This window comes from Calonectris borealis, chromosome 13 (assembly GCF_964195595.1).
Source record: "Calonectris borealis chromosome 13, bCalBor7.hap1.2, whole genome shotgun sequence".
Lineage (NCBI taxonomy): Eukaryota > Metazoa > Chordata > Aves > Procellariiformes > Procellariidae > Calonectris > Calonectris borealis.
In genome coordinates, this window is record NC_134324.1 from 17,141,864 (window position 1) to 17,378,943 (window position 237,080).

General features: G+C 47.3%; 17 protein-coding genes, 1 long non-coding RNA gene and 1 other non-coding gene across 43 annotated transcripts; 8 read left to right on the forward strand and 11 right to left on the reverse strand.

The window, feature by feature from the left end:
* Window positions 1-5,047: 5,047 nt before the first annotated feature.
* PGRMC1 (progesterone receptor membrane component 1) lies at window positions 5,048-11,800 on the forward strand. The gene is made up of 3 exons (XM_075162322.1): window positions 5,048-5,471; window positions 7,549-7,704; window positions 9,829-11,800. The coding sequence occupies exons 1-3, from the start codon at window positions 5,150-5,152 to the stop codon at window positions 9,927-9,929; spliced, it is 579 nt and encodes a 192-aa protein (XP_075018423.1). The 5' UTR covers window positions 5,048-5,149; the 3' UTR covers window positions 9,930-11,800.
* Window positions 11,801-14,407: 2,607 nt separating this feature from the next.
* On the reverse strand, window positions 14,408-26,854 carry LOC142087749 (A-kinase anchor protein 17B-like). Of its 5 annotated transcripts, XM_075162328.1 has the most exons (6): window positions 26,611-26,853; window positions 21,621-21,745; window positions 19,644-19,880; window positions 17,341-18,359; window positions 16,841-17,005; window positions 14,408-16,258 (listed from the first exon to the last, which is right to left on the reverse strand). In XM_075162328.1, exons 3-5 carry the CDS (start codon window positions 19,731-19,733, stop codon window positions 16,951-16,953), a joined length of 1,164 nt encoding a protein of 387 aa, XP_075018429.1. In that variant the 5' UTR covers window positions 19,734-19,880; window positions 21,621-21,745; window positions 26,611-26,853; the 3' UTR covers window positions 14,408-16,258; window positions 16,841-16,950. The 5 variants fall into 5 exon arrangements, with proteins under 5 accessions (XP_075018429.1, XP_075018424.1, XP_075018427.1 ...); XM_075162323.1 differs by having other exon boundaries at window positions 16,841-18,359; window positions 26,611-26,854; XM_075162326.1 differs by lacking the exon at window positions 26,611-26,853 and adding an exon at window positions 24,186-25,835 and having other exon boundaries at window positions 16,841-18,359.
* Window positions 26,855-34,039: 7,185 nt separating this feature from the next.
* Window positions 34,040-52,504, forward strand: SLC25A43 (solute carrier family 25 member 43). The gene is made up of 5 exons (XM_075162329.1): window positions 34,040-34,361; window positions 37,437-37,678; window positions 38,684-38,856; window positions 51,074-51,208; window positions 52,250-52,504. The coding sequence occupies exons 1-5, from the start codon at window positions 34,090-34,092 to the stop codon at window positions 52,451-52,453; spliced, it is 1,026 nt and encodes a 341-aa protein (XP_075018430.1). The 5' UTR covers window positions 34,040-34,089; the 3' UTR covers window positions 52,454-52,504.
* On the forward strand, window positions 52,423-57,578 carry SLC25A5 (solute carrier family 25 member 5). 2 transcript variants are annotated; one of them, XM_075162331.1, is made up of 6 exons: window positions 52,423-52,528; window positions 54,445-54,510; window positions 55,587-55,750; window positions 55,866-56,352; window positions 56,469-56,609; window positions 57,183-57,578. In XM_075162331.1, the coding sequence occupies exons 2-6, from the start codon at window positions 54,462-54,464 to the stop codon at window positions 57,338-57,340; spliced, it is 999 nt and encodes a 332-aa protein (XP_075018432.1). In that variant the 5' UTR covers window positions 52,423-52,528; window positions 54,445-54,461; the 3' UTR covers window positions 57,341-57,578. The 2 variants fall into 2 exon arrangements, with proteins under 2 accessions (XP_075018432.1, XP_075018431.1); XM_075162330.1 differs by lacking the exons at window positions 52,423-52,528; window positions 54,445-54,510 and adding an exon at window positions 54,717-54,795.
* A 7,383-nt stretch (window positions 57,579-64,961) lies between these two features.
* STEEP1 (STING1 ER exit protein 1) lies at window positions 64,962-68,311 on the reverse strand. The gene is made up of 7 exons (XM_075162336.1): window positions 68,028-68,311; window positions 67,482-67,599; window positions 67,264-67,305; window positions 67,017-67,155; window positions 66,427-66,516; window positions 66,186-66,278; window positions 64,962-65,438 (listed from the first exon to the last, which is right to left on the reverse strand). Exons 1-7 carry the CDS (start codon window positions 68,149-68,151, stop codon window positions 65,376-65,378), a joined length of 669 nt encoding a protein of 222 aa, XP_075018437.1. The 5' UTR covers window positions 68,152-68,311; the 3' UTR covers window positions 64,962-65,375.
* Window positions 68,312-69,835: 1,524 nt separating this feature from the next.
* UBE2A (ubiquitin conjugating enzyme E2 A) lies at window positions 69,836-81,869 on the forward strand. Of its 3 annotated transcripts, none has more exons than XM_075162340.1 (6): window positions 69,836-70,199; window positions 70,483-70,563; window positions 70,693-70,718; window positions 76,056-76,145; window positions 77,226-77,314; window positions 78,569-81,869. In XM_075162340.1, exons 1-6 carry the CDS (start codon window positions 70,156-70,158, stop codon window positions 78,689-78,691), a joined length of 453 nt encoding a protein of 150 aa, XP_075018441.1. In that variant the 5' UTR covers window positions 69,836-70,155; the 3' UTR covers window positions 78,692-81,869. The 3 variants fall into 3 exon arrangements, with proteins under 3 accessions (XP_075018441.1, XP_075018440.1, XP_075018442.1); XM_075162339.1 differs by having other exon boundaries at window positions 69,848-70,199; window positions 77,746-81,869; XM_075162341.1 differs by lacking the exon at window positions 69,836-70,199 and adding an exon at window positions 73,483-73,615 and having other exon boundaries at window positions 70,477-70,563; window positions 77,746-81,869.
* On the reverse strand, window positions 81,847-90,591 carry NKRF (NFKB repressing factor). 2 transcript variants are annotated; one of them, XM_075162338.1, is made up of 3 exons: window positions 90,216-90,591; window positions 86,386-86,507; window positions 81,847-84,221 (listed from the first exon to the last, which is right to left on the reverse strand). In XM_075162338.1, the coding sequence occupies exons 1-3, from the start codon at window positions 90,407-90,409 to the stop codon at window positions 82,234-82,236; spliced, it is 2,304 nt and encodes a 767-aa protein (XP_075018439.1). In that variant the 5' UTR covers window positions 90,410-90,591; the 3' UTR covers window positions 81,847-82,233. The 2 variants fall into 2 exon arrangements, with proteins under 2 accessions (XP_075018439.1, XP_075018438.1); XM_075162337.1 differs by lacking the exons at window positions 86,386-86,507; window positions 90,216-90,591 and adding an exon at window positions 85,283-85,385.
* Window positions 90,592-91,377: 786 nt separating this feature from the next.
* On the reverse strand, window positions 91,378-125,379 carry SEPTIN6 (septin 6). 9 transcript variants are annotated; one of them, XR_012675582.1, is made up of 12 exons: window positions 125,306-125,379; window positions 118,432-118,546; window positions 109,064-109,259; window positions 107,728-107,914; window positions 107,328-107,489; window positions 101,426-101,522; window positions 100,991-101,159; window positions 100,360-100,492; window positions 99,486-99,676; window positions 97,492-97,535; window positions 95,607-95,787; window positions 93,881-94,970 (listed from the first exon to the last, which is right to left on the reverse strand). XR_012675582.1 is itself a non-coding variant. In XM_075162351.1 (11 exons), the coding sequence occupies exons 1-10, from the start codon at window positions 125,330-125,332 to the stop codon at window positions 97,532-97,534; spliced, it is 1,281 nt and encodes a 426-aa protein (XP_075018452.1). In that variant the 5' UTR covers window positions 125,333-125,379; the 3' UTR covers window positions 92,568-93,824; window positions 97,492-97,531. The 9 variants fall into 9 exon arrangements, 8 of the variants coding, with proteins under 8 accessions (XP_075018447.1, XP_075018452.1, XP_075018445.1 ...); XM_075162351.1 differs by lacking the exons at window positions 93,881-94,970; window positions 95,607-95,787 and adding an exon at window positions 92,568-93,824; XM_075162352.1 differs by lacking the exon at window positions 95,607-95,787 and having other exon boundaries at window positions 93,881-94,276.
* Window positions 125,380-128,123: 2,744 nt separating this feature from the next.
* Window positions 128,124-131,083, forward strand: SOWAHD (sosondowah ankyrin repeat domain family member D). Its single transcript, XM_075162354.1, has one exon. The coding sequence runs from the start codon at window positions 128,232-128,234 to the stop codon at window positions 129,240-129,242; it is 1,011 nt and encodes a 336-aa protein (XP_075018455.1). The 5' UTR covers window positions 128,124-128,231; the 3' UTR covers window positions 129,243-131,083.
* Window positions 131,084-135,120: 4,037 nt separating this feature from the next.
* Window positions 135,121-137,625, reverse strand: RPL39 (ribosomal protein L39). Its single transcript, XM_075162356.1, has 3 exons — window positions 137,525-137,625; window positions 137,138-137,241; window positions 135,121-135,430 (listed from the first exon to the last, which is right to left on the reverse strand). The coding sequence occupies exons 1-3, from the start codon at window positions 137,525-137,527 to the stop codon at window positions 135,382-135,384; spliced, it is 156 nt and encodes a 51-aa protein (XP_075018457.1). The 5' UTR covers window positions 137,528-137,625; the 3' UTR covers window positions 135,121-135,381.
* Window positions 135,900-136,031, reverse strand: LOC142087938 (small nucleolar RNA SNORA69). The gene has a single exon (XR_012675676.1). It is a non-coding gene; the product is annotated as a small nucleolar RNA SNORA69 (small nucleolar RNA).
* Window positions 137,626-137,698: 73 nt separating the features above from the next.
* UPF3B (UPF3B regulator of nonsense mediated mRNA decay) lies at window positions 137,699-145,776 on the reverse strand. 2 transcript variants are annotated; one of them, XR_012675581.1, is made up of 10 exons: window positions 145,515-145,776; window positions 145,225-145,331; window positions 145,004-145,110; window positions 143,377-143,475; window positions 142,904-143,014; window positions 142,147-142,190; window positions 141,310-141,498; window positions 140,665-140,816; window positions 139,642-139,970; window positions 137,699-138,782 (listed from the first exon to the last, which is right to left on the reverse strand). XR_012675581.1 is itself a non-coding variant. In XM_075162342.1 (10 exons), the coding sequence occupies exons 1-10, from the start codon at window positions 145,686-145,688 to the stop codon at window positions 138,636-138,638; spliced, it is 1,443 nt and encodes a 480-aa protein (XP_075018443.1). In that variant the 5' UTR covers window positions 145,689-145,767; the 3' UTR covers window positions 137,699-138,635. The 2 variants fall into 2 exon arrangements, 1 of the variants encoding a protein (XP_075018443.1); XM_075162342.1 differs by having other exon boundaries at window positions 139,642-139,954; window positions 145,515-145,767.
* A 146-nt stretch (window positions 145,777-145,922) lies between these two features.
* On the forward strand, window positions 145,923-147,103 carry NDUFA1 (NADH:ubiquinone oxidoreductase subunit A1). The gene is made up of 3 exons (XM_075162355.1): window positions 145,923-146,289; window positions 146,631-146,720; window positions 147,007-147,103. The coding sequence occupies exons 1-3, from the start codon at window positions 146,188-146,190 to the stop codon at window positions 147,025-147,027; spliced, it is 213 nt and encodes a 70-aa protein (XP_075018456.1). The 5' UTR covers window positions 145,923-146,187; the 3' UTR covers window positions 147,028-147,103.
* A 4,456-nt stretch (window positions 147,104-151,559) lies between these two features.
* Window positions 151,560-158,617, reverse strand: NKAP (NFKB activating protein). Of its 3 annotated transcripts, none has more exons than XR_012675584.1 (10): window positions 158,326-158,617; window positions 157,750-157,830; window positions 157,295-157,368; window positions 156,953-157,072; window positions 156,455-156,500; window positions 155,917-156,032; window positions 155,692-155,767; window positions 155,052-155,201; window positions 152,969-154,404; window positions 151,560-152,401 (listed from the first exon to the last, which is right to left on the reverse strand). XR_012675584.1 is itself a non-coding variant. In XM_075162353.1 (9 exons), the coding sequence occupies exons 1-9, from the start codon at window positions 158,571-158,573 to the stop codon at window positions 154,230-154,232; spliced, it is 1,086 nt and encodes a 361-aa protein (XP_075018454.1). In that variant the 5' UTR covers window positions 158,574-158,617; the 3' UTR covers window positions 151,560-154,229. The 3 variants fall into 3 exon arrangements, 1 of the variants encoding a protein (XP_075018454.1); XR_012675583.1 differs by having other exon boundaries at window positions 152,806-154,404; XM_075162353.1 differs by having other exon boundaries at window positions 151,560-154,404.
* Window positions 158,618-158,695: 78 nt separating this feature from the next.
* ZBTB33 (zinc finger and BTB domain containing 33) lies at window positions 158,696-173,568 on the forward strand. Of its 5 annotated transcripts, XR_012675587.1 has the most exons (4): window positions 158,696-158,835; window positions 164,832-167,116; window positions 170,065-170,254; window positions 173,481-173,568. XR_012675587.1 is itself a non-coding variant. In XM_075162359.1 (2 exons), exons 1-2 carry the CDS (start codon window positions 158,805-158,807, stop codon window positions 166,871-166,873), a joined length of 2,073 nt encoding a protein of 690 aa, XP_075018460.1. In that variant the 5' UTR covers window positions 158,696-158,804; the 3' UTR covers window positions 166,874-169,847. The 5 variants fall into 5 exon arrangements, 3 of the variants coding, with proteins under 3 accessions (XP_075018460.1, XP_075018462.1, XP_075018461.1); XR_012675586.1 differs by lacking the exon at window positions 170,065-170,254; XM_075162359.1 differs by lacking the exons at window positions 170,065-170,254; window positions 173,481-173,568 and having other exon boundaries at window positions 164,832-169,847.
* LOC142087771 (uncharacterized) lies at window positions 160,704-163,457 on the reverse strand. The gene is made up of 2 exons (XR_012675588.1): window positions 162,867-163,457; window positions 160,704-162,623 (listed from the first exon to the last, which is right to left on the reverse strand). It is a non-coding gene; the product is annotated as an uncharacterized LOC142087771 (long non-coding RNA).
* On the reverse strand, window positions 170,895-224,057 carry TMEM255A (transmembrane protein 255A). 2 transcript variants are annotated; one of them, XM_075162363.1, is made up of 9 exons: window positions 199,540-199,688; window positions 195,074-195,216; window positions 190,406-190,468; window positions 184,754-184,843; window positions 182,804-182,866; window positions 181,664-181,752; window positions 178,751-178,913; window positions 177,281-177,424; window positions 170,895-173,625 (listed from the first exon to the last, which is right to left on the reverse strand). In XM_075162363.1, exons 1-9 carry the CDS (start codon window positions 199,595-199,597, stop codon window positions 173,467-173,469), a joined length of 972 nt encoding a protein of 323 aa, XP_075018464.1. In that variant the 5' UTR covers window positions 199,598-199,688; the 3' UTR covers window positions 170,895-173,466. The 2 variants fall into 2 exon arrangements, with proteins under 2 accessions (XP_075018464.1, XP_075018465.1); XM_075162364.1 differs by lacking the exons at window positions 195,074-195,216; window positions 199,540-199,688 and adding an exon at window positions 224,041-224,057.
* ATP1B4 (ATPase Na+/K+ transporting family member beta 4) lies at window positions 202,530-214,578 on the forward strand. Its single transcript, XM_075162365.1, has 8 exons — window positions 202,530-202,592; window positions 205,341-205,503; window positions 208,167-208,295; window positions 209,669-209,773; window positions 210,057-210,253; window positions 210,903-210,959; window positions 211,676-211,771; window positions 212,698-214,578. The coding sequence occupies exons 1-8, from the start codon at window positions 202,530-202,532 to the stop codon at window positions 212,857-212,859; spliced, it is 972 nt and encodes a 323-aa protein (XP_075018466.1). The 3' UTR covers window positions 212,860-214,578.
* Window positions 220,316-230,040, reverse strand: LAMP2 (lysosomal associated membrane protein 2). Its single transcript, XM_075162362.1, has 9 exons — window positions 229,790-230,040; window positions 228,591-228,709; window positions 227,846-228,059; window positions 227,032-227,193; window positions 226,045-226,262; window positions 225,393-225,512; window positions 225,038-225,116; window positions 224,041-224,208; window positions 220,316-222,761 (listed from the first exon to the last, which is right to left on the reverse strand). The coding sequence occupies exons 1-9, from the start codon at window positions 229,929-229,931 to the stop codon at window positions 222,622-222,624; spliced, it is 1,362 nt and encodes a 453-aa protein (XP_075018463.1). The 5' UTR covers window positions 229,932-230,040; the 3' UTR covers window positions 220,316-222,621.
* Window positions 230,041-237,080: the final 7,040 nt, after the last annotated feature.

Genomic DNA, 237,080 nt, shown 5'->3' on the forward strand with positions numbered 1-237,080 from the left:
TTCAACTGTTTAATAAAATCAGAAAACCAAAGATAAAAGGAACCATTTGTGGAAGAGACAGAAATTTGGCTTGCACCTGGAAGTGCATCTAATCTAACTAGACACCTAGATGATTTTGGAAAAAAAGCAAGTGATATTCCCTCCACATGTCTGTCTTCCTGCTGCTGCTTTCTTCTTTTTACTCAGTCACCCCCATCTTGTCTGTGCTGCTTTGGATTTGACCACCTAACTAAAGCAAACCAAAGAAAGGCAGCAAAAGCACTCTTTGTAATCAGCTAGGGGTGTTAGAAGCAGATTTCAGCTAAATAAACTCAAACTGAGATGAGAATCCATGCCTATCTTGTTGCATTTCTGCAACTAAAATGTTGCAAGATTACACATAGAAAACTCTACCATCCTAGTTCATTGATATCTCCCTTCTTCTAACCTTTAAATCTATTAACGTTGAAGTTGGTTGTCAATTCACATTGAAACAGACTGATGTACTCTGCAGCAGAACTAGCACTCCATCACAGTGGCAGAGAAATAACAGGCCCTGCTTCGGGGATATAGTGACACGAGTGAAGACGGCTCATGCATTCCAAAATGCAAAGTGAATGTCTCCAGTGTAAGTAAAAATTGGTCCTTGTGAAGAACCCATATACGTGTGATGGATACCATTTCCCTACCTGACACCAACAGAGCAAAGAGAACATTTCCCGCTTCCTCGAACAGTGCTACTGATTTGACTCAATCTGTGAATGCACCAAGTTTCCTTCATGTCATCCAGTCATTTTTGATACATAAATCCCTCCTGGCTCATCAGACCTGTAAGCAAATCCAAGGAGTTATTTTCAGGAAGTCAGAGATTTTATTTACTCTTTCAGTGTCAATCAGTGTGCTTTCTAGGGATACTGAGACTGTTACATTGCAAGAATCACATGCAGACTTATGTTTTCTTTTTTCCTTGCCTCTTCCAAAGTATCTCCAGCTTGTCCAGATTGTTTTTGACATCTGCTGCCTTTCAGAAAAGGAGCCCATACTGAGAATTCACACCCAGATTTTCGTCTATAGTTAAAAGACAAGACATCTCCAAAACTTCCTAGCGTAGTTGCTGTACATATTGACCAAGCAAGCTTTCTTGTCACGGTGACTGTCAGTCCTGTTCTGCATGACTGAATTGAAAACCATAGTCCTGGCAGCCTAAAAGACAAGTAAGCAAGGGGGAAGGTGAGGCTAGGGGAGGGAAGATTTTAATTGCAAGCTCACATCAGTATGTTTCTGAGGAAAGCAATTCTCCAGCATGAGCAGTGTCTGCCTTTCCAACCCCCCCTCTCTGACACATTTTCTAAAACTTGGTGAAAATTCCCATCTGGAGCTGCTTTATGCTGCAGATGTTTACACGTATCTCCAGGAATGACAGGATCTTGATAGCCTTCAGCATAGTGTCATCTTCACATTGCAAAGTTCCTTCTTCTAGCACTTAGCTGGATGAAGATCACAGCTAGAAAGTCAGAAGATGCAACTGAAAAATAAACAGAAATGTGACAGAGATGGAAATAGAAATTAAAAAAAAGGAAGTCCAGCAGAAAGACGGTCTATGCTTTTGATCTGAGCACTAAACATAATTCAGGGCATTCCTAGGTCAGGTGCCTGTTCTGCACCTGGAACAGGCCCACCCTAACAACAGCTTAATATAACGCCTGCTGCCAGCATTAGGAGTACATTTGACCTTCTGGACCTCTGCAGTTTAGGGAGGGGTTCTGTTTTCTTGGCATAGGTAGGCACTAGTCAGTAAAAGAAGAGTGAGATTACGGCTCCTCATCATTCCTTTCTTTTTCCTTGTTAGTAAGTTAAATTATTACTGGGGCAGGGGGAAGGAGGGAGAAGTAATACCCATATTACACCAGCTGTGAGAAACAGGCAGGTGTGATGGAGCTTGCCTATGTAAATGTATTGGATGGTCTCATATAGTATGTTGTCTTTCTCTAGAGGTCTTGCATTCCTTGTGTCCCTGCAAGGCACATTTAATCTTGCTTTTTAGTTTCTTTACTTAGTTTCCTGACAAGTGTACAGATTCCAAGAGGCCACTGGACCACAAGGCAGAAACCTCTCTACAGCTGCTACTTCATGTTATCAGCTGTTTGTGGTGCAATCCTATGGTACTTTACTGAAGTCTCTCAAATTCTCAGGTGGGAGTTACAAAGCAGACTTTAGGCTGGACAGTAAAGATCTAAGTTGCCAGTGATTTTATTCGTCGCCAGTTCTCAGAAAGCTCAGAGACTCAGATACCTCATCTCTGCTTCAGAAACCCTGGGTCCTTGCAGGTCAAATGAAAGCCAGCAATAGATCCAGGTGACCAGCAGCTCTGGGAACCTGCTCACAAGTAATGCAAATTAGGCATCAGTATCTTTGCAAAACTTTCTTGCAGTCATAGTTTGAATTAAAATTGTCAATCAGTTAAGTTAGAAGAGAATTCCTGTGGAGGGCTTCCAAAGGAACAATGAGAGAATGTGAGGACCAAAGCCAGCCGGGCAACAATGGTCCCCATGTACTCAGCCAAGGTAAAGCGCACTTGGTTCAGAAGCATTAAATATGCTCTAAAAGATTCATTAAATCTACCAGACAAGTTCCAAAATGGATGGAAATAGAGCAGTAAGAAGAATGCTGAGGTGTAGTAGAGCTAATTTTCCTTCTCTAACAGATTCATGCTGGTTATCAAAAAAAGTAGGAATATTTTAAAACTGTTTGAACTACTGTGATTTGCAAGGATATGAAAGTTATCTGAGTTCCAATGTTTTCTTCAATTTATAAGAGAGCATTATATTAGAACTGCTTTATCAACCCATCTCATAGATGTTGTTGACAGAATGGTTTCAAGGAGGAAACTATTGTTGCCTATAGAATAGAGAGAACCTGTGTGGGAGCACAGCTAATGCCTATGGTATTTAACTGGAGCTGGGGCCAACTCTGTTCTGACTAGAACCTCAATTCCATTTAAAGGAATTGCCAAGTGAGTTTGCTAGCGAGAAAAGTGTAACAAAGGGTTCATGAATTTAGATAATTGCCTGATGTATCATAATTTTATTTATGCCCATTTATTTCTAAATATCTGTTCTCATTTTTTTCTTAAGTAAGATGCATTCTGAGGCATATGAATTTTTTTTATATGCTGCAAGGTAAAAAAAGAGCTTGAAGTTGGGCAACTGTAACTTGCAGTACCAGTGCTCATGTGGCAGATAACTTGAGATTCTGTCAATCTTGGCAATGTTTCCTGGCCCTTCTTTATCTAAGAATGAACTGTTCTTGGATGCTTTCTCTAGGATACTAGGTATAAACAGAGCTTCTTTTTCCCTCCCTTCAGTCTCTGGTTCACAGTCAAATTTAGGGTTGGGGTTGTTTTGGAGTCTGGGTTTTTTCCTCTCTCTTGAACAAAATGTATTGTAAAAAATGAAAGAAAAATCTCCCTCCAAATTTCTGGGTTTTCTACATCTTTTCCTCTAATATGGAATATCAACATGATGAAGTGTAATAGCGTAATATCTACACTGAGCAGAATTAACTGCCATCTAGGTAAGACAGCTCCTAGTTTGAATAAATCTAAAGTTTCAGAGATTTATCTAGTATCCTAAAGAGGGTCAAAACCCAGACCTACTTTATTACCAAATACAAATACATCAAATCAATGAAACAATGAGTTTTTCAAGTTACACAGCAAGTAGAAGCAAAAGCCATTGTATACCACAAAAGGACAGATCAAGGTCCAAGTGCTGATCAGTAAAACAAGGAGCTTCCTAAATCAGATAGCAGGTGGAACAAAACACCCTACCTTGCAAGAGCCAACACGTTTAAACACCTGAGTATTGAGAGCTCCTGAGTGTATCCCAAAAGGCAAAACTCCCTATCAGTAGCCCCGGTGGTCCACAGAGTTAAAATTTTCCTAACACTGAGAATCAGAAAGTAAATGAAATGCACTGCTTTTGATTTTATTTAACTAAATGTCCCAATGATAGGTTCAGTAAAAGCAGCCTTCATCCACTGAAGCAGTGATACGAACCACCTGCCAAGCTACAATGCAAGATCAAGGTTGGTACACTGCATTTCTTCTCCATGTGCGCCCTGCGTGATACTACTCACTTGTGTAGAGGGAACAATGATATTCTGACTGGGCATTGGTTTGTGTTCAAAAAGATGGTGAGGACACAATTTGCAGAGACAACTACTCAGACCCAAAACATCGCTTCTGCTTTCTCACACCTAGTACCAAGGAGCAGATGACACTAGTACTTAGCTGTATTCAGGACTCCAGCTGCTTCATGTGAACACCATATCAAATAGATACATCAAATTAGTACTTCCTTCATCTTCAGTTTTACTTCACCAAAATTTCCATTGAAAAGAAGCCTGAATAAAGAAGTCCACGACTGGACACTTTTCTTTTTCATCTTATAATAGTACCTTGTGGTTGCTCCTTCTGTGTTTTTTGGGGGCCAGGGGATATTACCTGAATGGGAAAAACCCAGAAGTCTGGTAATTTCCTCCCTTTTCTCCTACTTTGAGTTTGGCGCGATCGCTAGCAAGCATTCCGAAAAGATACTGCCCCGTCAGGAAAGCGAAGATGCGCCCTCGCACAGGCGGAGCGAGCGCAGGGAAGGCACCGGCTGGCTCCCAGCAGGCCAGCCCGGCAGCTCTGACGTGGGTGTAACACAACTCCGAGGTTATTTTTGCCAAAATTTCTGTGAAACCGTGTGCCACGGAGCCGCCGCTGCAGCGGCCTAACCTGACCTGCTGCGCCTCAGCGGGGAATGGCGGCCGGCGGCGCCCTCCGCGGAGCCGTCCTCGCCTCAGCTGCGCGGCGTCCCTTGCCCGGCCGCGGGCTCTCCGGGCGGCGCTCGCCATCGCCTGGCTCACACCACCACCTACTGTCGGAGGCGGCTTAGGAGCCGGCCGGTGCCGAGCCCCCTCACACTGAGCGCGGCAGCCGCGCCCGCGCCTCAGCTTCCTCCCGCCCTCAGCCCCGCCCTTCCTCTCACACGGCCGGGCCGCTCCCTCAGCCCGCCCGCCGGCCGCGTCCCGCCCCTCAGCGCGCTGAGGAGGGCCGGCTCGTCCTGCTGCCGCCGCCACCGCATCGCGCCTCAGAGCCCGTCTTGCCGGAGCGCAGCCGAGCCCGATGGCCCGCGAGGAGGCGGCGGTGGCCGGCGAGGAGGCGGGGGTGGCCGAAGGGGGCGGCCTGCTGCTGGAGATCGTGGGCTCCCCGCTCAACCTGAGCCTGCTGGGCCTCTGCCTCTTCCTGCTCTACCAGATCCTGCGGGGCGATCGGCCCGCGGCGCCGGCGGGCGAGGCGGACCCGCCGCCGCTGCCCAAGATGAAGCGCCGCGACTTCACGCTGGCGCAGCTGCGGCCCTACGACGGGGTGAGCGACCCCCGCATCCTCATGGCCGTCAACGGCAAAGTCTTCGACGTGACCCGCGCCAGGAAGTTCTACGGGCCCGGTGAGGGCCGGGGCGGGCGGGGGCCGGCGGCGCGGGGAGCCCGGGGCGATGGGGCGGGCCCAGCCCGGGAACCCCCGGCTCTTTGTGCCCGGGATCCGGCTGGGGCCGCTGGCTGGAGGGATCACGGCGGGCCTCGGTGGCTCGGACCCCCCGGGCCCGCTGCGCGGGCGCCGGGAGCGGGCAGGGTCAGGCCGGTGCTGGCGGGGGAGTTTGTTCCCTGCGGCGCGGGGATCAGCGTGCTCCGCGTTCGTGCCTAACCCGCCTGCTGGCCTGCGGGATAAACGCTCGGCTAAGCTGCCCGTGCCTTCTCGCCCCTGCTCACGATCCGGAGATTTGGAAAGGATTCGCCTTTCTTCGGGCTGTGAAGGGTGTGCGCAGCTTGGCCTATGACAAGATCGCGCAACCAGCAGCGCTGGGAGACCTGTCTCCCCAACAGAGGATTACCGCTGTTGCCTGGGCTCTGGAGTCAGGCCTCGATGTTGTAAAAACTCTGGCTTTGCCAGCCTACGTTGCTTCAATATTCTCTTTATTTTCCCAGGGCAGGTTACACATACCACAAGTACCATAAGGGGTTGTGCTGCTGTTGGGTTGGGCGGCTTCGTTGGCCACGGGTGCCTTCGCCTGATGCCGGGCAGCAGAAGCGAATTGTTCTCTAAGTGTTTACATTCCATTCCCAGCGTTTAGTGGACATCGCTCCATTGCATAATATTTATACTAAATACTTAGTAATTTAGATTAACCCAGCTTCCTATCAGGAGTGTAGGCAGTTGAAATGTGCAAAGATTGAATAAGCTATGCAGAGGCTTATAGAGCAGCTAGTGATGCGGTGGGTGGGAGTATGTGCACCCAGGTGGAAGAGTTTAATCACCTCCACTAGGGCATGGGTTTTTGTTTTTAACAGAGGCTTCCTGTTAAAAAGCCTCACTGAGGCTTGCTAATTTGTACCAGGGTCTGTCTGTTATAACCACTCTTGAGCTCTCCAGGCAGCTGGTAGCTGCAGTAGTGAGCTGCCAGTGCTACTCAGAGACAAGGAGAATGGTGCAGGAGACACCATGTATTTGGGAGCATGATGACATTATTACTTTTGGTCCAAACATAGACTGGAGACTGTTGCTGAATGCTGGAATGTAACTTTCCATTCTGCAGCAGTCAAGATGATATTTACAGGTGAGCTAGATGTGCAGTTTCGTATTTGTGCAAACTAAAAACCACTTGACTTCAGGACCATGCTTTGGATGCTGTCTTCCTTGACAACAGTAAAAGCTGCCTGTTGTATGTAATTTGGTAATTGCTGAATGGTTCATCACAGTGTCTGGCTAGTTTGGTTTTCATTTTAATGGAAAAGTAAGAGTCTTTTGAAGAATTTAGGAAAAAGCTCACTCTGGAGATGTGGCAGATGGCGTGCTCTCTACAGTAACCAGAGTTCACATCTAACTTCTTTAAGCTCCCTTAAGAACTTTCAGTGTCTAGTTGCAACATGTGATATCTCCATTTTTGGCTTGTCATGCAAGCAAGTTAATCATTAATGAAGTTTAGCAAGAGTCCGTCTTGATAAGATATCTCTGATCTACTGTGAATTGCACGTTTTGATCATTTGAGTTCATCTTGCATTTTAAAAGTTTTAATAGATGTTTCTTCCAAGTTGGTAATTTCTAGTATCTCCACCACATTTTCTATCAAGTCATCCTTTCAGCTTTTTAAGTCAGGAGCATCTCTTAGAAAACTTCAATTTCACCTCAGACTTACAAGTCCTTCTTCTGTTCCTCTTTCTGAGGATGTGCTTCCCAGTTTGTATGCTTATTCTTACCCTGTTTGTATGTTCCGTGCACTGTTGTGTGCATTGTCCTGATTTTTCTGAAGGTATCTCTTCCTATGGTTTTGTTTCTTGTCCTCTTCCTGTTTTCCCTTATTACCAAGTAGAATAAAACTTAAAAACATTTCAGAAGTTTGAGGCATCTCTGACCCAGAGGTCAGGGAAGGAATTCATGATCTGTTTCAGTTCGGGGACTCTGATCCATGAATATCATACAGCATCCATTACCTCTGTAATAATGCTGCTTATGTTTTTATTTTAAAGAGGGCCCGTATGGGATTTTTGCTGGAAGAGATGCATCCCGAGGTCTTGCCACTTTCTGCCTGGATAAGGAGGCTCTGAGGGATGACTATGATGACCTGTCTGATCTGAACGCTACACAGCAAGAGACCTTGAGGGACTGGGAGTCACAATTCACTTGTAAGCAATTTTAAACCTATTTACAAAGAAGTAGCTAACTAGTGTGCAGTAAGGGAAGCAATGGTTAAAAGGCTGTTACCAGCCAGAAGCATCAGTCTGGAAACTTACTTTGAGTTAATACCTCAGTTTACTAAGTATTACTAGAATTACTGTTACTCCAAAGACTTAAGAGAAATGTCAGGTTTTCCTTCTGCGTTCTCCCTCCCTCTGCTCCTTACAGAACAGTACGAGAGACGGAAGCACTCTGTCATAGGATAAGATGTATAAAACCACCCAAAAAGTTGACAGGAATTGGAAATTAAGAGCATGTTTTTGATACAGTTAAGACCCTATCTATAGGGACAATTAGATTTTAATGCTGTGAAAAATTAAGCTTTTGTCCCGTTCAGCTTCTCAGAAATAAGAGTAACATTTGAATTATTACTTTTTGGGTTTTTTCAGTTTTGAAGACTGTTTAACCTAGGCCTTTTCCCCTTGGAGCTCTTGATATAACTAAATAAAGTTATTCTGCGTGGCCTTGCTGGTGGCTTTATCAGATTCACAGACAACTGCATCCAGCAGACTTTCTCCCTCAGAAGGTAATCAGTAACGGGCAAATGCCACCTCTGTGCTTGCAAGCAGCCTGGTCGTTACCGTGCCAGTGATGGCCAGAGTGGCAGAGGAAAAAAGGCAACTTGCACACTTGAGATGTTTGTTCTAAAATTAGCAGAAGGAAGTCACCTTCATAGTTGCCTTGGTTTTCTATGCTTAGTATTAAAAGTTTAAAAACTGTTTTGTGTCATGTGACTCAACTTGCCGCTCAAAAAGGAGAACTTCAAATCACAGTTTTATGGAAATTGCTGTGTTGATCTTGTACCGGGGCATGCCCACTGATACGATTTTTTTTTTCCCTCCTATTGTGTATCTTGTTGATGAAAAATAATTCCTCCATATTTCATGATGCCTTTTAGGCAAGTGAACACCAAAGGGATTATTTCTACTCCGATAAGACAAAAAATAAATGTATCAGTTGTTTGTCTGGATGAATTTATAGATCTATATATATGATGGAAATTGCATATACAAAAAAGTAGTATAGTGGAAGTCAAATGGGTTTTGTTTTTAAATCTAGTGTTAAAGATTTACTATCACTAGCTAGAATGGAGCTTTCCTCCACATAATGTCATTAGAACATCTCAGTCCTGACCTGATGTGCCCCTACTATTTTGGCACTCTTCCTGTCTTAATCAAGAACGTTAACTGTGCCACACTGAATGGCTGTTTTATTGTGCTAACAAGTATGTCGCAGAAACCAGAACTATGTTACCAAATATCTGACCCAAACTAGTGTTTAAATCTACCTGTTCAGGAGTCGGGCATCAGGACTGACAGTAAACTGTACTCTTTTTATTACTATGTTTCTAGTAAATTTGGCAATTAGTTGCTTTAAATTCTTATTAATTGTAACAATGCTAGTCTGAAATACCTGTAGGCAGAGGCATCTTTTGCTTTGTTGAAGTTGACAGATGGGCAACATAGCATAGCTCTCAGTTCTTACATGTATATGATCTTAGCGTTTTACATGTTCAGAGATATAAAATAAGGCAGCGGCTTAGCTGCATAATCAGATAACAGATCCGTCTTTATCTTTGGGAGAAAGAATCTCTATTCTGTCCTATTGGATATTTTCAACATATATTACAAAAAATAAAAACCCTTGAAAGTTGTGTACATGTGTGCACATATGTATGACCACATAACATAAATATTCTAACAATGCCGTTGGTTGAAAAACTAGCTTTGACATTGGCAAGAAAAATAATCTAATCCGGGATTCTCTTTCTTTAGCTGGATGAGTCCCTCAGTTTACATGTGTCTTTACATTCATTCATCTTTTGGCTTAGGCAATAAAAGGAGAATTATAGTTACATTCACTTTGCATGTTTCTTACACTTACTACAACATTAATAGTAGTTCAGGTAGTTGATTTCAGCTTTTATTCTTCACCCAAGTGTTTGGAATAAGTTGCTGAGAGCTGTTTTATTATAATAAAGGCATTTTCTTAATTCAGGAAACAGACATAGGAGTTAAAAAAGCTACATCTTTAGGGCAGAATAATGACTTGGATTCTTTTTTTTTCCCCAGTTAAGTATCACTATGTTGGTAAGCTGCTGAAGGAAGGGGAGGAACCCACTGTATATTCTGATGAAGAAGAAAAAGATGCCCAAGATGCAAAGAAAGACTAGAGAGTGCAGTGAGGAACCATCTATTTTTGATCGTAAAGGATCATTTGTAACATTCCACTTCTGTTTTACAAGTTGCAACAGCAGCAATGCTTACAAAAGGTCCAAAGTTACAGTGAATTGTTTCTTTTCAAAGGTTTTCTTTTCAAATTCAGTGGTAAACTGTTAAAGGTCTAAGATCTGTCTTCCTTTAAACCTGCATAATCTGAAGTATGCACAGAAAATGTCTGTGCTAAAGTAAACTGCAATTTTGGCAATAAAGGACTATTACTGTTTTTCTTCTATCACTATTTAGTGCAGAGTAGGTTGAAATCCAGTTTTTCATTAACAACCTAGCACTGTGGACACAAGCACAAGAGTAACTTCACATATGCAACACAAATTCCACGAAATCTTGTTTTGTGTTAGCTTCTGCAGGATCTGGGCCTTGGGTTGTAATTCCTTGAGAAAAGGGAGTATATTTTATTTGTCTGTGAAGCATCATACTCATTTGTGGTGCAATGAAATTCAACATTATGTAAGACAATTTGGCTTTTAAGGAGTTACATAGCGGCTTACAGATGAAACTAACTGCTTTAAAAAAAGGTAAGAATTTTTGAGAGGTTAAATCACTTTTAGATACTTAGAAAATTAATAAGGATTGATGAATACTTGATGTATTCAGGCATGCATAATTACGCATGGATTAATATTCTTTGTTTACTTTTAAAGCACATCTGAAGTGTTACAAAGGTTTAGATACTGAGTGTAACTAGGCATCCCTAAAAACCAGGTACACCATGAAGTGTGACTCGACCGGACTACTATTCATTCACTTTTCTTCTTAGTAAAACTATTCTGTGGATTTCAGTGAAATTATATTAAACGGGGAGGATCAGCTGCTGTTGATTCCTAGGCTTAAAAAAGACTTGCTGGTATGGCATGAGTAACAAATACTCTTGTACCTGCAGCTTTATCTAGCAGAAAAATGTTCCTGATCAATGTAACTTACACAAGTTTCCTGTACAAAATAAAATAACATGGTGTAAGCCGTTTCTGTGTGGAGGCCTTTGTTGCTTTGGAACGTTGCCATTAAAAGAAACGGCACAATATCTCATGCATAACCAGCGATGCTATCCCTGGGGGACCTGACCTTTGAATTGCTTTTTACTTATTTGCTCTCTTGGTTCACGTCTATGCTTAATTACTAGGTTTGTTCTGACTATGTAACCTAGTCTCCTACCAGAGGGGGCTGGGTAAATGGATTTGACCAAGGAAAAATGTAAACGTGCTCCTTCATCATCCAAAATACTTCTGCAAAACTTTCTCAGAAATTCCAAGGAGATAAGTAATGATTTGCTGATCTCTCGTAAGCGTGTTTCTTGTCCAGGTGATTCTGCTTGGGTGCCTGTCTGGAATAGTTCCCTGTATTTAGTTTCTCTGGTTCGGCTGTTCAGCCAAGTTGTTTCTATTTGGCAACAGGACCCAAATGATGAACTGAGTCCGGAGTGGGAAGGTGTAAACTAGGCAAAATTGTTCGGCAGTAGAGTGCATTGCACAACAGCAGCTTTCATAAACAAGTGCCTGAGACCATCTGTGGTGAGAACGAATGACTTTCCCTCAGTCCTAACACTTCCATGGCATTTTCTTTTGGTTACACTGGACCTTCAAAATGAAGAGTGCGGTTGTTTGAGCAAGATAGCTTGCGCAAAGTGGTACCATATGAACTACCTAATAAAGGTCTAGAGACAAATGTAAATCTTGTCATGACCTTTGTGTTGCTATTTTATTTTTAGAGACATTTATACTCTTTGCAAACTACTACTAATGGTTTACCTCAAATTGGAAATGTGCTTTTATTTGTTTAAGGCAGAAAATAAAATACTCTTGCATAATGGTGGTGTTTGTTTTTATTTACTGCAACTAAATGTGATACTTAATCCTCCCCCAATGGTTCAAGTTTTATATTGTCTTTCTCCAATGTCTTACATTATCCAACGCATAGATTGAGTATAGTATGTTCTAGCTGAATACTTGTAAATGCAATTCTGTAGTTGTCCTGGTTTCAGCTGGGATAGAGTTAATTTTGTTCCTAGTAGCTGGTATAGTGCTGTGTTTTGGATTTAGTATGAGAAGAATGTTGATAACACACTGATGTTTTAGTTGTTGCTAAGCAGTGCTTACACAAGTCAAGGACCTTTCAGCTTCCCATGCTCTGCCAGGTGCACAAGCAGCTGGGAGGGAGCACAGCCAGGACAGCTGACCCCAACTGGCCAATGGGACGTTCTATATCATATGACATCATGCTCGCGTATAAACTGGGGGGAGTTGGCCGGGGGGCAGCAATCGCCGCTCAGGGATGGGATGGGCATCGGTTGGCGGGTGGTGAGCAATTGCATCGTACATCACTTGTTTTGTATATTCTTTTATCGTCATTATTATTCTCTCTTCCTTTGCTGTCCTGTTAAACTATCTTTTTACTTTTTTTTTCTAATTCTCTCCCCCATCCCACTGGAGCGGGGAGTGCGAGGGAGCAGCTGTGTGGTGCTTCGTTGCCGACTGGGGTTAAACCACGACAGTAATATAACTTTAACAGAATATTAAATATAGAACACATTCATGTTGTATAATATGCTTTGCTGTTGCAAAAACAGAGTTAGGCATAAAAAGGCCCAAGTAACTGTTAACACTGAGCAAAAGCTGGAGCTTTGGAAGGCTGTCACGTAGTGGAACTAGGCCAGGCTGTAACCTACCCCTCAGTGGACCCAACCATCTGACTTAAGTTAGTCCATAATGTATCCTGAGGAACCGAACTCTATTTTAAGTATCAATCTGTACGTTACAACATGATGCATCATAAAGAATAATAATAATAAATAAAAACTACCCAGAAAACCAGCAGTAACACAAGGCAAAGCTTAATGTTAAGCATCGTGCCTCTTGGGAAGGAAGAATTACACTTTGGTAAAACCACTGCTTTTTCAGAGAAAAAAAAGAGAATTTATTGTGAAAGGGGAAGAAGCAAGTCACAAAAGCAGTGGTTTCATGAAGCAGCAGGCACGGATTTTGTTTTCTTCTAAAGTGCTGGAGAGAATGGATGGGGTTTAGCTTGCTTTTTACTCTGTTCATTGCCATTTGATTCCTTCCTTCAACAGCGACTGGCTGCTATGACTAAGCAAAAAGAACGACACCAGGTAACTTAACAGATTGTACATTAACCAAGTAGGACACGATGACCAGCTAAGAGCAGAGACTGTCAGCAGTCTCCCTCATCTGAAGTGTCCAAACACCCGTTACTCATGTGTGTCACACCCTCATACCCGAGGAGCTCTAGGACAAATCAAAACAATCGAGTAGCATCTCATTTCCAACCAGTACTGGCATACTGTCAACCGCTTTGTAAAATTCAGATATTCTTTTATCTGGACTCTACCTGCTCTTAATCATCTTTATTAGCTCTTACTTATGCTGTTTCAGTTAAACAAAAAGAAGTTCAGTAATGAATGCTTATGTCGAGAGTTATGTAAGGGGGTTTACAAAAGGTGAGGCGTTCCTATGCATTGCCTGGAATCTCTGGATTAAGAAGAAAGGGCTTTATATCATAATTGCTGTATTCTTGTATTTCAAGCAGATGGACTGACGTAATAATAGGCATTGTGTATTTCTGCTTTAAAACCAGCCTGTAGGATTTTGACTTCGGCATTCAGCAGGAGGTACAACCAACTGGCCATGTATTTCTGATAATAAGCTTAGTTCAGACAGCTCCCCTGAGAAGACTTCTGCTCTCACTAGCTCTGTTAGGAGGCATTTTCATTAGTTCTGTATGGAAAGTCAGATTTGATTGCAAGATCTGCAGTCTCAGGGCCCTACTTCATACGTGTCAGAGTAAACAGTGTTTCCATAAAAAACCTCTCTTGAGATGCCAGCTGAGTACAGCAGCACACGTCAGGCTTAAACTAAAAGATGTGAAATTATGCCAGCAATATTCTACATTTCCATTGCTGAACTATATAAATGCTACTTTTAATGCATCTTTTCACCTATTAAATGTTCTAATTGTCTAAACTGTGTGTAACTTTCATACCTGAGATGTGACATTTATTCCTATAACTATTGAAATTTAATCTACAAAGCTATGGGTTTAAAAAGTTTTAAAGCAAACTTATATTTATCTTTAAAGATTAGCCTTCAGGATAATAAAATTATACTGATAAAAAAATATACTGAACATATATCCATATGAAAGGATGGGGCTCAAATTAAGTGTGTCGACAGCAAAAGTAAAGAACTAGTATTAAAACACCTAAAAACAGGTTCTAAGTAATGCCACCTGTAACAAGTAGGAAACCCAAAAGTTCTGTTTCAGTATGAAGATTACAATGGTGTCTCACATTTTAAAATGCACGCGTATTTTATTTATTAACAATGTTTTACACGGAATGAGGACTTGGAGATAGAGAATTTGCTTTATCAATTTCAATCAATATAGGTGAATGCAAGAAGCAATTACAGAACTGGTGTATTTATTTGTTATTGAATATTGTAACAACATGTTGATTAGACACTGGAAATTTACACCGAAGGAAATCTTTAGTTCCTGCTCCCCCAGATTAACAAAAAGAAATCCTTCCTCACCTGTAATCAAAAGGCCTGTCTCATGGAAAATGGGTACTTACGCACACAGAACCGTCTATAGATTGACAGAGGGGGAAGTTTTGTCGTCTTTAATCCGCAAATATTGCATAGAGAAAAAACACCCTTCGTATGTCGTATCAGTGCAACTGAAACATTTTACACGATCAACAAATACAAGCGTTGATCTTCATTGTAACTGTATAAAATACTAAAAAGGAGACTTAAGAGGGGCATAAATGTTCTCCAAAATAGTCAGAAAATATTTATGTCAAGAAAATAAGATCTTTTTAGATAAAAGTAATAGATTAACAGTACTTTGAGTAGCAACCATTTGTCATTCATGACCCTGAAAAGGCACTCAACATCTGAACATGTGAACAGAGAAGACTGATAAAACCTGGCTTAGAAGCCTGTAGGAGTCGCCAGTATTGAACACTGGGGGAAAACCTATCTCCCATGAACAATTACAATTGTTTTTTTATTACTATTTATTAGAGCAGAAGTTACAAACATGGGTAAGATTCTATGTAATGAAGGCAACATCATCACATTAACTTAGTATATTGACATGTAATAAATAAAGCATACTAAAATGAAAGCTGAAATAATCAGAGTATTGAGCTTAGAACTGGCCCTCTATATCTTGCTAAGGGACTTTGTCCAAAAGCAATTGTGGCTGTCTTCTAAATATAGCCAGCTGAATAAATATGGATATCGCTCAAGCTCCTAGACTGCGTTTTCACATTTTTACCTACATGCAGCACAAATCTGACAACATTTGACAATTCCTGTGGAAATTATTTGTAAGCAAACTCATACTAAATAGCTATCTCGCTGCACGTGCCTTCAAACGGGCACATTCTGAAATCTTGTCAACAAGTTTTCAACCTGCGTATATATGGGGACTGTCAGCATGCTGACAAGCACTGCCCTTTCACTAACATTCAGAGCTTTGCTTAGACAATCATTCAGATTCCTGGAAGCACTACATCTAGCACAAGTTCAGTGAAATTGTTCCTCCCAAAGATCAGCAAGTTTTCAGAAAGACCTCTAGAATTGTAAATAGAAAACAAGCACTTTTCCAGTGTGGGTTTTACAGAAGATGGGATTTTTTTCATATTGGAATTCTATTACTTCCCACAATTGAGTATAAATGTCCCACACACACCTTCCAGTTCCATCATTTTAACAATCTGACTGAGGAGGCACTTCATATGCTTGCTCTAGGATTTATACAGCTATGTTTTTGTCCAATGACTCGTTATTACTAAATACTGTAACTTTGATACTTACATGGTTCCCTACATTTAATCAGAATATAACACACTGAGATCTCAATCTGTAACCTTTCAAATTCTTAGCGACTGGTCCATGGAAGTTTGTCTGGCCCTGGGGAAAGTTTTGGTCCTCTGTTATCCAAAAGGCAAACACAGATTCTGGTTTTGTGGCTCACTACACCAGTTAGATATTCTAACCAAAGGAATTACCTAAGCAAAAAATACCCAGTATTTCGTATACCTTTTAATGGCCAAAGGGCTTTCTTCTCCCACTTCTATAGAAGAGCTATTATATAGTAGCTGTTCAGCATCCTCTTCTGGGCTCTGCTCCACAGAAAGTATCTGAGCAGGGGTTTGTCTGAATTATCTCAAGAGGAAATAGAGGGCATCCTCTGACATCTGCATCCATCTCTCTTCTCAACATTAATTTCCTCTCATCTCCTGTAGATAAGTATATGAAAAAGTTACTTGAAATGAGTTTGTTGGGGGGCAGGGAGGGAAAGGGTATGGGGAGGTAGCTGTAAAGTATCCACCAACGAACTGAAAGCACAGTAAATTGTGAAAGGGCTGTGAGTCATAGCCAGAAACATAGCAATCCTGTATGGAGATCAGACGACTACCTATATATAAATTCACTAACTTCAGACAGTACTTCCCACCCAGATGTACCACGTATTGAGTTGCCTAACAACGTTTTAGTTGTCTAAAGCAGGTTGAGTTGTTAGCATGCATGTTGCTATTAACAGAATAGCCACCTGTCTGCTAATGCCCATGACAGATACTTTGCTGTCCAATTAAGTAGACAAATACTACTCTTCAAGTGCAGCTGCGCGTAGTGTTTCTGAGCTAAACTGAACAAACCTTTAACTGCAGAGAAGTCGCACTCTTTTTTGACACCATGTTTACACTGTTTAAAACTCTCTTTAAAAACATTCAACACTGTTAAGAACTGTGGCAACTAACCTCATCTGCCAGAGACCTGTCAAATTCTGTTACCTTAGTTCTGGTGTCCCTCTTTCTCACCTGTCCTCTGGAGGGTCTCCTGAAGTGGCGAGCCATCATGAGGAGTAACATCTGGTGCTGCCATGGCGGTGTGAAGTGTCTTGAATTTCACTTTGTTGTGGAACATTTTCTTACATTTTCTTTGTATCTTTCTGAGCGATTCCAGCTGCATGCAACTGTCTGTCTCTGAAAAGCCACATTCATCAGAGAAAAGATTAGAAGAAAGCTTTTTTCGCTTTTTCTTCATTGTGCGAGCATTTCTCTCCTCTTCCCTGGATTGTCCCTCACTTTTATGTCCTTCATGTCTTAATTTACTACTAGACCTCTTGCACGACTTTTTAAGCTTATGTTCACACTGCCTTGCCAAGCCCTCATGGACAGAATTAGAGCAGAAGCTACATTTGCTGCTTTCCTTCTCTTGACCTTCCAGAGTTACATTTTTAAGGTAAACCAGTAATTTTCTTTCACCAGCTCTTGCAGGCAAGCACCCTTTATTACAGTTGCTGTAAATTTCTTCACACCTTCTTTCTGTTCTCTTCACTGAGCTGCTACATGCCTCTCTAACGTACTCGGAATCACTGATCTCTTCCAACAAATCCTTTAATCTGCAAGCAGATCTACATGTCTCGTATGGTGCGGTAGCTTCATCACTATCATCTTCTTGTTTGAACTCCTTATCACGAGTAACAGCAGTGCAATCCAAAGAATGATTCAGTCCAGCATGTGGTAAGTTATCAACAGTGAGTGAGTCATTCCTCTGCACTTGCAACCTTTTTGCAAACCTACCCCCATAGGTCTTGTTTTCTAACACTGTGTCTGTTGACTCAAGTTCCCCAACAGTGATCACCAGTCTATAATTATCATCACTACTACAATTTCTCTTGTTGAGGTTTTGTACAGGACTCACTTCTCTGAAGTGCTGACCATGTTCGTTACTCAAGCTGATGTCAAAATCACTATCATCATCAGACACCACTCTCTTCCACCAGCACTTGTTCGCACCGGTTTTTGGCTCTAAGCAAACACGTGCATAGCGTGGTGTCTGATAGTAGTTTAGTAAATAATGGATGAATTCATCAGTCTCAAAAACCTTCTGCTTTTTGCAACCGTGTTCATCAGACACTGTCGGTGTGTGAACTACATTCAATGTTGGGTAGTCCCTTCCATCGAGAGACTCGATGACCCTGCAGTCTTGCGTAACTGTAATCAGTAAAGATCCACAGCCAAAGGAGTTGCACGCTTCTCTGCCAGGCAGTCCATCAGAACTCGGGGCTGTAGAGGGATCATTTAAAATCGTCCTGATGATATGACAAGTAGATACATGGAAGTTATTCACATCCACTTCCTCGCTACATAAGCTGCTACCTTTTTGGGTTAATGGGCACTTAAACTCTTCCTTATGTTTCAACTCTTTGTGCGTATGATAATGGGAGTTAATCAGTTCCTCATGTATGTCTTTTAATGCTGTTTCAGAAAAGGAATCGTCCTTCCTTACACCCAATGAAGGATCCACTTTTTGACTTGCCAACTGTGCAAAGTCCTTCAAATAAAAAAAAATCAGGAAAACGATTACGTACATTTATGAGCACTATAGAGTGATAAACTGCAAACTCATAAGCACGCAGTCCCACAGTCAGAAGAATTATACAGGTGAGGGGTAAGTTTGGCTTAGTTCAGAGCTCTATCGTACAACCTCACTATTCCTAAGTTAGAACTACAGATATTTCATCATCTCAGAAAGCTGATTCTCAATTAAATAAGAAGTGGTCCTTTCAATCAATTCATCTATCTCACTGCAACTGCATAAGAAAATATTTATTCTTTGTTTGATCACAGCATCACAACTAGTATATTGCGTGCAACAGTAAAATTACCACACTTTTGTAGATCAAATGTTTTATTTAGAATAAATTGCTTTGTTATACATTGTTTTAAATGGGTCCAAATACAACCAATCTAAAGCTTTCCAAGTGGTGAAACCAAGAAAATAGAAGTTTATTTAACACATCACCTTCAGAATTAAGAAGGGCAATATCGGACCTTATAGGGCCCTAAAATTCATGCAGAACAGCAAGGGTAGCCTCTGATTTCAATTCTTAGTAAATTATAGTCCGTTAGAAATCTTTAACATTAAGGATTGGGGAAAACATACACTTGTTAAAAGCTGCAAGCAAATTTTTACTTAGCAAATAGTGAAGACAAAGCCATGTTAGCATCCCCAAGAAATGAAAACCCCTGTTTTCTTTTAAAACTCTTTTTTTAGCCCAAAGCACTAAAATAAACCTCCAAACATTGATCTGTATGCAAAACACTTGAATTTTTAATCCTCCTCTGCTGACTTTCTCAAGACCTTAGCTGAATCAAACTGAAATAAAACTGATAGCTTAGTGTTGGCCACAAAAGAGAGGCTATTAGAAATGCAACTGGCATAATCCGCGTCAGTTTAATTCTGTCACTTGCAGACCTGAGACCAAAACAAGCAGAGAGAGCATCATTTGCGTCCCCGCCCCGAAACTCCTTGTTTGCAACGCTGGATCAAGTCTAACAGAGCTGGTACAGCCCTTCCAGCCCTATTTTTACTCAGTAACGACAAGGCCTTGAACAAGCATCAAAGGCAAAGTTTCTGGGTGGAAATGCACTACCTTTGCTCTCAGGGCAAGACTGGGAGCAGATTGTCACAAGACTTAGACCTCAGGCCTTCTCAGTGTTTGGTCAGACCCACGGCATTCTTCTGAACAGCATCAAGACATCAAATGTCTAGTGAATTATTCAAGCTCTAATAAATACCCTTCAAAATTTAAAATATGTTTTAAAATAGTCTTACTTTCACACGGTTTAACAGCACTGTAAGCAGTCTGACAGACTCCACTCTTCTCTGAGCTAGCAGGGATTTCCTTTCTTCCCATTCAGGCATATTCTCTGGCCACTGCTGTTCTTCAGCTGGTACCTTCTGCTGCTTTTGGGGATGTTTCTCATCTCCATCTATCTGCCTCTCTTCTCTCCTCTCCAGCTTAGCTTTCTTTTTTCTCTCTTGAACTTCTTTTCATCACCACGTCTTTTTCTAGGTAATTATCAATATGGGACAATTTAGATGACACTTGCTTTACATTTTGAGTCCTGGGGAATTGGATGCAAGTCTTTGAAGTGCTAATAATAAGCAACCAGTTGCCAAGAATCTGCATGTGACTAACAAGGAATCTTGTTTGTTAGAATAACATGGTTAAAAAAACGTGGCACATAGATGACATGCATTCAACTGATGCACACATTTAGAAAGTTCTTTGTCTTCAAATGGTTTGCATTCTAGGGTTTTCTTTATAAGCACTGCCAAGATGACAGATTCACATCATCATTTGTCTCCAAGGACACAACTAGAGACTGATCATTTGGATCTAATTCTTAAGTTAACAAATCTCCCCTACAGATTAGCATGAGGGTCCCATTTAAGAGATATTTCCACTGTTCTAAAAATTAAAGTTGAAGCTGTGTGCTGGTTTTGGTTGGGGTAAAGTTAATTTTCTTCACAGTAGCTGGTATGGGACTATGGTTTGGATTTGTGCTGGAAACAGTGTTGATAACACAGGGATGTTTTCATTACTGCTGAGCAGGGCTTACACAGAGTCAAGGCCTTTTCTGCTCCTCACCCCACCCCACCAGCGAGCAGGCTGGGGGGCACAAGAAGTTGGGAGGGGACATGGCTGGGACAACTGACCAAAGGGACATCCCATACCATATGACGTCACGCTCAGCATATAAAGCTGGGGGAAGAAGGAAGGGGGGGACGTTCGGAGTGATGGCGTTTGTCTTCCCAAGTCACCGTTACGCGTGATGGAGCCCTGCTTTCCTGGAGATGGCTGCCGATGGGAAGTAGTGAATGAATTCCTTGTTTTGCTTTGCTTGTGCACACACAGCTTTTGCTTTACTTATTAAACTGTCTTTATCTCAACCCACGAGTTTTCTCACTTTTACTCTTACAACAAAGTGTTCACACACGTTTAAAAATATTTTTTTAAAAGGTATTTGAATACAAAGGTATTAACAATGGAAGCATAGCAATGTTTTCAGAGACCTAGCATTAGAGTCGCTATGCTCCGCATTCTAAGCATTGTGTTTTCTTCAGTTATGAAAGTGTGTAACATGATTAATTACTAGTGACAATTTAGGATGCCAAACACATTGTCTACAGAATTAAAACTTCAATATACTACTATTACTTATATACAGAATTTAAGAACGCTGCCCTAAAGATAACAACAAAGAAAAAAACCCACGTAAAAAGGGGTAGAGGGAAAGGCAGAAAAGTGTTCATCTCTGGCTTTGGACCTTCCAGTCAACTGGGAGGCACCTAGAAATGTTAATTTTTAACATTAATTTTACTTCAGGGCATAAAGACATTAATTTGTGATGTTGCAGCATAGAGCAGTACAAAAAGCCCACATGCAGAATCTTCAGCAATCAAGCCTCAGAGCAATTTGAGAGCAACAGCTCTCCAATTTCACTCCAGGCCCACGGAATCGTAGAATAATCCAATCTGAAAGGGACCTCAGGACATCTCTAGTCCAACCTTTCTCATAACCCAGACCCCTCCATCTGGTGCTTTACACATAGAATTATCATGATGCTTTTCTTTCCGACAGTAACACATAAATTAAAAACTACGTAGTACTGCTGCAAGTTCTCTGACTCCTGTTTCCTCAAAGCCTGGATTTTTACAGTGGCCACTCTTCCTGGATTTTACTTGGTATGAGATAGTGTAACAAATCTCAAGAAAATGGGACATTCTCTAAAAATACACTCTCACCTTTCAACCCCCTCTCTTTTTTTCCCCCTTTTTCGAACGTGCTCCTGTTCTTGCAGCTTTAGTCTTTCCAGGCTTCTCTTTCTTATGGCTCCTTCACTAAAATGTCTGGTTGTATCAAAAGTCACCTGTCACAGAAGAAGCAGAATCAGACTTAGCAGTCCAGTTTGCCGTGTATTTATACAAACACAGACAACCTGCTGAGCAAGCAAGAGACCCCGGGTGACCACCAAATACTTCTACACTCGTGAGAATGTTTCTCTCTACCCTGGCATACTAGAACATCTCTTCTGAAGTTCACACTGGGTTGTCAGTCAAGCTCAAACATCCCACTCCCAAATGTATCCTCCTGCTGTGACATCAGAGGTTCACAGTCTGACATCATACCTTTGGCCAAACTCGTTCCTGGCATGCTCTTCTGGGGACTCAAAGTTCAGTATGTTCAGCAGAGCATTCCTAGCTGCAGGATTCGTGCAGTTCTGCCAAAACTAGAGTTCACTGACTCTCAGAGCAACATCTTTTGGATCAAATGCTTGCTTGCTTGCTTAAAAATTGATGAATTCTGTTGATCATCCTGCATTTAATCAGCTTCAAATGCCCAGATGTGAGCACATTAAAAGAAAACACTCAAGCAAACTGCATCGAGGTCTATCTACCCTGAAAAAATAAGTAATATGAAGTGTTTTTTCCAGCATAGAGGTACATTTTTGGGTCACAGTTTAGAAATTACCTGCTGAGGTAATTTCTAACAGGGTAAACCATAATAAGTACTTACTTAAGCAAAAAGGTACAGAGAAGAGAAAGGGTACCCTTTACTAGCCAAGAACCACCTAAATTAGGGCAGCTGCTGCACCTACTTCATGCTTAACAATAAGAAATCAAGTATCTTTCAAAAAGTCTCGCCAGCTCTTGAGATCATCTCCCAGTTTCAGTGTCAACCACACTGAAAATATTTACAACTCTTACCTTATCCACACCAATTTTTCAGGAAATCAAAACAGTAAAATGCCATTTTTTGACTGAAGGACTTAAGTTCAGATACATGAACTTCATATATCAGTATCTCTATACCCAGTACAAACAGGATAATCATAAGGTATTTTCCCCTCACATGCTTAAGTGTCCAAAAAGTTTACAGAGAGGCTTCCACTGGTTAGGAAAGACTTCTCAGGCCTAACTTCAAGGAAAAAAGAGCAGAAGTTGGCAAACCAGCATCTATGCCAGTTTCTTCCACAAAATCTCAGCAGCTAGTAACAAATAAAAGTTAGTGTATTTTAACACTGTCCGTATGCTATATTTTTCTTTCTTTTTAGCCACCATTTTAACATAAATACAGGCTAAACCAAAGCCGGGGCGGGGGGGAAGATACATATACACAGAGAACTGCAGGAGTGCCACATAAAAGCTTCCATTGAAGCAACATGAAAGAAGTCTGGAAGATGGTTGTCACAGGTTAAAAACTATACTGCCATAAAAAAAAAAAACAAAACAGGAATCTCTGGAAGCAGCAACTACAGCACAGACTGCAGCACTGAATTGCTCCTGTTAAGGAACTGCTGCCAAATGCACTCAGAATTAACAACTTTGTCAGGCAAAGCTGAATATCTCAGGATTAATCTCTGAATACGACCGTGTATATATATAGACACACCTTCTGTATCTCATATAAGCAAAACCGGTACACCCGAGTACTTACTACAAAACTGAAAAAGCGGATAGTCTCTAGAATCCTTTCTGCCCACCGTGCATTAAGACAAAGAGCTTCCTAAAGCTATCTGTAATGTTAGTATCAACTACACTTTTTCCATCACACTAAGATTTGAGGTGCAGCAGGTTAAAACATCCAGGACACTGATGTTGAAACCTGTAGAGACATGAAAGACAAGCCTGAAGAAGGGCTGGTGTACCCAAAAGCTTGTTCTGTTTTGCAAGTACATCTTCTGTTAAACCAACTGTTATTATCCCACCCTGGCAAATCTTTCTTCACTTATATCCTTACACCATCATGGCTGCAACCATATTCCTACTACTGCAATAAGTTACCTAAAAGTAAGCCCAAAAGTCTTTTCATAGAGCTGAGAAAACTATACTGGTTTGCCAATGCAGACCATTACCCTTGCTCTTTCCCACTCTTCTTCATAGCCAAGAGCTCTTCAAGTATCAGAAATGTATTTCTCATCACGTAACTGTGTACAAAGCACAAAATTATTTACTGGCTGATCCACTGGCTTGCTGCTCAGCAGCACGGCCTTTTGGAATCAACCCTGACATATTAATAAGCTGTTATCTTAACTTTAGGTTTTAGCTGTTCCAACTGACAAATCACAAGGAATCTGACATTCGACCCCTTTACCAAATCATTATTTCCTTTTAGCCATTCTGCCATGGCTATAACATCAGGAACACATTTGCCCTTGCACTCGTGTTTACTATGATAACTGCAGGCTGAACTGTCCTTTGCTACCTGCATGCCTTTCTTCTGTGATCACGTGTTCTGATAACCCTCATATATACTCAAAATAAAAAAAGGTGTTACTTAAATGTATAAAAAGGAACCAAGATACTGACCTGGGACTTTACAGATCTGTGATCAATTCCCAGCTCTGCTGAGGAATTCCTGTGAAACCCAGTAACTTCCTATGTCTCAGGGGCCTAAAATAATACAATGTTTTAGAACAGATTCAAGCTGATCAGGACCAAAACAGGTCATCAGATCACTTACTCTGGCCTGTGCTAACCGTATTTGGCTGAAGCATCTCTTCCAGGAAGGCACCTGCCTCTGGTTTGAAAACACGACGATACGAAAACCTGCCACTTCCCGCGGGCAGTTTGTTCCATTCCTTACTCATTCGCTGTTTGAAATGGAAGCCACTTCCACATATTGATTTTTCGTAAGCATTCCTCTACTAGATTCACATCCTTTTAGCATCTAGGTGGTTTTGTGTTCGGTGTGGTTTTTTTTTTTTCTTTTTCCCCTCTTACAGGCTATAATCCAGGTGCCTCTCAGTCATCTCTCTTATACAAAATACATAGCTTGAGCTCTTTGAGAGCTCTCTCACAGTCTCTCATTGCAACGCACTTTCTCCAGCCCCCGAGTAATTTTTGTTGCAATATTCTAACACTCTTTAATGTAAAACACACAAATCCCAAACCCATATAAAGTATTAATTTGGTCAGTTCCATACACGGTGAATTAACTCCTTTAAGCCTTTTCTATCACCACCTAAACATACTCCCCACAACACTGCAATGGAAACCAAAATTGTTACTAATGTAATACAATAACCCTTTCATAGCCTTACAGAAAACCACGAGGATAAATCAGTAACTCTGAAATGATTTTTCCGAATACCTGCAGGATCCTTTTCACGTCCACTAAACTATCTTAGAACACCTTAAAACGCATCACCCAAGTTCATGCTTTAAAACAAAATTAGACTTTAGGGAAACATTAACAGCCTGGCAATATCTAACCTGAAACACCCATATAGTCTATATGAGCAAAATGCAAGTAGTGAGAACAATTTGATCCAAAGGTGCCCCTCACATTTGCTCACAGTACCGCTAGCTCAAACAGCTCTTACCATCCCCAGTTCCCCAGCTGGTCACTCATGCCAGGCCCTGAGCCACCACAACTGTTTCTCAGCCCATACCATCAACCGGGTCAAGAAAGAGATCTAGCTTGGGGGAAGGAAAAAAAAAAAAAAAAAGAAAAAATTGTATTTTGCCAGGTTACTTTTTAGACAGTTGGTTTCCCTGCCCTCGTGCACATCGCAGCCCCCGAGCAGTTCCAGCAGCAGAGCCGAAGGAGGGCTCAAGGCAGAGGAAATATCTTAATTCCGTGGAGGTGGGTATGCAAGAGCACCTATGAGCAAGCAGCAACGTGGCAAGAGCATGGATTGATCCATAGTAGCAGAAAGAGTCTGTCACGCAGGGAAAAGTGTTTACCAGAAAGAGTCACTTGGAGAAGTTTAAACAAGAGGTTTAAACAAGAGGTTTAAACAGCTTTTCAACAGACGGGACTAGTTTGTTCACCTTGCTCTGCACAAAATTAAGTGAAGAGCAGAGGTGATCAAAGGTGCTGCTGCTGACACAAATATCGCAATAAAAGGGGCGTTTTGAAGCTAACGCTCCTAGCGTCACTATTTCATGCTGCGTGTTTTGAGGTGGGGATGAAGAGAACCGCAAGCCAACCCCATCTCCATGGACGCATCCGCCCTAAGGCCGCGGTCCCTCTGCTCAGCAGGAAGATGCCCGAGCTCCAGCGGGATGAGCAGGCACCGCCGGCCGGATTACCGCACCGCCGGCCAGAAGGAGCCCCGCGGCCAGGGCCCATCGACCGCCAGGCTGGCGCCCACCCCTCGGCCAGCGCCCCACAGGCCGCTTCAGCGTGAACGGAGGGACGGAGGCAACGGCAGGGCCCGACCCGCTCTCCTGCTCCGGCAGCGCTGCACCCGGCCGCGAGCCCCGGTAAGGCTGCGGGGCAGCCGCCCCCTGCCACCCCCGGGCCCTGCTCCGGGCTGCCGGAGCGGCTCTGCGGCCGCACGACAGCCGGGTCAGAAGACCCGCCGGGCCCACCGCGCGGGCCGGGGGAGGAGGCGAGGGGGTGACACCCCTCCGGCCGAGCCCGCCGCCGCCGCAGTAGCCGGAGGGCAGGGTCGGCCCGCCCGAGCCCAGGGCACGGCCGCCGCCCGAGCCGAGCCCGACACCCGCCAGCCCGTCCCGGCAGGGCCGCGGGCTCCGCGGCAGCCCCACCGGAGCTGCCAGGAACCGCTTCACCCCGCACGGGCCGCGCCGCTGCCGCTCCCCGGCGCCGGAGCCCCCAGCGCCCTTTCGCCAGCGCGGCGCCCGGCAGCCGCGGCTGCTTCCCCCAGAGAAGCGAGGCACCGAGCCCAGCCGGCCGCCCCGCCCCGGGAGCGCCTCCCGCAGCGACGGACGCCCTCCGCCGGCAGCGCCCCGCTCCCACAGGCCGCAGCGGGCCGGCTCCCCTTACCCCGCCGGCCGCCGCTGCAGCCGGCCGCCGCCGGCCGCCCACGCTTCCGGGCGCCCTTCCCGCCGCCACCCCGGGGCGGAGCGTGGCGCACGCTGGGCAGCGGCGGGGGACCCGCCTCTGGGGCGCGGCCCGGCACCGCCCACTCCTCCCGCCTCCCGGAGCTGGGGTGGCGGCGGCGGGGGCGGCCGCCGGGCCCGGCTGCCCGCCTCAACCCCAGGCCGGGGGGGCGCTGCACCCACGGGGGCCATTTTGTGACGGCCAGACCCCGGGGGGGCGTGGCTGTGTGGTGGTTGGGGATTTCACGCGTGTTTTTGAGGAACGATTCGCAAAGCGGGGCATGGCGGAGCCCCAGGAGGTGCTGGTGGCTGGCTGGGCGGCGCCTTCCCGCCCTGCTCTTCGCCCCTGAGGGCCCACACGGCCCCCCGTGGCCGTCCCGCATGCCCGCCCTCGGCTGGTGCCGGGTGTCTTCGGCCTGTGGTCGTCGTGTATGTGCGTTGTCTTAAACCCCAAAGAGAAAGAGTTCCTTCCTCGGCAGTTGCCTCGCTTAGGCGGTGTGAAGGCCTAGTTACAGGGGTGTGGTGCAATACAGTGTTTTTCTTTGTCCTGTAACAAAGGTAGCTCATCTAGCACAGCTTTGTCTGAGCGATACGCGTGTGAGGATTAATATCAGCTTTTCCCTGGTTTAGTACTAGTTTGTACGTGTTCAACCAGTAGAAACGCGGTGCCTGTATCTCTTAGTACTGTATGGTAGTCAGCTCCCCGCAGCGGAGCAGCTCCCAAGGGTGTCGGCGCTTCGCCAGCGCACTGTTGAAGGTACTGTCCACACTTTCCAGCACTTGGTTGTTCTTCCTTTAAGGTCCCCGAGGGAATTCAGTTTAGGGCAGTCATTCACTCAAATACTCCCTCAGTTTTCAGTGTTTTTTTGTCTCTTGCGATCTTCCAAACACAACTGTAAAAAATGGTACATTTTAGATCCTTTCTTCCCTCTTCTTAAAAACAGACACGTTATTTCTTCCCTTGTCACTACGATGGTGGATGACTGTCTATTTCTGTTACAACTTAGTGTGCCAAAAAGCATGTCTGCATTTTCTCACTATACAAGTTGATACTATAAAGATACTACCTTTACCTACAAACATTTCTTGGGTCTAGTTGCCTTCTCCACAGTTGTTGGTTCTCCTTGCATTAGGAAGGTTTTCTGGGAGTCTATTACATGCTGACATTTGTTTGCATTTTTCTTAAAAGATAAAATTGTGTTTGGATGGTACAAAAGGTTAAATTTCAAAGATACTGTGTCTAAGTTACGTGATTTTTTCCTTTCTACGTATATTTTTCCAAACCCAGACAGGCAAACTGGAATTTGAGATCAGTTTGCAGCTGCAGGGTCATTATATTAATCTGCTCCGTAGCTGCTGCTTTTCCAAAGATGCAATAAGTTGAGAAACTTTAATGTTTTAACTCGTAAATAAAAAGTTTAATGTAGCCATACAAAGCTATTCTGTTCAAGATCTGAGAGTGGGGTACAGAAATAAGAGATAAGAAGATATACACCTACTAATTTAGGAGACAATGCTGTTAATATTTTGTTTTTCCTATTATGAGACGGGTTATACAAAAAGTACATTTCCATTTTCTAATTTCATTGGCAATTATTTTGTAATAATGAAATGACAATGAATAGAGTTTAAATTTTCTTTTATATTGAGCTCTATTAAACTCTGCCACAAATATCTATAATTTTCTTATCGCCAGCACAGCGGTTTTGAGGCTTTTGGTTTCATTTTCTTAGGCTTGTGACTGGCATAAGAATGCTATCTTCCTTTTTTAAGCACGTGTTCCAAGCCAACATTGTCACATCTTAGCACCTCTGCTACCAGAGGTAGTAACTCACACAAATAAGTAAAAAACTCATACTGTGCCTCCTGGTTGCAGAAAAAAAACCCCAGTTTCTTACCTGTAATTAAGCAAGTTGTATGTAAATACAATCTATTTTATATTCTGTATTTCAGGGAGTAAACTACTGGAAACTGTGGTCTTTTGCAATTGCAGAATATCCTGCCTACTAGGATCGCGCATGTTGCTGGAGCAGTATGGTGAGTTACTCTGTGAATGAACAACAAGTTGTATTTCCTCTGGCAATGGATCCAGGGAAAACTCTGATGTTAAGGAAATCACTCTGGCAACGTTCTCATGTTGAGAAGAAGTGCCATGTCGTAGTAATTAAAAGTGCCACATCCAAAACTGAAAAAAGGATGATTCACTTTTACACAGTGAATAATAAAACTATGGAAATAATTGCTACAAAAAATAGGGGAGACTGAGCACCTTGCTTCAGAAGTGGATTTGATGTTTCTAGAGGCAACAAGAAAATATGAAGTTGTTTTGCAGATACAATTTTGAGCCAGTATTAACTATCTCGTTTTATGCAAAAGATAGGTGTGAGACATTAGAAGGAGATCTTGAGTGGCACGATTATTCCACATCTCCCCCTTGCAGAATAGTTACACTTTTCTCTGCAACCATCTGTTACCTACTTAGATTGTGCAGACCCCAGATTTGCTCTACTCTGACAAAAACTTTCTTCTTAAAACTGGACAGCAAGGAAAGGTGAAACCCTGCCTGCACAAGTCATGTGATGTCTTTGAAAATCAGTTTAGGCAAAACTGGGGCAAAGGACTGTGTAGAGCCAGCTCTCTTCTTTATTCTGGGTTTATTCTCATTTTGCTGAAGTGGATTTGAAGTAAATCAACTTTAATGCACAGGAGCGTTCACACAGAGATTGCAACATCATAACCCATTTCAAATGGGTTTGATTTAAAGGCTGGCAACCAGTGCATGAAGACAAGCTTTCTCTGGGAGCAGCAGGAAAAGGCTGGGGAGGAAGATGGTTGGAAGAAGCTTTGGGCATGAAGCGTGTTTAAGTACGTGCAAGTAAGAATCTTGGCTATGGTTCTGCTTGTGGCTTGGTAACGTCATTCCAGGAATTATGTCTGGATATTACATACTGCTTAAGTAATTTAAAAGCTAAGATAACTTGCCATATTGAGACTATATATCTCCCTACGTTTAAGTTGTACAGTCTATAGGAAAAATCAATTTTTTCCGTCTTGTATTTAATTTTGAAATAGAACACCAAGACCTGTTCCAAGGGACAGTAGGAAACTTCCATAGTTTTGTTTCATAAATAACAATGATACAACCTTGCTTGTTGCAGTTGGCTGTCATTGCAGGTTTGACTCATGAAACTGATTTGTGGACTGCTGAAATATTCTTTCCCTAGATAGTAATGTGATCAGTTACTGAGTGAGAAGCAGCTCACCTACACAACCACTTTCTAGCCAGAAACAACTGAATGATGGGTTGAATACTGCCATCCATGGGCTGGCTGCACAGAAAACTTGTTGAACTTCAAGTTCTTTAAGGTAATATTAAAAAGTACCTGGTGATGTTTTGTTTTGTTTTTTTAACATGTTTAACTTCCCTGTCAGGACTTTCTAATCAGCCTGTATGATGATGGGTTTAATCTACAACAAGGTTACCTCAGAAATGCTTTGTATATAAGTGGGTGATTTTGCTTAGAGGCTATTAAAAAAAAAGAAAAAAGAAAAAAGTTCTTAGTCCAACAGGTAAGTTTTGGTTGTCAGGAGAATTAGTTTTCCAGAACATAAGCTGTCCAGCCAGAAGAAATACAATAATTTATACAGAAAGTCCAGAATACACAATCCTCCTTAATATAATTCTCTTTTATAACATTTCTGAGCTATGCTTAGAATGCGTATCAATGGCATTAATTCTAGCATGAGCTTTTTGCTGTAGACACAGGGATTGAAGAAGTTTCTTGGTTGCTTCGTTTTTCTAAAGTCTGCTTTACAACTGACAAAGCCAGCTGGCACTGTGAATCTCTCTTGTACAGAAAGGCAGGCTTGTGATTAAGTCACAGGAGTGGGAGCACGAGGTTCTATTTCTGGCTCAGTCACAGATGTCCTGGGTTGTCATAGGCAAATCTGCTAATTTTCACAATCGGTCATATGGACAACCCAACTGCTTGCTGGAGTGGCTTCTCCTCCCCCCACCAATGACAGAATGGACCGAGAGCATGTTATGCTCTAGGAGTCTCCAGCAAATGTCCTGGAAAGCAGTGGCAACTGCACACCTCAGAGCAGCGCTAAATTTAGAGCTTTTCTAACTTGTATGTGGGGATGGCACGGGCAGAAAAGTGGGTTCTTTGACAGCTTTGTTCATTCTCCCTCCCTGATGTCAGAAGTTTCCCGTGAGACTTTAAACATATTCTTAGTGGGTACTGATGTGCCTGAAGAAGGCAGTGTCAGAGTAGAACAGAATTTAATTTAGGAAATGACAGCAAGCTCCAACACCACCTTTACTAATAAAACCAGTGTGTGACAGATTTCAGTGTTGTGCTTGATTCTGATGTTAGCCACAACTGTATTATCCTGAAGCAACTCATTGATAGTGACCAAACTATTTGCAGAGTTCAAAAAAAAAACCCCAAAACCACCAAAACCAATCCAGAACTTGATGTTTTCACTGCAGAGGTGTCTGAGACAAATTTCAAAGATGGCATGATTGATTAAAAGGTGTATAGTAATGCAGGATGATGTCAATGTAGGAATGATTAAAGAATTAACTGGTAGCTACTTTAAAGACAGTGAATGTTGTTCTTTATTAACTACAACTATGCAATACAAAGTATAAAGAAATACACAGCAATCTTCTAGGAAATAAAAGTTATGTTCAGAATAGTTCTTACAAAGGACTCGACTGCATAAAATGTATGTTCAATGAAATTCAGTCTCCAACTGTAATAAAAATGTATTTTTGTGTGAATAACAAAAGAGACAAAAGACAATCCATTCCCTCAGAGGGTTCACTTGCTCTGATTGTTGTTGCAATGATAGCTTGTGAGATATAGGAAACTAAGTAGGACATAAACAATATAAACTTGATTGGGCTGGCAGAAATGGTGAAAAGAAGGTGCAATTTAAAGTATTCATTTTTAGTAATCTTAGATCCTGCTAGTGACATACTTTTAAAATTATTATTTATTTTTTTAAATGACTGATTTTATTTTGGGAGGTCCCTTTACACAGGAGAAAAAATAACAACAGACAAACTCACATCAACCACCATTTCGTAGAATCATAGAATCATAGAATACCAGGTTGGAAGGGACCTCAAGGATCGATCATCTGGTCCAACCTTTCTTGGCAAAAGCACGGTCGAGACAAGTTGGCCCAGCACGCTGTCCAGCCGAATCTTAAAAGTGTCCAACGCTGGGGAATCCACCACTTCCCTGGGGAGATTACTCCAATGGCTGATTGTTCTCATTGTGGAAAATTTTCCTCTTGTGTCCAATCGGAATCTCCCCAGGAGTAACTTGTACTCATTACCCCTCGTCTTTTCCATGTGACTCCTTGTAAAAAGGGAGTCTCCATCTTATTTGTAGCCACCCTTTAAATACTGGAACATGGTGATAAGGTCTCCCCTGGGCCTTCTTTTCTCAAGGCTGAACAAACCCAGTTCTCTCAGCCTTTCCTCCTATGGCAGGCTTCCCAGTTCTCGGATCATCTTTGTGGCCCTTCTCTGGACCCTCTCCAGCCTGCCCACATCTTTTTTGTATAGCGGGGCTCAAAACTGAACACAATATTCCAGGTGTGGCCTGACAAGCGCTGAGTAGAGTGGGATAATGACTTCTTTGTCTCTGCTAGTAGTGCCCTTATTGATGCAACCCGGCATCCTGTTGGCTTTCTTTGCCGCAGCAGCGCACTGTTCACTCATACTGAGCTTGTTGTCCACCAGGACCCCCAGGTCCCTTTCCACAAAGCTGCTCCCCAGCTGGGTAGATCCCAGCCTGTGCTGCACTCCTGGATTATGTTTTCCCAGCTGCAAGACCTTACATTTGTCTTTGTTGAACTTTGTTGAACTTCTCGGTGGATTAGATTGTGCTGTGGAAGGCTGAGGTCATCTGCTGATTCATTTTATCAGCCAGAACAAGTACGTAAAAACTCGACCAAAAATGAGTAATGGAAATGGGAAGACTGGATGGAAAAAAAACCTGTGCTCAGGAAGAATCTTAAGCTGAGGTTTGTCTTGTGCAGATGAGCAAGAAAGGCAGGCCCCTAGGAGAAATATCACTGGTTTATGGTTAGAAGTCTTCCATTTCCAAGCAGTATTACTGTATAGGAAGTTTATACCCATTTATTGTTGTTTCGAATTTTTTATTTAAATAATTGAGTTTTTTCCCCTCCCTGGTGATCAAACACTTTCTTCCCACCAAGGAAATATAACGCCGTAAATAGTTCAGTTCCTGGCAACTAGAAAGATGTCTTTTAGCTCTTTTATTGATTTGGGAATACTCTGTTGGATCAGCAGCAGAGCATTCTTGCCAAAGGTGGGCTAAGGAGCATCTTCTTGTACTGTTTAGTTTGGATGCATTGTAAAAAGGTACTGCATGTAGACTAATTAAGGTTTTAAGTTGGGTTTTTTGTTTGGTTTTGGGGTTTTTTGATATTACAAGAAACAGCAGTCACGCTGCTTTGGAGCAAATCACTGCTACTGCCTTCTTACTAGCTGTTACCTCCTCACTTCATAGATCCTGGTCTCTATCTGATCTCCTTTCTCTCCCCTCCCCATGCCTTTTCCCCTTTTCTCTGGTAGCACATCAACAAAGCCCGAGCTCATTGACCTCATAAATCATATTAACGATGTTAACTCAGTTCCTCACTTTCAGCATCAATGCACCGGGCTTCAGAAGCAGAACTCGCTCTTTAGGAAGCGGTACTTTGGCTAGTGGTGCAGGAAGTAAACAGTAACCAGTGGATGCATTTAATCACTGTGGAAGTATGTTTAATTTTAAAGACAAAGGGAAGTGTCCTGAATGCACCTAGGTCACTGTTGTGAGGGCTTTTTTGTTAATGCTACATAGATGCAAATAACGTAATACTACGTGAATTTAAATACGAGCAGGAGCAGCGAGCAGGCTGGGTTCCCCCCCATCCTGGCTGCCTTTGCGCAGAGCCGCGCAGCACCCAGGCTCGCTGCCGGCGGCAGTCAGCAGCGGGTTCTAACGGCGGCAGGCTGTCCGGGTGCGCAGCAATCCACCGCACGGCACGCACCCGGGCCGCCGCGCGGGGAGCACGCTGCCCCTTTCGGGAGCCTCGAGCGCACAGGAGGCGACGGAGGGCGGCCCACGGGCCCGGCGGGCCGCTCCGCCCGCCCCCGGTTTTCCCTCCCGCCGTCAGGCAGCGTGCCGGGGCGGCCGCGGGCGGGGCGGGGCGGGGCGGGGCGGGCGGAGCCCCGCGTCACAGCGCCCTCCGACGGCCGAGGCTGGCGGTACCGCCCCCCTCGCTGGCCGCGCCCCGCCCCGCCGCGCCGGGCCGAGCCGGGCCGGGCCGGACCGGACCGCGGGCGACGGTACGAGCGCCCGCGGTGCCGCCGCGCCGGCCGGGGCCGCGCGGGGCCATGGCCACCTGGCGGCGGGACGGCCGGGTGACCGCCCTGCAGCGGCTGGGCTGCGCCGGGCTGGCGGGCGCGCTGAGCCTCAGCCTGACGGCGCCGCTGGAGCTGCTGACGGTGCTGGCGCAGGTGGGCACCTGGCACTGCCGGCGGGGGCTGCGCGGCGCCGGGCGAAGCCTCTGCCGCGCCGAGGGCGTGCGGGCCCTCTGGAAGGGGAACCTCACCGCCTGCCTGCGCCTCTTCCCCTACAGCGCGCTGCAGCTCGCCGCCTCCCGCCGGTAAGCGAGCGGCCCCGGCCCTGGCCCCGGCCGGGACAGGGCTCCGCGGGGAGGGGTGCGCTGTCGCTCCGGCCTTTCGCGTCTATTGCAAAAGAGGAGGGGATGGAAAGTGGAGAGCTTAGTCCGTAGGGGCACTTTAATGTCTCTGCCTCAGCTGGATGGCTAGCGGGTTGTGTGTCCCCTCTCCTCAAAGACACGTACCCTGGCTAATAACTTCATTTATTTAGTTTATTGAGTGAGTAGCAACTCTTAGGGCCTGCTTGATGCGCCAGCAACTGCTTATAAAGTCATATGTGTTCTTCAAATGATGGAGGGTTGATAGTCTGGTAAATCTCTTCTGCTCAGCCAGATTCCTTTAGAAATGAAGTTACGGTGCTACCTACAAATGTGACTGCGACATCTTTTTTTTGCAACCAATTTATTGTATTCATTTATACGCTTTTAAGTATTTATATTGTCTGTATCAAAGAAAATAACAACAAAATCATGATTCAAATCTTTTACCCTATTATGCAGCAGTTGTTATGCAAATTTGATTGGTTTTGAACTCGATATGTGACATTATTTGTTTTAAGATCTTGCTTTTGATAACACACAGACATTAAATTAAAGTAAACGCTGGAAGGACTGCAGCAGGATCAACACGGAGCCGTGCTGACTGAGCTCTGCTGACCTGCGCTCTTTCCTAGGATTCCGTTTTGCTGCCAGTATCTTGTAGCCTTTGAAAGGAGTGCCTGACTGTTTGCACGCACCAGCATGTTTTGCCACTTTGAGGGTTGGGTTTCTTTCCTTCTTTTTTTTTATTCAGGTCAGCTGTGTGCATGGTATGCACTTGACATTTCCGCCCAGCTGGGCGATGGGTTATTCCAGTTTGTGGGCCGTGCTGGGTGGGGAGAAGCATGGGCTCAGCCCGCGCTGGCCAATCCGGCCCGCTGCGGCTCTGGCCCGGGCTGACGCTGCGCAGCCTGCTGGGGCTTGTCATTCATCGGACTGAGCAAGAGTCATCCTCCCAGCTCTGCCTGCGCCTTTCAGGAAATGATGGACGGAGCGACCCTGGAATCGGGCAGCTTTGTTGCGTCCTTCTGCTTGTAACGCATGCGGTGGTCAAACACGGGTTAGGATAATGGCAGTGGGAAGGCAGAAACAGTGATTTAAATGTAATTTAAAGTTCCCAGAAGAGTCAGTGTGTTGCACCGGTATAAACCAGTTGATTTTGAGCAAAATAACTAACTTCATTGTTTGTTCAGCTTGAAACAGTGTATTCCCTTTGCAAGGCTGTAGTTTGTCTCTAGTTTGCACAGGGTGTTCTTTGAATTACAAGGGGAAGTAGGCTACCAGGAAATTAAATAAAAGCTGCCTACACATATTTCTTGATACGTTATTTGAGGATTTTTTAATGTATTTTCTAGTGAAAGAATAGTATTATATAAAGGCAAGAAACACAAAAAGAGAAATGTTTCATGGTAACTTAAGTAAATAGTAATGCCAATTGCAAAGGACCTGGGCTGAGCACAGTCAGCAGCCCCAGGAACAGCGGTGCGGGGGAGCTGGCTGGGGAAGGGGGGGGTTAGCTGACTCTGTGCTCCATCTGCGGTTACTGTGCACAGGCTCGGTCTTTCCGTGGCAGTTTTAAATGTTATCTGGGTAGTGCCTAGAGACACGCCACCATCCTCCCCACGCATTTGTGCATGCGCAGGAAAATCGGGCTGTGTTGCTTTAGGGACTGTACAAGACACATAGGAAAAAAAGTTTATTCCCTCTTGCTTCTGCTTGGCCGGTCTTTCTGCTCTGGGCTCTCTCCAGGGGATGAGACAAGTAGTTGCAGGGATCTATCATGCAGTAGAAAATGCACGCTCGTGAAAAAACATCAACTGAGCAAGCAGTGACTTGTAAGTCTTTGCAAATTATTTTGTTCTGGGCATGGTAGCACCGTGTAGTTTAAATGTAAAGCTGCTGTTTAGGCGGTTTAGTTTATTAGAATAATAAGTAATTAGAATAATAAGTTTCTTTACCTCCAGCTAAGATTCTCCTCTCCAGTCTTTTTACTTGCTTCTTGCTGCCTCCATTACACTTCTCCCTGATGTAGGAGTGCCCTGCGTACATAGAAAAGTCCTTCTGCGCATCACAAATGCACGAGTTGTAGGTTAGCCTTTAAAACTCTGTGCTTCAATTTCAGAATTTCAAATTTAGGCTTAACCTCCTGAGCATAATAGTGCCTGGACATAAGTCTTCTCTAGAGAAGTATCCCCGTGGACCTTTCTGTCCCAACATAAGCAAGAGAGGAAGGTTCAGTTGTTCTCAGAAGGCCTGTGATGACATTATTTACGTATTTCTTCTTACATGATAACTTTGACTGGGGGGTTGGACCAATGTCTCTAACTGATGATCAGAGAATTTCTTGCAGACATGTTTTAAGTCATGGTCTTTTTCATCCTGTAGATGGAAATACAAATGAGGATTCTGTGGTCAAAAATTACTTTAAAAGTCTTTCGCAAAGCAAACAAGTAAATAGTTTGAACAATTAGTCTCCGTATCTTTGAGGATTTTTTCATTGTTGAATTGGTGCTCTGGATCTCCAGCACGGTACCAAAACTCAAGCTATGTGAGCTTAGTCTGTGCTGAGAACCGTGGTGCAGGTAGAGCTATGCAAGCTGCCTCTAAAAAAGCTCTTGCAGATACTGGAAGTATTTTAGCTCAGTAACACTAAAATCAAAGCAAACTGCATTTACAGAATTGTATATTCCAGTCCCTGACTTAGGTGTTAACTGTAACTTTTGCATGTCTGCACTTCTGTGCAGCGTGGATTTACCCAAAATCTCTTTGGGCTCTTAGGCGTGTTTTTTTGACTCTGCTCCTGTTTGCCCGTTCACATGTTCTGTTTCACAGAGGTTCTGATGCTTGTGTGGTGTTATATATTATAAAGTCTTGGATGAAATACATGTTAAAGTTTCAATTCCTGCTGCTGAAGGAGCTTGTGGGCAGAAGGACAATTACATCGACAATAATCTGCCTTATTTTTTCATGTGTTTTGTTCGTACTGTCATTAATAGTACCTCTTTTATGTGTTGACTCTAGACTTGTTATACTTTTCACGGATGAGTTGGGTCATATTTCCCACTGGAGAGCCATCATGGCAGGAAGTCTGGCTGGCATGGTTGCAACCGTCGTGACTTACCCCACTGACGTAATAAAAACACGGCTCATTGTGCAGAACCGACTGGAACCATCTTACGAAGGAATTCTTCATGCTTTTTACAAAATTTACCATCAAGAAGGACTCCTTGCACTCTACCGTGGCGTTTCACCAGCTATATTAGGTAAAATAATAATGGGGAAAAATCGCCTCATTGCACATTGTTTATTACAGCTATGTAGTGCATTCATTAGCTCAGTTGATTTCAAAAGCAAATAGTTATGTTCTTGTGTAGCAGGTATGTAGATTTACAAGGCACAGCAATACTGATTACTCCTGCTGCAGCTTTATTGCTTCAAATTATGACCAAGTGCATAGCATTTTATGTATGGTTAACTGTTGAACAAAATACTCTTTTCCTTCTTTTATGGATGATCTAGTTGTGCTCGGATACAAGATTTCCACCATTTAACTCTTAAAAAACAATATATATACATATACACACACACACAGTGTTCCTAATTCCTATCTAGGTGTGAGAGTGTTTCCCTAGCTGTTCAGTGAAACCAGTATGAGCAGTAATGTATAACTGATGTGAAAAGTGAAGATTACTCATATTCTCTCTTTACATTAAATGACTCTTTAATTATTTATTTACTCTCCATAGCTTTTAAAAATGCCATTTAACTTTGAGTCCACTTTTTCACAATATGACATTATAAAAATGCATAATAATAATAATGTATAATCTCACTATAAAATTGACGAGAGCATGAAACAAGCAAAAGAGGACAGAAGTATCGCTCGTCAGCTTGATTGAAGAGGCAACTCTGTTTACCTGTACAACTGCTAGTGTTGGGTTGGACTGGAGAAAGAGCTTGTCACAGAAGAGATAACCTGGAGAAAGAGCTAACCTGTCATGAGGCTAACGCAGTTAATAATTCTGACAACATGCACATTTTAATATGTAATTATATGCCCCTATCAGCACATCTAGATGGTACAATATGGGTGTTTGGTGGTACACCAGTGACTAAAAAGTAAAGTTCTTCAAAATACTGATCAGGTTTGAGCAATGTGAGGTGTAAACTGGCAGCGGCTCATCCCATCTGTTTAGGTTATCAGATGAGCAGCTCTTTTTTCTTAGTGTACAGCGTGTTGATATAAACCTCTCTGGTTTGCTTTCTAGGTGCTGTCCCATTTTCTGCGGGCTCATTCTTTGTTTACATCAATCTGGACAAAATCTGGCGAGAACCCATAGTTCATTTCACTCCTCTTCAGAACTTCATAAATGGCTGTGTCGCAGCTGGTGTGGCGCAGACACTTTCTTTCCCCTTTGAGACTGTCAAGAGGAAGATGCAGGTACAGAGCATTTGTGTTACTAGGTCTTTGTTATAGGTGCTTGTTGCAGGAGCTTGGAACAAGACTAGCCAGATGATCATGAATGCCACTTTCTTTCTCTTACCAATAAGCTAGAGGCTTTGTTTTAAGTTGGTTTGGTTTTTTTTTTTTTTGGTTTGGGTTTTTTTTTGGGGGGGTTGGCTTTTTTTTTTTTGGTTTGTTACACTTTTAAGGTGGGTTCAAGTACTATTATGGGATATATGTATACTCTCAGACTCTGTGTCTTTAGCTTTATTTCTTTTTCATAGCAATTCCATCAAATTCTCTCAGTTCAGAATTGGCAAATCTTCTGTCAAATACAGGCATTCAGTCCCCTTGGTGGAAGGCAAGATGAATGAGATCCATGTCATTTTCAGAGCCTGTGTGTCTGCCATTTATGCCTGACCTATGTACTGGCAACCACAAGAAATTTGCACAGTTTAATACAGAAGGTATTAAGTCTGAAGGGTTAGAACAAGTCTCGTTCTTATTTCTGACTCCTCTGGTTAACAAGTGACTTCCCAGTTGCTGGTGCTGCTGCTTTCCCGGAGCATCAGTGACACGAGAGTTACTATGTCAAGTTACTATATCATTTTATATTATGTTGCTGCTCCTTTCTCCTGAAAGTTTAGTAATAATGATTTAAAAAAAAAAAAAACCACAAAACAAAACAACGACCACCCCACAGCTTCCATCTCATTGACGTAATTCATTTGATGAGGTCAGCTTTTCATTAGAACTTCATCAGTAGAGTGACAGTGAATAGCTGTCATTGTCTGGTGGCTCTCTGGCTGTGGCATATGAGTTTGTCCTTTCAGCCCAGTTCATAGGACTGTGTATTTATGGGAAGCTTTTGTGATCTTACAAAAAAAATAGTCATTTGGTGTGGCAGCATTACAGAGATCCCCTTCCACCTCCTCAAGTGATAGTCTGGTTGATAAGTCATAAGCTAGCAAAAGGTCAGTGAAACTGTGAATTCCCCTCTCCTGCTCCCCAGGTTCCCTTTTTCAGACACAGCTCAGATCCAGTGGCACAGAAACCTTCGTTGCTCTCTCTCCATCTCGCAACAGAGGACCTCACCAGGAGAAGTAAAGTCTTTTGTTAGACCAGCTCATGTAGCTGATGTGTCCAGAAGTCAGGCTTTAAGCTGAGCCCTTTCATTGGGTATCTCATAAAATGTCTCAGGTGAGAAAGAGATTCTGAGCATGAAAACTTGATCATTTTTTCCAGTCGTATCAGTGGGTCTAAGAAAAGCAGTTACTCCTTACAAGTCCTCTTTTTCTTTATATCTTTAGGCTCACAGCAATACCCTTGCCTTAAAGAATAAAGAAAAAAAAGGCATTTACTGTGCTGTTTCTCTTTTAATATTTTCTGTCGATACATCAGTTACTTGAACATTCAGTTTTCATAATCAGTTCAAAAGTAACTTTTCAGTTGTAACTGGTGTGATGTTAAGTTCTGTGTCAAGCTATGTCTTGACAGGCAAGTAGAGCAGTGGAACAGGCCCATCTTTCATTTTCCTGCCACTAGGCTGTACTCTTTCACCAAAGGGATGCTTAAAACATCTGATTGGCACTTCTAGAAATAAGAAGGGAACTGGATTTATTGCCTAAATATGTAGGAAGTGGATATGCTAAAAATACTTTGGACGGAAAAAAGGCTCAACAACAGAGAGGTTTTTTTTCCTCATAGATGCATTGCAACAACTGAATAGTGATTTTCCAAGCTTAGAGAAACACCTCCTGTTCAATGATTTATTCCAAAGGCATGGGAGAAGGCAAACGTGTTTCAGAAGAACTAGCTGCCTAGGTGTGAAAGCCCATAATTTGTTTGGTACTGGAAATGACATAAGTCACAGAGGCTTGTCCAGAAAAGAGACCTGTTGAAAAATCACACCCAAGCTGATACTAAGAGCTCAGTGGAACTCATGTAAGGTCATTCAAGAAGTTTGTTTTTCACAGTTAGCACCAGGGTATGGCCCAGCTTTGCAGGGATCAGCTCTGCTTTGTGCTTACTTGCTGGCCTGTTCAGTTTGCAGGGTGGTGCTCAGAAGAGAGAAATGTCTAGGACAGCACTAGAAAAGGTATCATGCAAAGGGACCTAGAAAGGGGGAGAATAAAGAAGGGGGAAAAAGAGCTTGAGACAGTGTTTTGAAGAGAAACAGGGGAGCAGATACTTCTGATCACAGTTTTTCTCAGACATCATATTCTGATCAGCCTCCATTCAGTGATTCACCTTTCTAGCTGATAAAGAGGGGTGCACCAAAGCCTTCAGCTACCCCCAGGCCTGCTGTGAGTGCTCTGCAGTGCATGTAGGGACATGCTGGCTTTGTTTTGAAGCAATAAACACTGGTTTCATGTACGAAGAGGAACCCAGCACATTGCGGAGATCAATATCAGATTCCTCTTCCTTCCCTTCTGTCCCACTGATCTGACAGATGGAGGTAGTATATTGCCAAAGAAGACTTTTCCAGTGAACCTGTTGGTGATGGGGAACCGGGGAGTCGTAGGGCAGTCTCAGGAGCTTCAAAAACTGAGAAACTAGGACACAAGGCTCTTTTCTCTGATTCTGGGGTGGAGTACAAGCCTGAGATCAGAACATCCAGTTCAGATCTTTACCTGACACACTAGGCAGACTTGGAAGAGTTAGCTCCATCCATCTCTTCATCCAGACAACACTTGAATTGTTTGCACAGACTAGAAGATGAATTCTGCTATGGGAGGAAGGACAAGGTGTTACTTTTAATCTCAGTTGTAATAATTTTGTTTCATCCTTTCTCATTTTACCTATCTAAATCCTACACTTCTGACATCGACAGCTTCTGTCACTGACGTCTGTAGGAGTAGGAGCTGACTGTCAGTGAACAATTCTTCCTGTGTGTTTTGGTGGTGACTTATGATGTCAGATTTGCTCTGTAACCATGGCTTCTTCCCCCTCTGCTATTAGAATTATCGTTGTCATGTTTACTTTTTTTTTTTACAAAGATGCTGTGTTTGCTAAATACACTTGAATGTTTTTCTTAAAATAAATGTTAATTAATATGAGTGAGTCTTACTGAATATGTGAGTCCTCTATGTTGTGCTTATCCTAATTTTATTCCTTTGTCTTCCTTTTTTCACTTTGCTCCTGATTGGCATGTTAGAGAATTAAGAGGTACTGTATGCATGTTTCGGCATGGAAATATGGCTTTTGTTGTGCATCTGTAGAAGGGGATTAGTGAAGGAGAGGGTTATTCAAAGGGATGTTCTATATCAAATGCTTTCCTGACTCACTCTTACGCTATATCAGTTTCTGAACAAAAACTTCCTGATCTTTATATCCTTCTGACTGTTATTCTTGGCTTTCCTTCCTTACTTCACAATATTGTGTTCTTTGTTAAATCCAGTATCTAAGCGATATTCAAGTACTGCACTTTTACCTTGCAGACTTGCATACACGAACACTTTTCTTTCTTTTTCTTTTTTTTTTTTTTACCTTAAGCAGGGAAATACCTGCCTATGAATGAGTCTGGGTCTAAGGGAAGCACTGGTAATACGTTTCCACTTCCCCACATCATCTTTTTGCCTATAATGACCTTCATAAGTGCATATTGGACAGACCTCTAGCATTTCAGTAAGGGAAGATGAATTTAGAGCTGTTATATGCCATGCAGAAGATTATTATTAGAATGACACCGATCCCAGGCTATGTGTAGAACTGAAAAACTACAAACATGCAAATGGTCAGCGCAAACCTAATACCCAAGCTTGGCCCTTCCCTCTGTGCACATGACCCTCAGAGTCAGGCTCAGATACCCCTGGCTGGCACTTCTCAGCCTTCGTTCCAAATTGGTCTGTGACTTTGGTAGTTTTGTTAAGCAAAATGGACAAAGATGACCCTAAAGTTTCACAGATACTCCAGTACAGTTACTCCTCACTTGCTTACATGAACAAACTTGGCATGGTTTGCAGAAGCTCAGTCCTGTTCCCATATTTTCATGGTATAATTTGTTTCAATTTCTGTGACTAAAACTTGGCTGAAACTCTCCTTCGCCAGTAAATGCTATTCAGGTATAGCTTTACCATCCAACCTTTGTAATATAGAACAAGCATATTTTTATATACTGCAGAATTCAGCACATTTTTGGTGTTGACTGCGCAGCATCCTCAAGTTGTGGATGTCCTCAAGAGGACATCTCTCTGGGGAAAGCATTGTTCAGTAGTGACCCTCCTGTTTTAAAATACAGGCTTTGAATTCCCTCCGCTGTCGTAAACAAACAGGCTCGCTGTTCTTGGTTAGCGTAGACTGTTGCCATGTATCACCCAAGAAGTGGCCTCCTTTCAGTGACAAAAGTGAATCAGTTCGGCCTCAGCCGCCTATGAATCTGCAGTGTGTTTGGGAGTTTTTTGTTGGGTTTTTTTGGTTCTTTAGAACACAAGATGCCCTGCAAGTGTGAGATCTGTTGTAAATGATATAAATGCTATGAGTTCTTAGTAACCTGGAGAAAACTAAGCAGTCATTCCCTTTGTGAGGTAGCCCGTTTAAAGTAAATGCCATCCTCTGCCCTGTTGGCACATTTCTAGTCTGAAGTCAGCTAAAGGAGATACTGAAGTCTCTCTTTAGCAGTAGTACTGTTATTTAAGTATTTATTTAAAAACAGTCCCCTAACTATGTTCCTTGCATGGTAAAAGTCAGTCTAGCAAGAGCCCAGTGGCTGGGTTATAAACAAAGCTTTGGAAAAGAAAATGATAAATGTTTGTTAGAAAAGCACCTTCTGGCTGCTAAAATGAGGAGACAGTGCTCCTGCGTTCCTTAAACATGAATAACTTGCAAAGAGTGCTCTGTCATTGGAGACGGTCACTGGTGCTGGCATGGCAGCCTTTGAAAGCTCTGAAGCTGTGGTGTCCCTGCTGTTTGTGAGATCTGTGTTCTTGTCAGCTGGGAATATGAAAGTTATTGGAGTCATGACCCGGTTTAAAAATAAGAAATCCCTTTTGGGTCATGTGGTTCACACGACATCTCAAAAGCGTACGTGTTCTGAGACCCTTTAATAATGAACGGCATGAGAGCCTGAGCCTTGAAAATTTTCAGAAATGGAGCCATTTGACCACACAGAGTGGCAAACTCCATAGTGTGGAAGCAATAAGGAGCGATATTACTGCTTTTAGTCTGATTTCCTGTGGAAGTAAGGCTTAAATGGTTGCTAGCTGTCTGTCCTTGCCCCCAATAACTTTTGATCCTGCTGACCAACTTCAAGTAAACTTGACAGAGGAGTGGAGGTTTCAGAGATACTAACTTCCTTCAAGTTTTGTGAAAACAAGTGCACAGATAGAGACAAAACTCCAAAAATATTTCAGCTGAGGGGGAGGCTGCAGTTCTTACTTTTCTTACATCTCCCTGTGATCTCATGCTGCCCTTCTTGCTGCGGGGGTTCAGGCATCAGCCAGCACCCCACGCCCTGGGTATACTTGAACTTGGGACCAGCCTGGCTCCTCTGATTATTAGCAAATAGGTAATAGACGTCAGATTCCAGTTTTGGTAAAATCCCTTCCTTCCTTCTCGTTTTCCCTATGTCTAAATGCTTTGAGCTACCAGCTTTTTTTGTTGTTTTGTGGATGTTGCTATAAAGATATTTTATACCACCTTCTCTGAGGCTGTTGCAGAATAGTGCCCTACTGCTTTGGGAAGTGCTTGGTCCAGTAAATGGTTGAGACAATGCCTGAAAAAAGCTACTGAGCGTAACATGGGCTTTGTCTTCTGTAACAGCCTGGATCAGCTTTTGTGCATCTGAACAAACCTCAGAAGCATTTCTCTTAGATCCCCAGACTTCTACAGGAGAGAATCATGAAGACTGACTGCCTGTGAGGTTGAAACACTGAACAGTGCCAGTGGAAAAACTGGGTAAGAGGGAAAAATCATAAATCAGGAATCAGAAGCAGGACTGGGCTGATTTAACAGTCAGGTCTGCCTTGTGACATCTCGTGCTACGTCTAGTGGTCTTTAACCCTGTTCATCCAAGGAGCTGTGGTGTGATAAGTGTGTAATACTCACTCTGAGGTGGATTACAGCAGTAGCTTAGCACTGCAGCACAGTGGTCTGCCAAAGAAAACTGGAAAACACACTGTACCCATTTGAAATGCAGGAGGCCTGAGGGAGGGCAGAATGCAATTCTCTCCAAATTATTTTCCCAGACACTGAAGTGGCCGCCACGCTCCCAGTCCTGGATTTGGTAGTGCCAGCTGAGCGTGGCCGCCGGCCTGTTACAGCCTCCGCAGCTCTGTGATCAGTGTGGTATGAGCAAGAGCTCTCTAATCTGCTTTGGGGCAAATCAGATGGGTTAACTCAGCCCACCTTTTTAAACTCGGTAAGCTCACCCAGCTGATGGGGCCTGACACGGGTTAGGGCACGCTGCTGTGCGCACACAACTATTATAGCCATAATTTTCAGCGGGGAGACAGTAATGTCTCCAGAGTTACCCCTAACATGAGTACTCCTGCATAAGTTGTACAGGAGAGCCTTGTATCCATTTGTCTGTGCTTAGAATGATGTGCCTGTGACATGTAAGGTGGTTAATTATGCAAAATACTCCATAAACAGGAACTAAAACTTTGTGGACACTCTCTTCTTTTGTATCTGATTTATTTTTATTTGGTGTAATTCCTTACCTCATCCACATAAGGCCAATGGAAGTATGTCCTCTGGAAAGACCCAGTCCCGTAAAACGTTAATTTTCTCCTCAGTTCCTACACAGACAGCACGAGATGCTGCAGCACGAGATGCTGCGTTGCTGCATTGCTATTCATTGTGTGAAGTGTGGGACCGAGCTAGTCTGCCTAAGGGTTTGCACCATTAAATAAACCAGTGCTAATGTGCATGAAAATGGTGCACCCATTTGTAAGGATTGAGCTGAACTATCGTGAGGCATTCGGAAACCACCCGGAGGTGTCCATGCAAAGGGTTTGTACTGCCTTGAGAAAAAACACCTCTATACTCCATATCAAAGATTCCTTCATACTGCAAGTGTTAAAAGCAGGGAAAGCTTAGGTTCAGTAGCAAAGGAGGGATTCTGCAACAAGCCGTGAAGCCTCAGGGTACAACAGGCCTGGCGATAATGTATTTAAAGCTAAGAGTCGAACTTGAGCAAGCAGTAAACTGTTTTGCTCATTCGGTTTCAGAAAGGCGAGATGATTTGGCCCCAGTTCAGGTTACAGAGGAAAGGACAACGTGTTCCTAGAGTGCAGGAAGGTGGAGGTCAGCTGCTCTGCTGTGCTGCTCTGGAACCGGTTGCCTCCTGCTGGCTTGTCATCGTTTACCTTCCTCCATGCCTGAATGCCTTTGGTGGACTTCAGCCAGAGGAAGGTCAGCATTACCAAACCACTGACACAGAAAAGACAGTGACTACCGAGTAAGGCTGTCCTCCAGGAGAAAGGATTGATTAGCCCAAGAGAATGCATGCTTTCTCCCCCAATATTAATACTTATTTACATTTTAATTCTTTCTTATTTGCATGGAATTAAATACTCTTTAAAGCATTCAGCCTTCTCTTGAGTGAAATTTCTGTTGACTGTAGTGGCATTAGCTTGAATGACAACTGCTATCTTTGTGCTTCAGTTTCCTTTGAACTACAGTTACGCTTGCCCGTTGCATGTGTTCTTATTGACCCAGACTGCAAAGACGACTTATTTTAGCTTCCAGATTAAGAGTGGGAACTCTTGAGCTGTGTTATAAAGTGCCTTCCTGTGCTTTTTTTTTTTTTAATTGATCAGAAGTGTAGGACACCTGAATCTGTTAAAAATATATAAATAACAAGCAATTTTACTGTATCTACCATCAGGATAGCAAACCACCTATGGCAGCTATTCACTGTTAGTTGATCTTTCATACTCTGTGCCAACAGTACTGCATACTCAAAAAATAAATAAATAGCAAATCTTTGTGCCAACAAACTTTATAAACAGAGAAGGGGGGAAAAACGTACATGAATTGAGAGGGAAGTATTTCCAAATACTCTCTGATACATGTAAATTCAGATGGTTGCAAACCAAAGTGTCCTAAAGCGCAAGTGGGAATTTTGTATCTGCAGAGCTCTGGGCACAGGCTGAAGTGGCCTAACCACCGCGCCTGCCATCTCCTGACCCGGTGGTCTCTGCTTGGTCCCCGTGTGGCTGCTGTGAGCCTTGGAAAGATTCAGGTGATTGATCTTTTGATGGGCACGGTTCCCACTGCAGCTGCGGTGAACTACGTCCGTCCTTCAAGCCTAAGAGGAAGAGAGGAGGAGGAGAGGGGCTGAGGGAGGTCATTGAAGGGGAAATCTTTATACAGGTCTCTGAGATTAGTTCCCAAAATGTTGTTCCGGCAGTCACCTCGTGATGCAGACAATGGGAGAGAGGGTGTCTGAAGAGTCTTCAGGTAATAATTAACTTTAACAATTAACTTGAGTTTTGTCATGACACTTCACCCTTATTTATATGTTTTGTTTATATAAAAAAATGTGAGTGCAGGGAGTTTGGGTGTTTATTCTTATACATCTCTCTTTCTCTTTGGTGTAGATTGTTGAAATAGAACAGATTTAGAATAGAACGCTAACTTTGGGGATGTATCACAGTGACTTAGTAGACTTGGTGGCCTCTGGATACTAAAAGACTCTGTGAAAGAGCAGATGGAGCCAATTCTGCCTTTGATGTGCTTTAATCATTTAGAGAACCTATCGTCCATCAGAGGTAAAAGGATTAGCCACTTAGCCCCGCTACTACTATGACTAACAACTTGGCACTCTTATCAGCGCAGTGAGCTGTACTGTATCTCCAGCCTTCTGCAGAATGAGACAGCCGCAACTGGGGGGAAGGAAGTCTTTAAAAACGTTCATAACAAACAGGTTTCCATGCAGCAGCCCGTAGTGACAAGGAGTGTCGAAAGAAAGGAATTCAAGCTGCTTTGAGGTGCATGGCGTGAAACATCTCTGTCATAAACCTGATCTTTTTGGTATGAGATTAGCTGTTTGATTTGTACGTGATAGGGTTCTGCAAAAAAGGTAGAGAAACGAGTTTGATCTGTTTGGTTACTTCCATTTTCTGCCTCTGGTGCCATAGGGCGGTTGTGAGGATTGCAGTGTTGTAGACATGCCTAGATGATGCAGAACCACCCAAAACCCACAGCTATTTTTTTCATTAAAAACAGTGCCAAATGAAATGCCTTCCTAATTTTTTTTCTTTTATAATACATTTTAATTTTGTTTAGCTGTTTCCCAAATACAGAAGTTTTAACTACACACTGATACAGTGTTTAGTTTTCCTTTTGCAGTAGGTGATTCTGAGATTCTGTGGACAATTCTTATTTAAATACTGTGTCTAGGGTCCTAGAAACATACTGCTCTTGTAAAGCAGAAAGACTGGCAAAGCGTACTTCACCCCACAGACTGAAATCTTGAAAATGGCTGTAACTGTGGTGAATGTTACTATAAATAAGCTTTCAGTAAATCTCTTAAGAGCTCAATGTCTGCGGGCAAATTAGAAATCTGGGGATTTGACTTACCTGTTCCTTTTTAACTGTCTTCTGGATGTGTTTACTGGGTGCAGAATCTTAATGAAACCTGCAGTGTGCTTGTCGCCCGTCTTGGTGTTGTAGGCAGGAGGACTGTAATCAAAACCCTTTGATATGTGCTTTTGCAGTGGATACAGTAACGAAGGGGATTAAGTCAAACTCATATAGTTAATTCTGGCAGGTCATGCCCTGCCTACCACAAAGGAACTTAGGGGAATCGCATGTTAACAGCATTCCTGCTTTCCTGAAGCGTTTTAGAAACCTGTTCCTCCTCACTGCTTGGCTGCCTATAACTTCCTGTACCAAAAAAGCTCATGGAAACTGGCTGACAGTCCGGAAAGCAGAACAGGGTTTTGAATCCAGCTCTCCTACGACTGCTGTTGCATTTTTAAGGATACTTACATCATTTGAGTGCTCTTCTAAGCATCCTTGGTGCTAATATCACCATTCTTAGTAGAACTGGTCCCTGAAGTCTCAGCTGTAGCACTCAGCATCTTCTACAGTACAGTCATGAGAGTCTTTGTGCAGGAGTTTCTCAAGTACTGTGGATTAAGGCTTGAAAAGTTATTTCTCTCTTTCCCACTGCTGGATTTAGCTATTGCTTTTTAAACCCTTACACCCCTTAAGTAACAGAACCACGCAGACAGCTAAGCTTCCTTGTAGCAAATGAGCGTAAGTAACATATGCATGACCCTTGGCTACCAGCCTAGCTCTGTTACCTTGAGCTACCTGCAAAGGCAGGGCTGGTAATACCCTAAAATCACAGCAGTTAAATCCCATAATGTCTGCCTCTCTGAGTCCTAAAACAGGAGCTGTGGAAGCTTGCACCACAGTTAGGAATTATGGAAACAGCTGTAGCCCCATGGAGTTAGCAAGGCCAATGTAGACACAAAGGGGATGAACAATTAGAACAGTTGAAATACTTTCTCCCCCACAAATGTGATCCCTGTCTTACAAATCAGCTACACTGTTGAGAAGGGTCAGGTCAGAGAGAAGCAAATGCTTCTGTTCTCTCTTCCTTGAAGTGTAAAAGACCATGGATTAAATCTTCAGCCCTACTCTTGTCTGGGGTAAAAGAGCCAGGACATATAAAGGGGATCCAGAAGATAACAAATCAGAATGTGGAAGTCTATTGCCTTCTTTCTCAGTGCAGACAGCTGCGTTCCCAAAATCACCTCCCAAAGCTCTGTCAAAAGGAAACTATGTGGTGTTACCTGTTACCTGCCATCAGAAGTATTTCACATGCATTTCAATCATGCACAAAAAAAGTGAGAAAAAAATCATGAGATATGATTTTTTGTAGATAAAGAAAACTATGCAGTTCATGTGTGGGGTGATTAGGGGTTTTTTGTTAGCTTCTAAATTTTAGCAGTAGATTTGCCAGTAATGCATGGGGATGCAACAGCATTAAAACTATTTGATTAGCAACTTCTCTTACACACCTGGAGTATGAGTTTTGATCTGTTTCCATTTCCAGCATCTAAGTTGCCAAGTATTTGAAACGCTATAGCTGAGGCATCTAGAAAATGTCATCACCACTTGTCGGTTTATAAGAGGCTTGTCATAGGCTTAGCAGCTCTGAGAAGCTGTAGGTTAGTCTGGCCAAGAAGGGAAAAAATGCTACACCGCATGGTGTTTCAGATCAATGAGGGGATAACGATAGCTGTATTCGCCAATCAGTTAACTGATTTTTATCAAACTTCTGCCCTGTGGTGATCAGCTTGCTTGCGCAAGTAATTAACCTGTGTCCTGGTTAATTGAAACACTCCTGACTGAGAAGTGTCACTTGCCATGTGTTTGAGTGAAACCCTGATTTGCCGATGCAAAATAAACCCATGACTGCATGTGCACGGATGGGTGAGGATGGGATTATTCAAGGTCAGGTTATCCTGTCTGTGCTAACACGGTAGGAGATTAATGAAGGAAGGATTTTGCTGTTAAAAATGACCCACTACGCTTCCTCCATGTGAACAGACGCTGTCTATACTGCAGTTGGAAATGTAGCTGCAGTCCAGCAGGATGCTCCCAAGCTAACTTTAATCAATCCGGATCAACTGACTATGTACCAAAGATACGGGAGCACAGGCACCAACTGCTCACCTATTGCCCTTGGTGGGCTTGTACAGCCTGGGCTGAAATCCCTGTTCTGTTTCTGCTGTGCTGTTGCTACTCAACCCGTAGTGCAGTTCACCCTTCTCATTGCAGTGTGGCCACAGCCTCAGCAGCCAGAGTGAAGTCAGCGTGCTCTTCTTTTTGATCAGAATTACAGGAAGCCCCAAGCTTCCCTCTCGTAGGTGCTCCACTGCCAGTGATGTGAAATACCTCTCCCCAGACCTGAGCAGCTGGCAGATGTGGGGCTGATGCGTTACGTGGCTCTGGTTCAGATGGTTTGTCTTCACAAGGGTGGGATTTATTTCTAGTAGTGACATGGCACAAAAGGAAGCGCTGTGTGAAATTACTGCTCTCTTTCTCTTTTGTACCTATCAGAGAGTGAATTCTCTCCCTTTTTAGTTTGTATTTCAAGGCAAAATAGCTGATTCTTTTGGGTTGACGGAAGAATCCAGATCAGTCTGTTGAAACCTGGCATTAAGTGTTCCTTATGTACCAGAATGGAGAAAATAATTAATTGCTTTGGTTTTCCTTTGCTCCTTCTAAATCCCCCTGGGTGTCTCTTGAACAGGCCCAGAGTCCTTGGCTTCCCCACTATGGAGCAGTTGATGTCCATTTTACTGGCATGGCTGATTGTTTCCGGCAAACTGTGAAGAACAAAGGTGTGCTCGGACTTTGGAGTGGACTTACACCCAGTCTGCTCAAGGTGAGGTTTTGCTTTCATCCCAAAGACTATCCTGAAGTAATCAAGACACACTTTTGGACAGTTGGGGTTATAAAGCTTATGACGTGCCTCCGTACTTATTAGCAGCTTATAGATGACAGAGTCCGTGACAGAACAGGTATAACCTCAGGCAGGTTATAAACCAGCTTTGGAACGTGGTTTGGTCATATTTCCCCAAATGTAAGCTTGGCTTCTAGGTGTCACTACTTACAAGTTCATTTGAATGTCCTTAGAGAAGGGAGTGCTGCTAACGCACAAGCCAGGCTATGGATGGGTGATCCACTTACGACAGCTAAACAAGTCCTACTTCTCAGCTGAGCTCCAGTAATTTGACATGTTGTACCAAGCTGTAAAGAAAATTGCGCTTGTATAATCCACTTCTCCAGAAGTCAAAAGTAGTACTTTCGACCAGCTATTTAATGCATGCGTATCAGTTACTACAGCCCTTGCTGAGTTGAAAGCATGAAATAAACAGAACATAATTTAGTTTACATAAATACATTTTATAGTACTACAGGTCAGCTAAGGAGTTGTAATTGAGTGACAACGTGATTGATTGCGATGGCCTGCCTGTGCCTGGCCCTGCCTTGGCTGTTATAAAGCCATGTGGCACCAGAGCTGCTGATTCTGCGTGGGGCAAAAGAAGAAAATTGTTCAGTCACTCTGCTGTATGTAGAATAAATCCCACATTTCCTACCGGGATTTGCTGAGGTTGCTTAGGATTTGCTTAGGTATTTGACAAGTTGTGATAATCTATAGGCTAGCACAGACCTTGTTCCTCACAATATTGTCATAATTAGTTATGTACCAATAATAAACTCCTACTTTTGGCATGCTGCAGGTGCCAGCCTAGTTTGAAGCGAGACTCTGATTTTATATAAATGAGCACAGCTCTATTAGCAGATCAGATCAGATTTAAAGTCCTAGAAGTTTCCTTTTTTAAAATATCTAAGCTAAGAATGCTACGAGTGAGTCTAATATTGCTTTTTTATCTTATGTTGCTTTTTTTTCTTATTTTATCAGATTGTCCCATACTTCGGTGTTATGTTTAGCACCTTTGAATTCTGCAAGCGGGTCTGTCTGTACAGAAATGGTTATATTGAATCTCCTTTAAATTACAAGCTAACTCCTGGCGTGGACCAGAGTTTACAGCCACAAGAACTGAGAGAATTAAAGCTCCTCCGAAGGGAAAATTTTGAGTCAAGGAAATCAGCTCTTGAAAACTGACATTAGAGTGTCCATTGCAGATATACACACTGCCTTTCTTAAGGAACTTCGCAAGAAGGACATTCTGAACTACAGGTACCAGCGTCTCAGCGGATTGCATGGTTTTAGTACTGAGACACCAGTGCCAGGAATGAATAAATCTTGTATCTTATTTGCTGAATGGATATAAACAGTATGAATAGCAAGCATATACTGAAAAGGAGAGATGCAACTAGTTTGAGAACACTATGCTATTGGAACTTGAAATTACAGTATTCTAGGTGCTTTTTAATACTGAATAGCCATTTTGAGATAAAACTACTTGCAGAAAGGTGAAAGAACTGAGATAAGAGTATAAATTGTATCTTCAAAAATATTAAGAAAATTCAAATGGATTTTTTTAAAGTAATCTGAGACCTAGTCAGCCAAAAATGATAAACAGTCTAGAATACATACAACAGAATTTCTACTGAAATCTCTTTTTTTAGTGGTACTGTGTGGACGTGGCATTCTGTGAATGCAGAATTAGTCTCAGTTCAGTCACACTCCAGAATCCACTCTTCAGTTTTTGAGACTTACTTGAGAATAATAATTTTGTATGAATCTTTGGCATAAAGATGAAAATATGCTGCTGCAATTGTGCTTTTGCTGAGAGAGAATTGTAATGTGCAAAATGAACTGTAATACACTGGAATGACAATCTTGCAAACTTAAGTGCATACTAGAAAATCTTCCCCCTTTCTCCTGTGTTATTACCGCATGTATGTGAATTATTTTAGGCTTTGAAAAATAGTTTTTCTGAAGTTCTCTAACTGAAATATTTCCTGAAAAATGCAGTTCTTAAATGTGTTCAGAGCCACAGCCTTGTCATGTTGTTTTGGTTTTCTTAAAGCTCTATTTTTATATTAAAGTACTTTTTAGTTCCTGTGCACAGACCCAGGCCTACTGTGCTGCTCAGAACTTGCCAGCAGAATAGCACTGTGCACACAACCTGTGATTTTTGCACTTTAACTGCTGTGATCCAGGAGCCACAGATAGCTTCTGTAGATAGGAACCTCTCTGCAAGACCACTAGGTTATTGCTAGTGCCAATGCAATTGACAGGCCTCTGACCAGTCTAGGGAGCTTTTGGACAGTAAAAGATCATCTTGGTATTATACCCGAGCACCTGCGGTATTGCTCCGCTTCCTTTGTAGAAGTACAGCTATGGAACAGCCCCATCCTGGTGCTTTCTGATGGAAAACCTTAAACCCCGTGTCCACGTGGGAAGGCGGCTCTGCCCTCTGCGGCATGTCCCGCCAGCCTCGGGCTGTGGCAACATGTGAATCACAGCAGCTCGGTAAGGCGTGTGCACACCAGCTATGCTCTGCCCTAGCTGCAGCAGCCTGGGCTCAGCACAGGATTTGCCTGCTGGTTTACACAACTTTTTGTATGTGCTTTTGTACCGTTTATGTCCCTGCTGGGTGGAAGTAAGTCAATCTCAGAAAGTGCTTTGTTAGGCCAGGTCACAGCAGGATGAGGCAATGGCAGATCGATGCAGGAACAGTCTGTGACTATGGAAAGATTTGCGGAAAGATTTGGGATAATTGTAAGGCCTGCCTTGCACCTAGAACTCAACGTTGATGTACCTCACAGCTGAGGTCTTGCAGTATCTCTCTTAATGAGCTTGCTCAGTTCTGCTGCAGTGGTGCTTCATACTGTTTTTCTCAGAGAAGAAATGCGGCATTGATAGCAAAAATTAAGATGGTAGAGAGCAAATCTAGTGGCTCGTGCATCACACTGAGGCTGTAAGTGCTTTTGGCTTTCTAATCAACCTGCCTAGTGAACATGTTTCTCCGTGCCTCAGTTTCTCCATCTGCACAGTGCAGGTAGTAATACCGAGACTTACTTGAGATGTGTGAATAAGGAGATGTGACTTGTGAGCATGTTGGGGAGGAACGAATTTCTAAAGAGTGCCCTTACCTTGTCCAAGCATACCTGTATGTTTTTTACTAATGTTGTATTTCTAAATAGATTTTAAAGATTGAGTGATGGGTGCATATCAATGTCTGATCAGCTCTTCAACCTGGGAAGAGTCAAGTGAGTCAAAAAGTTACCTCTAACTTGTTTTCTGATACGCTAATAACACCTTTGTATTGTAATGTACTCCTACGACCTGTAAATCACTTACTAACCTTTTATCAGCCAAGCCTCTACTTTGCGTAATTACATCTGTGCATGAGAAATCCCCCAAAAGGTAACACTAAAATATTTAAGACAGCACCGAAACAAAGTGCTTCCGCAGTGGATCACGAACATGTAAAATGGTGTATGACCATGAAGAACCAGCTAATAGCAAGGCTGGATCGCAGAGACAACTCTTAGGTAGGTGAACTCAAGCCACATTGGGTGCACAGAGGTGGTAGGTGGTAGGTAGCGGGGTGTACGTCTGTCTGAGCATCTCATCACAGCTGAGCTCGGCGCGGTGGCTGAGGTAGGGAATCCATACGGTACTCGGAGCTCTGTGGCTCCCGGGGCATGGCGTACGCAGGCGGATGGTAACGGCTCTGAGGGGGGGTCTCAGCTGCGGTGCAGTGAGGTCGGGCTGTCGGGCCTGATCCTGTACACCTCTGAGGATGGAACAGGCTCCGAGCCTCCCCCGTTCCTGCCTAACCCGCACTCGCGCTGCCTGCCCGGCTGCCTTCTGCATTGCCTTCGGGATGGCACCCGGATGGGGCAGCGGGGCTGGGGGGACGCGGGCACGGAGGGCCCCGCCACCGCCACGTGGGCTGCCCGTGAGGGCCGAGCGTGGCCGGGCCGCTCTGACCCTGTTCCCGCCGGCGCGGCGGGAGGGGCTGGCGGGGTGCCCGCCGCCCCGGGGATGCTGGCTGGACCGCGGGGATGCGGCGGTGCGCGCCCCACGGGGGATGCTGGGCTGCCTGTGACCCCCGCGGACCCCCAGTGTGTGCCCCCCGCGGGGGGCTGGTCCCCCCTCCCTGCCCGGGGACGCCGGCCATGTGCCCCCGGGGGGTGCCGCGGCCGCCCCCTCCCTCTGCGGCGGCCACGCCCCCCTCCCGCAGCCAATGGGCGAGCGGGGCGCGGCGCACCCCCGCCCACGTGTCCGCCCGCCCCTATATAAGCGGCCATTTCAGCCGCCCCCCTCCTCCCCCCCGCAGCGCCGCCTCCCGCCTCGCCTCGCCCGGCCTCACCTCGCCCGCCGCCTCCCGCCATGACCGATGCGGCCGTGTCCTTCGCCAAGGATTTCCTCGCCGGCGGGGTGGCGGCCGCCATCTCCAAGACCGCCGTCGCCCCCATCGAGAGGGTCAAGCTGCTGCTGCAGGTGAGCGCCGGGGCCGGGGCCGCCCCAAGGTCGCCGCAAGGAGAGGGGGGGCGGCGGCGGCGGGCCAGGGGGTCGCGGGGGAGCGGCGCTGACGGCGACGTCTCGGCCCCCGCAGGTGCAGCACGCCAGCAAGCAGATCGCCACCGACAAGCAGTACAAGGGCATCATCGACTGCGTGGTGCGCATCCCCCGGGAGCAGGGCGTCCTCTCCTTCTGGCGCGGCAACCTGGCCAATGTGATCCGGTACTTCCCCACCCAGGCCCTCAACTTCGCCTTCAAGGATAAGTACAAGCAGATCTTCCTGGGCGGCGTGGACAAGCGAACCCAGTTCTGGCGGTACTTCGCCGGTAACCTGGCGTCCGGAGGTGCCGCCGGCGCTACCTCCCTGTGCTTCGTCTACCCCCTTGACTTTGCCCGAACCCGCCTGGCAGCGGATGTGGGTAAAGCCGGGGCTGACCGGGAGTTCAGCGGGCTCGGTGACTGCCTGGTCAAAATCTTCCGGTCGGATGGCCTCAGGGGCCTCTACCAGGGCTTCAATGTCTCTGTCCAGGGCATCATCATCTACAGAGCCGCCTACTTTGGCATCTACGACACCGCGAAGGGTAGGTTGACCAAAATGGCACCAAACGGGAGATGCCGGCCTGCGGCAGGCCTGTAGGGTGTTTCGGCAGATGCTGGTGGCTCACCTGCCGTTCTCGTCAAAACCTCTCTCCCGCAGGCATGCTTCCGGACCCAAAGAACACCCACATCGTTGTCAGCTGGATGATCGCTCAGACCGTCACCGCTGTCGCCGGTTTGACCTCCTACCCTTTTGATACGGTTCGTCGTCGCATGATGATGCAGTCTGGCCGTAAAGGAAGTAAGTTTCTACCTCCTTGTGTATGATTGTATTCAGGTATCCCTGAATCAAAAGTTGGTGGTGGAGCTGAGGTGAAGGCAGAGTGATATCCTCACCTCTTGTCAACAGCGGGGTGTGAGAGGGGCTGCAGAAGCGGATGTCAGGCGGGGGCACGGACGGGTCAGTCTCTGCAGCACGCCTGTAAGGTGACGTGCACAAGTCGGATATCTGTCAGTGGGCAGGAACAGCAGAACTTGCCCAAGGATGTTGCAAACTAGTGTCTCTGGGCCAAGAAGAGACATCCCTGGTAGCAGGCACGGCCTGGCTGACTGTGCAATAGCTTTTGGGTCTGGAAGTGTTGGTGTCAAAGCAAACAGTAGCTGCTTTCTGCTCGAACCGGTCCTTCCAGTGTCTCCTAGGGGTAATGCAGCAGTAGCGTATCTCCTGGGTGATCTTGTCCTCTGATGCGCTAATACTGGAAAAAGTCAGTCAAGAAATGGGATGCACTTGAGGTGATGAAGCTGGCAGATACATTAGGCCATTTCTGATCTGGATGTCGGGGATCTGATTCCTAACGCTGTCTGTCTCCCGCAGCTGACATAATGTACACTGGCACTATTGACTGCTGGCGGAAGATTGCCCGGGACGAGGGCTCCAAGGCATTTTTCAAAGGTGCATGGTCGAATGTACTCCGAGGAATGGGTGGTGCTTTTGTCTTAGTCTTGTATGACGAAATCAAGAAGTACACATAAGTTGTTTCCTGTTGTGAACTGGCATGTTGTTATATGTAGTCTATGACCGTTCATGGACTTGTTTGAAAACCGTCTGGTTACTAAACAGTGACAGCTGATGTTTATACAGGTTGGCATGGGGCAGGGGTGACTGCCTGCCCTGTCTTTATCAAGTTATTCCCCCTGACAGGACTTGCCATGGTTTCTATTTCAGTCACTCCTGCTTAAAGAGTATAAAGAAATAAAAATCTGAAACCAAGTTTCCTCATCTCATGTTTGTTCTTGCAGCAGCTGCAGCATGAGGAGGGTGGGGATCTCTGCAGTGATTGTAGAGAAGGAGGAAGACAAACCACCTCCATCCTGCACGCCTTGCTACCTGCTAACTACCTGTGGCCTCCGGCAGGTAAACACAGTGCAGGCTGCCGAGGAAGCTGTGTAGTGTTTCCTCCCCAGTGGAGGCCAGTGGTGTGGGCTGGAATGGGGACTGGCAGCTCTGAAGGACTCACCCAGCTGATATCCCCCGAGACCCCGGTGACCAGAGATGATGCACTGGGTGTTTGCCACCAGTCCTGCCTCTGACCTCTCTGCTCCACGGAGCTGATGAAACCTTGTTTTGAAAGTGCCAAGTGCCTCAACCTTCTGCAAAGCACAGCTCTCCCCACGGCGCTGAATGCCTGGGAGGCTGGAGAAATGTCTAAGGTCCGGAGGAGCAGAGCTGGCGTCACGTACTCTGGCTTAGAAACTGAGCGACCTACTCGGGCACGTTAAAACCCAGCCAGAGAACATAAGTGCAGGTAATTGCTGCTCTTCTGTAGAGCCCCTGGCTAGCCTTGCCCTCGCATGAGGTGCTGTGCTCTGGGGATGTAGTAGCTGAGCAGACAGACAGCTCCTGTGCCAGGGCTGTGCTTGCCAGGCTGGGAGCTGCATCCCCAGGCTCATCCCTTACGCCTGGAAGTTAAGCTTGTCCCAGCCCCAAATTCTGGGGGAAGGGGGAAATTCCTTCATGCTGCCGGGGCAATTTGGGGAAAACACTACAAGACTGGGCAATGTGTGTGGCTTGGCCTTTACTCAGACATCTCTGTGGATCTGTGAGCTGCCCCAGCGAAGCTGCCTGGTTTCTGCCTGGGGAGCTGGGGTGGTGAGTGGATGCTCTCCAGGCCCTTCAGATCAGCGAGTCTTTCCTCACTGCCCCCTCACTTTGGTCCTTTCTGGCTGCCCAGGCCTGCTCAAAGCAGTTGACCTCAATCACTGAAACCAATCTCAACCGCTGTCTGAGGCAGATAAATAAGCCCTTGTGTTGCAAAGGGCATTAGTTGGTTTTATTGCTGAAATCTAAGCGGGGCAGCCGGGCATGAGAGCGCAGCACCGTCCCGCCGCAGCTGGTGTTGGCATGGTTGGGTCCCTGCGAATGGGCACGTGCATTCGGGATGGGAGACGGTCTCGTGCCGTGCTGTTGAGCCAAGAGCCTTTGCTGGTGCTTTTCAACTACCCCATGGCTTCTGCAGTGTGAAATCCCCCGCTGCCTGCCGTGGAAACAAAATGGGCTGAAAGTTTCCCCGTGAGACACGGAGCAATGCCACAAGCGGTGGGCAGCAGGCTGGGGGGGAGCAGGCAGCAGCCTGGCAGGGGTCTGTGCCATGGGGCAGCCTTGCTAGGGAGCCCTCTCCTGCTGCACAAATGCAAGCTAATTAATTAAGGGCTCTCGGCTCTTACTGCCTCCTGCTGCTAAGCTCTCCTGGATTTCAAGGACTGTTCTGAAATGCTGCTGGTTGCTGAGCGTGGGGCATCCCCTTTCCTCCGCAGGGGATGCATGGCTGGGCCGTTAGCACAGGGAAATGCATGCATCATTTCTTCCTCCACACAGTGGTGGCTGACTGAGGTGCTGAGCAGGGCTGTTGTGCCAGGCTGCAAAGGAGCTGAGCTGGGGGACCCCTAAGTCCTTAGACCTACAGCATTTTGCACTGGGCTTGGGGTGCAGGGCTGGCACTGAGTGAAATGGGTTGTAGCAACCCACGCTAATTACTGCCTTTGGGACTCGGGAAAGAAGCACGTGTTTCACAGCTTTTTTTAGCTCTGGTGCATGGGAGATGCGGGGCAGAGCCTACAATGGGTTTTCCCTGCGCTCCGCTGGCGGGGAGCACGGGCCGGCAGCCCCCTCTGGCCTGGGGCCCCCCTGGGGATTTAACCTCCCCCTCCTGGCAGCTCCCCTGGGAGCAGCTTTATCTGGGGAAGCAGGTTGGGGGGTTCAGCTACTGCTTTTGCCTGCCACAGGAGCACATTACAGAGGGATTAAGGGCTTTGTTCTTGCGGGGAAACTGAGGCACGGGAAAGGGACTGGGGCCAGCCAGTGGCAAGGCAGCGAGCTGAGTGCAGTCCTTCCGACGCAAGTGTTTTTTTCACCGGGCTGTGCTGCCCCAAGGACGGCAAGAGCAGGGGTGGATTTTGTTTTTAAACGCGATTCTCTTGTGGGGAGTACCGAACATCTCGTACGTCATGATTTCCTCCACGGGAGCCGTGCCCAGCCTGGCGTATCGGCCCCTTTGCTGGCGGGGAGGGGTGGGCGAGCACCTATAATGCCGCTTTCATCTCAGCCCTTCGCCCGGCAGCCGTAAATCCCAGGCTTAGGAGCTGTTGACGCAGCACGGCTGCACATGGGATCGTATGAAACACTTGTCGGGGCAGGTGGTGAGTGGTGCTGGATGTTTGGAACGGCTCGGCGTGCACCAGCCTCCCCAGGCTGGGCTGGCCCTGGTGCTGGGGGGCTGCGGGATGGGGCTGCCCCTGCCCCCCACCGGCTCTGCGGGGCTGGCGGCTGCGGGGACCACCCTTTGCCTGGAGGTTTGGGTGCCGGGCAAGGCGAGGCAGGGGCAGCCATCCCCTTCCTAGGGGGATTTGGGAGGCGCTAATGGCAGCAGAGATGGGAGCAGGGCTCTGGGGCTCGTCCCGAGCGGCAGGAGGGGGGTGTGATGGCTGAGCTTCCCTGCTCTCTCCTCTGCTGGAGATGGGTGCAGGGCCAGGCAGTGACCAGGGAGGACAGCAGCGTCCCCCAGTCCCCATCTCACCCCGTATCCAGGCTGAGCCGTGGAGACTACAGGGGAGCATCGTGGCCGGGGTGTCCCAGGGGTGGCAGGGGAACGGGGGCGAGCAGGCACACACAGGCAGGAGGGATCTTCATCTGCCTGGTGCCGGCAGGGAGCAGGGGCTCGGGGTATGCCTCGGCAGGCAGGCGGGCAGCCCCAGGCTCGCTCTGCCTGCATGAGGCCACATTTCTACCTCGTGTTTCCAGCTTCACATCTCTGCCTTCAAAGTGCCACTGAAGCCTGACCTCCTCCAAGCCGTGCCCAGCGCTTGGCACGGCTTGGTGTAGGGTCTGAGCGTGGCAAAGCCGAGCCCCAGGACCAGGACGCCTTGGCTGGAGGAGGAGCAGCAGAAACTGGTCGTGTTGCATGGAGTTAACTTGCTCCTGAGGAAATAGGGGCTTGTCTGAAAGCTTTCTCCAGGGCACACGCTGCACCTCTCGCTGTGGGGGCTGGTGCATGGATATCGCCGGGCCTTGCAATGGAGAGAGTCCCACCTCAAGGACCTGACTGGCAAAGCGCCAGCGCAGTGCCAGCTCATCCCTCCTGCCGTCCCCTTGTCCCCTTCAGCAGTCGTTGGGCTGCCCTGGGCTGTGTGTCTGGGCTCTGGGTGGAGCCAGGAGTCCCCCTGTCACCGTGGGCCAGGCACAGTCCCAGCCTCCTCCATGTGCTACCTGCACTGCTCCGGTGGCTGGCGCAGAGGGGCAGGGGAAGATGCGATGCTTTGGGTCGCGCAGGGTAAAATCGGTTGTTCCCAGTGGGGTGAGTGTGTTGGAACCACCAGCGGGACTGATCCTGCCGCTGCCCAGCCATGCGAGGTGTCCCCGTCGGCTGCCCAAAGCACATGGGTCGGGCTGCAGGGCAGGAGCTAAAGCCAGCGTGCCCGCGGGGACGTAGCCCCGTTTCTCCACACCCTGGTGCCATACCGAGCTGCGGTGGGGAGAGCGGTTTCGGGCACACAGCTCTCAGGAGCTGCCAAGACCCACACCAAGACCCACAGCATCAGGTTGGTTCTGGGAGGTGTTGTCCCACCAGGGCTTGGCTGGTTGTTGCTGGGGTCGACAGGAGTCACAGCCCTGGCTGCAGGGATGGGGCGGCGTTTTTCTGGCTGACAAGCAAGGAGAGATTGGCCACTTGTGCCTTGAAATCCCCCCAAAAACCCAGCATGCTGTGGCCAGCTAGGTTCATAAGATCTCCCCAGTGGAGAGCTACAAGGCTTCCTCCCCCAACCCTTGGAGCCCAGCCCTGCAGCCTTTTAAACAAGCTCATAATTTTTATTTTATGTTTTTAAATGCCTGGATGTGGCAATGCCCCATGGACCTGTGGGGCTCTTTAGGATAACACCAGCAAAAGCTGAGTCTAGTTTGATTTAGGCTGATCAGTCAGTGCTGTTCCCAAGCGGATCACATTGTCACACACCAAAAAAAAGTTAGTGTGCATTTATTAATATTCATTGCGATAGCCTAGGGAGTCAGAGCAAGCCATCTCTATGCCAGTCTAGCAGGTGAAATAGCAGAAACACAGAGCACAGCCCGGGGAGGGCTGTAATAGCTGGCCAGAAATATTTGCCTTCAGGTTTCCAGGCTGAGCTCTGCGCATGGTCCAGCCACCTGGTCACTGCCGGACACCCTGGTGCCATCGCCCCGTGGGGATGCATGTGGAACTGGGGAGCTGAGAGTGTCCCAGCTGCCGTGTTCCACAGGCAGACCCTTGCTGCGCGGCTCCCCGCAGCACATCCCAGGGCACGATGCATCAGCCATGGGTGCAAAGCAAGGGAACCGTCGGTGCTTGCTCCCTTGAAGGCAGCTTTCTGCTCTGTGCAGCCGTGCTGAGTGGGAACACCTTCCTTGTGCCCTGTGCAGGGTTACAGGGCCAGGACAGCAAGGCCGGGCAGCTCCGCAGGGCTCCCCAAAACACCCCGCAACCCTGCCCTGGGAGACAGCCCTTACTGGGCTCCCAGGGCCCGGCTCCCTTTGAACTATTAAGCTGCCCGGAGCCCAGGCAGATAAACGCCAATAAAGCTGTATACTGAACAAGCCTTGGTATTATCCAGCACCCCGGAGCCGCTGCGATAGCACCAGCTGTGTGCGGGGAGGCAGGCGGGGAGGACCCCGCGTTGCTCCCCAGGTACAGCTGCAATTAACGCCAACGAGGTCGGATTCACCATTACTGCTTCTCTTCAGTGTTTACAAACTGCATGGGGTTTTTTTACAGATTATGAGGAACAAGGCAGCATTGCTACACACGGAGCTATTCTGACATGGTAATTCAGACTAGGTTCTTGCGAAGGCGCTTGGAAACTGGACTGGACTAAGCCATGAAACACACTAAGGTAAGTCTGGCCCTGTGTGGCATTATTTTTGGAATAGATCCCCTCCTCCACTTTTATTTCACATGCTACTTTGCTTTGCAATACCTCTGCATCCGGACAAGTTCTCATATACAATATTTAGTGCTGAGTTAAACAAACAAACAAGTCTATCACTTACCTACATTTACAGATTTATAAAAACTAGTATTAGCTTTTATGGTAACACAAAATCTGACTTTTCTTTGGTCTGACTACTGCTGCAGATTACCTAGTTGTTACCAGGGTGTGGGAAACTCTGCAGAACGGCTAGTTTTATCTATTATAATAGGATATTTAATCAAGCATTTGAACTAGGTGCCCCTGCTTTCTGTTGCTGTAGTCAGCTAACATCTTTTAATTCATTTAGATCTAGAAATGAAAAATCCAACTTGATTTAAATTGTTGTGAACTAGATCCAGTTAGGGTAAGAAATACATACTTAATAATGTATTGGATCAGATCCTCTGTGTTGGAGTTGTTTCAGTCACTGACTGCGTAACTAGAGTGTATTAAAAGTATCTCAGGGACTGCTAGGGTGACAAACTACATTCTCACCTTTCTGACTGGGTCCGTGAGCGAGTCCTGAGCCGAACTAGGCAGATCTCCAATGACAACAATGAAAAACACTGCCTGGACATGGGCTGGTCTTCTAAAAGGCAGAAAGGAGGAGCGCTTGGCTGTGCTGTGAACACTACCTCAAGGCTCCAGGCGCGTGGCTGAGGAAGTTGGTGGCAGTTGGTGATTGCTACCTCGGACAACCGGTGCTGAGCTGTGCGCTCACCAAATTTTCTTCGTGCCTCACCAAACTGCACAGAGGGTCCTAGCCCCACCTGGCAGCCCCTTCACAGCCCCACATCTGCTGAAGCCCTGCGTTTTGTCACTCCCAACCTTTCCCTAACTGTAAATCACACCATCCCTGAGTCAGCTTTTGTTCTGGGTGTCACCTGAAGCAGGACCGTACTTCATCCTTTATGACAACTGGAGACTAATAAGTCTGCATGCCAGCAGACCTCACATGGTTCAAACCCTATTTTTAAATTTTAAAGTCTTTGACTCCTGCTTGGAAAAAACTTCCTAATTTTTATAGAGACCAACCTGTGGTTATTCGGGGCTTGGGTCGCTCCCAGAGGAACCCTGAGGCCCTTGCCTGGCTGGACCGTGCTACCACAGTTGGAAAAGGGGTTTGTGTAACGGAGTTGTACCTACTCATTCCTCCTGCCCTTCCCAATATTACACACCACCTTGTAATTGCTTAACTGAAGAGCCTCTGGACGTAGGCTTCTGGACTAGCAGATGATCAGCACTGAACAAGACCAGCGCTGCTTGAGTTAACCTGGACACGTGCTTACCCAGCTTGGCATTAAATTGGCACACAACTGATGCATCCCAGCCTGCCAGCGCTGCAGCAGTGTTCACTCCGTCCCTTACACCTTATTTTCCCAAAGAAAGGAAGGATACATACTTAGGGTAAGCAGACCTGGGTTTTCCCAGTCAGGGTTATAAAGCCAGATGGAAAATCTTTATTGATTATAGGAAGTCTTCCATAATAATTCTGGGAGATGAAGCATCTTGTTCATTGCTTACATTATTTTATGATACTTGGTAGAGTAACACCACCCTAGGAAAAGTATTTTAGTTCAAATCCGTAACATGGTATTTAATCCCAAGTACAGCAACAAAGACATGGGCTATAGAGCACTCTGTTATCACATCACACAACGGACACAAAATATCATTTCCCAAACAAGGTACTTTATACCAATTCTTAATGTTGTCTTTATCCAAGCCCTTACTGGTCAGTGCATTCAAAACAATTTTTCCTTCTCCTTCACTTTTTACAACTCCAAATACTGATACCATTTTGCAGTTGTATTCTACTTTAAATGATCACCAATCGTTATCAGTAGCTTCCAACTCTGTATTTATACTCATTAGTGGTATAATACACAGGCAGTTTTTGTTTTCAGTAGTTTAAAACAGGGTTGGATTTCATGTTACTGTATTGGGCGGTATCTGTTGGGACTGTGTAATTCTGAAGGTAGACAGCCTGCGCTGGCTACCTTTGACAGCCTGTCTGCTGGTCAGGGTGAGCAGCAGCGTGATCCCCAAGCCTTGCATCTGAGTCGTTCCAGGCTGTGTTGGAATGGCATGTCCCTCAGGCTGCTGCATGTTTTGGACACATTTAAAATAACAGAATGAACAACAGGCACAAAACTTGCTTTTGCAATGATTTCTTTGTTATACAGTTGACCGACCTATTGTTCTAATACATTTATGGAAATCTTACATATTTGAAAACTACCAAATAAAAAGACAGGTATCTAAAGGTGCACTGAACTCAGGAAGGCACCCGGCGAAGTTTTTCCCAAAAATAAATATTCTGACTGGAACAGCTTGCTCATAACACTGGGTCTGTAGAGAACTGCAGTTTCAGCGAAGTCTCCAGTGCCGTTGGAGTTATTAAAATTGGTACTAAAGTATCACTTATGACAGAGAGGTACTCATCCTCCAAGCTCGTTGCAGCACGTTGCCCTTGAGCGTTGTCTGTTACTTCTGCTTTGCTGACAGATCTGCGACAGCTCCTGGTAGCTTTTTCCTGTCTCCGAATACCCAGCAGAGGTGCAGCGTTTCACTTGAACTGGTTATCAATCAGGGTTCCTTTCATCTTGGCTTTCTTGGCTTCCAATTCAGCCTGATTAAGAAAATTAAGACAGAATGAAATAATGTCTGAGTAAGTTTCCCTTCAGTACTCCAATGAGGTTTGGTCTTCTTGTCTGGCCACTGCAAGCTTTTCACATCAGGAGCAAGAGTAGCTCAAGTTCTTTGCTGATTCCCTCCTCCCCTGAGGTACAAAACAAGGACCACCTTTAAAATCATAAAAAGCCCAAGACTAACTGCACAGGAGAAAATTTCATACTTTCTATTCTCAGGTGGAAGTGGCACATTTTCCCCCTTGCCATCTACTACTCTCCTGTCACAGCAGGTAAGATCAGCTGTGATGTTCTCGCCATTAATTCTTCAAGTGACCCTTCCAGTAGCAGCTGAGCTGGCAGGTCCTCCACAAGGGCCTTAGCCTGCCCTGATGCCTCATGGCAAAGACCTGCTCTGTCAAGCAGGCTTGAGAGCACAGCATTAGGGGTGCTCTGGTTGGCAAAACCATGGCCTGGTTTCTCCTTCCCTTGTTCCTTGTCCAACAGGTGATGGAAAGTCTCCCTGCAAAAGCTCTGCTGGCTGCTACTTAGTTAGCTCTATAGGTAAATGCATACAATTTTAAGTTCAGGAGGACTAGAAGAACATCTCTATAAAACCTGTAAAGGAAAAGTCATCCATGACTGTACCAGGACCTCTCTAAACCTGTAGTCTGATCTGCAAGATAGCTTTTGTGTACAAAGCCAACAGATCTCAGGGATTCACATTCAACACCGAAGAAAACACTCACCAACTCCTGTAGCCTTCTTTTGCTCATGCCTTTGCGTTCCAGCTGTTTCTCAATCACTTTTGCATTCTGTGCATAGGAGTCTGCAATCTCCCTCTGAAACACATACAATGTCACTTTGCAACAGCAAACCCCAAAGTGACAACGCCTCATCCAAATGGTGAGACGATCGCTGGCTCTGATCGCTGTCTGAGACAGCCGCCCAGTTCAGATGTGACTGCCACTAAGGGCAGATAAAACTCACTGCTTCAATCTCCTCCTCCTCTTCATCAATTGTGGAGACTGTGACAGAACTGAACTTGCCCATGTCTTTGGTCCGTTTGGTCATCATCACCTGGGTAAGAAGCAGTGTATTTTGTTAAACCTTGGCAACAGTTGTGCCACTAGGGATCACTTCCTCCTCCAAAGCTTTTAAGGCTTTTCATGCAAGTCATTAAGATTACCTGAACTCCGTGGGTGGCAAAGGAGAATTATCCCCAGTGATTTCTGGGCTTAGAGCTGTCATGATCAGAAGCAAACTCACCCACATATAATAGATGAGCCAGATTTTGAGAATCACTGTGCAGACTACCAATCTGACCTACTTACAAATTAAGTTTTGAAATCTAGATTTCCAAATTTATTTTGCTTTCCTTTAGTGCTAGGACTCCAAGCTGCAGTGACCTCTGTAAAGGAAAACTTAAGGCAGACAGGGAGAAGACACCAAACTGAGTTATTGTTTAAAGGTCCTTTTCTTTCTTTTTTCTCCCCTTTGCCCCTGCCATTAAGTGGTTTTACTCACCACACCTTTTCGAATAGCAGAGATAGCCTTTTTACTTCTCTAAAGCTGATTACCTTTTTGGGAGGTTCTTGTTTCTGAGTATATATGTTTGTTTTCCCAAAACCCTGGCCAAATTTGACCACAGCACCGTCAACAATGAACGTCACGGGAGCATTTTTCTGTTGGTGCTGATAAAAGAGCAGCAGTCCACACCTGGAAACAGAAACACATGTAGCTGTGAGGAAACCCAGATTCTGGATTCCTACAGTTACCTCACGAACGGATGCTAAAAGCCACTGAAGAGCCGCCGTGGTCACTCACTTGCCACACTTCTTCCTGAACTGCCGCTCTATGCCTTCTGGTCTGGGGGAGAGAGGAAGAGCTTGAGAGGAGCGCGCAGACAGCGGGCATTGGTGCCTGGCTGATGGACCCCAGCCGGGTGAGGCGGCAAGGCCGGACCAGGGCAGCCCCTTCCCCGGGCCGCGGGGGGCTCTCAGAGGGACGGGGTGGGCAAAGGCCGGGGCCCAGCCGCGTCCCACCTGCGCAGGAAGACGCTCTCCTCCTCCTCCGCGTTGCAGAACTTGTGGGCGTGCTTGGCGGCGTCCATCACCCGGGCGCGGTCCCGCGGCCGCATCGGCAGCTTCTCCAGCTGGCAGTCTGCGGGGCAGCGGCAGGGCCAGGCTGGCGGCGGGGTCGGGACGGGCACCCGCGACCCGCCGCCCCCCAGGCCCTCAGCGTCGCCGGGCCCGCGGCCTGCTCCCGGCCTGCCCCCCGCCCCCGGCCTGCGGCCCGCGGCCCGCTCCCGGCCTGCCCCCCGGCCCGCGGCCCGCGGCCCGCTCCCGGCCTGCCCCCCGCCCCCGGCCCGCGGCCCGCGGCCCGCGGCCTGCTCCCGGCCTGCCCCCCGCCCCCGGCCCGCGGCCCGCGGCCCGCCGCCTGCTCCCGGCCTGCCCCCCGCCCCCGGCCCGCGGCCTGCTCCCGGCCTGCCCCCCGTCCGCGGCCTGCTCCCGGCCCGCGGCCTGCCCCCCACCCCCGGCCGGCCCGCGGCCTGCCCCCCGCCCGCGGCCTGCTCGCGGCCGGCGGCTCACCCAGCACCAGCACCATCTGCCCGCACAGGCAGTAGTAGACGTGAAGCGGCTTCTCCCCATCGTCGTACTCCTCGCGGTCACGGGTGTCGGAGCAGACGACGGAGCGAGACACCACCTTCGGCATGGCGGCGCCGCGGCCCGGCCTCCCCGCAGGCCCGGCCTCCCCGCAGGCCCGGCCCCCGCAGCAGCGCGGCCCGCCCCGCTGAGCCTGAGCTCCGGCAAGGTTTTTCGAGCAGCAGCTTTTCCGCTCTCTCGGCGGTTTTTTTTCTGCACGTTCTCCAGGCGCGGTCGCTTCTCCTGAAGGGGTGTGGGGGGGGGCTTTGGTGTGCACCGGAGGGGCTAAGGGCACCCCGCGTCCGAGGATAGCACGGTACGATCGCGCATTAAATGCAAATTACAACGGCAAAATTTAGGCTTTACGTCATTTCTCTTAACAAACAAGCCGGGCTCCCGCGCGTGGGGAACGGGGAGGCGGCCGCGCCATTTCCCTTCACATCCAGCTTTGTGCGGCTCCGTCCAACCTGGCCGGCCGGGATGCCCTGGGTACCGGGATGCCGTGGGTACCGGGATGCCCTGCGTACCGGGATGCCCTGGGTACCGGGATGCCCTGGGTACCGGGATGCCCTGCGTACCGGGATGCCCTGGGTACCGGAATGCCCTGGGTACCGGGATGCCCTGCGTACCGGAATGCCCTGCGTACCGGGATGTCTTGCCGACGCGGATCTCTTGCGTACCTAAAGGCCTGGCACTGGACAAAGCCTCCTCCTGACAAGCACCGGGAGCTCATCCGTTTCTTGTTGCGTAGGCTGGGTAAGAGCGGGAAAGGTCAAGAACAGGAGATTTTCAGTGCAGCCATGGAAGCAATATTTTTGTTATTTTCTTTCAGCTTCTGTGAAAGGCAGTGGGTCTTCCTCCCGTGTCTTCTGAAGCCAGCTCAGAAGATCTAGAAAAGAGATTATTTTCCCTTGAATAAAGCTCTCTGTGGAAGCAGAAAGTGCAGCATAGCAGGTTGTGCTGGTTTCGGCTGGGATAGTTCATTTTCTTCACAGTAGCTGGTATGGGGCTGTGTTTTGGATCTGTGCTGAATATGGTGTTGATAACACCGGGATGTTTTCGTTACTGCTGAGCAGGGCTTACACAGAGTCAAGGCCTTTTCTGCTCCCCACCCCACCCCACCAGCGAGCAGGCTGAGGGGGCACAGGGAGTTGGGAGGGGACACAGCTGGGACAGCTGACCCCAACTGACCAAAGGGATATCCCATACCATGTGACGTCATGCTCAGCACATAAAACTGGGGGAAGAAGAAGGAAGGGGGGGACGTTCAGAGTGATGGCGTTTGTCTTCCCAAGTCACCGTTACGCGTGATGGAGCCCTGCTTCCTGGGGATGGCTGAATACCTGCCTGCCGGTGGGAAGCAGTGAATGAATTCCTTGGTTTGCTTTGCTTGCGTGCGCGGCTTTTGCTTTCCCTATTAAACTGTCTTTGTCTCAGCCCACGAGTTCTCTCACTTTTACTCTAACGATTCTTTCCCCCATCCCAGCGGGGGGGAGTGAGCGAGCGGCTGGGTGGGGCTCAGTTGCCGGCTGGGGTTAAACCACGACACGGCTGAAGGGGCAAGCAGACTCCTGCCGGTAGCGAGCGCCGCGCACCCACCCCCGCCTCCGCCGCCGCTGCCCGTCCCCGCCCGCCGTCATTTCCCCGCCCCCGGGGGCGGGGCCAGCCGCGCCCGCCCGGCCCACTAGCGTGGGTGGCTCCGCCCTCCCTCCGTGACGTCAGCAGGCCACATTCCACCCCCGTCCGCTACGGCCGTTGGTACAGCCCCCCTGCCTGAGGCACCGCCCCTCGCCCCCGCGCCGCGGTGGTAGAGGCTGGGCTGGGGGCTCAGCGGTATCCGGCTCCGCCCCCTCTCCCCGCGGCCGTTGGTACGTCCCGGGATCGCCCGGCAGCAGGCGCAGGAGTCGGTGCAGCCCAGGGCCTCCCCCCGCGCGCGCCTCAGTGGTAGAGGCCGCGATCGCCCCTGTTCGTCAGCGCTGCCGTTGCCTCAGTTGGAGCTCGCTGTCGCCGCCGTCACTGGGCGCCCCGTGCTCCCTCTGATAGTGTATGAGTGATCTATAACCCTGAGCCCGCCATGTCCACTCCGGCCCGTAGGCGCCTCATGCGGGACTTCAAGAGGTACCAAGGCCGCCGGCTGAGGGGAAAGGGGAGGGCGGGCGGGCGGGAGGAGGACGAAGGGCCCAGCTCTACCGGGGGAGGAGGGGGGCAGCACAACATGGCGGCGGGGTAGGGCGCGCTCCGCTGATTGCGTAGCGCCGGTCGGCGCTGTCGGCCTGTGGGTTACGCCGTTTGCGCAGGGGCGTGTAGCTACCTGCCTGGGTTACGCGAAGTGCGCAGGGGCGGCCGCTGGCTGGGCGGGGGGCGGTGGGCCCGGCGCCTCAGCCCTCCCTGTGCCCCGCAGGCTGCAGGAGGATCCCCCGGCCGGGGTGAGCGGGGCCCCCTCCGAGAACAACATCATGGTGTGGAACGCCGTCATCTTCGGGTGAGTCGGGCGGTGGCGGGGAGCCGGGGGCGGCAGGCCGCGGGAGCCGCTGCCGCTCAGCCTCCTGGGGGGGGTCAGAGCTGGGCTGCCCGCGGGGTAACGCTGTGCTCTGCTTCTTCCCTCCTCTAGGCCCGAGGGGACCCCTTTCGAGGACGGTAAGTGCGGCTACGTGCAGGCCTGGTGTTTGGCTTTCTCGGGGTAAACTGCTGCAGTTTGACACGGCCTTGGTGTGTCACTGCCGTGGACTTTGCAACAGGTGTGGGCCTGGGGATGGAGAAGGGACATGGGCGCATATTCAGCTGACCATACATCCGTATGCTGCATCCAGGACTTATGTAAATTTTTTTTTTTTAATCCTGCTCCAAGGAAGTGCTGTAGATCTAGATTGCTATGTTGATTTACAGAAATATACAAATTAGCTTGTAGGGGCTTGCTTGTAGTTGCTAAATCTGCTGTTCTAAGCCTAATTTAACGTACCATTTTAAGGATCTCCAAGCTCTTCTGTTGAATGCTGGATCGTGTTTTTAGGGACGCTCATTTGGAGAACTGCCAAAAACCTGGTATAGAACCGTTGTCATTTGTTTTGAGTTTTGGTTTTTCTGATGCTGGAAGTGTTTTGCGAGTAAGTCCCAACGTGAGTCAGCTGAAGTAGGAAATGGGCTGAATGTTTGAGGAAGTTCAGAACAGATTTGTTTCGGTTTTTTTCTCAGCATCTGCTTCACTCTGCTACAATCAGTATCATTCAGGGTTAAAGATTAAAAGGACTTTTTAACTTTAAAAGCTGACTAAATAGGTCCTTGTAACATACCTGTGTCCTCATAGTTTCCGTCTGGCCTATTGTCTTTTATAGCTTTACTGATGCTGTATGAATACTTCACCATCTTCTTGAAAACTTGTTAGACATGAAATACTGTCTAACTGAAATCAGTGATGCATTTTTTTTTTTTAAGATACTTTCAGTGCAGGCTATAATTAATCCTAGATCTCCATGACTCATGACAAAAGCATAGGAAAAATTCCTTAACTCTTATGTTGTTCTTGGCTAACTCCTTTGTCTCTGTTTATCCTTGAAGGTAATACCTGTGGGCATGCTTGTAAATTGCAGATTTTTTTTTTCTGTGAAGATTTTGAAAATTTTAAGTATTTCAGGCCTAAGAAAACTCCAAAGACTTCTTTTAATGTATTTGATCAGTTAAGAAACTTGCTATAGTAGCTGCTTCAGAAATCTAATGTTTAGAACTTGAGTATTCCATAACATCGCATAATAGAACAGGTAGACTAAATGTATTCTTTTATCTCAATTTGTAAACCTTAAAGAAGTGCTTTCTTAAACTTCTGTGAGGGTTGGTAGAGCTGCTTAGGTTCTTGGTGCACTGCCGCTAATAGAGTGATTCACTGTTTGGAGCAGAAAGCTCCAAATACCCCTTGCAGTGTGCTAAAATGCAGGTTGTTTCCATGTTCAGGCTCTTCCAGCTCGGTGTGGGGTTAACAGGATGCTATAAGGGCTTCTTTCCATGTATTTCCGTTTAGTTGCAGAAGGTTGGAGACTGCTTTTGAGAGCCCTGACGTATTGATTTCGTCTGTGCTTTCCACTGTGGCAGCATTGTGTCTTTATCTCAAATACTTAGGACGTGTTGCACTCACAGCAGTTTGAAGTTCAAACAGATGCTTGAGTCTGCTTCTGCTGTCCTACTGCTTCGGTTGATCTAATAATATAACCTCGGTGTGTGATGGATTGCTTTTTTCATAGCAAAGTGTGTGTTTTCATAGTATGTGCTCAGGAAAACAGATACGTCTTGTGTTGCAGGATATGCTTATCTCCTTTTCGCTGGGACATATCTTAAATTGTGCTAGATAACAAAATACTAAGTAGTGCCTAGAGATATGGGTGTAGTGGTACCTCGGCTGTGCTTTTTCATTAAGTGAGTAGAGTAGCACAGTTCAGATGCAGTTTAGCTTAATGTAGGTAAAATTAAGGGAATTTTTATTTAACAGTATTGAGCTGTTAGTTTGGGCTTGTTTTCTAACTGTGCAGGCCCTTGTGAGTCAAAGGCACACTGGAGCTTTGTAATCCTTCTCATGAAGCCTTTGCAGGGCAGTGTTCTTCAGAAGTCTCTTTGTATTTTCATTTTTAGGCTCTGTCACTTCCTGGTGGTGCTGTAAGACTTCAGATGCCTCAGTTCTTGTGAAAGTAGCCTGTGAAATTTTTTTGGGGTGAACTAGAGGTCTAATAATTTCAACATTGTGAGAATTATTGTTCTTCATCATTCTGGTGAGGCCTTTCTCCAGTCTCAGCTTCTGAGGTTTCTTAGCTTTGTCTGAACTGAAAACCTTAAGTTCAAACACGTCTGTTTACTTGCTGTGCAGCATAATGCAGCTAACAACCCTCCCTCCCTCCCCTCCGCCCCCAGACTTTAGAGGGTGTTTTCACAACTCGGTGCGCAGGCTGACTCGGCCTAGGAGCAACTACTAATTTAGATCAGCAGCATAACTTCCATCTTCTGGTTTAAGAGGATTCGATTGCAGGTGTCTGCAGTAGGACCCTGGGGATATTTATCCTGCCCTTCACTATATTTCTAAGAATCTATATGTGTGTGGCATCTAAAGTGGTAGTGCTGGAAAGTGATGGAAATCCAGGCTCTCCCAGTCCTTCAGACCTGTTTCTCTGAAACTGGATGACGATACTGTGATTAGTGCGGGATTCCTGGCTTGGAGAGAGTTAAGCAACACGGCTACTGTAGTGTCCTGCCTTGCTGTCATCGTGCAGGAGGCTTGAACAGAGAAAGCAAGGCATTTGCCTTCTGTATGGTTTGCTCCTTGCTTACAGAATATGGATTCTGTATCCTTATGCGGGAGAGGAAGAGATCGTCTCTGCTTTATGGACAGTGGCATAAAGGGGGCTGCTCTTGCTCCTTGCAGCGAGAAGGGCCCGGCAGGGAGATGGGTGCTGCTCTGACGGGGGTTGCTCGGGCCAGCTGCAGGTCATGGAGAAGCCTCTCTGTTAGCCATGTGAGAGTTTCACGTCCTGAGGTAGGAGAAACAGACCCACAAGGTAAGTAAGTACAAGAGAGAAAAGAGAATGTTCTCCTAAGATCAGTGATGATCCTATGACAGTGAATATGATAATTTATGTTTTAAAATTGGCTGTCTAGGGCAAGTTGCAAGGAATACCAGTTGAAAGCTTTAAAATCAGTGACAGAAGAGACTGGACACTGAAGGCCTCATCGGCAGCAGTGTGTGTCATGATACCCATTTCACTTGTGTGGGCTTTCAGTGTGAGTGACCCTTGGACTTGGGTTCATCAAATCTTTGGATTTGTCCTATAATGAAGCTCAACAACGGGGTGTTGTGTACTGTGGAGCTCTTTCAAAGAGCCATTGCCACTCTGGGTCTTGACGTGGAAATTTGAGTAGGTAGATACTCCAGCTGGGACCTGTCTAACCACTCGCTCAGATTTGTGTTAGAAGTAATGCCACCCTGTCCCTGGTGGGGGGGGTTCTTTCAGTAGTTTTAAACGGATTCTAGGACCAAACTGCCCTTGTTACTGCTTTTTGGCCATCTTACCTGTCCCCTCTGCTCCCACTTCAGTCAGTGTTCTAGAGTAGCATTCATTTTCTCAAGTATGCTTGTGGAACTCTACTGTTTGATGGTTTATGCTCAGTTTTCAGCCTACTGCTTGGTCACTCTTCCACAGAACAAAGTGCCTGCTTTCCTACCTCATAAGGAGGCTACTGAGAACCAGAACTGGGGCGGGGAGAGCTGGGAATCTCTAAGATTTAGAATAAAATCTCTAAGCATTCGATTCTAAAGGGCCAGTATTGCTTGGGATTGTCACCGGGTAGGGAAGGAAAGGTAGTCCTGAGCTGATGTTCGCAGCAGGTAGAAGTTGTTATAACTTTCCAGCGCCGGCTTTCAAACTGATCTCAGATCTGGCTCTGTGCCTCTGGATTAGCTGGAGTAAAGCTTGAAAGCCCCACTGCAGACTTCTGCTAATTTGAACAATCTTAACTATACTACTCTTGTTCCTTTTGTTTTACAGTAAGATAGCATGCTGTTGGCTCTTTGCTCTTACGTTGTTAGGCTGCTAATAAATATGCAAAAACTTATTTTTAGGCTGTTGAGACTTCCCACTGCTGTACAGAAAGCTCTGAAGCATCTGTACTCTATCTTTGTATGCAAACTGGAACGTCAAAGGAATGACCTTCGTTTCTTGCAACTCAATGTTAATCTCCTTATAAAGGAAGGAGTCCCTGGGAAATACTGCAGGTCCTTGCTGATCTGAAAAAAAGGAAAAGGGGTTGAAAAACCTGTTCTCTGGCCACAAACTGTTGGCACATGTTTGTCAGCCAAATGAAGGAATAGATTAATTATATAAGTGCTGGAAAACTCCCGTCACAGTGGGAAGCATGGATGAGCTTTATATCTGTACCCCTGAGTTTTAATTTGGGCACCGAGTGTTGGGAGGAAAAAAACCTGTCACCGATATGTAAGAATGCCTTTTCAAAAAAGTTAATATGTCTGCCCTGGCAGCTTGTTACAGCTGTTACTGTAAGGTACATCCCTTTTACAGGAGAGCTATGTATTTGTGTGAAGGTGCTTCAGGTATTTCTCTCTGGGAATACCCAGGAACTTCATAAACTGCCTCCCGGATCGGTTGGTCTGAGGCAATAGCATGGTAAAGAGAAGCTTGCACGTTCTGAAGTGGAGTATGTAGAGTTCCTTAGTTACTGATCTGAATCACTAGCAGTGCTTAGTCCCTTTGACCCATGTTTGTGCAGCTTAGTTGACAGACGACTTATTCTCAGATTGTCATAGCCTGAGGAGAAGGGCTGAAATACCTTATGTTGGTGCAAGCTGTAAAAATGATTGGTCTGGGACTTAACGACAGAGTTTTCTGTTTCCGCTTAATCAGTCTTTCTCAAAGGAGGACTAGTTAGCGTGAAGTAAATGGTCAGATTTTTATTTTGAAGTGTCTGATTTGAATGCTGCTTTCAATATTACTTTTCTACAATAAGACCTGATTACCTTACAGTTGTTGATAAAAATGTATTTTCTTGAAATTTAAACAGGAAATAAATAAGAAGGTCCTTGTCATGATAGCATATTCCAGTCTCTAGGACTTACGAAATCATGGCTGTTACACAGATGGTTATACACCCACTTGTCTTGTTTTTACAGTGCACTGGGATTAAGCTTTATGGAAGGGCAGATTTATTTCCTTACACAAACCTTTTGACTGGGGTGGTGGTTTTAGCAATAAAATAAGTCACAGGAGAAACTCTCGTACCAGTACTGTCTAGGACTTCAGAATTAGTGATTAACTCCGGAGAGAGTAGAATAGTCATTGTAGGACTGAGCAATCTGTATTCCATATCCAACACGCATGTATGAGCACAACAGTATCAGTTTCTGCTTGTGGAGGGATGCTACTTACTCATCCCTTGTGTAAATTCATTCTGAATAAAGGTTACTTATCTCTCTTTCAACTCCAGGAACTTTCAAACTTACAATAGAATTCACAGAAGAATATCCGAATAAGCCACCTACTGTTAGATTTGTCTCTAAAATGTTTCATCCAAATGGTAAGTACTTAGACAATGCTTTTTGTTTGTTTTTGTTTGTTTGTTGGTTGTTTTTTTGGTGTTGTTTTTTTTTTTGTAGTAGTAGTTTGCTATAGTGCTATAGAAAAAGGTCTATTTATTATAAAAGTTTCCACTATCTAATAAGCTAGCAAAATTCCAGTGTGGTTCTATGGTTCTATGTTGTTTTGGTAAGGATGAATATGTGAGCAGTGCTCAGGCTTGAAATGAAAGGGGCAGTAGAAGGAGCCTCTTACCTTTCAGGTGTTACAGCGCAGTATTGATGAGATGTTCTTCTCTCTCAGCTGCCTGTTGTTAAACCTTACAGAAGAATATTTTGTACTTAAATAGCAGTGCCTTGGACTTTTGTCTATACGTATTGCATACATAGCGTAATGACACTGCTGAATGCAGTTGTCTTTTATCACTTTCCTTCCCAAAAATGCCGGTAAGAATGTTATACCTTGAAATGTAGTGCCAGTTTCCAGCTATATTCAGTGATAGTAAGATCGTTTAATTAATTCCCTTCCTTGGTAATTAAAGGTTGGAGATGTATTCCTTGCCTCCAAACAAATACTAGCTTTGTGAAGAAATACCAGAAACTTCCAAAGCAGCAAGTAAGCATGTGTGGGTGAAGTGCACTGAGGGAAGGTTCTTCTAAAGCTGCTGTGAGAAAGGTGACTAGACACTGACTGTTGTAGATACTTTCTAGGGAAACCTTATGTGTAAACAGCTTTTTGCTCGTGTTCTTCATTTGGTTCACTTGTGAGTAGCTTAAATTTTTTTTGCCTTAAAATCTATTAATGGCTTTTCATTCGTTCCATAGTAGTAGTTGCAATGTCACAGAGAAGCTTGATGTTGAAGAATAAGCAGGGGTTGGGTTTAAATACTTCAGGCAGGTGTTGGTTACAAGCTTCAGCTCTTCCTACCTACAGGTTTGTTTGCTGGATTTAAGTCTGTCAGACTGTATTGACTTTTGCAGTGTTTGTCAGTATGTAGGTTTTCAGATCAGGCAATACTAGGAAAAATCGGAGTAGCTGTACAACTTCTGTTTTTAAGCCGTTCTTCTTGAACCTTTTCTAGTCTATGCAGACGGTAGTATATGTCTGGATATTCTTCAGAATCGTTGGAGTCCTACTTACGATGTCTCCTCCATCTTAACATCCATACAGGTAAAAAGAACTCTGCATGAAAAGGCAGAATGAAATTAGGATGCTTTGACAAAAACAGCTCAGGAAACACTTTTTTTCTTTTTTTTCTCCCGATAGTCAGTATAGCAGCTATACCGTGATATCTGCTAAAGTGTGAATACTTCCCCGATGTAAATTGATGGGACAGTGACAGCAAGTGGTCACTGCAGGGACCCATCCAGCGATTGCACGTCTTGGGTGCTGCTGTGTGGCTGTCAATCAGCCAGCCACCTGCACTGCCAAGAGTAAGACTGATAGCGAAAGCTTCCAGTAACTTACAACTGGAATAATGCAATGTACCTTACCTCCATCTAGATGAACTTCTGCACGCTTATTAGTACGGATCGTTTAAGGAATATGTTGAGAACTATGCATACTTTCAAGTGCCTAAGAATCTTTTTCTCTTTGCGCAGTCTCTATTGGATGAGCCAAATCCTAACAGTCCAGCAAACAGCCAGGCAGCTCAGCTATACCAAGAGAATAAGCGGGAATATGAAAAACGGGTTTCTGCAATAGTAGAACAGAGCTGGCGTGACTGTTGACCCAGGATGATGCAAATGAACACTCTGTTGATGAGGAAAATAAACAAAGTGTCGCAGTCATCTTTTTCCTCCTAGCATTTACTTTGAAAGCAGAATAGCTGTTGTGCTGTTGCCACCCTCCCTTGCTGAAGCTTCTTCTCCTTGGACATCAGAAAGCACCCACTTTGAAGTCAAATGTTCTGTACTTGGGTTACTTGCAAAAGAGTTACTGATGCTGAATTCATTTTCTGTGGTCCCTCTCCAGTCTTAGGGCAGTATTGTGCATTTCTGTAGTGTACACTAAGCTTTTAATTGTAATTGTGTTATACACAGTGATGCTTATGTGTAGCTTGATAAAAGGGATGTTTATATACATACACATTTTTTAACTGATATTAACTAAAGTGCTGATCTGTCCAGGCTGGCCATTTACCTCTACTATTGGTTTAGACCCCACTGCATTTCTAAGTACTGAGTGAAGAAATAACCTCGTCTCCCTTTTGTAGTGGTTTATCAACTCCTTACTCATGGAAAAAGAAAAACTCTTAAATTGATTCCAATTCAAATATTTAGTAAGATTGTGGAATGCTAGTTACTTCTGCACTTCACATGCAAGATTTATGTACAGATATACATAAATCACTGCAGTTGTGGTACTTCGATCTTTGCTTAGGGTGAGAAACAACCCCCCCTTTTTTTTTGTTTTATTTTAAAGGACATGCCTACAGAGACTGCTTCAGTAAGTTTCTATAGTCCTGTCACTAAGGCATTACTAGACAAAACCAGGCAGAGCTGTGGTACTCTGAGCGAAAGACCTTCCACATTATGGAAGAGGTAAAACCTGAAGGGTTCCAGCGGTGGAGTTACTCTCCTTCAGTGTCTTTCTCCTGCCCCTTATCTTCAGCTGAGAAAGATAAGTTCTTTGGGATCCAACTTTGCCTTGCGGAAAGTGTGAATAAAGTACGGGGTAGGCACATGAGTTTCTGCAGTTTCTGCTCGTTGTAGATTACTGTGGTTTGTGTGAGCTACTGCTGCATGCCCGAGTTCACTGCCCTTCAGTTTTATGAAAGTATTTTTTCAACTCTGAAAAAACATTTGTAAGTAAGTCCAGACTCACTTTTTTTGTACGGCTGAGTTTCTACATTTGGATACAGTACCTTAAGCAGCAGTGTGGGATGAAACCTACAATCGTGTTGTCCACTGTTCCAGTGTCTTTTGTGTGCACATTGGTCTGTTAGTTGAAAAGTTTAACTTTGCACAAGTAACCCATGTAAGAAACTGTACATTTTTCAAAAGTTGTAAATAAAGTGTAACCTTAGTGCTTATTGTATAAATAGGCAAGAGGTGTATAACTGTGGTTATTTTAACCGGGACAGCAGGAGCCTGTTGTGGGATCAAGCTCCAGGTGGTTGTGAAACACTTGCTGTTGTGCTGGGGCGAAAGCTGGGCCAGTTTGTCCCGCAGGGATCATAAACTCAGCCCTTCAGCCAGGAGAAGGAGGTGTGAGGGGCAGAGGAAAGCCAGGCCAGGATCAACTAGCTAGCAGAGAAATGGAGAAACAGACACAAGCCTTAGCAACACAGGCCCTTGCAGGAAGCTCAGCAGCGTGCCGTGCCTACAAGTGAACCGTTGACAAAAAAAGAGCCTGTGTAATGAGTGAGTTACAGCAACTTAACAGGCTCAATAATGAATTGATACAGAAATCGTATTTACTTTCCTCCTGTCTTATGAGGGAGAGAACAGGATTTGAAATGACTGACACATATCAAAAGCTGGTACTGCTGCTTAGCTCTACAATTAAGATAGAAGCTGCCAGGTTCTTTCAAAAAATTAGATCAGGATTTATATCTGCTGTGACAACAGCTCACGCCCCTGAACAGGCCTTTGACATGGAGCAGCCCTTTACCACTGAAGTCTGACCTAAATTGCAAGAGACATTAACTGGCCCCTCATAGTGGCTGGGTTGGGCAGCTGCTGAGGTGTGCGTGGAGAAGGCAGGACAGAGTGTCTGCCTCAAGTAATCGTCTTTGGTTCCTAAGCATTCCCTGTGCAAGGCTGTCCCAAGTCAGAGCCAGTCAAGCAGCGAGCACCTTAGTTGCATCCCCCAAGTTACAGACCAGTGGAAAAAAACCCCAACCCCACCACCTGCATGGATAGGGATGACTGAAGCCAACCAAGAGTCTTTTAACAATTGCCCCGTTCCAGCTGTAATGATTTCTGTAAGCTATTACAAGCAGAACCCTTTCTGAACAGTCCAAGTCATCAATCTCTTAGGCAAGGTCTTCATCCACTAACTTTCTGGCTCCCCAGAAAGCTTATGGCTCTATAAACACCCCGGAGCTGGCGAGGCTGGCAGCGCCGTAGCTCAAACAGCCAACACCCAGTCAGCCAAACCTACAGCCACTAACTGAACAGGAAGGCGACAGACGGGTCCTGCACAGAGGTACCGCACTCGGCAAAGATGGGCGGCTGAGAGTCACAGCCGCTACTCGGGCACAGACTCACGCTAGACAGCTACTCCTGTTGCGGTACCATTACATTTAGCCAGCCCCCACCCCAAAAAAATGCATTTTTCATCCCAAATACTGCAGTGGTGCGCTTGCTGCCTTTCTCCACGTCACCAGGCTTTGGACACCTGCTGCATATCCAAGTTAGGGAGGGGGAGCTGCACCCCTGCTTGCAGGAGTAGCTATCTGCCTAGAAAGTACCAGGCTTCTCCCACTCCTACATCACCATCTGCTAGAGCCCAGCACTCCTGAGAGCAGAATTCAGAAGTAGAGAAAGGAAATAACGCACATTAAAAAAACCAAACCAAAACCCAGCATACTTTCAGCATTAACTGCCAGATTATTCTTCTCAAAGACAGCAGCAGCATGTTTTTGTTTCAGAAGTCCAAGTTAGCAGAAGCCGTGCTGCAGCCATCCAGGCAAAGAGCCGAGGGAATGCTCGCTCCCTTCTTCCGAAGCCAGTCTTACCTGCCAGGGCAGCCTCTTCCTTTTCACACTGTGGGGATGAAAATGCCTCTAATGGCACATCACCAGGACCTTCTGCTTCATCAGTAGAGGCCAGTCGCTCTCTCCTCAGCGCTGAGAGTATTTAAAAAGAAAAACGAACAGGAGATGGGGAAGAAAGCTAGAGGATTATGTAAAAGGATGGAGTGGCAAATATAGGCAGCAGAAAAACCACATACGTCTCACTCTTGGCTCTTCCAAGGTCAATTCCTAACCTCTGTGTTTTCCAAGCATGAAGCGAGCATTCCTCCAAGGCTCACAAAGCACCGTGTCCTGTGGTAGCGCCGGCGGAACAGCACAGGCAGAGGTCGGAGTCCGCTTCCCCGGTAAGGAGAGAAGCGCCCCGGCCTCCCGGCAGCGCGTGCCGGTCCTGGAGAGACGCCACTCACACCACACGTCGGAGCAACACCAGAAGTTTACTTGTGAATCGCCCTTGACATACACGAGCACAGGTACAGTAATGGAGCAGAGACATAATTAGGCACAGATTTGATTTTGCTCAGGATTAAAGAGCTTATATTCAAAGTAAAAAAATAAGTTATATAACAGTCCCCACAAGCTATCCGAGCATCTCTGAGCGTGGGCTCGGCATTTACCTCCAGTTTTTATATTTCGCACTTCACCGTGGTATTTGCACATGTCAAGCAGTGCTCCAAGGTAAAAATGCACTGGAATTATCTTAGTCCGATACACTGACAATTAAGGTGCATTCAGTAATCAGTATGGGAGACTCAAGGTAGAAATCTACGAATAAAACCGTACTGTTAAACTGGTTAAGGACATTTCTTTACATACATATACAGCAGAGACAAGACTTCGCTATATATATTTCTCAAGAATAGACACAGTTTTCACACATTTTTTTTTTTTTAATACAAAGTGTGACAAATCCCATTTTTTTCCAGAAATAAAACTTTATTTTTATTGTCATTAATACCAACTTTACATACAGGTTTATTCCCCCAGACTGCATTTCCTTTGCTTTTTATTATTATTTATTTTTTTTTTAAAAAAAGGCATTTTTTTTTTTCCTTCCTTGGTCAAGAAGAATAAGGGAACTATAATTTTAAATGATGTCGAATTCATTCTCATTGGACATGTGTTTTTGCTATTACAAAACTATTAAAATGGGAAGGAACAAGTAATATCAAAGAAAGACACATACTGTAACAGCACTACTGCTTTTGGGTTGTGCTAATATACTTGAACAGAACTTGGTCAGTTCTAAACGTCTAACAACATTTTAGAAATTATATTAACGAAGTAGAAGACACTAACGTTAATATAACCCACAACAAGAAAAATGCAGCATCTTTCTTTAATCGAGTATCCAGGAAGCTCAGTCTCCGGTAAAATGGGACGCCTAAGCTCAGTTTGCTTGGGGCATAATAAGCTCGTAATGCCCCACCTGCCCTTCTTGCTTCAGCTGGTCTAACAGATCTTCCTTGCGCCGCTTCCTGCTTACCACCAAGTATCTGTTGTGCCCCTGCCCGTGAGATTTACTTTTAAGACCGTATTTTTGGGCGATCTGATGTATCTGCTTCCGCTCATCCATGGTCAGTTCTCTAGAGAAAGTCAAGTCAATGTGACTTTCTGAGCGTGCATAGTTTCGAATGATCTCTTCAATATCTCTTTTAGCGATTTTGTTCACCCTTTCTACATCAAGCCCAAGTCCTTCCCTTTTAAACTGCTCCTTCACTGAAATAGGCTCTCTGATTCCTTCACCATCTTTCCCTAGGCCACCGCCTGTCCAGCCCATCTTTCTTAAAATTTGATTCCCAATGTTGTCTTCTTTGATCTTCTGTTTGAAAGCCTCTTCTGCCGATCGACCCCGAATCTCATTTCTGGAGATGACGTCTTCGACAGTGCCTTTCTTCAGGTTATTAACAACAGTTGGCTGAGTCTTTTTGAGGATTTTCACGGCTTCCTCTGCTGCCTCATGCTTGACAGATTTCTTCACTCCAACTGCTTCTGCGATGAATTCATCTTCAAGCAGCACCTTGCATTTCCATCGCATGCCAGTCATCCTTTCAAAGACATACTCCACCGTCATCTTGTTGAACTGGGCGGTGTCGTTCAGCGTGCACACTGGGTTACTGGAGTTCTCATAAATCACGAGGTCCTTCAGGTCCTTCTTCCTTCCGGAGCCCCGCGACGAGCAGCCCACTTTCTGAACCTGGGTCACTTTGATGGCTGCTATATTTGACTGCATCTTCTGCAGAATTTTCAATGCCTCCTCCGCTGCTGCGTGCTTGCTGGTCTTTTTAGTGCCAAATCCCTCGGCTAGGCAGTGATCTTGTAGATACACTTGACAACGCCACGAGCGGTTGGGCATTAATTCATATTTATATTCAACAGACATTTTGTTATATGAGGCAGAATTGTTAAGTATTCCTATTGCATCACTGGCGTTCTCTGTGAGGACAAAACTAGTCCAGTGTTTGTTGGTGTTAGTGGAACCTTTCACGGATTCAGTACCAGGCTGCATCGGGACACAGTCCCTGTTGGCAACTACAAACTCCTCGTGAGGTTTGAGAGCAGGAGGGAAATCTGGGCGACTCACGCCTGCCTCGCACACCACCAAGTCTTCGTGATAGGTGTGCTTGAACTTTCGCTGAACAACTCTAACTTCCACAGACTTCTTCAGCAGCTTGACTGCCAGCTCCGCGGCTCGATCCCTGGATCCATTTTTGCTGCCGGCGTAACCGGTGGCCAGGTAGACATTCTGACATCGCACTTCACAAGCGAAGCCATCTGTTAGGAGCTTCTTGCTCTTGGGGAGGTCAGCAGGGGCGATTTCTTTCAGAGGAACATAAATATATTCAGGATTTGTCTTGCATGCCTGAATTGAACGTGTCAAAAGATACGTATAGTTAATTTTATCAGTCCCAGTGTTTGCATCTGGGTTAGCAAGATTTTTCCAGATAGCCGCTGACAGTTTCTCGATAAAACTCTGTTTGAGCATTATAGCTGAGGGAGGGAAAGTCTCTGACGCAGACTGGACAGTTGAAGGAGAAACAGAAACCTGCAACACGCTGCTTGTGGTAGTGTCCACACTATTCACAGCTTTCTTGGCTGCTGCTGCCTGGCCTGCAAAGCCAAACCCAGCTGAGTTGGAGAGCTGGGGATCCACCTCCCGTGCACTCACAAAAGAATTTGTACAATTTTCAGCTGGCTGCACGATGCTGTTTGTATTTGCCTCCTGGTTCACCTCCTGCATTTGGTTATCCAGAGAATCTTCCTTCTTGTCATCCTTCTCAGCACTGGTGACAAAGTGTATGGGTTCAAAACGTGGTCGCACCCGGAACCTGGGGACCATCTTTTTGGGCGGCTCAGGAATCTCTTCCAGCTCTGGACCTATGGGGTGGAAGAAAATGACAAGATTACCAATATGCGCTATGACAAGGAGACAATGTTTTCACAGAGTGATCTTCAGGAGGAGCCTGCAGGCTCTGAACACAGTATTCCCACTTCTTAGCCACAAACTAAAAGGTTTCCTTCCGAAGACATTCGCAATTGATGAAATAAGAACATTCATTCTTGCGCAGGTCACTACAGTGGTATTTCCAGCTCCACAACTACCACACAAAAGTCTCTACATATTTAGTTACACGGATTTTAGGTCTGAATCACTTGCTCTGCCCCCCAACATTGCCCACTGAACCATCCACTCATTTCTGAAGTTAATCAGAAATTCAAAGCTACTAAAACGAGTAAAAACTATGGCCCGTAAGACAGAACACCAGAGCGGGACTAGAGCCTCAGCTCTGACTCTGCCGCAGGGTTGCAGGATGATCTCAGATAAACAAATTCTCTTAAGGTCTTCTCATTTGATGGAGGAACACAGTGATACTGAACCCTCCTTTCCAAAACACACAGGGCTGTTAACGACAGTGTTAATAGAAGCATATTTTCTGTAAATGTAACTACCCTTGGCTAAAGGACACCAAACATGGAGAAATCTGCCCAAGCCTCAGGTGACAGCTGCAGTGGCTGGGGGGGGCCATTACACATTACTGGCAGACCTCTTATTTCTTGACCAGAAGAAATGCAAATGAAGCAGAATATCCTGATATATCCTGCAGAACATGAGAATCAAATAGCTGATAAGCAAATACGTTACGTCTAAAAGATGGTTATACAAGACTTTTCCTGTGAAAGATTTAGCCCCCACGCGCTGCAGTGGTACGTGTGTGTAATTTCATCAGAGGAGCAAAAGGCCACCTCAGCGCCTTGGAATGAGCTGCCCAACCTAATGCCAATGTGCGCAACCGTAATATAGATCAGGCAACACATCTGTCCAGACATCACACTACCATAGCGTATTTATCATAGCCTAGTTCACTGTAGACGAAAAAAACACTTCGCATACAGCATAAACAGGCCTTCATATTTAAATCAGGTGACAAAGCTCTCACACATGCGTCCTTTGGTCATCAGTTTTGATGAATTATGGAAAGGTTTACATTTCTTGCTCCGTTTGGTATTTTGATGATTGCACTGCAGCAGCATCTAAAGGCTCTCACCAGCAGAACAGCTCTTTATGCTGTCTGTGTAACATGCAATGGAGAACCCTTCCCGTCAGAGCTGCTGCCTGAGAGACAGACAAAACATGGTGGTATTCTTCTCAGTTTCGCAGCTGGCCCATGGAAGCACAAAAGGATTGCTGGGTGTCAAAGTAAGAGAAGAAACTTTGGCAGAGCTAGGGATTATATCCAAGCCTAGAGGAGTCCTGTGCTGTCTGACCATTTCTGCTTTAAACAGCCAAACTACTGACTGACGCTGCCTCACAAATAAAGTGCCTGCCCGCTTGCATCCACAACCTGCACCTGCACACAGGAACAATTCCCCCAACCCTCCCTCTGGAGAGAGCGCAGGGAGCTTTGAAGGTGCTGGAGAGGAGCCAGCGGACGGAGCCGCTGAACTCCCAGCCCTCTCTGCCTGCTGCATTTCCTCTGCTGGAAAAGCTACAGCTGATACATTGATCCCTGAGACCACGGGACTGGGCTGACATATGCAGGACTCTTTCAGGCCCAGTAGGGAGAAAGAAAAAAAAAATTAACCCCCCCCCCCATCACCACCACCCAATGCTCCAGGCAGGTTGTAACTCAAAATCAGTAAGCTGAACTCTACATCTCCATGCACATGTACAATCCCCTCTCAGGTCGGAACATCACCCCTCACCACAGGGAAGAAGGGCAGACAGTATTTAATTACATAGATTCCATTCCCTAACACTATCACTAGGGAAAATCAATTACCTGGTAATTTCAATGAAAAATGATATTTTCTTAAGCAAAAAGAGAACTCTGCATGAATTATGTACACCCCGCAACATGGCAGAGGAGGGGAAACGGCTGCAGTCTAGCAGAGTACATCATGGTCACTTCTCTCCAGTTCGCCGTGCCGGCTCTCTCGGAGGCGGCCCCGTGGTGCATTGCTCTCCCCACGCTCCCACTAATGCCCACCAAACACCGACAGGGAAGGGTGTCTCCTTTGACACACAGGCAGATATACTCACTGTCAGATGGAGAGTGGTATCTTTTTAGCTTCCTGCTAGGGACCAACTCGTACGTCCTCATTTCCCCGATATCGATGCCTTCAGCCATCTTGAGAACCTTCTCCATGACCTGCAGGCCGTATCTGTGTGGATTCAACGGCAAACAACTTTAGAACTGGTCCCACAGGGGCAACACACACACATGCACACACAAGCTTTTATCATGCAAAACAAGAACTAAAGCTGCCTGAGACATGGTACCCGCTGCAAGGGAGATGTTCCCCCTGATCTGCTGGAGTATTAACACGGGACCTGACCACCAGCCTCATGCCGTAGCTAGTTCAGCGCTGGCAGACAGCCTGCGCACCAGCTAACAAGCTACCTGGCTCTAAGCGAACCCATTTGTGAATAACAAATCGTGCAGACACCAAACTGACGGTGTGTTAAACTTAAATTTAAATACATTATCCGTCAAAATATAACGTTTGGCAGAGCTACTAGGAACACTAAGGAACACAGGGGTGTGGAGAAGGAGGAGTCTCCGTGGGCATCGCAGCTTCAGTGAACTAAGCACTGGGGCGACCGGCTGGCACTGAAGTCTTGTCTGGGTCCGCAGCCACAGACCGTACGTCACCAATACTGAAGTCGCAGATGTCACATGACAAAGGCACTGCTCAGCCTTTATCGACCACTCTTTAAAAAGCCATACTAATTTCTAGCTTGGTAGCTGTAACTGAAACGTTTTAAATCCCTGAGCCATGACAGAGGCGAGGTGGCTGTAACTAGCTCTGTGCAAACCCTGACCCTGCCGCAGCACGCTCGCAGTTCCACACAGGCAGGACACATGCTGTACAACCCCATCCCGCTTGGCCTTACATTCCTCACCATCTAAGTTTTCCAGGGATCTGTCACACGTTTTCAAGCCATTTGCATGGCTGACGCTGAACAAGAAAAAAACCCAAACCTTTCTAACCAAGGAGAACCTACAAACACGGCCTGAAACTCTGACAGCTTCACACGGTGGTTCAGAAAGGAGAAAAAGCAATCTTGCACCTCTTCCATGGTGTGCTCACCTTCAACAGTCAAAAAGCATCAGGTCACTGTCCGTGGACAGGAGTCCACAACTGTCCCAGCTAGTGCTGCAGAAACTCGCACCAGTTTTTAACTACTACTGTTCCACGGGCTCTGGAAATCTGTTCACTCTCCACTCAAGAAATGCCCTTCCTGCTCCTGATTTAGAGGGCCAGGCAGAAACCTGATCCGTTTAAATTACCGGGCGAGAACTCTGAACACACACCACTGCGGTCCTGCTTCACCTGCAGGCACCCAGCACAGCCCAGGCCCCAGCAGAGGGGCAGTGGAACCGTGCATGGGAAGAAAGTGCCAAGTGGGATCAAAGGGAGGCGGACAGTGGTGACACCCTCATCCTCCCGCAGCCAGAAGGGAGGGGGAAGGAATCTCTATTCCTCTCTCTGGCTTACAGGCAGAAGAGTACACTGCCCGTGACGGGAACATGAAGGACGATGCCCTTTTCCAGCAGGGTGCGAGAACAGCGTTAGATTTGACAGGAGTGTGTCACTCTTCTTCACAAAGGATGGAGATGTTTTGGGCTCAGATTTCTGCCCGGGGGAAAATCAACCAGTTGCAACATGTGTTTGTCTAACCTGGCCTTAGAAACCTCAAGCTGTGGAGACTGCCCATGGAGGCAGAGGAATCCTATGCCTCCAATGCCTAACTAAAGTCTCGCTGGTGTGACTGAAATACATTACCTCTTCTCCTGATACCAGTAGCTCTGGAGCATAATGCCTTCCTCCCCCCCCCCATTTTGCAGCCACCTTTAACATATCTGAGAACACATGCGTCTTCTCTCATCCACCCCTAAACTAAATGAATCCTGTTACTTAACTCCTTGCTCACAGACCACGTTTTCTAAGCCTTCTGGACATTCTCCAGATCATACCCCACCAGAACACTCCCTCAGGTGTCATCAGCAAAAACTCTGATTTGTATTTACTCTGACAAACAGGTTGCCTTCAGCTAGCAAGTGATCAATGTTAAAAAAAAAAATCAAAAACAAAACCCCAAAAACACCAAAACAAAAACCAACAAACAAACTTAAGAGAAAACAACAAAAATCCCCCAAACTTTGAAGTTATTCACTTGATACAGCAACAACAGCTCTTCCCAAGCAGCAAAAGGCAGTTCCAGAGAAAGCTGTGGGCCACCTCCCTTCCCCAGACAACTCTAAGTAAAGCTGCCAATTGCTCTTCAACAGTGCAGCGTGCTCACCGGGCCCGTGCGGTGCGTTCACGTTTGTGCACAACCCAAGCTTTGGGGAAACATCCTCACTGACAATGGCTCTGCACCGCATCATGTCTAAACCTATCGCTCCTGTCTCCCCTGAGAGCTGCAGGTGGAGATGTTCATCAGGGAAAGTATGTGCACTTACAGGCTTAAACTGCATCATTGGTTAGGATTTTAGATCTTGCCACATAGCTCTTCACTTCTGTTATCAGCACCCTATAACCATATTATTGCATTGATTCCCAAAAGCACTGTCACAAAGAAGGCCCTCCATTAAGAGAAGCACACAAACACATAAGATGAGCTAACAGACCGAAGAGACTACATCTTAAAAAGATACATTTAATTTTAACATACCACTCGAGCTTCAGAAATTGAAGCTGTTTTAAAACTATGCTCAATTTTGGTGCTTGCAGAGCTTTCTTTGGACCGGAAAGAAATAAGAAAACATGCAGATCTGCATTTAAAGACATTGACTTGGCTCTGTACAAATGACAGAAAATATTCCCCAACAAGGTTTTGGGATAGCAACATTAATAAAAGTCAAACTATATGCCCTTCAGTGTTTACAAGCTCCTCTGTCACTGCACAATTTGCTGAAGTTAGTCGTTAAGCAGTTGCTTCTGTCTTTAAAGCCTTATGTCCAGTTAAAAATAATCACAACATCAGAAGCGTCAGCCGGGACGTGGCTGATGTTTCTGCAGATCCCCACAACCTTGCTAGTTACGGTACGGTAACAGTAATCCTGATGAAGGGAAACCTCTTCCATTTACCAGGCCTGTTTCTCTCAGAAAAACTGAGCTTTAAGGGGATTGTATAGGCTGCTTTATGCTTAGAGGGATACGTTCTTCTCACTTAAATTACAAAGCACAATACCACATGCTTGCCGAGTCCTCAGGGGTGGGACATCAAGAACTACTTTCAAAACACACATATACTTTTTTCAGCAGCTTGCTCCCCTCCACATACAAATACATGCAGATTCGAGCAAAGAAAACTGCCCAGGAACCGAAGTTCTCCTGCACCGGCCCCTCCACCCCAGCTCTCTGGGGTTACTTTTTAAAAGGCAGCTGGGGCCGAGCAGCACCGGGCCACGACGGGACCCCAGAGCGCGGGGCGGCCGAGAAGAGCGGCCGGAGGGAGCCTGGGCTCCTTCTCCTCGCCCGGCGGCGGGGGCAGCCCGGCCCCGCTCCAGGCGGCGGCTTCAAACTCCTACCCCGCCTCCTGCCAGCAGAGCGGGCCGCCTCCGCGGTGCCTCCGCCGCCCCGAGGCCTCGGGGGGACCCTCCTGAACCCGGCGGACACGCCGGGGCACCCACGCCTGACAGCGAGCGCCAGGCCCCGGCGGGCAGCGGGGTCGAGCGGCCGGGGCCCGCCGCAGCCCCCCGGCGCGGCCGCCTCAGGGCCCGGGCCCTCCTCAGGGCCCCCCACACCCCCGGGCCCTCCTCAGGGCCCCCCCCACGCCGCCGGCCCCTCCTCAGGGCCCCCTCAAGCCCCCCCCGCCCCGAGGCGGCAGCCCGGTGCCGGGGATGTCCCGCCGGGCCTCACCTGCAGCCCATGAAGACGTGGTTGGTCCAGAGGACGGAGAGCGAGAGGAGCTGGTCGATGGCGGCGCCGGGGTAGCCGTGGAGGTGGCGGAGGATGAAGCGGCGGCGCAGCCCCCACTGCCGCTCGGTCTCGTTGTACTGCCGCCACTGCTCCAGCACCGACTCGGGCACCGGCTCCGGCTCCGGCGGCGGCATGGCGGGCAGCGGCTCGGCGGACGATCCTGCGTCGCCCGGGGGCCGTCCCCGCCGGTGGGCGCCCAGCCGCCGGGCACAGCCGCGCACGGTGGCGGAAGCGGCCCGGGCGTGCCGGAGGGGACCAGGCCCCACGTGCGGACCAGGCCGCGGCTCGCTACGGGCCGCCGGGGAGCGCCGGCACGGCCCGGCCCGGCCTCAGCCCCGCCGGCCCCGGCCCCCGCCCCGGCCCCGGCCCCGCCCGTGCCGGTGTGGCGGGAGCTCCCCCCTCCCCTCCCCCCGCGCCGATCTCGCCCCTGTCTCGCGCGGAGCGGCCCGGCCGGCGCCGCGTCACGTGGCCGCCCGTCACGACCGCGCGAGACGCCGCGAGAAACCGCCGCCACTGCCGGCCGGCCGCCTCGGCTCCCCCGCGCCCCCTGGCGGCGGCCGCGGGCGCAGCGGGGCGGGGCGGGGCCCGCCAAGCGGCGGCAGGGGACGGGGCGGCAGCCGAGGCCTCCGGGAAACCCCGCGGCGGGGCGGGGAGCGACATCGGCCCGCAGGCACCCCGGCAGCGCGGCCGACCGCCGGCCTGCCCTGAGCCGGCGCCCCCCGTGCCCGCAGAACCGGCCCTGGGTGCCGCCCCAACGGCTCCTCTCCGCCGGGCGCCGGGTTGGAGGAGCCCGAGGCCTTTCCCCCCCTCAGCGAGGGCCCGGGGGTCCCTGTCGCCCCAGGCCGAGCCTCCCCGGGACGCGTGCGGAGAACAGGCAGCGCAACGCTGGGAGCAGAGCCGCGGTGACCGGGGCCGGGAGGGGGAGAGGGGACCGCGGGGACGCTCCCGCCCGAGAGGCAAGGGAAGCCGCCGCCAAAGCGCGCACCCGCCCTGAGCGCCTTGGGTTTGTCCTTCGGAGTGACCCATCTGGAGCCGTTCTGAGCACCGGCCCGGCTGCGCGGTCCTTCAGCGCCGGCCGCCTGAGCAGCAAACACGACATCACACCCGCAGGCTTTCGTATTTTTTATTTAAAATTTACATTAAAGTTAGAAAGGTATCAGGCTAAACAGTGCTGGTTCTTCAGTGTTTGTCGTGTGAATACGTAACTCGGTGCAGTTCTTACTTCCATCGGTAAAAAGGAGACAAAACCAGGAGCGGGGAGAGAAGACGGCAGCTGGGGAAAGCGTGCGGCCGGCGGGGCAGGGCGGGAGGGAGCAGCGGGCAGTGCGGGGGCTGGCTCCCGCGCGCGGTGAGGGCGCCGCACCCTGCTCCCGGGGCACTGGGATGGGTCACTGTCGTTACACCAGCCGCCAGCATCGCCTCTGCCCCCTGACACTGCTAACTTTCTTCTAACTTCAAAGAACGAGAGGAGGTTTAGTTAGGGGGAAAAAAAAAGTACCACTCGACCCACGTCCACCAGCCGATGGAGCTTATTTAATAGGTGGTGAGACACAGGAGGACACCAATGAAAACACACAGTTGTTCTTACTTTATTTCTTTGTTAAAATTAAATATTTCGTGGCTGCCAACAGAGCAAATTGCACCATGTTTATACTTCCTTTGACTCTGAATGCACAGTTTCCAAAACCAATCAAACAACAGCATATTGAAAATATCCCTTAGGCTTCACACCTCACGGAAGCCCGTGACATTTATATTATTAAAGACAAAATTAGAAAAAAAATACGCCCATAACAACGTTTGAAAATGTATTCGCTACATCGTTAGTCCAAACATCACATTTCTGTTGCTCTTCAAAATTCCAGGTAAACAATCAGTTCCCCCGTATTGCCCTGTCTTGTCACACAAATTACAAGACACTTCAATTTTAGATACCATGCAAGTCAGTAAAAGAGCTTCTTTCCAAGACACTAACACTGAAGATTTGTTCCCCCCCTCCCCAGACATACGACCCTTAAACTCTTCTAGAAGTGGCAGTCTTCTCCCTCAGACCCAGTGCAGCTGGCGAAGACAGATTAAAAAAAGCTACAGAGAGAGAAAAGGGAAAAAAGAGAAAAAACCAGAAGATTAGCAAAAAAGAGAAAGACATTCAAAAAGCAGGAAAAAGAGGTGCAACACGAAAACAGCTGACAGAGGGGAGATGGAACCTCCTTGCGGTACCTCAGGTACTTCAAGGAAATCACACAAGTAAAAACCTTTTTTCTTTAAAGTCTTTAAAAAGACTTTACATGACTTTAAATGATATTCTAATAAGGCAAATGGTCAGGAAGAACAGCCAGTGACCTGCAGTATGGTAAAAAAAAGCCACATTAAATGGTTCTTTTAGCAGATAATCTAGAAGTCATTGACAGACTGGTTTTGGGAGCAGGCCGACATTCGACAGCGGAGGAAGAAGTAAATACTCAAATTATTTTAACTTGCTTAAAAAAACCCCACAAAACAGTCAAAGACTTTTATGGGAAATAAAATTGTATTTATGGTGAAACAGAATACCTGAGAAAAATACATTGCAATCAAGAGTTTTAACTGCCTTGATTGCTGGAAACGGAGGCCAGACCGTCGTTTGATCTAGGTTACTGCGTACGGTTTGCTGCTGCTGTGAGCAGCTAGCCAGACTAACGCAGAACTGTTTGTGAGGCGTTAGCATCATCCAGACTGCCTTTCTAGCAAAATTCTCAGCAGCGGCTTGCGCTAAAAACAGCATTACCTATCATGGCTAGGTCTGAGGTGTGTTTATCTTCCAAAAACCCAGGATTTGAAGGGTTTTTGTTGAAACTATTTGGCAGCACGCATCCTGATCTTTCAGCAGGGTCAGGACGTGTGGATTCACCCACATACAGAGAACGTAGCCTGCACAGAGTGCGACTGAAGGATCAGGGTCACAACAAGCAAGTCTGAAATGGAAATGAGGATTACATGCTAGTCTTCAGGTAGCATGAATTAGCAAAAGAAAAAATAAAAGCAAATAAAAAAAGAAAGATGATGTCATGAAAATGACGTCATGAAAATGACACCAAGTATAAAGAGAAAAGAGTTTTTTATCTCTCAACTATGCGATAACTAAACTAAGGTGGTGTTGTCATTTTAACGTCACCAATAAATACATTTAAACTGCGTTGTTATTTCGCCAGCAAAAATAACTCACAGAACTTATTTCCACATCCCTTATTTATCTGGGTGGAGAGAGACCAGGAGAAAAGGGAATCCATTAATTGTAGGGAAAAAAAAATTGTAGGATTTAAAGTTGCAGCATCCAAAACTTGTTAGGACTAATTTTACATTGTTTAATAAAAGCAGTAACCACCAGTACATAGTAAAGACAGAGGATATCACAATGAGGATATAGGAGAGAGCAAGGGTAACACCATGGAAAGGTCACAGCTGAAATGCTGTCACGTTTTATTAGACCCTCCGATTTAACAAGTAAATGAAGGTCCATTCCAGCCCATTGTATTCGGGGGTAATTACTCAGTACAGAGCCATGGGTTACTGTAAAAGAAGGGCAAAGAAAACAAAAAAACAAAAGAAGTAAATGTTAACCAGAATTCACTGTCTGATGAAGTCTTTATTTAAAAACAAAACTCATCCAGAAATACACAGAGAAGACACCTGCAGGCAAACCACAGTTGCACTTGCCCAGAGTGAACTCCTGGCCCCACAGTGAGCAAAACACCCTCCTTTTTAGTGCAAATCTTGCAGTAAAACAAGGCTTTTGCTGAATAGAAAATATGAGAAGCAACCTGCCAGCATCTGTACACTTCTAAACAGATGCCAAATAAAAAAAAAAAAGGTAATACTTTTTGCATTACAACCAGAAATTGTTGGAATCACTGAGAAGAAAGTCAAAGAAACATCGTCTTTCTTCACAAACACTGATATGTACAGCAAGGCGACCAGCCTTCCCTGAGATTGGATCCAGGATGTGCATCCAGGCCAGCACACTGAGAGGGAGACAAGGCAAGAGATCCTTCGTGACCCCTGCAGCATTCAGAGAACACTTAGTTGCAAACCGTGGATCCAAGTGTGAGAATCCCCCAGGCCCGGGGACCAGAGGTTTGGACTCAGGCCCACGCCTGTCAGGATGGCAAGTTTTGCAAAAAGTCCTTTAAAATCATTTGAGTCACACACGGCAGCACAGGGGGGTAATGAGGGGTTAGATACAGCAAATTAAAAAGAGGAGAGGGCAGCCAGTCTCTCGAGACAGCATGTCCCACCGCATGGCAGCATGGGGTTGCATTCACGACAGGGGCTAAATGCACACCTCCAAGCAGCCGCGCTCTCTTACCATGCAGCCCTCGCACAAAAGGGAGGGAGAGACAAAAAGCCGAGCAACTGAGAAGAGGGGACACTAGCCCTACGAGCGCTCGGCAGCCTGCTACTGCCCAAAGGGGAAGAGGTATCAGCAATGAGCATTTCTTGCCGGTTCCACGTAGGCTATTGCTGAGTTCTTCACAAGAATAACCATAACCCAGAACAGCCAAGGGTGCGGACTCTCGCTTAAAACAAAATGGTGAGCGCGGGAAGGGAGCAATGAGTAAAGGTGAGCAAACAGGCACAATGGCATAGCTGCGTGTTAACCGAATGTGGGGGCATTCGCTTCTGGTGTGAAGGGAAAGGTTCTACAGGAAACCCGAACTGAAAATGAAAGAAAAAGGCAGATTAATGGTTTTATGGATTAATGACAAAAACCAAAATAAGAATATAAATGTTTCCTAACACACACACAAAGAAAGAAATGTTGCTATGTGTTAATAAGGTTTAATTTGATTACAAAACATGCTTTATGCAGACACACGCATGCATACACGCACACACACTCAGCAGTGGGATGAACCAAATTTATTTTCTAAAACAATCCTTTCACAGTTTTGCAAGCTACAGGACTCATCAACTGTGACTTGTTTGTATCCTTGCAAAACAATGGAGCCCTGCCATACTTCGTGGATCAATATGGAGAGTATTTTTCTGGAAAAGTACCATATATACATATTTAATTTAGCAAGGACAAATGCCCATTGAAAAAGGCACTGTCTGCATTTGTATGGTGGGAACAAAGAACTTCACTTGATTCAAAGCCCGGCACACAACTGTGTACAGTTACGAGGACTGCCAAAAGCAATCCAAAACCAACAAAAATCAGTAATGTTCACTCTAACTGCACTTTAGCCGTGCCTTCGTACTCGGCACCAGAATGAACATTGTTATTCTTCGAGCTTATTTTTCCACATTCAGATAAGCAGAGAATTGTTCTTTTCATTGTTTTACAGTTACCGTTGGCAGCAGAGACATTCATTCAACCGGACTGCTCAAGACGACTGCAAGCTCCAGTTCAAGTCAGTGCAAGACCCTTCTGAAGCTCTTCTGTTAAGTGGAACGTCCCATTGAAACTAAATTCAAATGCCTCTCACTGACAGCGTAACGTTTACTTGCTTTTCCATTTCCCTTGGTGGAGCTAAGAGGGAAGGAATCCTGGAATCAGCTTTTCCCTATTTAACGGCAGACTGTAAGTTAGTTTGGACTGTATCCTGGAGAGAATGTAAATCCTAGCTTTGTCTGCAGGGAAGGGTGGACTTGAGGCTGAGTTTTTAGGGTGTTTTATAGCTAAATGCTGCTGTTCCAGCAGGTCCCTCCTCCGAGAGACCTGCGCACCTCAGCCTGGGGTGCTGTCACCCTTGCCTTGGATAGTAAGTATTGCTGCTCTGTCAAGAAACAAGACATTCCTGTGGGAGCTTTCTTTCTCCTCTCACCAGAGAATCAACAGCAAATTCAAAAGGCTCAATTAAACACACTCAACCTAGCTATACGTAGACCACTGTCATTAGCAGTTTAACTAATAACCCTAATAAGGATGCTGCTCTCCTGCCAGGCAGGTACATTTCTTACGCGTCTTTGTTTAAATGAGCTTTCATTTTACAATAGATGCTGGCACTTCACGCTGCAGACACTTGCTTATGGCCAGGTTCGTTAACCCTTTCAGGCAACCTTATCTGTTCCACAAGCCTGCCCATGACTACGTGGCCACCCTACATCCCTGCTCACATGAAGGCAGAGACACTCTGGACAGAGCCACAGCAACTGGAGCAGAGCAGACTCACAGCGTAACACCACGGACAGGGCTCTGCTCCAGTGGGAACTCTCCACGCCTTGGCAAAACTCCTCGGAAACTTGGATGCTGGCCTTATTCAGGGGCAAAGTGCTCTGGCAGGCTTTCTGGACACATCTTGAATACAGCCCTCTTCTACCGCTAGCCTTAACCTAACTGCGGGCACACTTGGCATGGCTCCCAGGAGTGTGGGTCTGTCTGTCTGCTACAACTGAACATCCAATCCACGGGTGACCCATTTGACTGTTAAAAATGTCATAAAGTCTCTCAGTCTATCTTCAGAGCCTTCATTATCCGCTAAATGCTGAGCCCACCATCTCTTGTGGTTTTGGACAATCAACTATAGTCGGTCAGCAGGTGAATATTGGTTTGGTTACTCGGCAGTAGCTTCTTTAACGCCCCCTCATACATACATACACACACACTCATACACACACACAGTTTGGTGATTCTCTGGTGCTTTGGGACAAAGGAAAGCTCTAGGTTTGGCAGATTTTACCATCTGTTAGTATGTGAAGGGGGGAATAGAAACTAGTCTTGCATCTACCTTCACCTGCACTGTAACCACAAGTTAACACTACAACTTGGAGGGGTGGGAGGGAAGGAGGAGAAAGGGAAAAGACATTTTCATGGCTAGCTGGGTTCTATCATCAGCACCACATCTCCATAGCAATTGTTGCCATAGTATCAACATGGCCTAGGTGATTAAAGAATATAATTTATTTCTAAGGGAGATGGAATAAAGAAAACGGAGCCAACAAAGTGCTGGGAAGGTTTAAAAGGAAGAGGACCTAATCCTTATTTTTCTACGTTTCATGTCCAATACTGAGTCTGTCTGCATTTTACTTTGCATAATCTTGAAAGACAAACTTCATTGCATCCTTTTTCTACAACTCCATATGTAGAGAGAGACAGGTAGAGCATGTATAGGAAGGGTGAAAGCAGAGGAAGACAGAAATAATACTTATAGGTTTCTGGACTTGCACAGGGTCTGCTTTTTTAGGAACTGTAACTGATCCCACTGTGAGGTCTATATTAGTTAATGACGCTTACCAGGACAATGTGCCTCATGCACCATGCAGCCAAACAGCAGCTAACTGTAAAACAGCATATATGTAAGAGCTAATAATGATGATAATGATGATAATGATGTAACAACAACAACAAAAAAAAGAAACCAAGTCATGATTAGTGCAAATTACAGAGCTTGGGTTTAAAAGAGTCACCTGTGAAAGAAAAAGGCTAGTGTACTGCCAGCCACTAGTAAACAAATACAGTTAAGCTACAGCTTGTGAAATTAATGGATTGTTAAAGATATTTATGATCTAAATACTGAAATTAATTACTAAGGACAACTGGAGAAGTTACAGAGTAAAGAAAGCAGCACCATTTCTAACACAGCTATTTTCCTGGAGGAGAGAGAGGACTCCTAATATCTTCCCAAGCCTTACTCAAGCACTGACCTATTTCTTTCATGGAGTTTTCTACACCTTTCTGTGTCCTTAACTGACAAGAACTGAATGCGCTTGGTGTCAAGGAGCTCTTCTGAGATCAGAACTGCTACTAGGAACAAGAGTGTGACTTGGGCCACAGCGACTAATTGCTCATACTATAGGGCATGTCGTCTCCCTTTTCTGCATTCCTGACCCTGACCGATCTCAGGGCTGAAGTCTGCCGTCCTCAGCGTGCAGACGTCTGAGGGCTCTAAGCATGAAAGAACTCAGTTGTGTATTCCTCACACAGTCCAGGCTGGGGAGAGAAGTCTGTCCCCAGTCAGCCTCAGGCTCCTCAGTATGAACAGATATTAAAATACCCTGAAGGTAATTCAAGAGAGCAAATCAAAATACGCAGTGGAAAAAGGAACGGACATGTGAGGAAAAGGCAGGAGCACTAATTGCTCATCGCAAAAGAATGTTGACATTGAAGCAGCTCCAGCTCAAAACGAAAAAGACTAAACCAGGATCTCATTCTGGTTATTGGGTTTTTCCTCTCCTGTCTCATTTGATTCCAAGCTTAACAGTCAAGGGCTATTTTCCCTGACAAACAGTCCTGTCAGCTCTTTGGGCACGTGCCATATTGTTCGTATGAACAATGTACTCCATGTACTTAAGACCGCGTAGCGCAGGCAAGATTTACTCTGGATTTGCCCCAGGGATGTGCAGAGAGGGGATTATGGCAGTGATACAGAAACCAGACCCTTGTTTATCTGCATACCGCTCTTTGTGCACATGCTAAGGTGGCACAGCACTCCGTTTCGGGAAACGTACCACAGTGAGAAGAAACGGAACTGCTCATTGCTAGGTGAACCGGGAGGACTGTTTCAGCTGTACAGCTGGTTGCTCCTGAGCAACTGCAGAGCATTAGGAGCCTGGCATGGGCACTGCAGATGGTCCACATCACAGAACCCTGACGAGGGGCTGGATCCCGTCCCACCAGTCCCTGGCACGGGGAACCCCTGTTAAAGCCATGCAGTATCTCTCACTGTTTCTGTGGAGGGCAAAAAGCCGAGAGGGCTGGAGAGAGTACTAGCACTAACAAGGAGCTATGACCTGTCCCCTCATTTTGCAGCCTTACATTTTGCAGATTCCAGAATTCAAGATTATTAGTCTCCCTGAATAATTTCCACGGTATAAGCTTTTTCCCAACCTAAACAAGTAAAACCCTGAGACAGGACACGCTCATCTCTGGGGGTAGCAGGACATCCCTGCTACCCACGCCCTAGCCTTGGCAGCCAATATTGTTCCACTTCATTACAGGCACTGACAGACCAAGGCAGAAGCAGGGAATCTCGCGGAATGAAAACAAGTGCGTCCTCTCCCGTGCTGTCAGCAAGCAATGAGGGAGGTTAGCACTGCTCCCTGCTCTCCAGGATGACAGCTAAAGGTAAAATGCTTCCAGCTACTGCTCAGCCTTACTAGGGCTTAAACCTGGGTGCAAACCTTCCCCTGATAAGGACTGGCTAGGTTGGGAGAGAGATATGAACACTCAGAAAAATAGTAAAGGAGAACTATTACCAAAAAGCAAATACAACTGGGTTAGCAACTTACTTTTTTCTTTCCTTATCTCTTTTAAGAGTTTGCGATCCTCCAGCCTGCTGAGCCTGAGATTGGAGCAATTCAGCTGCTGTCTTCCTTTGTTTAAATGCATTTACTTCATCATCCAGAGACTTCTTCTTATCCTCTAGCTTCTTTTTTTCATCCTGATGTAATTTCTTCAGGCGATCAAACTTTTCGTGCAGCTAGAGGGAAAGGAAAGAGGTGAGCAGGACCCAGCACCACCAGATATTCTGTTCACAGGAAAAGAGGAAGATGGAAGGATCCCACGAGATCTGAGCCTGCAAGTCTCTGTTGGTCTGTACATCACTTCCAGCTCCCTGAGCTGACACTGGGTAGACAAAGGGCAGGGAACAGTCTCCTTTTACAACAGGTTACAAACCAGGCAGTGTTCTAGGGATGCACCATTGCACAGACTAACAATAGAGGATTGGGAGAGTATAATTGTAAAATTTTTAATCCATTTCCAGGGGTCTCTGCCGTATTCCTCTTTAAAGGTCAGTAAATTAATGGATTTTTCACAACACTTTTTTCACACACAAGGAAATTGTATGGGTATATTTTTTATATAACAAGCTTATATCAGGGGCTGTTTCTCTCCTTGAATTTTGCCACACTGCAACTCTCCATCAGAATCAAGACTATGGCACTTTCATGGTGCAGTTAAATTGTACATTACAAGCACTGTGATCTAGTTTTGTCCTACAGGATGAACACGTTAATGTCCTCATGATCCCAAGTTAAACTTTAGACTTCTTGTTAAGAAAGTCCTAAACCACACTCTGCAGAAAGTGCTTTGACAACAGCTACCTACTTGGGAGTGGATCTATCACTCACAACCATGAAGAGACAAGTACTGCAGTCTCACCTCTTTTTCAGCCTCCTTCAGCTCCGCTTCTTTTTCCTTGACCCTCTGGACAAACATTTGCCTCATTGCCTCTTCCTTTTTCTGCAGTTCCCCCAGAAACTCATTTCTTTTGGCTTCATAGGTTTCTTGTAAGCTAAAAAGAAAGGAGAGTCCAGTGACATGACTTGGGACAAACTGCTTCCCCCGAGCCTCTGAAATCAGGCCCTCAGCATGAATATTGCTTGCCCGCAGCACATTTGCCACTCACCCACCCACGTGTGCCCAAGGTCGTCTTTATCCAATCGTTTCTGGGGTCTGTAATCAACTTTTTTGCATGTTGAATGTTGGGCAATTCAAAGAGACCAGCTGGCAACAAACACTAGTTCAGAGGAACACTGCTGTATCTCTGCTGCACAGACATTTCTACTCCTATACTTGCAGTTTCACAGTCAATCCTGCACACGCTCTCCGTGTTTTCACCTTCTCTCACTCAGCCAGCACCTTTGCTGAAGTCTGGATTTATCCGACCTGGCAGGTTTTCTTGCTGCATTGGTCCTTTACATGCTCTCTCAAGGACACACACATACCCACACACGCAAGCACATCCAACAATGCCTCTCTCGAGCTCTCCTGTCTCCTCCAGGGATCCTACCTGAAGGGTTTGCTGTCTGGATCGGTGTCCTTGAAACCCATCTCTTCCAGTTTACATCGCCGGTACAGCTCATAGTGGCGTGTGTGGGTCTGTTCGCGAAGGTCTTCCATGTTGACACGGATCAGCATCTCCCGCAGCTTCACAAAGTCGCAGTGAGCTTCATTCTCCACTGTAAGAAGACACGATAAGGAGTAAGATGGGGGCAGAAACAAAGCGCTCTTCCCACATTCGCCACCTGTCTACTCCTCCCAACAGATTTAACAGCCCTTCTGAGCAAAGACAACTGTCACTATAGGCCTGACACACGATTTAACAAAGAATAATCCCCAGGGAGATATTAAAGTCCAGCAGGCCCTTGCTCCTCTTACGAGAGCCCACTGCCTCCTGGCAGAAGTGTCACCATTCATGCCATGAAAATCCCAGGGCTCAACTCACCCTGCACTGTGCCCCAAGGGTACTGACGAGCTTTCATCATTTTGTTTCCTATTTTCAGCTCCTCCGTGCTCCCGATCACTGCAAACGGCAAGTGGGCCTGGAACACATTTAATGATACCCATGTTAGTCCCTATCAACTCCGGCTGACTTGCCAGCACACAGAGATTAGCACAGCCACTGAGCAAGACAGTCATTATGCACACGCTAATCTCAGGGAGTCTAGTCACTGGCCACTAGCCCAAGACAAGGGGGGAGAAGGGAGGGTCCTTTTTGGAAACCTTGTTAGTGCTACCACTCTATATCCTCTACCTGGCTGATCCTCCCAGCCACAGGGTCTCAGGTGAGATGAGCCAGTGCAAGACTAGCATCAGAATGACAGCTTGAACAACGTGCTGCGCGGCTCTGACTGCGGTGCTGTCCCGGGGGCTTGCCGTGGCTGAGGAGAACATCTGCACAAGCACAGAAGCAATAAAAGAGGTCTTGGAGCCTTCTTGATTTTATCCCCCCACCACTCCCTCAGCTCACACTGGAGCACAAGACAACTCACTCTATCAGATCATGAGATCAAAGTCCCTCCTTCACCCCCAGGTAACAGCTCTCTCCTCCCCTGGTGAGGAAGGGCTGAACATGTCCCTGCTCCAGTCAGCCTCCGCATCCGCGTGTGCCCCGAGGTCTGCCCCAGGCTGAATTGGGAAGGACTCTGCATTCCCTGGGGCTGCGCGGAGCCTGCCCCGTGCTAACACTCCATGGTGCCTCACGCTTCCTGCGGCTGTGTTGGGGCTCACCCTCAGCACCCCCTCTCCCAAATCCTTTATCAAAACTGCTTCTGAGAAACCCAAAGGAGTACTGATGGCTTTATAAAATCCTCATGAAGTTGATGCTATGTGCAGCCACTGCTAGATGGTTGCATAGTTAGAGGACAAAGGAGGCCAAATCCAGGGATCGCACCATGAGGAGGGATCCTGGGGACAGCAGAGCAGAGCTGTACGGCTAGCTCAGCTGTGCCTTGTTACGCCCTTCAAGCCGACACGCACCCTCCACAGGGTACAGTTGTTACAGGTACCTGAAGGCTGACTAAGAACAAGAGGGATTTGCTTTTCAAAAACTCACGACATAAAAAAGTCACTTATTAGTAAAGAAGATACTTTTTGCCTTCTGCAGAGAGACTAACAGAACCGCCCAGTGCAAGCTCAGCAGAGTTGGAACAGAAACACTCCTGACACCTCTCTAGGCTCAGAAGACCTCACCTTATACTCCCCTCATTCCCCAAACTCAGGCAGCCAAGCAAATCCCCCAGACTGCATTTGTACTTTGCTGCATTTATCTCTTGTGCAATAAGTGAGATCTCCCCCCACCTCCGCTTGCTCCTGGGAACTATATTGCATTCTGCCAAGCTGCAAAGAAGTCAAGTGCAAGGTTTCAGCACTTAAAAATAAAGTTGCCAGCTCCCTGCACCCACCCCTTCTGCTGAGTTTTGTGCAGTGACATTTGTTAGCTAGAGCTTTTAAAGTGCGCTGAGTTCTGGGCAATTGAAAGGGCCTCAGGAAGCCAATTATATGGAAGATCAGTGACCCCGGATTGCTTTCAAGAGCAGGTAGTGAAGCTTTAATTCTACAAATTATCTGAAAACTTGGACAAGTTCGTGACAGCTGGTACAAGCAAAAGATTTCAGAGATGATGTTTTCTGCTTTCAGAGTGTGGCTCATACAGTCAAACTGCAAATACAGCAAAACTGCCTGCAAGCACTCACAAAGATGGGCTCTTCAGCTTTTATTCCTCGGGCTCCCAGCTCTCGCACGGGACACACGCAGAGTAAGCGGGGCGGGTGGTCAGCCTGATGGGGCCATCCTGGGCCAGGCAGAGGCTCTGTGCACCAGGGCCTCCTGGGTCACTCTCCGTGCCGAGTTACCATTGCAATCACGCTGATGCGCTAGCGCCTGGAGGGACGCGGGCCAGCACGGAGCTGTGCCTGCTCTGCGCAGGGTAAGCCCCTGCGGGAGAGGCCAAGCAGCAGAAAAAGGAAAGTGGTCTCCCAGGTTGAAGGAATCTGATTTTCAGCAGAAGGCTGTCTAATGGCAAAGGGCAGGGGATACAAAACACTGGAGGGGAAGGAAACAAAGCAGTCTGAACTGAGCAGCCTCCATACCGCAACAAGGAAACTCCCCTAGCCAGCTTTCAAAGGAATAATTTGCCACCCCATTTCTAATGCTGTAGTTTTTCTTGCCTTCAAGACAGACTACACACAAGCAGCAGCACTATCCACAAACACTTGGGCACATGGGGTCAAGAAGAACCGTCAGTTGTCCCCGTGGAGTCGGTCTCTGCCTCTCCCCCGCTGCAAACAGGCGTTGCGTGTCCCGCAGCGTCCCGTTGTGCAGCCACTGTCAGGCAGCCTGACAGGGGAGAGGGCAAGCAGAGACCCCAGGGCTGAGCAAGGGCCACACGCCACCTTCGGCTGCTCTGGGAGGAACTGGAGACATCACACTGCGGGGACATGCTGGCTACTGCCAGGCTGGGTGGGCTCTTCACCTACTGCAGGTCGGGCTCCTCACCATGGGACATGCTCGAAGTGGTCTGAAACTGCGTCCAACTGCTGGAAACTCTGAAATGCCCCAGATACTAACCCCCACAAAGGCTACAGCCTCCTCTGCAGGCCTACACACAGTGCTGTTTCCAGAGGAAAAGCCATTGCAGTCCTGTGGCACCTGAGGTTTCAGGCCAGCCGCTCCCCCCCCAGGACACAGGATCAGGAGAATGTTTGCTAGAGGCGATGTGCTCCCCACTGGTGACTCTCTCCTCCACAGCCCACCAGAGCTGCTCACTCCTCTCCTCTTCCCATCCTGCTACTTCTGGGTGAGAGCTTCCAGACCTCCCTGTTGGCTTCTTCAGACTGTCCATGAGGAGCGTCCCATGGTCGGCTTCTCCCACAGCTGTAAATGCTTTTTGTTTGCTTCATATCCGGACCTTCGGGAGAGTGAAGTAAGGGGATTTCCAACGGACAAAGCAAGCGATGGGAGCAAGAGGAGCCACTGCACTGAGACAGTGGCAGAAACACCATGCTACGGCCACACAGGCACAGCCTGAACCTTGGCCGTCCATGAGCCCGGTTACCCTCAACTGCAGAGCCACTTCCTCCACTGGTACCAACTGTTTGGCTGCTGTCTTTGCTGGTGATTTCCTTCTTCCCTCAGCAAGGAAGTTCCAGCTCCCACCATGTGGGACAGCTATGTATATGCATGTGGTTTCATTTAACTAGCAGGTGCAGGGAGAATATTTTCTTCAGTAATTAGAATAATTCATTCAAAATGGAAAAGCCGATAGGGAGTTGAAAGAATAGGAGAGCTTGTTTTTCTTATCTGATTGGAGAATAAAATCCAGATGGGAAGAGACCTAAAGAATTTTGGACAGTGTTTTCTCTGAACTTGTAAATATATGCTTGGTGGGATTCTGAAAAAGACCAAATCAGTTTCAAGGAAAATCAGGCATCTTGTTCCGAAGATTTGTTTAATCTGATTATCTTCTAAATACTTCACTTGACACCTTTGTTCATGGTTAAATACTTTTGTTTCTGATCATGATGGCACAGATTTTAAATCCTTCAGTTAATCAACTCCTGCCAGATCAGGCAATATTTTCTCTGTTTAGTAAGCCAATTTGGAATGCAAAATACTCTGGAAAAAAACTCCTAATGCATCCTAATACATAATAAAGTAAAATGCATATGAAATAGTGAGTTTGCATATTTTAAAACCTAATTTTATTTTTCATGCAAAAGACAACTAATGCAGTTAATAAGCAAAACATTAAGTAATCAAAAGACCAGTCTCAATTTTCTCTGTAATTAAAAAAGAAGGAAAAAAAAAAAAGTAACTGATCCAGAGAAATTGCTGGTCAGCAAGAAGCACTACTTAAGCATGAAGACTGCATTTATAACCTTTCAAAGATGTTGATCTGTAACAGGCAAAGACAATGAAGCTTTCTGTAGAGAGGTACAAACACAAAGGTTAAGGCAACTTATTTAAATCAAAAGTTCCCATTCCTCAATTTCAAACATGACTAAAATTGGCAATTTAAGTTACAAACCTAAATCAACCCATCCTGGCTCTTCTACTGGTCTCAATCCCTCCACAAGCTCATCTCCTGACCTGAAGCATAAGCAGATTTGTCTTATGTTGCTAATAAAATCAGTATTTGATACAAGTTTTCCAGGTCTGCAAAATTGCCTTGATCAGATTCAGATTCTGGCCTGCTTAGTCCCCATAAACCTGGTAATTATGATTTGTATCAGTTTAATGGGGGATTTAAAGAGTTGATCTCCCTGTGCAGCAGCTGACACAACCCAGAACGTCTACGGCCCGAGACAGCAATTCCCTCCCAGGAGACACGGAAACGGCTGAAGGAAAGACGAGCAGAGGTTTACCTCTGCCCTCAGAAGGGCCAAGGCGAGAGGACTTCTCCCTTTGTCATCACACCTCTGGTTCCTTGAGGATGGAGTGACATTGCATCTTTGTTTCCAGGAGTAACGGTAGTCCTGCACAGTGAGAGCACTGAGCACTGAGACAGATGCCATCACAAAACTACTCTGACCAGGAAACCACCGCTGACAGCTCTTACGGTAGGAAAACTTCATGTTTCTTTCAGGCCTCTCCACAACACTCTACAACTATTAATATTAGATCAAGAGACGACACAAAAGCATTTCAGCTTCAACAGCAGTTAAGCAAGCAACTTCCCCTACTTGCTTTCCTGTACAAAGCCTTCTGGAAAATGGGAGCATGGTCAGGATGTGCTGCCAGAGGGGCCAAGGGACAGCTTGCTCCGTCTTCAGGGAGCCACAGAGAGGCACCCATGACGCTGGGAATGCCAGAGGCAGAACAAACACCTGCAGGCACCTCGAGACATGCTTGGTACCGATTTGTGTACTGTTTTTCACACATTGCTGGCTAAGCTGTGTAAATCCTTGCCGCAGGATCCTGGAAGTGCACTGGTGGGGGGGCATCAGGTGATGCATGTGACAGAAATCTAGAGAAACCCTTGAGCTGAACGTGGTTAGAGGCTAGGGAAGTATTTGGGGGAAGTGAAGCATTGTACACATTCCCTCTCTTCCTATATACTCCAAAAGTGACCAAAAGCAGATGTTTAGGGAAGAGAAGGGCCACTGGGCTGGACGGGCCGCTGGTCCCACCCTTGTATTCTATTCCTCACATCAGCACTTGGATGTAGCTCAAGGGAAGCCACTGCTCTAACCAGCCTCGTTGTACCCCCTGTCCATCCGTTCTGCCCAACAGCACCAGAGCCAAAAGGCCAAACCAGACCAAAGACCCAGCTAAGTAACTTGATCAATAATAAAACAGCAACTCAGTGCAGACAGGAGTCCCAGAGCCGGCCAGCTGAAGGGGCTCTGCTGCAAGGACAGCCATAGGCAAGAGGAGACACCCATGGAGGTAGGGCTTCGCAGGAAACACCAGCCCAGGAGAGCAAAACTGTTTGGTGTAAAAAACGCAGGGTGAGGAGCAGAGAGGCACATGTCTGTAGACAGCCTGCCCCTCACACCAGATGGATAATACCCATCTGATTAATTCATAACCCAGCACTGCCCTTGCCCTGCACAGCCAGGCCTCACCATCTGTCCAATTTCCTACGCGTCCCTCAACAGATAGGCATTAGGACAAGGAAGGGGCTAAAAGACCGTCTGTTTTCTCACTAGAAAAGTCCACCAGAGAGGCAGTGGCTTACCACAAGGGTCTGTTAGCCTAGGATGGCACTACATCCCTGTGAAATCCTCTGGTTTTCAGACACAGAATAAAAGGGAAAGTGGATTTAAGAAGCATTCCAATATAGGCCACCAACCCCTACAGTGACAGTGCTGCTCTGGGAGAGGAGGAAGCGCCAAGTCACTTACATTCATTGTCCCATTTATCTCCGCCACTGATTCGTCGTCTGTTGGGAACTGGTAGATCTGAACCCCGTTACTGACCAGTTCGCTTGTGATTTTAATTTTAAATTTGGTCAGCTCGCTCTTGGAAATAGCATCAGATTTGGCAATGATGGGAATGATGTTCACCTAGAAAGGAACAGAGTGGTAAGAAGTCCTCAGGTTTGCTCCAGGGAGTTTTTCCAAGTCTGCAATACAACTTAGAAAAACTTAACAGTGCTCAATAAATCTACAGGATTTATCTGCCAACCCAGTCATCTCCAGTACCATAAGGGCTATTCAAGGTGAGGAGATGTGCCCTGGAAAAGCAGCAGCCTTTCCGCCACGCGCACAGTGAACCTGCCCAGTAAGAGTTAAACGCGCCTACCTTGCTGTCAAGCTTCTTCATTGTTACCAAATCCAGGGATTTTAGCGAGTGGCCTGTCGGAGCAATGAAGTACAAGCAAGCGTGAATCCGGGTGTCATGGTAGTTGTGCAAGACCCTTTTTATCTTCAGTTCTTCTTGCAAGTAGGCTTCAAACTGAGCATCAATGAACTCAACGATGGGCTTATAGCTTTGGTGAAAGGAAAAAAGAAAAAAAAGAAGTGTTATACATCTCGCAGTCAGAGAGGTAAACAGACAGTGCTCCTTTGCTTGCTTTTAAGAAACAAGCTGCTTGTTAGATTTCACTTCCCAAAACCAATTCTCTCAATCTCCCTTCCTCCCCACCCGTAAGAAATTTAGAAGATGCACTACTGACAAGGAGATGTGGTCCTACATCAGACTCTAGCAGCCTGTTTGACAAAACACAGTACTGGAGATTCAGCAGAGGACAGCAGACACACCGTCCTCTCCAGGGAAAGTGGACTCTCATACTTTGAAATGTGAGGGTGAGAGACTTTTTAAACGAAGGATAACGTAGACTGATTTGCAGCAATGTGTAACCCTTGCTTGCACTCAGGGAGCGAACGGCTTGCTGCTCTCACAGCCCCAAGTCCCGCAGGTGGAAGACACATCTCCATTCAGTACTGCCTTTGCCCAGTGCTCTGGGGCAGGAAATCCCTGCAACTCCCCTGCAAGGCCATCTGAAATAGAGAGCCTGTCAGACTCACAATGTAAAGGACAAAACTAGAAAGAAAATCTAACAGACCTGCAACAAAGCAAATCCCATCTGCAATGCCTCTGTGAAGATGCGCCTTGGAGACAGTCTGGTGGAATTGCACAGCCCTTAACCACCACGCTCCAGCCACGCTGGGACGTGAGCTGCCAGAGATACTTCCCCAGGGTATCTCACTGCACATTTATCATGCCTCATTTGGCAACATGGAAAAGCCCTGCCAGAAGTGGTTTTTAAGCCAAGCGGTCACTAAACCATGCTAGTGGTTTGGTCGGCAGCTTGCAGTCAGCACGGCACAAGGAAACAAGCACAGATGCCCTGGAGCTCTCCGCTCTCCCCACCAGATGAATTAGGGCAGAAAGCTGCCAGCAGGGCAGATGCTGCTCTGAGAGCACGAGAAAAGCTGCTTTGATAGCTGGAGCAGTGCTGACACACCACAGCCTCTGTCCTCTCTTCTACCTGTCCCATCCCAAAGAGATAACAAGGACAACCCATAAGAAGGAAGGAGGAAAACTCTACAGCGCAGCCTGACCCAACTAGGGCACAGGGAGAGACCCTGCATGAGAAAACCAGGTCATGATACAGCCTCTCCCCCCCTTCACTCACCTGTCCTCTTTGTTGATCTGATCCCCAAAGCCCACTGTGCTCACAATAGTCAGTTTGAGGTTGACGTTGCTCTCCTGCAGGTCGTAGGTATTGGATTTCAGCTGGACCCCGGGCTGTGAGTGAGACGCTGGATCACCTTCAAACTTGGTGTTGAAAAGTGTGTCCATGAGGGTGGACTTACCAAGGCCGGTTTCCCCTATTGGAGAAAAAGAGAGTTGAAATGTTCTGTTGAATATTAATATGGCTTGGTCTTTCAGCTTCCAAATGTTAACAGGGGTGAAATTGTAGCAGATGAAAGCAGATCTCATGCTCCAAAGGGATCGTCTGGCAAGGAGACAGCCATGTACAATGGGAGGCCTGTATTCTGGGCAAATTACATTTCACAGTCTAATGGCCATTAATATCGTTAGAAAATAGAGATGAAAAGAAAGAGGTGAAAAGGCAAAAGGGAAAGCATCGTTCAGATCTTGCATAAACCCACAACTACACTACAGAAGATGATGTCTTTATTAAAAAGTGTGAGGGGGAATGGGGCTCATTGCCATTTCCAGAAAAAAGATGCTCCAGATCAATACGCCGCTCATAAGCAGCCACTGGAATAGCCTCCTTCCGTGCAGAAACATTGAGAGTTGGTTCAGGTCCTACAGCAAGTTGTACAGTTGGTTTCTTGTACCCACAACAGATCGAGTCGGGGGATCAGCCTGCTAGACTGGGAGGGGACATTTTCTGTAATATCTGGTTTCCATACCTTAGGGGCTACACAAGCTATACAATACTCCAAAATCTGCTTCCAAAAGTTCTGCAGCACTGAACTGCTATTTGGATTCCATTTACCAATGGGGAACTATTTCTTTGTCTGGAAGGAAGAGACAAATCCCAGAGACCGGTCTTAAATTTGTTTTAGATACATCCCAGGAAGAACAAAACAAATCCCTCTGTGCACCCATTCCACAGGGCAGCCTCCCTTACCACGCTCTGACAACGGAGCCAGCTTTTCGAGCTCAAAAGGATCTGACTTTGTGCTAAACCCATAAGCAGTCTGGTTTGCTGCCCTGTCAGGGCTATTGTGTTTTGGGGAAACAGCGATTTCTGAGCTGCCCAGCTGGCTTTCGCTGAAACTTCAGGAGCCGGCCAAACCCCACCCGCTGCGAAGGCTGCTCCTCCAGCCTGCTGCGGGACCACAGGGAGACTGCGTCTGGCTGAAGCAGCCTTCCCCTCCCTCCCCGAGCCCTCAGCTCCCACCCAAGACAACTTCATCATTTTCCTACTTTGCTCAGAAGAAAAGAGCTTCTTATTTTTGTAAGCTTAGAGCTCTGCAACAGATCCAAACTTGCATGAAATGCCCAATTCAACAAGGGGAAACTCCTCCCCATCCTCCCCCGTCCAAATTTCCAAGCCTCACCCCTGCAAGCAGGCAAATTCCTCTCTCCGGGCCCCAGAAGGGACTCCTCTCACTCAAAGCTGAAGTACATGACAGGCAGGGCAGGGCAAACATCCATTGCTCTGGGAATTGAGCGGTCTCTGATTGCCAGGATCATAGATCAAGTATCTTTCCAGAGGCAGCAAAATTCATTAACACTTGAAAGTCAATGTACACTTTGAGCTGCAGAGCTGCCTGGGAGCCAGCTAAAAGCCTGTACTCCTTCACCGACTGATGCCAGCTACGGCCAGCACAACCACAACTCCAGTTGCTCTTCACACCAATCTCATTCGCAATCCAAAGGGGAGAAGAGGGAGTCAGCACTAGGAGCTGGTGTTGCTGCAATCCCTCGCGCTACGTTAATGCATCGGCTGTATCTACACCACCGGTGTGCACCGGCAGGAGGAAGGGAGGGGGACCCAGCAAAGCACAAGGTTATCTCTGTCGCTGGAGGAATGAGCTGGACCATCCAGAAGATTCATGGCTCATCACAGCAAGCCTTTCATTGACTTGGAATCTCGTAGTCTGGGCTTTTGTGGTACCGTTTGCCCCAAATGGGGAGCAGGTGCACAAAGCACAGCAGACCAGAGCATCACCACAGTTTAGATGGGGATTTTGAGAGTTAACAGCAGACAGCCTGCACGACCCGCCAGGCCTTTCTCAGGGATTCCAGGAAAACAGCAACATAAAAAAAGACAAAAATCTAAACAGCCTGAGAAGGCTGCAGCATTTCCAGAGCCCCTGCCAAGGGACGGGTGGGACAGAGCAAGGGAGTTGGCTGCTTGCCTGCGAATGCCAGGATCCCTGATGGGACGTCCCAGGACAGGGGAGCTCGTCAGCCCTGGGGTGCGGGAGCATCGCCCACACACCAGCCTGCAAACCCCCTCCTGTGCTGCCATCCCGCACTCTCCGTCCCACGGCCTGGCAGGCCCCGGAGCAGGGTCGGATCCAGCAACCCACGCCCCGAGCCTCCGGGGCTGCAGGACAGGGTGACAGGGGAGCAGCAGCGGCGGCCAGGGCAGGGAGCTGCTCTCTGCAGCGGATACACAAGGTCGTGTGTAAATCACGCAGGCTTCCGGGCAGACAAAACACCCTGTAAGCCACCTCTCGTTTCTGCCTCCCTCCTTCTTTAGGGCGAAAGGTGTTCACGTGAGGCCAAGACTATTGTTTAAACGCATCCTGAACCTGCTAATCATTGCCTACTTTAAATCAATCTAATGTGTTTCCAGCAGGAGTGACTTTAACTGTCAGAGGGGCCAGGAGAAATGCATAAGAGATGCAGGCAAGTTTTTAAGACAGAACATGCTTTTATACTCCATCTCATGCCAGCTACACAGAGCCAGCAAAGGCAACTTTGAATTCACACACTGAGCTTTTCTTTTTGGAAGGGGAAGATCCGAACTGTTAAGGCATTTTTCCATAGGTGGGAGTTGCCCATCCAAACACCTACAACTTTGTGTTTAAAACCCGAAACACCCAGCCACTAACACAGCATCTCAAACGTGAAGTCTGCACACCAGAAAGGACATTCAGCCAGCAGATACACCCGTCCCCGCACCGTGTCACCCCACTGACACGGCACGGCATTAAAGCCTGCCAGGGAAGAGGAGGACGGAGGAATGACTGTCTCAGCTAAAAGAAACACGACGTTAACACTGACGGAGTGACATGAAACGGTAAAAGATCGAAGATGTTAATAAAGTGCTTTGCCATGTTAAATATGACCAGAGCTAGGGAGCAGTGCGACTCTGAAGGGCAAAATGACAGAAGGGAGGATTTCTGAATCTCCTGGGAGTTTCTGCCTGACACAGAAGCAACTTTCTGCTGGCTGGAAGATGTAAGTGGTGCCAACTGCTTCTTGTAAGGACAGGAGTCCAGATGGAACAGATGGTCTGATGAAAAGGACAAGTAGTCTGTGCTTGTTCCAGCCGACAGCGCTGGAATCTTCTCCAAAAAGCAGAAACGATGAACAGGGATTAAGGGAGGCAGAATTACCGTGGAAAAAGCAGCGGTGTATGCAAACAGAGCGAGAGGCGTCCTTGGCAGGGAGATTATTTCCTGATGTCAGGCTTATAGGCACACATGTGATTTGATCTCCAAAACTGTACTTAAGGATTATGCAACTCGGCAGTGGTCTGCTCTCCCGAAGCAGGGCTGACAATGCACTGTGGGGAGGACAGGGCAGGGAGGGTGACCTTTACTGTTAGAGTTCTGCACCAGGAAGCTCTGACAGCTACTGAAAAGCTGTAGCATTGTGCCTTTCATCATGGGATGGATTTTTGCTGTTAAGTCTGATGATTTTCAGAGACATGAAAAAAAAATGGCAAGAGACACCACACCAGTCAGGCTCTGGACACGCAGCAACCCTACACCAGTGCCCAGAAGGCACCATCCACTTAACACCTGACAGCCTGCCAGGCTAGAGACGCTGCGCTGGGCTCCCTGAATCTCCTCTCGGTCTCCCGTTTACAGTGCTCGATGGAAACGGTTCATCAAATCCTTCATTGACAGAGCAGTGGCACCACTTGCAAAAACACAGCGGGGACAAGCACCACTCTCCTCCCTCCAGCTACTGCACAGAGATCCTCTGCTCTGGGACCAGGCAGAGCCCGTGCCAAGAGACAGCAAGCACCAGTGCTGCAAGGAGTGAGCGACCCTGCCATCGGCACCGCAAAGCGACACGTCACGCTGCGCGGGCGAGCAACACGAGGGCTACCCAACACCAGCTATTCTGGGTGAGATGGAGATGAGGTGAGGTGAGAGGCGGAGGTGAGGTGCTACCATACCTGTCTCTGACACTGGTCAGCAACTAAGGTGGAGGAACAGAAGAAGCTGCGCCCACAGCAAATGCTCCTTCCTTTGGGAAGCTCCCAGTTTCCCAAACCAAAACGGGTATCTTTGTGCTGAATACACCTTCATGGCTTCTTTCTTCCGCAGAAATTTTGGCATCCTAAGCACCCTGCAGCAGTAAGCTGAGTTATACACCACAAAAGCTGTACCTCCTTTTTTGTGCCTGGCGATTTAATTTGCCTTTCCCTAGTACATGTTAAGCGAAACAACAAACAACTGCTCGCTGGCCCTCTTCTCTACATCACTTGGGATTTAAGAGGCCCCAGCCATAGCATCCTCAATCGACTCTGTGGGAGGACAGAGGAGCCCTCGGACTATTTCCCTGTTCAAAGGCATGGAGCAGCTTTCACGAGAGTGCCCTTTCACAAGAGAGCAACACCTGTCCTGCACGAGATTAACAACCGTGGCTCTAGATATCAAACAATTCAATCTTAAAGAAAATGTATATGCATGCACAGCCCTTTCATGTGAAGAAATGGGAGCTAATCCAATGTAGCAGGTTTGTCGAGACAAGCCCTGCGGCAGCTCAGCCTGATAAGGCCATCTCTCACGGAGAGAGGAAAAAATAGTTCTTTTCATCTGACAGGCGTACGGAGATGCCGCACGATTCGCCCAGTGCAAGGCAAAGGCTGGGCTGTGGGGGCAAGAGGAGCAACACGGGCTCACAAAAGATGCTGAAACGTCTCAGAGGACCCAGCTCCCAGCTGCCACCATCTGCCCCAGGGGACCAGCGGCGAGGAGGCAGGAGAGGGCTGAGGAGACCGATGGCTTTTCAGCTGGAGAAACCCTGTTCTCTCCTCAGCTGGTTGCACCAGTGACCACAAAAACAACCACTGGGCAACTTCCAGGCTGTACAGCTCATCACCCCACAGAAAGCCGCCTGCTGGAGAGCTGACGGCAGCTCTGCACGAAGAAACCTGTGCACATCCCTGCCTTCCCCAGCCGGTGAGAGCTCCCGAGTGCCAAAGGACTCACTCATTTGGAGCGAGAGACCTCAGGCAGTTGTGGTACAGTCCCTGGGAAAAGAGAAGGTATTTCTGCCACAAAATAGCCGTTTCTCATTGCACTGAATAGGCTGCTTAAAACAGCAATCTCCTGCAAATCCCAGGAGAGAGGAAGGGGAAAACTGTTTATAATGGAATACTAGTCTAATGCAACCCTAATTTAGGCTGGCCAAAACTGAGAAAGCTTACATTAAAAAATGTCAGCCTATTCTTCCTCTTTCTTTCCCCCATCTCACTGAGAAATACAGTCAGCACAGAAGGTCTCAGCCATTAAATACTTCTCCAGCCTTTGCACTAAACTAAGAGGCAACTAGCATTTCATCACAGAAGCTTTAGGAAGAAAATGGTTGTACTGAGGAATAAAATATCAAAGAAACCATCCACAACCCCTAATTTCTTAAGAGAGGTTTGCTCATTTACTCTATCTTTGGCTCTAGTCTCAAAGGGTAGACAGCTTTCAGCATGAGAAGAGCTAAAAATTGCTCCACTCTGGATATGCTGTTGCGAGTCATTTCTGAAGCTTTCCTTGGCTCCTCCACCAGGAACTGGAGGAATCGGTGGCTCAGATCCAGTATGGCACAGAGCAAAATTGTCACTGGATTTTTCCTTCAACAGATGCCAAACACAGCTGAAAAATGGGGGGCAATGAAGTGCCTTTCTATCATGCTTAGCGGACTATGGTATCCGTTCACCAAGGCTGAGGTACTCAATGACTTTTTTGCCTCAGTCTTCACCAGCAAGTGCGCGAGCCTCACCGCCCAAGCCGCAGAAGGCAAAGGCAGGGACTGGGAGAATGAAGAGCTGCCCACTGTAGAAGCTCAGGTTCGAGACCATCTAAGGAACCTGAAGGTGCAAAAGTCCATGGGACCCGATGAGACCCATCTGTGGGCCTGAAGCTGGCAGATGAAGTTGCTAAGCCACTATCCATCATCTTTGAGAAGTCATGGCAGTCCGGTGAAGTTCCCACTGACTGAAAAAGGGGAAACATAACCCCCATTTTTAAAAAGGGAAAAGAGGAAGACCTGGGGAACTACAGGCCAGTCAGTCTCACCTCTGTGCCTGGGAAGATCATGGCGCAGATCCTCCTGGAAGCTATGCTAGGCACATGGAGGACAGGAAGGTGATTTGAGACAGCCAGCATGGCTTCACCAAGGGCAAGTCCTGCCTGACCAACCTAGTGGCCTTCTACAATGGAGTGACTACATCAGTGGACATGGGAAGGGCTACAGATGTCATCTATCTGGACCTCTGTAAGGCCTTTGACACGGTCCCCCACAACATCCTTCTCTCTAAACTGGAGAGGTATGGATTTGATGGGTGGACTGTCCGGTGGGTGAGGAATTGGTTGGATGGTCGCATCCAGAGGGTGGTGGTCAACAGCTCAATGTCCAGATGGAGATCGGTGATGAGTGGTGTCCCTCAGGGGTCCATATTGGGACTGGTACTGTTTAATATCTTCATCAATGACATAGACAGTGGGATCGAGTGCACCCTGAGCAAGTTTGCAGATGACACCAAGCTGAGCGGTGCCTGAGGGACTGGATGCCATCCAGAGGGACCTGGACAAGCTTGAGAAGTGGGCCCGTGCGAACTTCATGAGGTTCAACAAGGCCAAATGCAAGGTCCCCCCGGTATCAATACAGGCTGGGGGATGAAGGGATGGAGAGCAGCCCTGCCGAGAAGGACTTGGGAGTACTGGTGGATGAAAAGCTGGACATGAGCCAGCAATGTGCGCTCGCAGCCCAGAAGGCCAACCGTATCCTGGGCTGCATCCAAAGCAGCGTGGCCAGCAGGTCGAGGGAGGTGATTCTGCCCCTCTGCTCTGCTCTGGTGAGACCCCCCCTGCAGTGCTGCGTCCAGCTCTGGAGCCCTCAGCACAGGAAAGACATGGACCTGTTGGAGCGGGTCCAGAGGAGGCCACAAAAATGATCAGGGGGATGGAACGCCTCTCCTATGAAGAAACGCTGAGAGAGTTGGGGTTGTTCAGCCTGGAGAAGAGAAGACTCCAGGGAGACCTTATTGAGGCCTTTCAGTACTTAAAAGGGGCTTATAAGAAACATGGGGACAAACTTTTTAGCAGGCCCTGTTGCGATAGGACAAGGGGGAATGGTTTTAAACTACAAGAGGGTAGATTTAGACTAGATACAAGGAAGAAATTTTTTACAATGAGGATGGTGCAACACTGGAACAGGTTGCCCAGAGAGGTGGTGGATGCCCCATCCCTGGCAACATTCAAGGTCAGGTTGGACGGGGCTCTGAGCAACCTGATCTAGTTGAAGATGTCCCTGCCCATGGCAGGGGGGTTGGACTAGATGACCTTTAAAGGCCCCTTCCAACCCAACTATTCTATGATTCTATTTGTTGTTTTGTTGGCTCCAATCCTCATTTGCTCCCTGTCCTTTTCACCCCAAACTCCTGCTGTACAAGTGAGACCCAACAGAATAAATGACAGATGGACTCTGGGACTTTTTGTTTTCTTTCTCCAGGATGTTTAAGAGTTTAACTTTGTTATCACAAGCTAACAGAGGCACCAGACAACTCTTAAAAGACATTTTAAAGCCTGACCTCCTCAACTCAAGATTTGCAGATCCTTTTCTAATGAAGCTTATTAAATTTTTCTATAAAGTTTCTTTATTTCAAGATTGACCATGCCTGTGTTATTACTATTCATAGAAGACTGTCATTAATAACTAATGCGCATTGGTCTTGGTGAGTCCTTGTCGTTCAGATCAACAAGCAATTAATGCATTCCATTTCTGTCCTGCAAAGAGGAAAGCGGGAGGCATTCAACTCCTCTCCACACATCAAAGTGAACATATAACCACAGAAGGCATCCACTGCCGCACCTATAACTTGTAGAAAAAAAACCACAGCAGCCCGATAAATGCAAAAGGAAATACTCTAAGACTTCAATCTTTGGGACAAGAGTTTCACTAGGTCATATCACATTCACGTACTGTGGAAATCACCTAGCGACTCAGCCTAACAGTGACCTCCACTTGTCAGCAAAGTTTATCATCTCACAGGAATGCCATTGTCAGGGAAAGTTTTCTTCTCAGCTCCATTTAACAGGGCTCTGCTCCCCTCCCCTCACTCTACTCCTCTCATCTCAGACTTAACCCTGTCCTGGGGAAACACCAGGTCCGTACCATGAGTGGATCTCTTACGGGAGGGGACAGACAACCTTTGTGTGGGTGCAGAGCTGACCACCAGCTAAGATGAGTCCCCAGGAGGTACCCACAGCTGCAGCTCTCCCCTCTGTCACGCCAGGCACTGCTGGGAGCATCTGCAGACAGGGCTTACTCCGAGCAGCCATGGCCACACAACAGCCTCCTGCTCCCAGAGGCAGGGCACCGGCATCAGTAAACCAAACCAACGGTCCTATCAGACAGTTATTAATTCTCTATGATTAATTTCCTTATCCAGCTTATCAAACTACCGTACCAAAGCCTACAGTTATTACTTGTTACCCGGGAGTGCCTCCGAGGGGGGACCATTTGGGATCCTAACCCTGGGGAAGACCTGCGAGACGAGCAGACGCTGCAGGGACAGACACCAAGTCCTGTTACAGCGCCAGGCCCCAGCTGAGATCCCTACCACATGGCAGCTTGGATAATCATCTGACCAGCTAAGGCTTGGCCAGACACTATTTTAATTCAAGTATGCACAGAAGGGAGGAGAAAAAAAATAGCTTTTAGTGATTTAAGAGGAGCATGACTGGTATTTTCTTAAAATAATTATAATAATAATTCAATACCTAACCAAACAAGACCTCAGAACAAAGTTCTCTGGCATGAGTACTTATTTTCTTTTAAAAACATGAAATTGAAACATACTAGGAAAATAAAGATGGTAATAAAAGCCCAGGATTTTAGGCATTTTATTTCTATGGTTCACTGCTTGGTAGAAAGCCATACTGCATAATCTCAGCAGGGATTTCCCAGGGCACCAGTAAATCTTGTTACTGAAAATAGACAGAACAGTGGGGGAAATTTAAATCAAAGCCACCTTGTTAACTCTGTCACCTACAAGCTACATCCAGCTGCAGAGAAGCCCTTTTCAGCAAGAGAACTTCTCAAAATGGAAATACTCACCCACACACAGGATGTTGAAACAAAACCCATGATTAACTGACTTATTAACCAGCTGGTCAGGCAAACTGTCAAATCCTACGTGTCCGGAAAGCGGGACAGTGCGACAGCCTTCCCCCTGAAATACAATGAAATAGTTGTGTCATTTCAAGCAAAACACACTTATCTGTATAAACCCTTAAGACCTCCCAAGTAGAATCAACTGCATAGTCCGAGCGGAGATTTGCATGTATACTGTAAATCGCATACTGTAAATTGTGTCAGCGTGCTTCTCTCTTCTGCAAAACAAATCCAGACGGCACAGATAGAACATTTCATTTGCCACACATTAGAAGGTAGCCCTGTCAGAAAAGTATTAAACTGTGCAAAACACATACCCAAACACAGCTGCTGAAATAAAGAGGCGGCAAAACATTTGTTTCTTGAGAAATTACGTAGACGCTCAAGTCTCACCTTATACTGAAAACAAAAAGAATCCCCTGTGCAAAGGAATGTATTAATGATGCCTCCTCCTATAAGCCTATTCACTTAATGTGAATTGTAACTCACATGTAATTCACATTCGCAGCTGCAATTACAGAAACTACCTAGAAACAGTCAGGAAAACCGTACCTACATCTAGTAACTGAACAACCCAAACACACTGCCTCTGCAAAGCTCGAGTGCTGTAGCACAGAAACAGCAGAGAATACAGTCTTCGAGCTATCAAACACAGCAATATCTTCCATATTGTTGCGAAGATGAAAATCTCAGTCTGCAAACAGGAGTCTGCCCAAATCTATAAAATGGCCATTAGCACCAGGAAATCAGGGATCATTGAAGGAAGCTGCAAGGAAGATGCTCGCATGGGCAAGTGGCCAGACCATGCAAGGTAGCAGGTCTTCTCCAGCTCTGAGTATTGCTATCCAACCTTTGGAGCGTATCTTTCAAAGCTAGGAACTGAACAAGAAAAAAAAGCTGAGAAAAAGTGTCCAGAACCGAGCTGCTCGTAACCACGCAGCCCCGTCAGAAGGGAGCCTGCACAGGGGTTTGGGAGTGGGGGTACCCAAACCTGCCTGCTGGGGGGCATGGGCCGGGGCTGCCCAGCCACCCAAAGGACTTTATGAGAAGCTGCTCCCACGCCCTGCTCTCCCCTGTGCCCAACACCACTAACCCAGTCTCCCCGGCCAGGCGTCCCCTTTCTGCCCTGGGAAGCAGAAGGGCTGAGCTCCAGCTCCAGCTCCTGCTCAGGCTGTGCTCCACAGCCAGCACGGCCACTTGCTTCTGGAGGCAGGGTCAGAAACTTTCACCTGGCCATCGCACAAAGGTCGGTGTATGCCAGCGCGCTCTGGGTTCCAAACCTGCACAGCAGACGGTAATAAACCAAATGCAGAGGCTCAACCTCAGAAATGGCATCATGCAAAACGGAGAGTCGGGGCTAACCCTGCGTATTTGTGTGTACTGGAAAGCTCCCCTCCTGCAGCCTCCCCGAAAGGTATTTCCCCCTCTGGAGCAAAGGCTTTTCTTAACAATGTATTTTAGTGTCAAATACAGAAAATTCCCCTCTGGCCTTTCAGGGACATCATCAGTTTGCAAGAAATACTACAGCCAAAAGGCAATAGTTTATAGGGTGTAATTTTTAACTTAATCTTTCAGAATCATGTTTTCACATATCTTGAAAGCCTGTTTATAGGGACAGACATACTGGTTTTCCCTCTTCTGTTAACGGCACTGGTATTTTAGGCTAGGAAAACATCCTCAAGGACTGCATGTCCTACAGTAGCCAGGCACAGTATGATAACTTGCCTTGTCACTGTTTTGCTGGTGTGGGTTTCTTTTTCAGATACAAAGCTCCAGATACACTTCAGCCATTAACCATATTTACCATCCTGTGATATGTAAATATGTTTCCCCTTAGCCATATTTTGTGTATTAGTCTGACTCTTCCTGCCAAGATGTTCACCAAATATGGCGCTTTATTAATTCCTGAGCACCTTGCCTGCAAACGACATGTTCATCAGGAAAGCACTCGAGTTCCCCAGCAGATTCTGTTTTCGCCTTCTGAGGACGCAGCTTCGAGGCCCAGTAATTCACAAACAAAGAGCTAAAGCAGAAGAAAGGGAGACCGTCAGGCATGCAGATTTTGTGACGACACACCTAAACTCTCCTAAACTGCTTTCACCAAAACAAAAACCCAGCACTGGGATATCTCATGGCAGCGTTTGATCTGCAGCGAGAGAGCACCATGAAGAACAGGGTGAAGAACAGGTGGGTGGACAGAGTCCGTAAAGGCGCGAGAGAGAACCACAGGCAGACGACTCCTGAGGAAGGAGAAATATCAAGTGTATTTTTAATACTCAGCCTTAAAACTGCACCGTTGGAAGACTGTTTGAACACTACTCTCCCCAGGAAGCGTGGGCGGGAGTGTAGGCTCTCATTAAGAACATATCTTCTCCTCATCCCTAAATATAAGTGCGATCCAGATGGAACAAAATAAACGGTAGAAGTTAAGCCACTCTCGGCTGAGAGGAGGCATTTACTGTCGCACAGAATTCAGCCTGCAAGTAATTTCCTGTAGCCTCTTTTTCTAGTCACCTGTGGTTTTATAATGCAGTTAAACCACACTTCACATCTGCTACAGGCCAGGAAACAAGTACTGCAAAATTTGATTTCCAGTCACAGCAGCTGAGCCTTCATGTTAAGTACACAGCCATGAGGTATATTTGTGCTACTCGGGCTAAAAGTCCAAAGCCTGCTTGGTCAAGGCATCGAGAGATCAGATGCGGTAAAAAAAAAAAAAAAGAAATAATGTTTTGACACACATCAGAAAGTCGTCAGCAATTATCAAACCTATGGAGATAAAAGAAATATTTTCTATCTAATCCACCAAGAAACAGTGCAATTCACCAGTTTTCACGCACCAAGTGGTGTCTCTGTATCCAGAACGCTGCTATATATAAACAGCGTCATCATAAACAACATATGAACACAGCGATTAGTCATCCTGCCTGTACATTAAATGTAGATTTGGATTACCTTGTTCAAAACTGAAGGAGAATATGTTAAGCTTATAAGCTTTTTGCTGAAAAAGTGTTCAAGAGCTATCTCCCATTATTTATCTTCAAAAACAATCTTTCAAGTTAAATTTAAAACATATAAAGAGGTACCAACAAGGTAAGCAAGGTTTAACTACTATCTGTGTGAAGGCTTTTTCCACAAGCATCAGTGAGCGCTGGATGGCTGAGAGTCCTTCTCTACTCTCTATCTTAAAGTTAGCATCTTCTTGGATCGAAAACAAAGACGGGATCTCTGGGAAGCCAGTGTGAACACTGGCACCACACCAAGATACCAGATGCCTTTTTTTTCCCCCATATACACAGAGTGACCCCCCCCTAGGACAGAATGGGCTGTTGTTGCTCGGGAGGAAGCAAAGCGCGTTTGCCACAAACAAGATTAAAAGAACAAAAAGAGCAACACGCTCTCTTGCTGCATTACCAGGCGGGGCTATGGCAGAGTGAAAGTAAGGAGCAGCCACTTGGAGAGGTTATTTTATTTTTACCCTGTCTTTGAAGGATTTACACACCTTTTGTTAGGGCTTCTCCATGCCACAGAAACCACCGCTGCCTACTCTAATTCTTACACAGAACTATCAGAAATATATGGAAAATACAAAGATGTTATAATAAATTACCCCAGCCTGAACGCACTGCACATTAAATACATAGTTTACATAAAATGGGCAAGATTTAGACTCCAGGTGTTTGAATCACTCCAGGGTCTCAGGATGAAAAAACGATTAGAGGAAAATCTTGCTGAATGTGCGTCTCTGCCTTGACCTGCTTTACACGACAAGTAGGTACAGCGCTGTCAGCTCCCGATGTCCTCGGAGCCCCAACAGCCCGTTACCACTTTGTGAAGATAAAACAGAGCATCCTCCCCGAGACACGCAGTGGTGCTGCTCATTGCAAATGTCGACGCTCCATATTCAGGACAATTTCTGGTGGCCTACACTAAAGGAACAATGAAAAAGGACACCATGAAAAAGGAAAAGCTTCCACTTGGCGATATTCAGGCAGAGCACAGAAAATAAAGAATGCTAAAGCTCTGAACCCAAGGGACCCAGTGTCCAAACGAGGCCCGCACAACAAGAAAACACTCGCAAAGACTGCAGTACAATACTTCTGCCTCTAATTGAAAAGAGTGTTTATGTTTAGGACACTGACAGCTGACATTTAGTACTTCCAACACAATTTCCCACCTCTCTCCAGACGAGAATCACTTCAAACACCGAGGCCTTGGAGACTCCCTTCGGAGGATTTCCAAATGGCTGGAACAAACACAACAGCACCATCCCTCAACGCGAACGAATCAAGCAACGCTCGCAGAGCTCCACCATCGCTGCCGATGCTCACAGCAGCCACTCCCCTGCCCCTCTGCCACCCCGTAAAGCTGAGACCTGGGGGGTTAACCCCTATACCTGAGACAACTCCTGCACAAGAAGTCAAATGTCAAATCGCAAAGCAAGGCAGAACCCAAATTCAGGTTTCCACACCACAGTTTTTCACATGATCTTTAAGCCAGAACAATATCAGATCCCTTCTCATGACCTCGGCGTTATGGCATCCACTTCCCCAGACTGCATTTGGCTCGGATTAAACAGCAAATTAGAGCAACACTTGTACCAATTACTTCTCACTTGTACAAGTGTGTAATTCTCTTATGCAATGAGAGAATTATCCAGCAGACAGTATAAACATCCTGCACGAGATAAACGCAAAGCAGGAACGTAAAGTGTAGATAAAGACTTTTTATTTCTTTTCCTTGCTCAGCTGATAACAAATCATTAGGACGCATATAAAAGAAAAACAACAGAAAAGTGGGAGAGAAATAGTTCTGAATCAGCCACCACGGAAAGCAAGAAACATCTCGCCAAAGCTCCTGACTATTGACCACCCTCTTCAGGCACACTGCATCATTCAGCCATTCAACATTCACAAACGGTCAAGTGCTTCCGAAATCTCAAATTCTGAGATTTCAGCTCTTAAGATTACATTTCTTTATGCCCCTGCCAAAGGGCTGCAGAAACAGCACGCTGTTTGGATACGTTCCCAGGAGAAGTCTCCTCCAGCAATTAAAAAAATACATATCTGTATCAGTAGTCTTAATGATTTTTCTGACCTGTATTACAGAGACTGAGAGTTAGACAGTGCCCGGCAAGCCGGTCCTCTGCACCCATCCTCCACCCACGGGGAGCAGGGTGGACACGTCCCCTGTGGGTCTCAGCGTTTAAAACCTGCACCCTCCACGCTGGCAGAGGGCAGGAGAGGGGCCCTCAGCCTGGTGAGGAGGGGGTTTCACCGACCATCTCCACCATAAATGCAGGTTTAGATCAAGGGTTCTCTGGGACAGAGGCAGGGTGGTGACCCCAACTACCCCACGTACCCAGCCCCAGCTCTTGCACGTGTTTAACCCCGTCGGCACGCACGGAGCAGTCCTCTGCATCACCAGGACATTACAGCTGACTGCTCCACGAACCACGGCCACGACCGGATGCCCAAGACCTGGGCTGACAAGTCGTCTGTCTCAACAAAGACATTTTCAATTTGCAGCACACTAATTTCACGTCCATCTCACAGGTAGCTTTCCCTTTTGCCTCCGAAGAGAGGCTGGGCTGTATCATAATTCATTCCAGGCCACTAGCAGATGTCTGCAACTCCCATACATTATCTTAGGAAAGCCTAACGCTCATTTTCTTTAAAAGACAGAGGAGCAAATGAGTCACTTTACATACCTTGGCAGTCGCATACAAGGCAATGGGTACGTCCAGGAGGAAATAACATCACGAATTGGCAAGGAATGGCTACATCTACCCGTTCAACAAGATTGGGTCCATACTAAAACCTACTGCTTTGAAGACGAAATGGCAAGCATTCATCTCAAGTATTATTTCTGCACTAACGCATGGATACCAAAGTTGGAAACCCATCAAATCACAAACAAAACGCTTCCGCATGCAAACGCGTTACAGATGCCTCCTTAGCATTTCTCTAATAAACGCAGAGGTGGCTCAACTCCCTCTGCTCCTCTTCTGGATAATTCTCCGCAGGCACACAGAGCGCTCTGTGCCGTGCCAGGAAGGCAGGCGAGCATCGGCAGTGTCAGGTGTGCCCGTGGGCAGCCGGGGACGACACCGCGGGGGGACCCTCGGGGACAAAGCGCAGCGGGGATGGGGTGCCGATGCTCGATGCGGGCTCCTCCACAGCACACGGTGCCGGACTGACGACCTTCCCCGCATCACGCACTAACGAGCACGGGATGACGGTTTCTTTGGGAGGAGAACAGCATCCCCGGAGAGACAGGGATGCCAAGGAGCGCTTCGCCCACTACTGCACCCTGGCTTGGCGAGGGGCCCCCAGCCCAGGGAAAGGGTGCAGAACGAAGCCTCCCCAGCTCGGCAGTCCGGCCAGCCCTGGGCTGCGCTGCGGGTCCCTCTGCGGCCGCGGCGGGGCCCAGGGACGGAGGGACCGGCAGGGCAGGACCCCCAGGCCCATCCCGGTGCGGGCAGCCCAAGGTCGCCGGGCCGGGCTGCTGCCCCGCAGCCAGCGGGGGGGACCCAAACCTCCCCCTCCCCCAGGTAACCTCGGCTCCCCTCAGAGCGGTCCCCAAACCCCGATCCCCCGGGAGGCCGCCGCCCCAGGCCGAGCCCCGGAGCCCGCGGGAGGCCCCAGGCCGGTGCCCCCGCAGCCCGCGCCCGGCCCAGCGCACCCTCACCCGGCCCGGCCCGGCCCTACCCGCCCCGGCCCGCCGCCCCGGCCGTGCCAGGCGCTCCCGCCTGCCGCCGCGGCCATGCCCGGCCCGCACGAGGCCGGCGGCGCCGGCGCCCGGCGCCCGCTCCCACCTGCCGCGCCACCTCGGCCGCCGCCATCGCTGCGAGCCCGCCACAGGGCCCGCCCCGGCCGGGCGGGCGGCTCCGGGCGCGCCCACCGCGACGCCGCGCGGGGGGGGACCCGCCGCACCCCTGGCCCTGGCCCCGCCCCGAGCGCTTCCGCCCCCCCCCGCCCCGCCCGGCCGACCCCCGCCCGGCTCGGTCCCGCCGGTCCCGCCGCCACCGCCCCCCCGGGAGGTGCGGGGCTGCCAGTTCCCCCCCCGCGGCCGCCCGCGATGGTGCAGCCCGGGCTGCGGGCGGGGCTGCGGCCACGGTGTGGCGGGGAGCGGGGAACGGCGGGCCGAGGGGCCCGCGGACGGCGGCGGGCGGGGCCGGGGCGCAGGAGCCCCCGACCAGCGGCTCTGCCGCCCCCAGGCCCCTGCCAGGCCCGCGGGCTGCCCGGCGGGCCGCTGCCTGCAGCCCGGCCCTGCCCGCCACCGCGGCCTCCCCCGGCCCCTGCCCGCTCCCAGCACCAGGATGGGTTCCCCCGCACTGACTCCTCGGGGCAGGCCCGGGGGGGCCCTGCCGTCTGCCCTGCGGCCCCTCTGGTAACGCGGGCTGCACACCTGGCCGGGGCCAGGGCAGAGCCGTGCAGCCCTGAGGCTGGGCTGAGGTGTACGGTTTGGGTCTAAGGCCCTGAGGTCTCCCCGCCTCAATAATCACTCGCTATTTAAAATAAAATGTCTGTGCACTTTGCGCACTTGCCCTGAGGTCCGTCGGGACGGTTCGCGCTCACCTAGGAACCCGATGGGCGGCGGCTGCGCTGATTCCTCTTCCAGTGTCAGTACAGCCCCTTCGCCGGCCCCTCTCGGCCCTTCGATGCAGCCTCGGCTCCCCGGCCCGGCGGGCAGGGGCTGGGTAAGCCCGTCTGCTGCTTTGAGGGTGTAGCTGGTGCCACTTGGGTTTCCCTTCACTGGGTGCCAGCACAAGCATCAAACAAAGGCTGAGAGAGAGGAAACTCGGTCATTACCCAAAGCAAATAACTTTCCCAGCCCCTGGGACCCCTGAGTAAAGCCCCCGAGGTTGGCACCCCAGTTTTAGCCTGGTCAGAGCTCGCCAGTGCGACCAGTCCCTAATGCAGGCATGAGCAGGGTGGCCCTAAATGGGTGCTTTGCTTTGCACCGTCGGTGCCCTCATTCCCCCAAAGCACCACCTCATTTCCCCCATTTTCCCCAGCTGCCGCCCAACAAGTGTTTTAAACCGTTCCCCAGGATCTCACGGCTGTGTGGGCCAAGTTCTCTGCCTCCCTGTGCCCGCAGAAGCCACCAACAGCCAGTGACAAAACCAGGCAGCGCCAGAAAGGGAGCAAGGGGACAATTATGTTTTCACCACCGGTCATTTGGGCTTTATGGGATGACACCGGCTCCCCACGCATCCCAGAAAAACTGGTCCAAGTGGTTGGAGAAAGGCAAAGCTCCCTTGAGGGCTGACGACCAGCCCAGGGCAGGTCAGAGCGGGGCTAAAGCTTAGGGAAGGCAAAGAAAAAGGGTTGAAGGGGCTCTTAGCTTCCTGACCAGCCGCAAAACCACATTGTGACAGTTCAGCTGTGCTATGGGTGTCTGAGGAGTCACAGATAAGAAAAGCCTTGGGAGAAACAGGACTGGGGGCTTTCAGGGCAGAGGAATTTGTCCCAATTCCTAACAAAATTAGGGTACAAATTACTGGTGGCTGCAGCTGCCAACAACGCTGGGCATGGGGCCTTGCTGGGAAGTGAAACACAGCCAGAGGCCAAAATGCCGCCAGGCTGAAACATCGGGTGTCAAGGGACCCAAAACACCGCCCCAGGCTGGGTCTCCCTTACAGCATGGAGACCCACGGGCCACCAGCAAAGCGGCCCCTTGGGGCAGTAACCTCGGCCTTCCTGAGCACAGCACCAAGGAGAAGCATTGCAATGGTGGGGGGCAATTGGGGGGGGGGGCTGTAAGGCAGGGGCCTCAGCAAGGCACTTGGGGCTTTGGGGTGCCCATGGGGCCAGAGGAAGTGTCCCCGGGACCAGTGTTACAGATTTATGCACGCCAGCCACCGTAACAGGGTCCGACCCTAGGATCCCGCTGAGAACACCAAGTCCAAGTGAAGGTTTCCAATTAGTCTTTTATTCGTTCTTCGATAACACAGCTCGAGCTGGGTGCCTCCGGAGAGGGACCCCTGCCCCAATTCACGCCTCTCAGTTACACCCGTACCACCCATCGCCCGAGCCCCAGCTCCAACCCCAAGTCCAATCACTTAATTCTGGTCGGTGGTCTCTTGATTTCTTACTGGTTTTCACTGTCGCTGGGCTGGCCTTCTTCTCAAGTTACTTCATTCTCTCGGAATTGTCTCCTTGGTCCCTACCTTCTTCACTCCACCCGTATCTGCTGAACTCAGCGAGCTCTTAGTTAGCAGCATCAGTTTTATCAAAAGTTCACGCTTGGTCAGCTCTTGCGGCCTAAGGCTTCAGCCACTTTATCTGCTAATGCTAGGCCACTAACGCTAAACGAGACCATTCAGAGAGAAGAGTCAGTTAATTAAATTCCTTCTGTAACACCAGCATCCGGCTGCCCAGGACCCCCTGCCTCTGCCTGCCCCGGCGGTGCCGCATGCTCCCCATGGCCCCCGCACGCACGCCCGCTCTCCCCCTGCGACGCCGCAGGGGAGCAGGGCCCGGGGGGGCGGACGGCCTGTGGCTACGGCCGTGCCCGGCGCCGGCGGCAGACGCAGCGTGACCAAAGGTCGCCTGCACCGCCCCAGCAGCGCGACGGCGCTGCGGATCCGCCGCCATGCCTGGCGTGCCCTCCCGCCGTGCAGAGTCGGTTCCTCCTTTGCCTAACGCCGGGGCAGGAAGTGTGGGGTGAGAGCTGGGGAGCGCGAGCTGCGCCCTGCCAGGGAGCGGGCTGCCGGCCACCCCGCGGGAGGCACCGCCATGGCCCGGCGGGAGCGGGAGCAGGGCTCGGCGGAGCAGAGGGTAGCTGGCATCGCCCGGACGTTCGCCTTCCTGGAAGCCACCCAGCCCCAAGCGGGGAGCCTAGCCCGCAGCTCCCATCTCTGGCCGGCTGCCACGGGGAGCAGGGAGCGTTTCCATCCACTGCAGAAGATGGACACCAACAGGAGCGTCAGCCGGGGCAGCCAGGGCACGGGGAGCTGGGGTCGGACTGCAGGCAGGCTCTCCATCGGCCCTGGCAGTACCCGGAGGAAGGAGCTGAAGGAAATCCTCCTGCAGAGCAATAGCCCTGGCAGCACCAAGCGGTTTGCCACTGCTCAGAAGACATCCGACGGCAGCAATCTCCTTGCAGGGCCGCGCCAAGAGCAGAAGCCTGAGCAGAGCCCCGAGGTGCTGTCCCTTGCCCTGGATCCCCTGGAGCACGAGTGGCTGCTGACGGTGGCCCAGGGCGATGCGGACAACATCGTCAGGCTGCTGGACCTGGATCCCAGCCTGCTGACCAGGAAAGACTTTGTAACGGGCTTCACTGCTCTCCACTGGCTTGCCAAGCACGGCCACCATGAGAGCTTCATCCAGGTCATCTCCCACGCCCAGAAGAAGGGCTATCCCGTCAACGTGAACATCCCCACGGCCAGCGGCGGGCTCACCCCCTTGCACCTGGCCGCCCTGCAGGGACACGAGCTGCTCATCAAAGTGCTGGTGGGAGCTTACGGGGCGGACACCAGCCGCAGGGACCACAACGGGCGCAAGGCTTGGCAGTACCTGAGGGCAGACACCTCCAGGGAGCTGAAGGAGTTGGCGGGGGCCTTGGAGGAGGACTTGGTCCAGCTGCGCTCTCACAACACCAACAACAACTGTAAGTCATCCAGTGAGGCCAGGGCAGGGCGGGACTGTGTGGACTCCGGGGCTGAGAGGAAAGCCCAGCGCTCCTGGAGCCTGTCGACCCTCCGGGACTTTGTCAGACAGAAATTTGCTTTCTTCCAAGAGCGCTGAAGCTCCTCCGGCCCATTCGCCTGCAAACCCGTGCTGAATAGCAGCTGGAAGAGCCTGCAGGGAGCTGGGAACTTGGCGAGGGCTGGCGCTTGAAATCCTGGCCACCCCAGGTCTCGCGTGGTCTTTTGGGGCTGTGCTGGTGAGAGTCTGTGTGGGGCAGCCACGGCCATCGGGAGCACTGCCTGGAGACAGCCCTTCCAAAAAACCGCCTGTCCCCAGAGGAGGTTTTGCCCCCTACCCCTGCTGACGGGGACTCCTTGCCCAGCAGAGCCCCATGGTGGGGGCTCACATGCCAGCCCTGCTGCGGGGAGCTGCTTCTCCGTCACCCGGCGTGCCCGTGGGGGGATGCTGACCCACCACGGGAGGTGGTGTCCCGTGCTGGGGGCCGGGAGTGGATGTTTGGGCTGCCTGTCCCGGGCTGCCGGCAGACTTCGCGTGTGACTGTAGGTGGTACACGCAACAACTCGGTGACTTGGTTCTCCCACCTGTAAAATGAGGCTGTCGGCACTGCCCTGGCTCCCAGCAACGCTGCGAGGTTGGACTGGTCGTGGCGCCTCGGGTGCCTGGATGGAGACACTGGCAGAATATAATTAAATATTTCACAACCATACTCTGAGATGCCAGAGGCCAGGCACTGAGCTGATGATGGAGAAGCAACTATGGCTTCAGAAACAACCCCCACCAAACCCTTTTTTATGTATGCTTCTCTGCTGGCGGGGGGAGTGGGTACAGACAAGCAGACCGTGCCACCGAGCTGCAAACGCTTTCCAGCTCCCTGTGAGATCCCCAGATCTCTGCCACGCGCCTCCTCTGGGTTGCTGTTTGTTTATGACAGATAAAGCTGTTTCTTAGTAAAGTTAAGAGCTGGAGTGGCCGGTTTGCCAGAGGAGGCTTTCAAAGTGCAAGACAAGTCCCCCTGGCAGCCCTTCCCCGGGGACCCCTGTCCAGGGGAGCCTGAGTCACTCAGCCCCACTGGGGATGGGGGCCGGAGCGGAGGAGGCAGGAGAGACGCCCAGTGGGGTGGCATGCGGTGGCTCCCGTGGGGACTGGAGTCCAGGAGCAGCTCTGGAAAAGATGATTCATTGCTCAAAACCATGGAAAAGGTAGGAAGGCTGCGAGATTATCTTTGTTGCTACTGAGGTCACGCTCAAAAATGAAACTCTTGAGAAACATCCCTACAGCAGCATAACCCCGCGTGTATGTACCGGTAACTGCATTAAAAGGGCAAAGCCTCTGCTCGCCTGTTTGTGTTTTGTTCACCAAATGGAGCTCTGCCCAGCTGATTTCAGCTTGCTTTTCACATTCTCGACGGCCAGGGCTGCTTCAAAATATCTTCAGAAAAACAACGGCCCCTTCCTCTTTTTCATCAGCATGAGACCATTTCTACCCCCTTAAATCGCAGTTCCATTTGAGAAGTGACTCAGACAGAAACTGGGGAGTTTCTGTTCCCAGTTGCAGAGCGGCAGCCCTTGCGGAGACACCTCGTTTCGGAGGGGAGTCGTGGTTTCTTTCCAGCTGCCTTTCTGGGGGTCTGCAGAGGCGACCGAGGGACTCGAGATGATCTCTGGCCTGGCTGCGCGGGTGAATTTGCACCTTGATGCAGCAAGATACACGGGTAACTCCCTCGGGGGAACTTGAACCTGTGGGTTTCACAGACCCTGAGCAAATCCCGTTTATATTCAGATTGTGCTCTGAAATGCTGCTGGGACACCGGAATAACCCAGTCTGCAGTGAACGACACATGGAAGAACAGTCTCCAGATGAGCAGATAGTGATCCAGTGACTGGACAGTGTCCAGTCCAGGTGACTGGGTGGACACATAGATGTGTCTGGACATGTTTTTAATCACTGAGGTCAGCAGCGGAGACATACAAAACACACTGGGAATGGATTTAATGTCTCATCTACATCGGTCTTGTAATGCTTTAACTCTAATAGATTAAAGTCTATGGCAACGTAGCTCCTTCCAGAACTTCTCTGGCCACATCCATACCACGGGATAGCAGGCTGGCTTCTAACGAGGCCGGTCACACCAGCACAAACTCCATGAAAAGCACTGATGTCAAAACACCTGCGATCGTTAGTTCAGGTAACCAAAGTGCTGTTGATAAGCCAGGTGGGTGCATGTCTGACGAAATATTTTTTGACCTGTTAGTCCTCCGTCACCCTTTCGCAGCAGCGTGCTGTCGGGGAGAGGGCGCGGGACCGCTCTTACATCCTCCTCTGAGTAAGGCACAGAGTAAACAGTGCAATTAGTGAGAATTTCCTTGAAGGAGCTGTTTCCTTGGCATTTGTACCTGCAGCTTAGTCACGCTCCATCAGGAAACCTGGACTTCAATGTTCCATTCAAAACTAAACTGGCAAATGCTACACTTAAATACAACTAAATGATTTTTAGTACTTGCCTCCCCTTGACAGCTAACCAAAACTCCCTAAAGGCAGCTTTTTCACCCCATCTTTTGGTCGTGGGTTTGACGCTGTATTCTGCTCTGAGCAACCTGATCTAGTTGAAGATGTCCCTGCTCACTGCAGGGGGGTTGGACTAGATGACCTTTAAAGATCCCTTCCAACCCAAACTATCCTATGATTCTAAGAAATTAGGCAGGCACTTCGGAAGGAGCAAGACCAGAGCCCGGCTTCTCTGGGTGGTGTTACAACACACTCATCACCACCACCCCCTGCCTTGCCTGCCCTGCAAGGGTTCCTCTCCACAGAGCAAAAAAAGGATCTTCAAATCGCACTACCCCTTCTGCTCCTGTACCTCGTGTTTGCCCCAAACGCCACGTCACTTCCAGTGACCCACCCTCTGTCTCGCGTGGTTTATTTTCATACGTACAGAGGGGCAGTCGGATTGGAAATACAAACACGTTTGAAAAATATTCCTCATGTATACAATCAGCTCTAACTTTGCTTCTCACTCAGAAAACAAAAGCATATCCACCAAAATTAATGGACTAGAATATCCAAATTATTGAGACTTTTTCTTTAAAGCTTCTGTTGATGTCTCAGTTATTGTGTGTTAGCCCAGTTCTGCAGAGATTCCTGATCCACCCTGCAACTCTCACAGGGAAGGAGAGGGCAAAGAGAGCTGCCACAGGAACAACAGAAATCATTCAGACCCAGAGGTATTTGTGTTGATTAAGGTTCTGCAGAAGACTGATTTTAACCCAATTTTAATTTGTACTAAATTTACTTCATGCTATCCCTTAATGTCCAATTTGAAAAGCAGATTCAGTCAAATGGTGAAATATAATACAAGGGGTTATTTTCCAAAGCAGCTCCTTGGTACAAGCCGCTTCTATCTAACAAAAATAGCACAGTAATGACAGTAATAGGGAGACTATCTAATAAATAGTAATAACAAGTTCCATCTATTGCTCAGGAAAGCTTTTCCACAAATGCCATGGAGAAAACTGTCTCCTTCCATTCTTAAGTCCATAAAATTACTTTTTTCCTCCTTAGCCAGGTCTTCATAGACACAATTAAAGAGAAACTCTGCGAGCAGCTTTGCCTGCCAGCAGTGATGGGGAGAGGCAGGGGGTGGCTGGAAGGGCTCCAAGGCTGATCTTCGATCCTCAGCAGTGCTGCTATTTCCTAAACGCTTGCTTCAAAGAGCACAGGAGAGATTTAAAAAACATTGGGGTGAAAGTGTTTGCAGCACATCGGCCTCTGTTCAAACATCTCTGGCAATGCTGTTTGCTGCTTTCCTGTTGCAGTGACTTACTGCTTCTCCCTGATAATGAAGTAGAAACCAGACTCTTACCAGACAGGAAAAGAAGCTAGAAGATACCTCTGAAGTGTTCTGAAGCTGGTAAAAATCCCAGCCTTGCTCTCCTGTGCTCACAGAATCCTGCAGCACACCTTAGGAGGGAGAGGTTGTCATGAGCTCTGAGCAAGGCGTGTATTTCTTATGCATTTACACATGCCTGGCATATGCTGCTGCCCAGCATTAGTTGCTACAAATTGTAAGGCGAAGGAGACAAATCTATTTACCTCCCACATGAAAGGCAGCAACACAGAAGGTGTGGCAGCCTGAAGCTTCCTCAGGAAGCTGCCACCCAGGAACTGAGCCACCACGGCAGGCTGAACCCAGAAAACAGCACCGGAGCACTCTGCAGCCCTCAGTGTCAGGATGGGCCTCGCTGCAGCCACATGCGAGAACAGGGTCGCACCTTCAGTTACCTCCTGCTGACCAGAGCATCTACCCCAGGTCTGCAGAAGGGAAAGGAGCAGCAGCCACGCCAGGCTTAGTGCCGAGCCACAGCCTCCTCCTCCACTTCCCTGCAGCAAACAGGTGACGTTTCACAGGTCCCAGCGGAGAATGCCGGCGTCGGGGAGCTGCAGTGCCGACTACTCTGAGCGGTTTAATCCCTTCTTTCCTCTCTCCCCTTTTTTAAATATCTGCTAACTCTTCCTTTGAGCAACATCTTGAGTTACTACCCTTCTGCTGGGAATGTTTTAAATTAAGCTGCACTTGTGGCTGGCATCAAGACCAGCTTGATCAAGCCAACAGAGAGCTCCAAACAAAACTCAGGTTATTATGTATTCTAGGGAACATGCAGACATTACGTACCACAGTCTATAGGAGTATTGCATCTTGTAGGAGATAAATCTACCCACTGCCCTTGCTGTATTCTTCCCTTTCCTCCCTCCTAAGTGAAACTTTCTTTGATCCGATTATCCCACTGCACCCACTCCCCAGCCAGGAACTTAACCCCAGGCTCCAAGGGCTGCCCGGCCCCACCTCCTACCCGAGAGCAGCTCCCAGTGCAGCAGGCGCAAGGGCCAGACCCTCTCGGGGTAAGAAGCTGCCATCCCGGGCTGACCGCAGGCGTGGGGCTCCCCAGGAGCCACCTCCAGCTAACACAGGCTGGCGTTCGGGGGCAGCCGTGCCGGTACACTGCTCAGGCGCAGGACAGGTAGTCTTGGTATCACTGATTATTCTCAGCTCCACGTTCTCGCTCCCTGGGCAAGTGTTTTTATAGTATTCTGTAGCATTTCAGCATTTGCCCAGTACCGTAATGCCATCATTCACATTGTTCAACGCTTGCACTTCAGACATGCTCTTCCATTAATAAAAAAAGGTTATCCAATTGACCAACAGGCCTAGCTACATTTTCCTAGGTCTACCCTGGATGTTCAAAAGGGTCATGTGGGAGATAACGCTGGAGTCAAGAATCTGCAGCTGTGACAGAAGCCAGCTATAGGGAGCATACATGCATCCAACGTGTAAGCGTAATGTAAGAGAGGGCGGTAACTGGAGATTGACTTGGTTTAGCAAAAGGTTTTGTTAGTTTGGATCCCCCTCACCTACCACAGCACACCTCAAACGGGAAGCCACCTTACCCCTGAGGAGCAGTGTGCGTTGCTTTCCAGCCCCATAAAATGCATCCAGCAGCTATGCAGACACATCTTTAGCAATTCTGGCAATGCTGCTTACTTTTCTTAGTAACATCCCATAAATCTACCAGAACTGTAATCCAGAGTCTTCCCTGGGGTTAAGTAGCAAGAGGCTGACATCCAGAGTTACTGTAGCCACAGTGGTCTATGGATCATAAAGTGAAATCTGCCTTTTTCAAACCTGCCTCTAAAAGACCTTTTTTTTTTTTTTAAACTATTTCAGTTTGTCTAATAAAAAGATTTTCTAAAAAAATTAACTCCTCTAAAATCAGTTCTGATTTTTACCCCTTTTCTTTAAAAAATTGGTAGGCTTTGCTCTCAAAGGTTTACAGTAAGGGAAAAGGAAGACACAGCTTACTCCACCTGAAAAGAGCCAACAAGTTTCTAACACTAAGTGAGACTATATTCACAGTAATATTAGTTTTTATTCTGTTACTATCCCACCATATATATATATGAAATAATTTCAGCCAAGCCATTCAGGTCCATATTTATTAGTAAGCCTGTACACTGTCAACGTTTGAAAGAAAGAACCCTAATAGCACACAGTCTTCATGTTTTAGATGAAAATTATTTCAAGATTTTCCCAGTTAACATCAACATCCCAGACTAGCTTATAGAAAAAAAAAAACAGTCCAACACCACAGAACGAATCATGTGGGGTCACCGAAGAGCATACAGGGTGTGTCAATCTGACGCAGAGACAAGTGTTATTAGAGTTCCCAGGAGACAGTCTCTCTTACAAGCCCAGTTTGGTCCTTCTCCAGTGTCTCCTTTTGGAGTTGTACCTAAGACAAAAGCAGGGTAAATTAGCAAAGTGCATACACACATTTGAGGATCCAGGCGGACTGAAACCACCTTGAATTAGCTCAACAGTGAAGGACTGAAATCTTTCTTATGTGCTATATTGGCAAGCTACCAACAATAATCAGCTGTGTACTTTTTTTTTGAATTTCCATCTCTGTTTACTTTCTTCATTCACTAACCAACTAGCACATTACTGCAACAGAATCTAAACCTCAAAGAGATAAAGATGCCTGCCGAGAGATGCATCAGCACTGGCCTCTGAATATCCTATCTCCTCCTTTGGAGACAAGACCTGTGATCTTGTATTGATTGTCCAATGATATGAAAACTACCTCTTGAATGTAGTTCATAGTCTAACACAAAAAGTATCATTTTTGTTCAAAATATGAAAGCAGAGCAGCGTATGGAAAAGGTGCCCTTCCAGGAAAGCATATTCATTTAGGACTATGTACTTGTACACGTTAAGAACAAACGGTTTCACCACCGTATAGGTGAAACCGAAGACAGCGTTAACAGAGTTACTCTCAGCAGGAAAATGGCAGTACTCCCACAGAATGAAGCACTGTAATTGCAGCCTGCTTTAGCACACAGTTTGGATAAAACTGATGACTGAGGTACTGAAGTGCCACAAGACAAAAATTAATTATTTTGCCCCATGATAAAGTATTCCAAAGTACTACAATTTAGCTAAAACAGAACCCTGTCATAAGTTGGTATCTAGAAGACAAAAATACAGTCTGGGGAACACAACACCGATTTTTCCTAGAAAGAAACAAGTTAGGAAAAGTAAGAGGGGCAGAACCTGGCAATTCTATGCTGTTTCACTGCCTGAGCCAGCACTGCTACTGTCACTCTCCCCACTACTTAGGAGAAAAAACGATCTGGGAGAAAGAATCCTGTTCCCTTAAAAAGTCTAGACAAGGGAACATATGAGATAAAAAGCTAGCTGCACAGCGTGAGTGACTGAACTATATTGGTTGAAGCTTTTAAACCAGAGGGCTCAGATATGCACCACCTTCTGCATGCCTCGCATTTACTTAGTATTCTACAGAACCCTTATTACATTTTTCTAAATACAGTGCTTGAAAACAAACACTGTAGGGAAACAAAAAGGAACTGTTGGAAATTAATTCCTGAGTCACGTGCCAAGGATCTTATACTATCAGTTTTATCTCCCATACACCCAACAAGCCCTTTGCTCCCTTATGCACAATCTTCTGTATCTCAGAACACCCTCGCTCAGTAAGGTACTCCTTGAAAATGCAGGAACTCAGAGGGACAGCTGTGAGAGAGGGGAAAGGTGCTGGGAAGGGGAATGTCAGGAGCAGAGAGGTTACCGGGGTACAAATTCTGGAATAAATTATCCACACGTACAGTTCACGCGTTCAGTTTCAACGTGCCATCACTGAATACCTGTGGACACTTGCAGAGCACTGGAATGAACTGAACTGCTGCAGAAGGAAACGGCATGGAAGCCCCACACCGCCCCAAGAAAACACAACGGGCCGACAGTATCCGGTGGAGTTACAGATCTGCACTAGCATACTTGCATGGCCACAAAATTGCACTTTTGCTTGCATAACGCTTTTACACAACCAGCTTCTGACTTCAGTCCGTACCGCCCAGGCAGCCTGACCTCGAGCCTGCGCGGCTGCAGTTCCTCAGAACGCCACAGCCGATCTCATTACCTAATCTTATTGCCCGTTTTCATGCGAATCCATTGCGGGATCGGCCGGTTCTGCTTCTGCTTCTTAGCAAGGAAGCGTTTGATCTTGAACGTCTTGTGAGACGACTGGAAGAGAGAGCAGCCGTTAGTCCCGCACGGCAGCCCCCGCAGGGCAGCTCCGCCGGGCCCGGGCCGGCCCCACCGCGGCAGCTCGGCCCCGGCCCCGGCGCGGTGAGGCGGCCGGCGGGCTGCCAGGCCTCGGCGAGGCGGGGACGGTAAAGTTGCACCCGGGGCCCTCCCGCCCCACCACCCCGCGCGGCCTGCCTGCCGGGAATCCCAAACCAGCCCGCGGCGGCGAGAGGGCTCGGGGTGTCGCGGCACGGCGGCGGATGGCGGCCGATGGTCTCACCATGGCGCGGAGCTGCCTGGCGTCCCGGTGATGGCGGCGGCGGAAGAGACGGAAGGGGCGGGGGGAAGCGGCGAGAGAGGCGCGGGCGGCGCGGGCTCCGCGGCCTCAGCACCCCCTGGCGGCCCGGCGGGCCCGCCCCGGCGCAGGCGGAGCTCAGTGAGGCACGGCGGCGGCACGAGTTTCTGCCAGTTTATTGGTTTCAGTACAAAATAGCTATGGCTAAAATTCGCTAGCTTAGGAGGAGCTGCTACTGGTGAAGTCTCTTTCTGGGCTGTAAAACAATACTTCAAGTCATGAGGGAAGGTGAAGCAGTACCGAGAGGGCAGGAGTTAGGAAACGTTTCAGACTCTGAAGAAGGGAGAATGCTGGAAAAGAACAGGATGCTCAAACCCGCTACATTTGATTAAAAAGAAGCATTTCAATGTAGGTAGACTTTACATGAGAATTTGTCAAGAAGTATTCCAATATTAAGCCAGCTTATTCATACACTCCAACTTAGTTCCTTTATCCAGAGAACCACTGCAGAGGAAGGTCTCTCCCTCCCCGACACCATTACTCAACGCCAGACGTTCTCCTCTACGTGCCAGAGGCTCCTGTTCGCTGGTACCTCAACAACCCCCGCCTGCGTACCTGTCTCAGTGCTAGACTGACATAATTTAGCTATCATCACCTCAGGCAGGAGCACCACACAACATAGCAACACCTGCGTTAACTCCGGGCAACTTCAAGCTCGCTCTGCTTAAGTGCATCAAACACTGGCTCCGACCGCTTTACGGTAAAGCTCTGGCTTTAGATCCAGGTGTCATCTCCTCCTGACCGCATGACTCATTTATTATCATACTTAAGGCCATAAAGTCTTTCTACTTCGCAAAGATTCTCTTCTCCGTTGTAGTTAGATGCTGGGAAAATAAATTCAAATAACTGAAAATACAATGAGAACACATTTCAAATTCCGAATCTACAACTGAGGTTCTTTAACCAGAAACATCCAACAGCACAATGCCCCCTTTTCTTCCTTTGTTCCTTCTTCGCTTCGAAGGCACTTCTGGATTGCGTAGTACATGCTCTTTGGCTGCACAGACAGTCAGAACACATAAGGCTTGCATGCTAGTCACTCCTCTTCCTTCGCATTACTGGTCTCACTCTCTTGTTTCTTATCCGCTCCCTGATCTGTGGGCTTTGCAGCACTGTCTTCATACTGACACAATCTGCTTCGGCTTCGGGCTCCTGGCTGGTACAGCTGCATTGCTGGACGATCCTGAAATAAATCAAAACTATTTAGACTCTTTCACAGCCCCACGCTATCATGGTTATTATGGCATCAGTGATACTAGAAATGGCTCAAATTCAAACTCTTCAAGTTGTTCTAAGTTAAATTATTCCACCACGGTGGCAACGTAACTTCCACGGTCTCAAATCAAGGTTGTCTCTGTTGTAACACAACATCCCTGTTCAAGCCACAAGGAACACTGCACATAGTTGAAGTTATTTGTAAAGAGTTTCCTCTTGAGATGAGTTCAGCTCACCCTCTCCCAGAATAGAGGCCCACTTCAAAGCTTCCTCAAAACCTTGAGTTTCATTTGTACTCAATAATGCTTTAAGTGACATGGAAAACTTGCATACTGATGCTGCAAAACCAGATTTGCAGAGTATATAAAACTAAGCTCAAGAAATTATTTCTTGAGTGTACAGGAGATCTTCTGTCATGTTCTGCATGTAGCTGTCTCGTCCCTGTTTTGGAGGAACCTGTTCAATTGCTCTCCCACTTCCAGATGTATTTTCAGGCACGTATAGCATCAGCAGACATACAGGTCGATTACTGATGCTCTACCGACACCTTATAATGTAAGTCAGCAAATAAAAAGGGATCAGTGTCTTTACAATTTAGCCCATGGTATCTTGGCTTAATTCCTATACAGTGACAAGAAATATCACAAACAGTTTAGCAAAGTTTAGTGGACAAACGGGCAAGCTTTCTAGCAACGGCAGAGTTTGTCACCAGAACAGGGAGAAGTTTCAACAGAGAAACCACGTGGTTCTTTCCTTAAAGTGCTTTTATCCTAAAACCCACAAACTGGTCCTATGAATCAACACATGAATTTAAAGAAATCCAGCACCTTGTTTCTGATACGATCCCTCTTAATTGTATCCTCTTTTTTATCGTCTTTGGTTACTTTCTCAGATTTGTCCGTGCTGCTGATGAAGTCTGTAAGATCACTTTTCTTTCCCTTTTCTCTGAGTAAGTCTCTCTCCTTTTTCACCTCTTCCTCTTTTCTTCTAAAAACCTTCTCTTTCTCAAAGCGCTCTTTCTGCCTCCGACGCTCCTCTTCTTGGCGTCTCAGTTTCTCCCTCTGTGCTCTCTCATATTCTCTGTCTCTTTCAAAATCTCTATCTCGGTCCCTGTAGTCCTTTACACACTCATCTTCTGATCTGTATGAAAACAAAACTGAAAATTAAGCTCAAAAGATTCATCAAACAGAGCTGGGAGATCAATGTAATACTGGCGTAAATTTGCAATACGAAGAAGACAGACTGGTAGGTTCTAGGGAGCTTTTGGGAAGCTGTAATAACCTGAGTCATGCATGATAACCAGAGATGACACTGACTGTTAGCGTCTCCTAGCCTTCCACTCACATAGCTGGCTGAGTCTCCTCTGGCTTTGGAAAACACCTAAATTTCTCTGTCTCATCTCTGTTCCTCACATGGCAGAACTGAACCTTGCACAGATTACGGAGCTCTTGAGAATGACACTTTCCACTTTGACCTTTTACGAGACTTAAAGGGACTAGCAACTGGAGTACACCTCTCCTCTTGCCATGGTTAGAATTCTCTCATTGCAAGGACAGTGCTCACAGCCTGTGGTAGGTCACCTACACCCGGGCTTCTTTTGCAGAGTTCCTACAGTGAGTTGCAAAAATATTAAAGTTTGTCCACTAGTGAAGAATCGCCAGGTAATTCACACAGCTTTCTGTAATCACGGGGATGTGCACTGCCACAGAGAACACATCCCATGCCTTATATCAGAAAAATAATTTGAAAGGAATTTCAAAACATGGTCATGGCAGAGCAGCCTAAGCCTCAGTACGATCAGGAAACAAGGCATAAATACATATATATATTTATAGCAAGTACTAGAATACTTTTTTGCCTTCTCTTCTTTTGTCTCCCCATCAGATCGTTTGGCAGATGCACTACTCGCATTTTTTTCCTCCCTCAGAGTCTCTCTTTCCAGTTTCTTGGATTTTTCTTTTTTCTCCAAGTCTTTTTCATCTTTTTCAGGCTTCTTAAGTAGCTACAAAGAAAACAGAAGTCTCAACTAAAAAGCTCACTCTAATACATATTGTCTGGCACAACACCGAAATTGCATGAAAGGAACCGTAGTCCAGTACGAAATAAACATTAAAGTAATGTTACTGCAAATCGTAGTATTTCTAAAAGCTGGAGTGTATGAGTAAGCATAATCCACACAGCAGACTAGGATTTTTCTCCTAAAACAGGCCATTTTAGAAAGCTTAAAAATAGTCTCCATTCCATAGTGAATTCACGATTCTGTTTACCACAGCATGTACAACAGTCACATGACAAAAGCTTTAAATATTACTATGAAGCATTACAGCATGTAAACCTTTACAATGCCTAATATTGAGTATTACAAAAAAGTGGTAATTTACTAACATCAAACTCATGTGATTCTTCACACAATACTCAAAACACATGTTGAGACTGATATACAAATAATAGGGGAAAGGGAGTGTAACAGTTTATAATAAAGAACTGTTCTAGACCTTAATCTTTGGTTCTTCTTTTGATCTGTCTCTTTCTTTTTCTGGGCATCTGTCTACTTTCTTCAGTTTTTCTGCTTCTTTTCTCTTCCTTCTCTCCTCCTCTTTCCATTTTCTTCTTTCTTCCTCTCTTTGTCTTTTTCTTTCCAATTCTCTCCTCCTCCTCTCCTCTCTTTTTTCTTCTCTCAGTCTCTGTGTGTGTAAAAGCAAAGAGAAATAGTGTATTTCCACACTAGAAAACATCCCCTTACACCCAACACAATACCCTGCCACAAAGTGATAAAGTTTTTCATCACTAAATAACTCACCTCAAAACCACCCCATTATAAAAAAAAAGTTCTGTCATCTCTATTGTTCTGCTGTGAACCTGAACATGTTACAGCAGCATTTCATTTTTTTCTTCACTCATAAGCCTTGATTTGTACTGTCTTAAAAAAAACTAAACAACACTAGCCTTAGCCTTTATCATTCTAATTTTAATTAAATCTGCCCCATTTTCTCCTTTGCTAAAAGTTAAAATGAGATTATGTGCTAGGAGAAAGATCATCTACAAGGACCTCAGCCATAACTGCATTAAAATGCAATCTGGTTTGGCAGTGCCACAGAGATGTTTAGCTGTGACCAGAATGCACATAAAGCACCACCATTCCTACAAAAGCCAGCGTTCTAGTAGTTTAAAATATGTGAACCAGATGTTAACAAGGAAGTTGGGTCAAAAGCTGCTTCTTCAAAAGAAAGGGCAGAAACATATCAATATATGCACTGCAATGTATACACCCATGCTTTAAATGAGCAAGTTGTACTTGCAAGCCACAAGAAGATTCTGGAGATAAGTCTTACCTGCTTATTTTTCAGGAAGTTCAATAAAGGAGTAGTCTTTTTAGCTAGAAAACATATAAAAACAAAGGTAAACAATTTGCCTTATCCAATACTGCAATACCTACAACAAAACCCTATATGAAATGAAGAAGCCTTATAGATTATCCAGCCTATTTCCTCTCACATACAGCAACACAGCAGTGAAACAAGTATTCCAATCCTATCCCTGAACAGTGGCAACTATTAGGACTCTATAAACTTCTTTAGGACACTAATACGATATCCAGTACACCCATCTGCAAAAGGGTATTCAGCCTGCAGTAGGTTTTTCCCAGATTCTCTCGCTTTGAAAGGGATACCTATAACGTGCTGAAAAAGAGAGTCTTCTGCTCATTTTTGTGGTATTTTACCCAACCACAATCTCTCTTAACTTATGCCTGCATGGAACATCACTGCTTACAGCATTTTGCATTAAACATCACTGCATCTCACTGAAATGCAGCCACTCCACAGCGTAGTCTGGCTAACAAACATCTGACTAGCAGCTTAAAAAAGAAGGGAGGTTATCATATAAAGCTTAAACCTCGAGAAGAATTTAAAGCATGGGAGCAAAATAAAAATATACTGAATAACATTAGCCTAAAGGTTTAACAAATACCAAGCAGGCACACAAAAGAATTCAGTCTCCTCAAGGTTGAGAAATCACAGCTTCAAATTACACCACATACATTTCTTTGTGCTCTAGGAAAATATAACAATAGTACATAGATTTCCATACCTATTAGCTCTTTGTTTCTTGCCTCTATTTCCTCCAACAAAGTTTCAGGAGTGGAGGTTAATTTTTCATCATCTGCACTGTAACTTTCCAAAAACTTCTTGTATTCTGGATCTACAGGGGAAGGGAAAGAAAAAAAAAAAGGAAAAAAAAAGGAAAAAAAAGATATACTGTAGCATGAAAAGAATTTGCATTACGCACTGCTGGAAGTCTGGGTTAGATTTGCATAAGTTGTGTTGTTTATATGTCACCTTTTCGTAAGCCGGCAGCCCTCAAATGAGCTGCTGCATTATGTTTGTCTAAGACAATCACATTTAATAGATTTGCACCTGACAAAGCGGTGCTAATAAGCTTCACATATAATTAAGCAAACATTCTATTGATAAACTACAGTGTCACCGTAAAAACATTAAATTCAAATTACTGCTAGGGCTTTCAAGTCTACACATGCAAAACAAACTAGCTAGCTGCTATACCATCTTCGATAGTTCCAGTTTTGGCATCCTTTTTCTTACTCTTCTTTTTTGCAGCTTTCTGGAAAGGTGCAAACTCAACTATGGCAGCATATTCCTGACCTGTTAAGAGGAGAGGGAAAAATACATTAAAATAGAGACGAAACAGATATAAAATAGAGTATATCGTCCATGTCTAAAGCAGGAAGATAAACCTCACAAGAAATATGCAATACTAGAAGAGACTACTTGGACAGCATAAAAAAATTCTTGTATTTTGAAAGCCATTTAATAAAAAAAACATTTTAGAGACAGCAGAATTCATGAACTAAACACTCTCACTATGTTAACAAAACAGTAAATTCACAGACTCACAACAAGAAGGAAATACTAGATTTAACACTGCCCATAACTGTCAGTTCAGTCCCCTCAGCTACACCACACCGCATAACATCCTCATCCTACAGACTATGCGTTCATTGTGCAAGTAGAAGAGAATATTTTAAGCTAACGTAACTGAGGCAAATCTCAATTTTTGACAAAATACAATAGAATGCAACACATTACAAGCAGGCTTTAAAGTTTTATCTTCTGACAAGAATGCTACATTTATGGCTGCATAAATCCGATACTGCTGTTGGGTATGGCAAATACAGTGTGCTGCTACACTGCAAACCAGGTTATTTAAAACATCTAGGTGTTGCAAGAACCTTGTCATGCAACCCTCCTAAATAAGGAATAATCTTGTGGACAGAGCTTTGTGTCACATAAAACACCTGGCTGGATGAAATGTAAAACACGTGTACTTGAAACAAAGTTCAGGGTGAAATCCTTAGCCTATTGAAGCCAACAGGAAGACTCTTGTTAAAGTTTTTGCTAAACATGTAAATTTAAGGTCTATCAATGCGAGACTAACAGCTTTTAGTGCTACTCAACATAAGTGTTTTGAAATGCAAGATCTAAAAACATGAGATGTACTGAATACCTAATATGTATTTAGAAAAAGACATAAGCGGCCACTAAATACTTGGATGTTTAACCAATGAATTAAACAAAATATTCGTTTCTTACAGATTAATGTCTCCAGAGAGCAGTCGCTCTCACAACTAAGACCGCAAGGAACAAGCTGTTCCTTTTTACTGAATCAAGATCACTCACTCAATTGTAAATTGGAACAAGTAATAATCAGAACTAAAAACTGACCAAAAAATAAGTCACACTGTTAGAAGTGTACAGAACAGGCGAGGGGGTGGCATCATTAACCTCAGCTTCGTTTAGTTTGGACAGCGACACCACCTGCTCACTTTCACTTTTCAGACTTTATACTCAGGTATGACAACGCAAGTATTAACGGCAGGAAGACAGCAACTGGTTTTATATTGATACCACCGCTACCTCGATGTACACTTAACTGGGTTTTACACAATATAGAAAATCGATTTAAAAACATATAAAATCAATTTAGATTAGTTTCCACGAAGCACAAGACGTTTTCTTTGAAATACTGCATGACATCCACTTAAGGCACTAAAACCAAACAAATCAGAAGCAGCACGTTAGGCTGCTCACACCCGTCCCTCTCAAATTCAACGAGCACACCGCGCGCACGCCAGGAAAGACGAGAACGCACAGCCGAGCGCCGCTCACTTGCCTTTGTGATCGACAAAAACATAGCCATCAAAGCGATCCCTGAAGAGGACTATGTCTTCCTGGTTTTTGAAGTTGATGTAGGCTCTCGAGAACATGTGCGGGTACAGGCTGCAGAAAGACAAGACCGAGAGAGCAGGGCTGACTGGGCGGCGGCGCCTCCCGGGGCCCGGCTGGCGGCAGCGGCGGCTCTGGGAGCCGCCCGGGCGGGGCCGGCGGCCGTACCTGGAGTCGTTGGCGAAGAACTCGAAGTAGTCGTGCTCGGGCAGGGGCTGGAGGTGCTCCTCCAGCTGCTCCTTCGTCAGGCTGGGCGGCAGCCGCCGGATCACCACCTGCGGCACGGCGACGGCGGTTAGGGCGGCCCGCAGCGCCGGGGAATAACTCCTTGCCGCTGCCCCCCGCTCCTTCCCCGGGCGGCCCCAGCCCTCCCCCGCGACGGCCGCCTCTTACGGCCGCCGCGCCAGGCCCGTTACCGCGGATGCGGGGGCCCACACCGGGCAGCGCGCAGGCCCCACCTTGCTGAGCGTCTCCTTCTTGTCCTTGGGCCGCTCGAGGCGGTCGAGCTCGGCGCCGCCCGCCCTGCCATCCGCGCCGGTGGCGGTCCCCGCCCCCGCCCCCAGCAGGGCCCCGGGCCCGACGGCGGGCCCGCGCCGCTCCTTGGGCCTGGCGTTCTCCTTGTCCTCCTTCATCCCGGGCCGGCGGGCAGCGCCGCGCGCCCCCGCGCGCCCATTGGCCGCCGCGCCTCTCGCGCGACTGCGCCTTAAAGGGCCACGAGCCGCGCCCTCGGCCGAGGCCTCCCCGCCCCGGCCCTGCCGGACTACAGCTCCCGGCGTGCTCCGGGCCCTGCCGGACTACAGCTCCCGGCGTGCTCCGGGCCCTGCCGGACTACGGCTCCCGGCGTGCACCGGGCGGGGCCCGCGGATCCCGGCACCGGCCGCAGGCGCCGGGGTCAGCCGCCGGGGCCGGGGCCGGGCGGGCTGGGGCGCGGCCACGGCCTCATTTCCTGCCCCGGCACTACGGAGGCGCAGCCCCCAGCAGCGCTGCCCGCTACCACCCCTTCCCGGACCTGCCTCGGCAGTGACAGCGGGGCGGGGGGGGCGCGGGGCAGACCGGGAAGGCGCGCGGGGCAGGCCGGGAGTGCCCGCAGGGAGCCCGGGGCGGCGGTGCGGGCAGCGGGGCGGCGGCGCGATGTGGTACGAGATCCTGCCCGGCATGGCCATCATGGGCATCTGCCTCAGCATCCCCGGCCTCTCCACCGTCTACATGCACCGCTGGTGCAACGGCGGCAAGGTCAGCGCGGGGCCGGGCCGCCCACGGCCCGTCCCGCGGCTCCGCTTCCCCCCGGGAACCCCCTTCCCCCGGGACCCCCTCCCTCCGAGAGCCCCCTTCCCCTGGGGAGCCCCTTCCCCCGGGACCCCATCCCTCCGAGAGCCCCCTTCCCCCGGGGAGCCCCTTCCCCCGGGACCCCATCCCTCCGAGAGCCCCTTTCCCCCGGGGACCCCCTTCCCCCCTAGCCCCCTGCTTCCCCCTGGGATCCCTTCCCTCCCGGGCCCGCCTTCCCCCGAGACCCCTTCCCTCCGAGATCCCCCTTCCCCGGGGGCTGTGACGGGCAGCGCTGTGCGTGCCCGCAGGAGAAGAGGATCGCCCGCTATCCCTACCAGTGGACCCTGATGGAGAGAGACAGGCGGGTGTCCGGTGTCAACAAGTACTACGTCTCCAAGGCAGGTGCTCGGGGCATCGGGCAGGTACCGCTGGGAGGGAAACGGGAGCCATGTCCCCGAGCTGTGGGCTCTGAGGGCACTGGTGGGCACCGGTCGCTCTTGGGGCTGGCAGAGCTCCCTCTGTACCTGCAGCTGGCCTGCCTCTGGGGATGTGCATTTTAATTTTTTTTTTTAATTCGGACTTGGGTACTTAAGCATAGTTTGAAAACCTGCATTTTCAGCTATGCCCTCTTGCAAGTTAGCACCGAGAACGGTGCAGATACAGCTGTTCCTTTTTCTTTTTCAGGGTCTGGAGAACATAGACTAAGGTGGCAGCACTTTGAAGAATCCACATATCTATATAAAATGATTTAACTCTTTAATAAAGATACACATGTATTCAACCCTTGTATCTGTGTTGCTGTGGTGGGTTGACCCTGGCTGGACACCAGGTGCCCACCAAAGCTGCTCTGTCACTCTCCTCCTCAGCTGGACAGGGGAGAGAAAATGCAACACAAGGCTCGTGGGTCGAGACAAGGACAGGGAGATCACTCAGCAGTTACCGTCATGGGTAAAACAGAGTTTTTGCCAATCAAAATCAGAGTAGGGTAATGAGAAATAAAACCAAATCTTAGAACACCTTCCCCCCACCTCTCCCTTCTTCCCGGGCTTAACTTCACTCCTGAATTCTCTACCTCCTCCTCCCAGCGGCACAGGGGGATGGGGAATGGGGGTTGCGGTCAGTTCATCACACGTTGTCTCTCCTTCTTCCTCACACTCTTCCCCTTCCAGCGTGGGGTCCCTCCCACGGGAGACACTCCTCCACGAAGTTCTCCAACATGAGTCCTTCCCACAGGCTGCAGTTCTTCATGAACTGCTCCAGCGTGGGTCCCTTCCACGGGGTGCAGTCCTTCAGGAACAGACTGCTCCAGCGTGGGTCCCCCATGGGGTCACAAGTCCTGCCAGCAACCCTGCTCCAGCGTGGGCTCCTCTCCACAGCGTCACAGGTCCTGCCAGGAGCCTGCTCCAGCACGGGCTCTCCACGCGGTCCCAGCCTCCTTTGGGCGCATCCACCTGCTCCAGCGTGGGGTTCTCCACAGGCTGCAGGTGGATATCTGCTCCAGCGTGGACCTCCGTGGGCTGCAGGGGGTCAGCCTGCCCCACCGTGGTCTTCACCACGGGTTGCAGGGGAATCTCTGCTCCGGCGCCTGGAGCACCTCCTCCCCCTCCTTCTTCACTGACCTTGGTGTCTGCAGAGTTGTTTCTCTCACATTCTCGCCCCTCTCTTCTGACTGCTGCTGGTGGTGTGCAATTTTTTTTCCCCTCCTTAAACATGTTTTCCCAGAGGCGCTACCACCATCACTGATGGGCTCAGCCTTGGCCAGCGGCGGGTCCATCCTGGAGCGAGCTGGCACGGGCTCTGTCGGGCATGGGGGAAGCTTCTAGCATCTTCTCACAGAAGCCACCCCTGCAGCCCTTCCAGTACCAAAACCTTGCCGCACAAACCCAATACAGTTGCATATAAACTTTGGACAGAATCGATTTCCTCACTTTATGCACTCTGATATACGCCTCATGGGTGCCTGTGAGAGGAAGAAAAGGAATGCCAAGAGGACTACCACAAAACGACCATTACGGATGCCTCTGTAATAATAAGTACTAGCGAAACACAGAAAGACGGCAGGACTGATCCTATTTTTGCGTGCACTTCTGCTGACCTGCAGTTCCCTGCAGCAACCCCGCGGATTGTGCAGCAGTCTGCATGAACAGCCAGTGTCACCTCCTGCAGCTTGCGATTCTTCCCTCCCAGCACAGTAATATTCAGCAGTTTTAACTTACAATACAGCCAAAACCTGCTTCTGCTACGTCTTAAATCCGCTATAAACAATGACTCTTACTTGTCTTGTTAAAGTATGGCAAATGGAAGAGTGAAATGCAGATCTTGCGTCACTACCATCAACACTGATTCACTGAGGCATGGGGTGTGGAACAACCACAAATAACCACATAGAGCGAACAAGGTGCAGAGTCACATAAATCAGAGAAATTTCTGAGAAATTTCCAGCCCCGTGACTGGAAAGTTATGCTTACTCAGATGGACAGAGTCTACTGAAGGAGCAGCCAGGCCAGCAGCAAATTACCTTTACTGTTCCGCAGCCAGTAAGAGCTGAGGATGCCAGCAGCACTAGTTGTTTTCTGCTGACTGTAACCAAGTCTGTTTCTCTGCTCTGCGCCAGTGTCTCTCTACTATAATTCCCTTTATTTGCTTGTAGCCATATTGAAAAAGTAATATTGCAGAAAAAGAAAATACACTGACGTAAACAGAATTCTTCTGGATTTACATCAGCATGAATAACAGCAAGTTCAGACACAGAAATTTGCATCTGAATTCCTCTGCTGATTAGTTGAGTTGGGATGAAGTGTTTCTGATAGTCTATCAGCAGTTCTGAACCGTAACCCACAGCCTGTGTCACTGAGCAGGGAGGGCGGCGTGGTTTAACCTCAGCCGGCAACTGAGCCCCACCCAGCCGCTCGCTCACTCCCCCCCACTGGGATAGGGGAGAGAATCGGAAGGGTAAAAGTGAGACAGCTCATGGGTTGAGACAAAGACAGTTTAACAGGGAAAGCAAAAGCCGCGCACACAAGCAAAGCAAAACAAGGAATTCATTCACTCCTTCCCACCGGCAGGCAGGTGTTCAGCCATCCCCAGGAAAGCAGGGCTCCATCACACGTAAAGGTGACTTGGGAAGACAAATGCCATCACTCCGAACGTCCCCCACTTTCTTCTTCTTCCCTCAGTTTATATATACTGAGCATGACGTCATATGGTATGGAATACCCCATTGGCCAGTTGGGGTCAGCTGTCCTGGCTGTGCTCCCTCCCAGCTTCTTGTGCACCTGGCAGAGCACGAGAAGCTGAAAAGTCCTTGACTAGCGTAAACACTACTTAGCCACAACTAAAACATCAGTGTGTTATCAACTTATTCTCATACTAAATCCAAAACATAGCACTACACCACCTACTAGAAAGACAATAAGAAAATAAGGATACGTCTGACACTTCTCTGTGGCACTCTGTTCCAGGCTCTGAGACGATGTGGTTAAATTAAGCTGTCCAGCTGCTCGTGCTTTCCAGATGTGCTCAGCCTTGGGTTTGGCTCCTGACAAGCTTGTCAAGGTCCCAGTTTTCTGAAGGGCTGAAAAAAGCTTGGGTATCAATGAAATACCAGCCCAAAGCACTTACCACCAGCTAGTCAGCTACAGCGCTGGCTGGAGAGACAGAAGTAGCAGGAGGAGATCAGGAGGACAAGAAACAAGAAAGGGAAAAGATGTGGAGATCAGGACAGGAAGCAGAGGAGGAGACAGGCTACTAGGGGTCCCAGTAGCCTTGAGCACCTCTCCCAAACTACACAGACAGCTGAAAGCCAGGACTGCTTTAGGCAAGGTTTGCTGTAATCCTTCAAGATATCAAGGGGCCTTGAACAGCTCCTTGTGAGACTCATCCTGCAGAGTGAGCGTGTCTCCACAGAGAATTTTTGGGCTCAGAAGAGGCCTTTTCTGTTTGACATCACGCCTCGGGCTATGCTCACCTTACAGCATGTCCTGAGCAGCAGCAGGAAGAAGCTTCCTTCGTTGCATGAGATGCAATAAACGAGTGAGCCACATCTGTCACACACACAGAGCTCTTTAGGGGTCTGCATCCCAAGTCTGGCCTCCCCAGCAGTTCCAGCACAAGACCTTCCCATCAGCTGCTAAGTCATTTTCCAACCTGTTGACCAGTTCCCCTTCAGATGCTTCCCCATGTCTTGGCACAACTACGCCAGGGTCCTCAGGGTTCCTTTCTCCCATCTGTCTTTCAAAGCAGACGCCTATGCTGCTGTTTTTCTTCCCAATTTTGTTACTGAGGGGATGAAACCAAATGAGGAAAACTCCCGTAAGAAAGACAGAACAGTGTGCCAATGAGCAAAGGAAAGTTTCACAGCTCGCTCTCGCTCTGTGGTATTACCTGTTGATATTCATTCTCATACAAACCTAAGCCAGCTTCCCACTCTCTCGCTACCTCCTTTCACCTTCAAGCAGTAAGCATTTGTATCAGAGCACAAGGACTAGGACCAGCTCTTTGCTCATTTATTCCTTTAGTAGCTGAATCCTCATAACAGCCTCTTGTCATCCTGGAAGAGCGGCTGCTGGGAATTCAGCATGCTGAGTTCTGCTAAAACATCCCTGGCCTCTCTCATGTAGCATCCGTGGTCCTTTCTGAAGGGCTCTGTGTCGCAAGCGCTGGTGTTCAGAGCCTGCAGCACCTCTGCGCAACGGGCTGGACTGAGTCTGTGTTTGGCAGAGCGCAGAGCCGGAGGCTGGTTTAGTTCACGAATTGTGGAGACTGGCAGAAACATGACAAGCAGAATCTGGCAGGATCCCACATCTGCTTTCCTGCCCATACTGTCTTCCCCTTCCAAGCAACAGCAATCGCTCTGGGCAGCTGTAAGTAGGGCTGAGCGGAGGAACGAGGGCTCAGTAGAGGGAGCCTGGCCCGCTGCTCTTCATGCTGTCTCAGAACCCCTTTCCACATTGGCCTGAACTTTGTCACCTGTACAATAATATGTTGCAGCTCAAGAGAAAAAAAAAATAAATCGCACTGAGTAGATTTTTTACCTCTGGAACCTATGCTTAGTCATACTGAACCTTAGCTTTTCTACTCACTGGCTATGGGTCCCCAAGTGGCAGCCCACAGATGTCACGGTTTAACCCCAGCTGGCAACCAAGCACCACACAGCTGCTCACTCACTTCTGCCCCCCCGCAAGCCCCGGTGGGATGGGGGAGAGAATTGGAAGTGTAAAAGTGAGAAAACTCGTGGCTTGAGATAAAAACAGTTTAATGATTTAAAAAAAGAAACAATAATAACAACAACAACAAGAAATTGTAAGGAAAAAGATAACCAGGAGAGAGAAAAAAAAAACCTAAGAAAGACAAATGATGCAAATGAAAACGATTTCTCACCACCAACCGACCGATGCCCAGCCAGTCCCTGAGCAGTGCCCCCCCTTCCCCAACCTCCCCCCCCAGCTTTATATGCTGAGCATGACGTCACATGGTATGGAACATTCCTTTGGTCAGCTGGGGTCAGCTGTCCCAGCCGTGTCCCCTCCCAACTCCCTGTGCCCCCCCAGCCTGCTCGCTGGTGGGGTGGGGTGAGGAGCAGAAAAGGCCTTGACTGTGTGTAAGCCCTGCTCAGCAGTAACGAAAACATCCCTGTGTTATCAACACTGTTTCCAGCACAAATCCAAAACATAGTCCCATACCAGCTCCTGTGAAGAAAATTAACTCTACCCCAGCCAAAACCAGCACAACAGCTCTTAGCCACTGGTCAGAAATCTTATATCCTAGCACAAGCTTAAAATTGTAACATCTGAGTCTTTGCCTTCACAAAAGAATACCCACAGAGGCTTTAAACCAAAACTATTCTAACCCGTATCAGAAATGTTGTACAAATACACAGGTTATTTTTGAAGTAGATAGTAGCTCTCACCTAATTAAAATGTCTGCTTTCTGAGGTCCTGTGTGTGAACTCTGCCCTCTCTCTCCTCTCTTGCAGACCTTGCCTGTGGAGGTATCCTTCACTCTGGAGTCCAGCAGGCTGATTCACAGGTAAATGTTATTACTCTTCTGTCACTGGTACAACTCGGGAGGTTCTAGCAAGCTTTTCCATGCCAAAAACGAACAGGGAGCTTGATGTAAATAAGTTTGCAGTAATAGCAGAGAGGTGGAGGAAGCTATCAAAATCTTGCTACGCAAAACCAAGTGACCCTGCTTATCACTAGCTTCACTCCACCACAAGCACAGATAGCCAACCCACGACCACCTGCCTTCTCCATAATGAATTTGTCCTGAGTTTGCACAGGTCTAGGTGGTGGTCTTTTTTTCAGCAGATAGGCTTGCCCTGTGAATAAAGGCCAGCTCTTAGCTGGCCAAACTTGGACTCAGTATTATTCTTACCATTTACCCTCTTTTTATTCCATCCTCCAGGCCAGAACAGTGTCAGTTTAGAGAAAAGTGGCTTAAGGACATCATTGAAAATAAAATAATCCTCATGGAAAGACTTACTTTCTAACGAACAGCTGCAATTCACCATCACCAACGCTGTGTTGGTATTTTGTGGAGAATCAAATAAACACAATGAAGAAAAAATGGCTCTTCCTTATTAGCATTTCTACTTCGTGGATACATAAAAAGCATTAAATCTGAGCAAAATCAACTACAGCCTGACCTGGCAGTTGGCTTTACATGACGGTCCCTTGCAGCTATGGGTGGGTACGGCAGGACAGAACCAGGTTCCAGAGCGTGAACAAGGAGAGGCAGCTGGACTTGCTGTTTGCGAACACCAGATCTGCAGAACTCCAGGGCAAACGTTATAGGACTTTTATTTTCTTTATACAAACATACAAGACATCTCTGCTGCCAAAATTACAACACAGAGATTTAGGGGAACAAAAAACCCTCTAGAAAACACTTTGTTTTTAAAAGCATTTGAGAAAAAGAAGGCTAAGGAGGGTATGTTTGGAAATATGCAGTTGAATCAAAGATAACCACCACAGAAGCACTACCCGGAGTAGGCCTCTAAGTACAGAACTCAGAGAGAGCCATGTAATACTGCTGAAACAGACCAAATTAAAATACCACAGGAGATAAAATAAGCTTTTGATCTAGACATAGACATATTCCACAGACAAAAAAAAAATCAAATAAATTGAAAAATACATCCTTGTTACCACCTGTATACATCCAGGGGTTCCAATCACTGCACCCCACTGCTCTGATACCTATGTATAACATAGGAGAAAAAGAAGCAAGCAACTTAGTTCTTCACCACGGGCTTTGGTGGATTGAAGATCAGACCCTCCTATTACTATTACTGTTACTTTATACTCCAGTTGAGATCTGATTGCTTTAAAGTAACTGAAGCCCATCTGTATTAAATTATAAACTCACTTATATTTACAAGTCTAGTTTGAACCACAAACCAAACTCAGCTCTGAGAAAAAAAAAATCTAAAAGACTTATGAAAAAATACCTAAGTGGACAGCCTTAGATCTTAAACAGGAACTTAGGAGTTCCTTTTTTTTGCTACTGTTACTAGTAGCTTGCTTCTGATGGCCAGTCTACTCTCATTAATCAAAATAAATGGCAAAATCGCACTTATCAGCATCAGGTAACAAAGCCCTCCCATGGAATCCTCCTACTTGTCCGATTCAAAGAGAGCACAGAACATCGCCACCTCTGATCTTCCCTGCCTGTTCCTGCCTTCCCTTCCTTGTAGCCTTTCACTTTACAGGGATTCCTTGTAGACGGTGAATAAATCATGCAAGAAAATCTGACAAAAGTAACTCTGTTTCCTTGATACAAGTAATCCACTCCTGAGGCTTGGCCCTGTTGGGTGAAAGGCACTGCAGCACTTGCAGCTTTTTTCAAATCATGACTGGAACAGGTTAGCTGCTGCGTGGTAGAATCTATGGTGTTCAAACAAAAAATTATTTTTCCTCTTTGCCCTTAGTCTTTCTGTAGACCATCTCTCGAAAGCTTGCAAGGATCTTATTCTCTCGTTTCCTCCTCTCCTCCTGGTTGAAGGACGCCAGAGCTCTCTTTTCATCTGCGCTGTAAATCTGGTTCTCTTTACGCAGACGCACAGCTTCCATTCGGCGATGTCTGCAGAGGAGAACAGTGTGCACATCAGCACGGGCAGAGGGATGTAATGCCCCGTCACGGCTTCCATCCATCAACTGACCTGAATGTTTTGAGGGGCTTATAAATAAAGATACCTAGGCTAGAGAATCCAAACTGCACACAAACCTTCCCAGGAAGGAGCGTGGCAGAGATAGAAACTGACTTCTGGGGGTATCTGCTCTCAGGCAGTCAGCTGGAAGCCCCATCAACCACCAGGGTGTCAGCTGCTGGCTAACCAAAATTTAAGTGAAATTCTTGTTGGACTCACAGAGAAAAAAGCACAGCCAATCTCTCACGCTTTGATTTGTCTCCTACTGAAGAGTCAGCATATCACCACTGCGGTCCAAACACACCAGCTTTGAGCCACCTGCCACAAGCATCTCCTCATTTGAAATACAAGGTAACTAGAAGTATATGACCTGGAAAGAATTTTTGCTCCTGAGGAGAAAGTGTCCTTAAAAAACTCACCATCTATAGCAATAAGGAGTTTAGCGTAGATTATTGCAAGCACACAGAGCACCTTCTCTTCTGTGCTTTCCACTAGAGCTCGGAAGCAGTCTTCCCACCAGCCAACAGAGGAAGCAGCTCTTGAAAATTTTACTGAACCATGACCATCATCAAAACCATACCTGCTGCCACTCATGACATAACCCGAGCTCTCAAACGATGCAATCTCTTCACTGGTCAAGCCGATTTCACCTCTCCGAGGTATACGTTTTCCTGCTTTTACGTACTCTGCCATTGCTGCACCTTCACCGGGCAAGAGGGCATGTCCGTAGCTTAAAAAAAAAAAAAAAAAAGTGGTGATTTCCATCGGTCTCAAATAGAGAGAGCCTGAGCTAAACATCCAGCTTCCCTGTTCGCTATTCGCTACAGCTACATTTTTAAGCACTTTCTTATTCTTTCCCGCATATCGGCCTGTTTCTTCCTTATGGCTAACAGTAGCAACGACATCTCAAATTACCAGTTGAATCCATTCTGATTAAACAGTAATGAAGACACTATAAAGTCACAATACTGAGAGCATTAGCATAAAGGCATCTTAAGATTGATTTTCTAGGAATCAAGGCTAAAAAGCATAAACCAGACTTTTCTACCTGAATTCAGGTCAGGGTAAAGGCTAGCACCACTACCACTTCTGTCTATGAGTTTCTGGCACAGCATTTCTCTCTGATGCATGCCATATTGTTACAACATTCCTTTTGAACAGTAACCTTCAGGCTTGATTTACTTGATATGATCAAAGTACCGTTAGAGCTGGTTACTTACTTCAAAGGCCTATCATCCTGAGATGCATGAGTTTTGGGAGCTTCTGGTCCAATCAAGCTATCGGCTTCTGTATTTCCTGCAAAAATCAAATAATGAGGAAGATTAATATTGTGCCCATTGTTCTTTGTGATCAGAACAGTTACACAGGTCAGCAACACCTAACAAAGAATTCACGAAAAGGACACCAAGGAGTTTCAATCCAAGTTTAAGGTCAGGTGAACCTACTTGATCTCTCAATCCAGAGATCTTCCCCTTGAAACGTTTCGTCATCAGAATCTTCACTACTTGAATCACTAGATTCCCTCCTGCTCTTCTTATTTTTCTTTTTCTTATACTTCTTCCTGTGATAAAGTCAAAGACAGACATGTTATTTACCAAAATTTAAGATGAAAGAACGTGCTTGGAATCATACTCAAGTCATTTCTCAAGTTTCTCAAGGCAACTTCCACCTACAGGAAGAGTGGCTGTCTGCATGTAGATTGTTGTTGTTTCATAGAAAACACCTTAGAGCAAAACAAAGACAATACATACACTGTTATACCTTTCATATAGAGTTAGAAAGTGTTTCCCTACGTTTGCAACGAGTCCTCTACGCTGCACGGTTCTGCAGATTTAAAGAAAATCTATCAAATTAGGATTATTCGGCTGCATTTATAGCCCTAATTACAAGAGTGCCCAGTCTTCCTCACTACCTGCTGAGAAAGTGGTGCTGCCCTCTAGCCAACAGCAGGTAGAATTACACACAACAACCTGGGAAACTTACTTTCTGTTCTTCTTTTTCTTCTTCTTGTTTTTCTTTTTATCTTCATCTGAAAAAAAGAAAGTATATGTATTATCAAAAAGAGATAATTAGCTATAACTAACTAGTCTACTGCACTGTGAATAATTAACTGCCTCCACCAGAATGCCTTATCACACAGCTTCTCAGGTGTGATTTGTTTAGGTACTAAATAATACTGAGAAAGTATTAGTAGAAAGCTACCTGCAGTATTGTTTGAAATGAGAACATATCGAACATATCTCTGGCATGAGACGCCAAATGGATGCTAAATTCATAAATCCTATTTCCTGAGGCCAGACTGCAAGCACTCAAGGCACTGGAAACCCAGCAACATGGTGAAAGAAAAGAATATGGGATTGATGCCGCAACTCTGTAATTTCAGAACACTGCAAGTGTACAACAAAAGCCAGAAGCTTCGTTTGGAGGAGCAGAAGGAGAGCTCTCGCACCACGCACATTAGCCGAAATCCTCTTTTCTTACCACTGGAGTTCTGCTCAGACTCCGACTCGCTGTCACTGTCCTCAGAATGTTTTCTGCGTTTTCTTTTGGATGCCTTCCGTTTTTTCTTCTTTCTTTTCTTCTTCTTTTTCTTTTTTTCCTCTATAATGTTTTTAAAAGATAACATTAGAGAATGGACAAAGATCATCTAGCTCCATATGCATTTCCCGATCTCCTCAAAGCAACGCTCTCCTTTGAACTGGAGCCCACCACACTGACTTCCACCTATCAAAGTCAGTGAACCTCTTGCAAGCAACAGCAGCAGATTCTAGGCTTCGGTAGCTTCCTGTTTTTGAAACAAGCTGTGTAAGCAAAACAAAATACCTTCTGAGCTGGAATCTGAAGAACTACTCTTAGATTTTGCCTCTTCATCTTCTACCGGTGTATGCTCATCGGAACTGAATAAAAATAAAAGTTTGCTATTTAAAATCTATTTTGTAGTATTTGAAATCAAAGGTACACATATGACCAAACACATGCTTGCAGATTAGAATTAGTACTAAACAGCTAATTTGCAGCATGGGAACTGCTTTCAGAACCACAACACAAAGGTCACCTGATCTACAATAAATCATATCTTGCATAATTGGTATGTTGGAATTATTTGGAGGGAAAAAAAAAGTAAAGTAATAATCTCGTTGCGTTGGTTCAGAAATGAACTGACACAACATGAATTGTGGCAAAGGGACTAGCGTAGGGATAAGACCTTTTTGTAAATTAAACTGACATATAATCACTGTCATAAAAACCAGAAGGAAAGAAGAAAGAATATGCCTTACTCGGGGTCAGGAACCTTTGGTGACAGTCCCCAGACTTCAGGTGCCCCCAGTTCTCCAATTCTCTCTCTCTCATTGAGTCTCCTGTAACGGAAAACACCTCCACTGAAGCCTACTGTGCTGTACCCAGCTCGTAAACATTTTCAGTCTGGTATCTGTTACCGCTTCTAATCGCCCAAAGCAGCTACAGTAAGGAGAAGAAACACCCAGCGGCCTGGGAGGCTGGACGCAAACCTCCGCACGCTGCGGAGGGGCCGTCGGGTGATGGGTGTTAGCGCCTTGCAGCCGAGCCCCGTCCCGCCCGGGCGCCCCGGCCAGCCGGCACAGCGGCGGGGAAGGCCTCACGCGATGCCCGCCGCAAGGGAAGCCCGAAGGGGCTGAAAGCGCCGGGCAGCGCCGCGGCGCAGCGACGCCAGGCCGTGAAAGGGCCGTATAGAAACGGGCCCAGCCGCCGCCTCCCCGGGAACCGCAGGCCCGGCACCCCGCCCTCCCCTCCCCGGGCGCGCCCGTTCCTCCGAGCGGAGGGGAGGAACCGGCACGACAGCCCCCCGGCAGGGGCAGCCCGGGGCCGGCGCTCGCCTCTGCCGCAGGATCTCCTCCTTCTCCTTCTCGTAGTACTCGGGCCAGGCCTTGCCGTGGTGGTGGCCGTGGTGCGCGGCGGAGCGCGGCCCGCCGGGCGTGCGCTCGCGGGAGCGGGACCAGCTGCGGCTCCGCCGGTGGCTCGAGCGCTTCAGGCCGTTGCGCTCGCGGGAGCGGGAGCGCGACCTGCGGCCGCGGCGCTCGGGGCTGGCGGCCGGCGGGCTGCGGGAGCGCGACGCCGGCGCCATGGCGGCGGGGCGGCCGCTGCGGATGAATCACTTCCGGGCGGCGCGCGGCTTCCGGCGCTCTCCCGTCCGGGCGGGGGCGGGCGGCGGGGCGGAAGCGGGGCAGCCCCGCCCGCGGGGCGCACCGCCCCACCCGCCCGGGCGGCAACACGGCGCCGCGGCGGCGGCGTTCCCGGCGGCGGCTCCCTTTGTGCTGCGGGCGGCGAGCCAGCCCCGCGGCGGCCCCCCGGCAGCATGGACGTGCGGGCGGCGGCGGCGGTGCCAGGTAAGGCAGCGCGGGCGGCGGCGGGGGGCCGCATCCCGCGGGCGGGGAGCGGCGGCGGCGACGCAGGCCCGTCCCCACCCCGCTCCGCGGGCACCGGCGGGGAGCCGGACGCGGGGCCGCGGCCGGGAGCTGTCCAGGGCGGCCCGGGAGCAGCACTGCCCGGCGGACAGCTCACGGCCCGCCCCCGCCGCCCGCGGCCGGGCCCGGCCCCTCCGCCGGGGGTAGGCGGGGAGTCCCCGCTACTCACCCTGCCCCGGACCCCGCGGGGCTGCGGGCGCCGGGGCTCACCCTTCCCCGGGCGCCGGGGCCCGGCGCCGCCCGGCACCTTCACGGCCATTTTTTGAAAATTAAAAAATACGGCACCTCCCAGGGCGGCCTGTCGGGGTTCTGGCCGCTGGTCTCGGTGGCAGCGCGAAAGGAAACAGCAGCGATTTGGGGAGAAAATTGTACAAACTATGTATTAAGACAAGACGCTCACTGTCCTCCTGTGAGCCTCCTTCCCCTTCAGGGTGCCGGGTCTGGGCAGCCTGCAGCGCTGCTTTCTTAAAAACCCGAGTTTCTGCTCTGCCCCGGGAAGTGCGGCGGCGCATTGCTGGGCTCCTGCGAGCTCGGCGTAAACGGGGCATTTCAGGCGCCTGCTCCATCCCGGAGAGCCCACGCTGCTCTGTGCTGTCTAGAAAAGATGTCTGAGTATGTCAGTCTCTTTTTCACAAATGAAACACTGTTTCAGTTCCCAAACCTATCATAAGCAGCATAAAAAAAATCTGTAAGAAGGAGGGAGCTTGTTTAAATTGTGTATTATCTTGGGTGTGTGCAACCACATGCAGAACGGGGATGGAAAAGATGTTACCAGAGGTTTGCATATGTGTGAGGTGTTACTGTATCCTGTCCGTGGGAGGACAGGCTGGTACGTGCCTGCTGTGGGGCTTTGTGAGTATTTTGAGTATCAGGGACTACTGCTTGCCTAATTAAATGAGATAAGGCTATCTATTATAAGGCGGTTGTTTTGATTGGCGGCAGTAGGGTCATTTGAATGAGACAGCTGGAAGTCTGCAGTGGCTGTATTTTTGCCAGCTGAATCCGTATTGCATGAATTAAGGCTCGGTGACTTTGTCTCTCTGAGCTTCCAGTCTCAGGAAGAACCTGAAACCTAGGGTGATCCTGAGACATAGCAGCCCGTATCCCCGCTCTCCTCACAGGCTGCCCGAGTTCGTTTACCCCTGCGGTATGTGAGGTCAGATGTCCCCAGGAAGAAGTCCAGGCCACTATGTACTCCCAGCGCTCGTTACATGAGGTCATGTCACCAACCCATGGGAGAGATGGAAGCTGCTGGGCCAGACACATAACGTAGGGACCCATCCACGTGGCAAGTAAATGTACCCCTGAGGCCTTCATGAGGGCACATGGCCCTCCCTAGCTTCTACCCCGGGACCCCCCACAGCCAGGGCTCAGGGCTAGTGCCGGGAAGGGGTGGAAGACCCTGAAACGTGGCCGGCGGCAGCGTGCTGTGCGCTGGGGCTTGGGTTTGCTGTGTGCTGATGTGGGCTGGCCGAGAGGCGGCCAGCCAGGGGTTTTCAGAGGTGCTGAGCACTGCAGCGCTCGGCACAGCTGGCTACCAGCCTTCGGCTGCGCCGAGGGAGCTCTCATGATAAGGCCACTCACGTCTGCACCCGAGGGTCTGTCTTGGCAAAATGGTGACTAAAACCTGGTGATCTACCTCTCAGGAACACTGTGCACCTCTGTTACTTAATATTGTAAAGTCATTTGAAGTATTTTTATACACAGGTTATACAATGCGCATATATACAGTATGTAACAGCATCTACAACAACTACTAATGACAATAAAAAGTATAACTGGACTTTAAATTCAGTTATATGAGGCTTTATATAGTGGGATTGACAGGAAAAATACTCTCTGAAAATTCCTCGCAGCATGAATGGTGGAAATTAGTATTTTAGAGTCCTTCAGAAGCAGTGTTTTACTTGAAATTCCACAGTGGAAAAATATTTCCCTAAAAGTAGTCTTAGCTAGGATAACTGTTGAATTTTGATTTTACTGAAGGCCCTAAGGGGGAATTAACTGTCCTGTTTATCAAATTTGATTTATTTTAATGTAAAATACATTTTTTTATGATAGAGAACACTTCTTTGTCTCTCAGATTTGTCAGGTCTTTAAAAGAATTTTCTGTTCCCACAAACTGTATTTTTAAAAAAGAAGAGGGTTTTTCAAATTGCTTAACTGAAAACTTGTCACTGAATTGCGTATTTTTTTGTCTTCCCACAAAAGCCCACACATCGCTTCTTTAAATTTGTACTTTGTATTGTCAGAGCCTCCATCTCAGAGTTTTTCTGGATCACTTCTATGCATCAAAATAAAAGTTGCTATTGTGTCTCTTGCCTATTTTTTCAGTTCCAAGAACACCAAGTTTAGTTCTGTGTTCTAGAGGTTTCTTGTCAATATCTTCGATAAAATGGCTCTTTTAACTTGTCACTGTATAAGTTTTTATGTGAGTCAAATCACCAAACACTTTCTAGGCTTATCTAAAAGTAAAAGAGGGGAAAAAACCCCCTAAAACTAAGAGGTGCATGCTAGACAAAAAAAATATCCATACTGAAATTCTGTATTCAGGTGCAGAACTGAGTGGCAGCTTCAGTAAAATTTTTTAAGCTGGTCAGAGCGTTAGCTCTGCCCTGACCGTGGCAAGGTGACAGTGGGGTTCAGATTTTATATCTGATATAAGGAGTTGCCATAGAGAGAAGCTTCTGCAAAAAGGTAAAAGTCAAGGAGATGGTGCAAGTCTCGCAGCTAGACCAGCATCTTTTAAATTAGCTAGCATTTCTGTGCCTAAGAGTAAGCAGTTCAAACCTGATTTTTGAGAACTGATGATGCTTCAGGAGCAGGGCTCCTTCCAAATCAGTGCTCATCTTTTCTGTAAATTTTCCTGTTAGTTATTTAGAAATGAGATAGGCAATGAGGAGGAGAAAAATCCTTAAAGCCGAAGGATGAAAGGCTAAGAAATGGCTTAATTTGGACCATCAGACATTTTTGGAGGAGAAAAAAGAACACTGGATTATATGTTAAAAATTAAAATGATTATAGTGTTATTTTCATTTAATATAACCTCCTATGTAAAAATGACTAAGAACCCATATCAAAGGAGAAAACTTAATTGAAGGGTTATCTGAGGAAGAAAAGCCTACCATTTCCCCCGATTATTCTTTTCTATTATTTATTCTTCACTCCACTCTCTGGAAAAACCTATAAATAAACAGAAACCGTCTTTGTAACATTTCAGATCCGAAGGCTTGCTTCAAAAAGGCACTTCTGTTACTAGCTGTGCAAATACAGGGAAGATGGCAGGTGATTTTCTTGCTAGAAGGGCTCATAAAGCTAGGCAGGACCATTTCGTTGCTGATATATGCAGTGAGGGATTGCAGTCGTTTGTGCCAGTGACTGTGGCCTGTTAATGTTTTTGGTCAAACTTGATAGAAGGACATTTGTTCTTGGCAAAGTTTTTGATTCTTAAGAAAAATCAAGAACCCCTGTGGTTCAAGTCCACAAAATCCACAGAAAAAATAAAAAGGAACAGATCAGTAACTGAAGATGAAAAATATCTTTTATGATCTTGGTGCTCTTTGAGCATTCATGAACAGTGACAGTTTCCAAGAGACCGCATTGTGAGTATGTCACTTTGATGACCACATGTCGAATGTGCCGAGAGCAGCATTTTGTCAAAGGACTTACATCTGTACAGCTCCTAGCGGAGTCTAACACGTGCCACTGTGCTGCAAAGAATACAAAATAAATGATCCTGCAGTGCAAGCGTGGGTGTTCAGGTGTAGGTTACAGGAGATTTCCTCGCTGTGGGGCGGAGGTGCCAGCTGCGTCAGCGGTCGGCAGAGCACCGCCAGCCTGGTCTCTGCCCCCGGGAAGGAAATGAGCCGCCACGGGAAATAACCTGCTGCCATCACGTCTCCACAGCCTTATCCAACAGGGTCAGACATCAGGCAGGTGTTGGGGGGGCTTACCGCGGGCTTTGCCTGGGGCAAGGAGAGCGGGATGGCTGGGAGCCAGGCAGGGATCGTCGAGGCCAAAGCGAGGCCCGTGTGCTCGGCCTTCGGCTGCCCAAGGCCTCCGGTGGAGCAGGGCCGGGGGCTGGGAAGGTGCGGAGCTCTCTGCCGGCAGCGGCCAACACATGGGGCCTTGGGGCCTGTAACCGGCCTTCGGTGCACCTGAAGGCGCCGACACGAAGGGGCGATGGCGCGGGTGGCGGGCGGCGACCCGGGCGGTGCAGCCCCAGGCGGCGTCCGGGGGCTCCTGGGAACCGCCAGCCACCTCAGCCCGCTACGCCGCTACCGCGGGCGAGGGGCTCCCGCCGCCCCTGCGGCAGGAGGCCGGGCCGGGGGAGCCCATAGCCGGCACAGGCGCAGCCCGCCCCGGGCGGCCCCGCCCGAGGCCCCCGCTTGAGGCGGCTGGAGGACTGCCCCGCCCCGCCCTCCGGCCCCGAGCGCGGCCGAAGGTTCCCGAGGCCGTTCGGGTCAGGGAGCCGAAGGGTGACGAGCGCGCTCGGGCGGAGCGCGGCGGCCCGCAGGAGAGGGCAGCGCGGTGCAGTGCCCCCTGGCGGCCGCGCAGCGGGGGCGGTGCCCGAGCCCGAGAGGCGGCGGCCGGTGCCCGTTGTGCGGGGAAGGGCGGCGGGTGCTGGCGGCCGGAGCGCAGGTAACGTGGGCCCTCGCCTTCCTCCTCCGCGCCGCGGGCTGCGTTCCCCCTCCCGCCGCCGGTGGGGGCCGGCTCCGCTCGCCTCGCCTCGAGCAGGAAGCGGCGGCGGCGGGCACGGCCTGGCCGCGCGGAGGCGGCGGAGGGGCCGCCCGTCAGCTCCGGTTGCCGCCGCCGGGCCGCTCCCCGCGCCCGCCGCCCGTCAGCGCCGCCGCCGCTCCGGCTCGCTGAGGCGGGGCCGCCCGGCCTCTGTTGCCCCGCCCGGGGAGCCCGCGGCGGGGCCCGGCGGCCGCCCGCGAAACACCTCCGGCGACGGTGCCCTCCCCGCGGCGGCGGCGTCCCGGGCTCGAAACGCTCGTTTTCATGGTAAACTTCCCCGGGGGCTGCGGGGGGCGGCGAGCGGTTGGCCTTGGAGGGGAGCGGGATGCGCTGCAGCCGCGGCTGGCGCTGGCGGCCGTGATCGGCACGGCGGAGCGGGGGCTGGCGCTCGGTGGGGGGGGCTCGGCCTCATCGCCTCGTCCTGCCCTCCCAGGCGTGTGGAAGTAAAGTTTTACGAGTGGGACTGAGGACTTACAGCCTTTAACTCGCTGTTCCTATCTTCTGATGTTGGTTTTTGCATCTTGTTGGGGGGTATCGAATCGGAAGTGCCGGTAGCTGGATTAGTTTGACTTCGCAGATCTTTTTTGTTACCGTGCTGCCTCAGTATCTCGGTTTCAAACACAAAGCAACCCTGCAAATATATGGGGAGGGATAAAAAGAAAAAAAAGTTTCTTTTACTGGGCAAGGAATTGAAGTATCAATAGCATTTTCATTAACCTCCATTGACTGGTAATATATGGATACACAGATTTGTTGTCTGGCCCATAAATAACCTGGATGTTGTCGGGCTTTCTCATAACAAGTTGCGGAATATTTTCACAATTAAGAAGAAATGTCTAATAATGTTCAAAGCCTTTTGAGGGACCCGAATCTTGCATCTTCTTGGTTTTCAAATTTACCTTATTTGCTGTTGAATAGATAAGCAGTTGTTTCTCTGTTCCTCCCCTTGTAAGAATAGAGAATACATTCAGAATTGCACATACCTTGTGTAGAAGGTGAAGGGACAAATAACAATAAGAAACAAATTTGCAGAGTGCTATAGCATATAAGCTTATGAATAGTATCTCAGATTTGTTTTTTCAAAAGAAGGAATAAACAGTAAATGTGGGAATGTTGTCATGCAGTTAAAACCATAAATCTGTATTTTTACTAATTTGATGCCTTTTACTTTCTCTTTGTAGGAATGGAGGGGAAAAAACTGATTTCTGCAACAGACACACAGTATTCTAGTGTGCTCCTTCAGTCTTTGAATGAACAACGTGGCCACGGACTTTTTTGTGATGTTACTGTCATCGTGGAGGACCGGAAATTTCGAGCTCACAGAAACATCCTTTCGGCTTCAAGCACGTATTTTCACCAGCTTTTCTCAGTCGCTGGGCAAGTGGTTGAACTGAGCTTTGTAAGAGCAGAAATTTTTGCAGAAATTCTTAACTATATTTATAGTTCCAAAATAATCAGCATTCGATCCGATTTACTTGATGAACTGATTAAATCTGGGCAACAGCTGGGTGTTAAATTCATAGCTGATCTGGGCGTACCTCCGTCTGAAGGAAAAAACATGCCAAGCGAGGTCAAAGATGGTGCTTCAGAAACTTCAACTTCTAGTCCAGGTCAAAAGGATGCTGAAACACAAGTACCTGTAATAAGGCCAGAGAGTCAAGAGGTAACGGATGGGATGCCGGTTATAACACAGTCATTCTCCTTACATGGCATAGAATATGAGACTACAAAAATTACAGTGAGTGATTCAGATGATGAGGATGATGATGTCATTTTTTGCTCTGAGATTGTTCCTCCAAAAGAATGTACTAAAGATACAAATGCTGCAACCCAGAACCAGCCTTGCCCAAGTCCGGCTGGAATTTCTGACCAAAAATCGTGTGGCAGTGGTGGCTCTCCCCATTTGACGAGCACCACAGCAGCTCAAAAACTCACTTCGTCTGCCAGTCAGCTAAGCCCAAACCAAACACAATCAAGTGCCGAATCACTTGGCTCTGCAACACCACAGCATTTGACTCCTAATATCATTGTGCTAAATAAGCCTCTACTTAACTCATCACTTGGTGCTGGCTCCTCGCATCAAACACATGTGACCCCTACAATTAATTTACTTGAGGAGAACCAGCAGCCATCTAATAATGGCTCCTTAACTGAAGTGGAAACAACTGCTGTTGATGATGAAGAGGTTGTTGAAGATGATGTCGATATCATTAGCTCCTCTAGTCCTGGTTCAGTCAGCAGTAGCTCTTTGGTTCAGCAACCTTCTATACCCAAGGCAGCAACCTCTGAAGGATCAGGTGTACAGAAAAAACAGGTTGTTACATTTTCACAAGAGCCATTTTCTAAACCTGGAGAATTTAAAATAAAAATCTCGGATGTCCTTGCTGGAAACAACAAGGAATTCAGTTCAGGTATAGCATCAAAGCATGTGGCAGAAGGACAGAAAATCATAACATTAGATACAGCAACTGAAATAGAAGGCCTATCCACAGGCTGTAAGGTTTATGCCAATATCGGTGAGGATACATATGACATAGTCATTCCTGTAAAGGGTGATTCCGAGGAAGGCAAAGCCAAGCTTGATGAAACGCCTAAAACATCTGGTGGTGATTCTCCAAACAGGAAACGTATGAAAGTAAAGCACGATGACCATTATGAGCTCATAGTGGATGGAAGAGTCTACTACATTTGTATTGTGTGTAAGAGATCATACGCATGTCTGACGAGTTTACGGAGACATTTTAACGTTCATTCCTGGGAGAAGAAGTATCCATGTCGATATTGTGACAAAGTTTTTCCTCTTGCAGAATACCGTACGAAGCATGAAATTCACCACACCGGTGAGCGAAGGTACCAGTGCTTGACATGTGGCAAATCTTTCATCAACTACCAAATTACGGCCTCCCACATAAGATCAGTTCATAGCCAAGACCCTTCTGGAGATACCAAGCTTTATCGATTGCATCCTTGCAGGTCTTTGCAGATCAGACAGTATGCATACATTACTGATCACTCAAGCAGTATACCAGTAATAAATGAGGGTGGAATTGTTTATCGTGTTGGCACAGGGAAGGATGGCACTGAAGGAACAACATCTAACCCTCCAGCCAAACAAATTACCTGGGATGACATTTTCATTCCACAGGGAAATGAAGCAATTTTTAAACAAAATCCGTCAGAGGGAAGTACTGAATTTGAGTTTGTAATACCGGAATCTTACTGAAACGCATTAAATGCTGGAAAAAGGATTCAGTGCAGAAATATTGCAGCTGTTTTAAATGAACTGTTAAAATTGCTGTAAAATCAAATGTTAAAGTGAAAACAAGTTAACTTGTTCTACCAAGTCATCAAATGGTAGCACTTAGATGGATCATTAGTAGCTCCAAGTGATGTGTGGAAGCGATTCATCTGAAAGTTTACTTGAATAGAGAATGAGATATTTCCAAGGAGCTGGCAGTGTTTTCTGGTATGTTAATTTTGATCAATATGTGGGGATTTGTAGCTTGAAAAGGTACAATTTCTTCTAAAGAGCTAGAAATCTTTCTTCTAAAGTAATTGAGGTATTTCCTGTACCCATACGTACTATGTAAACCCTTTCTTTCATGTTAGCACTTTAATGCTGAATTGTGTTGAGATGTTAACCAAGAAAACAGTAAGATTTTTCATCGTAGTCTCTTGAATATGGAACCATGTTTTAAAAAAAATCCCACAACTCATATTTATTTTTGTGAACAATGCATTGCTGCAAGGGTTCAAAATAACTGATCCAGTACTTTGGAGTAGTGTATTTTTGAACTAGCATCTTAGTTCTGCTTTTATAAGCACTATGAATCATCTGTCTTCATGCAAATAGTCTTGCCAACAAAAGATACTCAATTAGGGCTAACTTGAACAAACTTTATTTGTACTTGGCAGTATGGTGAGCAGAGTATTCAATGTCTGGACCATTGTGTTTTACTCTTTTTGCAATGGGAAAAAAACCCCAAAACCAAAACAAAACCCACAAAGCTCAATAGTGAAGAAGCTTAAAACACTTAGGGAGGAGAAAATTCTGCCTTTTCAAAGCTTGAGGAATAACATTAGGTTTTCTTACTACAGGAAAAGATGCCAGTAGTTAGTTTGGAATAAAGTGCTGTTCCTTTTTTTGCTCTTCAAAAAGAACGGCTTCAGTCTGGTATTTTTTAAAAAAGTAATACTTACATTTTGAAAGTAATGCTTTTTTTTTTTAGCTGAAGGCTTTGAAATTTACTTCTCAAAACTATGAAATAGTCTAAGTGCTGTATCAGTTTAGCACTGAGACTGCTGAGGATCTTGTATGCCTGTTTCGCTAGATCTGTAAGTGAAACAGGGATTTGGATTTTTTCTTCCCATTTATAGGGTGTGGAAGCATGAGGACTTAAACCAACAATCAAAAAATACCCTCCATCCACCATAATCCAAAGTATCATTTCTCTGCAGTTGTCTAGTTGTCATCTATTTTCACTTTTGGGTTTATTATATTGTCCTTTTTTTCTCCTTGCAATTGGTACATGTTTTGGCACTTAGAAGATAAATTAGAGGTCCAACTTGAAGAGGAAACAGCAGATCTGAGAAAAACAAACAGCTGTTTACTGGAGTCATAGTTTAGCATTTCAGATTTAGTAACTTGTTGAATTTTTGTAAATGGTAATATGAAAACTGCTCAAGTTCTAGAAATGACTGAGATTGTCGTGCATAGTACTACTTAGTTATCGTAATCTTTCATTGCTTAAATTACAGTTAAAGGTTTTTCTTTTCTTTTTCAGGTTTTAAGTAAGCATCTTGATCCTATGACCTTCAAGGTTAAGGTTTTAGACATATAGTACTCTAGACAGACATTTAAATGGTAAATGGTTCAAATACAACTTGAGCTATAAAAAAAGGGTACCAGAAATCTGTATGAGTAACAATGGGAGAAAGAGGAGGATTTGTTTACCTTATGCATGTAATGCTCAGCACTTCTGTTTTGTAGGCCAAGAACGTGATATACGTGGTTATTTCAGATCATACTGCAGACCCCTTTGAATATAATGGGGTATGCGTTCAAATGTTAAGGTTGGATGGCGTTTCAGCAGTCAAACATAGTCCTCACAAAACATAAGTATTGATTGCCTGTATTAGCACAGGAAGCTCTGACGTAGCTGGCTGCGTGCTATATTGAGACTTCCTGAACTTTTTGACAAGAAAAATACAATGTTATTTTTGTTACTGACATGACACATCTGGAATTAAGCATACATTGCAAAGTGTACATTCAGTAATAATTAAAAATAATGGCTATCAATATTTGCTGCTGATATATTTAAAACCTTAAATTAAACTGTGCCTACTAAAGGTCTCTTTTTGGAGGAAAACTGGAAAATTAGGGCTTTGTAACTATTTTTGCTAGAAGACTCGTGCTTGCATGTGTCTCAGGGTCTTCAGTTTTCCTTGGAAGTGATTTTTGATATCCAAAGTCCAGAGGTCATGTAAAGCATTTTTTTAATTTCACTTCCAGTATTTATTGGTTTGGAAACATGTTAAATCCATTCTTTTAAAACTTTTTATGGGGCCATGAGCTTTTATATTTAGATTTCTGGCTATTGCACTTATATTCGGTTTTTTGTTTGTTTTTGTAAACACTTAGCTTCCAGTTTAACTTAATGAAAAACCATATGTAAATATTAAGAAATTGGCTTTGGGGTAATGGAAGAAAAAGATTGAATCTGAAAAAGCATTTATATAAAAATTAAAAATTTCAACAGAGTATGGTAGCAAACCTCACAGTCATTTATATGCATATAAAAACGTTAACGGATCTGCTGCAAAACATGATAATGGTGGCTGCATCCTCACTGTATGTTTTTTTGGGGATTCATACCATAGCATTCCAGTATGTGAATTAAACAAATATTGAGATAACAATTGACTGCTTATTTATTTTGTACTGTTAAGGCATGCAGCTTATAAAAAGATGCAGAAGCTGACAACTGTATACATTGAACATTGGGTTCTACAGCTATTGCCTAGGAACTGTTCCATGTGAAACATCTATCATTTTTGCCAGATCTGTAATGTATATAGTTGTACAGTCTTTCCTTAACATACTTTTTAAAGTTGTGTTCTACTTTTCATTAATCAATACTTGATATTAGTTCTTAGAGCTTTCTATGGCAAAAATAAAAAAGTTTAATTCTAAAGATGGGTGTAGCATGTTTGTTTTTAATGACAACTCAACTTCTACAGTCTAACATGTCAGATGATTACCAACAGTTTGTACCTTCCTTTTCCATGTCTTTTGGAATAGTAGGGAACCCCCTGGGGTACGGAGGGAAGGTGTTTTTATTTGGGGCTTAGGTTTTTTGGTGGGGTTTTTTGTCTGTTTATTTTTTGGGGTTTGTGTTGTTTTTTTTTCAGTTGAGCACTTTCCAAGAAAGCAAATTAGCTGAAAAACTCTACCGTGTATTGTGAGCTGAATGTTGTGATACATGCTTACTCTCAGAATAGGCGGAGCTGCTGTGGAACTGTCTGTCCAACTACTGCCGTCGTTGCAAATGAGCTAGAAATCAAGAAAAAAATACATAGTGACCAGTGCAATGCATGTCAGGTAACTCATGGTTAGGGCTCCTCTTCTTACCAGGTTGCTGACTAGTTATGATTTGGAAGAGTTAGATTGTTGGTGAACCGTGGTTAACAAGGAGAAAATTAGTTACTTTATGTAGACTACTTATTACAGGTAAGGAATGCAATTTAATAAGTAACATATCAAATGATGTCTTGGATGCCTTTATCTCCTTACCTACTTCTGCTAACATCAAAGAGCAGCTGACATCATCAGGACAGAATTGGGCCCAAAGTAATACAGTAAACATGAAAGTAAGTAAAGGAGACACTGGTTCTGCACCGGCTGGATTATTCACCTCTGTGCTAAGCAAAAAATCAGCACTAATGACTTTACAGTGATTGAAGTCAGGGCACCCTGTTATGTGGGTAGAACTGCAGAATTATGAAGCGTGGGGGCATCTGGGGCTTTTAAAAACAGAACTTAAAAAAAGGTGTCGCTGGCTAATCATGACAGAAACACCAGTTTCTAATATAGCAAATACAGTTTTTTGGGTTTTTTTTTGGTGTGGTTTTTGTTTTTTTTTTTTGAATGCTCAATGCTATTATACTGGAATTCCTCAACTAACATTAAAGATGCTTGTAAAACAGGAAAGTTGCAAAAAATGTAAAATGCAATTTATAAATGTTTACAAAAGTCACACAATTTTATTTAACTTTGGTAAAGTAATAAAAGGGTACATATGAGTCACAATCTTGACATTCTCATAAGAAATGATGAATACAGTGCAGAATGTTGCATTTACATTAAACGCTTAGTTTTACACGAGCAGAAGGAAAAGAGTAATTCAACAGAAAATCCCACCAGTAATTTTTTAAATGTGAAAATGGACTTGTCCTTTTATAGTGAATTTAAAGCAGCAATGTAATTTTTGCTTAAATATTCCTTAGAAAAAATTGAGAATTTGGATAATTTCCTAAATTTAGTATTTGTCAACTCAAAACCAATGACACAACCATTTCCTAATTGTTTTTCTGCCACTAAGTTATGTTCCCCTCATGAGTTTCTTAGTCCTGTCCTGTAGTGTCCCCTAGCCCTATTTAGTTGACAGGCACAAATGGTAGAGTATGTTTGTCAGAAGTGGGACAGGACTGTTAGCTTTTATTTCAAAGATGCAGCAATAGAATGTTTTCTTAAATTAAATTAATATGCCCTTCTGATTCTAGTTTTGTGGGGAGTTTTATCAGGAGAAGTACTGCCTATTTTGAAATTGCCCACGATCTCTTTATCAGGATTTAATTCAGGAAAATGTAATATAAAATGGATGAAGCCCTAGTATACAAATTTATTTCCAGTATGCAAATTTATAGGAGCTGCACTTCAACAATCTATAGTAAAACAAAATGTCACCAGGATATGTTCTGCATACACTACTGCTTTAAATCCCATAAGTTGTATTCCTTTCTCCAGCCGTTTATTTTTCTTTGTTACTGGAGAAAAGTTACGTTTGCCTCTGGATAAACAAACAGTGTCATCCTTTAGCTTATTAATATACTGATTAGTATTTGACAGTGAAAATGATACAGTTAACACATAGCCTAGCCTAAAGGCTTTGCAAATGCATAGGATTAAAACCAGCATTATAAAGTGTGGGTGTACTTTGAAAAGTGAGATCAGAGACTTCAGTGTTGTTTTCCATTTTAACAGTATTTCATTTTTTTTTAGATTAAAAATAGAGAGAGACCACAGTTTAAAATCCAACTGTTTTTTTTTTTTTTTTCCCCCTAGCATGTATTCCACTTTTAGATTCTGAAAGCTGAATTTAGCTTTTGGGTACCTTTTTGTCTGCATCAGTTGAAAGTAAAGGTAGACAATTGAGGATTAGGGTCAACAATCTGGTGCTAAGGAAATTAAATCTTTAGGAAATACGGAGTAAAATGTCAATACCTTATTTTTATCCCTGAAGTAAGCAGTTGAGAACGCTCAGGTCAAGCGGCTCAGATCTGAACGCTGTCATCTAAAATCACTTCCTGGAGTAGAACCACACTTTACAGGACACTGTGTCACATAATAAAGCTGACCTTCTTTTGTTATGCAGGGTGCATGCAAAATCTGTTGGAATCTAGATCAATCAGCACAGTCATCAGCTGAAGATTAAATGAAAGTCACAACAATAACTGCAAATTCCTATCAGTTTCATCCTATATTACAGGGTGTTGAATTTTATCCATGTGAGACTTACATCTTGGAGAACTAGTAGTGGATATTCCTTATGTGCAGCCCATAATACAGCTACTAAAACAGTGCTTATTCAGGGTGCTGATTCAGTCCATTAAAAAAGTTAAAAGTACAAGCTTAAAAAAAAATTCCTAACCAAACAGAAGGAAAAAAAAATAGCAATAATGTTTTCACTGCACTGTTTCAGTGACTTGTGGACAATTCCTGATGCTCTTTATAGGAATATAAGGAAGATTTAGGCAGTGCAACCACCCAAACTGTTTGACTTCAGCATTACTTACACAGAATTCAGAGAGAGACAACTGCATTTCACCTTTTATCTTAAGAAGCATCCTGAAATAAAACCAGCTTGCCTATTAAAGCTTTTCTCCTCAAAAAAGCAATATTCCAGTTGTTTTGCTAGACATACATGAAAATATCCTATGACGTTATCTCTTTTCATTAGCGTTAAAGTTTAGGACGCTGTTGCGGTTCCCCCCAAGAGTTTTCCAGTGCGTAGGCTGTAACCAACAAGTGACGTGAGCTAGGTTCTGTGGCCCCAAAAAATCCCAGCAACTGGAGCCCCAAGGCCAAACAAAACAAGTGTCAAGCTGAGCTGTCTGCAAGCACCCTCACCTTAAAGAGATTGATACTCTCCAGCAACTATCGATCTTGGCTACCCTTACTTCAGCTTGGCACAAGATGGAGTAAGGCAGACCAGAATCTATCATCTGTATTGTATCACTTTATTAAAAACCAAGGACTACATGAACCTTGCGGTAAAACAAGGAAGCTGGAACTTAGGCCACCCCACTACTCACTGACACTGGGAAACACCAGCAGTATGTCCCCTTCCTCATACTCCATTGTTAAACCTCTGAAATAAGTCTTGCAAGAAAGAACAGTCCAATCTAATATTTGTATTTGCAATTATCTTCTGTATCTATCCTCCCGCTCCCTCCTACAGTAAAATATAAATACAAAATGTTCACAATTATTTCAATGGCAAATTTTTTTTTTTTTCTTCTTTCCCACATTCTTTATGGTGTGTAAGGTGGTGGCTTTTCAAACGGTGGAAAATACGGTGGCGAGTAACGAGGCGGCGCATTAGAGGACCACATATAGCTGGGAGATGGCGACACTGACTGGGGGTCATCAGAGAGGCCAGAAGGAGTGGAGGCTGGAAACACGCTGGAATGCTGCAGGGAGACAGCAAGAAGGCTGTAATGTAAACACTTCTTAATGCAAAGGACTCTGGCAAAGCGATACTTCATTACCAAGCAGTGCAAAATTAACATTTCAAGGCTCACTTCTGGAAAACATGTACATAGAAATAAGTATTCAAAAAACTTGTTGCATTCAAGGTAAGCACAGCCTGTAAGTAACAGTTTTGCATGATGAGATTCCTTAGACCTAAAACTGAAGAAGGCATTTTAAAAAACAAAACAAAACAAAACTTTCTTTCTCATCACTTCTGTGTACCTGCTGCATTTCACAGAGCCTGGGCAATTGAAAACTGATGAGTCTCTCTCAAATCTTGGATTTCACACATCTGCCAGTAGCAACAATGAACAGCCTGCAGATTATTTCTTTTTACATTACTTTTTCTCTTCATCACAAATAAAAAACCCCCAGAAATTAATGATAACAAAATAATTTATTCCTTCAGTAACTAAAAACCTTGAAAAGGTGGAGAAACAGAATTTGTGCATGCCTGAAGATTAATTTCTGCTCTCCAAAATACCTTTGTTATCAAAAATACCTTAGGCCTGAAGCCTCAAGTCATACGGCGCTGGCACTGTCAGAGACCTGCGCACAGGCTGCGTTCTGTCTAGAAACAGGCCAGGCAAACAGGCAATGAAACACAGTCACTTGCAGTCGCTCCTCTGGCCACTAATACACCGTGGTTTTATCCCTGACAGTCACGCTGCGCCCTGTCTGCTGTTGGCCACCTGAACAAGGTCGGAGGCGACCGTGTGATTTTACCTTGAGCAGGCGGAGGGATGACGGACTCTGCAGTAATAGCAGGTTGTTTTCAAACGGCATCTTTTTTGTGTCACTCCCCTCACACCAACCTGCGACGGTTTATTAAGCCGATACATAGACCACGAAAGCCCAGCCGGCACGCCGGAGCAGAGCGCCTTTCTGCTCTGCCGCTCAGGCGCCACGCGCCCCGGCTGCGGGCACGGACTGCAAATCCCAAATGCGCCCGGCTTAAGGCCCCGGCAGAGACAGAAGCGCGAGGAGGATTTGCACTGTGCTGCAAGGGGCATGGGAGTGCATGGCGAGGGACCCGCGCCGGGGCAGCGAGGCCGAGCTGTACGCAGCGGTGACCGTGAACAAGGTCGGAGGCGACCGTGTGATTTTACCTTGGCAGGCGGAGGGATGACGGACTCTGTAGTAATAGCAGGTTGTTTTCAAACGGCATCTTTTTTGTGTCACTCCCCTCACACCAACCTGTGACGGTTTGTTAAGCTGATACACAGACCACAAAGGCCCAGCCTCCTCATCGAGGACCTCACAGAAAGCCAGACAAACCGTTCCCGTTTCAAACAACACAACAGCTCTTCCATCCCACCCCAGCTCACCTAAAGCCCAATGGGTGGGAAGCCCCGGACTGCAAAGACATTTGGAAAGGCACTGCCGCGGTGACACGGTGCCGGCACTCGTTAGCAAACGCAGCCCTGGGTTTTCACCGTTACAAAGTGCCTGCGCCCGGCTGCCTCAGCCACAGCCACAAGTCCTGGAGGAGAGCTGCCATGGCGGCAAGCAGGCCTGGCTCGCACCGACTGCAGGCAGCAGCCTGGCTTTGTTCATGAAGCCGGTGGCTGGGAAGACGACACTAATTCCTCTTTCGACAGGGGGTGAAAGGCAGAGAACGCCACCGCTTGCCTGCGTTCTCTCGTCAGAGCCAAAGGTGGCTCAGGGCCTGCAGAAGTCAAAATGCTGCAGGACTGAGACTTTCTCACCCGATTGCCCCTAACCAAGCACACAGAGCGAGGAGCAAGCTACAGGCACTACTTCCACCACGGCCCACCGCAAGGGCCTGCTGCCCTCCTCACCACGACCAGCTGGGTGGAGTGTCATTAGCCATGGTACGAGCGGTGGCTGCTGCAACACCCCTCAGCTTGTGCTCCCGCAAAAACCAGAGAACTGGGTCTGCCATTTTAGAGTTGTGTGTGAAAGCCCGGCTCTTGCAGGGGCACAGGTTTCCTTAGAAATTCTGGAGTGTTGGGTTTTTTCCCTGTGAACGATGTGATGGATGAGTGGGAAGCACTGACTCGGCCAATTCTTGCACCAGATGGAGTGCAGCCTTCGAAAGGGATTTGAGAGGCGAGGCCGGGCTGGCTCCGCGTGCTGTAGGATGGCAGGGGAGGAGGTGTCAGGGTGGCACAGACACTGCTCGGGTCGGAGCAGGGCTCGAGGCAAGGGAGAGTCTCCACAGCCAGAGGCCTCAGCTAATGCTTTCATGCAGGCCCTCAAGTCCCCTGGAAGATAAGCAAGGCTCAGACTTGGAATTGCATTTGAAAGAGAGACTTGGCTATTTTAAATTTAGATTAACTCAATTTATGCCCAGCTTTTGCGCCGGCTTCTAAGCCAACACCTGTGCTCACAGCAGTGAGACACAGAGAGACTTTCATCCGTCCAGCTGAGACGTAAGCGCTAGCAGAGCCCCAGGAGTGCTTCTAGGTGAAAAGCAGGGCAAATCCAGCCGTGCTGGTGGATCCACTCTCTGCTGGCTCTGTGGCTGCAGTACAGACAAACCCCGAGTTAAACAGCGCTTAGTACCAGCCGAGCGGCTGGGAAGAGGACTTCGCAGCAGAGCCTGCTTTGGTATGCGCTGAGGTTGGCGTTTTTGTAACTGTAAAAAGTTATACAACACTAGAGACTGTCCCAGGTTGCGTTAATCTCAAAAATGAGTCACAAATCTGTATAAATAAGTCCGAGAAATTCTGATGTAAGCATTCAAATATTTCTAGGAAGTCCTGACAACAGTGTTGCCTAGTGGCACTAGCAGTAAAACCAGAAAGGTTTCGATTCATGTTACCTCTAACGCATGGCTCTGATGAGGGAGAAGGTGGCCATCACAGAGCACACCTCTTAGTTGATGTCCAAAACGTTAAGCTCTTGTTAATAAAAAAAGTCTCCAGCCCTGATGGTTGCAAAGAAAACGTATGATGTGTTAAGTTAACATCACCACTGTGGTAACATCCACCTGACAGAAGAGCTGAGGAGGAAATGTCCTCATCTGCTCCAACAAGTGAAAGCTGATGTTGACAAGGTTCACATGAAATCACCGTTTCCAACAGCACAGTTCCATAACTCAGAAGAGGGAGGGATGCATTACAGCAGAGGTGATGTTTGCAGGGACCGTTCTTAGACCAGCTGAAGCGTGTGGAAAAAAAACCACAACAGAATAGCTTTTCAGCCAGTATGTGTCTTCAGGAGCTCAAATAGCTTGTTTCCAAAAGCTCATCCGTTTCTCTCAGACATAGCAGTTAGCCTAACAAAAACCAGCACCTGAACACCTCGCTTTGCCTCTACTGTCAGAGCATTGCAGGTGCCAGAGGCAATGCCTATTTTTAATGTGGCCTCTGCCAGTGAACGACGGGGGAGGCAGGCAGGCAGCAGGTTCTGTTGCCTTCTTTTCAAGGACAGCTTTCAGGAAAACACTGCCTTAGTAAGAGAGAGCACTGCCAAGGACCAATGCCTAGTAGGAAAGATTTGGTATTCTCTGCAGGAACAGGAAAATTAAACTGTGTGAATGACGGGAAGACAGGCCTCCAGAGTCCTGCGGACCGGCTGGATTTAACCTTGCCGTGAAACAAGAAAACATCCTGAAACGTTCCCTACCTGAAAGTCGTATGCAGAGTAGGGAGGCAGGTGAGGAGTGCTGTGGTAGTAGGTGTTGTAAGATGTCACTTGTGGCCTTGAGTAGTAGGACACCGAAGGGTGTGCGTTTTCAACCGTACAGTTCAGAGTAGGGAGGGAAGGAGTCTGTTAAAACAAAAAGAGAGAATCTCAGGCTGCTAACCAAGTCACAGAAAGCTGAGAGCTGAATGAAAGTAGAAATGATTTAAAGGAGCATTTTGTGTCTTGAGAGCTTAACTCTGCCGAATTAGCAACGGGCAATCCGGTTCCCTCTTAGGCAGCAGGTGAGTCCCCAGGTCATTTCATTCCTCAGCCACCTATTGTCTCCTCTCAGATTCCACAGAACAAGCTGGCAATAGCCCAGTGCACGCCAGTACTCAAACAAAACAACCGTTCAGATTGCATCTTCACAAGCAGGAGAAAGAATCCATTAATTTTGATTACTGTTATTCAGTGCATTTTGAGATCAGCATATTTCAAATCCTTTCGTACTGCTATTCAGACACTTCTATATATCTTTTTTTGCAGAGATTTACAGGCTATCTGGTGTGGATCAAATCTCAAAAGGCCACGATGCACAGCTGGAAACGTGTCTCCTGTTTTGTTTGAGAAGATCTTGGTGAGTCTGAGAAGAGTGTCGGAAAGGTCAGAGTTCTGAAATAAGGCATCCTTAGTGCACGGCCCAAGATTTGTTTGTAAGAAAAATGTATTGCCAGGACAACAAATGCTCTTTTCTGAGTGTCTCATTTTGTATTATTCCGCATGAGTCACAAGAGACTGAAGAAAACCCCAAATTTATCTGTTGACTGTTCAGTTCTCCCCATTGATTTGTCCTTTGCAGAACAAAACCATATGGAAGGTAACAGGCAGCCTGGTTTAGTGAGGGTATTTCAAAGCTCACATTGTCAGAACAGCATTTTTTTCATTATCTGAAGTTTGCAATCTTTCACCTGGTTTTGGTCCCCAGTTCACCCTCTCAAATTCTGCACCATGAAGAGACTAGATGGAGAGTTTCAGCCTAACAGGGCTGCTTAAACAAGCTGTAAAGCTCTGTACACTGCTACTGCTATAAAATCAACAATTCATGAGCAACCACCACACATTTCCTTGTAGAAGGTCAATGCTATGAAAAGGAAGATCAATTTTTAAGAAGCAGCTTATTTTTATTCATCGTGGTATTGCCAACACCTCTGAGAAGGTTCCTTTTGAAAATACAATCTCCCAATTGTGTTCATCTTTTCTAATTGTGTTGATCTGGTGACACCAGATCAGAAAGGTGAATCATTTTCACTTTCTCCTTACAGTTATTTCATGTCTTTCTTTCCAGCCTGATTGCAGTGATGCATAGATCATTTGCATTGAAATACCAATAGCTGTTTTCACGATTATTTTTAAAAGGCAATTTACCCGATTTGTTTTGTTTAACGCACAGAGAAATTGGTACCATCTTACCATGTCTTTAAAGCCTCCAAGTATCGCTGCTGTAATGATCCCTAGGAATAACCCCACTATGTTGAGAATCGTTGCTGACCAAAGCAAGTGGTAAAGGTGGATGATGTCCTGGCAGCTGCTGACATCAATGTATTCATAGTAGCCTCCAGAAATCTCTACTCTGCTAGATTTGGAAAAAAACAACAATGATAAAAAAATGCACCACACATCATAAAACCTAAGCACTTCTGCTGGACAGTAACATGCATTCTGCAACTTAATGATAGCCTCAGTCTAACTACCGAGGGCGTGGGGATAAAGCCTCCTAGATCCCATGCTTGTGGCATTTGAGATCTCCCTGCATGACAACGGCAGGAGATGGCTTGATCTGTTGTGAAACAAACAAGTCCTGCAAGGCCTGCAAATACCCAAATGACCTTGAGCTTGAATCTGCCTCTTATTTCTATCATCTGAAATCTCCACGGAGATCCTGGAGGCTTCCCAAAGACAAACCGGTCTTGGAATTACCCAGGGAAACCAGTCCGTGCCCCGAGGAGCGGCAACTGCCCCTCAGGGCAGCGCTGGCTGCTCCTCACAGCCACAAGAGCGGCTGGGTGGGACGGGCACAGGACAGCACAGCTGGCCTCCTGGCACCGCGGGGCTTGGCCACAAAGCACGTCCAGCTCAGCTGCTCTGCTCCAGCCGCCTGCCCTTTGCAGCTCTACAATGGCATGGGCTGGCAGGACCTCTGGGACCCTGGCAGAGAGGGGTCTTTAAGCTCACATTTTTAAGCTTTTCCACATGCAGAAAAGAGATGGAGAAAATTCAGTCGAATCCACTTAGGTCATTATTTTGGAAAGGGAAGGGTGGCTCCTGCAACGTGTGGGCTGGAGTCTCGCAGGCAGGATTCTTCAGCAATGACCTCTCCCTGACTGCCGCTTGGGGAAACAGGCTGGCCTTCGGCGTAGTTTACCAGATGTAGTGGGCTACAGCAAATTCCCCTCAAGAAAACATATTTATTGGGGACAAACTATACTAAGGGCTTCTGAATGACTTATTTCCCAGCTCACATATGGGGTTAGGCTCAAACTGCACAAGGGCTTTGAGGAAATGGGGAAGAACAGGCTCATATTTAAGGCCAAGAAGCAGGAGATCCAGGCTCAGCTCCCCAGCAGACTCTGCAAGGCCTGTAGGAACCTGCCCCCTTTCACAAGAGCCACCCTCCTTCCCTCATTACTCAATTTCGGTTTCTTCTTTTCTTTTTTTTCCGTATCTTCTTGTAACGGGCCACTGCAGAATACATTGCAAGAAGGAGACAGGGATTTCAAGCAGAATCGAGGCAGAGCATAACCACAGGTTGTAAAAACCTGTATGTTAGCCTGCATGACCTCTGTATAACCTGAGCACATACTGTGACTGCCTTTAACAATACAACCTGAATGTACCGTTTGCAAGAGCTTGTTCCTATGGAGATGTGTGAGAGCATAAAGCTCTCAGCGAGCCTTGCTGTACCACCGAGAACGTTCAGCATTGTACAGATAAGTACAGCATATACTTATCATTGGGAAGGGGCTCATCTGATGCTGCCACAGCCGGGGTTCCCAGCATCAGGAGGGATGCAAGATTGCTGTCACTTTTTCTATAATTTCCATCCTTTACATAATACCTGAGCTAACCAACCTTGAGTGTCCATGCCTTTCTTTACTGAGATCCCAAAAGAACCAGCACCTCCTCATTGCAGAACACTTGTGTGGCACTATGCAAGATAGAGACGGCAACAACTGATATCTTATATCAGAGAGGGGAAAATGGGTCAGAGGCAGGACCCTGAACCAGCCTGACGGGGGGGGGGGGGGGGGGAAGAAAAAGAAAAAAAAATATAGAAAAGTTACAAGTTTTTCTATTCCAATCACTTCTCTGTGTATCGCTCTCTTCAGCTAGTAAAAAGGGATCGTGTCCTGTAAACTGTCAAAGGAAAATGTGAGCTTCACCCCTCTGCAGTGGCTTCCACAGAAACAAAGTCCTACAGAGACCAGGGACTACCCTTCCCAGCACGCGGAACCACCCTCTCCCAACAGCAGCTTTTGATCTTCCTCCACCACAGCCAATAATTTAAGTGGGGTCCAGCCCAACTAAGTACTGTGAGAAATGCTAAGGCTGAAACAGCCCTAGGCAAGAGCCAGCACTAAAAAAATCAATTCATTAATTGCTTGCTGACACACATTAGACACTCCAAAAGATATAAGCAGTGCATGCTGTAAATTAAGTTGGCTTGGGCACAGTAGCCAGATCTAATGATGGTGTGATCACTATGCAGTGGTGCTCGATCGGTAACCACCCTTCTGACTCATCTTTGCACAGTGCTGGTACGCGTTCCAACCTCTTGTGACCATGAAAGATATTCACTGGGCAGAGAGGACACTGATTTACAAACACGCAGGTGGCACCAGCCTGCGAATTCTCCTCCCTGTTAGCAGGGTGGGGAATGAAATGGTGAGAAGGTGAGGAAGAACAGTGTCCCAGTTTTTACATCTTCAGTCTTCTACAACAAAATAAAACCCAGTGAACAAGCAGTGCCAACAGAGAGGGAAGGTGTTAGGACAAGGGACACTCAATAGGGGAAAAACTGGGGAAGGCACCAAGCGTGGAAGTAATGGAAACTCCCGCCCTCCTCATTTTTCCAGCCGGCCTGGCCCGGAGCATGCTCACCTGTAGCTGGGATGGTTTTAGTGTATTTCATACATCCCTTTACTTGGTTACCTTTTGTCTGGGAGTCCCTGTGGCTAGCAACCAGAGCTTAAGATCCCTTCCCACAACAGCCGTCATTAACCGATACTTTGCTCCTGCCCTATCCTGGCCCTTCAGACACCTGCAAACCAGCATGACCACTGCTCGCTTTCCCACGGCCAGGAATGGTATTTTTCGCTTACTCACTTTCCACAGTTGTACAGGTCACAGCAGAAGCAGGTGTTGGTTTTTATTTTCGGTGTGCAGGGTGCACGGCGCTGTGGGTGACAGATTGCCTGTGTGAAGCCAGAAAAAATACATAAGGCACATAAGGACATAATCACCAAACACTGTTTCTGCTGCTATTTGGCCTGCTCTACATACAGATTTTGCACTGATCTCCAGATTAGCCCCAGGCAAATTTTTTTTTCCTTATCTTGCAGAACAGGTCCGACAAAGTACACAGTTATACTGGCATAAAGACGCACTGGACTAGAACAGACCAGCGTTTCCTTCCACCATGGGGAAGTCATAGATAAGCATGTGCCTGCATAGGAAGGGGGTTGTGCAACTCTTACAAGCAGCCAAGACCTTGCTGAACTAACACTCCTCACCACACAGCAACTTAGAGCAAAGAGTTGTCAATAGGATGATACAAACTGAGAGCAAGATTCCCATATTGGTGAATAACAGACTAAAGCGGTTAATTGTCTGCCTGTGGGTAGTAACACCCAAGCTCACACGGATGGTCTTTGGACTGAAAAGAGGATGGACCCCACAAATGCCAAGAAAGTAGTCCTTACCTTGCACCTCAAGCAGGCATTTTAATTTGGAATATAGTGGCTATTCAAAACTATTTGGGAACTTGTGAGGAAATCAGAGACACACCCAGTGCACAGTAAAAACAGCCAAAGATGTGCACACACACTATCAGTATGTGGCAGGAACGTCCATCCCCAACGGGCTTCTCTTTGGAGAAGACAATAGACAGCAGAGGTGCAGAGGCTGGTATATGTTGCTCGTATTGCTGAATTACTGCTGTCTGAACTCTTAACCCACCACCCTGCTCCTGTAATGAACGCGCAGCTGAAGATCTAGAGAAACTGGTGTATATTCCTCTCCCCCATCCCCTCCTCTCCACCTGCTCCTTCACTAATGTGGAAGTACCAAGTGCGGAGGAATTCACTCCCTGAGTCCTCCCGCACCCCGCTCCAGGCCCAGCCTCCCACCCCCTCCTCGCTTCGCAGACCTCCGGTACACCAGAGCAGCAGCACGGCAGCAGGTTCCTCCACCTGCACCATGAAGCCGGCCCCTTCACGGAGACAGCACAGCCGAACCTGCTCTCACCTCCGGTGGGGTTGTACTCTTGGAGTAGTACTGACATCGCCCCGCGTACAGCGGCCTCAGATCCTGCCGACGAAAACGCACCAGGCTTAGCATTGCAGCGAAATCAAAATCAGCTAGCTGGTCCGGGGCAAGGGGCCAGGCTTTAGAGAGACCCTGCTCTTGCATCAGCACCTTAATACAGTGGCTGTTCTGCAACAACTCACGGCAGCCCCCCACCTCAGCCCCCCTGAGCCCCCGGTGATGTTTAACCCCGGTCCTTGGAGGCACGTATTTGTTGCAGCTAGCACGGGAGGAGCAGGCTCGTAAGCCGGGCTCGTTTGGGTGAGGGCAGCCACCCTGAACTGGATAATTCATTCCTCATCCCCCCAGACTCATCCCAGAGCTGCCTGACATGTTTCTGAGGGTTCTTCATGCTGAATCATAACACTTTTGTATTAAATTGTTGGCAAATTTGTCTTTCTGGACTCGAGTGACTTGTGGGAAAGCTCGGGAGGATTACCAATGGCTCAGCCTGCAAACAACCTGCATTTATGTCTCACTTCGGGGCAGCCGGGTCCCCAGGGCAAAACCTTAGGGAAAGAAATGCTGGATGTGTAACCGCGTCAGCGAGCCCTTCCCAGGAGCAGCCGGACTTGCTCTGGGCATCTGATCCAAAGCTCGGGGTGGCAGGGCAGCGGCAGGGGATGGGGGAACGCTATGTGCTAGTGTGGCAGGAGCACGTCTCCAGCAAGACGATGTTCTTGGACGGCTAGGGGGTGAAGCGAGGCCTCAAGAGGCAGAAACCAGAGCCCTCGTCATCCCAGCTGCTCAGGTCTGGCTGCCTCAGACATGCAGACATCCCCGCGGCCGGCCGGGAGGAGGTGCCAGCTCATGCCATCACCCAGCCCGTGAGGTCAGCACCTAAAAATCACAGAGCAAGTCTGCGGGGCTCAGACCCACACAGCCAGGATCAGGAGTCGAAAGAACTTCACCTTTTTATCGAAGTTAGTGCTTCACATGCCCTCGCAAGGGGGGTCCGAGATGGCCAAGACTTGCTGGTTGCATCCAGATAGACGGAGACCTATCCCGCAGCTGAGCGGAGCTGCCCTTTGCTCTGTCAGCAAATCCTGCCGTCCAGCCGTCTTTCTACCATTGGAACGCTCAGGGACAGGAAAGGGGAGCCGGCTTTGCAAGAAGAATAACGAGCCAGCTGACATGGGGAGTTTCCACTTCATGGGTAATTCTGACCTTCTGAAATTCCTTTCCATTCTGATCACAAATAACCTCAAATCTGTATTTTTAATCCCATTTTGCCAAAAATTTCAAAAAAATTCGTCAAACTGCAGAGTTGCTGGACAAAAATCGGTTTGCAATTATAAATTTCAATTACAACGTTGAAATGGAATTGTGTTTTTTCATTTCTATACTAATAACTGAAGCTTTTGCATGTCTCACTGTACTAGAGATTGGTCACGACAGCAGTAGCTCATATTTTTTTAAGTCATGGAATGGAAACTGAGAACCTACTGCAAGTGCTTCCTGTTTATACTGTAACACTTTAATGAGCTTCATATCAAATTGCTTCATTCTACTACAACATCCAGCGGTTCACTCAGCATTAAGAACTACCTCTGCTAATATTTAAAATACGACAGAAGTTACTGCTTGTATATTGTCGCTCGGCAATAGCTGTAATTCACATTACACCTTATAGTTTTGACACTCAGTAAACACATAAAGCATACACAAAAAAACTAAAGCAAAGTTTTAAGATCTTAATGCTTGCTGCTCATTTCAAAATATTTTTGCAAAACTGATATATTTTTCTAAGGTTTATGATTTAAAACAGCATTCAGCACATGACATATATTTGCAGGGTTTGATGTGGCCTGATGCGGGATTACGGACACCATCCCTTGTTTTCCTAGAGTAAAAGCATTGCAGGACCCGGGTTTTCCTGGAAGCACTTACTATGTGTCTGGCAGCGAAGACACCGTCTACTATGGCACAGCAGAACGCAGCAATAACGCCAAAGCTGATGAAGACGATCGATGCAACCAGCTGAGAAAGGAAAACAAAGCAAAGTATCATCTGCCTCTCCACAACCAAGCGCTTCGTGCCCTCTCCACAAGGATACGTAAACCACAGTCAATAAGCCCTCAAGCAATCAATGACCCAAATGTTTGCCCCGGCTGCACAGACTGGTCTCATTGAAGGCAACGGGATGCGCGTCTCAAAGGAGAGCATCTGCTCCTGCGAGGCGGCAGGAGGAGTAGGGTTGTGCCAGACTGGTTCTCTGGGGACTTGATATTGTAATGGAAGTTTTTCCATGACTCCAAAGCGCTAAACTTGGGCTGAGGATACACCTCCTCTTCTGGCTGCTGCTGTCCTTAACTCTTCCCTGGAGAGAAAGGAGGGGATTTCTTCTCTCCCCATCCTGGAGCGCTGTGGGGAGCTGCTCCTGTGAACACTTCCCAGGCTGTAAGGACACAGGAGACTGCTGTATGCCAACCTCTCTGGTGGGACTGCGCCTTCAGGACACAACGCTTTCATGCAGGCATAAGCACAAAGCCATGAGACCAGAAGACAGTGACCAGCCTACGCCGTGGGTGTTGTACACCCCCACAGCAGCCTGGCTGGGCTCCTCGGTGCCGGGCTGCGGCCAGCACAGCCCACGAGGCCTCCCCCTGGCTTGGGGGAGCTGCAGGGAGAGAGATCTCCACCTTCAGCTCAAGGAGGGAAGTCAGACAGGTCTGATCCTCTTCCACTGGCCCCATCCTGCCCATTCTTAATATTAGGGTGAAAGCATTCAGAAGGTAAACCCGCAATACTCAAACCCCAACCCGGGTATGAGAAACAAAGTCTCTACTCCCACCACCTCTGCCAAAGTGCTCAGCTGGGGGAACCATGCACGAGTGCCGACACGACCCCTCCTCGCTCCCGAGCAGCAGCTCAGCTGCTGCCAGTGGGCTCCAGACCAGCTCATCACACACAGAGCTCCCAATACTGATCCCAATCCCCCTCGCAAAGCACATCAGGGATATCGACAGGGCCATGGAGGGAGGGCAAGTGCGGCATTCAAACACACAGGTTCACAAAGACGTAGCTTGGGGAACAGCAGTATTTCCATTTAAAGAACTGAAAGCTTTAGTGGGTTTTTCCCTGGTAGTTTTCCACTCCAGCAATCACAGCCTTCAAGTGTTGGTCACTGGCAGCTGTTAAAAACTGCTTCTCCACAAATGTGACTCTGGTCATCGGGAGCTTTGAGCAATAGTAAAAATCACTAATAGCACAAATACAAAAATAAGTTAGCTTGGCCAGCACTGACAGGTATCTCGGGTCTCCTGGCACAGGGATGTTTGTTTTAAAGCTCCAGGTGCTAAGTTTGCTCGAAAACCTTTGTTCCTGCCACTCCACAAGGATCCAGTTCCCAGAAAGACAAGTTAAACCCCTTGACAAACACAAGCCAGAAGGATCCTATATGTATTTTTAAAGCATCTCAGGATTTTTAGGTTAATCACACTGTTTTCACCTAAACCTCCCTCAGTGAAAACAGACCTTCCTCCAGCAACATCCATGTGCAGAGCAGGTCAGCTTAAGCAATGAATGGAGGTGCAGGAGGGCTCCCTTGGGACAGTGGAAATGGTCCCCGTACAATTGCTCACTTCGATTAGCTTCAAAATGAGAGAAAATAAAATGGTTTTCTAGATGAGGCAAGTATTCAAGACGTACACTGTCCCACTGCAAGTAAAAACTGCAGCAGCAGATAGAGCAGACTGAAATTAGCCCAGTGACCATTCAAACACTAGTAACAAGCTGTTACTGGAATATTAGATGCTGTGCCACAAAGTACTTGCAGATGGCAGCAGGTGACAAGTTTTCCAGGATCAGGTCCTACGCTGGGACCCTGTTTCCGTCAGCTGTAAACACCAGCATTTCCTCCCCACTCAGACCCACACCAACTCCACATCTGGATCACAACTGGCACTATCCCTTACAGCACTCACTGTTTCACTACCACAACCAGGGAAACCACACAAGGGGAGAAAGCACAGCTCCTTACAGTCTCGGTGGAAGATAATGGGTTTTATGGCTTAGGTTATTTTGTAGCAAGTTTAGTTTTTCTCTGTACTGTCCTTTGTTTCATACGTACATGAAAGAGGATATTCTCCCTAAATAGCATGACCCTTGGAGATGGGACGTGAGCCAAACACTAAATATATACAATTAGGGTATTTGTCGGTCGCCCCTGCTTGCTGATAGGAGCTGCTAATATGGTTATTTAAAATAATACAAGGTTACTGATGATACTTTTGTAACAGCCCTACTAGGATATAAGGATCTGGTGTTAGAAACAGGTTTGCTCACTTTATTTACAGTTTCCTCTCTCTCAGCTGGAGAAAGAAAAGCCTGAAAACCAAACACGGAGAATTTATGATAAAGAAAATCAAACAGTAAATAAAAACATACAAATTCATTTTAACAATCCCACGGCTTTCAACTAATCTCATGAGTTGCCAACAAGATTTTTGATTTGGGTTTGACAATACTGTACTGTAGCAAGCAGAAGTCCATCTCAAGAGCCGTGTGATATTAGTGATTGGCCTTTGCTCGTCTAACTCCTGCCGAAGTCAGCTGCACCGAGTAGCGTTCGGACAAGAAAAGGCAAACTGGGTTCGGATAGTGCAGGAACCATGAAGCAGGAATGCTCCGGGATGAGGTTCCCTTTAGGCCACGGTCAAGCTGTGGGCTGTGAAGCTGTTGGTTACTACTTTTCCACGACACAGATGACTGTCACAAAGCCACGTAAAACGCTGACTCCTCACTTGAAAACTGCTGAGCGGGCAGCGTGGGTGTAAGTCGGAGCCGCCTGCGGCTGGCAGGCAGTGGCAGGCAGGCGGGCAGCCGCTGGGCAGCTGGCCCTCCCTGGGGGGACGAAAGCTCTCCCTTACTTTGACACGTGGGAAGTGCAGACATGTGGCATGGAAGCCAAGATGCTCGGGTGGGAAAACCGAGAGAGGTCTATTCCTGTCGGCAGGCTGGAGAGAAGTTGGGTGTGTTACTTCAGGTTAGCTCTCCCCGACAGCCACACCGGCTTGCTCAACTCCTTACACTCCCCAGCCAGCTAATGGGCAGCAGCACGCACAAGAACACAGCAGCAGAAGTTGCTTTTAGCTCTTCCTGCCATCACTGAGGAGCAACTGCGTAACAACACCACCAAGACTGCATTTTAGCAAACTAGGACACTGGGGAAGTTCACAGAAGATTAAAAAAAAAAATCTGCACTGCCAGTGGTATTATGGAAACACGTAATGGACAAAGCTGCCACTGTAAAGTGCTCCTGGGCAAGGAGGAGATGTGACTAAAGCATGGGGACAATAAGTGACAGCTGCTGCATGTCCTCTCTGCGGTCAGAGCAGAGACACGCTAGCTGCCAACCGAGGCAGCAGTGACGCAATCCCTGCAGAGCTGGGTCATGCGTGCTTTTTAGGACACAAAATGATAGAGAGGTGAAAAGAATAAACATGGGCTACCCAGGGCTCTTCAGAATAAACAAACAAGTCAAGTCAGAGCCATGCTGTCACTCACGGGCACTCCTGTGAAGAATGCAGGACTGGCATAACATGGTCATAGCTCAACCAGACCCTGACATGCTGCTAATAAACAGTGAGCAAGAGGTTTGGAAACCCTGCTAGGACAGAAAGAACAGGACGTGTTGCTCTTGCAGAGCCAGGGTGAAAACAACAAAAAATATCTACTGGAAAACCCACCTCCCCTGCACCCTGTCTGACTGTGGGAAAGGCAGTTTTCCTCTCCTACGGGGCCTGCCTCACCCTCTCCCTCCTGCTCTGCAGGGAGCATGCTATTTGCAGAGCAAGGGGCAAGGCAGCCCTGCCCAGCCTCTGGATTAGGACAAGCAGGAATTTCTCCCAACTCCCCCTGCAGCTTGGCAAACGTGCCTTAGCCTTGGTCAGCAGCACGCCCTGCTAATCTGATCCCTGAGCCCCCCCGCAGAGGCAGCTCCATCCCTGCAAAAGCAGGCGGCAGCGCCGGGCCAGCGGGACAGGCTGCAGGGACAGCACGATCCCCCCCTTGGCCCTGCGTAACCTCATACCAGAAAGGCTGGAGGGATCTCGCTGCCAGAGCATGGGGCAACCACCGGGGAGGGGGATTGCAGCCGCTCTCCCGGGAGAGCCAAGCGGAGGCAGGAGGCCGGCATGCCCACAGGGTGCTCCCGGAGCTGGACTGTACCTCCCTGCATGCTACCTCTAGCCAGCCACATGCGGCAAGCAGAGAAAACAGGCTGGGAAAGATTGAGCTCAACAGCCTGCCAGGACCGCATCAGGTACCAACTTCTTTTGATCTCCCTCTACCCACACCTTTTGCTAAATTCTCTTCCCTCCACCATAAGCCCTGTTACTGACACCTCCAAGCACGACAGCCCCTACCTTCAAGGGGGGAAGATGAAGGGTTTGTGAAACAGCATCAGCAAGACATGTTTAGGGACCATCAGAGACCCAGCCAAGTCCACACAAGTCTCCTGTGCTTGCCAAAGCGGGTAATCTGGGCCAGCTCTGTCCCCACTGCACAGAGAGACCCCTCCCACCCCAGCACAAGCTCAGTTGTGATCGTATCGTATCAGCAGCACTGGTCTCATCTGGTTTGTGCCATCTGCATGTTCACTGCCCACCTGCTCTCTTCTGAACGTTGTTCCCATGGGATGGGACACCAGAGACCTGCCTAGACAGTGGCTGCCCAGCCCCAGCACACAAAAGCCTCCTTGCAGCGCGAGGAGGGAACCAGAAAGCGCTGAGGTCCACACATCTGGTCTAGCCAGCGTCTTCTGTGCTTCTCAGGTCCCCAGCTGCTGCTTTACAGCATGTAAAGTTTCTTGGGTTTACTTCCTACTTGAAGAGGTGTTTGGAAACAAGGACCAGCAACACGCATGTTAATCAGCAACATTGGAGAAGTCGGTTGCTTTTCAATTACACCAGTCTTCATGCTTTTTGTCATGTGGGTATCTCGAGTAACTTATTCTCTAGGCATATCTAGAGCAGAGAGCTCTGAGCACTCCTGTCCTCTGGAGGAACTTTTTGCTGGGCCCTCTAAGGGCTTTCACCTCCAGTTTCCTGGGCTGGCTGTCTTGATCTTCTTCTCTATCCTTTGCTTAGATAGAAAGTGGCCAAAAGCAATTTTTGCAGAGCCCCAAGCCTCTAAGAATTTATTTTAAAAGATTTAAAATAAATGTGTTATGTTTATGTTATTTACCATATTATGTATCACATACTGTGACAGCTCAACAGAAAAAGCACTGGGCATGAGTCTGTGAAGCACTGACTATCCTGAAAACTCCAAACACTCAATTTCAAGCCCTTTAAAAAAATCCCACTGAGTTCAATGAGACTGTGTATAGTCACTTTGTGCTTCCTTGAGCATTTTTTTTTTTTAATTTAAAAATATCAGACTTAACAGCCTTGTTCTCCTGGGCTGCCAGAAACCATCTCTAGTTCTCAAGAGGGATGCAACACTACCCTGGAAAAGTTAGGAAAACCAATAATACTCTTTACATACAAAATTTGAGCTACTGTCATTTTTTAAAAAAAGTTTTTATAATGAACTTACCATTTGCCTTTTGTTTTCTATCAAGTTTGATCCAATTATTCCAAGAAACGACCCAAAACCAAGCTGAAAAACAACACATCGTTAGCATTTAGATCAGGATGATATCCAACATATTTTACATACAGATAGAACACAATTAAATCCAGAAGCAGCAAAAGAACATACTGCGGATGTGTGAGCACTCTTCCTTCAGCAAGGAATCAGTGGAATCTCTCACTAGCAGGAGCTATCAAGTGTATCCCTTATATGACACTAAAAGCGTGTGTAGAAACCAAAAGGGTGAGTTCTGAATTCCATCCCCTTCCCAGTGATGCTGAGAAATGGCTGGTGGATGAGGATATGCACTGCTGTCTTGGAACAACCCTACGAATACTCAGGGGCCTCCAGATGCAAACCTAGCAGGACCACGTCACTAGCATCTGCAGGACCAGGCTTTTGTAACCTCACCAAGGGTGTGAGCAATCATCTGAGTTTTCAACTCTGAGAGTTTCTCGATGGGAAGTATGAAATAACGGAGAATTATACTCAGGAAGATTGAGCAGTTTTCTGCCTCCTTCTACTCCTCCCTCATTTCCAGGGGTGAAGATGCATCAACCAAAGTCTTCTACCAGAAGAGCTCACACCAGCCCAGCCAACAGAATAAGCTACTCCAGCAAAAGCATCTTTTCTTGCTGCCACAGCTGACAACACCGTTCTTATTTCAGCTCAGTGAAGTCAGCCAGGAGTGCGATTTCCCACCTCCTTTCTCCATAGCCTTAAGCTATTTGCTACACTAAATAGAAGTTTCTAGGACAGAGCACACCTCAGCCAGGGCAGAAACAGGGACTTCAGCCAGGAACCACGGACTACGGGGGGAGATGCAGAAGTGCTTCTGTGTCACACCGAGAAAGGTCTTTGATCGGTGTAGAGCATATCCAACTCCACTTCTATGGGTCGGCAAAATGAAAAATGCCGGAAAAGTCCTACGGTTGGACTGGTCATATTAAGCAGGTACAAACCCAGCCAATAGATTAGGGGGGCAGTGAAGATACAGGTGAGAATGCCAAATAACTGGCCAACTCCTCAGGAAGCAGAATAAGGCACGGAACAAGCTGCAGTGATTCAAGAATGAGTCAACTAACCTGGAATCGATATTTTAAGATCCAGAAATAAAAAACAAAGGTTTAATAAATCCGATACTAACAAGCAGAGGCACGCGCAGAGATTAGCAGACGCAAACGTGATGAAAAGTTGGGCTTAAATCTTCTCCCACTCTGCTTAAGCCTGGTAACATTTGGTGCAGTGCCGCGGGCAGCAAAGGCTGCTGGCTCAAACGGCAGGGATTAAAGCGGAGCAGCTGATCAGGCTGCTGCTTCCCGGCTGCCTGCCTTGCACTCTGAGCTCTCGGAGACCGTTGACCCCACATCAGAGACAAACTGCCAAGGTGGGAAGCAAAGCAACGAAGCCAGGTGCTGCTTAACACTGGGGCAGCAGGCAGACAGGGCAGAGAGCCAGGGGCACCACTGAACTGTCCCAAACTGATCTGCCAGTGCTTCTGGGCTTATTATTTTAATCCGGCAGGCAGCCAAACACCACAACGCTCGGCTTGGCCAACAACCCCCACCTTCCCCAAGTAACAGGGGTTTTACAGCTCAATTCCAAGCCCCAAACCTGGGAGATCCAGGCATTAACAGTGACATGGATCCAGGCATTATTTTCAGTCTGGTGATGTTTAGCAGCAAGGAAGTTGTGTGGCAACACACACCTAAGGCAAAGGCTGAAGAAAAACGTTTTGTGCCCTTTGAGCTTGATCCAACGCATTTAAAAGAAATGTCCATGTGGTGTTTCAGAGCAGCCTCAAACCAAAAGGTGAAATACTTAAGATAATTTAAGATAATTCAAAAAGAAGAAATTAGAGTGAGTCTGTACATCCAACAGATGAAAGAAATAAATCAGTGGATTCTCATCAATTAATGGGAATTCTCATTGCATTAATGGGAAAACCACTCGTTCTTCTACGGATGGGACAAAAAGATCTTAGTAACCTGCACCAATTGCATCACTTATTTGCTGGTGGATATGATCCTCTGGGATGTCTGTCTGAAAGGAGGACAGGACACAAAATGAAGGTGCTTTTCCAGAGTAAAGCCCCAGGCCAACATGCTTGACAAGGAACCATTACAGGAGAGGTCTGACAGTCAAAGCCTAAGAAAGGTCAGTCATTTACACAGATGCTGGAAGCTGCTATAACTTGGAGATAACACACGTATTTTGCAGAACCTCACGTCCATAAGGGTGCTTGCCCTCCGATTGTTACTTTTGTCTGCTGAGCATCACTGTTACACTCCGGGCTTCCCAGTCAACCAGCCACAGGTGAGGATATTTCCCCCAGAGGCACAGCCGGGGTGTTCACAGATGTAGTCATGAAGGTGTCGGTGGTCACGGAGGAGGGTGAAGGCAGCCTGGCTACAGGACATGTCATTGCACCCTCTGCTTCAGCTCCTCCAGTTGTGTCAATGAGGAACTGCACTGTTTGGGGGAAAAAAAAAAAACAAACCCCCCAAAAAACCCAACCAAACAAAATCCCACTGATGCGTGGAAGGTCTCCAGTGCCCGGTTCTGTCCTTGCTCAGGAGCAGAGGCCTGGGAAGATAATCCCTCATATCAAACAGCCACTTCTTTGCATGTTTCCTCCTTGCACAAGAGGCGTTTGCCCAAGACTTACAAGTTAAAGGAGGAAAGAACAGTGCATTAGGCATGGCAGCGATGAGACATCTGATGTCCCATGAGATGATCCCATCCATCGATCTGGTCCACACACAGAGAAATCACCCAGCACATGAAGAGACTTCTGGCTCTACCTTTTCCTTACCAATGCAGGGTATTCAGGATATGATTAGTGGTGGTGCACCACTAATGCTGCACAGGAACCCCTGATGGAAATGCACGCAGGCCTAACATTCATGTGAAGTTCTGGATGACAAGACCTGCAAGGAGCTGCTTCTTCAGGGCTGTGGAAGCCACCTGCTCGGGGACAACTCACCAAGTACTCATGCGCCACAGCAAGCCCTTTTTCCACAGTAAAGGGAGAAATCCCGGCTTGTTACGAAACATCAGCTATTTTAAGCACCTGCTGCAGCATCCAGCAGCACACTGGAATGTTCTCCTGTGCAGGGAGACAGGCGCGGTCATCACACATTTCCACACAGTGGATTAACGAACTAACTGAGGAGGAATTTGGTGACAAACACAAACTGTCAGGGTGCCTCTGAATAAAGTAACTCAACGCCCTTCCCAAGTCCAGGAATTCATTAAGTCCTTGAGTAGAGGGAGTCTTACAAAAGCGTAAGTGATGCTGACGTTCCCGGTGCATAAATAGCACAGGAGATGTCAAGGGGACGTGAACAACAGGCTCTACCCACCTGCATCAGTCTGCAGGACCTGCTCTGAAGCCCGAGGTTCAACTCAGGCTGACAGAGCGTAGGCTAAGTGTGGAGAGTTTGAAGCCAGCCTGTCACCCTTCTCAACACCTTCCTTCTGTACCTCTCCTTAAAAAAGATCAGGCCTAAATGCAGGAGTTACTGGGACAAGCCAGAAAAACAATCCTAAACCGAAGAGGCTCAACACAGTCTGTAACAATGTTCCACACTAATGGCTGTAAAGGGGCTTTCTTCAGTCACAGAAGAGCTTCTCCACAGAGAAGTATAAACCTCCCCGAGAAGAGCAATGTGAGGCAAATAAGTCAAACCACAATAAGGCAAGAAAAAGTTTCCACCTAGTTATCTGGACTGGCCTTAAGCCACCAGCTTCAAGGCTCCAAACCTAAATGCGCAGCACTCCACAGCTGTTACACCAGGAGCCTCTAGCTGGGGGGCTGCAGTTACACTCAACCTGCTAAGACACCTAATCTGGCTGCAGCTCAGTCTTTTTTGGGCTTCTTTTTGAGCACAGAAAAAGGACACACACAGGACACACACAGGACACACACAGGACGTGTTAGACCTCTGCTCATGCTGGGAGGGCCATGATGTACTTGCCCCTCATGCTTCTGCAAGAGGTTATACATCTACTGGCAAGAAGGCTGGGCACCAGTGGTCTTCTCTAAATTAAGCCATTTGAAGCTACAAGATTGTCCTTTCCCATTTTCATCTGTTGATAACAAAAAAGAAGAAATGGATGTGCTAGCTACTTTGATGTGCATGCTCCTCTGGCAAGCTGCCACAGCTGTTGCTAACATGCTTCTCCTCATTCAGGGACTTGAATTGTTAAACGCTTCTGCAAGTGAACTTTATGACCACGAGTTCACGTGAACAGTATTTCAAGACCTGGTCTCTCAACTGTTCTTGGCACCTATGGTTCTTCTTTGCCTTACTTCTGCCTGGGGTTAATGTGATGTATGCAAACAAGGTTCTAAGGTTGCTTTGACTGACATAAGACCTGTTTATCTGTCTCACCATTAGCTCAAAAGCAAGTTATTACCTAAGCTCAGAGGAAGCTGCCGCTTGGATGGGATTTCTGCATGGGAATGAGCAGCAGGTGCAAAATAATAATAAAACAAATAAATCAAATGGCAATGAAGTAGCTGAGCATACTATTCAGGACAAGATCACCCTTTATAACATTTGCAGCATTACAAGGGACTTTGTAGGCAATAAGTTTTCTAGACCTACCTAGGAGTTCTATACTTACAATAACCCCTGGGTAATAACCTCCAACAGTCACATTTTGGGTTCTTGTTGTAGCAGCTAGGCCCACCGTTAGAATTAATACTGACACAATGAGGAGAGTCACAGTTACGTAGAGGGAATTTCTTTTTCTTCTATTGAACGACCCTAAAAACACACATACACAACAGAATTTGCTGATTCCGTCTGGGGACAGTCACGATACCGCAAATTTCTCCTCCCACCGCCAACCACATTGTGGTGAATTTTCTTTCTTCTAACTTAAGAATATTTTTGGGTTTGGCTGTCACTTTTCACCTTCACTAACATGCTTTATCAAGCATTACTAGGGCATCTGAATTTACTTATCACTGCTCTGACATAGATGAAGAGAGCCTTAAGAACTGTAACTTTGCAAAGCTCATTTGGATACATCGGAGCCTCCCAGCCCCTCTGGCCTGGGGCAACAGAGCGAATGAGAAATATTACCGTTAGGCATTTATATATTTTTCTGATCTGTCTACTTACGTCAAGCTAAATAACCACACTGTCTGCCACTTGTTTTGAGGGGGGAAGTCTTGGCTGTAATCATATCGTAAGGCATCCACAATTTTCCATGTAAATGAGACATCACCAGTAACAGCCACTTCTCCTCCTCCTGTAGTATCATCCTTTCCTTTCAGCAAGGACCAGGTATTTTTAGACGCTTGAATAATGAATTTGTGGATTAGTAAAACTCATCTACAGCTGCCTGATTATGTTTTTTTTTTCTTTTATATATTTATAGATCTCCCAAATGAGCATAAATATAAAATAGTGATTCCATCAGCCAAGAGGAAAGCTGGCTGCGACGTTACGCTCGGCAACATCTTTAGGCGTGTTTGTTCAGCGTGTGCTCTGCCATCTTTACATCACTTTGTGGAACAATCCTTTTGATTATATTTCATACATTATGTAGACATAACCCAGCACCTGTGAGAGCAGCTGGTAGGATAACGGACCGTAACGGTCCCCTGCCACCCTCCCTGTGGGCTGCTGAGGCCACCCTGAATCCCATCCCCGCAGCCTGGGGCTCTCCAATGCACCCCGGGAGCAGGCAAAGCTATTTCCCACCCCAGAGGCTCCCAAGTGATGGGCATGCTACCAGCGTTTCTCAGAGTGTTTCAGAGAAGGGCAGGGACATGTCCCAAGAGCAAGGAGCTGCTTCCACCATCACTGAGCGTATTGCCTAAAGCAAACCATGTGGGGAACCCCCATCTGAGGTGTTCAGAGGCTCCCTGACAGCCTGTATGTGGCGAGATAAAACACCTGCAGAAAGGCCGGGAGGAAAGACTCAGCCAAGCCAAGCACAACCTCCTTGTCCAAATTCTCCAGAGAGAGGAGCACACCAGGCCTCGCTGGGCAGCTTTCTGTCTTGAAGATGTACGCCCCTGGTGCCCACAGGCCCTTCTTTTGGGTCTGCACATATTTGCAGCACAGCTAGAAAGATCTTTTCACCCTAACAGCTATACCAATGCAGCCATACGGACACACACTGGTACAAATTACCTCCCTTCCTCCGCAGGGACAGCTCTCGCCAGGGAAAAGTGCAGCAGCTCCCCGCTGCTCCTTCGCACCCCCTCCAACCTGAGCCACCAGCCGTGCTGCCGGCAGGCGCGCTCCCCCTCCATGCCGGTCCATGCTCTGGGCTGGCATGGGCACGGGGCTCGACCATTTCACCCACAACAGATGAGCTTGAAATCACAGACAAGTCCTAAACTTGGGGCTTAAAAGCCCAACACAAGGAGATGAAAGGCAAGAGAGATTTATAAAGAAAAGCAACATCCTTTTTGACTGACCAGCATCTCTGGAAGGAAAGCTTTCCACCCATAAACCTTCTGCTCATGTCCCAGAGCACAGCTGTGACCACGCCACTGGGACATCACTGGGTCTAAGAGCAAGCAGCCTGACAACTAGTTAGTCCTTAGCTGGAACGAATAGCTAGACAATTACTAATTTCAAACAAAATGAAATTAAACAACTGCTAGAGAACCCTGCGATCCAGGCTGGATCTTTTATCAGCGATCCTTAGTTTTTCATGCCATTTTTTACAGGATGGAGATAAAGGTACCCAACTGTTTCCTGCAGGTTGCATTTGGGGTTTATCTTCTTATTCGCCTAAATCTGCCAAATAAGTTAATAATATAAAATCTAGACTTCTAAAGCGTTCAAAATGCATCAAGATATCAGGCCATTCTGTATGTGTTGCCTCCCAAATACAACAGCTTATGCCACGCTTCCAGTTCCAATGTAATTATTTAAATGCAAGTGTCTTAAAATTCCAAAGTAGTGGGACCAAAGGTTTATTAGAAACTGGAGAAAAAATTGCTACTTCTTACATAGATTAGTTCTGAAAGGAGAGAAAGAATCTACACATGGTAGATTACCAAACTTCTGATTACTGCTACAGTTTGGCTGGCAAACGAGCAGAAGATAAGTAAAACCAGCCATATGTTCCTTACACAGCTTAAACTCTTTATGGTTAGGCTGGGTGGGTGTGCAGATGTTTGTGTACCATGCAAAACCACCCTGCAGAGCGCGTCTGAGTGAGCGTTGTGCGTACACAAGCACGCGGTTGCCACACACAAACCATTTCCATGGGAGATGCTTCAAAAAGTTACAATGAAAAAATCTGCAAAATGTGCTGTTTTCCTCAAAGCCAGAGTATTTCTGCAGGAAAACACTCTAAAAGAAGCAGCTTGAAACACTGTTTATGGATTCTGAACTTGTTTCAGAACCACCACGTTTTCAACTCTTACATTTCTACATTGTTTCCCAGCTCACAACTGGCTGGGAACATGCAATACAGAAGTGAAACAAAAGGTTTTCAACAGGAAAATTTCTGAAAGCTTTTCAATATTCCTCATAAGATTAAAAAAAAAAACCCAACAAAACCAAAATGCTTTTATTCCAAGTCCTGACAAAACCAACCATAATCCTTTAACTTGATATTGGAGAGAGACGTGAAATTGAAGAAATAATGCGATTACCTCCACTTCAGCTCTGTACTGGGACACTAATTCCATTTTTTCTTTCTCTGAAAATATGTTTTGTTACATGTATATTGGGAAAGTGGTTTTGTACTTCTGTAAGGATGCCTGCAGCTGCTTCAGCATACATGGACTTATACTCAGTATCTCTACTGATAGCTGCTGAAGGGCTGCCCCGGCAAAATCCTCTCTCTCAACATTAATTTTTGCTGAAAGTATTCCCCATTAGATCATTTTCCTCTTTGCTGCTGAGCTTGGCACAGCTTTACACACAGAAGTGGAGCTACGACAGATTTGCTATCTCTGCTTTTAAGAGATAGTAATAGCCTTTTCTCTGTGATTTATCCAAATTAGATACCTCAAAACTTGCAGTGCTTACCTCTACGTGAGTATACAAGGTGGTTTGAAACACTGTGCTTAACTCTGTGAAGGAGATGTAAAGAAATCAATGCTATCTATAGCCTGGCTATTTCTTTTGCTAAAATGGCACTCAGAATGGACAGGCTTCAGAAAGATCATTTTTATTTTAAGCCTCAGAAACATCCTCTTATTATAGTTGCCATATATAAGCCCACTCTAAACTTAAGGTTGTAGCAGGTTTTTCCAGATTACTTCAAAAGTTTGCAATAACACATCTCTTTGTATTGCCCCTGATTTATTTAAGTTTTTTCCTGATTACCAGAAGAAAATAGACAAGATGGCACAGAAACAGCACCGACTTCTCCATCTTGTTCTTTGGGGGAAAAGCCACAAGCGAAGAATAAGCGCAAAGTAGTCCAAGGAAGCCAGCTTTAACTTTTACACTAGGAGAACCGGGGGCAAATAGCACCGAGCCGTTCTCCTTCCCAGCCCTTCGCCTTTTGTTCCACTTCTCTGCTAAAAAAGCGTTAGTGTGCGAGCTGGGACCCAAACCGCACTCTAATTAAGGGCCCTGCCGGCAGGCCCACGGGAGGGGGTCTGCAGGCGTCTGGGTGGCTCATCCTCTGCTTGGATGGGTGGAAGGGTGGGGAAATTGCAATTAGCAGCCGGTGCGGAGCGGTATGAGGGATTCTCTGACCTAATTAGGGAGGTGAAGGAGCGCTGCGAGAGGAGCGGGCGCGCACCGCGGCCCCGCTCCGAAGGATGCTGCGCGACACGGGGGCTGCCTCCGCCCGGGCAGCGAGCCGCCCCCCGGGGGTCTCTGCCGCAGCCCCGCAGGCGCGGCCCCGGGGGGGAGACGGACCGTCCCCCTGCGGCTGAAGCCGCGCCTGACCGGCGGCGGGGCGGGCAGGGGAGCGGGGCCGGGGGAGGCGGCGGGCGCCTCGGCCGGCTGCAGCCCCTGGCCGCCGCGGGGGTCCGCTCCGCTCCGGCCCGGACGGCGACGGCGCCCGCGGGGACCCACCGCCCAAAATGGCCGCGCGCCCCCGACCCCCCGCGCACCGCCTCCCCGGCCGGCGGGGCCTCCCCTCCCCGCGGCACTCACCCACGGAGTCGGGCAGGGCCACGCCGCCCGGGCGCTGCTGAGTCAGGGACTGCCGCATGCTGCTGCCGCCGGCCCCCGCTCCCCGCCGCAGCCCGCCGGGCCACGGCGGCGGACAGAGCCCCGGCAGCGGCTCGGCCGCGCCTGCGCGCTGGGGCGGGAGCGGCGGGAGCTGCGGGGCCGGCCCGCACCGTACCGCACCGCCCGCTGTCCCCGCCCGGCGGCGGAGCCGGGGGCGGGTCCGCGGCGGTGCCTCCGGGTCTCGCCGGGAAGGGCTCTGGAGATGTGCCGTTCCTTCCAAAATGACTGCTCACCCCCCAGGCGTGTGGCGGTCTGGGTCTGCACGCGTGGCTGGACACCAGCGGAGTGACTGTGCCCTAGAGGGTTTTTTTTTGGGAAGGGGAGGGATAGAGGTCCTGCCCCATCCCCAGGGCGGTCCCGGCGCTGGACCCCCGCGCACTCCCCAGCAGCCCGGCCGGAGGGGCTCAGCACCTCCCTGGTCTTGGGTCTCCCCTGCCCTCTCCCCATCTTTTCCCCAGCCCCTTTGCACCCCAGCAGCTCCCACCCCGCCTCCAGCCCCGCTGCTCCAGGCCGTTCTGTCCTTCGCCAAACATCTCCCTGGCACCCCACTGTCCTCCCCGTCTCCTCCTCCCTGCAGCGCTGAGCCCCAGGGCGGTGCTGGTGGCGCTCCCGGGCAGCCACCCCGCCACGGCCACTGGCCCAGTTTTTTACTTCTTGGTGCTCTGAGATCTCTGCTCCGGTGGGGATGCCTGCGGCTGCCTGTGCCCGGTCCCACGGAGGCAGCACTCCCAGGAGACCCTGCAAGCTCCCCGTGTCTCCGGCCAAGGAGCCAGGGCAGGCCCTCAACCTCTGTTTTCCGTATTGTATCTGTAAAATGGGGATAAAAGCATCTTCCCAGCAGGCTTCATAATTGCTTGTAAATCACTTTAATGCCCTGGGCTGAGAGGTGCTAAGTGCAAATCATGTAATTATTTCAAGCCAAAGCATATTTCATCAAGTTAAGAGAAACTAATCCTATCTCTGCTTCAAAAAACCCCCACATTTTTATTGGATAAGAGCCTAATTACCAGCTTCTGCTGGGAGAAAAGAGAAAGCGTACACTGACAGCAGTGCAAGAGGCAAGTTACAAATGCCAGATCAATTAATGGCAAAGAATGCATCACCTGCAGAAAAAACAGCGGTTATTTACCTCAGATGAACTAGAAGAGCCCTGTGCTCACTGCCTGTGCCCCACTGGGCGGCGGGGCCGGCACTGGTCCCCTCCTGCTCGGTTGCCCCCGCTCTGTGCCAGTGATGGAGGGGACGGGTCTTGGCTCCCTCCTCCACTCTGTGCCAGGGCTGGGCGGTGCGGCGGCACAACCGCTGTGATGGGGTGCGTGTGCCCGCGGGGAGCTGCTGGTGCTCCACAATAGCCCAGGCCAAGTTAAATCCCTGTGCCCCATCCCAGATCCCGAGCTTTGGGCAGGCAACTCTCTGGCCCCGAGGTCCCAGTTCGGATGGGGAGAGCCAGCTGTGAGCACGGCTGCCTGCGCACCCTCCTGCCGGCGGGCCGGGCTGCGGGCAGGCACCGGTACCGAGCCAGCCCTGCCTGCGCAGCCGGCAGCAGGCGTGTGGCAGCCCCGGCCAACTCGGCGCAGACCGGGGCAGCTGCCAGACCTCTTTCTTTCCCGCTGTGCCCATTTATTAGCACAGCCGGTGAGCGGCTTTCAGCCATGCTCAGGAGAGGAAAGGAAGAAATGGTGCTTTGCCTGTTTGGACAGCGCAGTGCAACTCTGCGGGACCCCAGGACAGACGTCCCTGTGCCTCTGGGCAAAGCCCCAGCCTGGGGCAAGGCAGCCTTTCCCCACCGTTGAACAGGGCCTGGCTCTCCCGCAAAGGGAAGGGTCGCCAGCCCCATTGGAAATGTGCAGAGGGGATGAGCCGGTGGATGGTGCCGAGGTCCTGCTGGGACAGACGGTGTAAAACAAGCCATGCTGTTCCTCGAGAGCTGCATGGGGCGCAGCCAGGGACAAGCAGCTCTCGCGCATTGCCATCACATTCCAGGCACTGCTGCATGTGCAGCAGCAGGCAGGGTTTTGGTGAGGTTGGCCAACACCAGTGCCCCGTCCCCCTGCTGCCCCCAGCACTCCCACCATGCCGGCCCCTCACAGCAGCGGGACTCCAGCACACATCCCCTGCGTCCCTAACGCACCATCTTGTGTCCGTAATTCACTGATGGGGGAAAATCTAATGCTCCCCGGCCCTGGTCTGCAGAGTGTCACAGCAAGGTGTCCTCTGGATTTTGTCTCGGTGGCTGTGGCTGGCTCTTACAGCTGGGTTGGGGAAGCGGACGCTGTGCGCTCCTAGTTGCTGTTTCAATTCGAAGGGTTAAATATAGCCCTGCCCCTCGCACTACCCCTTCACTGCAAAAGAGATTTTGCAAGCATTAAACACGACCCTGCCGTGACTGACAAGCACATATTGACAGACCCATGCGGCCATCGAAAGCCCTAGTGTTTTGCTAATGTTTATTAACAGCTACACGGTCTCCCTGGGGCGGAGAGCCCGGCTTCCCCATGTAGGGTGCTGGCTGGCCTTGGTGGGGACTCGGGCGCGGGGCAGGATGCTGCGAGGGTGCTGCAAAGGGCAGCAGATGCCAGGGGGCTCGGGACGGGATCCTGTTGCGTTGAGCTCACCCCTTTTAGGAAAGCAAGTTATTTTTTGATCTGCTGCTGAACGCTGAAGTCCTGCAGGGTAGGGAGGGAAAGCAGCGTGGTTCCCCACAGACAGGCAAAGGTCTCGCGCAGCCGCACTCGCTCAGCCTTTTTTTGGGGTGTCGCGGGGCTGGGGAGCTGTGCTGGGGAGAGGGCTGTGCCCACAGGTCCCTGAGGGCCAGGGCAACATGGCACCCACGATGGGGCCGGTGCTGCTGGGCTCAGCCCCGGGCTCCTGCGTTGCTAACGCTCACGTTTCTCTGCATTTCCCACCCAGGGATGGACGGGAACACCAGCGCCGGGGGCACAGAGGGCCAGCACAGGAGCCCCCACTGGAAGGCGGTGAGTCTTTTGGGGCTGCTGGTCACCCTCCGAGAGGCAAGGAGGGGGCTGCTGCCAAGAACTTCGGTCGTGGCTGATAAATATAGCTACTTTGCTTTAGGAAATGGTGCTTCGTCCCTTAGGCAAAGCGTAAACACTTTGCACTGAGAGGGGAAGGGGCAGCAGGGGGTCTGGGTGGTGGTCCTGGGCACCGAGGGGGGCCAGGAGGGACGGGGACACGCTGGCATGGGCCACCCTCTGTGCACCTGGCTTTCAGCAGGAGGAACCCGCCTTTGACAGATGACCCAGTCCAGGGTGAGGATGGGGGAAAGGCCCTGGCCTCCCTCAGGGCACCCACGACTGTCACCACAGCGTGATCCCACCAGGGATGAACCCCAGCTTTTCTTCGCTGCTCGGAGTCACCGCTGCTGCCATGGCAGGCAGCAGCCTGGGGCTGCCCAGTGTCCCGACAGGTCCCACGATGGCTGTGCCCCCTCCCTGTCCTGGCACGCTCCTACCCCAGCTCCTGCCGCTCCTCCAGGTGCAAGGGACTGCTCCGAGACCATCTCTGGTCCTGGGCTGCAAAGATAAAACACCTGGGAGGTGTTGCAGTCCAGACCTAACCTAGCTCAGGGACCTCCACCAGGGACCTGGCAGTGGGGTCATCCCGTCCTGTCCGGCTGCCCCACACAGACCTCCCTGCCTGTGGGGAGAGCCCAGGCCCCCCTCAGCCTTCCCATGCTACCACGGAGCCCCCGAGGCCTCTCCCAGCCAACGGGATGGACCCTTCACCAAGTGCTGGATACGCAGCATGGAGCCAGGAGAGCCAGAAACTTCTCCCTCCTTGCAAAAGCTTTCTGCAGGGCAGAGCCATGGGGTTCCCCGGGTGAGAGCCCATGGGGGGCTGTCCCTGTGTCCCCCTGCAGCTCTAAGCATCAGTAGCAGCTTCTGGGCGAGCCCTGCATACAGCCCATGCGCTGCCCTCGCTGCCTCCGAGCTGCAGCTGGTATGAAATCCAAAGGGCTTTTCCCAAAGCAGCACTAAGCATCGGTGCAGAGTCCCTCTGAGCAGTCCCCGCTACTCTGGCAGTCTGAGAAAATATTTCCAGAACAGCTGCCGGTAGCTTTTTTATTTAACGGGGAGCAGAGCGGGAGGAAGGAGAACTCCTCCTCCTCCTCTTCTTCCATCACTTGCTCCTCTGTGGCTGTCCTGGCAGCCAGCAGCCCCTGCACCTCCTCTCCCATGTCCCTGCCGGCAACTCGTGCCGGGGCTGCTGCTTCCCCGCTCCGAAATCCTCTGGTTTCATCCGTCCTGCATGGTACAGGGCTGCGGCCATGCAGGAGCTGGCTCAGGAAGGGCTCCAGCCCGGGGTGCAGGACCTGGGCCAAGCATTGCCTTTGGTGTACAGGCGGCCGCAGGCATTTTGCCGGCAGCAGCGCTCTGACGCAGGCGTGCCTCCAGAAGAGCCCCACCGGGGCTTTAACCGGGTCCGAGCGGGGCAATCAGCGGGATGGTGATGGTTTATAGCCCCCCTGGGTCTCACCCAGGCTCTCCAAGGCACGAATTCAGGCTTTGGAGTTGATACTCTCCCCCCATTCTCACTGTTTTGCAGTATTTGTGTGTCCGAGCAGAGTTTAATCCCCCCGATTTGAAGGTGTTTCCAAGCCAGATTTTCTGCCAAGCTGTCGGCCGCTTCCCAGCTCCCCTGGGGTGACCCACGGGGTGTAAATATCTCGCTTGTTGGCCCTGGGTCCAACAGGTGCCCACGGCCGGCGGGTTTCCATGGCCCTCAGTGCAGACATGGGGCGATCACGCCGGTGCGGCCGCTGCAGGACCGTGCTCGCAGTGGGCACGGCGGCCTCAGGGAGACATGGCCGGGGCCGGCAAGCGTGGCCCTGACCCAGCCGGGAGCGGCTGGACCCTGCAGGAGCGTTTGCATTAAAGCGCTGGGAGGCAATGAACCCATCCAGATCTCAGCATCACCCCTTCTCCCCAGCGGCACCTGGCCCAGCCCTGCCCCGAGCTCAAAGCAAGGTCTGCACCCTCTCCCACCTCACGGCCTGCTTTTGGAGACGTAGAGCCTGCCCAGGTTCAAGGGGGGTTAGGGACGGCTGCCGAGTCTCATCTCAAATACCTCTTGGCCAGTTACAGGTACAGAGACATTTGTGTTCCCCAGCTCCAGACAAATGAGTTTTCACCACCGAGGCAAAAAAGCAAATTCTCGCCGCCTGGGGAGATGCTTTTCCCTGGAATTTAGTGTAATTAAAAAATAACAACACAGGGATTTCTCCAAAGACCACGGAGAAATTAGTACGCCAAGAAAAACAAACTGGATGACCTCTTAAATAATGCCGCCTGCTGTCTCAGCGGCGGATGACCTCTTAAATAATGCCTCATCTGTGGTAGCACAGAAAACGTGCACTTGAGCTCAGAGACGTTGCAGAAGCGTGGGAACAACCCCGGCCCTCCCAGATCACAGGTTTTCTTTGGTCACGTTCACACAGGTGGAAAAAGATGAGTTTCTGTAAATACCAGGAGAAGGAGACGTACCCGGTGTGACGGCAGTGACGTACGTGTCATGGAAAAATGGATGCTGGGATCTAAGTGATCTTAAGTCAGAACAGCCAAAACTGCCTCTCCTTAACTCAAGAGTGATGATGGGAAAATGGAAATTTGAAACATTTCCAGCTATTAAGTGCTTTTGCATTTATTTTTGGCCAATAAGATGTTCAGCTTGCGTGTGGGGGTTGTGTTCTGTAACTCTTCCAGGAAAATAAGCATGAGGAGAAGGGCCAGGATCCTGACAGAGGGGAGGACAAGACCAAGGCAGAGATGGGGAGCAAAACCTGGGCAGACCTGGCTGGGGAGATGAAGATGTTCCTGTGGAACCCGGAGGAGAGAACGTGCCTGGGGAGAACAGCCAAGAGCTGGGGTAGGTCCTTGCTCAAGCCCCACTTTTGGGGATCGTTGCCTTTTCTGCTTCATGACGGATGCACTTCCCTGTGAAGGTCCTTGATAGCTTGGACTGACCACCCCTGTCCCATATTTTCAGAGTAGATGTTTCTAACCAGTGCAATAAAGAACTAGTGAGAAGGACAAGCAGAAAACCTTGGGAAAGTTACCCTTGGTCTGGATGTTAATGTTCACTGAGAATGTGAAAGCAAAGATTTCGGGCTGCCCAGACCGTGTACTGGGAAGAAATTAAGAGCCTGAGCAAGCACGGGGGCTGCAGGTCGGTCTGCCAGAGCCACGCACCGCTGCTGCCGCCGGCGACCCGGCTCCTGCCTGCATAAGTCGGGAGCCCACGGGAGGTGGCTTTGGGGTCATCAGTGTTGGTGGGGGAAGAGCGCTCGAGTCACGGGGCAGGCGTTTCGGGGGGGTGCACACCGCGGGGCCGAGCAGCCCACCTTGCCTGCGTGCGCCCTGGCTCTGGGGTGGGAAAAGCTGGTCATCGCCGTCGCCCCGCAGCTTCCCGGGGTGTGACGTGGTGCCCACAGCAGAGCCCGCATGTGCTATGGGGGCTGGTGGGTGGGATGTGCCAGTGAGGGTTTTGAGCACCATTCTATTTTATCTGTATCCACATCGCCTTCAAAAATTATCGCTGAGCTTGGCGGTGCCCCGGGTGGTTAAGAGCAGCCCACGGCTGCGGGGTGAGGCTCAGTCCGAGATCAAGGTGCCACAGCACACGCGATGCCATCCACCTTTGCAGCTCTGTTCTCCTGACAGCGCATAACCCCCGCAGCGGAGTGAAAATCCCCAACCTTAGCCCAGCGTCGTGTGCGCATCCGCACCGGTGTAAGGCTGCTCAGCGTTGGCAGTCCTCGGCAGCTGGCACTGGCACCATGCTCGCAAGCCCCGCAGCCTGCCCATGCCCGCGCCGAGCGCTCTGGGTCTCCTGCAAAGCCTGTGGGGACAGCCGGGAGAAACAAAGGAAACTGCCCACGAGCACTGGAGGAGTCTGAAAACCCACAAGCACGGGTTTGGGGCAGGCCTTGAAATCCACATTCGCTCCCCCGTGCCTTTTGCTGGCCACGGTTTTGCTGCTCCTTTGCTGGACGGGAAGGCACAGACTGGAGTGTGGGAGCAGTACGGGGGTGACAGTCCTTAGGGACGTGGGTTTGGGTTTGTGGGGGCTCTGCCGGGTGCTGAGAAAAGCCCCGTGAGAAGGTTTGCTCAGGCTGGTGTGCGTGTGGCCCCGGCTGGCTACTGCTGGAAGTTATTTATTTACAGCCTCAGGGAGGGTGCAGCGTCCTCCTGCGCCCTGGGAGCATCATGGTGTGCTATACGGCCCCGCTGCCCGATGGACACACGTACCCCCGGCTGCGCACCCGCGTGTGCTCACGTGCCCGTACAAGGGGGCGGGAGAGAGGCACTGAAGCTACTGTGAAAATCAAATTTTCTTTTAAAATGAGAGCATTTGGAGGTGAACGGAGCTGAACTTTCCCGCTCTCATCTCACGGGAGATGAGGAGGAGGGAGTCTGCCCAGCCTGGGACTGCTCCCCTGCACTGGCCCTGAAGGTGTTCCCCAGGGAGGGGGGGCTCAGGGGACTTGCGCTGCCAAAATGCAGGTTGCCAGCTGGCCACAGGGTCAGCACTGGAGGCCCCAGCCCCTGAGAAAGGCTGCACCCCCGGCTCTGCCGGTGACAACGCTTCCTGCTGCATTGCAGGAAACATAAGAACGGGAATGGTAGCAGCACCGTGTCCCACAAGCATCAGCTTGGCACCCCAGCGGCAGCTCCAGCCCCGCCAGGCTGGTGCAGAGGCACCGTCCCAGCATCATCGTGGCAGGGCTGGACATTGTCCCTGCTGTGCCACCAGCAGCGGTGATGGTCCCATCTGCCCCTGCCTGGCCCGCAGCAGGACACGGCCCCGCAGTTGTTCCCAGCACCGCGGCCCCGGCAGAAGCACGGCAGGAGCGCACATCTGTGTTCCCAGGGCTCCCTCCGAGCTGCCGGCACGTTTCTCCTGGGAAATGTTTGGGTTAGGGCTTCACTTTGCTTTCACTTGGGTTTTATTCATAGGCCACGGCCTCTTGAGACATCCTCAGCCATTAGCTGGCCCAGAGGAAAAACAAACCCATTCCCTGGACGTCAGGGCTATGGAACACCAGCGGTGCCGCAGCCCCCGAGCGACGCCGCCCGCTTCAGTCCCAGCGCTGGGGTCCCTGCCGTGCAGGCGACAGGAGTCGGGGCAGGAGCATCGCCCCGCAGCCCCCATCAGGAATTTGGACGTGCTGAAGCCACCGGCACCCTCGCGTGCTACCATGCCAAGAGGGGGTGGGAAGGGCAAGAGCCGAGGTCGGGTCTGACTGTGAGAGAGAGCCGAGGCAAGTGGACACACAGCTGGTCCTGACCCGGCCGTGGGAAGGGCCATGCAGCAAAAGGGGTACAGAGCCAAACGGCAGCTGCCCCGGCTGAGAGTCGTGCACCCAAAAATGCCAGGGTCTGTGTGCGGAGGGGGGCTGTGAGCTCCCACCCCCACGATGGACTCAGAGCTGCGGAGGACGCCATGCTAAGCATGGCTGTGCATCCCCGCGGGACACAGCCCGTGGGACGTGCTCCGATTGCGTTAACAATGCCCTCTCTCTCTTGCAGGTTTGATCTTACTGTTTTACTTCATTTTCTACACGTGCCTGGCGGGAATGTTTGCCTTTTGCATGTACGTGATGCTGCTCACGCTGAGCCCCTACACACCCAGGTACCGGGACCGCGTGTCTCCGCCAGGTACGTACCCCAGCCAGCCCGGCCTCGGGCACCTCTGCTGGCACTCGCCCAGCGAGGTGCTGCCGACACGGCGTGGCAGGGCCCTCGGGTGAAGCCCTGCGGGAGCTGTACGCTCCTACGGTCAACCAGCCCTCCCTAACACGGGGGGTTATTACTTACCTCAGGGCACTGACAGTGCTGCAGGTTCTCTGGAGAGGGTCAGGCATCTTAAATAGCCCCATGTGAAGCATTCATTCTAATGATACTAATTGTTATTCTAATTATGCTAATCATTAGGCTAATTATTCTCAAGGTAAATGAGCAAGCTAAGGCATTTCATAGGTGACGCCCATTCATATCAGCTGCTGCCCCTTTATACCTCATACCTTCAAAATAAAATGCAAATCGAGAGTAGCTTTTATACACTATTATTTGGGGGAGTCCTGGCAAGATAATGTTCAAAAACTCCTTTCCCTATGACAGAAGCAGCATTTTTGCTGTGTTTTTGGGTCAGTGGGGAACACGAGGCCCCCTCGCCCTGCTCCCTACCCGGAGCTGGCTGCGCGGCTGGGAGCATGGGGGACCCTCAGCCTCCGTGTGCAGCCCCAAGCCCTGCAGTGCTGCTGAGACCCTCCAGGTCTCCCATGTTTCCCGGATATTTTGATGTGCATGGTGTTCTCTGGGTGTGAAATGGAGGTGAGGTGTCAGCGGGTTGAGGAGAGAGTTTATTTGTGAGCTGGTGCTGCCACTCTCGTGCCTGCGCCCAGCCCCAAGCCCAGTCGCAGTGCAACCAGCCCCTGCAACACGCGCCCCAAGCCTGTGGCCAGTCCACCCATGTGTGCTCTAACAGGGTGTCCTGGTTTCGGCTGGGATAGGGTTAAATTTCTTCCTAGTGCTGTGTTTTGGATTTAGTACGAGGAGAATGTTGATAACACACCGATGTTTTCAGTTGTTGCTAAGTGCCCTCCTAGTCCAAGGACAGCTCCCGTGCCTACTGACTGAGCTAGGTACACAAGATGGGAGGGAACATAATCAGGACAGCCAGCCCAGCTGGCCAATGGGGTATTCCATACCATGTGACGTCATGCTCAGTATATGACGGGTAGGCGTGATCCAGGAAGTACCGATTGCTACTTGGTTATCGGTCAGCGCGGGTGGTGAGCAATTGCATTGTGCATCACTCATTTTGTATATTCTATCATTATTTATTATCATTATTTTCCCTTTTTCTGTTCTATTAAACTGTCTTTATCTCAACCCACGAGTTTTTCTCACTCCTACCCTCGATTCTCTCCCCGTCCCACTGGGGGGGTGGGGGGAGTGAGTGAGCGGCTGCGTGGTATGTGGCTGCCTGCCAGGTTAAACCACGACACAGGGTCCGTTTCCTTCTCCAGGAGTAATGATCAGACCGTACTTGCACGGGTTCACCATTGCCTTCAACGTCTCTCAGCCCAGCACGTGGCAACCCTACGTGGACAGCATGCACCACTTCCTAGCAGGTAAGCTCTTAGGCACCTCAGGAGTTATGTTGGCAAGCTCTTTGCATCCATGCACCCATGCACACAGTGCAGGGGTCTCCTCCTGGGGTGCAGATCACCTCTCGGCATCTCACGACCCCCATCTAGAAAGGGAGGCTCATAAGTGGTCACAGGAGCTTCTGTGGGAGGGAGCCTTGCCTTTCCAGGTGGGACTTTCTAACTCCCTTGACATGCGGATATACTCTGAGAACGTGGGTCTGTGCAGGTCTCGAGAAACGTTAACAAGTCTCTTGGTCCCCACCAGCTTATGATGACAAAGTTCAAGAGGAGAAGAATATCGAGTGTGTCTCAGGACAGTACTTCATCCAAGGGGGCAATGAAAGCGAGGAGAAGAAGGCCTGCCAGTTCAAGCGCTCACTGCTGCAGAACTGCTCTGGCATTGAGGACCCAACGTTTGGCTACTCTAAAGGCCAGCCCTGCATCCTGCTGAAGATGAACCGGGTACAGAGAAAGCCGGTCGTCTTAATTCCTTCCTTCAGTGCACCCCAGTGTGATAGAGTAAAGACCATGCAGGGACTGAAACTCCTCCAGTTCTCAGGCCCAGGGAAAAAGGGAACTAGAATCCCAAAACCTGCTGGCTCATACCTGCTAGAAAACATAAAAAAAGAAACGCTAGAACACATAAAAAAGAAACCACTGCAAAACTTGGTTGGATTTGCTAAGGCCTGAGTGCTTGGAGGGTCTTGTGCCAGGCCCCTGTGTGGGAGGAACTGAGCCTTAGGGCTATACCTCAGACCCCAGTCTCTATAATGGGAATTTTCACAGAACTGAGTTTATTTGAAATCTTCTAATAGCATGGTGGCTCAGTGCACGCTGCTGGGAAAATAAATGTGGGGTGTGTGTGAGCGGTGTGGGGAAGTGGCTGTATTGCTCCAGGGAGTCTGGGCTCTCTGGATGCTCTGCTCTGCCTCCGCTCTCAGGCACGGGCAAGCTGCACTGTGCGGGGTGGCAGACCCTGCTTTTAAGGGCACATAACTCCTGTCCTGAGCAACGTGACTGGCATGTAGAAGAGCTTAAGCTCTGGAGAAGGGAGGCAGCACGCACTTGGCACTGCATTTCACACAAGTATGGATGTCTTTTGTTTTTGCAGATCATAGGCTACCGACCTGGTGCTGGGGTCCCTGTGAGCGTGGACTGCAAAGTGCAGGTACTGCTTCCATTTGTGCTCGGCAGCGTGGTGCGTAGAAGACCAAATGTCTCCCTCTGATGGACCCCACCAACGTCTCATTTTAGCCCCAAACGCTCACAGGACCCAGCACTGCTGATGCCTCTGGGTGCAAGCGGGGGCCGGTCTGCTGAGAAGGACAGAGGCCACCAGCCTCCTGCTTCCCACCCCGGCCCTCGCCCTCCGAGCGCTGCCGGCTCCTGCCAGCCTCACCGGCCGCACTCTGCTCAGCCCCTGAGGGCAGGCCGGCAGGGCTGGGTGCCGGGGTGCCAGCTAGAGCCCGGAGCTGGAGAGGAAGAGGCAGGAGCTGCTCACATCCATCCCCACCCACTCCGCAGGACCCTCGGTCCTGGGGAGCACCCTGCAAGCCAACAGCAACAGGGTGAGGGAAGGGCTCCCACTGCCCGGGCAGCAGCTGGATCAGACCCTTAGAGAGCAATAAAGCAGCAGGTAAACGCAGGGAGGGAGCGACAGGCAGCAAATTCTGTAACCCTCCCCTGTGCCTTCATAGCACCGTTACGCTCTGGCTCGCTGCAGCAGCAGCTGCCTCTGACAGCAAACGCTGCGTGCAGGCAGGCGCAGCCGAGCCCTGCCGTGGATTTGCAAGAGATGTCAGCTCCTTCGCCTTCCTCTGAAGGGAGCTGTATTTTGTGTCCCACGTGCTACGTGTGTACCTTTATTTTTTTTTCCGATCACAGAAAGGCAATGAGAGCGATCTCAGATCGGTGGACTTCTACCCTGGAAACGGGACGTTTGATCTCATGTATTACCCCTACTACGGCAAGATCACTCACGTAAGTAAGGACTCTGGCACCTTTGTTATGTCTCCTTGGGAAGGAGAGGGCAGAGCTGCTGCACGGAGTACAGATGTGCTTTCTGGCTATTTTGGGCAGATGCAGGCAGGAGGGAGGCCACGGGCACTGGGATTACAGCGCTCTATTTCTGTCTCTGACAAACTGCGGGAAATCCTTGGGGACTCCGGTTCCCCCTTGCCAGCAATAGGAATTATTACATTTATCATCTGGAGACTAAGACCGGCTTTGCTATCTCCCAGAAAAGGTCTCAGCTCTCTTTCCCAGGGTGTTAGGGAAGTCTGGGGTTAGGTGACACAAGAGGAAAAGGATGGGGCTTCTGTCAAAGCAATGACAATACCACTTCAGGCTGGGTGGCTCAAAACAGAGCAGTCCAACATCGGTGGCTATTTCCGAACATGCTGGCCAGCACTGCTGCGGTCTGTGCGGGGCTGCACAGCGTTAGGAGGTAACGCACCTTCACAACAAAAGCTGAAATGGAAGACGAGGCAGGCACTAGACGCCTACTGTCACACTGCTGCTGGCTGAGGATGAGTAACAGCCCCGGACACCGGGCCTGCATGTCCTTCGAGCACACAGATCCGAGGAACACCACAGATTTCTTATTACAAGCCCTAGGTCGGTTTTTAGAACAGCAGAAAGTATTTGAAAGTCCCATTATCCGGTGTTACTTGTCCTGGCCAATCAACCCAAGAGGCACGGCGCAGTGCAAAACGCCGAGGTGACCCCGTCCCTCTGAGGCACGGGCACAGAAAGGCTCAGCTCCAGCATCCCGAGGGACCATGGTGGACATCAGGCAAAGGCACTGGGAACCGTGAACCAATTACCAATGATTTTTACTGAACGTGAAAGCACTGCCTGCATTTCTGCTCCCTCAAAAATTACACTTAAATCTCCCTTCTTTTCAGGTCAACTATACGTCCCCACTGGTGGCTATGCACTTTACAGATGTGAAGAAGAATTATTCGGTCCCTATTCAGTGCAGTCTGAATGGGAAAGGTATTACCAACGATGCTAACAGAGACCGCTTCCTGGGCCGAATCATCTTCACACTCAGCATCGGAAAGTAGCCACCACAAACACTGGGCACTTAGATTAAGTCAGTCAGAGGCTTTTTCCTTTTTAAAGCATAAAGCCAGCATTTTTTCTGCTAGGAAAAACAGGCACATGGAGATTTTTGTTAATTTATTTTTGTTCATAGTTAGGAAACAAATGAGATGCAATGGAGTGTAGAACCACATTTTTCATCATCTGATGTAAATCATTATTAGTAAAAATTAAAAGTTATCTCCTGGGCAGAAAACTTGCAAAAGCATTTCAGTTTTGATTAAAAAAACCTCTGGTATTCGAACACTATTTTCATAAGGTTTTTTTATGACTGACCCCTGTGGAATGCATTTTTCCTGGCTTTAAATTTTAATCTTTACCATAGTTTTATGTGCATTTCTCAGGCAAAAGCTAACAAGAGGGTAATTTATTAGCACTATTCTTGTTAAAATAATAAACAGCCAAAATTCTGGATTATGCCTGCAATGACAGTTAAGTGAAAATGGCAGATCTCAAAATGCCTCCTAGGATCTTCAGCACCAGGAGCATCTTGACTGCAGCATTTTACACAGCTTGTGCAGCACACCCAAGGTGTTGGAGCAAAGGCCATGTAGAAAATCGTTTGACCTTGAACCTTTCCAACTGTTCCTTTCTGAAGAGGGAAGATTAATGCATTTGTGCCTCCTCCTCCTCACTCCAGTACTTCTCTCTGCCCCAGGAATCATCAAGTCCATTAGGCAGGGACGAGTGAAAGGAGCTCTTCTCTCCCTGTCACGGTTCGCAGGCTGACGGTGCCTCCTGCCCCTCTTCAGGCACAGAAGTGCCAGTGAAACGAGTTAGACCCCCCAAATATTCCAGGCCTGTTCTTCCCTCTTCCAGAGACATCACAGCTATAATGCTGCAGAAAACCACAGGGAAATGCTTGGTCGTTTCATCGGTAAGGGGTCAACGCTGGTATTAGCGAAGTCATCAATTTGTTGTCCTCACAGACCTATGAAGCACACTCGCCCTCCTCCGAGCGGAGCGCTGCTGACCTGAGCAACCTCTGCCGCGCGGGCAGCCTGACCCTCCCGGCCCCTGGGCATATAGCCTTCCTATGTGACAGAGATGAACCACACTCCGCACGTTAGGAGCTATGAGAACGCAGCAGGACAGGACACCTCAGGACAATGTACTAGTTGGAAAGCACACTTACTAAAATTACTGGCTGAACAAGAGCATTATGGTATGTTTGCCCTACATCCTAGTCCAGGTACTTAATCTGCCATCATTTCCTGATCTATATAAGGCTCTAAGAAGTCATTTTTTGTATTAAAAATAAAGCAGCTACAGTAAAATTAACTCTATGGTACCATTCGTAAAACACTGGTGCAAGAGATGCAGTTTGTGACGTTAGCTCCCTGTGCTGGCCAGTTAGTGACTGAATTTCAAAGCAGCAGGTAATGTGATCCTTGAATTTTGAGCACTTGATTAACTTTTTATGGCAAAAAGTTCAGAAGCCCAGTACAATAAGACTCGCTATATGCTAAGTATCACAAAAAACCATCGGGCAAACACTTACGTATTAAGAACTGTTAAAAACCTGAACCAGAGGTAGTTTAGAAACTACTTTTGCTCCGATGTGGTTATTCACATGACACTGGTAGAGCTAGGGCAACACAGTCATTCTGCCTGCACAACTTACCTGAAAGGGCATGTTCTGATCAACAGAAACTGGCTTCTGCCAAGGAAGATGCTGCCGTGGTAGCGGCTCTTCCTTTGACATCAGAAGTAAGTTAAACCCACAAAATGTTTTCCCGCCTGCCAATTGCTTTAGCTCTTTTAAAACATTTATATTTCTGTAGGATCCTGGAAGGAAACCAAACCCTTCATGCTTCAGGCCATAAAATTAAGAGCTCTCCAGCTAGCAACAGGACAGAACTTTATTTATATCTATTCCCTACCTGCCTGCTGGAAGGATTCATGAAGCAGCTGGTCCTTTAGCAGACACTGGACCCATGCTTTGATCCAATCAACAAAGAAAGATCAACTAATTGGGATGTAAATACGTGAACAGCTTAGAAGCAAAAGTTTCTGTTTTCCCACCAACATCCTGATCCAGGCACGTTGACAATCCCGTTCGAAAAGCTCTCAGAGATGGCATGCGTGTCTACTTACACTAAAACAAAGCTTTATAAACACCATAGTTAACTTTATTTTCCATACACATATTCTGCTTTCAGCATGTTTGTACAGTCATTTCAAGATTCAGAGAATTGTATACACCACTCTTCATGCTACAACAACCTTAAAGTGCTGGCTCAATTTTTGACTTTTATTGAAGCCCAAAATAATACTTTATATGTATATATAAAATATATATATATGTACATCTAGGAAATTGCCACATTTTACTAAAATAACCTAGCAAAAGTGATGCAAAATACTCTGATCTGCAATCTGAGCATGAAACCATAGATGGAATCCATCTGCTGGCAGCAGAGAAGCAACACACGCTGACAAGCAGGTGTTACTCAGAAATTGCCAGTCTCAAAATAATTCACCATTTACCACTCTGGCAGGGAAATCAAGTATTGAGAGAGCAAAGGTACAACACAAAAGACCAAGGCAACCAAACCCAAAGCACACAGTCCAACTCAGCAGCATTAAATTACACTCCTAAAAAAAGACAACTTGGTTCAAGAGCCCACGTGCGGTACAAAAATCAGTTTTGTCAGATTCATGTAAAGCTTATCTTTGGTCACAGTGAGGACAAGAATAATTGAACGTACAGGTATTTCTCAAACATCAAAACTAACTCTTTAGGAATCTCCCTTCCCTGAATATATAGCTATTGTGAATTACTTAAACATCAGTGTTGACTACCTCCTTTGTGCATGTGAATTACTGAAAGTGCTTCCCCTACAACACAGATACAGGCTCAGTGCACAAAGAGATTAAATATTGAAGTAGCTTTAGTAAACACTTGCTGCAGAGGACAGAAACTTTGTGTGCTGTCAGCAGCTCTCTGCAGACCTGGCAGCTCTTGAGCTGTCCCACAGTCAGAAATCAGGGTTCACTGGCTGCAAAGGGCTTTTACCGAGACGGACCAAAGAGGCTGAAAGAGCAAGAGGCTTCTTTCATCCTACCAACATGAACCTGATGGGAATGAAGCAGAACACAACCACAAACGACTAGCTTCTATTTTGGTAGAGTTTAGAAATGGAACATAGAATTGCAAAAGGTACAGCATTAATAACAAAGAAAGCATCTTCAAACAAGTCAGATGCTCTTATTCCTTTGGAAGTCACTTTCTTCACTATACGTATATATATTAGTTTCTGCTTTATGATCAGCATTCCTCATACTAGAAACTTTGTGCTCTTACACTACTCAACATTTTTGTTTGAGAGTGCAATAATTAGGAGGTTAAAAGCAGATTAATCCTATCAAAACACACTGTTTTTGTATCTTCACTTGCATTCCTAGATCACAGCTTTTGAGTGATCCCATTAACCCATGAAAGCTGTCCAAAGGAACCGCAGGAATCTCTGAACAATCTGTGTTCTTAGTCAGTCTTTGAGAGCTCTCAAAATACTCTTGAACCTCACACGGACCAGTGCTGAAACGCTGTATAGTTTCTTTTATGTGCATAGAATCAAAGCCGAGACAAGCCGCAGCCAGTGAAATTCCAGCCTCCTGCCCTCATTTCACAATTGAGCTCAGAACAAAAGGGAAAACACAGTGAAACAAAACGGCACAGGACACGTTCCCTTTGGCAGACTGTTGGCTTTTCTTAGTGAAAGTTCTCCAGGACTGAGCCTTATCTTAGTGAATGAAGACACTAAAGACATCATGCTAGTGCAAAGCTATTTAACATACGTTACCAGTCAACTTCTCCATACTGATGTTAAACAAATGAATTTACTAGAAGAATCAGATGTTCTTCTCATATTATATTAGTTTATTAGTGAAATCAGGTACTACCTTTACATTCAGAAGGAATAGGAAAGTCAGATTGATTCACAAGAACAAGCTGCTAATGAAAAAAGACAACAGCCATATGCCAAGTTCCCAGTAGAAGTCTGTTAAGAACTTGGTATTCATTTTCCCACAGCATTTGCACCTTTAATTATGGTTTTAGCTTTAGCATTATCCGAGATAAGCTGTATGCAACTAGAAGTTTTCTTGTATAAAAAGATTAAACAACAGAAAAAGTTTCATAGATGTCATCTTTACTCAAAATAATCACATTTCTCACGTGGACACACATCAACCCTATTCAATTCTATGGTCCTCAGAACACTTTCTCCATAATCATACAGCAGCTTCAAGTAACCCTAAAACTCTCCCTCAGACTCATGGCACGTTACTCTGTCGAAGTGTTTTTTAAATTTTTTTAAATAAAGAAACTATGAATTAATTTGTTTTTCTTCTTTTTAAAGGGGCAGATCAGGGAGTCTGGGAAAAGGAGAAAAGCAGGGAAAGTGGCAACAGAGACAGAATTAAGAGATTATACAGACTGATAGCCAGTACGACTTTTTCTTCTTCCAATGATATAAGATATAAAGACAAGAATGATAAGGAAGCCAAGTGCCATGCCCACTGCGATGGGAATAAGAAAGTTCAGGTCAGAATCAGCAAAGCATTCTTCGGCTGCAGAAAGAAGAAAAAACAAAAAAAGCAAGGGAGAATAAATTAGTAAAGGAAATCAGGCATTCAAAACCAAAGAAAGCAAGGAGCAAACAGACATTTTTGAGAACTTACGCTGCATTAGATACAATGATACATTTAAAGTAGAATCAGTATTGAGTAATGAGTTGATAAATTGATTTCTTTAAACATTCATACTACATACATCCTTTGTATTGGTAATATACTTCTGATTTGTACATTTAATTTCATCTTCCTCTAGTGAGCAGTACACTCCGATTTGAAATGTGAGGACAAAACAGCAGTCTAAGCATGCATTAGCTGATCACACCTCAGAGTTAACAGCAATACAGCAACAAAAAAAAAGACAGACTGGTATATTACTGCCTTGTCCAAACCCAAGTCACCAGCACTTCTCTAGGTTCTAGACATGAACAGAAATAACAGGCAGCAAACCAAGTAAAAAAGTAGAAACTTACTGAAAACTACAAGAGACAGCCAAGATACATATGCTGAAAGCGCCGAATGGAAAACACTGGAAGACTCTCTCTTTGGGTGGGCAACTTTATTTATTTTCAATCCAAATACAAGAAAAGCATTATCAGTTTCAGCTGAGAACAATGCAGACCTTATCGAAATCAACGTAAGAGGAAAAAAGAAAGGACAGCAGTAATGCTACAGTGGTTTTTAATATACAGGTTGTAAAATACGTGATGAACTCCTTGCTGATAGAAGCACTCATGCAAGGATTAGCAAACAACACTGGAAACTGATTTCAAGCTCAGTGATACACCTTAGACAGGGAGGCAGGCTTGGCATTCTTCCCGTCTGTGAAGAGAGCACTGCTCCACCTGCGTGGTGCCAAGATGAGATGTTCAGTAAGATATGATACAGTTTTAAGTGAATATTTAAACCTTTGAGCCTCTAACTCAGCCAGCCTTAATTATGGTAGATTTACTGTCTTGATTTAGCTCCCTACAGTCCAGCACACACTTGCCACTACCCCTTCACAAAAGGCTATAGAAAGCCTTTGGCTAAGAGGAAAGAAAACAACACATGGAGTATTTTCAGCACCTGAAAATACTAAACTCAGACAATCTGAAGGCACCTACTGCCATGTAGAGCAACACTTGGAAGGGAAAAAAAGAGGAAAGAAAATATATACCATATACAGCGAGCTATTTCAAAGCATTCTGGCTACTGAGAAAGTATTTAAGCATCTTAAAAAGAACTGAATTTGATGTTTAGTCATCTTTGTTCACTGAAGATCAACATACACAATGTAACTACTACATGCTGAGTAACAGGTCATTAATACTAAACATGAATGAATTTGCTAAGGATGAAAGGTGCCCAACAAGTAGCAACAGAAATTCACTTTCTCTCTTCTTTAAAGGAAGATCACTGCAATTCGCATCACACTATGGCACTGTTACAAGGAATTCCCAGGATAAAAAGGGTTTCAAGTTTCATACCAGGAACATTGCATCCGTTACCTCTCTCCAGTCTGCCACTGTTGCTGGCACACATCTATCCATGTATTGTTACTGTTCAATGGTTAGAAGCTTCAGAGAAGTGTCTTCAAATGCAGAACCTGGTAACTGTACACCACGACAAGCAGACTCCACACTGAGGCCAGGAGGAATAGCTTTTTCGACATACTTGGTTGAATGTGTCTCCATCCAAAATAATCAGAAATTTTGGCCCCCAACATTTTTAGTTGCAGTATAAAAGCTATCTTCACTTTTGGTTCCAATCATGAGATGCAACTGATAGCCCAAAATTTGTGTTTTTATTGGTATATGCTATACAATAGAGAACACTGTGGTAAATTTATAAAAAAAAAGCCTTCATTGGCTGGAAAAGCTTCTTCTGAGGACTACTAGCATGGCATCTTTAAGCCAAAAAGATCAGAAACCTTGGTATCTTAGAGCACAACTTTAATATTTAGTAAACTGTATATAAGGCACAGTCAACAGTAATCAAAACAAACCACAGTCTATGATAGATTATACACATTAATATTCAACATCCACAAGCGCACTTAAGTTAGTTTAAATTCATTTTGACTGATTTACATCCGTAGGAACCCCACTGTTAAGCTCTTTAACAAGAGCCTATGAAAATATTTATTTGTGTTTTTCTTCACATTAAAAAAGCTTCGTCTTACGCTTCAGGAAGGTACTAATGTTATTTTGACTTTGTATAGCAGGTAAGAAGGCAGCTTTAACATAATGATTATTTAAGCAGTGCAGGCGAGAATCAAGAAGAAAGGGCGTAGGATTAGACTGCACTTTTTCCCCTTGTCATATGACCACAGAGTTCACGAGATAGACCAGAAAGAGGTATGGTAAAGGGAAGACTAGTGTCTCTCTTGATGCAGAAAAAAGTATATAGCACTACTGTTACCAGAAGAACTGGCAGCACAGACAGGATCAACACAGCTTCTACCATAGAGGATGAAGCTACTAACCAGTTCCCAGAAGGCTCCCTACTGCTCTCCCACTTTTGTTGAATGCAGAGACCGAGTTCATTTTCCAAGACGACCGCAAGAAGAAACTGAACATTCACAGCTGTACACCAATTTAAGATGGCTACCAAAATCAATCATAAAAACATCTTGTCTGGATGGAGCTACAATTGACAAAAGAGTTTACAAGCAAATTTCTAATGACGAACCAGACGTACAATGTCTCAATGAGTCCCCAAGCTGTTTTCTGCTAGCGGATTGCACCCAAGCACACGTCAGAATGTGCTGCAAAACAAAGCATGAAGACACAGACAACAGAGGACTCCTCGAGGAGCACCTTCACCAGCTATATAACAGAATCTCAGATATAGACTGGCTGAAGTTGACCTTAATCATTTAGTTTATTTTCTTTAAAAAAGAGACAGTACAAGATGTCTGTTTTCAAATCAGTTAAAAAATTTAAACAAGTTTCCTTAAGAAATAGAACAATCTTTATTATTTAGAACACATATTGAACAGGTTGACAGTTCCCTACGGAGCAATACAAAGAGGAAAACTAGTGGTTTTATAACAACAGGCAGTCAGGTGAAACTTAGATGTTTTTTCGAACCAGTTATCTGCACATCAGTCTAGGAGTACTTCAATCTCTGAGCCAATATACTTGCAAAAGAAGATTAAGTTGCAGGTTTTTGCAAAGATGCTTCTAGTGGTGTTGAATTTTGGGAGCCGTTTGCACTAGTCTTCTATATCGCCACTTGGAAACCGTTCAAAACAGTTCAAAAATTTGCATGGTCAGATGAATACAGTGAGGTAACTACTCCTTAACAGAAATGCAAGTATAACTGGTACCACTGAACATCAGTCACAAAATTGCTAAAAACCTATATGAACTTCTGCATTTGAGGATATATTAATACGAAAGTCATTAGATCCACTTTTTTTAATTAAAATGGGAAGTCTTGAAGCCTGTTTCAGGATTAAACTTATAGTAGTTCCCCACTTTCATTAAAATGAATTTCAGTAACTGATGCAAAATTCAAACTGTAGACTACAAGCTATAGTAAGCATTATCCACCCATACTTGCTTCCTTGGCTAGTGTCAAGAGTAAACTGTTTTTACAAAAAAAAAGTTACTGAAAGAAGTGTACTTTATGATTTGTATACAAACATGCCACAGACATCTCTACAACCCTAGAAAACACTAATAAAACACTAAACCAGCTTTGATGCAGGCTAAACTCATTCTAAAGGGGGAGACAACGTTATGTTCATTAAATAACTAGTTTAGGCAGCTCATGTTATGACATATGCAAAAAAGCCACACTTACCTAGAAGTCTAAAAGACTTTTTTTTTTTCCATGCAGTAAAAACTATGTATTACAGCACAAGGAGGCCAGAGAAAAGTTGTGCAGCAAGGGTTAGTCTCTACAGAGCTGCAGTTTAAGAACAGTCCAGTTGCACTGCATTTTTTAAGCTAGTTATCCTTTCCATACAGCAAGGAAAAACAGGTGTTGTGGGTCCATCTCAGACTTGTTTGGCTTTTGCATTCTTAACGTTAATAAATGCTACACAGCAAACAATCAAACACAAAGTACATTAAACATTCAGAATGCCAATGGCGGGCAGTTATAATGTGAATTTTTATTGGCAGAGAACCATTCAAGATGAAGATTTGAAGACAGCTCAAGCTGCAACAACAGATACTGGCTCATTAAATGAAAGCATCTTTAAACAATGGTCATTCAAAGCAACAAGACAGACCAGTTCTGTGCAGAATATGATATAAAGTTAAGTGCACTTTAAAGTTCTGGAATATTTAGAAAGGTTATTCCCTTTAAACTGATGCCAGCAAAAAAGCTTCCATTAATTTAGCAGAACTCTGCCTCAGTTGAGTATTTTAGATGATTGCCAAGGTATAATAAGTGATGAAGAATTCAGTGCCTAACTAATTTTTTTGTGGTTTTTTTTGAAAGCATTTGGAAATGGCACTGAAGTCTTCCTATATATCCACCGCTTGGCAAGTATAGGTTACCCATTTTGTTTGTACAGCCACGGTATAGGAATGATTCCTGAAACTACACCAAGGCAGGAGTAAACTACTCAAATTCTGTCAAAGCTAAGTAAGTTACTGCTGCCACTTCAAAAGATCACTTCATCACCAGCCTAAAGGTCAATTCTACGAAAAACAAAGTTGTTACTGGGCATCTTACAGTCCTTGTTAAATACTATATGAGTCAACATAGTGACTAATGCTGCCAGCTTAACCCACAATTATGACAACAACTAAGGAACGCAGAGGAGAGAAGCAAGTACAAATTCTATGCTATTCTGGGAGTCGCCCAATGCACATCAGTTTAGAAGGTGTTCTTGTTTCAGGCTACAATTCGTAAAAAGCAGAAATCAATCCTAAACACTTCAGGGTTTTTGCAAGATAAAATCCTTAGCCTAGCAATTCATCCAATATTTGAAATCTTCAAAACAGCTACGAAACCCACGTTGTCTTCTTAGAGCAGGAAAACTAAAAACGTAGTTCTGCTTCATCCGAGATAAATATTCTCTCTTTGTTTCTCAACTCCAATTAGCTGTGGCTAGTAATTACTTCTAAGTTTTGGGTCTTTTTTGGACTTCAGAACTTGCACTTGCTTTGTTTAGAGTGAAATCAGAATAGGAATCACATTTAAATTCACAAAGTTTGATATCCAGCATAGCTTTTTCTTCTGCCAATTATGTAAGCAACCACTATAATGGCAATCAAGCCAGCAAGTGCAGCACCAACTACAATTGGGATTAGAATGCTGTCATCATCCAGCGAACACTCCTGGGCTGTAGATGAGAAAAAGGTTGCAACAAGGAATAAATAAAGACAGAATATTTGCCAAGTGTGGTATAAAAATTTGTTTTCCTTAATATGAAGGTGTTCAAAAATCAAGTATTATTACATCTTTAAACTAAGAGAGAAGAACTGCAGAGGTCTCATGGGTACATCTAGCATACATTAAGCATTATAATCACTTGGAACATTTGATATACTATACTAAGCTAACAGCAGTGCCACTGGTGTACGAGTTTTCATGTGCACGAGATCTGTACTAGACAAGGGAGTAGCCGTTCTTCTACTCTGAAGACAGAACCAGGCCTATCTAGTTCATGCTTAAAGCAAGCCTGGTGCTTTTACTCATTAAGAATAAAGTGACCTAGATTTGGTATCAAGAACCTATCCAGAATGGAGACATATTACAGAGAGATGAAATAACTATGATTAGGAGAAGGAGGAAGCTAGCTGCAACTTGAACTACAGAGTGAAATGGGACCCTAACTCTTTAGAACGTATTATGATAAATACTGTTTACTCTACATACCTCTGTGGAGTTAACTTACCTCCGTGTAAAAAAAGTTAAAAAATCTGCACCCAATCTATCTGTCTACAGATTAGTCTAGTCTAATAAGACTGTGCTGCAAGTATTATCGTTAAGTACAAAGACCAGGTTACACTCAAGATTAAGAAAGAGGTCATTTAAGCCATTCCAGTTTTCCCCAGACAAGACCAAGATAATGCAGCGAACAAACATTTTAGAATCTTTCTTTCATTCTGGATACTCAAGTCTGTTTCTGAAAGAAGCTCTGCAAGTTCATTTTTTCCCCCAACACTCCTATTCCTTAGACTGACAGGTAAAAAGAAACAAAACACCTAACAGTATTACCAAAGTCCACTTCTGCTTAAGTTTTGTCCCATTTTTTTACATATTCGAGGTACAAAGAGCTGTATGTCAAGATGATGTCAGACAAACATTGCCTTGCAGAATAGGTTAGAGGTTAAGTCCCTCTTCAGTGTTGCTAGCTCCTTCAAGTTTTATGAAGGAGAACCAACATACCTAGCAGACATTTTTTAAATGAGAACAAATCTTTCCTTGAACTTAAATGTCAGTCTCAGAACTTCTCTTCATTCCATGTGTTAAAAAAAAAAAACAACATACAAAACCAAAACACAAAACAATGGAACAATAACTTCAAAAATAAACTGCTTCTGCCCAACGCTGGTGCTTTTTAGCAAATAAGAATTTTGCAAGCATTGCAAGAATTAACAAAAAAGAAGAACTCTTACCTGTAGAGAACTTATTTGCCTTCACAAGGAATGGCTGAATCCATAGATTAAAAGTATGTATTTGAAGATCTTCATTAATCTCAAGAGTTTGCTCTTTTCGGCACATATAAGAACTACCAAGGAAAGCATCCCACTTGCTGAAATTGTTGTTATCTGCATTTGAGATGACTAACAAAGAAGAAAAAAAAAAGGAAATTGCTCACTTTAAATACACGCGAGTTGCTAATACAATCATAAGAATAAGGAGCTGAATCTAGAAGGGCCAACTTTTCAACACTGACTACTCTCTGAAAAACAAGGTAATCTGAAGTGCGATTGATCTGCTTAACCAAAAGAAGTCAGGCACTGAAGTTATTACAGTACTTAGCAGTAACCTATCCTCCACATAGGCATGACATTAGGCTTTCCTTGTACCTCCACTCATCCCAACATTGCAGAGTTGCAAGCATTTTAGCTTTAGTGCTTTTAACTGCAGTAGCCGTGAGATGCAACTTTGGGGAAAAAACAAAACAAAACAACACAACATACTTTTGATTTGGAAAAAAGTATGCTTTAGTTTTTGAAGGACTGGTCTCTTTTCCCAGTAAGAGTTAAGTAGAAGTGGCTGGAAGATACAGCAGCATCTTCAATCAAAGAAGACAACAGCCAGTTTAGGAAAAACGAAAAAGCTTCAGAGTTGGTACAACTGTATTTCACACCTCAAAAAATTATGTTACTGAAAACAGTTATACAGAAGCCCTCTTAATTTATGTATGTTTATCACAAAGTAAGAGACCCCATAAGCAGAAGTTTCAGGAAAAGACAATGATCTCACACTGCTGTTTAAAGTAAGTCTTGTAGCCATTTCTGCTTATTACTTTTGTTCCTACCAGCTTAAAGACCTAAGATAGGAAGTATCAGTAAGTATGAACAGCACTGAAAGAAGTCAGAAGCATTTGATAAATACAGACATTAAATAAAAGCTTACACTTGCTTTAAGGCAGATACTATTTCTTACCAGAACCATTCAGACGGTTGAGCAGTGTAACATTCACTTCTTTCAGATAAAATTTTTGTACACTTGCACTTGCATTTTTCTGTTTAAGAAGCAAGAACCAACTGTCAGTGTGCAATTCTGCATTTTTAACTTTAAGAACACATGCTTTACAAAGGCTAACACATTTACCACCATCTTACATTTTCTAGAACTTTAACCCAATTCTCCATTTGTCTTATGGCAGTCAGCTAGCAGTTCCACTTCCTATATGGGAACAGCCTACCACCAGCAAGTGACAGAAGGATTTTACTATGAGTGATTATCATGCAATGCTGTTAAAGTGGAAACTTAGTTTAAAATAAAAGAAGTTACTTACAACAACAAATGTGAAACTAATCAATGTGCTATTTCCGTCATTCAGTTTCAGAATAGCTGTTGTGTTACCACATGCACCATCTGCGCTAGTTGTCTTTGGATTGATGTTGATCAGAAGAGGCTGAAATGCAGATATATCATGTCAAAGACGTTCAGCTGCCATTAGAAATACATTGCTTCAGTCAGTAGCAGTCTTAGGCTGGAAAAGCTTGTCATGAAGATGACAGCAGGAAGACTGAGCCTGGCTACTACTGAACCAAGACTACTTGAGTTAAGTTTACAGGGTGTAATACTGAAGCAAACAAATTGCCCAGTGAAGTCTGATTTTGTTGACCTAATACAACAGGTTAGCTTTGGCTCCCTCTGCGGGGAAAGACAGTATCTGCAGGTACCAACAGCCTTAAAAGCTAAGAAAGTCCCAGGCTTTGAACGATGTTAGAGGTACTCCCAGTAATGAGTTACATTGAATCCATGTAAGGTTTTGAAGCTAGATATTATGGCACAAAACTATTCTGATGTCAGAGAGGTGCTATATACAATACTTGGAAGCAGTTCTGGACAGCCAGCAGCGTACAAAGCAATACCCTGCACTCGCATTTCATACCGAATAACTACAGCAACCTTTCTACTCCTACAAAATAGAAGAGAAGCACCTTGTCTTGGGAAACATTCAGCTGCAGCCCCAGAGTAGCCAGAAGACAAGTTTTATTTCCACTTTTAAGAGAATAGTTTCCTGTGTCTGGATTCTCCACAGGTTTGGGAGCCGTGGTTGGAGCAGGTGATAAAGTGGTGGTAGATGCAGTAGTTATATTGGCAATAGTAGGCGGAACGGTAGGTGCAGAAGTAGGCGTATCAGCACGACATCTAGACTCTGAAAAGAAATTTTAACCACCATTTCAGTGCTGAAATTTCTTATAACTCAGAGGTCAGTTCAATACAGATACCAATTTCTCTGTTGAAATCTAGGCTTATTGGGAGTCTGCTAATCACCAAGTCAGAAGTCTCAAACTCGGCACTGTGGCGCAGTATTCCAAACAATTTACAGCTACCATTTATTCTCAGAAATTCTGTAATGCCCACAGTTTTAAATCCAGGTAGCGTATGCAGTACTACTTACCTCCGACACACAGAAGTGAAACACATGGACAAAGACAGCTAAGTGGTTATAAAAGTGTGATATGTATTTGCTGTAGACAAAGTAAGCAACCCAATTAAGCTATACGAAGCAGGATGATATGTTCATCTCTTTTGAGTAGTTGAGCTATGAAATGAGACTCTGGGCTATTTAAATGAAAAAGCAGAGGCTACCACTGAAGTCAGTTAAAAACCCTGAAGCTCAGATATTCAGGTATCTAGTCAGCAACTGCAGTTCTGAAGTGCTTATTTTTAATACCTCAATTACTGGAATACACACATTATTAGACTACCCTGGCATGGGAACAATCTACATTACTATATACTACTAAATCTGTTCTACTAATCTATTTTTCCAGGAACAAGGAAAGACGTCCTAAAGGATATTTACATTAATATTATTCAACACAGCGCATCTTAGAACTGGTGGATTTTTTATTTTGGAACTTTGCTCCCTGCACTAAGGTGCAATACAAAAAAGCTCATTCACAAATTGAAATGCTCACCTTTTTTACCAATTGTGCCATTCTGAACAAAAGCCTGCACAGTAACATTCCAGAAAATCTGTGTTACATTTTCTGCTTCAAAAGAGTCAGTATTATGACACACGAAGACATTGTTCAGTTGAACTGGACGCATTATATCCTTTACAACAATAGTAATTGGTCCTACAAATAAGCACAAATATTTTAATGCCTTATGAACTGTAAGAACATTTATAGGTAGTGTTATGTTTTATATAATTCCATAAAACAAAGAGTAAGAGATTATTAAGTTTAACAATCCTAACCTCTCTTGAATGTTTTACCTATGTGTCCTGACCTGAAGTGCTAAGTAATGCAGAGAAGTAACCAAGCTTCCAAAACTAGACAAGCCATTAGAAAGGTGTTTTTATTTAAGGAAATTTTTAAGTTTTTATTTAAGGAAAAAAAAAATCCTATTATTAGTAGGTATTAGTACACGGAAAGCCTAACACTGTATTGCTTTGCTAGGTGGAAGGTCAAGTAGTGCACACTAAAATGAATCTTCCGTAAGCCTGTTGTCTACTAGCAGCACCTCACTGATCAAGGCTGTTCAAACAGTTAACCTTCCCCTTCTGTTCCACTTAAAGGAATCATACATTCAGTGAAGCTAACTAGTCTGTATTCTTATCCGGTAGGCAGGTATGATGAACAATAATTAGGCAGTATATGGCATAGAAGTCATTAGGTACATTATTAGTCCTTCTAACTTTGAAAAAGCCAACCAAGGTCAGGTACACAAGATCTGACGCTTGTGGCCGAGATTGTCTTGTAAGTAGGATGCTGCACCGAACGTTACCTTTTCTTTTAGCATCAGGAAATACAGCAGTATCATTGGTGTTGTAGGTAAAGGAGATGAAGTCTCCCTGGTAAGTTTCGTTGGTTTTTGTGAAGTTAATGCTCCAAGAGTGACCTTCTCCAAACTGTACTGCCAGAAGTGCAGCTTGTGTGTCATTGCCACAGACGCTTCCATTGTGTGTCACACTGGATGACAAATTCAAGGTTGTGTTTTTCTAGAAGAAAAGGGTAATTTTAAATGTTTTCACAGATAGCAGTTCTTCCCCACGACAAGATTGTAAACCTGGAGATAGATGGAACTTTGCACAAGATTAGCAAGATTATTTTAGGTTATTCCACAAAATTATGAAAAAGGGTCCCTGACATTTGACTTAGAAAGGAGCCATATCAGACTGAAGTACAAAAGTACAAATCTGACTTGGCTGTAAATCTTGACCGTGCTGAGCTGCAATTTACATTTACTATTTGGGCTAAGAACATTACTACACTGATGCACAAAACCCACCGAGTTTGACTAGTATGCCATTTAAGTAAGTGCAATAGGGAACCTTCAGTTATTTGTATTATTAATTGAGAACTTATGCTTTGTTTTAAAATGAATATTTAAGAATACTCTGAACAACTGACTTGGTAAAAAAAAAGAAAAAGAAAAGTAAAAACCCAAACACCCTCGGCAAAAGAGTGCACTTAAACTTTTACCCAGGACAAAATACAATTCTCAACAAAAGTTACCTCCAAATACTTACATAATCACTACTGTTTGTTTCATATTTTATCAAGAATCTCATCATCCATTTTGCATACAGGCACGTAGCATTAGAGGCATCCTTTACATCCACTTCCACTGCATAGGACTGGAAAAAACCTATAAGACATGATTATTACCTATTAAGACATTGCTTTTACTTCATTTTCTAGAACCACTGAAGAGGACAGCTCATTACAAAGTAGTAAGTTATTTCAGGACTGGATTCCATTTTCCAGACGCTGTAAGAGTAGCTAGATTTCTAAAAAGTATTAAAACTAAGAAGCACACCATGAAGTTATCAAAGCTAGATAAAAACTGAGAGACTGTTTTACAGTCTATTTACCTGACAAAGACTAATAATCTAAATGAGTATTAGCTTTCTGGTGACAAACTGAGTAAACTGAAGCATATGAACACGGCACTTAAACAATGTACTGCTTGTAGACCAGGGTCCTCCCACTATCTTATCCGTTTCATTAGTGGTATGAGTCAAGTTGACCTCTAAGAGATGAGATCGGGGTGCCTTCATTGTGTTTCCACAATTTCTGACTCAAAGACATGGACATTAAATTCCCTTTACATTTTTGGAGAAGTTTTTATAGCTGTTGGATTTTTAACCCCCTCCCCCACAGCCGGTTTTGCTTTGCATTGCTGTGACCGTTGACCCCCACAGCTCTGAGCTGGCCGCTGGTGAGGAGGTTTGACAAGATCCACAGGCGCAGGTAACCAACGGCCTGGACGCGCCGCTCTGGTGGGCCAGCAGCGGGCAGGCCGCCCTGGCCGACAGGCCTCAGGGGAAACACACGCATTAGCCGCCCGGCTTGCACGGCGGCCAGGGAAGGGCGCCGGGCCCGACCCGCGCTCGCCCCCCCGCGCAGCCGGCCCGGCGACGCGCCTCGGCCCCCGCTCCCCTTCTGCGGCTGACAGCGCGGCGGGGAGGCAGCCCGGCGCCGCCTCCGCTGCGGGGCCGAGCGCGGGGCCGCCCCGGGGAAGCCGCCACCGGGCTGAGGCGGCCCCGGGCCTGCGAGGACCTCGGCAGCCCGCAGCGCCCCCGCGCGCGACCGGCCGTTGCCCGACGCCGCATCACGTGCGCGACGGGGCGGGGGGGGGGGGGTGGGGAGGTGGCACGCACCCACAGGGATACCTGCCCCCCCCCCCCCCCCCCGCGGGCCCGGGGACGGCCGCCGCCCCGCTCACCGGAGGTGCCGAGCAGCAGCAGGAAGAGGAGACAGGAGGAGGGGCAGCGCGGCTCCATGCTCCCGGCGGCGGCGGCAGGGGCACCGGGGGGCGGCGAGCGGCGAGAGGCAGAGGCGAGCGGGCGCGATAAAAACCTCGCCATCGGTCATGTGAGGGGAGGGGCGGTGCCGCCCGCGCGCCGCCAATCCCCGCGCCGGGTCTCGATTCGATGGCTCGCGGACAGAAGGCTGCCCGCGCGGCGCCTCGGGCGGGCGGCGGGTCGGTGCGGGTCCGGCCCCGCCTGCTCGGGAGGCCCGGCGGGGCCCGGCGGCGGGGCGGCACCGTCCGCCTGCCCCTGCCCTGGGCGGCCGCTCTGGGCCTCTGCAGAAGCAGGCCGCCGGCGGCTTGCTGTGGCCCTCTGGGGGGGGGCCCATCTTCCCGGGGGCTGCTGTAAGTTGAGAAGAGACAGCTGGGAGGAGATACGCGTTCAAAGAAGTTTAATATAGAGGCTTTCACTGCAAAAAATAAATGTTCGCTGGTGCCGAAATGCAAAACATGGGGCAGAAAGAAGGTGGGAGAAAGGAGCTGCCTGGTGCCAATGTGAGAGAAAGGAGGCAGCAGGGTGGAGGGGGGGAGAAGGCGGGAGCGGGCAAGAAACCTGGTGGATTTGAGACTGGAAGGGGGTATAAAATGTGGTGGATGTTGGATTGCAGCCTGGAGAGTATTGATTAGGTGGGGAAAAAAGAAAGGCTGGCTTGGCAAAGGAAGGGGAGACAGAGAAGAAGAGATGGAGGCTGGGAGACAGCAAGGAAAATGGCAGGCGGGTGCTCAGCTGCCTGAGGAGACAGGAGCTGTAGACTCAGCAAGGAAGGGCCCTCCTGGAATAACATATTCCTGTTTCTGATGCTGTGGAAGAACTGCAAATAGTATTTTGAATAATCAGGCACTACGAGACATGCCCAGTCATGGGGGAAGAAAGTGAAATCTATTGAAGAAGAAAATAAAACACATTGACCTGATATAGTGAGACAGTGGGAGTGTAGATGGTGTTGATAGGAAAGCAGTTATGAAGTCTTCAGGAAGTTGAAATAATGCAGGTTGTGATTAAATGTCAGTTAAATGCTCTCAGTTGTATACTTGCAACACCGTACTTTTCCAAAGAGTATCACAAAACCAAACCTGGCAAGTCAAGACCACCACTGAAACCAGTGTATCGTGCAAATGGGCGTTCCATGCACAAATGTTTGTGTGGTCAGACACGTTCACTGCTTCTTTGCATTTCTTTTTGTGCTTAATAACTGCACCCAGAACCGACTTATCATGCGTATTACATACCTGCACATGCATCTGCCTAAGCATCATTGCATGTGAGTATCAAAATTCATGTAATTTCAAAATACGTAGAAGGAATAATTTTTTATTTAGCCTTTGGGCTTAATTTACTGAAAACTTAGCTGAAGAAATAAACTTTATATTTAATAACTGAGCCAGCACTTGCTGTAGGCTGTGGGGGAGCGTCCAGTAACAGCAGCACAGACGAAACCATGAATTCTGAAAGCAGCAAGTCTTTCGTCTTTCTCAGCTCCACCGCAAAGACTGGGGCATTTCAGAGGCTGGGGAGGGTCCTGCTGCTGGGGCTTTTACATTTCCTCAGGCTTCACTGTTTTAGTGCAAAATCCTGTTTTTAAAAGGTGATCTCTCAGGGAGTTAGGAGCAATTATATTAACAGGATTTGACTATTAGGAGAGAGACTTTGAATTAGGCTTTTATTAATTGGAGGAGGAGAAAATGATGGGTATGTTCCAGGCAGTTTGTGTGGTGGACTGTCACCTTTTGTATCAGCTGGAACATTTACTTCAGGACATGTAGCTTTATGTATAAACATTGGTATGTTCAAACACCCCCTTGTTTTGAGTGAAGAGTCCTGAATATTTTGCTCTCTTGCTTGCACATAGGAAATAGACTGTAGAATGACTAGATGTTCTGCAGACATAAAACAAAAACTGATTACCTTGCTTCCTTTATGCCAATTTAGTGAAGCTTGAAATGAAATCAAATGGTAGCTATCATAACAAGCAAATTGGTTTCCGTTTAATAACACAGAATAAAAGTAGCAACTGGCGTGGGATTAAAAAGACAGTATGATTTATGTAATTTAGCATAATGAAAAATACATTCTTTCGCACCAGAAATATCATCATCATTAATATCAGAACACAGATTATTCTCTCTCTTTGTTTGCACCTGGCTGCTTTGCCCTCCCTGTATCTCCACCCCTGCCATATAACTGCCTTCCATGGGCACTTCGTGGTATTACATCGTTTTACTGTGATCTTAGCAGGTGCACTTTTTATTCAGAGGCTTACTTCTTGCTTGCTGCGTCAGTCAAGGGAAGTGAGAGGACAGTTCCTCCCTTGGAGCTATGGAAAAACAATGTATGGGCTAATCCTACTTTCAGTTAAGTCAATGCCAAACTGGCTATAGGAGTAGCTTAATGGAAAGATGAAGTTGTATGAATTCCGAGACTGTGAACTGGTGGTTTATTTTCATTGTCACAGAATACCACAGGAGAGACTGATGCGCCTGTGGTGCGCGTACGTCAAGGCTGACCCTAGCGACAACGCGGGGAGCGATGAGGCAGCCACAAAGGCTGCCCAAAGGGTTTCTGCCCTTGCGTGGAGTCCTTGGGGAGACCAAAGGGTCAAATTCCACCTGCAGGGAACTGGTACAGGCACCTCGCATTCACGTACGGGATGAAGTTTGCCCAGCAAAGCCCACATGCTCCAGCCATCTGAATGTGTTAAAGGGTTGTTAAAAACAATGTGCTCTTGCGTTAGCACAGTGATAGTCTCCTCTTGCCCAGCCAACTGACAGAAGCTTGGTTTTGGCACTATCCTCCCTAAATAGAGAATTTTTTGGCAGTTCTCAAAGCCTGTCTTCTCTTTGTAGCTCTGGAGGGAGCAAAATGAAACTCCATTCCTCTCCTGTTTAACAAATCCCCCAGATTTCCTTAGAAAAAAAATTTAGTGGTTGGAATCAGATGTTGTCTGATTCCTCTTAAATTCCATGGAAAGCTATTATATTTGGTACTTGTAGGATTCAACCTCTACCAAATATCCACTGCATCTTATTTATCACGAGTAATTTCTTTGTTAGTGTTAGTTGTGTTAGTTGGACTTCAGAAACAAAAGATCAAACTTACATGATCAGCTGTTTTCCTTTAATGATAGAAGTGTGAATGATTGTTACCATGATGCAAAGAAAATGCCTTACCCTTTTGCTTACTAGAGAGAAATGATTTTGCATTTGGCATGATTTTGGGAGCCACTGATGGATGGCAAGCTGATCCTCATTTTCTAAGACATTCCTTATGCTTATTGCTGGATGTGAAAATGAGGACCGTAGTGTTTCTGTACAGCATTACATTTTTACTGCATGTTATACTTAGTCTGATGTCAGTAGTTTTAAGAAGATATTGACATGTCCTGAGAACAAATATGCAAAACCTTATGATTTCTTTTTGGTTCTTCAAGGAATATAAATTCATGCCTAAGTTCAAGAGTATAGGCTGTTCTGTGGCTTTCATTCACATCGTATTCTTGATGTCCAGTATATGCTTTATCTTTTGCAAATCCTTTAGCAGTTTCAGCTGGTTAGATACTGTATCTGTAATCAAACTTTTCTTAACGCCGGGACTTGCAAAAATTGATGGATGTGTGTGGTCAGAAGCAAAGCGTCCAGTGTTTAATGAAGCACTGAGTAACTTAATGTTTCTGATCTCCGGTGCAGGAGAGTACAGCTTGTGATAAAAAGAAGAAAGAGATAATACCTGGGACATGCAGTAATCGCTACTTTATTCTAACGCATTATTCGTTCTTTTAGATGTCTCTTTAAACAACAGGGCATTTTCTGTATTTTTTCCAGGGACAAGATTAGGCATAACCCATTATTCCTTTCCAGGAGGCAGGAGAAGGATTTGGTACCGTTTCACATGAGAGGGATGGAAAGAAGAAGAGATTAATGCTGGCCAGAGAGGTCACAGATTCACTTGGCAGAGGGGGATGAACCACAGGGACCTTCTTGGGACTGTGCCAACAACTATTCACCAAAGTTTTCCTTCTCATACAGCCCCAGTTTGTAGCTTGGGGAATAAGGCTTTGCTGTCATCTGGACACCATAGTGAAGACGATGCTTTGTCCAGCACAGCATGACATCTGCAGTGCTTCAGCTGCATGTGCTAGGCTGCTGAGTGGTAGAAGAGGCGTGACTCCTGCTGTGCTGTGCTGGCTCTGAAAAAATGGCTTATTATCTAAAACGTGCGAAAGCTGCGGTTCACTATTGCTCGGAGCAGATGGCAGTGTTTCTGAGCTGTCGGGTTTCTGGAGGAGGTGGTGGTAGGAAACCAAACCATTAAATGCTGCTGCAGGAAACTGCTGAGTCAAGACTGGGGCAATCACGTGAAATGCCAGAAAAAGAAACCTTGGTGGGGAGGTGAAGAGATCGGAGAGCAGGTTGCAGCAGAGAGCTGCAAAACTTCCTGCAAAAGCGCTCTGAAATCTCGTGTTGTGTCACAGCTGGAAAAACACATTCCCCGCTTAGCAGGAAGACGCAAAGGCACAGGCGGCCGTGTTTCATCACAAGCCTGTTACGCAAACATAACTCGTATACGTGCAACTTGGTTTAATCATAGGCTGCCTGCCCGGGGAGGTGAAAGCGATGCAGGAGCTGGGCTTTGAGGCGGTGCTGGGACAGCAGGTCCTCCTTTGCTGTCCCACTGTGGGCATCCTCGATGCTGCGGGAGGCAGGGCGAGGTGGTGCCGTTGGTGCTGGGTACCCTGTTGTGCTCAGAAGCCTTTCCAGCTGCTGCTGGATGTGACGTACTGGAGCACTCAGCAGCCGCGTTAACATGTGGCAGCAGATGAGATTTATGCATTTTATGAGTCACGCCAAACTACTTCTAGATGTAGATCTGTTTCATGTGAAGAAAACTTGTTTAACTGACAACTCAACAGAGTCTTTGGGCTTGTAACAGCAAAGTAGAAAAACGTCAATACTCTCAATTTTGTGTTTTTCTCGACATACATTGCTACCTTGCTGGAGATACATCTGTCAGCTTCAGAGCAGAAATGATTTTGTGAAAATGACTGGCTCTGCACACGAGGCACCTCCCACCTCCAACTCTTACGAAAGATGAGTGGATTAACTTTTTCTGAGAAATTCCAGCAGGAAAGGAAGTTACATGGAAAATACAGGGTTGGAAGGGAGATCGTGTATTATACAGTCGTTTTCATATCTGGATATTTTAACTGCAGGACTTCAGTGCTACAGGATCCCTTGTAAGCTAGAAGAACATTACATCCCTTTTACAGGGAGCACATCAGGACAGATGATACATGTAATAATGATTTATGTAATTAGTCCACAGTTCCCAGCTCTGACAGAGGTGGGAAGCCGGGTCTGGCAAACCCTGAGCTAATGCCTGTTCACTGCATTGTTCCGAACAACAAAATTCTTCTGGGGAACGATCTCTCTCCAGTTTGAGGTTGCGTGTCTGCTTCGTGCTTTTGGAGCTAGGATTCGAAGCAGCAGCCACTGCCGTAGAATAAAAAGGAAGAAACTGAAGGGATACGCAGACGGTGCCAGTTCTGTCAGCAGCAGAATCGCAGCCCTTTGGTTGCAGAACAAGTTCTCCGGCAGAGTGAGCCTGACCTACTCCCTGGCCGCAGCCTACAAGCAAGCTTTACCTGCACGGTGACAAGGTTCCAGCTCACCTGCAGAGGCTGTATTTTGTAATCTTTGTTCCATCTCATACCCAAACGCTGTACCTCCTCCCCAGCACGCACCTGGCAGAACTTGGTCTGCAGAGTGTCTTGCCCAGCCTTTAGTGAAAATTAGTAGAGCAGCCGCAGCCTTGCTTTGAGCCTCGAACTAGCACCAGCTGAAAGATTTTCTTGCTATCGTTAAGGGACTGCTTTTGAAAAAGGTATGTTTTTGATTGCGGTAACAAATTGCTCTCAGATATACTTCAAGCTTCAGAGACTATACAAGGGTAAAACAGAACATGCATTGTGATAATTCCGTATGAGGTTTGGTCTGGGAGGGGAAAAAAGCTACGTATTAAGTGAACATCTTGTTAATAATCCAGAACTGATATTTCATGCTGTATTAAAACTACTTACCACTCCAAATGGTAAGAAGAAATCCATTCCGTATAATCTTAGATGTAATTTACTTGCATAGTAGCCCCTCTCTATTTGCAAAGTCATAGTGACTAAGCTTTGCAAAGAAGCATTGCAGCCCTTGAGCCCTGCAATAGCCTGGGCATTATCAGAGAGCGATGCCTGACCCTCTGCGTGCCTTAATTGCATAAAGCATCTAAATGTTGGATCTACTGGAAAAGCAGTTACTGCAACTTCCTTATTACTGAAAATATCATTAGATGGAGCAGAACCTCTAGAGTTACATTTTTTTGAAAAGACAAAATTTTGTAGCAAAAGCAAGTTAAGATTACTCAGGCATTTTAACACAGAAGTCCCTAGTGACATCCCTATTTTCCTCCAGCTCTGAAATACAGGTGTTTCAAGCTGACAAACAACTGATTGTTCTAAGGAGTAAGCTAAAGAACTATCATCAATGTCATAGAAGGAATTTAATTAACTGATTCTTCTCTCTGAATGGTCTCGTTTAGCGTTAGTGGCCTAGCATTAGCAGACAAAGTGGCTGAAGCCTTAGGCCGCAAGAGCTGACCAAGCGTGAACTTTTGATAAAACTGATGCTGCTAACTAAGAGCTCGCTGAGTTCAGCAGATACGGGCGGAGTGAAGAAGGTAGGGACCAAGGAGACAATTCCGAGAGAATGAAGTAACTTCAGAAGGCGGCCAGCCCAGCGACAGTGAAAACCAGTAAGAAATCAAGAGACCACCGACCAGAATTAAGTGATTGGACTTGGGGTTGGAGCTGGGGCTCGGGCGATGGATGGTACGGGTGTAACTGAGAGGCGTGAATTGGGGCAGGGGTCCCTCTCCGGAGGCACCCAGCTCGAGCTGTGTTATCGAAGAACGAATAAAAGACTAATTTGAAACCTTCACTCGGACTTGGCGTTCTCAGCGGGATCCTAGGGTCGGACCCTGTTACGGTGGCCGGTGTGCGTACATCTGTAACAATCAATAAAAATTTAGTATTTGCTTGATGTGAACTACTTTTCCTACGCTTAATAAAAGGGGTTTATCTACGGTGCTGCAATGTCTTACTGATTTTAGCCAATTAACTTTCAAAATTACTTTTCTTCTTTCCTTTATAGCCTAATGCTTATT

Bases quoted from the DNA above. Each gene is read 5' to 3' on its own strand.
- UBE2A (XM_075162339.1), top strand. From the start codon at position 70,156: ATGTCCACTCCGGCCCGTAGGCGCCTCATGCGGGACTTCAAGAG. The intron at 70,200-70,482 runs GTACCAAGGCCG...TGTGCCCCGCAG, and splicing joins CTCATGCGGGACTTCAAGAG to GCTGCAGGAGGATCCCCCGG. The intron at 70,564-70,692 runs GTGAGTCGGGCG...TCCCTCCTCTAG, and splicing joins TGGAACGCCGTCATCTTCGG to GCCCGAGGGGACCCCTTTCG.
- SLC25A5 (XM_075162330.1), top strand. From the start codon at position 54,735: ATGGTGTATGACCATGAAGAACCAGCTAATAGCAAGGCTGGATCGCAG. The intron at 55,751-55,865 runs GTGAGCGCCGGG...CGGCCCCCGCAG, and splicing joins GGGTCAAGCTGCTGCTGCAG to GTGCAGCACGCCAGCAAGCA. The intron at 56,610-57,182 runs GTAAGTTTCTAC...TGTCTCCCGCAG, and splicing joins GCAGTCTGGCCGTAAAGGAA to CTGACATAATGTACACTGGC.
- NKRF (XM_075162338.1), bottom strand. From the start codon at position 90,409: ATGCCGCCGCCGGAGCCGGAGCCGGTGCCCGAGTCGGTGCTGGAGCAG. The intron at 86,508-90,215 runs GTGAGGCCCGGC...GAATCCACACAG, and splicing joins CACGTCTTCATGGGCTGCAG to ATACGGCCTGCAGGTCATGG. The intron at 84,222-86,385 runs GTGAGTATATCT...TCCACCCCATAG, and splicing joins ATACCACTCTCCATCTGACA to GTCCAGAGCTGGAAGAGATT.
- LAMP2 (XM_075162362.1), bottom strand. From the start codon at position 229,931: ATGGCGAGGTTTTTATCGCGCCCGCTCGCCTCTGCCTCTCGCCGCTCG. The intron at 228,710-229,789 runs GTGAGCGGGGCG...CATGTCTTATAG, and splicing joins GCTGCTGCTCGGCACCTCCG to GTTTTTTCCAGTCCTATGCA. The intron at 226,263-227,031 runs GTGAGCATTTCA...ATTTCTTTTCAG, and splicing joins TGGCACAATTGGTAAAAAAG to AGTCTAGATGTCGTGCTGAT.
- SLC25A43 (XM_075162329.1), top strand. From the start codon at position 34,090: ATGGCCACCTGGCGGCGGGACGGCCGGGTGACCGCCCTGCAGCGGCTG. The intron at 34,362-37,436 runs GTAAGCGAGCGG...TGTTGACTCTAG, and splicing joins CAGCTCGCCGCCTCCCGCCG to ACTTGTTATACTTTTCACGG. The intron at 37,679-38,683 runs GTAAAATAATAA...TTTGCTTTCTAG, and splicing joins CGTTTCACCAGCTATATTAG to GTGCTGTCCCATTTTCTGCG.
- LOC142087749 (XM_075162323.1), bottom strand. From the start codon at position 19,733: ATGCCTGAATGGGAAGAAAGGAAATCCCTGCTAGCTCAGAGAAGAGTG. The intron at 18,360-19,643 runs GTAAGACTATTT...TTTTATTTGAAG, and splicing joins TGCTGTTAAACCGTGTGAAA to GACTTTGCACAGTTGGCAAG. The intron at 16,259-16,840 runs GTGAGAAAGAGG...ACTTATCTACAG, and splicing joins GGAGACCCTCCAGAGGACAG to GAGATGAGAGGAAATTAATG.
- NKAP (XM_075162353.1), bottom strand. From the start codon at position 158,573: ATGGCGCCGGCGTCGCGCTCCCGCAGCCCGCCGGCCGCCAGCCCCGAG. The intron at 157,369-157,749 runs GTAAGGCATATT...ATTTTTATTCAG, and splicing joins CCAAAGGTTCCTGACCCCGA to TTCCGATGAGCATACACCGG. The intron at 155,202-155,691 runs GTAAGTAACCAG...TTTTTTTTTAAG, and splicing joins CAGGATGATAGGCCTTTGAA to CTACGGACATGCCCTCTTGC.
- ZBTB33 (XM_075162359.1), top strand. From the start codon at position 158,805: ATGGACGTGCGGGCGGCGGCGGCGGTGCCAG. The intron at 158,836-164,831 runs GTAAGGCAGCGC...TTCTCTTTGTAG, and splicing joins GGCGGCGGCGGCGGTGCCAG to GAATGGAGGGGAAAAAACTG.
- RPL39 (XM_075162356.1), bottom strand. The intron at 135,431-137,137 runs GTAATGAGATCG...CTTTTGTCTTAG, and splicing joins AAAACGGGCAATAAGATTAG to GTACAACTCCAAAAGGAGAC.
- UPF3B (XM_075162342.1), bottom strand. From the start codon at position 145,688: ATGAAGGAGGACAAGGAGAACGCCAGGCCCAAGGAGCGGCGCGGGCCC. The intron at 143,476-145,003 runs GCAAGTGAGCGG...TCCTCTTAACAG, and splicing joins TGTTTTTGTCGATCACAAAG to GTCAGGAATATGCTGCCATA. The intron at 140,817-141,309 runs GTCTAGAACAGT...TTTTCTTTGTAG, and splicing joins AAGAAGAACCAAAGATTAAG to CTACTTAAGAAGCCTGAAAA.
- PGRMC1 (XM_075162322.1), top strand. From the start codon at position 5,150: ATGGCCCGCGAGGAGGCGGCGGTGGCCGGCGAGGAGGCGGGGGTGGCC. The intron at 5,472-7,548 runs GTGAGGGCCGGG...TTTATTTTAAAG, and splicing joins CAGGAAGTTCTACGGGCCCG to AGGGCCCGTATGGGATTTTT. The intron at 7,705-9,828 runs GTAAGCAATTTT...TTTTTTCCCCAG, and splicing joins CTGGGAGTCACAATTCACTT to TTAAGTATCACTATGTTGGT.
- ATP1B4 (XM_075162365.1), top strand. From the start codon at position 202,530: ATGGACGGGAACACCAGCGCCGGGGGCACAGAGGGCCAGCACAGGAGC. The intron at 210,254-210,902 runs GTACAGAGAAAG...TTGTTTTTGCAG, and splicing joins TCCTGCTGAAGATGAACCGG to ATCATAGGCTACCGACCTGG. The intron at 211,772-212,697 runs GTAAGTAAGGAC...CCTTCTTTTCAG, and splicing joins ACTACGGCAAGATCACTCAC to GTCAACTATACGTCCCCACT.
- TMEM255A (XM_075162363.1), bottom strand. From the start codon at position 199,597: ATGCGGCAGTCCCTGACTCAGCAGCGCCCGGGCGGCGTGGCCCTGCCC. The intron at 184,844-190,405 runs GTAAGTTCATTA...TTCCTTTCTCAG, and splicing joins TAGAAAACAAAAGGCAAATG to CTGGTTGCATCGATCGTCTT. The intron at 173,626-177,280 runs GTAGGGAACGTT...GTCTCCCTGCAG, and splicing joins ACTCTGCATACGACTTTCAG to CATTCCAGCGTGTTTCCAGC.
- NDUFA1 (XM_075162355.1), top strand. From the start codon at position 146,188: ATGTGGTACGAGATCCTGCCCGGCATGGCCATCATGGGCATCTGCCTC. The intron at 146,290-146,630 runs GTCAGCGCGGGG...GCGTGCCCGCAG, and splicing joins GCTGGTGCAACGGCGGCAAG to GAGAAGAGGATCGCCCGCTA. The intron at 146,721-147,006 runs GCAGGTGCTCGG...TTTCTTTTTCAG, and splicing joins ACAAGTACTACGTCTCCAAG to GGTCTGGAGAACATAGACTA.
- SOWAHD (XM_075162354.1), top strand. From the start codon at position 128,232: ATGGCCCGGCGGGAGCGGGAGCAGGGCTCGGCGGAGCAGAGGGTAGCT.
- SEPTIN6 (XM_075162343.1), bottom strand. From the start codon at position 125,332: ATGGCGGCGGCCGAGGTGGCGCGGCAG. The intron at 101,160-101,425 runs GTGAGTTGAGCC...GTCTTCTTACAG, and splicing joins CCCTTGGGGCACAGTGCAGG to TGGAGAATGAAGCTCACTGC. The intron at 99,677-100,359 runs GTGAGACTGCAG...CTTTCCCTCTAG, and splicing joins TGAAGGAGGCTGAAAAAGAG to CTGCACGAAAAGTTTGATCG.
- STEEP1 (XM_075162336.1), bottom strand. From the start codon at position 68,151: ATGCCGAAGGTGGTGTCTCGCTCCGTCGTCTGCTCCGACACCCGTGAC. The intron at 67,600-68,027 runs GTGAGCCGCCGG...GCTGCCCCGCAG, and splicing joins GCAGATGGTGCTGGTGCTGG to ACTGCCAGCTGGAGAAGCTG. The intron at 65,439-66,185 runs GTGAGTGTTTTC...TTTCTTAATCAG, and splicing joins AAAGAAGGCTACAGGAGTTG to GCTGAATTGGAAGCCAAGAA.